Source organism: Cucumis melo, chromosome 10 (genome assembly GCF_025177605.1).
Source record: "Cucumis melo cultivar AY chromosome 10, USDA_Cmelo_AY_1.0, whole genome shotgun sequence".
In the NCBI taxonomy this organism is placed as follows: Eukaryota; Viridiplantae; Streptophyta; class Magnoliopsida; order Cucurbitales; family Cucurbitaceae; genus Cucumis; species Cucumis melo.
The window spans coordinates 1,474,752-1,743,315 of NC_066866.1; the positions used below are offsets into that span (position 1 = coordinate 1,474,752).

Genomic DNA, 268,564 nt, shown 5'->3' on the forward strand with positions numbered 1-268,564 from the left:
AAAATAAAAAAAAGAAATATGTGTTTTTATGGTATATTACAATCATTGGCGAGTGCTCCACGTTCGTAACTAAGGAGACACTATAGGAACAACAAACAAGTGGTCCGATTTAAATATATACATACAATATTTCAAAGAGAATAAAGTGCCATTTGTCTTCGCTTCTAACCATGAATTTTTGGTGCAACTCTTATTTTAATCTATATAATTACACTCGATCTTCAAACTAACTTTTAAATTAGTTATTCCGATCAAAGTTAACTTTTACTAAAGGTTGGGTTTATAAGATTATAGATCCAACCACGCGTTAAGCGATTACCATTGCCTTCGAACTATTGAACTAATTCGTATATATCCTAGTCCAAAATTTTCGAAATGATAATTCGTATTCGATTTTATCAGTAATGAATGGTTTTGGTTGAACCGTTCAAACGTCAATTTAAAATCAAGTTGGATTCAACTTTATGTAAATTTTCTTTCTTGGGTAAAATTTGATTCCTTTCCAATCCAATATCTACAAATGTTTGCAATGATGATGAGTCGACCACATGCCATTTATTTCTTCTTTTTTATTTCAATGGATTTTTGTAACTTTTTTTTTAAATTAATTTCTTTTATTTCTCATCAACAATATATCACATCCAAATTATTTTTTTTTTGTTTCCTCTTTTTAAATGTTTTCCAATGCCATTGATTTTCGTAGACAACCAAATCAAAAGATAATCAATTATAATCTTCTATCAAATTAGATTAATATGATTCCATTACTTATACAAAAACAACTCAAAGTCAAAAGGATCGAAACAAAAGTAATCCTGACCATGATCAAACAAACAATATATACACTTAAAAAGGCAACAAATCGAACTAAACTAGTTTGATGTTTTAATGTAAAGTTATATACATACATTCCTTCATTTTCTCGCAGAATTGATTATATTTTAAAAAGAAAATCATGACATTGAAATGACAAGACCACATTTATTCATTTTTTCTTAAAAAAGATAGTGAAAAGAAAAGAAAATTTGTAAACTACTTTTTATTTGAAGTCATTTTCGGTGCGTGACAACTTTTTCCTACCCGTACATAAAAAAGTGAACTTTATAAAGAGTATAACGTGATAACTTTAATAGAATATAGTAAGAATTGCACATAGTAAGAATTGCACTCAAGTGTCTTTTTCATAAACGTTTGTCACTATTATAAAGTTGAATTATTTTAAGGTTAGTCGTGGTTATCTTAAAAAAAATTATTATGTGACTAATATATTTTTCTAAAAAAATGGATTTTATCATTTTTATTTCTTATTTTTATAGAAAAAGGGATCATTGGCTGTTTTTCTTTCTTTTGCAAAAATTCAAGTGGATTTATCTTTTCATGCTTACTTGTTTTCAATGTGTTTCCATATTATAATTAATACTTTTATAATATTTACTATCTCTATAACTTCTTTATGTTTGACTATTTGTATTTTTATGTTGATACCATTACTTCATCCATGCTTGACTACTTTTTTTTTTTTTAGATACTTACTTTTTACCAAATCAAAAAGTGGATCAGCTCAACTTTTACTTTCAATCTATTTTTGCAAGTTTCTTTTTTAAAAAAAAACAATACTTTTTAGGTTGGAATGTTCAAGACAAACGTTTTTACTTTTCAATATACTCGTTATTTACGTTTTTAATCCTAGTTAGAGTGAGAAGTACAGTATATAAATTCTATGATATTATAATCTAATAATATCATATTGTATTATGAAACATTCTCTTTAATAATATTTATTTTCTTTCACTCATGGATATAGGACATAGTTAACACACTGTTGGTGAACCACGTATATCTACGTGTCTGTAGATGTTTACTTTCTTTGTATTGCTTAATTGTTGATTTCGTAACATTCCCTTTTACCAAAACTTTGATCGGATATTCTTGTTTAAATGTTGAAGCTTTATTTACATCTCTACAACTATTGTACTAAAAAATATTTTCTTTAACAATATGTGAATCGAGATTCTTTTGATATTGACCAATACAAATACCACGAGACTATTTGACTCATCGACCACTTAATTTCTCAAGTTGATGACCTGGTGTCCACAAATAAGTGTGACAGACTTATCGAATAATTTCACCTTTTCATTTTTTGTTTATGCATTTCATACTTACCAATAAACTAAATATTTTCTTCCATTTCTATCAGCACAATTATTAATAAACTTAATTTTACTTCTTTCAATATATTTATTCATAATTATGGAAAAATAAATTAATCTTACAGTTCAATGCTCCAACACCACTTTACCTAAGTTCAAAGCCCAACATGTTAACTTCATACATTTTAGTCCAACTTAGTGAGTATTTTCTATTGGTTATAAATATTATAGTTGAGTATTTTTTTTAATGTTAAGTGACATTATTCTTTTCTTAAAATATCTAACATTCCATCTTCATTTCTACACCTAATTATGTGAATTCAATTAAGAAGAATCGAGCCTATTAACTTTAAAGTTGATAATACTAATGCATCCTAAACTTTTAGTTGGGTGTTATATATGTATAGATTGTTGTGTAGATGCATGTAGTAGCTCTGAGTGAGTGCAAACTACTTTCTCATTGCTCCATACATGTGGGAAAATAAAAATGGGACTTTTTGGTTTCGGCTTTACTTTATATTTCAAGAGAGAGATATGGAATGAACTAGAAGCAGGTTAGTCAGACTACAATGGTGATGAAAACGTGTCCTGGTTGAGCCACCCTTTACATATAACACACACCTGTATTTTATTATATTCTAGCCGCTGCATCGGTTTCTGTAAATTTCTTCTTCTTTGATCTTTTCTTTATTTTGTTTTGTATTATTTCAAGTCTAGCCATACCCACAACTCGTTAGCCATGGCCGACTCCCCATTGCTGGAATGTATCGAGAGTCGCGGTGAAACAACATGGGTATCTTTCTTTCGGGAAGTGAAAGTTGTTGGGTTCTTAGCAGCTCCATTGGCTGCTATCAATCTCTCTCAGTTCTTGATTCAGACTGGTTCTTTGATGATCGTGGGTCATCTCGATGAACTCTCTCTCTCCAGCACCGCCATAGCCGTCTCTTTAGCTGCTGTTACTGGATTCAGTGTGATTGTAAGTCCCTTACCTTTTCTTGTTTGGATTCATTTGCAAGTTTCATGTTGAATGTGCGTTAACTCAGTTATCTATCATGAATGGTAAGTTGAAATAATGACTTGATTTCTCCCTTTGATCATAGAGAGGTTTTAGTTGGGTCTCTCTCCCTCTTCTGGTTCTTCTTAGGTTATAACATTGATACTAAAAGTCAAGATGGGTGTTTTCTATTCGGGAATAGTAAGGTTTTATGCATATCTTTTGGCGCCATCTTTGTTTTATTGTATCCGAGGAACCAGTAGATTGAAAGAATTTCAAACCCCTGCTTGACCATCTCCTTTTCTTTGAAGTCATTTGATCAATCTTTACAATGCCCATCTTTTTTATATCTTTACAATAGGATGGCACTCACTTTGAGTTTTTGCACAATTGAGTTTACTTTTCTACTTAAACTCAATGGAAATATTGTGTACATATACATACATTAAAGTATTATATAATATTTTATTACCATAAAGTTGTGAGCTTAAACTTTTGGGTTGATAGGTGATTTCAGTAGTGTCAGACAGCAGGAGATCTTGAGTTCGTCGTTTGCTACACCATTAATATAATTTTCTCCTCTTGGGCCCTCAACAAAATTTCAAGCCTCCACTTGTAGGGGAGAGTGAGAATATTGTTATAATATTAAATTAAATTTATCATAACTTACAAGTTCTAGCTTTTCATGCCTATTGGCCAATCACCGAAAACGTTCAAAAGAAAAAGATCATTGAAGACATTTTTTAATGTTACGATTTGTGCGTGTGGACTTCTCAAACCTTAACAAGTTGATGCCAAAATGATGCAAATTACACATGATAATGAATGCTATCAGTCCCAATTTTCCAACTACTTCCCCACGGACCTGAAATTTTAACATTAAAAATCTATGCTGCATTTCCATGAATTCTGTAATGTGTGCAATCATTTGTTCTGTCATTCTTGTGAAGTTGTTACATCATTTGTTTTGTCATATGAATTTTGTTCTCTAGATGCTTGATTGTTCTTTTAACTAAACTTGCAGATAGGTATGGGTAGTGCCCTTGAAACTCTATGTGGGCAGGCTTATGGTGCTGGACAATATCGAAAATTTGGAAATCATATTTACACTGCTATGGTATGTCTCCTAGTAGTTTGCCTGCCAATAACTCTGTTATGGATCAACATGGGGAAGCTACTTGTTTTGATTGGCCAAGATCCTTTGATATCACATGAAGCTGGGAGGTTCATGATTTGGCTTATTCCTGGGCTCATTGCTTATGCATTTCTTCAGCCACTTATGAGATATTTTCAGATGCAAGTTTTAGTAATTCCCATGCTTGTAATTAGTTGGATCACCTTTTGTCTGCACATACCCCTCTGTTGGGTTTTGGTGTATAAAACCGGATTCCATAACCTTGGTGGAGCTTTAGCCATGAGTATTTCATATTGGGTGAATGCAATTTTTCTTGGGTTATATATGAAATTTTCTCCCAAGTGTGGAAAAACTCACGGTGCAATTTCTATGGAGGTGTTCAAAGGAATCAGAATCTTCCTTCGCTTTGCTATCCCTTCTGCAGTAATGACTTGGTAATCTACCTTCCTTCACTTTTCTCTGGGTTCTCACCTAATAAGGACTTTTTGGTTTATTTTTAATTCTGGTGATTGCAGCCTTAGTTGGTGGTCGTTTGAGCTGATTATCTTACTTTCTGGATTTCTTCCAAATCCAGAGCTTGAATCCTCAGTTCTATCTGTTTGGTAATCTTCTGTTGCCCTCCTTAAGTGAAGAAAAAAAAGATGATACTTGACTTTCTGGTACTTTCTTTGAAAAAGAAAAAACGTATCAAGTTACATTTGGCTTTTATGAACAGCTTCAATACCTTGACAACGGCATTTACATTAGCCTATGGAATCGGCAGTGCAGGAAGGTATGTCTTAAGGCCTTTGCAAATTTTCTTATTCTCATGAATAAATCAGTTGGATTTGAATCACATTCTGAAAGGATTTCTTTTGTTCTTGTCATTGGTGCTGCAGTACCAGAGTTTCAAATGAACTAGGAGCTGGGAAGCCGGAAGCCGCTCGCAAAGCTGCTGGGGCAGCAATATTTCTTGCTGTTGTGGAGATCATCATAGCGAGTGTGGTCCTCTTTGCTGTTCGTCATGTTTTCGGTTATGCTTTCAGCAGCGAAAAGGAAGTTGTGGATTATGTTTCTGTCATGGCTCCCCTAGTTTGTATATCAATTATTATGGATGCCATTCAAGGGGTCATTTCAGGTAGTTAAACTCGGTGCGTTTCTCAACAAGCAATGGCTTATTTGTGCAATTTGATGCTGCATAGTTGAACTTCTTGTTTTTTTTTTGGGATTAGGTATTGCAAGAGGATGTGGTTTGCAGCATATAGGGGCTTATATAAACTTAGGGGCTTTCTATCTCTGTGGAAATCCAGCTGCTATAGCTCTTGGTTTCTGGGCAAATCTGAGAGGCAAGGGCCTATGGATTGGCATCCAAATTGGAGCTTTCGTGCAGATGCTTCTACTTGTGGTCGTCGTGAGCCATATAAATTGGAAAAACGAGGTCTGAATCTTCTATTCAGGATTCTCTTGATTTGATGCCATTTGATATTCTTCTTAGTCAACGAAACTAGGAAGTAAAGAAAAACACGTACAGTATAACAACGCCACCACTTTTTTCCCTAGACAATGGTATTGAGGCAGGTCAAGAAAAAACGACTTCAATAGTTTCGGAAAACATTCAAATGCGAGAAAACATTTAAACAAACATACATTTGTTAGTATATTGGTATATTTTGTACTAACAACTAGATGGTGGTTTTTCTGTCATATTCTCTGTATATGTTATACAAATTCACAATCAAAGAGTAACTCATCCTTTTGATTTTTTCCATGTACATAGAGTTCGTCTCTTGATTTTTCAATACGTATATATGAAGTTTTAAACAATAGCTCAAGCATATTTAACTTCCATGATCTTAAAGACAGATTTCCTTAAAAAAAGACGACAAAAGGCAGATTCTTTTCATGGGTTTGGCAAGTTCTTCTAGTCTGATGTGGTGGGAATTTGTTCCTGTCTTGTTTACACTTGCAGGCAGATGAAGCAAGGGAGAGGATCTTTGAAAGAAGATGCTTGGTAAATAAATATGAGGAGCAAAGTGTTTGACCGAGGACTGTTTCTTCTGTACAGTTGTGACCGACAATTAAAGTTGAAGTATCTGAAGAGAAAGTATATAAGGCAAAAAACCCACAGCCATTGGGTACTTCTAGAGTTTGTCTTTCCTTTTTTCGTTTATCCTATCCCTTTTTTCCCTCTCTAAGATGGAGAGAAGATTTGAAGCATCTTAAAATGTGTAAAAGTAAGGGCCTCACTTTATTTTGTTCAGTTATCTACTTTTTATGCGATCACTTGTCTTGGGATATCAGGCCAAGTAAAGTAAGAATGTATAAACCTCACCATTTGTGGTTGGAGGACCCTTAGTTTGTCTTTGATGCTTTTCAAGCAGGCAAAGGCAGAGTATAAATCATCATTTGTGGCCGGTGGGACCTTGTTGGCTTCTTTATGCTTTTCAAGGTTATACTTATGATTTTCAATGTTATTCGTTGAAGGTTGTTAGAGTATTCAGTATAGTAAAGTAGATATAGGTATGAATTGTATATATATATCTCGAAATGAAGGAAATATGTCAAAGAATTTAAACTGTGAAGGCAACATAGAAAATTATTATGTAGTATAGGAAGCTTCTTCCCACCAGCCTTTTTAAGTAAGAAAGAAGCTTCAAAGAAATCCAATGATATCATCAATACTTGAGTATTACAAAGATTGGATTCTCATTTCTTGTTAGAAAATAGAAAAAACTATCAATATATCACCATTTTTTTAAAATTGGAGATCATCTCATTCTCCATCTTAGGAGTTTTTCCATTTTTAAGAAAATATCAAAATTTTTTAACAAATATTCATCAAAACTTGTCCTAAAAAGAAAAAAAATTATTAGCTCAAATATTGATTAGATTCGGATAAATGAGATATTAGTACTTTGACCTAATCGAAGATTTGTTCAAAATAAATTCTTAAAACCAGAACGGCGTCGTTTCGTATGTCCGCAAATAAGTATGTATCGGTCTTGTTCCAGCCATCGTCAAAACCGAAACCCAGAAAACCCCAGCTTTCCGTCTTCGACTGTCTCAAATTCTCAGAGCGACACTGTCGCCAGCAGTAATGGGGAAAGCGGATAAGGAGCGGCTTATTCGAACTCTCAATTCGCATCTGAACACTATCCATGAAACTTTTCAGGTTCGATTTTTATATAAAGATTCTAGTTATTAAATCGCATTTGAATTGATGGATACTCAGGCTTCCAATGTAATTCCACTTTTCATCTTTTCGCTTCTAGATGCTGGATCAAAATCCAACCTCTTCCCTCGAAAAGGTGAGCTGGGATGATGTTCTAAAAATGGGCGACCAAGTCTACAAGCAAGCCACTGTTGGTATGCTTCCGCTTCGTTTTTCATTATTGTTAGTATTGTCATTGTTGTTTTGTAAGTTTTGAATTGTAATTTTGCTTGAACAGGTGTTTCTGTTTTGGTTTTTTTATTCGAAATCGTGTTTGGTTTTCGAGTCTTGAGTTTCTTCCAAATGATGAAGAAGTGGAAGCTATCCACAAGTTTGTAGTTGATAGATAATGGCAGGAATTTGATTGGTTATTTCTTTTGTTTGCCCTGTAGCTGGAATGGTATGGACTGGACAAAGACTAGAAGTTAAGGCAATTGAGGAAAATATGGCTTCTTATTTCAATATGCTGCAGGGTTTCCTTCTGGTTTCCCATGGGAGTAAAGTGGGTGCTGGTCCTACTTTGTCTTCTGTCATCCATGCATCTGTGAAGCAAGTAATTGATTCCAGTTTTAGGTTATGGAAGGAATCGGTCTCTTTATATGGTAAGTGATTCTTTTCCTTCTTGGTTTTTTTGTCGTTAATTTCCAGCCAAGTTTTCTGCATGATGTAAAATTGTAAATGGTCAATGTGATGCTCTACGGTCATAAACCCTAGTGGCTCTAGATCATTATTAGGTTATCCCTGATCAATTTAAAGAAGGAAAAGATCTTGTGAAGTTTCTCTTAAAAGATTTTAAGAAATTAGTTTATTACTTGCTGTTTTTCTTTTCTGGCTCAGGTTCTCTTTGAGATATGGATCTTGTGTTGTACATCGATAGTTTGTTTGATTCATCAGTTTCTAGTATCTACCTGTGTCTAACTTTTGTTAAAATGGCTCTTGATGTTCTTTCGATTGTACCAAGTAAAAGTATTCTCCAGTAATTTTGACTTCCTATATTTTGTATACTTTTACAATTACTTGAATGCATTTGGGAGTGGAGTTGTTGGTTCAAGAAATCCAACGCCGAATTAAAGACCTAAAGTTGTCTCAGTTTGTGGAATCATAGTATAATAAAGGACATAAAAGAAATGAGTTTAATACATGGTTGCCACCTATCTGAAAAATAAATCTTATGAGGTTAGTTCCATAGTCGAAGTGGATACAAGTTGGCTTAAACATACATGGATATCAAAAAAGGAAAAATATACTTTTTGCAATGGAGACAAAAGAAGAAAAAAAAGCTGTCTTTGGTAGATGAAGAATTAGTTGAACAACCATGATAGAAGTTGGGGTATCTTTTGAGTTCATGATCCATTACAATATCTTGGAGGGGTAGAAAGACTAAGGGGTGTTTGGGGCAAAGGATTAGACGGTAGGTTATTATAGTCCTAAGTTATTGTAGTTGGGTTATAATAGTTTATGTTTAAGGTAGAAATTATTTTAGTTTAGGTTACAAGAGTCTATGTTTGGAGTGAGAATTATTTTAGTTTGGATTACAATAGTCTGTGTTTGAGCCTTTTGAGGTGTAAACTATTTTAGTTTGGATTACAATAGTCTGTGTTTGAGCCTTTGAGGTGTAAACTATTTTAGTTTGATAAGGAAAATAGTAGATGTAGGAAAAAAATAAGAAAAATGGTGTAAAATAATAAAAATTGAAACAAATAGTAAGTACGGTAGTAAAGGAAGATTTTGAAATAGTGTTGACTATAGCTAATTATAGCTAATTGGGGAGTACAAATTAGTATTTACCATAGAAAATAGTACTCCCGCTCTATGAAATTTCCATCATTAAGCTCTCCTATAGTCATTTGGATATGCAATGGCTGTACTTTTGGTGATCTATTGAATAGGTTTCTCTTTTTCTAATTTCAGTTCTATCAATGAAAATCTCAGTATCCTATTAGGGAAAGAAAAAGTATCGTTGATAGGGTTAAGTTTATTGGTACATTGTGATTTCATGTTTGCATGAAGAATAATCTATGTTTTTCTTTGCCATTGCAATCCTATGAGTGGACGCAATTTTGTTCTTTTTTGATAAAACTATTGTTAACGTTCTATTTGACGGATGAACTGTTTCAGGACCACAAAATAATCAGGATCCAAACCAAGTCGTTCCGCAGTTGGTTGGTGCAGTTTGGGACGCATGTTCTGCTCTTAAGAAAGCTCCTTCCACAAATATAACTGCAATAGGCCGAGCGATAACCCAGGTAGCCGTATCAGTGAAGGATGTCCTTCGAGAAATGAAGGAGCTTAAACAAGGTTCCTCCGACCTGGACAAAGCTCCTGAAGAGTTATCTAATGCAGTCGAAGGCGATTTGCAAGATGAGGGTAATACAAGCGATGATGCTGATATAGGTAACGATTTGTCAGCTGAAGAGATGAGAGTCGCCCAATCTGCAATTAGTGTTGTATCTTCAATACTTCTAGTTATAAAGGAACTCATTCGCTCTATCACAAGTTTGCTTAAACTAGAAAATGCAAACAAGGAAAGTAACTTGGCGTCCCTGGAGAATCTATTAAAGCAATGCCAAGGAATTGGACTGCAGGTTGACGAGCTTGGAGCTTGTCTTTACCCCCCACAAGAGGGCCCTGCCATTAAAGTAGCTTCTGAGAAAATCTTTAGCTTTCTTGACAATGTGCAGGCAGAGTTGGAAAGTCTTAATGGTAATTCTGAAGGCTTTCTTCAGGTGTGCGACAATCTTCGAGATTCCTTGAAGCAGCTCGAGACTGAACTAGGTGGCTTCTCATCTCCTGATCTAGAGACTAGAATGCAGAATGTAACTTTAAGCAACTAAAAGATACTCTATGCAATCTGATGTATCTCTTGCCTCATAACTCACTGTTGATGTACGTGGGTAGACGAGTTTACAACCAAGTTTTGTTACTATAGCTTTAGTTCTTGTCATGAAAGAAACCAGACTATCTATTATTGCTTCATAAAAAAAAATTCATCCATGGAACAAATATTCCTTTCTATAAATTGGTGTCACAATTACACTACATCAAGGAGTTTTGTGAATGTACAGAATCCTCGAAGGGCTGAAAGATTAGGGTTGAATTTGGATCTATCTCCCTGAGAGCTTGACCACCCAAGCACCTCCCAAGTAAAGGCCCAGCAGGGGAGCTGCCAGAAGTACCTGAGTTAGGGGATCTGTTGATGGTGTGAGTACAGCAGCTGCCACCACTGCACCAACAACAACATATCTCCAAATTGATAGCATTTGGTCTCCTGAGACGAGTCCAAGTTGTCCAAGTAGAACCTGTATTACTGGAACCTGGAAAAGAAAATGAAATTTATATTGTCAAAATGCTTAGCTCCATTGGGTGATGATTTAAGATTGTTCCTAAAAAGTAAGCTTCTAGTGCATGGCCAACATTCTAAAAGATGTGATTGTTAATTCATTATAAAAACACAACTTTTACCTGGAAAGACAAGCCTGTACTGAACATAAGAACAAGTACAAATTCGAAGTATTGATCAATGGACCACAAGGATTCGACAGCTCCTTCAGCATAACTAACAAAGAAATTTAGGGCTGCTGGCGTCAACACTATGTAGGAGAAGGCAATTCCTGCATAGAAAAGTATAGAAGAGCCTAGGACGATAGGTGCCAGAAATTGTCGTTCTGTTCTTGTCAATCCTGGAAGAACAAATGCAATAATCTCATAGAGGATGATAGGACTTCCAAGGAGAAGGCCACAGTATCCTGATACCTGGAACGCATAAGGAGAATTTTATTGTTATTGACACCCACCAATATGAAAAATATACAGCTGCAGTATTGAGTGTAAAATGCAGTTTTGAATTGAACAAAAATCAGAAACAAACATTTCCCGACGGCATAGTTCAAAGTTGTGGTATCACCCATCGACTTAGAGAGGGACGTAAGTCTTATAGAATCTAGTGATTTGGTATTACTCAACACACACACACACCAGGAAGATTGATTGAATAAGCAAAGAGTTTTAATTCAAATAACATATTACAGTGAGCTTTTCTTTGTTCTCATCATTTAGACAAATTTTTCTTGTGTTTAATGGTTAGAGGTTGATGAATAAGAGATGGTGTTGCAAAGATTTCAACTTAGCAACTCTTACTGCAACTTCATGTTAAATCACCGTTGACCCAATTTAAAGTCGAGTTGGTTAAAGTCAAACATGTTCTTCTCATTTTTCAAGATTTGTTGTATCATTGGCCATTTTCGTGTCAGTAGCTATCCAAATGGCTGGTAACCATTCACAGGTCCACAAAAAGTTATTATAATGGAATTAGATTTCATCATACGAAGTTCTGACCTTTAATGTTGTAAAGAAAAACTCCCCAGGACCAAGCTGCAGGAACCTTACACCTTGTTCCTTAACTGGAGCTTCAAGAAGTAAGATGAGATCTTTCGAAAATGCAAAGCATCCAATAATTGCAGCTCCAACAGCCAAAACTGAAACAAATATCCTCTGACGTAGTTCTTCAAGATGATCAAACACGCTCATTTCTTTATCATCTGGAAGTAGATCTTTACTGGGATAGAGAAAGTTATAAATATCACTTTTATCCGGAGCGCCGTTCGTTGAATTCTTGGCAATATCTAATATTTTTTCCATGAAAAGGATGGAGTATTAATAACATTCATACCAATTATAGCATAAAATTCTGCAGCCACATAATTTAATAGGTAGAAATCAAGATATGCAATAAACATTTAGATACAAGTGAAGTAAGCGTGTAGGATTCCAACAAGTTTCATCCAGAACTTCGGATGTAACAACTTGAGCAAGATATTTCCTCCCCTGGGTCCAAATAAATCAACTTATGAACTTCTCCCTTCGAACCAGAACCCACATAAGCTCATCTAAAAATCCAACCGGAACAAACATCTCCATTGAACGTAAGTAATTTCTACATCAAATTCTAGACAAAATTAAGGACCAATACTATTTCATCAGATCACTACTTCCAAAAATTCACGATTTTCAAACGAGTCATCAGTTTTGGCAATACTAGTACCTGGCACATCCTCAACGACGGTGGAGCCATTTCCACCACCCAACTCCGTCTGCTTCTCTCTTACATCGTCATCGACAGCAGAACACACGAATCTGTTGAAATTTCTACGGCTCAGAAAACCGGTGAGTCGCAACTTTGTCCTTCTCAACGTTGGGCTAATTCGAACTGAAGTAAGCTGAGACTGAGAGGTTCTAGCAGAGAAACGGCAATGACTGAGCTGCAAATGCGATGATAGAGAACCGCTAATGCTTCCCATCTCTTCTTCAACCTTCTGAATCCAAAATCGATGGCGGCTTTTCGCGTTATGCCGAAAAATCAGGACTTTGTAAAATCTGAGTCATCTATTTTATTGGACCTTAGTCGAAGATGATGATATTTTGGCGTAGTTAAGTGCTTCAAGAGCCGAAGCGTAACTTAGCATAAGATTCTGTATTACATCTAAAATGAGCCGTCGTCTCTAACCGGCTTTCATTTTAGGCCCATTTTCTCTACCGGCCCACAACCGTAGGCCCATTTTTCCTAGCCGACCCTGTAGTTTAATTCGAATAGTATTATGAATAATAGCTAAGGCTACACTAACATTTTAAAAAAATTATAAATTTAGCAAAGTAATATTTGAAATGATAGATATTTACATTGGTAAACTTACAAATTTTTGTTTATTTACGATTTTTTAAAAACGATGTTGTATATTTTATTATTTAAAAATGTATATTTTTAGTCTCGAAATTCATAAGAATAGATTTATTTGATATTCAAATTTGTACCACGTATCTTTTTATTTTATTCAATCTTTTAAGATTATTACGTGATATTTAAAATTTTTAAAAATGGTTTTAGAAAACATGGTTTTTAGAAATTATGGAATGATATATAATTAATAAAAATAAGCTTTTATTTATTTGTGTGTAATGTGTTTAGGACTAAAGTTATTTTGAAGCGATTAATTATTTTATTGACTTAGGGAGCAATTTTTAAGTGAGGGGGTGTAATGAGACCTGAAGTGAGGGGAGGGGAAGAAAGGGCGAAGGTGGATGGATGGTTGCGGCGCCTGAGTTGAGCCACGCCGTCAAGATTCAATTTGTGTATGCTATTTCTTCTTAACCTCAAATCCCTTTCTTCTCCTTCACCTAGATTCCTACTTCTTCTTCTGTAGAGCCGCCATTTTCATGTATCCATGTATGGTGTAGCTTCTCTACTCAATGACCCTCTGCTTTTGCGTTAGAGCTTCAAAAGCTATTGCTACCACCACTGCTATTTACCCTTTTTGTTTCAAGGTACGCCATCTCTTTCCCTTCTCTTCATTCCTCCATTCCTGCACTTTAAACAACGCTATTGCAACGCTCTCGGAAACCCATTATAGAGATCTTATCTTTGATACCATTAAAGAAAAGCCTTGGGCTTTTTGCAACAATAACTGGGTCTCTGATCAATTTGGTGCTGTGATCACCGACCCTCATTTGTTAATTCGAGTCCTTCATTCCATTCGAATTAGACCTAGAGTTGCCTTGCGTTTCTTCCGATGGGTAATGGCTCAACCCGATTTTAAGGGGTCGGAATTTGTGTTTTGTGCTATTCTTGATATTCTTGTTCAGAATAATTTGATGAGGTCTGCGTATTGGGTGATGGAGAGGGTGGTTAGCATTGAAATGCACGGAGTTGTCGATCTTTTAATAGCTGGGCATATTTGTTTAAAAGCTTCAATTAAGCTTCTTGATATTCTGTTGTGGATATACACGAAGAAATCAATGGTTGAAGAATGCTTGTTGGTTTTTGATAAAATGATTCGGAATGGTTTACTGCCTGATGTTAAGAACTGTAATAGGATTCTCAGGGTTCTAAGAGATGATAATCTTCTGAGTAAAGCTAAAAATGTGTATGGGATGATGGAACAGTTTGGGATAAAGCCAACTGTTGTCACTTATAATACTATGCTGGATTCCTATTGCAAGGAGGGGAGAGTAGATCAAGCTTTAGAGCTTTTATCAGAGATGCAAGAGAGAGGGTGTTACCCAAATGATGTAACATATAATGTGTTGGTCAATGGGTTGTCGAAGAAAGGGGAGCTTGAACAAGCAAAGGGACTCATTGAGGAGATGTTGAACTCTGGGCTCAATGTTTCAGCATACACATATAATCCGTTGATCAATGGTTTTTGCAAGAAAGGATTGTTTGTTGAAGCTTTTGGTCTTGTGGAAGAAATGATGAATAGAAGAGCTTTCCCTACTTTATCAACTTATAATACTCTGATGCACGGCCTTTGCAAGTGGGGGCAAGTGACTGATGCTAGACTGCGGTTTTCTGATATGTTGAATAGCAAGTGTACGCCTGACATAGTTTCATTCAATATCTTACTGCATGGTTACTGTAGGACTGGGTGTATAAGTGAGGCTTTTCTATTGTTTGATGAATTGAAATGCAGAGATCTTGTTCCGACTGTGGTAACATATAATACACTTATATATGGTCTTTGCATGTGGGGTTACTTGGATGTTGCTTTGCGGTTGAAAAAGGAAATGACTGATCAAGGGTTATTCCCTGATATCTTTACCTATACTATACTGGTTAATGGTTGTTTCAAGTTGGGGCATTCATCAATGGCCAGAGACTTCTTTAATGAGATGTTGTGCCAAGGGTTGAAGCCTGATCGTTTTGCTTACATTACTCGAATAGTAGGAGAAATGAAGATTGGAGATACATCTGTAGCGTTTAGCATGCGAGAAGAAATGTTGGCAGCGGGTTTTCCTCCAGATGTCGTCACATACAATGTTTTTGTGCATGCACTTTGCCAACAGGGAAATTTTGAAGAGGCATGTGATCTATTAGAGAACATGGTGCGTGATGGTCTTGTTCCGGATCATGTCACGTACACTAGTATCATTAATGGTTTCGTGAAAAATGGGCACTTGAGGAAGGCTAGAGAGGTTTTCAATGAAATGCTCAGCAAGGGTGTAGCCCCTTCTGTAGTAACGTATACAGTTCTCATTCATGCACATGCAGCTAAGCAAATGCTGGATCTAGCGTTTATGTACTTCTCGAAAATGCTGGAGAAGAGTGTTCCAGCAAACGTGATTACGTACAATGCAATAATTAATGGTCTTTGTATGGCAAGGAGAATGGACGAGGCTTATAAATATTTTGATGAGATGGAAGAAAAAGGAATTCTTCCAAATAAATTCAGTTATACCATATTAATAAATGAGAGCTGCAATATGGATTATTGGGAGGAAGCTCTAAGATTGTACAGGGAAATGCTAGATAGAAATATTCAGCCTGATTCTTTTACACATAGCGTGCTTCTGAAGAATCTACATAGGGATTATAAAGTTCATGCAGTACAGTGTGTAGAGAGTCTGATTCAAAATGTCGAAGATAATGTTAATGCCAGGTGATGATAAAGGAAATGATGGATTCCAGGAATCTCAAGTTAGAGACTAATGTATTTAGTTTATAATTATCCTATCGAGCGATGGTTAACCTCTCAGAATTTCATTGAAGCAATTACCCTCAAACAATTCATTAAGTAAGAATTTTCTCCTTCAGTTCTTGTATCTTCACAACAGTTGATGTATTTTTGGTAAATTTTCATTAGTTATTGATATTGTCTGCTTTACAGGATAGAAATGCTAATTGGTGGTTTGGAAGCTTTATGGATTGAGGATGCGTTTCATAATTCCTTTGTTGATCCCTTATGGATCCAAGAGACAGCTGAAATCAGTTTCTATTGGACAAAGACGTTGGATCGTCCCACAAGATATTTTATATAGCATCAGGTATACATTTGATTCCAAACTGTAAATTTTTTGGGAGCTTTATGCTAATTCTTTTCAAGTAATTTGGAGGGGAGGGGAGGGGAGGGGAGGCCGTCAACTTGTATCTTCTTGTGTAAGTAATAATTGATATCTTATGATTAATTTAGCTGTGTGAGAAAATAAAAGGGTACTTAATTTCTAGGATGATGGCTGGACAATCAATTTTGATAGGAAAGAAGTTTTTTTTAAAAGAAGAAAAGTAAAAAATAAGACAATTATTGGAATCTAAGTTGGAAGAGGAAGGGGTGAGCTGAAGAAAAACCATCGTAACAAGTTTCCTCTGGCTTGGAGGCTTCTTTTAATGAAGGAAACCTTTTGGGTTGAACTACTTCAAGCATTTGTTTTAGGGTTTCCAAATCTTTTGAATGTTCGCCAATGCCTTTCATCTTCAACCTCTTCTCTATAATGTTAATTCTTTTTGAAACTTAGGGACCAGAAGAGTATTTTCTTTTTCATATAAAATATGTTTCTTCGCCCCATATATATTTATGTGAAACCACAACTTTGATTTAGACAAATAAATTAAAAGAATAAACAAGGGCATAAGTAAAAGCTTTGACAAAAAGGAGGGTTCCAACAGACCAACACTACCTATAGAAATGAACTCCAGTCCAAAGGAACAAGACTAGGATCATAGTTTTAAAGAAAATGTGAACTTCTGGTAAAATTCCAAAACACCAAAATATATTGAAAATTACGTCTTTTGTAGTTTCTTAAAATAGATTGCATAAGGAAGAGATTATGGCAAATGGGTAAACGATGAGCCTATATATTAAAACCAAGGAAAATAAGTAGTTACCAAATTCCTAAGTTTCAAAAGTTTGCTGGATATTTTAATTTTATTTTTAGGTATGATGTTTATGCTGGTACGATATCTCTTCCTCCTATAAAAGCAACCTTGGGTTTTGCCGTATGTGGTAGCATAAAGTTAGAATTTTTTTCATAGCCATAATTACTCTTTCACCTCACACTGAAACTAAATTTGTAGTGGAAATTGCTTTTGATGCCAGTTAAGGCAACTAAGATGCAATGTAAGAAACATATGTCAACGACGTTAGCCACATCCCTTTTCTTTGCCCAAGTAAAAGTTTCAAGATTGTAAAATTATTTTAAAAATTTCATGAGTTTAATTATATTCTCTTCAAATTCGAACAGAACCACTCTTTCTAGAAAGATATGTACTATTGAATGTTAGCATGATTTGCCAACAATGTATTGAATAGGGCATGAAATCTTTCTTGGAAGATGCAGTGTTATTAGCAGTCGATTTTTTTTCCTTCGTCGTAGCTCATGGCTGCTAGTTTTGTAAATGCTTTATAATTCTTCAGTGGCCATTTACTAGGAGGGTGAAACAACTAGAAAGGTTAGCAATGTGGGATGAGATTTGTATCTTGATAATCTGTTGACAGGAAATGTAATGTATATTTCTTATCTATTTGATTTTGTGTTATCCTACATTGTTCATCCTTTCAATCTAGTTGTTCCTCACAGTTCAGAAAAAAGATTTTGTTATGCTTTGTTATCATGTCAAGAAACAAAACACATTCATATGCCATTCTTTTCATTCTTGTGGGCAAATTGATTGTTGATAGGATGTACACTGTACAGTCTCTACTGAGAGAAATGAAGTTCTTGGACATGTTTCAATGGAAACAAGCTACCAAGTCTGATGCCTTCATCAATCACTTACTGGATTAGCCGATCAAATTATACACATTCTTGTAGTCATGTCGTTAAGACATTGAAGGTTCTCTCCATTGTATTAATGATGCAGCAGGTTTTGTTTTGTTTTTTTCTTTAAATACTGTTTTAACTTTTATGGAGCAAAAATGAAACAACTCAAGGGCATACAAAAAAATCAAGCCTACTAACCAAGAGAACCCCACTAAAGAAAAGGGTTCAATTATACAAAAGAGTGACAAAAGGTCTTTGAAATTGAGGCACAAAGACAATGAATCTAACAAAAGGATCAAACATCACAAGGATCACTCCAGTTTTCGACCGTATTATTCATGTTTTACAGCTTGAATTCTAGGATCAGTCTTCAACATTACGAGGATCACTCTCCAGTCTTCAACATCACGAGGATCACTCTCCAGTCTTCAACAGTATTCACATAGAGATTCGAGTTGTAACTTCACTCACATAAAACTATATGCAATGTATGAACTCTATTATATTCTGCCTAAGGCCTGGGTGGTGTTCTCTCTGAAGTATGGGCATTTCTGTCGAAAACTTCTGATACCTTAGTTTTAGTCTTACAGCTTTATCTCAGTTATTTAAGATTCAAGTCAAATCGAGTCTTTTGAAGTATGATATTTATATACAGAGCATTGAAAAATGCATTCAGCCCTTTACAGAAGATAGTACATACGGATAAAATGAGTATTCACAAATGTTTAGATCATAGTTGTTTAGATACTAAAACATTTAGAAGGTTTATTATAACAAAATGTGAAATCTTAGTGCTCATTTGGATCAATTTTCGAAGTGTTTAAGGAATATTGTATATGATGTTCATGTTAAAAATCTAAAATTTATTATTTAATTTGCAAAAAATATAATTATATCAAAAATACATTAAAATTTAAAAATAATTTTTGGGTTATTATGTATAGGTTTCAAAATGGCTTTCAATAACCATTTCAAAATCACTTTCAAATATGCATTAAATTAAATGTCTGAAAAAAAAGTACACAAGCAACAATTCAACAAGCAACAATTTAACCCTCAATCTTTGGTTTGAAACAATTTATTCTCTATATATTTTAAAATCTAAAACGTTTGATTTGCATTAAGAAAGTTGGATGACATTGCAATGCCAAATGAATTAAATTCTATAAATTGCACAATATAAAAATGATGTAGGCCACCATTTGGGTGGATAATCAAACGTTTAAGGCACGAAAGACATTCTTCCCTCTCCAAAGAAAAACCTCACGTCGACTCTACCGCTAACCTAATAGGAAAATCTGATGCTATCTACAAAATGCATTAAAAATTTTACATTATGATCAATGAGATTCCCATGAAATAAAAAGAATTCCTTTTTCTTTTCCTATGAAGAAATCAATAAAAATTATTTCCACTTTTTCCTTGCAACTAATTGGTGAAGTTGCCAGCTCCAAATAAGCAGGAATAATACAAGGGAAACTCCAACAGATATCCAGAATTGCACCAACCAAGATGGCATTGGTTTAGGATATAAACCTAAAAAAGACAACTGTATTAGTATTTCATCAATGAGCATAGCTCAACTGATATCATGTATTTATGTTAACATTGAGATTAGAGGTTCGAACCTCTAACCTCATCGTCAACAAAAGAAAAGAGAAAGATCAAGAACCAAACCATGTCCAAACTTGACGCAAATTAGAAGTTCGACCACACAAATGGCCAGAGAGAGCCAACAGAATGCCCCAATTTTTTTAACGGGTTTCCTGGAATAGAGAAATGTAACAAGGATTTTCCATCAGATTTTTATGTGTTGTGTTTTCCTTAACTAATGTAATAAAAGATTCATGAATCCAAAACAGAGAAACACATAAAAGGGAAGGAGAAAGAACCTGTCTTGAAGGTAAACGTTGTACTCACGCATCGTTGGTATGGCGATTAACCACCATAGAACCAACCTGTATACTATTACAGGGTTTCTAGGAGGAACCCAGAGACAGTACTTCAAAAAGAATGTATTAAGCTCCACCGTCAAGAAGACAATGCAAAGAGCAAGAACTTGAATGAAACGCCATGGACCAAGTAACGGATGCCACTCATCTTTATCCCACTGGGCTGGAGTGAACTGTCCCAAGGTCCGTTTCACCTGGATATAAGACGACTACACACCGTTAGATCGTTTTATAGTCGTACGACTGAAAGAGGTGTAGCCGATGCATTTAAGAAAAAGATTATAATTCATAAATGGAAAAAAATCAAACATAGCGCTTCCCCTAAGTACAGTTGAATATATTAGGAAATAAGTGGAAAATGTGCCTTTCCAAAAATGGGAAATTTCACATTTCAGAAGAGCCAAACAAGTTTGCCAGATTAAATTCAGTCAACTCATGGTTGATGTTCCCATTTCTGGAGTTTTACATAAGATAAATAACTCTCTCCATTTCACCTAGATCCAGAAAGGAACAGAATACACGATCAGTTTTATTTCTTGATGGGAAATCAATGCAAGACTTACTTTTCCAATAATATTAGGCTGACGACTTAGACCAACCCACTTGTATGTTTTCCCATCGAAATATCGAACAGTGCGCATTCCTGCCCATATTCCTGCAGAAACAAGTAATAGAAATGAGGGCCTTTGATTAAACACAAACTAAGTGCGGTAATATAGTTCCATGCTCTAATATAAAGACAGTTGCATGTCCTAGAATTTCAGTAATTAAAAGCCACATTCATAGTCTCAAATCACCAATTAACCCAAAAGTGGTAAATTTAACCTAATTTTTAATATTTTCCCTCATTTGTGGGCTTGAAATATGAAGAAAGATCCAACAAGTGAAAATCAATATTAGCTGGAGAAGAAATTAACATTACAAGGGTTTGACATAAAACCTCCCTGTACCATCTGCTCTGATACCATCGTAAATCACCAATTAACCCAAAAACTTGAGCTAGTGTATAAGGGTAAATTTAATGTCACATTTAACACATAGCTATATCATCCATGTGAAGCATGACACTTTTCTCTAACATTAAGATGGCATATCACAATTGATACACGAAGCAACTTTTTTAGAAGTGTAGGAACTCACCAAACCAATTGCAGATTAAAATGTCAAGAATAATACTGTCCCACCAGCATTCGTTGAAATTTGGTAGCATGTGGCGGAAGGTAAGCTAGACAATAAGAGAAATTTTAAAGTTAAATGGCCGACTTGAGTGAGAAATGGCATTAGTCAATGACAAACAAAAAAACATGAAAGGTCATGAAATGAAAAAAACAAGCTTAATACATTATTTGGCCTTGTAGTACATATCATTTTTTTTCTTCGTATTTGTTCCTATTTTATTTTAGAAGTTACAATAACCTCATGACATCACAATTTTAAGTCAAGTCCTCCCTAAATAACCAAGTAATAGAATAGCAATATAGTTTTTAGAAGGCTGCTACTCTATAAGTTAATATTCTTTCAACAAAATACAAAATACCCCTGTTCTTACGTAACCTAATTGAAAAATTAAACCAACCCTACCCAAATAAGAAAAGAATTCACTAGATTAGATTTTATCATTTGATTAAACCTACCCACTAAAAGTTCGTATGAACTTCCCGTTCTCTCCAGTTATGGAACTCTTCTTCCACAACATTTGTAGTGATCTTTCACCATCTGTACAACCAGCTCTTTTCTCTGTTTATATAACCCTCTCGTCCATCACTATGCTTTGGAAATGATCAAATTCCCATTTAACTGTGCAATCTCTATTTTCTTTCCCTCTAGTAATGGGACTTCTTTCCAATAACTAGTTTCAAATATATATTCGTTCTCAATAATTAGTTTCAAAATCTAACTGCTTGATTGAAAAATTTTATACTTCTCTAGAAAAAGTTGAAACCTTTGCAACATTGGTGGCAAAATGGCGACTACTTTAGGAACTAGATGATGGGAACATTGCCAAGATAAAAAAAACAATATTGACTATATATCTAACCTCCATTAACTCGAACCCAATTGATAGTACCCAAAGAAGGGGCTGATTACGGATCAATATAGCCTTGCCCCACCATCCAATTATGTGAGCAGGAACAAATTCATCAAATAATGTTGCCTGAGTAAACGAACATAATCAGAAACATGAAGTCCCTTGGCATTATACTAATAAATAAAGCTCATGGAAGCACATGAGACAATGCTATTGAAATTGGAAAAGAAGAAATCATACATAGACATTCTTAAACCTGCTTGTGGGATTTTCAGGAACAAATATACGGCAATCAGTACCATATGATCTTTCAGGAAGCTCTAAATCAAGTATCAGAACAAAAAAAATAATTAGAACAGGCAGTTGAAAAGAAGACACCATAAGGCAAATGTTCATGATCTAAAAGCATAATCTTATTACCAAGGCCTAGATCAGGATGAAGAAATTTCATGAATGCTCGAGCATCGTCACGTTTCTGAAAATAAATTTCTGAATGAGCAAATACAGTAAGCAGAAGAAAACGACAATATTGAACCTTCACTATATTTTGAACGCTATGTGGCATGAGATCAGGGAAGACCAAAATATGAACAATCAAAGGTAATTGATCACGATGAAGAAATTTCAACAGAGAAAACAAAGGTCAATCATCAGATGTAAAAATCCAAGAACTTCAAATATATGTTTACTTAATTGATTGCGAACTGAGAACTCTACCTGGAAAAGTAAAAATGTGAGTGCTACAAGATAAACGACAGCCAAGCCATGTACTAGGCGCCACACAGCTGGATGCGGCCTAATAAGAATCCTGCAAGATTAGTAAAATATTAACACTCATACCATCAAAACTCAATCCTCCAAAACTGAATTCAAATTATTATTACTTTTTTCTTTTTACAATAACATACAGTTCAAGTTAGGAAAACAAAACAAATAAGGAATAATGTCCTCAAAATACACACATTTTCCCCTAAAAACACGAACACATTATTTGGTTGGATATGAAACAAGAACTCGTCAAAAAAAGGGCCAGAGGGAAGAGATTTCCCCGTCAAGGAGCTTTTAGAAAACGACTCCAATCTAAATTACAGTAGTTACAATAACTTAGATGCGAGAAATCTCCGATTGATTAGAAGATGAGGTAGCAAAAGAAAGTAACTTCATTCATCAAAAAGTTAAAAACATCTTATAATGATGGGTCATCATGTGCTAAATCACTAGTCATTTTATTGATCAAGTCTACTAGAAACGGATACTCTATGATAAAAGTTAAACAACCGAAAAACTATAAGGAAACTCTGAAATTGAAATAATAACTCACGTAGAAGGAGCTTGAAGCAAGCAGTATGCAAGGAATACAGCGATCATTGCCCACACACCCCTATGAGAAGCAGCATGAACTACAGTTTATCAAGAGGAAATGACAATTACTTGTTTTTGAAGGAGAAATATTTATCATTCTGAAGCAGACCTTTTAACTGATGAAACAAGATCGCTTGAAGCAGCGCATTCAGGATCTAGAGCTCCACTGGCCCAGCTGACAAACACATCCAAACAACAAAATAAATTCATTGCCGCGATTAGTTCATGCAAAAGCTTTCATTCAAAAGACAAACAAAAGGACTTCATTCAAATTTTGAAAAAAATAACTGAAGGGTATAATATCATCCAAGACTGAATATTACCATGCACTAGGAAATAGAGTCTCTAATGCCCTCCCTTTATTCTTCCTATCCAAAGTGTTAGAATCCAACCCAAAACTATAAATGTCGAAGGCCATGGTGCTGAAAGTGATGAAGAGGATAGGTGGTAGAAAAATAAGACCAAAAAGAAGAGGAAAAAATTCAGTGAAAGTTATTATTCTGTTCTGAACAAGATGAAAAGGTAAAAAGATGGGCAATTGATTTCCATGTTACTAAGAAGAATTAGAAGCAGCTCAGTTATAGAAAAACACGAACTTCCAAATCTTAGAACGTAAAAGCATACTTCACTACTATAGTATTCCAGAAAATAAGCATGGTAGTACTTATCAAATAAGTTATTGAGTTGCGATTACAGATATATGATCAGAGAACGAAACACTCACATGAGAAAGCAGGCACCAAGAAGTAACAAAGAAACCGTGCGTGGCTTATAGGCCCATGCAGTCCACGGATCAAGATCTTCTGCATTTGATAAAAGAGAATCACCATTCTCTTGAATAAGGTGATTCTTTTTATTCACTCTCCTTGGACCAATAAGTTCCATAGATTGTACTGAAAAGGTCAAATTTGCCTACTGCAAAACATGATGGCAACCCATTGGTATTTATAAAAGACACTTCAACAATTCCTGAGCTATACACCAACTTTTAGGGGGGCAAAAAATAAAAAATATTACACAGAAGTGACACATGGGCAACATACTCAGAGAATGAAAAAACATATACATATCCAGAGAATGAGAATCAATAGAGCAAACATCATTCAATTACAACCAGCAGATTATCACAAATTATAAAGACGTAAAAATGCTTGAACAAATAGGTTTTTGAGGGATTTCTTTTGGAATCTTTAGTCAGAAGGAAAACAAAGAATCTCTGATAATAAAGATTATTCGTCAGAGGCTTTTTTTTTTACCATGTTAATGGAAAAACTCCATGATGATCCTCTCGTTGTAAATTTCATATGTTTTCTTTTTCTACATAGATTTAAAAAATAAAAAATGGAGATAGAGAGAGATGAAGAAGAAGGAGAAGAAGAAGCGAGGAATGGAGTGTTGGCAATAAGATAAAGGTTCTTGAAGTGGATTTCAATCAAGGAGGCATTAATCTAACCATGGGCGAGCGAATATTCCTGAAATGATATGAAGGAATGGAGCGAAACAGCTTTTTAACATAAACTCCTCCAGAAGATGCAGTAGCAACAGAAGAGAAGGGAAAGAAAGAATGATTCTGTTGAATGACATGGGGAAGAAAGACCAAGACCTACCAACAATATATATAAAGAAGCCACACCAAAATAATAGGAATCAAACCAAAGGCACATCAACGAGGTGACTAACAATCTTTCTGAGAACCAATCAATCATTCATCGCATACTAAACCACACGTACTGAAGAATTGGCATGCATAATGGGAAAAATGCAATCATTAAATCCCCTATTGAAAAACATCCAAAGTCCAATCCTTAAACAAGCTACCAAGAAAACAGTTTATCCACCACTAATGCAATGAAGTTATAAATAGTTCCATTGGGAAATTCCATCACAGCAGGCAGCCAAGTCAGACCAACATACTTCGGTCAAAAAGTGTGGAACACAAAAAGGGCCGTTAGGTAAAGTGAACAAGAAAACATTTCATTGAAGCATGTGAGATCTATCCCCTTTGCCAAACATAAGGAATCAACCCTACAAGGTGCCTTATTATTGACATTGACGTCCCTCGTCATTCTATTTCTAATAAAAACATCCTCTGACATGTAAAGTTTAAGGTCAAAAAGACTCTCTAATCACTCCAATCATTTAAGACGGAAAGTAATACTCGTTGAAAGAAAGCTCCTAGCTATCCACACAGCCATCCTGTCCAGAGAAGAATAAATTTCCCACATCAATTCCACTAGCGTCAAGAGCAGTTTACTAACAACATTGTGATTTGACAGAAAGCTTTTAAATTTGATGTCTTATTTGAAGAGGCTGTTTAACATTCTGACATCAGCTAGCAGTTTCTTCATCACCATACAACAGAAAGCAATTTAAATCTACATCACTCAACTAACATCAATATGCCATTTGAATCAAGGTATGATCAAGAACTTAAAACTTCCACAACCCAGTGACACAAAAATCATGATGTAGAATAGTGAAAATATGAAAATGTATGGTGTCAACAGGGCAACCTCTTTGTCTTTCTCTCTCATCGTTCCAATGAAAAAAATCCAAAATACTCTAGCCGAGAACCCACTTTAGCATCCATCTGTAATTTTATAAATGAATAAAACTTTTGCCTTCACTTTAGCTATAAGTATAAGCGCATTACTAAAGTAGACCCAACTTTAGGGGGGATAAAAGAGAGAGAAAAGCCAACACTATTGAAAAAGCAAGTTCGTATGATGATAAAAATATAGTAATTTAAAACAATGATTAAACACGGATGAAAAAAGTTATCATCATAAACCCATATGATTTAAAAGAACCACTTTAAACCTTTCTAACTGGCTATTCACCATTAGGACGGCGTCCACGACAAATATAGTAAGAGCATTCCATTTTGAGCAAATGCAGATAATAAAGCTCAAACCACCAGAAACTAACATAATCAAACTTTCACTCACAACTACTTAAAGAAAGGAAACACGAATAAAAAGAACTAAAAACAACAAACCCACAAATCAACTCCCCTAAAAGCTTCAAAAGATAAAGAAGAAGAGAGAAGGAAAGCAGAAAAAGACATACGTACGTAGTCAGAAGCACAGCGCACATACAGAATCGGAAAGCGAAGGAAGATGAAGACGACGCATAGGGCGAGAGAAATGGAAAGAAGACATCAACCCAAAAACATAAACAGTGAGAGAAACAGGGGAACGGTGGCGAAAAAAGATTAGAGTGAGAAAAGAAATTAGGAAATAGATTAATACTCTATGTTTCGGTAATGGGTAGTATAGTTCAAGGTGAAGAAGGCAGAAAAACGGCGGTGAAGACGTGTGATTGAGAATCCCAGCCGTTAATCAGAGAAGAAGATAGATTGAAAGATTGAATGAATGATTGATAGAAGGCAGTAGAGAGTAAGAAAGCAGTAATGAGAGTCAGAGAAATTGAATCTGAAAATACATAAAAACAGAGAGGAAGAGTGAAATTGACAGAGAATGGGAGTGTGATTGGACTGAGAGAAAATGAGAGATTGAAAAAGGATGAAGGCGAAGAGACGATGAAGACGAGGAGAAAAGTTCAAATTTACAAAACCGAATCAAACAGAGGCCATGAGAGAGAGATCGTGTGGGCGATGGTCAAAGATAGATTTGAGGGCTTTTGTTTTTTCTGTTCTTTTTTTATTATTATCATTATTTTTTTTCCTTTTGTTAACAATTTAAATACCATTTTTTTTATCTTTGTATTTTAGTATTTTTTTTTCTTTAGTTCATATTTTTAAATATGTAAATTTAGATTTACATTTTCCTCCAACCAATCTTAAATTTATCTCTACAAAAAAACAAAAAAAAAATCTTAAATTTATCTATTACATAACAATTATAATATTTAAAAATTTGTAAAAAGAATATGTAAATAATAGCAAAGATTGTATACATTTTACAACAAAATCTGACGGTATTTAATTTAGTTGTTAATTTAGATTAGTTAAGGGTTAAAAAATTATAATTAAATTATACCCAAATTATTTTATAAATTTTTAAAAATTTTATTCAAAATTAGATATTTGAAATTACATGAAAATGAATTATTAATAAATACGAGAGAGAAAAGAAGGGAAATATGGAAATAAAAGAAAGGTAGTTATTTAATTCTTTGTACCATTCCTTTCCCTTTTTCCTTCTTATTGTATATTAATTGAATTGTAGTCAATCTTTGGTTTGGTTTATTGATTATATTCAATGAAAAATGTTGGAGTGACATTTGATAATATGATAAAAAAAAAAAAAAAAGAATCTATTTTGTTTCTTTAAAAGCATATTGAGATGGCAAAAAAAAAAAACAGCTTATGATAAAATTCGTTGTATTCTTCTTTAAATTGCTTTATTCTTTGATATTTAAGATTGTGTAAAATTATTCCAAAAAAGAAAACCAAAAAAGATATATTTGGTTGGAAATATTCGATTGCCACCGCTGTATTTGGTTGTGTGTATATATATAATTAGATGAAACCTTTTTTTTTTTCTTCATTTATATGATTCTCTAATCGTAAAATATTTCAAAAAGCCATTGAGATAATTTTTAATATTTTTCGTGAAATGCAATGTCTAAATACATGTTTGAAAATGGTTTTAAAAAATGTCTAGTGTACATTTCAATCACTCAAAATTATTTTAGAATCAAATTTATAGTTATACTATCAAAATTAGTTTAAAGATTCACGAATATGGTGATTTAAAAAAGATAAATATTTTTAAGAATTTACAAACACATGAAAAATTTACAAACATGTTTTAAGAAATCACAAAACTTGTTAACTCACGACTTCCTTCGGTAAAATAATCATTTTGTTAATTAACGAATTTAAACTTTTGAGAAAAACTAGGTTAGATCGAAGGACATGTTTTAGATCTTTATTTTGATCATTATTTTCTTAAAAAAATAAGTCTAATAAATAAACCTTCCTTCGAAATATTTTAACTCGTACTTATAATCCAACTCTAAACTTTCAAACTTGTACCCAATATGACTCGTAATTTAAAAAAAAAATCTTAAATAATTCAATCTATTAGACATTGTAAATATCGATCCCCTAGTCACAAAAAAAAAAAAAAAAAAAAAAAAAAAACTAAAAATCGAACGATCAATTCTATACTTTTTAAAAGTTTGTGATCTTAATCTTTACAAAATTGTGAATTTGAAGCCTTATTAGACATTTTATTAAGTTGAATGCAAAGCAATAATTTAATCAAATAATTAGATGTGTTGGACGGTGATAATGAGATGATTAATTAGTGGGTTTGAAAGAAAAATAAAAAGAATATATAATATGAACATTAAAAAGAAAAAAAATAGTGTAAAAAATAGGGGGTGGAGGATGGGACCCAAATGGCATTTAATTAAAAACACTTGTTTTGATGAGGAATATGCAATAATGTGTGTAAACAAGCATACGTGCAATATATTATGTAGGCCTCACTACCTTATTACTCATTAACGAACACATATATATGGTCACATTACTAACATTTACTATTTGATCAAGTATCTTTCTGACCATATGTTGTTTTATGTTTGATTGACCAAATAAATTTGCCCATATATTTGCTTAATGGGTTGTTTATGGATTGTATCAATATGCATTTGAGTGACATATTTTCTCAGAAGTTGTGTTCGACGATTCTGGTTGTACATATTTTTCTTTTCGTGTTTATTTTAGGCTGTAGATTTTTTTTTCCTTTTATAGTGCTATGCGGATTATATGTGGGTATGTTTCCATATAATGTTGTTGTGCTATTTAATCTCAAGAAGCCTCCTTTGTTGGGATTATCACAAGTATTAGTTTATGAGTTTGATAACAAAGGTTAGACATGTTATCATCTAATTATGAGAGTTCTATTTGAGAATGATGGTGAATCTCATGCATTGTTTTTACTGAGGTTATATGGAATTCCAAAAAACTCTATATGTCCTTTGGGGGAGCCTAAGGTCAAGTTGTTTGAGAAGGATTTCTCAACCTATATTCAGTGGGCAACATTTCAAAATTTCACTATCAATTATAATTAATCTACTGTAAAAGCTTTGAAAGTTCAAAAAAAAAAAAAAAAAGAACACCAATTACAAAATAATTATTAAATATTTGACAAAATGGAGATGGGAAATTTAAATCTAAAACAACAGAAAAAAGGTAATTGTCCACTCCCTTCTTTTTACTAAGAATTCAAAACTTCATAATTAAAAAACTTAGAGATAAATTAAACATAAAATATTCTACACTTTCAAATTATAATGCGACAACTATTAGAAAGGAGTATGACGTTCAAACCATAATTTATATATATATTTGCAATAATATTAGTCATACAAGGTCGGTATTACAAAATTAAATAAATATTATTTAGTGTATTTTGGTTGGTGATTATGTGGATATTATTAATTAAGTAGGTATTGCATAGCTGGTAGAGATCAGATCTACAAAATGGTAATAAAGAAGGGGTTGGACCATTTTCATTGATTGTGTTAGCCAATATAGTGATTATAAATGCCTCAATACATCAAGCAGTTGCTGTCAAAATGTTTTTAAGTTTATTTGGGATAAGATTATGAATAAACAGAATCTCTTCTGTCTTCTGTATCCTGTTCTGTTCTGTTCTTTTGACAGCATTGACAAAGATTTCTTCTTTCTCTCCTTCATTAAATGTATTGCTTAATAAAACACAAAACCAACACACCAATCCTTTTATTTATTTATTTACTTTAAAATTTTGGCCCTCTTTAAAAAATTGTCAATAGATCCATAACCTTTTAACAATCAATATAATGTTTAAACATTTATGACAGTTTTCATTTTTCTATACATATTTTTCAAAGATCACATGTCCTCTGTGTTTTTAAATTTTGAATCTTTCTTTTTTTGGCTGTTCTTTGACTTCTTTTGAAACTCCATCTTTGTTGTACATGACAAGTGGATAATAGTAGATATCACCTCATGTTTCTACTAACTCAGAAATAAGGTTTTAGAGCAGGCAAGATGGAATTGTGTGATGAAAATTGAAAGATAACCATTTATGCCACGTTTGATAACCATTTAACCTCTAAATTTATTGCTTTATTATCAATATATGGAAAAACTAAGACAAATTTTAATAAATAAGATAACGAAATTCAACTATTGTGAGAAATTGAGAGAATATACTTCAAAATTTCAAAACCCCAAATAAAAAAAAAAAGGTTTAACACAAAACCAAAGCCTTAGATTTTTGTTCTTAAAACTGTTTTAAGATCGCTACTTCTCCTCTTAATTTCTTTGTTTTGTTATCAACTTCAATAAATCAAGACAAGTTTAAAAGGGTACAGATTATATTAAAGAAATCATGAAAAAAACACACATAATTTCAAAATCAAAAGCCTTCTCAAACACGAAACTAAATTTCAGTTTTCCATATGTAAAAACATAATTTTCAATTGATAGTGCGGATGAATGTAAAGTAAAGAATGCTAATATCATCTGTAAGATCTGTTTTCCTGTTTTATAAAATCTGAGTTATAATAAGAGAGAGAGAGAGAGAGGGAGAGAGAGAGAGAGAGAGAGAGAGAGATGGGATTCCAAAAAAGAAAAGAAGAAAAGAGCCGACAAGGCAACAAGAGCACGATATGAAAGGACATGGGATGAAGGGGTAAGAGAGTCACAAAAGTGGTGAAATTAAGAATTGAAGGGGAGAGAGAGAGGGAGGGAGGGAGTATTGATTGATGGTAAAATATTTTTTCTGAGAAACTAAGAGACAAATAATTAAATTTCCAATAACTCTCTGGCCTCACTTTCTGCCATCCAATGCGCAGCACTGTCCAATCCTATCAAAACATTTTGTGTTTTTAAGGTATCAAAAGAAAAAAGAAAAAAGAAAGAAAAAATGACATTCACAGACAGCCTGTCTTCTACTCCCACTGTCTGATTCCCCCTATTTTCCATCCGACACTTTTCCATTTTCCTACAGCACTATCGCTGTTTCATTTCCATCCCCCTGGAATCAACAACCATAAAAACGAAACAAATTTTGTACCTTCTCATTCAAATTAAATGCTTTACCGTTGGAAGAACCTGGAGGAACACAATTATTTCTCTAGGGATTTGAGAAATTCTCCTTCTCTATTACTACTTGGTCTTTGTGATCTCAATATGTCTTGGCACGGAAAAATTTTCCATTCTTTGGAGGGTTCATTTGCTATTCTCATAGAAAGGACCCAACATCTTAAAAAGGAAGAGATCAATTAGGGGAGAGATAGAGAGTGTGTAAGGAGGAGGACCCAGCGTCTTTAAAAGAAGAGTCAAGAAAGGTGCAGACTGTGTTGTACTGTTGCATCTTTCACCTCTCTCCTGACATGCCTGTTTTTTTAGGACTAGACATTGTTTACTCTCTCACCCAGGCTACCAATTTCTATGTCAAAGATTTCACTTGAGAATTTTACAGGCCTACTATTCTTTTTGCCTCCCCCCCAAAAAAAATGATATTTTACAAAAAAAATGTGACTGGGTTCTAATTTAATTTATATACAAGATAATCACATGTAATTTCTTGACCCAAACCTTGCAGTGTATCATTGCTTCCACCATATCCTTTGTAATCGTGACTTTTTCTTGTCCCCCTCATTTATTGAACTCCAGTGCCTTCAAACTCGGCCATATGGTCCAAGTTCCAGCCTAGGAATTGAATGTTCTTGTATTTTCATGAACCCCGAGTTCTGCTCCTCCAGACCTGTTATGATAAAGTAATTGCAAGATATCAAAGTTTGCTATCTATGATTTATTTTTATTTTTATTTTTTTGCTTTTCTTTTTTTAGGTATCTTCTGTTCTCGAGGTCCAAAGAAATCATGAGATTTGGGGCGAAGAGCAATACCTGAGCTTTCATTGATTGTGCTCTTCTTTCACTGCTTTCTCAAATTATGCTTCCGTTAAAAGGTAGGAAGTGGTGGGTCAGTTATGATCCTTCTTGCTCCTTTTTAACATCATAGACATTTGGTTGACATAGTCGTGCCCCATCTGATTTCCACCCATCAACCACTCAAGAGCCTCGGCTGCTGCATCCTTTTCAGCATTCTTTTTGTTGGTACAAGGTTGTCCCATAATTTGCAGTCCATTAAATTCCACAGTTGCTCGAAATTGATTGTTCTTCAATTGCTTAGTCTTATAGATGGGTGCAGCATATCCAGCCCTCGTGAGTAAAGTCTGGAGCTGACTCTTGGAATTGTCCCCACCAGGTCCACTTTCAATTCTTGAAACAGCAGTTGGTGGTGGTGCTGCTGCTGGAGCTGATGTCTTGGACGGCTGCTGAAGGATCTGGCGGCCAAAAACAAATCGACCTTCACAATGGTCTTCTGAAATAAGCAAGCGTACAGCAGATAGGAGCTCATGGTGGGAGTGCAAGTCCATCTTTGGATTTAGTAGCTGTACATTGTGACCAAATCAATTAATACAAGTACTTGGGGTCGTCTAGTAACACTTCATGTTCTAAAGTTTTGTTTCCATACTGTCTATATTTTAAAAACATCGGTAGAAATTAGCCATTCTCAGTAGTTTTAAATTTGGTTAGGATTTTATTATAAAATTTAAAATTTGAAAATAAATAAAGATATTGTTACACGAAATACTTCATGGTAAGAAATATAAAACATAATGATTGTATCATAAGGAGACTTAATTAATAGACGTAGTTTAAGTTTATAAAAAGTAAGAAAGCACATATTATTAACTAAAACTAGAGAAAACAAAAACAACAGATCCTATCAATACACAAAATATGATTTTCACTTACCTTTATTCGTATAAGTTCTTCAAGTTCCACTCTCAATTTCTGATATGTCTCTGCTAAATCAGGTTTCATAAAAAATTCCAAAAAACCGCCCAGCACTTTCAAGTGTCCCTCCTACAAGAATAAGAGTTTACTACTACGTATACTTTTGGAATTTGAAATGATGATGTATGAATTTATTTTGCCCTTTTGAAATAAGAAATAAAGAAGAAAAACAAATGGAGCCGAAGACAACAATTGTAAAAACCTTCATGGGCGTAAGTGTCAATCCCGTAGAAGACTTACATGATCACCTTTTGAGATGCTTCCACCAAAGAGAAGCAGCATCGAGTCAGAGATAGCTGTTGAATCTCTAAGGAAAATGGAGTTCACTTTAATCTTCTCATTGAAAACTATCCATGGATATGGAATCCTCGACTCTCGAGCATTCACCGAGTTCTATACAGAAAAAAATAAATAAGGAATTAAAAGAATGATAAAAAGTAATTGAAAAACCTTTGGTAAATCTCTTGTCAAAAGGGGAAAAAAGTCAATGTGCATGCATTTGAAGGACGTGCTTACCGAATAGAGAAGCACCTGGCCATCCTCCATAGTTTTGAGAGAAAATGACTTCTCATTTTGCTGCATGTGATTACTGTTAGAGAAAACTAAAAGAGCACAGAAATAATGAAGGTACATATTTGGGGCGTGCACAAAAAAAAAGAAAGAAAGAAAGAAAGATCTATTTGAGAGAGAGAATAAATTAACACGATAGACAAGAAGCAAAGGGCATGTCTTATGAAGAACAGACAATCGCACAAAGAAACAGAGGCATATACAGACATAACGACATGCTATTCTCAAAAAAGATGGGACAATATTGCAGGGACATTGATTAAGAAATATCTGCAGAAATTTCAGTCCTTCAAGCATTGTGAACTTTAGGTTTTCACAAGGGGTAAGTTTTGAATGTTCTAAATTTTTACTTTTATAATCTTTTTTTCTAAAAATAAATGATTCAAATACAAATTTTGGGGGAGGTAGATGATTCAATTCTATTCGTTCTTAATAATATAAAAACCTAAAAAAGTAATTATATTCCACAATGGTGTAGAATATTTTCCCAAACTCGAGACTTTATGTGTGCGTGTGTTTTTAGATTTTTCTTACGCAGAAATTGGTCTTCAGTCTTTATTGAACATTTTAAAGGCTTGGATTAAAGACAAATATATATTTTAATTTTTGTTTTCATTCTCTACACAAAAGATGTTCCACATATTAGGATTCTGTCCTTTGCATCCTGCTCCATCTCCACTTGTCCAGTCCATAGTTCTTTAGAAAATAATAATAATAATAATGGAATGCACCGGAGTGTGCCCTGCGATAATGTCCTTGTTGAATCTATGACTGACACTGCAGTCTGCACAAGGTAGCGTTACAAAGTCCACAATGTTCTATAGCATATCATTTGGCCAATCAAATGATGACTTGTCACAGGGCAACTTTTTTGTTTTTAGAATTTTATGAAACCGGGAAACTTCACCTCAACAATGGAAAGCATAAACTATAAATGGATTAATTTGTTTGGAACCAGGGGTTAAGGGAAAAAAACAAAGGTTGATTAAAATCAAATAAACACAAAGACATACCACAACGGAGCAAACTCCAGGATAGAGGCCATTGCAAATAACTGCACGTATGAGTTGTTCATCAAGACTCCAGGCATTGTAGGTGTCTGAGTACCCATCAACCAAGCCAGTATCTCTAAGCAAAGAAAAAAACTCCTTCCTTAAAGAATCAATAGCCTTCATTGATTGTATAGAAAGGAAGTTCTTCCAACAAAAGTCATATCCACCATAGTTCCTCTCGGCTTCTTTCCATCCCCCATAAGCCCGGATAATAGCAAGGTGATCGCTATGATCTTGTGAAAATTGGGATTTTGCAGCCTCTGCGGCCTTTAAATAAACAAAACAGAAAAATTTAATGAGAGAACTATTTCCATTTCGATTTTAAACTATCTCCATACGTCTAAAAGAAAACAAGATTAGAGAAAAGTTTCAAATGGCATCTCTCAGACTCTGACTGTCCATTGACTTCAGGGTGTAAGAAGGTACAAGCATGGGACTAGAAAATCAGAGCCTACTGTGAACAAAGTTTTTTCAATAGTTTAGATGTTAGTTACAGAGGGAGTTGAGGCGGGATTATTGAAACCAGAGTGAACATGGGGTTTCAGTTAACGATAGCTTCAAAGCCCTCCATATTCCATAAACCAGAAGTTTTCAAGGAGTTTGGCAGTGATGTTTATATGGTTTAGGTCAAAATAACCTCCATCAAAAAGGGTGCCTGAAATCCTTAAGTTTGACTCAAAGGGAAGCTAAGGTCGCATGTCAATCTTTACAGGATCAAGCAAAGAATGCTTGATAACTTTCGTTGCTATTTCAGGAGTGAAGCCGAAGGAAACATTTTGTGGCGCCATTGAAAATTGGTCTTATATAGAAGTTTCAATCGAAATCATTAAGAAGGAAATAAGAACTCTATGATAAACATGTGATGCAAGCGAACTTACATCCTTCTTCTCAAGTGGCGTGAGAAAAGGGTCTCTCACACTGAGACCAGCAACAACAGTCAAAATAGGATCCAAGCAATTGAAGATAGCGCCTACTATCAACATCTTTCCCAGTTTTGGTTCCATTGGGAGCATAGTTAAATAACGACCTGTCAGGAGCATTGAATGTGGTCATCTATTCCAAATTTCAAACTGAGTATCATAAGCCATCAGAAGAAAAAGTAGAAGTTAGACCTACTCCATACCTAAAACAGTAAGATTTTCACTCTCATCAAATGCTCCAATGATCTTCAAATATTCAATAGCATTCTGAACCTGCAAACAGTGGTTGACTCAAATTATTGCAGCAAACATGAAAGAATAGGAGTGCAGGTCAGTGTATATCATGCAAAGGAACTTATAGAAAAAGAAATTTGAAAGGTCTAAATGCGTGTCAACTTCTCTATATACTGTATCCAGATTGAAATATGAAAAAAGACCAACCGCAAGTAGCTCTGGTGACTGCAAAGCCCTAGATAGAAACTCCGATATACTTCCAAGCTTTAAGCTTTTTATTTGCAAGCAGAGGGACTGTAAAGGTGTTCTCAAAATTTCTGGTAGCTGATACTCAGAAAAAGAACCAAACACACACCTAGGGTATAGATGGTAGCATTCTCCTGGTTGAACACGGCCAGCCCTTCCTCTTCTCTACAAGGCAAGAAAATAAAACAATCAAAATTGATGGACTATAAAAGATCTGAAATATTGAAAGTATCGATAAACCTGTGCAAGCACACACAGTTCACATTGTTGTCCATGGTTAAATTTTTAGAAAAAGAAATCGAATGTATTTCAAACAAGGAAATAAGAAAACAAAGAAAACCCCACTCCAAAAACTCTCGCATATTCGGTTGCAGATTGTACATATATATCACAAATGAAGTATTGGGGAAACATGAAGCTCTTGACCTGATATACAAAAATCATAACCCTGCTATTAATGAGTGCTTCCAATTATTAGTGTGTTAGGCCACAACAAGACTAATTATTTCCAGCCCCAAGGAGTTGAAATACATTTCATATCTCATTATTCCACGTTACAACATTTGTTCTTATATCACCCTTTTATTCCATTATACTCAGGTACTCATTATGTCATCCATGTTGAAGCATATAGGTACAATCAGGTCATTGTAAACCATGAAGGCATATATCCACAAGTCATTGTAGCCAGGGGATTCTATCTGATTGCTAGCTTTCCAATTAAGCCATGACAGTTCATATTTCATCCTCAACTAACCTAATGAGCTCACAGAAACTCCAACAAAAAAACATGAAAGTTTTCAATATCAAATAGAGAAAACCAGAAGAAATGCTCATAAATTTTACTACGTTTGACTGTTGATAGGTAACCTCCACATCATTTTACAGAAACTATCAAGGGATTAACAAAGGTCAAATAGGACTTATGTGGATTGAATAGCATATTAAACATCATACATGCTTCCCTGCTTTTTCCCCAGTTAAAAGGTTTACAAAAAGAATCATCTTGATATTTTGTTAGATTTGATTTTGTTTAAGAAAAATCATCTTGATATTTTGTTTAAGAAAAATTAAAAGCAGGAAGCAGGAAAATAATGCCTTCTATAACTCAGATCCTACGATGGAAGATAATAATAATATCTACCAATATGTAAACGGCCTTCCTATGGTTTTAAATTTAACGTTCTACTGCAGCCTGGTAAAGCAAATTTCAAACAATGCTCAGGCATCTGAAAGACTAGATGAACTTGTCTGAAGAAAAAAAAAAAAAATAAGTAAAAACACTCCAACAAAGAAAAATTAAAAAATGCATGAGTAAAATGTATGGTGTATCTCAATTATGCATAGACAAGCGTTCAAACCAAAAATAAAATGGAAATCGCATCTCATATGGCTCCACATATATGCTTAACATCCAAGGGAGATAACCCATATCGTTAGCAAGAGAATATAACCTTACTTGTTGAGCAGAAACCTTGGATATCCAAGAGGGAAGCAAACAAGGAGTGTTATTTAAAGCATCGTATGATGTTTCTTTCGCCTTTCCACAGTCCAGAACATACACGACATCATTTATCGTTATACTTGTCTCGGCAATATTTGTTGCGAGCACTACCTTCCTCACTCCTTTGTCAGGTTCAGTAAATATTAACCTCTGCAGATATTTGCAATTAGCACGGAAACATTGGTGGATATACAAATGTGCCAGATAAAATTTTAGAAAAAACAAAAAAGACCAGAATGGAGTAAATAGGATTGCATTCATGCCTCACAGTCACTCTAAAAAGTATAATCATATTCCTCTATCTCAATAAAGATGTATCGACTTCTCATGCAGATAGAATGGAGAATACCCATGCTAACTAATATCGAGAGAAAGAGAGAGAGAGAGAGATGTGGCAATCAAATCATTCTGTTTCCACTATCCAATATTACCTGCTCTGAACTGGCCATTGAGCCATGGCATGCCAACAACATGACACGAGTTGGATCTCCTAATAAAGGATGAGACTGAAGTTTCTCCTTGAGAGAACTGATGTCATCCCACCCAGTCATAAACACAAGAATAGCTCCAGGTGTTTCGCTCTCACATATTTTAACTAGAAGATATTCTATGAGATTAAAACCAAGACAGTCTGGATTCCAACACGATAAAGACTCCTGAGTTTGAAGACTGTACTCCTTAAAATCAGCTGCTGTAAGGGCATCCTAATTACAAAAGTTCCAAGCAGGAAAAGCGTTAGCAGATTAGGATTTTAAAGCACTAGTGCATCGAAGAACTTCCCATACCTGAACGGTAGAGGCAATCTGGGTTTTCCTCTTTCTTGGTGCTTGTTTGCTCATTTTCCACGTCTTCTCCTGTCCATAATCATCTATTTGATTGTATGGAGTTAATCTGTAACCCGTCATTTCTAGAATATCTTCCAGAAAATGAGTTCGGACAGGGTGTGTGAATCCCTGATACAGACCAAAGCAAAGGATTCAACGTTGCACTCAACTAAATTTCCAGTGCTTGATTTATGCTAAACTTATATCAACAGGGAAAGGATTCAAAACAAAGGTCTTGAAATTATTTCATCGTCAACAAAATTTGCAACATTGAGAAGTATTGCCTTTTTAGGGCCATTCAGATTTAACTTTTAAGAAATAAATTCAACTCTTTAGTCTTTAGTCTATTCTCAAGAAATATATTCCGCTCTTTGATCTATTGCCCCCTAAGTCTGCTATTTCCGAATTGGCCATTTCTCAAAATATTTTCACAAAATGCCTTAACATTACAAAGTCACAGTTCTAAAACTGATCTCCAACACATCAACAAAAATAATAATAACTAAAATAATGCACCAAAAGGTCCTGAATTTGATTCTGTGCAAACAATGATTTCCGTTAAATGAAACCAAATCTCTCCACAACTATGCTCAATCAATGAAGCCACAAAAATGCTTTCAAGCAAGAAACAATCGATGATACAAGTCTAATTATAAGTTACTGATGCCAAGACTGAGCATTCAACATTCGAATTCAGTCATAGGGGAATAAAACTGAATGGCAAACAACATAATACCACAACAACATTGAATTCTAAAAAATCATAACAAACTTTTTATTACCGGAATGTGAATTATTTGAGCCCCACCAAAGTAGGATGAGAAAAGTTCTGCATCTAAAGTTGCACTCATTAGAATCAACCTCAATTCTGGTCGACGAGGAAGGAGATCTTTCAGGACAATTAGTAGAAAATCTAGAATGAAAAAAAAAATGGAATTAGACGTTATAATTTTCATAAACCAAAAATCACCAACTTGAACTACTCATCAGTCATCACCTTCATTCATTCCACGCTCGTGAATTTCATCAACAATAACATGAGTTATGCCTTTCAAATTTCTATCAACCAGCAATCTTCTCAACAAGATACCCGTAGTGCAAAAGAGAAGATGAGTATCCCTCCCTTTCATACCCTCCAGCCGCACTTTATAACCAACCTTGAAGAAATACATAAAGAGATAGAAACTCTATCATAATCCATAACGTTAGATGTCAACGGTTATGATTTGAGATTTTGAGCTGCTTACAGATTCACCCAATTTCTCCCCCCTTTCAGAAGCAACTCTCTCAGAGACAGACATAGCCGATATTCGTCTTGGCTGTGTACATATGATGCTGCAAACAGCCCCACGGAGTGATTCTATTTCTGATTCCAAAATGAACTGGGGAACTTGCGTAGTCTTGCCACAACCAGTTTCACCTGAAATAATAATAACCTGCGGAACCCAATATCCAGCCATTATATGCAAATATATAATAGGGAAATTATTAACTTATTTTGTAGTACACACTGATTAGATGTCACAAAATCTTGAAAAATAGAACTCATGGAGTAATAGATAAAAATACTAGAAAGTTCTCCCATAAAGGTGCATCTGACAAACAAAGCCAACATAATGTGGAAGAGATGACAAACCAATTTTTTTTTTCTAAACCATAATGCGGAAAGAGCTTCTTTCATGAACATAAATATTTTAAAGATGGTATAAGAGAACTGAAGTTTTTGAGTTATTCTAAAGAACACACGGGTCCAAAAGTTTTCGTATTATAAATAAAAAATATTTGACAAAAAATTCAAAGTGAAGAGATTATAGTCCAAAAGAATTCAAGAATCCATTTCTCAGTTCGGAATGTTCTTCTAACCCTCTCTGTCCGGAGCTACCAAAAACTGAAAAATGGAGTTGATCCAAAGAACACTTCTAGGACAGATTTGTCATACAGGGTAGTGAAAATGCAACTTGGCTACTAAATTGATGATTAAGAGGATTCCATTTATTGACAACTTATAATGAAATGATCTGTTAACATGCCAGTGAAAGCAAAGAAGACACGATATATTAATATATAAAACCATGAACAACCTGATTCTGTGAGATTGTGGCCAATAATGCATCCTTCTCCTTGTAAGCAGGAAGATTTCTCCGGAATTCCAGCATTTCTCTTCCTTCAAGAGATGACTGATTTTACAAAATATGTATGAATAAAAATGTTAATTAAAATAACACCAGATAAAATCTACATTTTGAGACATGAGAAAAATGAGTTAAAACCTGAAAGGTGTTAACCATGTTCCACAGAACAGTCTACAAATAGCTTTGAAAGTCAAGATAATAATACTGAAAAACATTTTACATAATAATACTGAAAAACATTTTTTTTATCAATATATACAAATGTGTACATAAAAACGTTTTTCTGCCAAAAAGATATAAATGTTTCTGCATAAAACTTTCGAAAATCCCACCCATTCATCCCAAATCGCTTAAAAATGAGAAGTCTGCTAATTTTAACTTGATCTCATACATAAAATTTAGATGCCAGAGTATCAAGTAGTTATTCAAAGTGTGCAAACCTATAATCCAACTGAAATTTCTTCAACAAGTTAAGTTATAAGAATTGTCCAGTAGCAAATCAAATGATTCCCGAATCGCTCAAGTAATTCCTAATTTAATAAATGCTGTTACATGCATCAAATGGACCTCAAAGTCACTTGCTTTCTCAACTATAGAATAAGCTTGGCGTAAACTCTAAAGTAGTGGGACTATATCAACACAAGCATCTTAAGAACAAAAAAAATATATATTGCATGAGTAATCAGCAAAGTTTATAAATGTGTTGCATTGTACTATTCATAAACCATAGTCAAACCTATAATGTGGTTCGGAAGTTATTCAACAAAGTGAAATGCTTTGAGGGATAAAGCAAACTGGTTGTTTTAGGGAAAATTGAACCTGCCAAGCTTGCTGTTGATCACGCAGATGTGAACTTCTCCTCCAAAGAATTTTTTCCATCACGGCCTTACTAGATCCTTGTGGCTCAGGTTGCTCAAAAAGCCCTTCATCTGTAGCAATGCTTCCGCTGCTGCTTGTTCTAGAGACAGAGATATCTTGAAAACCTTTACACCTAGACTTTTGAGAGAGAAATTCTCTCAGATGTTCATCAACTCTTCTAAGCAACCCAGGAGGCAAAAAGACCTGTTCACATTCAGAAAGGCTTATGCCTAAAAGCAGACTGGGAAAAGTAAATATAAACCCAAAAATTGTAAACTTCAAAATGAAGCAGAAATACGACTGTTCATTTTTGTGATATTGATGCATTAAATGATAAATTAACAATAATCTGCCAATAATGCAAAGAAAAATATATCTTCAAGTTCCAAAGGAAGAAACTATGACAATTAGCACAAGCAGGTGGTTTTTAAAACATGAGAAACAAAAACAAGGTGCAAAACCAAACATCAGTTATGATACCTCTCTCTGTGGACGCCGATCATCCAAATCAAATCTGTAGTTCGGCAATGGGACCTTACTAAAAACAGCAACTTTGGCATATAGATGGCTACCAAGAATAACAACCAAAACATTTAGAATAACAACCATCTATTTTACTGGTAAGCAAATTGCAGGTTCAAGGAATCAAAAGTTACCTATAAAGTCCCATTCTACTTGCCAAAGCAGCTATTTCCTCAAAGTCATGTCTATCTTTTTTCTCCCTTGAAACCAACTCTTGCTTCTCCTTGTCACGTAAAAGTAAAGCTAACTTCCTTTTCCACAAATCAATGTTTACAGAAGGTGTAATACCCTGTACATAATTTGATACTTATCATACCATTCTGCTGAGAATTTAAAGAAAAAGTATAAAACATATCAAATCAAAGAACATACTCACATACTACAAAAACACAGGATGATTAAATAAGAAACAATCATCTACTATTAGAAGGGCCAAAAACAGGTAGTATCACTCAATAATTATAAAAAGATCAACTTTGCCTCTAAAATTCAGTCCCAAAAAAACGAGTAGAAACACTAAATCATCTACTTTTCAAGGCGCAAATCTCTTGATGGTATAAAAAAGTCCATACAAAATTCTCCTTAATTAAGAACGGTGACTAAACAAGTAGTCCATACTGTCACATGCGGCCCGAAATCCACATACCTATACCAATAAACCATTCACCTGAAAAAAGTCACAGCCAACATGAAATAACCGATAAATAACGATACAACTTTGTCAATTGTTCAGTCACATTTCATCACACTGAACATTTCTCCAAATAGAATCCAATCCAGTTAAAAGAAATCCCTAAATTCAAGTAACTGGAAAAACTACTTGACTGCACCCGACACTAATTCCCGCTGGAGAAGCTAAGCTGAAAGTCAAACGCACGCCATACATTTGAAAGGAATGAGAATACGGCGCTAATCAAGTAAAAGCAGCAAAAGAAAAAAGAAAAAACCGCACCGATTGATGCGAACACTCAAAATTAAAACTCCAACTGTTGGTAGGAGCTGCATCGTCGTAGGCCGAATCACACTGCAAACGCGAGTTCCCCGTGGGGAGCAGTTCTTGAGATCGAGCTTGCAGGCAAGGCGAAGCAGTGGTTCCTGAATCGAGCAGCGAGAGTGGAGCCGTCTTGAGCTTGCAGTCAACAGCGGGAACGGGAGATGAATTATTAGAAGGAGTAACAACGGAGCGGAGACGGATGTGAGGAGGGACGTAAACAGCGGCATTGGAGGAAGGAGAGCGGTCCTTCATTGAGAAATGTGGGAGGGTTTTAGGGTTTTGGGAAGTGGAGAAGGGGGATGAAATTGCAGAGAGAGAGAGAGGAGGAGGAGGAGGAGGAGGAGGAAGAGGAAGAGGAAGAGGAAGAGGAAGATGAAGAGGAAGAAGAAGAATTGGAAATGGCATGCAAGGGGGAATTCAGAGGGGGAAGAAGGAGGGTACCATTGAAGAGGAGGTTTTGGAGGTTTAGGAGTTTGTTGAGGTAGAAAGGGGAAATGGTGGCTGAGGAAGGAGAAGACAGTGGAGAGAAATTGAACAGCGCAGTCGAGAGCCTACTGCTCTCGAGTCATCAATCCGACGCGGCTTTTTTGGGATGACCCATGAGTTTCCATGTCATATTCGTTTTTGCTGCGTCCAGCCGTGCACTCCACGTGGATCTTTGAAATAAAAAATAAAAAAAATTCTCCTCAAATGAAAATACAACAATGTTAAAAGGGTTGTTCGAAGAATCCAACAACCACGGTTGCTACGGTAAATATAAATCAAAAGTACTCAATTAACTATATAGCTAACAGTATCTTAAATTCTCTCGTTGGCTTTCCCTATTTACTATTTGTTATGCTATTTATTAATTATTTTTAAAATAAAATAGTTTGATCTCAAACTCACACTTTTAATAACCATAAACTAAAATTGTGCATTTTGGGGAGGGGAAGAACGCGAGAGGAAAAAAATTATAATAATCCTGAAATTAAGATAATGATAATATGTGTTTGGGAGAAAAAAATATGAAATATAATGTTATGATGGTATATATTTGGATAAGGGATTAATAATAATATGTGTTTAGAAAAAGATTTAAAATTGTAGTAATTTAAAAAACAATAATATAATTTGAATTGGATTATTTGGGCAGAGTCGTAAAAAGGGAAAAAAAAAAAAAATAGGGTTGTAAGAAAAAAAAATCCTAACCCACTTTATCATAACTTTTGGGCCAAACATTGTTTTGTCCATTTTCCTAACCCTTTTACCTTTAAAACCTCATCCCAAATATATCAAAAAAGTATACACCTTGAATATAAGTTATTATGACTAAATTATAATAATTTACGATTATAATAACTAACTTCTTGTTCCATTTTTTGAAAGATGATTTTTTCCTAAAAAATTATTTCAAGCGATAGAATTATTGAAAATATTTTAAATATACTGAAATTTCAAATTTTATAAAAATAAATACTGAAAAATTATTGATAGACTCGTATTAATTTTAACTGTTTATGATTTCGAAATAGTATTGTAATTGTAAATATTTTAGTGCATTTTACTGTATTTATAAAAAAATTGTTCCTTTTATACAACCAACTATTCTATTTATCTCAATTAATGATTTTATAAAACGAAATACATCATATTTAATAAAGATGAAATGAAAAAGGGTCTATAAATGTAATAGACACAACAATTAATGTTTAAAAGTGTTACGAAACACAAAATTAAAAAGAATCAGTGATATGGTAGACATTAATGCGACCCAAATGTCAATGACTAAGCCAGCTTTTTATTATCTAATCCTAATTCTTATGAATAGCCTAAAAAATTAAATTATTTACATAATATATTAAAAAAATTTAAAAATTAAAATTAATTGAATTTTGCTCTAATTTGTAAATAGTTTTAATTTTTAAAATAATTTAATAATTTTAGGAATAATAATAGAATATATAACAATGTTTTTAAAAAAATTTAAATATAGCAAAATATATTAGTAATAGACTTGTATCGTTTATAGACTTTTATGGTATATTAGTTATAGGCTTTGACAAATTTTACTATATTTATAAATTTTTTAAAATATTGCTATATTTGCAATTATCCAATAATTTATAATATATCCCATTTTTATATATTTTTTGGTTGATTTTGGGCTATTCTAGCCCAATCAGACAATAACATATGGGCCGTAAATTCGTCCAATATTGACACCCATTTTTTTAGGAAACATGCTTTGGGCTTCTGTCGAATAGTCTCAATTACACATTTCCTTACCTTTTTTTTTTCTTTCTTGTTTTCGTTATTTCCTTTCACAATAATATATTGACATTCTTGGTCAATAGTTTGTGCATTGCACATGTACTTCACTTGCATTATATCATCGACATCCCTCCCTCGAAGTCGAAGATTGAATTCTTCATGTACACGATTACTACGCGTAGAACTTCTAAATACTTAATTATTTTGAAATGTTTAAAAATTCGACTCGACCTCTCCTATGTTTCAATGTCAATTGAATGGAAAATTGTTATTGGCTTTTTTTGCAATTATTGAAAAAGTAGTCTTAATATCAATATCACTTTTAGCGGATTTTTTGACATTTACGGTCCCTCTTTGTCGTTGCGAATATTGTCTTTTTGCGTACTAGTTGGATAACGCCAACTAAGAAAACATGCTACAGACTTTTATTGAAAATGAATTTGATCTACAATAGTTTAACATGTCAGACAATTATAATAAATCGCATAAAGTGACAAATGAATATAATTAATTAGTAGAGAAAAACATTGATTGAGATATAAAAAAATTGACGGTTTGATTTGCGACTGTTAAACCAAACTATCACATACATGAAAAGCAAATTTGGTTTACCATCTCTAATACTATAGTCCATGCTAAAGCATGATTTACATAACATTAAACGAGGAAATTAATGTTAAACATATATGCTTTATAGTCTAGTTTATTATACTAGATCCACCCCTCTATCTATGTTCAACCAAGAGTGTCCACAAATAAACTTTATGTATAAAATTAAACACACCTACTATATCTACCAATTACAAATCATCACATCTATATAATCTCTAATTTCTAAATTTTAGTTAAATAAACAACATCTTGAACTTTAATCTATTGGAAAATAGTCTCTTGGAAATTGGAATAATCACTTTTTCTTTCTAAATTTAGTAATATATAAAATTAGACGTACCAAATATTAAAAAAAAAATGTGTCAAATTACACATACAACTACACCAAATAATTATTTATTTTTCTAAAATATGTCCAACTCATCTAATATATAATATTGTAATATTAATCTCGAAGTACTAAAAGACTGCATTATTTCACCCACCTATGATAAAGAAAACAAGAATTAACTAGTTATTTTTCTTAAAATAAACTTCTAAAAACATGAATTAAATATGAAATTTCAAAAAAATATAAATATGTATCGATTAAAATTTATGTACGAATCATGCTCACCAAAAGTTTATAACATAAGAGAAACTCTCTTCATCACTTAAATTGTACGTTGTCATCAACTAAAAAATTAAACACCATGATTTTCCGTTCCAATAGTAATAGGAACAAAGAAGATACATGTACACAGATAAGTAATTAATTAGAAATGATTTTGATTTTTGAGTGTAAGGTATGCATTTCCAGCAGCAGCAATAATAATACAAATTATTACAACACTAAAAGAAAGAAAGAAAAAAAAAGAAGAAAAAGCTACCTCGTATGCATCTCTTACATCTCCATTTCAAACCCACACATACACAAACCAACCATGCAAAAAAAAAAAAATAATTAAAATTACATATATAAGAAACTAAATTAACCAAAGTAAGTATACGAATTGAAATATTAAAACTAAGATCTAAAAAAAAGAAAGAAAAGAAAAGGTAAAGTAAATAATTAATTAATTAAAAGTTAAATATATAAGTCGGACCGCTACACCTCAATTCCCCGCAATGCAACGACGTCGTCACGCTCCCACTTCGAGCGTTGCACGTACACAGCCAGCTAATAATGATAATTCAGTACTTCTTTTTCCTTTTTCTTTTAGGATAATCTCCGGCGCAGAGGGTGGCGGGAGACAGCATGGTGGCAGCGGAGGAGGAGGGACGAAAGGAAGGGGGGGTTGATGGCGGAGGAAAATGGGGAGGAAACGAAGGGGTATTTAAAGGGGAAGTGTTGGGGAAAGGGGCGGATTTGTAAGGGCATGTTTGTGGGAGAATGGGAATTGTTTTTTTTTTTTTTTCCACTAGCTCCTAAATCGAGGAGTGTTTGTTTGTTGAATTTTGATGATATGTATACATATTTCTTTTTTTGTTGGGGTATTATTTTATTGTTCGAGATATATTGTTTATATATATATATGATTTATGTAGGAGAAGAAAATGGTGGTGGGTTTCAATGTCGACACAGCATGTGAGCTTTTTTTCTTGGGAGGATGTTAATGGTGGTGGGGTTTTGTGTTCAGAAATGCATATACAAAAAGAAAAGGAAAAGAAAATTTTTAAATATTGAAAAGAAATTGGGAAATCGTTTCTAATTAATAATAAACTAAAAAATATAATTTTGTTATATTTTAGTTAAAATTATTTTAAATAATTTTAAAAATATTTAAAAATATAATCAAATATAATACAATCTTAATTATTGCGATATATCGTAAATATTTTGGTTTATTTTGTTTATTAAAAACAACCTTGTATATCTTAAAAGAATCAATTTTATCGATCAATATTTTTTTCTTTGCACTTTGATTGATTCAATACCACTGTAAAAAATAAATTGACATTTTTATTATACCATACCACAATTTATAAAACATAAAAACTTAATTTCATCGAAATAGTACTAACATGTTGATTAAAATTTTAAAATGTTTCTCATAATATATACCCAATAATATTTTTTTAAAATTACAAAGTTTAGTATTTTAAAAAGATGCCTCTAAAAATAACAAAATATTGAAACTATTTACGTCCACTCAACTTTCTCTAATCTATCTTTTATTTTTTAAATAGTTTTTATTTTTTTCTATTTTTAACAATTGTGGTATTCTTTTTAACTTAATTAAATTAAACTATTTTTTATTTTAAATTTGGAAGGGACAGATGGAGGGAGAAAAAAAAGTATTATATAGGCCACTAGTCATATAGAACTGTTTCCAACTTTGTAAAGGTGGTGTGTTTTTAGTGGTTCAAAAATATTAATTAGTAGGACTACATACCTTTTTCCTTTTGAAATGTACTCATGGGATACTATATGATAAAATTAAATGTAACAATTAATGTAACAGACCTACAAAAATTCACGGTCGTTATCCAATGGTCAATGTTGTAGATATATAAAGTATTGTTCGAATTTATTTTACAACATAAAGAAAAAGTTACATATTTTAAAATAAATTTGAAATTTGAAAACTTACTTTTTTTTTTTTTTTTAAACTGTGATATGACTTATGATATGAAAATAACTTTTTTTGTTCAACAATTACGTAGGTATGATTCAACTGTTCATTTCTTTTGTTGGTAATTTATACATTGGCAAACGTATAATTTATGTAAAAATAAAAATAACGTAATTTATTCTTTGATTTTTTATAATTATGTCTATCAATAAAGTGAACTATTCATGAAAATAATCAAAACGTATGACTATTAGGTGAGGATTTTACCATCAACTAAAATGTAACATAGAAAAAGGAAAGAATCAAGCTCGACAAGGTAAGTATTCAAATTCAACACATTATTATTCCTTATTACATATTTATATGTAGATAACAATTAATTAGTTATTTCATTATATATAACCATCACTTAAAACATTGTTAATTAATATTTTTTGAGAATATTATGAAAAAAAAATATTAAAAGGAGTTTTTTCAAAAATAGAAAAAAAGATATTTACGTTTCATACAAAAACATTAAAAGACAATTCATTACACTTGATTATATATATATTTTGTCATTTTTTTATTATTTTTGACAAATTTTAATTTCTTTTACATATATAGGGGTAATGAAAATTGTTTTATAAATATAGCAAAATTTTATAGTCTATCAATAATAGATGTTGACAGATATTGTTAAACTACAATCACATGTAAGTGAAAGACAATAAAATTTTGTTATTTTTATAAATTTTTTGTTCATCTTACATATATTACGTGCAGTTATATGAAAATGAGTAAACAAGTTTACGTGTATATCAAATTTACACATGATTAGTGATCACATTTTGTTTATTGTTTATGTTTGATAGATTATATCACGAATATAATAAATATGCTGATACGTCACACTCATACAAAAGAGTATACATTAGTCAATGAGCTTATAATATGGGTTGTAGAAAAATACATGGAGTCTCGTGGTTGGAAAGGGAATGCAATAGTATTTTTATTTTTATTTTTTTCCTTTACGAAGAAAAAGGGTGGGGAGTGGGGTCCCACAAATTAAAAAAACACACATAACACATAGAACTTTGTGTGTGGAAATTTCAAATGGAAAGAAGAAAGACGAGAGGAAGACTGTTGGAAAAAGTGGAATGGGGAAGCAGATTTTTATCATTATTCACTAACTTTTTTTAATTTATATATCTCTCCCAATATTAATAAATTCCACACACACACACACACACATATATATATAACTTCATGATTGAGCACTCGAAAGCCTCTCCCATATATTTTTAACCTTTTCCCCCACAAAATTTAGTGATTTGATGTGACACTACTTATGGAAATATTACATTATATATATATGTATGTTTTTGTGTGTGCATATATGCATGGCCTTTGAGCTAAATCGTAATTACTTTTCTTTTTGGTTTCTCTAAAATTTTTACTCTATCCAACTCATGGGTTTTTGTTTGGACAAATTAAACTAATCAACTTTTTCATCCAGATAGAATTTGGTGACATAATGACAATTTTCTGTTTCAAATTTTTAATCTAAAATGAGCTTAATTGGAGTATAAACCATTGCTTCTCTAATTTCCTATTCTTTTTAACCTTAACTACCTCATTGTTATAATTTAAACAAGTTTTTTTAAGTATGGGTTGAGCCCGAAATCTTTTGTTTCTTAATAGGTAAATTTATGTACAAATTGAGTCAAGCTTTGGATGGTTATTAGCAAATATGCTAGTGATCTCATATAATTTCAACTTTGGACCTAAAGAAATTTAAAGTAAATGAAGAAACTAATAGCTATTCGTCGGTACAAAGAACCACATGCTCCTTCTAAGCGTGCGATGCATGTCGTATCTTCCAACATCATAAGTTAAGATGTACTAAGGTTATGTCATCCATTAATCGTAAATAAAACAACTCGTTATCTTCGGTTTCAAAATCAAAATCCTCACATCACAGTAGTCATCTTAGAAAGAAATGAATGATGAGGAAATAAAAATAAAATGGGTAGAGAAGAAAAGCAAAACACATAAAGGAAAAGGGAAAAATAAAATAAAAAAGAGAAAGTGTTATAATCACTTTATTATAGATTTGTCAACCACGTCCATTAAAAGCATTAAGATAAAGCCGAAAATTCGCATGTTTAAAAGTCAGCGTTTTTTATGCACTTCCTCTTTCTTCATTTCCATCTCCCAATATGATCATTCATCTCATATCGTCCTCTAAAGGTTTGTGTGTTTTTGTTTTTTTCTTTCATCTCTATTCTTTTTTCAACCTTATATTTGATGAACAACCTCAACATGTGTTGAATAACAATACATGTACCTAAAAAGTGATGCAAGATTTTACGTTTATTAACATGTGTTGAACAATAAGATGTATCTAGAAAGTGATCGAAATTTTTACATTGTCTAAATTAATAAATAAAATATTACGGATATATAGACAAGGATAAATGTTTTTTTTTTGAAGTGTAGACGCAATTTTTTTTCTTTAAAGTTGTATGGTGAGATCGATATTCAATATAATTGTAAGGTTGGTATTGATCAATGATTAGATATATTAATGGATATGTCGATATCGTAAAAGACAACATGTTTTCTATTTAGTAGGAATACCAATAAGCATAGTCATAATTTAATTTTAGAGTAAAAACAACATAATTATTTTTATAGTTTTTGCGACTTTTAAAAATATCTATTCATATTGATATATGGTATCGACTTTAACGTCCAAACTTTAATCCTTGGTCTTTGATTTGCATTTTTTTGCTATGTATTATTGATTTATATTTCAATGAACTAAAACTTAGAAATAAAAAAAAAAAAACAAAAAAACACATAATTATAGTTTAAACCTCAAAGGACTTGCCGTCGATCTCCACCGTTCATATACAAATTGGGTGCATCGGTGGCGTTGCAACCACCAAACGTCACGAAGACGTCATTCAAACGTCAAAAAACAATTACATGATAATTAGTGAATTATACACATAAGCACACGATATTAATTTATTTGAATAGAAATAAAAAAAGGAAGCGAAGAAGAAGAAGAAGAGGCGCGTGTGGGAAACGCGGGAAAAGGGAGGAAGGGCAAAAGAGGAAAGAAAGGAGGACAATGATTGGATACTCGAGAACAGGATGAAAGGAAGAATGTGGAAAGTGGGGTGCGAAATTCCAAAAAAGTATGGATGGATGGATGGATGTGCCTGTCCGTGGAAGGGAAGTGGCGCGTGAGACTCGATGCCGTATCTTGTGGCGTTTTCACGCCGCACGGCGATCCATTTTGAATCCGATCCAACGGACCAGATTGTTTCTACAAACTTCATCCCCAAATATCGGTGGCGTACGGTGCACGCGTGCGATCCCATATATTTTCTTTCCCTTTTTTCTAGTCAATCAATATAAAAGCTAAAATAAATAAGTACAAATTTTGAATTTGTTTTCTTTTTTTTTTTTCTTTTTCATTCTTCTTAAAATTATTATAAATTTTTAAAAATATTATTTCTATCTCTCTCTTTTTCCTTTTTAAATAGAGAAAAATATTTAGTTTAAAACTTATAGCAAATATTAAATGTATGTCTATTACTAATAGGTACCGACAAAAGTCTATATTTATCATCGATAGATGTTGATAAAAATTTAATAGTATCAATCAATAATTTTTTCTATTCATGTAAATACTAAATAGTTTGACATTTTTCTATATGAGAAAATTCTTCTTCATTTTCTTTTTTCTGATATTTCAATCTTAGAAGAAAAGTTGAGACTTGGTTTAAGTCATCATCATTTTAATCCATTCAATCTTAGAAGAAAAGTTGAGACTTGATTTAAGTCATCATCATTTTAATCCATTCCTTAATACGATCGATCTGTGAATTCAAATTTTATTTGGCAGCCAACCATAGCATAACTCAAGTTATATTAACTGTGTAACGTTGATCAAAATGTTAGAGATTGAAATCATTAGTTTTACATAAAGTACGAAAGGTAGCAGTTGTTCTGTCTTAGTATTAATATAATTACTTTTATTTTCAAAAGCTGGAATAGCTCAGTTGGTTAGAGCGTGTGGCTGTTAACCACAAGGTCGGAGGTTCAAGCCCTCCTTCTAGCGTATTTTTATTTTATACAAATTAATTACTTTCAATAATTTTTAAAGTTATTGGAGTGATTCCCATATAATCACCAAATAAGGATCACTTAATAGTGATTTAAAGTGATTTTTTATTTTCCTAAAATTTATTTTTATCTTATACCAAATAGGATTATTTTAGATATGATTTTAACGTCAAAACCATTCCCAAACACAACTTTAATCTTTAAAGATATACCCAAAAGACCGTTTTCAAAACTAGTTTTTGGTGGTCAGAATTTAATAAAAAATTCAAGTGTGTTTCTTTGAAGGGTGAATTGAAAATCATGGTTAAATTTTCTGAACATATTTTTACTTAGATGACTGCATGTCATAGTGAATTTTCATTATCCTTGAAAATCAAGGATGAGACTACAACAAAATCATTTGAAATTAATCCATAGGTTAAAATAAAGCTGAAAAACATTTGAACCCAAACTTTTTCCTTATTCTTCTTTTTCTTCATCTTGCCTTTATATTGAGAAAGATTGTTTCCCAGTATTTGTCACAAGGAATCCAATGTTTTTTTAAAATAAATACCATTTTCCATTTTCCATTGTGATAAAGTAGCTCAACAAAAAGAAGGCAATCCGCATCATGATTGTCAATTGGATTCAATTATATCAAAGTTTGTACTAAGCTTTCTTCTCATAAGCTTTGGTAAAGTGTAGCCATAAGTGCTGCTAACTTCAAAGCCTGTGCATCGAAAGAACTGATTGAAAAGAATTAAAGTGAAGAGATACCTTATTCTGTTGAAAAGGATGTACAAAAGGATGCACAAAATCGAAGTTCAATAGCTTCGACTGAAAGCAACGGTACTAGAGTCATATCGTTCGCCCTTTTCGTATCTTCCCTTTACTCGTTTCTTCACGAGAGATCTGGCCTTTCGTCGGATTTGTTTCTCTTGTCTGAAGATAGAAAAGATGGTTGTGAGATGTTGACAACTGATCTTATATACGAGGCAGAGTCGATTTTGCATAAAAATAGGAGTTGTCTGAGGAAGTTTAGTTTGCAATATGTATGCACTTTTTCTTAAAGAACTTACAATTGAAACTGCTGTTTTTCTTTGTAAATTTTTGTTGCAGCATCGACATTGTTGAGGGGCAAGGAGTGTTTACAGTCACGATGGTAAGGCGAGCTACATGAAGGTTCGCCTCTTGCCCGATCAGGGAAGTCTGTTCCTGCACTGTCAAGACTCATCCTTGAATCAGCAAATGACAAAGTTGAAAGGGAGGGTTGGATTGGACGAGCAGATTCCATGTTTGTACTCATGGGATGGTTACAAACTTCATCAGAGGGTTCACTATCTTTGTCCATGAGAGCATATGAGAAGATGCAAGATGATGAGGTCGCGGAGCTTGCCTGCCATACACAGATTAATATTGATTGGCAATACAAACAAATGCCCGATCTTCATAAACTGAATCTATTTTCATACCAAAGAAAACTGAAACTTGATTGTTCATTTTCAAGGACCTAAGAAAAAGAAAACTAAAAAACACTCCAAACCTCCATCCCTTTTCCATCGTGATTATTTGATTTACTAAGTGACACATCCTTCTCCATAGAGGAGTGTGAGTACGACTCGTCTTTATTATCGAACAACCTGCCGGTAGGATCTTGATCGCTGTTGAATATCTCGTCGAAGTTCTGGAATGTTAAATCAACTTCAGGTATGTTGAAATCATCGCGAGAAACAAGCTCGTCACAAACTCCGAGGTCTTGCATATTTTGAGACCATATCTGTCAAGTTTTATAAAGAAAAGTTGAGAACTCCATAAGTCATAAACCGTGTTGTTCAACAGATTGATGATGTTCAGAGAAAAGCATCCTACTTAAATTCCCAGATTCTGTTTCATTTGAAAACAAAGTGTCCTCTGACAGATTAGTAGATCAAATCTTCAACTCATGAACTGAAACTCTATGTTGTCGACCACATTTTCCAATTCCCAAATTAATTTTTCTTCAACATTTTAGCCTCGGGCTTTTTTTTTTTTATTATTTTCAACTTCAAGATAATTTCGTTTTGATAATGAAAGCCAACTTAGCCATTAGTTTGTCTATAATAGCTCATTTCCATATGATCAAGCAATGCCTAAAGCCAAAAACAGATATATATATATCATAAGACAATAAGAATTAATAACCAATGATTGATAGAAAAACCTGACTTTCAGCTGGACTTTTACAATTCCAAAGGGATTCTCCATGGAAGGGAAGCAAAATAGGGGATGGCAATGGAAAATTCTCAAGCTGAGTAAACGAAGTCATCTTCAGCTCCTGAAGTAAGTTGTCCCTTTGTTGAATATCAGTACTGCGATTTTCGGAATGGTTCACGTGTTCATTAAGAGACTGTTCAAACTTTTCCGAGGCACATGTCTTTAAAGAAGTCGCACCATCTTTTCCCTCACCAAGAATCAAAGGTGAATGGATATTCTTCTTTACAAGCTGGAGACGACTCAACTCGAGAATTTGTTGTAAAATGAATGAAGTGCCCTTTTCTTGACCTTTGTAGAGCACCTGCAGTAGATAGCAGAAACTAAGCCCCTCCTTCATGAGTAAAAGAGAGAAGAATATCCATAGAAGAAACAAGGGTCTGCAGTTCATGAATTGAGGAGCACAATCACGATGGATCTAAGCTAATAAATCATAAATTTTCTGTACGATTTTAAAAACTACGAACCGATTACAAACTGAAAGGATATATCTAGTCCAGATTATATTCAACAACTTTGAAAAATATTGTTTTCAGTGGATTGCGCCTTAACTTCTTAGCAGTACTTTATATCTTTCTGAGTAATCAGAAAACCAAAGGGAAAAAAATTGTCAACCAATTTGGAAGCAAGATGTGTTATTCTATTTGTAGGTACAAAATAAAGCGAGCCACTGTTCTAGAAGCCTAGTGCTTTTGAAACATGTTGGATAAAGTAATGAGGAACAAAAAGTGAGATAAATGCTAAGGGGCAATTGCCATTTAAAGCGAAAACCATAAAATTTACACGAAACTTTCCCTAAAATAAGTTTCATGAGTTAATGATCCAACCTTGTTTCCAGCTGCAGCTATATGTGAACGACTTCGTCCCGATGCGTCAAAAGTTTTAACAACACTGGAAGTATCAGAGCCAGAAGTGGACACAAACTTAGCTTTGTCAACTTCATTTACATGAAACCCCCAAAGTGCTGCAAAATCCTTGGCTGAAGGACATCCCACGTATCCTCTGATAGTTCTTTTCTGGTGTTGGGAAGAGGAAACATGAAGGGTTCGATCGCAACCACGACATAGAAACATCTGATGATCTAAACATTGAAGATAGGTAGGGAAACTTCGGCAAACTTCGCACAAGAGCGTTCGAAGATGTCGACTTGAAAGTGCATTGGCTGAATGAACTTTGGCATCACAGGAAAGGCAAAGGTGAGCTGCATCAGGGGTACAGTAAATAATTGGCCTTAATGCAGCACAGAATTCACAAGTTCTCTCCATTGGCTCATATTCAAAATCTCTGTCAGTTCAAAGTGAGTCTAAATCGAAACTCCACCGGTTTTCTTCTGAGCTGATTCGCCTTAATGGGGGACAAGCTGCTGGATTCCATTGAAAATTATTCTGCCATTACTTTCCAAGATCCAGAACTCAATTTACATTGCAATTTAAAACCAATTTAACCCAATTTATTGCTTATGAACTCTTAAACTAGTCAGTCCTTCCACAAGCAAAACTTCAAATCAAAACATAAGCACCACCTAACATCAAATAAAAAGAGTATGCAACAAACTTTATTTACCAACAAATCATTAAAAAAAATCGGAAACTAAACAAAACCCAAGTGAAGATGCAACTCAAACAAGCAGTCTAGAAGACAATTCACAAGTTTATCAATTAAACCTAGAATTCAAACACAAAAAACTAAGCTAACAACATTGAAATAACAGAAACCAGCATCGACCCAATTGAAGAATCAAATCAATTAACAAAAAAGGTAAGAAATTGAGGAAGATGAACAAGAAAAAAGGGTGGGTTTTGACCACTGTTTTCCAGCCACGAAGGGAAAGAATCTTACACGGGAAAATGCAGCTGAGACTCTGACTTAGATAAAGAGCAGAAGGGAAGTTTGTGAATCTGAACTGAAGCCTGGTTCTTTCCTTTATTATCATCATCATCAAAAGATTGGTCCACAATCAGAGTCATGGGACTTTTTGGGAGTGACGTGGGCAAGGGATTCGTGAAGCTTTTCGAAGATGGAGGTGGACACGTGGCCGAGAATGGGGACCCATCACCATTGATGATCGAACAAGTTTATCCAAGTGCATGTGAACTATGAAGATCCTACGACCAGAAGACAGACCTTAGATTCGATTGTGTAGTGTGATCGACAATCTTATCTACTCTGAGTGACCAAAGCCATTTTGTCATTGGATAAAAAGGGCTTCCCAATTACGGCTCCATACGGACAATGAACCATCGTTGTAGGGAACAACTCGAAGGTCCCGCATTCAAGAAACTGTAGGGACCGACATTTTCATATTCCATGAGAAATCATCTTCTCTATCTCCGTTATAATTAATTGACCATTTTTCATTTAACTATTGTTCTCAACTATTAAAAAATTCATAAACTAAGATTTAGAGCATTGATGTCAACAAAAGTTTTAATTTACGAACATATCATTTTTTAAAAGAAGATTTATTTATATTATTTTAGAAAGTAATGAAAATATTAATCCAGTCAAGTTAATATTAAATCTAAAAATGCAAAGCAGTCATCCAACACCTACACCTAAGAGTATTAAATTATCGAAGTCTGTCATTCAACATTATTTAAGGAATGAAGTCCTCTTAGTTGTATTCAAAAAACCAAATCAATAAATTAGGTCAGACCATGTTGTCTTAATTTGTTTCCTTATTCAATGTTCCTTCTACTTATCTTTATAGGCATAATTGCAGTATTAAGTAAATGTTCTTTGCCAAAGGTTGATGTCTTCAATAAATGCTTTTTTAAAATGAGCATTAAAATGAGTAAAATCTATTGTTTTTATTTTTTTCATTTATCTCAATGTGCTTACCAAACAAATTTACCGCACAAAAGAAACCTTTTCACAGCCTTCTATAAACGATTTGATCATCTTACGGTACAAATTACAAAGTATTGAATTTGGCATTTTCCAAGTCTCTCATCCCCAAAACTGGTTAAGTATTTCACAAAATATACACTCAAAAACCTTACTCAACTCGACTTGATGTTAACTTCGATCATATCATCATCTTCCATGCCAAGGCCACCTGGGGTATCATTTGGGCCGATTTTATCCCCGTCAAAAACGAAGACCAAACTCTCAGGATCGATTTTAAGTTTGTCTGCGTATATTTTGAAAAGTCGCTCAAAATTGTCATCCTATACAAACAATAAAATTCCAAAACCATATTAGAGTATGTATGGAACACTTTTAAAAGTGTCACACTCACGTCAAAAAGTTACATACGGAACACTATCATAGCAGGGTTATATAAAGACAGATAATATGGAGATAAGAAAAAGTAATACCTACCAACAAGCCGGGGTATAAGATGAGGGAGTTACTCCTAAAGTAACTCAATCAAATAACATCTGAAGTATCATTACCATGAGAGACCTATAATACTTGCACTATAGCTTGGGCGTCGATGTTTCATAGAAAAAGACCCATTATTCTAAGACAACCGACATTCATAATTGCAGAAACTATCCAGAACACTAATGTAACAGAAGTAAAATCTAAATCCACCTTCAAACCTAGTGATCACCGCATAAAAATAGAGAAGTTAAGGCAATCATAACGTGGAAGGGAAGAACAAGAAAATCAAATTAAAGGGTATATGTGGCAAATCACTCTTGACAACTAGAAAGTACCCAAGAAACCAAACACTTTTCAAGATAATAAAGAGACTACTTCGGAAATTGAAGGAATTATAGTTCTCCACAACCCCCAGCCATTAATCAATGTTTTCAAGATTTGCTACCAATATCATAGTCTATACTTATTTCCTTTTCTCACTATTCAACTTCATCATATTCATTCGTTTCCCTATATCTAAAAATGCTTACCAAGAGTTCAGGGGAACTAAAAGGCATCTTGCATGCATATCAAAAACAGTGATCGCAAACATATAATATATATTGACAGAACAGGATGGTTGCAATTAAAGAATGCCAATTGTGGAATTGTGAATAACACGCAGACATGGAGGAGAACATACCACAAACAGGCGATACTGTTTGAGCTCTTCCTTGTCACTGTCACGTACAGAAATGACAATTTTTGCTCTTTCTTTAGAAACAACTGGAGTTTGGACATCCAAATCAGGTTCCAGAGAGTCCTTGGACGTGTTCCCAACATCCACTTTTGCAGATTCCTCCACTTCTCGCAGCAAGTTTTTAGCTGATAAAGCAACAGAGGCCAACTCTTGCTTCTTTAACCTACAGATTACAATATGATATGCAAAGGAAAAATGGCAAGAGACAAAGGCAATGGCAGCTTATGCACATAACAAATCAGAGTTCCATTTTATATTAATTGATTAATCAAGCAATAGATGCATACCACTAAGTTGGAATACCTTAACTCCTTCAATGTGGAATCTTCCCCACGCCTATTATTTCCATCAACCAACACTTTCGGTGGAGGAGGAAGCCAATCTTCCTCATTATCTTCAATTTCCACTTGTTTCTCCTTTGGGTTACCATTCACCGAACTCGTAGCCTAAATATTGATTAAAAGGAAATGGTCACAAAAAAACAAGATTTACCGACTGTTTCAACGAGCACTAATCTTAGGTAAAAAGAAACTCCACTGTTTCACTACATGAAGGGAATAATATACCGCTAGATTCGCAATCTTTGCTCGCTTTGTAAAAGGCGCCGGAGATTTGTCTGCGTCTGAATCCTCGTCTAATGTTGTTGATCCAAATAAAAGAAAAAAAAAAGCACAAGAACCATCAGTTTGAAAGATTGCAAGCACAAGGAATCCCAATTTCGAAATTTCTTGCTAAAAAATAATTATAATCACATCAAACACACTGAAATAGAAAGTTCTAACTTTATTTAAATTCAAATATCACTAAGGACTTTTACCATCAAGACAGACAACGGAGGGAGGCTGCACGCGGCTGTAATCGAACAAGGGTTCAAATTCTTCAGCGGAATCCGCCTGAAAATGAAAACTCAAAGCTAATTGACATGTGAGAGAGGAAGGAAAAGCAGGAGTAGAAATGAACAGAAAAGAGTCCCGTGCCCGCGGAATTAAAGATAGAAACAGACTCACCATTGTCAAAGACCTCGAAACCTAAATTCGTGAGGCTCTTCTTGGATCAAGATTCGTCGTATCCGGCCGGGAAATTCAAACTCACTGTCCGTTCACCATCGAAGCGTTACCTAGCGAGACGCCACTTGAAATTCTCTTCCTTTTAACAACGGGGCGGTTTGCTTTGTAAAATCCAAATCGGTTTAGCGGGTACGGGTCAAACCCTAAATTGCCTGCCCCGTTAGCCAAGAATTTTAAAATTTTGAATTTTGTGTTTATTTAATTATAAAAAACCTATTTGACAATTAATTATAAAAATAAATAGGTTTTTATTTTAAAGTTTTTGTTTTTTATTTCTCAAAATTAAATATTTTTCTTTTTTCCTTTCATTTTAAGTAAAAGAGCTGCTATTTGAAACAAATTTCAAAAACAAAAAAAAAAATTTATTTATTCTTTTTAGTTTTTATATTTTGACTTAGTTTTTAAAAAATAAGTAATACCGAGATATCAAAACAATAAATTTACAGGTGAAAACACTAAAAATAAAATAATTACTAATATCCCATTTGACAACCATTAAAAGAAAAACTTTTGTTCGTTTTCAAATTTTTCTTCATCATTTAAAAACAAAATTTTTGTCTTAAAAAAATTAGTTAACAAATATATCCATTTTTAAAAAACTAAAAATAAAAAACCAAAAACATCAAATAAATGGGTTATTCAAACGAACTCAAAAACGAGACTAAAACTTTAAAAGGAAATAAAATACATAAGATATTGGAATGCTAAGTTTCCTTTATAACGATAGTTACAATAAGAAGTTGACCACACAAAGATATAAGAGGAACTTCAAACGACACAACGCTTGAACGCTTCGCTTCAAAAGTTTGTATTTAAAAATTTCTTTAGAATTAATACAACGTATTTGAAATTTTAATCCTCCGAATTCCCACGATGGTAAAAACTTGACAAAAATTTAAAAGTTCATATTGCAATGAAATGAATACGATAATTACAAATTTTAAAATTTGAATTCCAATTAAATTAATTATTGGGGGGAAGGTCAAAGTTTGTTTCATGGGTTAAATGAATATAATTTGTTTACAAAATTAGCCCTTTCCATTTTAAGATAATAATTAATTTCAATCTAAATTAATTGATCTCCCATATATACACACACATACTAACCTATCAAACACAATATATATATATATATATATATATATATATATATATATATATACACTAAAAAGCATTTTAAAAAAAGTACTAAACCCTAATTGTTTTTAATTATTTGTATTTGTGAAAAAAAAAAAAAAAAAAAAAGAAAATGGAGATGGGGAGAAGAGGAATTATTCCAAGTTTTGCACAAGGGATTCATGTTCTTGTTGTGGATCATGACAAACACTCTCTTCAATCAATTGTATCAATGCTTCAAAGTTGCTCATTCAAAGGTATATATATTATTTGCTTTAATTACTACTTTAATTCACCAACCAACACCCCATTTTTAAAACTTTTTTGTTTCTTCAATGTCTTCATGTTTTTTAGTTTGGTTCCTCTTTTTTACCCCTTAATTTTCATTATTAGTTTTGGACTCTTAAATATTTTTCAATTCTCAAAAGAAAACGAAGAATAAGAAAAAAGCTATCTTTTAGTAGTATCTCGTTTTTTATACATAACAAAATGAACCAATTTTAGATCCTATAAACTATAAACACAAATACTTTGTTTATATTTGATAGAATATGAAATTTTAAACAAATTTGTCATTTACAAACTGTTTTCTTGGGTCTTACTTTCTTATTTACCATATTAAAAACAGTTTTGAATTCTTCGGTAATAAACTTTCCTTTTCTCTCAATAAAAAGGTTTTGAGATTATATATATATATAGTTTGCACAAATCTTTTGGTAAATTTTGGAAAAGTTTAAGAAAATGAGAAAAATGATACAAAGAGATAAGATGGATGATAGGGTTCATATAAAACCATGCATGCATGCATGCAAAAAAGAGGAAAAGATATCAAATTGGAAATATGAATACATATAAGTTATTATTATTATCCACAAAAAAAATAAAAATTATGCATGTAATTATTTATCAATTGTAATTATTTGAAAAAAAAAGAAGAAGAAAGAAATTAAAGCATTACCTTAATCCTTTGTTCTTCACAGTTACGACCACTGAAGAAGCTGATGCAGCCATAAAAATGGTTATAGAAAAGAGAGATGAGGCGTTCAACCTTGTAATGGCAAACGCCACTGAATCAAACATGAATGCTCTCTCAATTCTTCATCAAACCGGCATCCCAATCATCCGTAAGATTACATAACTCCTTTGTTTTTTCTTCCTCAATTTTTCTTTTTCTTCAATAATCGTTCTGAAGCTTAGCAGTGATGTCGCTGGAGATGGATATGAAGACAGCCGGCAGAGCCATAGCCGAATGGGGATGTTACTTCCTCGAGAAACCAATTTCAATGGAGGACATCGAGCTCGTTTGGCAAATCGTATACAGGAAAGTCAGAAATCCTAGGGCAAAAAGTTTGGGAGAAAACACGAAACTGGGGAAGAGATCTGAAATTGACGGAATGTTAGGGCGAATCGTGAACGTTACAAGAGAAGTGGAGTGGAAACCGCTTGAAGAAGAAGAGAAGGGGGGAAATGGGGGAAAATGTAGAGATCAGGGAGAAGAGAAATTGAATCCATTGGTGAAAGTGGAAGAGAAGACGAACAGAAATGAGCGAACGAACAAGAAATCGCGGATTGTTTGGAATTCGAAATTGCATCGAAAATTTACAGAAGCATTGAGCAAACTTGGAAACAGAAGTAAAACTTGATTGTTGCGTTCATCGTGATCGGTTTTTTTTGTTTGAGATTTATGGATTAAATTGGCTAACAATGATTTTGTTTGATGATCAGAATCGAGCCCTAAAATTATACTGAAGATGATGGATGAACCAAGTTTAACGCTTCGCCAAGTTGCAAGTCACCTACAGGTTCTTTCTCATATTCTTTCATTATATCCTCACTCCAAACTTAGGGCTTAGGGTTTTGTAATATATGGGAATGGAAGTTTACTACTCTTATTATTAGTATTAATGGCCCATTCATTTTTTATGATGATTTCACTTTCCTTTCATATGTACTAAATAATAAAAATAAATTATTTTAAAATATACTAAAATATTTATAAAATATAACAAAATATCACAATTAGTTTAATTTATTTAGATGATAAAACACAATAGATATACTATGACTGATATCTTTATATCTCTATCACCGATAGATACAAACAGTAGTAAGTTGTGATATTTTGTTATATCCGTAAATATTTTTAAAAGTTTTATTATTTAAAATAATTTTTTTTAACAAAATAATAATAATTAAGTCTATAGATAATAATCTTTCTACTACCAAACATTTAAAAACTGAAAATTTTTTTAAAAAGTAATTTTAAAAAATTATTATTATTATTATTTTAAATTTTGGTTAAGAATTCAATTCTTTCTATCTTTCAATTTTGTTATAGTTGTTTAGAAATTTGTAGCATAAAATATTATTTATGGTTGTTAAAATATTAGTATCTTTTAACAAACCCATTTTATATTATAAGTGATAGGAGGAATGTCAAAAACGACAAATTTAACAAAATATTTACTAACATATAGCAAAATTTTAAATTATATCAATGATAGACACAAATATATTTCTATCAGTCATATGATAATAGAAGTTTATCAGTATCTAACGTTGATAAATCTAATATTTTGTTATATGCAGAAAATATTTTAGTCTATTTTACTATATTCACATGAGTAATATTTACCCATTTAGCTTAGCCTAACCCTATGCAGCAAAGATATTTCATTTTGTTGTTATTTTATTCCAAATAGATCAATTTCCCTTTTTGTTTGGCCTAAGAAGGTTTTTTCTTCTTCTCGTTTTTGTTTATTTTTATAAATAAATTCTAAAATCAATTGAGTCTTAGAGATGCAACCAAAGAAAATCATGTTGCAATGCTAGCGACAAATTAGTTGTATTCGTCTATATAATTCTACTTGTCACTAAAAATGCAAGAAATATAGTTCTTGTGTAGTACAAGCTTTCGTTGAAAATGTTGAGAAAAGAAAATAAATCTATTGAAAAGCATGTTGGTTTTAAATCCTTCCCTTTATCCCTATGAGTGTGTGTGTGTGTTATTTCATGAACACTTTCCTTTATATGGCATATATATATATGTATGTAATAATTGAATGTAACTAATTGATTTTTACAAACTTTTGACATTAACTTAATTTGCTTCTGATTTTCAGAAATTCAAGTCTCAAGTAAAGCATTTAAATAAGATAACAGCAAATGATTCATCATCATCCACTTCATTTGTCAAAAACCAACTTCAACAATTACCTCCAAAGCGCAATACAAACATATTAACCCAGCAAATTAGTTACATTACAGATCACAACCTCAGACATTCACAAGTCCCAGCTGCCAGCTGCTTGAATAATCCTCCTACTCAACTCCCTAATTCTCAAGATGTTTTTAGTCCTCATCTCATAATGATGAACCAAAACAACTCCTCAAATTCATACAGAACGACACAGTACCGGACGACTAACAACGATCTCCAACTCAAAACTTATGGAGGATTATTTGAAGAAATGAACCTCAATCTCGTTGAAGGCAACCATGTCTTCACCGACGAGCTTTACACGAATGAAAGTACTTTAGAAGGTTTTATTCAGACATCTCATTATTCTTCTTCCAACTTCCAGCATTTTCCTGCAGATGAAGATTATTATTGCTCCTTTTTCCAAGATGATCATGGTCAGTTGGAGTTTGCTCAAAACTTGGCTGGCAGCTGTTTGGATGTTGACAATAATATCATCACGTCAATGTCGGGAGCGCATTCGGCCGTAATTGCAGGTCGTTCTATGAATCAGAATGTTGCCTTAAAGGAACTTGATGATCTGCTGAACAATACAGAAGAAGATCCAATGGTATATTGCTGTTATGACGGTGAGATGAACTCCTTTGACATTGATCAATACTCCGAATGGTTAAATGCATGACTACAAGAACTTGGAATGATGGAATTAAAATACATACAGATGCTAAGTTTTGAACAAAAGACTCATCATTTGCAACATTATTCATTATTGTTTGTTTGGAATTGGAAGTTTGTTACCAATGTTCAAATTCTAAGCTTCTTAGTTCAAGAAAGTTGCGAGACTTTTGTGCTTTCATGCAACCATCATGGTATATGTGGGTTTGTAGATTCATTATAAATGTATAGGACACCAGCTCATCATGTTTCAGTTTTAAGAAATTCTATGCAATGAACATTTTCGGCCCTTCACTTATCGTGTACTTGATAAACCACGATAGATCAAGATAGACTTTAATGTTTTGTAATATTTTGTAAAGATTTTGGTTATTTTGCTATATTTAAAAATACTCGTATATATATACATCTCTCGTAAATATACCAAAGAAATTAATTTAATGTTGATTTTATACCATGTGCGGAGACAATATGGAACCTCCTACTGAGTTTATATAAATGTTTTTTTTTAAACATTTCTTCATGAAGTGAACATTTCAGCCTTTTTGTTAGATAGGAAAAGTTGTCTATTTTGATTGTGTTATTCAATCTTATAACAGAAAATAAAAAAAAAATCCAACTAATATAGTCCAAATAAAAGTACAATATTGGAAAAAGATGATGTATAAAGTTGGGATATGTATTACATTCCAAAGTAAGTATTTCAGCAATGAACTACACATTCGATTTCTTCTTTTTACAGTGCCTATTTAAAGCGATCATATTCTATAATTCTTGAACAATTGTAACAACCATAAGCCCTAGATGCAAAACAGTTATTGGAAAAAGAAAGAAAGAAAGAAAACAATAAACTAAAAAAAGTCTAACTCTCTTGTTTATTTGAAAGAAGAGAGAACTATTTCCATAGACTACAGCTTCATATTGGTATGTTGGTCACTGGCCCTTTGAACCAATGTCTAGCACTCACAACCCAGGTAGAAATGGTAATGATCAACAAGCAGCCAACTGCGATGGGAGTGTAATTAAGAGTTGTGTCTGTAACGGGGTATTCGACAGGCAATGAAAAGAAGACCGAGATTGTAGCCACCCAGAGAACAGCCACCCAACCAATGACGATTCCATAGCGGCCCAAGTTGAAAGGTCCTGGCACAAAGGAGTTCTTTGCCAAAGTCACTCTAAAAAATATGGGCAAGGCATATGCAATGTATAGACCAATTGTTGCTATGGAAACCATAGCATTAAAGGCCACTGTGCTTCCAAGAGACTGCAAAAAGTTACAAGAAAAGAAGTAAATACATCCTTCTCCAATATATAAAAAATGTTGGTTTCTTTGTGGCAATAAGACTTCAAAGTTCAAACAACTTACAATGAAGGAAAATGATTTTTAGGGTCTGCCAAATGCCAACCAAGTGGTACATCCATCGAGTTAAAACTAAAATTTACGGGAAATTGCTAGGCGTGATTGCAATTGAAGGTATTGTAATATAAGATTATGATGCCAATGAAATGGATTTAGAGATTAAATGTAGATGGTACTTTAATGCAAATGTTCATACCGTTAATGCCATACAAAACGATATGAGAGCAGAGAGCCAAACTGCATTTATGGGGACCTCATTTCCATTCACTTTATGCCACGTTGGCGAAAATGGCATCGCTCCATCTCTGGAGAATGCGTAAGCCATCCTATGAAGAAAAATTATACCAAAAGTGAAGCTGTGAGCCAAAATACATGCATTTTAATCTGTAAAACAAGAACAGAAAGTCAGCTTGCCTGGAGTTGCTGGTGACAGAGCTCATTCCACAGAAAAAGATTGCAACAGCTACCACAATCAAGCAAATAATTCCTCCAACTCCATTGCCATATCTGCTCTTGAATGCTTGGTAAAATATTTCAGCAATGGCATAACCTCCAGCATCATTGTTTTCATCTAAAAGGCTTGGGATGCTGGTAATGGCAAAAGTGATGCCGAGTATATAACACCAACCAACAACAATTGATATCCCAATGGAGCTAATAATTCCCTTTGGTCCATTCTTATCAGCTTCTATTGTTTCTTCTGTCTGTAATGTTATAGGAAGAAGCAAACTTCTTTGCAAGTTATCTAACCATTATATATAGGCACAAGACAAATTACTAAAACAAAGGTAGAGGAGAACTTGCCATATGAGCAGAAGCATCATACCCAGTTAGGGTATATTGACTCATTAGAAGTCCCAAAATAAAAATGTAAAGTCTATTGTTAATTCCTTCCCCATTATCAGTATTGAAATGAGTGAAAACAAACTTGGGACTGGCCCTTTCCGTTGCCACCAAGGGGACGAGGAACGTAAGAAGAAAAACACCTAAGAACGTGACATCCTGTTAGGAATGTAAGCTTGAAAAAAGTTCAAAGAAAGAGAAAATGAACTTCCATTACCAAAAAAGTTCCATGCTGCAGCAAACTGTCCAAAGAAAGACAACCATGAAATGGACAGGCTATTCAAGATAGCATGTACCAACAAAATTGCACCATGGAAAACAATCACTACATATTTAGATGCCTCATATCCTCCATTGTTTTTACCCCCTGTGCTAAGCAGAACTATCACTTGAATTAGCTGAGCAAGTGAATAATCAACACTTGTTGTGACTGCCCACTGCATCATATCACTTCCATGAGTTAGGGGATATAAAAAGAAAAGCTCAACCTGATTATAAGAATTTAAACTTTGGATGTAAGATGTTTAGAACCACCTGTCCAACAATGTTAAACCTGTGCAAAGATCAAAGTTATTTGCAAGAAATCAGAAAATGTTGGTAGAATAGATTCACAATACATAGAAACTAATGTAACTGCAGTTTTCGATGATAACAAGCAAATCATATCCCTGTGTCAATAAAACAATTAAAGGACAGGCAAGGAGCATGGGAAAGAAATGAAGTACTTCAAACAATTCCACCATGAACAGCGAACAGATTTTCATTTGGCTTAATTGAAAGCCTTCAATTATAAGGGATGAGGAAACAGTTTTGCTAAAAACTAGACAACAGATATTTCTCAAATCTTAATCTATCTGTCAATTCAATATCAAGATTACTTAACGGTGAACATTCATTCTTCTACATGCTAAAATCTCATTTTAATTTGAGCATCCAATCAGAGTAAGATGGAAATTATGACCCAAGAAAGAAAAAAAAAACATTGACAAGAAAAAAAATGATTACCAGCCAGTCATCCAAGAGGCAAAGGGAGCCCAATTAGGACCCGCAAGCTTAGCACTCCAATAGTAGAGACCACCAGAAGTTGGATACGAAGAACAAATCTCAGCCATGGACAATCCAACAAACATGGTGAAAACACCAGCAATAAACCATCCATAAACCAACGAAACAGGGCCACCAAAATTCAACCCATTATTGTAAAGAGTGGTTATACCAGTGAGAACCGAGATAATCGAAAACGAAAACGCGAAATTAGAAACAACCCTGCAATTCAATCAAAAAAAAAAAAAAAAAAAGGAAAAGAAAAAACTCAACCCCATCAAACACAAGGATCAAAGATACTCAGATTCACAACACGAGAAACAAATAGTTGAGAAATGAAATTTACGAGAGGTCGCGCTTGAGTTCTTGTTTGTATCCGAGCTCATTAAGACGAGCATGGCCAGTATCAAGCAAACCGTCGGCCTTAGTAGCCACCATAATCGAAAGAAACAGGAAAGAAAAAATGCGACGAAAGCTTGGATTAATACAGCGAAAAACAACAACTCTCCGGTCTTCTCCTTCCCTGCGCCTTTGAAATTGGCATAAAATCACTTGTTGTTTTACTACCAAAAACAACGATGAACAGACTGTTTTGGTTTGTTGAAGAATCGGATTCGAATTTGTAGGAGGTAGAGTTTGAAGGGTCAAAAAAGACGCTGAATCCGAATCTCCATTTATATTACAACACGAGTGGAAATTTTTTTGGATCCACACACAAAATCGGTTGCATGCTCTGTCTTTTCTTCCCCTTTTTGAGTGTAGAGAGCCAACTCATTTGCTCTTCCTCCAATCATTTCTTTTTTTCTTTTCTCTCAATCTCTTTTGGAAGAAAAAGGGGAATCTCCTTTTCCTTTTAAAATATAATATTAAAAGACATCATTGCATGGTGTTTGGGATTTTGGATTTGTTTATTCGTACTATGTTCAAATCAATCGTCAACCCAAAATTTTTGACTTTTATAGTTGTCTTTAATAGGTTTCGAGAAAATTACTTTTTTAACCTTGAATGCGTTCGTGTTTGGTTTTAATTTTAAAAATATATCTTTTTAGTCCTTAAAAATTTTTAAGTGGTTCTTTAATTTCGAGAATGGAAATTTTTACAAATAGGTTCGAAGGATTTTACAAGTATTTCTCTTGTTTGATGTTTTAAAAAATAATTATATGATTTAAATGTAAGAAAGAATAGTTTTAAAAAGAATATGATTTTTGGAATGTTTATGTACCGATGTATCTATTTATAATAAGTTGGTTTTAGTGTGTGAATTTTTATAGTTTTATTAACTTTTTAATAGAAAGGAATTGTGTTTTTACACTTAGAATTTGTTGAAGAAGATGAATGAATAAAAGTGAGATGCTAACAACTCATACGTCAAAAATAGTTATAAACTTATGAGATGTCTTGCCACTAATATTATTTAAAAGGAGAAAAAAAATCAATAAATTTTAATTTTTGATACCAAACTTTTAATTTGTGTTTGGTAAATATTGTTATATTCAATGCTGTAAATATATATATATATATATATATATATATATATTCTTTTTTTCAACCGCCAATTTTGGTTTTCAAGTTTGAGAAATATGTGCTGTAATAAATATATCTTTTTAGTTATCGAAATTTGTATGGATAGATTTAAATGGTATTCGGAAATTTTTTCATTACTTTTGAATTAGAAAAAAGAAAAGTTTAGAGAAGAAGAAATGATTTGGAGAAATTAATTTCTATTTTGTCAAACAAAGCGACACTTTTTTCTTTAAATTTTTGGTCTATTATATTTATGAGTTTTGACAAATGCGAAAATTTTGAAAATTCATTAATCGAATAAATACAAAATTTACAATTAAATGTTTGAGTTAACTAATGTTGTATTATACCAAATTTGTTCAAAATTAACATAAATAGTTTTTTTTAAAAATTAACAATTTTATTAAAATCCACCAAGACTAAGAGTTAACTTTTAAAATGTTCGAAAAAAAGGAAAGAAAATCTCATAATTTATAGATTACGTGTAATAAGAAAAAAGACAAACCCTAAATTCAAGACAAACCCTAAATTCAAGAAGACAAGATACTAGAATGTTCCCAAGCGTATGGCTCAAACTCCGCCATGTACATTTTGCGTTGCTCCCAAAGAAATTTGAAAGAATAGTGCTTGTAAGTTAAAAGGAAGACGTGCACACTTTGTCTAAAGTACAACATTTATCTGATCATTAATTGAAACTTGATTCCTTCGATTCTTCCTCTTTTATCGTACGATTAAATTATATTTAATCTCGATTGTTTGATAGAACCTCGATCTACATGGTAGTTTATTTGAGATTGACTAAAGAACTATAATGTAATCAAATTACTAAAAAAAATTGTTGAAACGAAATAAATTTAGTATTAGAAATCAAACCTAAAACGTTCAATCAAAAATGAACCTTTTTTAAATTGCATTACATTGTAAGTTTACCATGTTGCGGTTCACCAAAGGAACTCTTTATGAAAAGTCCAACAAAAACTACATTCCAACTAAATTCTAATTTGCTCGAACTCAAAAGGTGTGAAGGGAAATTTTTTTCTTGTCAACGTCAAACCATAAATGAATACATGAACAGATACGTACATGGCACGAAATGAATTCAATTCTGTGCAAAATCCTAATCAATATGCAAAGTTGGGATCAAAATAATAACCTCACAATACGAAACCATAAATCTCAAATAAACAGTCATCACAAATATGGGGAGATGAAGAAAAAGAATCAAAGAATATAAATATGGAAAGTGATCGTCTTCATTTCAAGCCCAACTAGAAAGAGTATTTTGTTTTAGAAGACTTACACATCCTCCCTACCTATGTACCCAATCTGATCGTACTCTATTCCTCACAACAAATCAAAGCTCTGAGTTCGATTCTTGTTCCACTTTCTATCTGTTCAACATGGGGCTTGAATCTTGTGTATTGAATCTCATTTCATGCTGAGGTTGAATGTAGACACTTTCGATTTCGGATTGCTGCACGTTAATGTTATTGGCATTTGGAGACGACGCTTGAACTTCGTTACGAGACTCTGCTAACATCTGAAAGTATGCATGAGGTCCCCAACCTACAAAACAAGGTGTAAAATTACAAGAGAGTTAGTTTGAGAACGAATTGAATGCTCAAAAATTAGGACTACTTGTGTAGCAATTTCATTTGGCTGAACGGAAAATGATGTAATCCTAACGAATGGAGTGGAAGGAGCTAAGGATCCATCACAACAAGCTGCAGATTATGAGTTCGAGGAAGATATGGGTCGGATGATTACATCATCATAAATTCAAGCATTGCGTAATCACAATGCACGGCAACAATCTAATAGTCGGGTGTGAAATCATCTATTAAATCATTAAACCCATAATTGACTATAATAAAACTAAAATGGGTTGTTCGGAGAAGCAACCTTTTATGTTCACATGAACGTGGACTGAAAAACAGATTACATTGGAAAAACAAAACTAGCGGTAAATAATGAAGAAAGAAAGTAGACAAATCCTATCTTTTCTATATGCACACATCTATACAAGCCATTCGTCATTTTATTCATTTATGATTCATCTTAACAACTACAGAATACAGCCACTTCTACCGGTCAACAACATTAAAAATCAATAATCTATGTTTGATTAAAAATTAGGACTTGGGCAAATAAATTATGTGATAATTAGTGAGATCCAGATCCAATAACTCGATGCTATTACTCTATTAGTCAGGAAAGAAAAATAAAAATCGAGATTAGCATTCCAGTTAAACTTTACAATTTTATATTACTTCCCCATGTTGAAAGAGCAAGACTTAGTCCAAACAATAAGATTATCATCCAACCAATCAATGTTTCTGTTAACAATTTTATAAAGTTAGAACAGAGAATAAAAAATAACTACTTGGGAGTTGGGACCATGCCAGATGGATCTCAAAGCACGTCAACAAAACAAAAGTAAAACTAACATGGAAGAAATGTTAAAAAGATGATTACTGAGCTAAAGAAATAATAAATTTATCATGGACATATTATTGCTTCATTTAATGTAAAAGTAGAACAACTTGCATAGCATTAATGATTATGTGGGTCATACCGTCAATGTGATATGGTGCTGGAAAGAATTGAAGATAACAGAATGAAGCAATTGTCAGTCCTGGAAAAAAAGGTTCAAATAAGAAAAAAAGCAAAAGGAGCATAAATGAAACTTAGAGCAAATAAATAAGGTTTTAGATGAACTAACCGAGAAGGCCCCCAGCAAAAACATCTTGCCAGTGATGCCAATAGTCATCAACTCGAGAGACACCGACAAGAGCTGCAATAAGCAGGGGTAGGAAGACAATACAGAGTTTTGCAACATGACCCCTTTGGTCAAATGCCCTTATTTTCCCGGACAAATACCACGCAAGAAATCCAAGACCAGCAAAAGACCCTGCATATCGACGGCTTTCTACGTTAATAAGCATTAAAAAACACAAGTGAGAAAATAAACCGACGAGGGGGGAAAAAAGACTAACGTAATGCATATGTCACAAGCAAGCATTTGTATGCACTAATCCACAACATGAATTACTGACCAAGGCTGGGATCAATAAGAAAATGAAATAGCAAGAAATTAAAAAAGCCTATTAACTACAAGTCCCTGATTAATATATGTTGTCCTAAAAAATGTAGTCTCACTAAAACACACATTGACATTTTACGGTGAAAAATAAAAGCCTCGACAGTTCTTGCTTGGATACTCCAATCTTAATCAATGGCTTAACTTTGAACCAAGAGAAAATACAACAGACATAAATGGTTGCTATGAGTTCCCTTGGCAACATACTGAATATCAATGCCTTTTTGAATGATAATTCTAATCAAGGCAAGCATATTGCATTTACACAGAGATTGGATCTACTATTCTACTCTGTGTACCATGGCCAATTGTAGCAGTAAATAAAAAATTATTAAAGGGGGGTAAAAGTAGACAGTCACAGACAGTTATATAACATAATTCATGAGTAAATGTCTATCTTACAAGACGTATGCCCGCTCGGGAAACTTTTATATCCTTCTTTAATAACACTCTTATCTCCTGTACACAAAACACCAGTTGTGTTTCGATCAAACACCTGCACATATCAAACACGAGTCTTATAATTAGTGACAAAATAAAAAGGAATAAGATGCTTTCATATGCACAAATATGAAAAGCAAGTGAGATAATAAAAATGAAACAAACCCCTTTCCCATCAGGGAAACAGCGCCAATAGAAGTCTGGACGTGGCCTACCAACACCATCTTTAATAGCGTCAGTCATTACTCCAGTTATTAAAACAGCAAACAGAAGTCCTGAACAAGCACGAGCAACCGTTGAATATTATGCTTGGTAAGGTTATCCAGAACTAAAAGGTTTTCCAATGATTATATAATGAGAGAGGAAGAAGAGCTACCCAATATGGCATGGTGGAGATCGTAGACATCCTTTCTAATGAAATAGTAGATAATAAACACAGTAAATGGTATCAATATTGCAATTATCTGCCACAGGAAAAAGGAAAAAACAAAGTCTTATTTTCTTTTTACTTTTCACAAGTAATGTCAGGAAAATAAACGACTATAGAATTCGCTATAATACTAGCAAATGCCAGTTTCAGACATACTGGAACTGCCCAAAGGGGAACGGTATTATCTTGCAGTGGGTACTTCAGGTCTGTCATCATCTCCTGTCCAACAAAGCGATGAAATGGTTCTATTACGTTTAACACGACCTCTATCACCACAAGAAGCACAAGGATCAACCAATCATGCATATGGACTCTTGCTAAACGAGCTCCATGGGATCTCACAGTATGCGTACCCAACTGAATTTCTGGCATTTTGTCCGTAAGCTGATAAGATGACGAAACAAAAATTATAAAAACATAGTGAAGTAATTTAAGCACTAACAACAAACAAAAAAATAATCACGAGGTAAAGTGAATTAGAACTTCATTAAAAGTGTGGTCACAATCAGAGTCATAACCATGTCATTTATCGTGAAAGTCATACAACACAAGGAATTTTCCAAAAGAAAAGCCGCAAATGATGCAAAAATGGCAAAAAAACAAGCTACACGAAAGAAGGAAATTCTACATTAGAACCCTAGTAACCTATTCATGCTGAACAAGACGACTACAAAATGTGAATGCGTCTTTTGAATAAAGTAACGGACAGCAAATCTTCTAATGGAAATTCATTTATTAATTTAAACGTAAATACACACGCACGAAATCCTAGAACCGTTCAAACTCAACACCAAGCCTCCCTAACTCATCTCTCAACTTTAGAGTTGTTATAAGGCCCAAAACGTACCAAACCGCTTGATTCCAGTCCGGGATGGAGTAAAAGTAAAACAACTTCAAACTGCCGCAGAAACTAACAAGATGCAAGGAACAAGAAACGCAATATTTCATAGTGGAGTAACAAGAAGAAAAAGAGAAAGAACAGAAAAAGAAGTAGAACTGAAGTGTAATTGAGCGAGTTCGCATTTCATTTCATTTCATTTCATTTCGCATTGTATCGAAAGAAGTGAAAGAGCGAGTCCACAGTGTAATTAGAGAAAGGCAACAGATAAGAGAAAACAACAAAAACGGCATAGACAGAGAAAGAAGAATGGTTGAGAAGAGAGAAATTACCAGTGGATTCCAGTTTGAAGGAAGAAGAAGAAGAAGAAGAAGAAGAAGAAGAAGAAGAAGAAGAAGGATGGAGAAGGAAAGGTAAAGGCAAGGAGAGAAGGTGAAAGAAACCAAATCCCTTTTAGAATTTGAATAGAAAACCGCGTCGCGCTAAAGATTAAGTGGGAACTACGAAGGTTGCTAAACCAAAACCAAAAACAAAATTTAACTGATACAAATGGAGGAGATATTAAATAATAATAATTCTTTATTTATTTATTTAACTTAAAAAAACAAAATTTAACTAATACAAAAATAATAACTCGTTGCCTATAATATATTACTATTTATATCCATGCTATATATGTCTATATCACGACTAAAAATCATGTTTTATGGATGTTTGTTCTTTATTTTTATAAGGGTAATTATAATGTGTAGCAATTTTTAGAATAATTATTAAGTATGTAGCAATATTTTAAAAAAATTGCAAATATAGCAAAATTTGTTAGTGATAGGCTTCTATCGGTGATAGACTCTTATGGTTTATCAGTGATAGACCAACATTTGCTACATGGTCTATCAGTGATAGTCTCCTATCATTGATAGATTTTGCTATATTTGCAATTTTTTTAAAATGTTGCTATATACTTAATTATTTTGAATATAATTGCTACATTTGCAACTATCCCTTTTTATAAAGTGTAAATAGTTTATTTTAAAAAAAAAAAAGAAAATCCTATAACATTTTTTAAAATACTCTAAAAAAGAATGTAGTAAAGACTTCAAGAAAAACACACGTTGAAAATGTCCCAAGGGATAAGGTTGCCTGTTGTGATTGCAAAGGTGTAAATAGGAATTTTTTTTTTTAACTGATTAAATTACAAATTTAGTTCAAGATTTCTATTTATTTAGTTATTTATCTTTGAAATTTAGTTGTATTAAATATGAAATTCAAATTTATATATGACATGGATAATTAAATTTTAAAAAATTTGAATTTATAAGAACTTACTAAACATAAAATAAATACTTAAAATCACTAAATAAACATGTGAACCTCAAAATTTGTGTACTAAATATATGTAAGTTATTAATTTTTCACATGAAGTCATAAATAACAAATAATTATTTAAGATGTACTTTTAACCCTTTTTTTTTTTCCTTCTTCTTCTCGTTGCAATGATTAAAAGGGAAAATGATTTTTTTAAAACGAGGTACGGTCAAAGTGTTCATAGTATTCTTTGCTTCTTGTTGTGTTTAGTATGATCATATTCCATTCCCCAATTTGCTTTGAAGAAAAGGCATTGGGAACGTTCTGTCTTCTTCTGCTTTTTTATATGTTATATTATACTTTTAATTTATCCAAATTAAAATCTCATTTTCAAAAAAGGCAGCTTCATTCCTTTTTATTTTATGTTTTCTTGTGAAGAAAATCACAAATTATCTATTCATTATCATGTAGCAGTGCAGAAAATGAGAATAATTAATTAATTAGTTAAACAGATTTTCTTTCGTTTGCATAATTATGATAATTTGTTTGATCTATACGTACGTGTGTATATATAGCAAAGCAATCACATGGAGCGAATTACTTATAAACTCTCCTCTTAATTATGAGTTCTTTTAATCTTACAAAATAATAATAAATGTTCCAAAAAAATTTAAATGAATTAAATTAAGTAAAAAAGAGCCAATAGATGAATTCTTTATCTAGAGATTGAAAGTTGGATGAGTTCTTCGTAATAAGTCTATATAAAATAAAAAACCAAAAGATACAATACTCAATCACTTCTACTGCCATAATATATATATTCACAGCAACAAAATAAATAAATAAATGAAAAGAGAAAGTTGTTTAAACAAGAAAAAGCAAAGAAAAAGGCCATAGGAAAGAATTAAGCAGAACTACTGTCTTGCCCCCATTTCCATCTGGTCATAGGTTTGGTTATGGAAAGGTGTTGGCTCAAAATGTGTATTGTTGTTGTTATTGCCATTTACTGTTGGTTCTGCCATTGGCAGATCAACAATGGTCACAGCTTGTGTTGCATTGCCACTGCTGCTTCTGCTTCTATGGAACTCTTCTTGTGCTATGAAGTAAGCATATGGACCCCATCCTATATAACAACCAATACAATCATTAATTCACACATCAAACTATGAAATAACAAGAGAAAATATAAACACTAACAACATGGTTGGTTAGACGTTTTTTTCCTCGTCAAAATTCACTTGTGACAACACAGGTAACAGTGTGTTTGGTGTTGGTGTGATCTAACAAAGAGGTTTAACAGGAAGTGAGAGTTGTGTGCTGTGTTTTTACAGATGTGTATTAGGCAGTCGTTGTTTCTAAATGACCTGTTCAAAATTTTCACTTCTCACGACTACAAAACAGAAAACACTTGATTGAGTATATTTAAAAATTAGGTATGGAATTTGGATAAAATCTCAAACAAGCTCTAAAGTCTAAGCCACCTAAAAGAAGCCAACATGACTATAATTTGACATATATTCTTTTTAGAGGTTTAAATCCTCAAACCCCACTATTTTAAACCGAACGAAAAGTTAAAAGTATGTTTATCGACTTTTCGAGTATAAGAAAAAGTGTTTTCAAGCATTTAATTGTTACCGTTGTCATTATAAGGAGGAGGGAAGAATTGAAGGTAGCAGAAGGCCGAAACCACCAATCCTGTCATAAAGAAGTACAAAAGCAATCATTAAAATTCACAAAAACACATCAGAAGTTCTCATCCTAATGAAATCAAAATGTTTGTAACAAACCTATAATGGCTCCAGCGAAAACATCTTGCCAATGGTGCCAATAATCATTGACTCTAGAAACTCCGACAAGTGCAGCAACAAGCAAAGGAAGAAACACAGGGCATAATTTTGCAACATGTCCTTTCCCATCAAATGCTTGCATTTTTCCAGATAGGTAAAAGGCAAGAAATCCTAACCCTGCAAATGACCCTAGAGAAGAGAAAACACACAGACACACACAAATTTATGTCTAAATCAAACATTATCACTAGAATCACCTACAGCAACAAGACATTATACAAAGCATTTTGCAACTTACATGAAGTATGCCCACTTGGAAAACTCTTGTGTCCTTCCCTTATTTCGCTCTCTTTCCCGTTACATATCACGTTTCCCGTTCGATCATATGCCTAAATCGATAAGAAAACCCAACATGTTTCCTTAAGGCTACTTAGCTCTAAGAATATATATGTATTGTTGTTTGAAGCTCAAGGAAGCAGATAAAAATTTTAGAGAAAATGGTTGTTGTTTAGTACCTCTATTCCGTTGCGAAAACAACGCCAAAAGAAATTCGGCCGAGGGCGACCTACGCCGTTTTTAATAGCATCAGTGATGATAGCAGTAATCAACACAGAAAATAAAAGACCTGTTCATCGCAAGAGTAAACAACAACAGATTGTCAGTAAAACAAAGTTGAAATCGGTTGGGCGTCTTTCGAATTACTTTTGAAGTGCTTTTAAAAAGGCACTTAGATATATAACTTGTCTTTGTTGCCTACAAAAAGTTACCTAAAATGGCATGGTGCAAATCATAAACGTCCCTCCGCCGTATGTAGACGATCAAGAATATCAAAATTGGCAATATAACAGCATACAACTGACAAACAAAACAAATAAATTATAATTTACAAATTCTGTTTAAAACATTGACAAAACAAAAAAAAAAATCTATCTTTTTGGATTGTTACTGAATAAATTGAGGAAAGAACTTACAGGGACAGACCAAACAGGAACTGTATTATCTTTAAAGGGAAACTTAAGATCCGTCATCATATCTTTTCCCACATAGCGATAAAATGGATGAATTGACACTAAAACCACTTCAATCACAACGAGAAGTAGAAGAATCAACCAGTCGTGTAAATGATTCTTAGCAACTTTGGCTCCATGGGATTTTATTGTATGTGCAGAAGGATCTAATTCCTGGCCAAAAAAGTAAAAAAAATTAACAACAGATTTCAATAAGTTAGAACAAAACAAAGTAACCCTTTTGAAGAAGTTATTAGAGAAAACAAACCCGAAATCTCCTTGAGGAACTGCGGAAAGTAAAGAAAGACAGAAAATTCTTCAACCAAGCCATTATGAACAGAACAGAGAGATGAACCACTTCACTAATAATTATGGTTTAATTAGTGACGGAATATATAAAATATTGGAGATTTTGACAAGACTTTTCTTTATTTTTCTTTATTTTTCTCGGAAATGTGGAATCTCCAATGGGAATGAGAAGAAGTTGTCAAAATCAAATTGGAAGAAGGAAATGGAGAAAAAGTAGGAAGCTTCTTAATTGCATTTAAAGAAATGGATTTGTCGTTGGTGAAGTAGAAATGGAGGAGAGGTGGGGATGGGGAAGACGACGGTTGACGACGGAGAGGACGGCGTTGAAGAGAGAATATAACGGGGATTAATAACCGTTTGAAGTGTTCAAGTCGTTGACTTGTATGAGTTTCTCAAATTAAATGGGAGTTTTGACCGTTCCTGTACGCGTAAGTGGTAGCCATTTCCCATGTCTTTCAAGAGCAAAGACCTTCGTGGCTGGTTCGGAAGAAGAAACCAAGGTTTACAATTTCCATGAAAGTGTCCAACTAGTACTAAATTATGTTCTCAATATGATGCCCACCAAAACATGTGTTACTTTTTAACTTCTACAATGGATCCAATATTATATATACCAATAACGTGTTAACGAGATTTTCGGTTCAAATCTCCACCTTCGACTTGTATTAAAAATGGTTTATCGATTTTGTTAGGACAAAGCATAAACGGTTAAGCAAAAAAAACCATTGAGGAGCTTTACGTGCAACACCGTGAAATAATGGTATTTTGACTATGACAGATATGGTTATAGAAGGCAACTCCAACAACTTTTTATTTGATATTGAAACGTGAAAATATCAAAATGTGGCATAAAAAAGTATTTTAAAAAACAAATTACTATTTATGGTATAAACATTAAACCATCCATCACAATCCAACTAATTCATTTGAGTGACTGAATAAAATTTATTACGTCAACACGTTTTCAATCATAAACTTAGTAATTTAAACGAACAAATATAATATTTGAAGTTTCGTATTTTTCTTTTCCAAGCATACGTTAATAATAAATCATTTTTGTTTTCAATAACTAAATATAACAATCACGATCACATAATCAATAAATTTCAATTCATATACAATTTATATAATTATCGATACAAATGTAATAGTTCAATCCAACGTTCTAAATATATATAAAAAAAAACTAATTATTACATTAAATTTCATATAGTTTATAAACTTTGGAAATATCATATTCCAACTTTCTAGTATTTAAAAAAACTTGCAAAATCAAACATATAATAAAGTTGAAACTTAGATATAATAAATCAATTAATTTATAAAAAGTTTGAATTTAAAAATGACTAAAATTGTAATTTAAGTTTGATTGAATGGGCTTGGGCCTGTTGCTATTCACACGATTGGGTCAGCTAAGAATGGAAACGGACCAATGGGAGTAAAGTATTTAGAATTTGTTTGGGTTAAGGGTGGGAAAAGACACATAACCAAACACTCTTCTTCCTAACTCAACCATCTCATCCAAATTTTGCTCTATCCGATTCGAAATCCGAACCGTTGCAAGTATAGTAATTAGAATCGAAACATTAATATATATCATAATATTTAAAAAATTATAAATATAACAAAATTTTATTACGATTATGATTTGTCGTATCAAACAATTTTATTGAAACTTAAGAATTAAAATATAATAAACTTAAAAGAGTTTTGAATATCTCACGACGATATAATATAAAATTTTTTGTTATATTTTAATTAATTTTGGTTGTATTTAAGGTTGAAATTCAAATTGGTGTTAATATATTTAAAAGGAAAAAAAAAAAGAATGAGAAAGAGTGTGATAGTTAGCCTATTAATTGCCATCATCCAATAAATATCTACATAGGAATTGAAATCAATATTGACTATGATTTGAAAAGTGATGTGAGAAAGGCAACTTGCAAAGATATTTTTCAAGTGGTGAATCTTCCACATCATCAAATTCTCATATTTGTGGTGGGTCCAATTAATTATCTCAATACAATTAAGGTTTAGTGATCAATAATTTTTCCTTTTCAACTAATTCAATACTTCATCTATTAATAACATTACCGTTTGGCCAATAAATCTTTTGTTATAGTCCTTTGTTTGACTTTTGTTCCCTTTCACCTTCACTTCAAAGTTTAAAATTTAATTAAAAAGTGAATCTCCCAAAAAAAAAAAAATATATACTGAGTTTAAATTAATAACATCTAAATTTGATACCAGGTAAAATAATCGGTATTTTAAATTATTTTAGAGCTCTTTTATAATACCATATTGTAAAATTGTAGCATTAAAAAACAGAGTAGGTAGGTTCGTCTCGGTCGATGTAAACCTTTAAGGTCAAGTGTCTCAATTGCCTCTCCCAAATAAGTATATAGCAAGATTTTTAAAAAATTACGAATATAATAAAATGTATCAAAGTCTATCACTAATAGACCATTGTAGCATATTTATATTACTAATAGATTTTACTATATTTATATAAGCTTATTACTTATTATAAATACACTTAGGTGAAATATCTTAATCTTCATTATATTTTATTTGAAATCTTACAAAACCAGTCTTTCACATGTCTTATCAAATTTCCACTAAAGTACATAGGAACTATATGTCTTGTCATCAACATTAGTGTTTTAATTTTAAATTAGATTTTTATAAAAAAAAAATCTCTATATATTATTATTGATTTAAATCACCACTTATATACACTCCTCTCAAAGTCTTAATTGATATTATTACTTGATAATGTTCCCATTACTTTTAATTAATTACGAAAAATGAAAAACAATTAGTAATAATATAGGGTTGGAAATATCTAAAAATGTTATATTATAGATATCGATGTTTTGTAAATATTTTAGTTCATTATATTATATTTAAAAAATGTTGTTTTTTAATGTCAGTAATAATATTTAAAATTTCTATATACCAAACTATCCTAATTGCTATTTATAACAAATATAAATTAAGATTCATATTGTCCCATTCAAAAATTATATATATTATATATAAAAACATCATAAATAGGCCCACTAATCCTACTAATATCAACAATCACCCATTATAATTAATTATAATTAGGTGTAACAAGTAATGTCTTAATTATTTTATATAATTTTGACATGAAAAAAGATATCATAATTTAATTAAACTATCTTCTCAAACCTTCAAACAAAACAAGAATTATGAATATACCAAACCAAAGTCATAAGATAAGGTTGTCTAATATATATATATATATATATACAAAATAGATGCCATTATTTAAGTTAGGTCATCCTCTTTATTATTCCAACCTATATAACCTACTCATAAGGCCAAGAACAACATAAATTATATTTATAAATCTTCCTCATTGGCATTTACTTTTTAGTCCTTTCATTGATACCCTTTCATAAATTTTTGTTGTTTTCTTAACAATTTTTTTTTAATAATTAATCTAATAAGGGGTAGTATGATATTTTAAAATTTTGTTTAGATTAAAAAAGAATTATAGAAATAAAATTACAAAACATTTACCTTTGCCTATATCATTTTCTCCATTTTCAAAAGCCAAAATGGGTCAATGGGCCAAAAATTACTTCTAGAAAAATTGGATCCATCTCAAAACCCAAAGTAAATAAATTTGACATTAATCATCAAAGCAACAGAGAGGTGAATCATGTGTAAAATAAAAAATAGTATCATTAAAATATCATTATAATCTTTGTAATTTTAACAAAAACTTAATTTTAGAAACATAATCACTAATTTGAATTCTATTTGCATACAGAAATATAAACAAAATTTAGCATTCAGAAACACATAGAACTAAATTTAAGAAGTTAACAAATAAATTAACAACGAAATGATTGATAGCTTTTACGGTAATCATTGATTAGGATCAAATGTTTATTTGAAGGCATACTTAACAAAGATAAATACATACCCATTCAAACAACGACGACAATTTTTTGAGATTAATGCAAACGAAAATGCGTTTAATGAATTGTCCTCTTAATTACTAGTTAAACGTGAGAAGACGAAGAAACGAGAAATAAGAAAAAAAGAGAAAAGAGAAGAAGTGGGTGTGTTGTGTGGGGGAGGTAGCCGTAAAGCATTGAAAAATTAAAAATTCCCTTAAGCACTTTGACAAACTGTTGCTTAAAGTGCTTCCAAATAAAATGTTGTTCTCAAAATTTTCCTTCAATCTCTCTTTCTTTTTTCATTATATTGTCTCTCTATCCCCTTTCTTCTTCAAATCTCTTTTTGCTCATTTTCCAATATCAAGAATCTCTCTTTGCTTTGCTTTGATGTTTGGGTTACTTTTTGTGCCTCATTGCTATACGTGCCATAGGAAATGCATATTATTAATTATTTTTCATTCATGGGTTTGATGTAAATCCATTTAGTGATTCTTTCTTCTCATGAGGAACTTCAACTGTGAAATGATGGTAATAAATGCAAGTTTGAATTCATCATTATACCATGTTTTGATGTTTGTAGATGAGAGTTGAGTATGTTAAGCATGTTTGTTAATCGATTACGCTCGATTTGATAACCATTTATTTTTAAAATTATATTTGTTTTTTTTTCTTCATGATTTTCTTATTTTTTTGTGTAAACAACGTCTTGATTTTTGGTCAATTTTTTAGAAAATAAATAAGTTTTTTGAAAATTACTTTCTACTAATTTGATTAGGATAAACTTTCTTAAACTTAAATACAATTTATTATTATTATTAAACTTTTAACAGCTAAATTCTAGTTTTCTCCTACCTCTATTAAGATTTAATTTATTTAACTTTTTTGAAATATAGAAGTAAGTTTCTTTTAATACATTAATTGTAAAAATGAAGATTGAGTCTATTCTCTTTAGAGTAAAAAATTATGTCAATGACCGTTGAATTAAGGTTACTTTAGCACAAGTGAAAGAAGATTGTGATGTTCAATTTTAGGAGAAAATAGAGAAAGAGGGAAGACAAAAAAGGAGTGTGGTGTCAGCATCATGTCATCAAAGGATAGAGGGTTGGTGCAAAGAGTGAATAATAATGAAAACTCCATCTTCATCATCTTATCTCATAAAACAGAAAAAGGACAAACACACCAGCAAATTACTCTTTCATACTCAACATGCTTCCCTATGTACCTACAAACTCAAACTCTTTTCATCCAATTTCGTATTGATATCGTTTGATCTCTAGTTCGGGTTAGGTTTGTGTAGTTCTAGAGTGGTTGTATCAAACTCGTTTTAGTATCTCATTTGACATGTTAACGAGAAAAAAAAAACATATATATATATATATATATATATATATATATATATATATATATATATATATATATATTTTAAAGCATATGCGAAAGGAATGTGATTTTATTAAAAACATTTTGAAGTGTTAAAAGAAAATGAAAAGATATGGAACTTAAAAGTTTAATAATAATATTGTATTTGTTTGAGCTAATTAACAAAACCACTAAACAATCAATAATGAGAGAAAACAAAAATGGATTTAATTAGATGTAATCGTACACCTCAAACCAACTAAGGATAATGTTTATAATTTAGAAACTTGAAATCCAATAATTTGACGAAGTCAATATTTAATTATTTATCTTTTTCGTGTATATTTGTTTCATTTTCTCTTCTTCAAATATTTAATAGATCTCTTAGAAATCTTTAAAAATTATTGTTATTTTTACACACATCGATATTTTTCTAATATTTTAGTATCTTTAGTAACTCATTTGCTTTTCGTTTTTTAATATTAATTTTGTTAAACTAAGTGTATTTGATAATTAATTCAATTCAAACTTGTTTTAAAAATTATGAAGGAAAATTGAAAAAAAAAAAACTTAATATATGGTTTTTGTTTCTATTTTCGATAAACCAAGATTTAAAACTTAAAAAAATAAAACTAAATAATAGAAATGATTATCAAATGAGACATTGTCTCCGAGATTTCATCTTGAACCATTAGTCGACTAACGATAGAATGACACGAAAATTAAATTATAAGTTAACTAATTTAGCAAAAAATTATCGATATAAAAAGTAGAATTTTATTCCTCATATACTTGAATTAGAACATTTTAAAAAATAACAAAAACATTGAAACTATTTACAAAATCCATCAAACTCTCTCTACCTCATTTAAGATTTTTGCTATATTTAGTAAATAGCTTCATTTTTTTTCCTATCTATAACAATTTCCCAAATTAAAAAATACTCTTTTTATTTTAATGAGATATTAATGATGAGGAAAAAAGGATAAAAAATTTATTCACGAGCTCAACTCAACTGCCATCTATACGTGCTCTTCAAATTTCTCCACCCGTGCTTTTATTACAATACCTTTCCAAAAAAAAAAAAAAAAACAATAACGTCAAAAGCTTTGGCATTTGAGGCTTCCACCCTCTCTCTTTAATCTAATTAATTGTCCCTATTTCTCTTATTATTATTATTATCATTCTTTTCCTAAAATATTTTCTCATCAAATTTAAATTTAGATCCCACATTTAATGGAATAATAATAATAATAATAATGTTTTGAAACGAAAATGATTTGTAGTGGGGTCCATTAAGAAGACTTTTTTCCAAAATTGGTGCAATTTAATTGGTCCTCTAATTTCCAAAACAACAGACTAAACTTTTTCTTTCTTCTTTTTACATTATTTAAAAATTGTTCGATTATTTTACTAAACAATAATTAATGTCTAATTCTACATTAATGAAATAAGCTTATAACTAAATTTGATGCTTATATTATTTTAATTTCAAGAATATGCAATAAATAATTTTATGATGATGCCTTTTGTATATTTTTCAATACCTAATTTTAACATTAATATCATTTGGATTTGAGTCGAAGTTGTTGGACTCGAACAATTAATTTTGTCATTTTATTCGATAAGTCTAACTTGAACCAATTTGATCAATCAAATTTCGTTTTCTTTTTCTCATTTGAAAATTCAATTGAGAGACAATTGGATCAATTTAAACTTGTATTCTCCAACTTTATCGAAAAGTTTGATAAGCTCTTTGAATAGTCCAACATTAATTTTGTTGCGCTAAATATATATATATATATATTAACCAATTGTTAATAGATTTTTGTGAGGAATTATTGCATAAAAGCTTTGGCTAATCTTTTATTAAATAAAGAAAGAAGTTTGTAATGGTAATTCAAACTAATTAATCACATGAAAAAAATTTATAATTGAAATGTAGAATGGACTACCAACATGAGTTTTTAAATATCTACTTGATTTAGGTGCTAAAAATACCATAAATTTACTTGTATTGTAAAAAATAATCACATAAAAGAGTAGTTTTAGATTAAATAAAGAAATAATCGATAGCTTAAAAAGTCAAACCTTAAAAAAAAGCTTGAAAAGTCAAATTCAAATGGAAAGTTGGTTTTGAACGGAATAAACTTTTTTTTTTTAAATTAAAACTAAAATAAACGACGCATTAAAAGTGATTAGCTATATTAAATCAATCTTTGTATATGTTTAAATTAAAATTATATAATATTTCAAAAGTGGATTTTAATTAAGATTACCTTGTCTAACGTCTTTAAATAACTGTATTTATTTTATATGAATGTTTTTGTATACATTATAGAATATTTGATGAATGAGTTTGTTTAATATTTTTGGTAGGAGTGTTCTATAATATTAAAAAATGTTTAAATATTTAAACATCTTACAATAATGCAAAATTAACATAGAATGCTTTTAAAACAAACAATAGCTTAATTTAGTACTATTTCCATTCAACTATTTTGTACGTTAGTATCTTATTTACTCGAAATTAATTTTTTAAAATAAAAATAATGGAAGCATCAATCAATCATTCTATATTTATATATATAAAAGTAGTTAATATGGAGTTGATATTTGAAAAATTGATTATTAAGTTGAATGATATTGTATAAAGTGGTTGTGTAAATATAAATAATAGTATGTATTAATGGTAAAAATGAGAGAATAATTGAGAGAATTTAACCGGGGATTGATCGAGTGTTGGAGTTAGCTGCCAGATTTGAAATTCGGGGGTCTTACGTGGCGCCAGAAGAGGTCAATCACACCAAAAAGTGTGTATACTATAGAAGCACCTGATTTCGAATCCTTTTCGGAATCTCTATTTTTACCCTTTTTTAAATTTTATTTCTATTTTAAAAGAGGCTTAATTAGGTAATTTTACAATTGGGTTTGGCAGTTGGCAAAACCTTGTCGCTTTACACCACAGCATCTTCGAATCTCACGCGATTATTCTCTTCACGCGTAGTACCAGTTGCCCCCAATCAGAAGGCGCGTGATTTCCGCCTACCTTTCTGCGTCTGGGTTCTGTCGTCTTTCTTTTCTTCTTTAATTTGATATATATAATATATATATATATATATACTGTAAGAAGAAGTTTGGCTAATTGCGCCACCGGATTGCGGCCGAGACCGCTTACCCCCTCATCTTTACGTCTTCCAATTCAAAGTTTTGGTTTCTCCCTAATCTAAATAAATAAATCAAAACCTATTTATGGAATAAATAATTGTGCGCTTTGCAAAAATAGTAAAGAAAATAAATTACGATAATAAGATTCATACCATTAAATTTTTTAAATTATAAAAATAGTAAATTTAAAATAAAATAACTCTCCTATAGCTTTTTGATAGTCATTTAATAGCTCTATGATATATCTAATTATTTGTTGTATTTACAATATAGGAAAAAAAATGTTACGAGTGATTTTCTTCTAAATTTTGTTGTCATCTGATGTAATTTTCCAAAATAATTTTATTTATTAGTTGGATTAACGAATTAACATATTTGTTTAGCTGTACATGGTTGAGATGAATACTTCATTCTAATTTATATGCTTTATTACGTTAGACAAACTATTTTATTTTGAGTTTCAATAAATATTGTTCACTCGATTCTTTAAAATAACACATTTAAGTACTTATTTAATTGTTGAACATACAATCTAAATTTCGTAAATTAATAATAGTTACAGCTAGTTGGATCGTCAGTATTCAATTTTCCACATCATATATTGTATGAAAAGAAGAAGAAGAAGAAATTAATGTCCAATAAGAATAAATTACTTTATTTATAAATCTTGTTTACTTAATATTATTTGAAAATAAATTTTTGTTATTTTTTTCATACAATATTATAGAATGGAAGTTTGAATGCCCATGATCAAACTACCTTTAGCTATTACTAATTTATCTAGAATCATATTTCATAAAACAAAATTTAAATTATATACCCAACAATTGAATAAGTACTTAAACACGTTATTTATAAAAATCAAGTGAAGATAATTTAATGAAACTTAAAATAAAATGGTTTGTCCAAAGTAATAATGTCAGATCAGGAAATAAAAATTATTATCTTTTATTTATATAATCGTTAAAAAAGTCAATCTAAAAGAGTTTTTAATATTTTTGTTCTCTTTGTTCATCTTTTCTAAATCTTAACACGATGCGTTGCACTAAAAAATAAATTATTTTATCTAAAAAACTCTTTAAAACATTTCTTACAATATTTTTCTAAAAAAATATTATCATGTTTTCTTTGCTCCCAATAACAATTTTCTTAAAAAAAACGGTTTTTTTTTCTTTTAATTTACTTATTTATCTTTTTTCTGCTCAATTGGTTTGAAATCACTTTTTTAAAATTTGTTTAAAGTCAATTTTTTTTAATCATAATACCAATCTTAGAAGGAACGTTACTTATATATTTTTTCTTACAACAGTTCTATAAAATTTCAAGTCTCAATCGTACAACAACAATATATATATATATATATATATATATAAAAAAGAACCATACCAATACGAAATAATATCCAAATTATAGAGTGAAATATTCACTACACTAAATTAAGATTAATAAAAAAGAAAAACGGAAAAGTTAAAATTAAATCAAAACAATTAAAAAAATAAAAGAGCCAAGTCATCAAAATACAATTTAGCATCTCCACGTAGGATTACAACAACAATATATTTAAAAAGGCGAAGGGTATAATAGCTGACATGACAAAAAGAAAAAAAATAAAAGCAAAAATTCATAAAAAAGAAAAGAAAGGAAAAGAAAAGAAAAGAAAAGAAAAAAAAATGATGATCCAGCAAACAGCTACAGCCCACACACCTTCCCATGCAGCCCAACTGGAGCCAATCAGTGTGCTTAGCTGTCAAGTTCGAACCCGGTCCGGTTTAATTTTATTTCCTTTTTTTTTTTTTTTTGTTACCCTTCTGCGCTCTTTTTACCACCGTAAAACAGAAAACTACGTTTGCCCAAAGATTTTATTTCCTTAATTGGTGCCTCCATTTACATGGAAATCTCAATTTCATGCCCAAAATAATAATGGAAAAATTAGAATTTTATTTTACTCCCACGTCCCTAACAAAGTAACTATAAGTAACTATAACACCCAACCCCCCCTTGATTATTGCTTTAATTTACCTTATTTTCCCTAATCAGTTAATTATTTTAACTGTACCAAAAATCGGGTTTTGAGGAAAGTGCGTTAATGATATTTATTTTATTTTATTTTTATTTTAATTACTGTCCTCCGTGTTCTTTAAGAAAGACCAAAACTTTGGGTTTTCTTTTCTCTCTCTCTTTCTCTCTCCCCTTAGCTTTCTGCTTCCAAATTCCAATTCCGCCCTTCCCCCGCCGCACGTCATGACGGAACCACCGCCTCCGCCCCCAACTCAAACGATTCCGCCGGCGGTGTCACCTCATCTTAACTATCCGGAGTCGTTGGACTCATCTCCGAGGTCTCGCAACACCGACACGTGGGATGAGCCTCTTGCACCCGGCCCACTCGCCAGCCGTCTCCGTCTTATGTGCAGCTATGGCGGCCATATAGTCCCTCGCCCTCACGATAAGACTCTTTGCTATGTATGTGGTGAGACTCGGATCGTGGTTGTCGACCGTCATACGTCTTTATCTGACCTTACTGCGCGTTTGTCGAAGACGCTTCTTAATGGTAGGCCGTTTACCTTGAAATATCAGCTTCCGAATGAGGACTTGGATTCTCTCATTTCTGTTACCACCGACGAGGATTTGGAGAATATGATCGATGAGTATGATCGGACGGCGAGTAATTCGTCTAACCCTTCCGCAAAACCCTCGCGACTTAGGTTGTTTCTGTTCCCGATTAAGCCGGATGTTTCTCAGTCGATCGGGCCAATTCTTGAGAGCTCAACTAGTTCTGATGACTGGTTTCTGAATGCTTTGAATGGTGCCGGTTTGCTCAATAGAGGTTTTTCCGACTCTGCGTCGGTAAATTGCTTGCTAGGGCTTGATGATGATGTCGGTGTTAATAACCTGGATTCGGGTCCGAGGGAGGCGGATGGTTCTCAGCCTGGGTCGTTTGGGAATGGTAAGGGTGGAAAACAGGATGTTCATTCCGTTCCTGATTCGCCGATGATCGAGACGACGTCGTCATTTGGTTCTACCTCTTCTTCGCCTTCTCTGGCGAATTTGCCGCCGATTCGGGTTCACGTGGAGGATAGTGGCAATAACGGTGCGGTTGGTGCTGGTGTAGTTCGAGTTCAAGATCAAAAGTTGGGAATTGAGGAGCAATTTTCACAGATGAGTGTTGGTCAAAAGCAGCAAGATGAAGCTTTCACGGCACTCTCTTCACCGCCTCCTTTGCCTACAACTATCGTGGTTTCTGCGGCGGGCTCTGCAATTCCTGTGAGCTCAGCTGCCGGATTAGTTGTAGGAGAATATACAAACCGGGTAATCTCCGATGACGAGAGATCCGACCATGGGGCGCCGGTCGGACACCGGAAACCACTACCACCTCAGCCACAGTCTCTGCCTCCCCAATTGCAGCAGAAGTCAAGTGGACTTGTTGATATACCTTCCCCGGATTCGGTGTCAAGGTACCAATTGCTTGATTTTCTTTATCATTCTATGGTATTACCAATTCTGCTTAATTTCTTTCATCAATTAGAAGTTTGTGACGATTGTTAGTCTGAGTTGGTGCATGTTCTTTCTGTTTTATTTTGTTTCTTCAGTGATAGTAGTTTGAACAATCCGATGTCTCGCTCAAAACCTGTGATGTATCAAGAACAAGTTCATCAAATCCCCTCTTCAGCTGTTAGGCTTCCTGGCAGTCCAGCAGATCCAAAAGTCAATTTTCCGGATCAGAACGCTCGAGTTCATATTCAACAACAGGTCCAAGAATCAGGATATGTGTTACACTCTCAGTACGATCAGCATCAACACCAGCAACTTCAGCAACAGCAACCACAGCAACAACCACAGCAACACCCACCTCAACCACAGCAATTCATACATGCTGGCGCACATTACATCCACCAGCACCCATCTGGTGCAGTTCAAATTCCTGCATTTTTCCCTGTATATTCTCCTCAGCACCATCATCATCCCCATCAAATTGAACAGCAGTATCCAGTCTACTACCTGCCTGCTAGACAGGGCCAAGCTTATGGCAATTTGCCAGTACAGCAATCTACCATCAGCGAGTCTGCCACTGCTATTCCTCCTGGCCGGCCTCAAACCCCTCCCAACCCAACTTTGGTTACAACTGCAGCTTATAACCACATGAGGAATCCCCCTATTGCAAAAACTGAAATGGCTGCTAATGCATTCAAACAGACAACTACAACTCCTCAGTCGTTGGTTCAGGTTCCCACAACTCAGCATCAGCAGCAATACGTTGGCTACAACCAGGGTTATTCTCATATTCAGCATCCATCCCAATCAGTTCCACCTACATCCGCTACTGCAAATTATGCCTACGAATTTTCGGATCCTGCTCATTCTCAGATATACTATACTCAGCCTCTTCCACCTTCTCAGTACCAAGCCATGCCAGCAGCTGCTGTAATGCTGCCTGAAAATTCTGCTCAGCTTCCCACTGACAATATCAAGCAGCAGATGAGAACTTCGCAACCATTATAGTCAGTTCAGAAAGATGAAACAATTTTGGAATAAAGTATTTGGTTTTGCTTACAATTTTCTATTTTATTGTCTGTCTTGTTATTGGTATCTATTGGTTTGTGCATGTATCTGAGATAGAGATAATAAGTATTGTTGTTGTCTTCTGGTTCGTGTGCCATATTATTTGTTTATTGCCATAGAAAATGAAAAAGTGGTCTGGAGATTATAGTTATACTGTAAAAGTTATGAACTCAAACAAGGTGTGCTTGTGCAGTCAATGTGTTATAGAATTAGCAAGAGTTTTTGCATCAATCTTTTTCTTTACCTTATGTCTCTATTTTCTTTTGCCGATATCATATATGTTTTGGTTTTATTTGTTATTTCTGTACTAGTATTTCCTTATGTTACTCGGCTCTCCCTGCCAGTCATTTGCTCTTAGCATCCAGCCATTGGAATCATATCCATACCAAAAAACTATATCAGTTATCTTCAACAAAAGATGATCCTTTCCTGCTAGATTAGTCCCTTCATCTTGGCGTTTCTATTTGAATACTTTTGTTACTCTGATCGTGTTCACAGATTCAATGTTGCTGATCAATGTGATCATTTTGTGTGTCCTTTACTGAGCATGGAACGACAAATAAGAATAATCACAGATTTCCTTTTTCAGCATGAGGGAAGGTTCAAGCTCATCAAGGAAGGAATGCTCATGTTCAGTGGTTTGCATGAATACATCGGAAGGCTATTATGGCTCATGTTCGACAGGCTGATGTATAACTCTTCAAAAGGGTGTTTGCCACCGGGTTGTTTCTCTTGATATCTTCCATTCTTTTGTGATAAAGCTGTGTGAGGCTGGAAGCTCTTCAACTTCCTTCTCAAAGCTGTTCTTTCATTCTTCATACCCTGTGCAAGGTACCTGTCGGCATTCGCAAGCTGTAAAGTATGGAGTCCAATCAACGCACATATTCTAATTTCTAACATCTCATCCCTATTGCCATTTATTCTTTATGTTCTTTTTTTTCCATTAAAATGACATCAGAATCCAATCAAAATTGATTTTATAGCAAGATCTCATTTGAAGATTATGATTGGACCGAAGTCTTGCTTTTTTGGTGAGATTATAAGCTAATTCATTCAGGTGGGGAATTTGACAATGTATCAAACATCTTTGAAACTTTTTCACACCTTGAAGTCTTAAATTTGCATGTGCCATCTGTAACTGAAATGCTATAAATTTCATGTGATTATATCTGATATTTTCAGTGGCTGGATTCCTTTTCGGATTGTCTTATAATATACAAATGTCAGGTATAGTTTTTTGTGAAACTTTTCTTACAAAATACAATATATATGTACGAGGTTTGTTTTTGTTTTTGAAGATTGGGACAAGTTTCAGGATCTATGACTCGGATAATCAAGTTTGCCACGTGGGTCTTAGCTAATCATGCTTGTCCTTTGCTCCCTTAACACTCTGCTTCGCAGTGTCATCTTTAATTCTATACAGAATTTTGGTTAAACCAAACAAGAAATCTTGTTTCTAAGGCTGTTATTGTTGAATTTCTGATTACAAGTTGATACGTATAATATAGAATAGAACTCAAAGCCACCAAAGAACAATGATATAAATTTGACTTTGGGATTTCTTAAAGGGTCCCTCTGTAGTCTTTATCTATAAATGCAATGAAGGATCCACGCAAGAAAGCATTATTCAGAGGGCAATTGATGTTGTGCGCAGACAAGACTTTGCCTCAATATTAGACTCTATAAAAGCAACGATAGCTATTTTGATTGGTTAATACATCAATTATTTTAAGGACTTAGTTTCTTCTTTTCGATTGGGCAAGCCAACCTTGTTAGACAATGTTCTTAACAAATTAATCCTTTGGCGACTTGTAAAGCTCTTACATTTCTCATTCTGACTATTCATTTATATGAAAGGTATATTTGAACAAATCAACCCATGCTTAGATCATTTTTGACTTCCATTTATTATAGTTTTGACATATTTCGAAGCAAAGCTTTACTACTATCGATTTTACATGGATGAATAGAAAAGGATACGAATTACTTTTCTAAAATAACTTGCTGAACTCAAAAAAGAAAAAATGAATTCTTGTATTATGTTTTGAGAATCAATCCAATGTGAAGTGATCAATTCTTTTTATAAGACAAGATGGATGCTGCTGCATCAATGTTGGAGCAATAAAGATGATTATAACTTTCCAATTTTAATATCCTCAATTTTGTATCAATTTAGGTTCGATATCGGTGCTAATCTTTTTTATGAATGATTGTAAAACATAAAAACATCATTATTTATTGTAATACGAATATTATATTGACAACATCGATCATAATTTAGTTTGCGAGTAAAACCAACTTAATTCTTAATTTAAAATAAATTTTATTAATCTCACGACTTTAAAAACATTCTTCAATAGTAATATTTTATGATATATTCAAAAAATTCAAATCTTAACATCGATATTTTAATCTTAGCCATAAACGACGAGGGTAACATGTTTTAGAGTGACATTGATATTTTAATTTTGAAATTGCTAGAACCACTTTTATCATTTCATCAATTAAAATCAATATCTGTATGAAGATCGCCTTTTAAATTTATAAAATTCAAAATTAAATTAATTTTGGAGTAATTAAAGCTCATTTTATACGTGAGAAAAGTCTATCTTAAAATCACTTCCATATATGGTGTTATAATCCATTATTTCCTCCAAAAATGTTAGAAATGGGAATGGAAATAAATATATAGATCAGCAGCCCAAACACGAGAGGGTAACAAATTAATCCTTTGGAGTGCTATACTTTCTACCGGGGCAAAATTGAAACTGACCATAATGTACAAAAACAAAGCAATATTCAAATATATAATACAAAGACATATCTCTTTTCATACAGAAACATTTACCTCAAACACTCTAACACAGTGATCAGTGCCACAGGATGCGAACTGCAGCTTCCTGCACTCTTCGCCACTCTTCTCCGGTTCCTTCCATGCCAAACGGTTGACCGAGGAAACATGGCACACAAATGGATCCAGACGTATGGCGACCGAAGCAACTACATTTGAGTAAATGTTATCTGTTCTTTTAATAGACAAATTCCACAACTCAAGAAGGCCATTTTCCATTCCAATTGCAAGGAATCCATTGCTCTTGGAGTCGAGACCGACCCACGATAAAGCGGTGACACTAGATTTGAACTGTGATAGAGTTGTTAGCTGCTTAACTGAAGATTCAGGTGTCACAGCCCATATCTTCACAGTTTTATCCCTAGAGCCAGTGGCAAACTCATGACCATGTGGGTTCCAAGAGCATGACCATATGATTCTTCTATGTGCCTCCTGCCTAGATATAAGCTCATGGTGGATCTCATCAGAGCCTGAACGGATTCAGCAAATATTTTCTATTAAAAACTATGAATATCTTTGCTTAAAAAATAAAAAAACTATGGTCTCTCTTTTTCGTTCTTTTGTGCAATGTAGTAACTAATTATAGAAAAAAAATGATGATAAGTGTAGCCAATTAACTCGCTCCTATAAAAAAAAGTGTAGTAACTAATTTGCATGATGTGGCCTACATTTCCAAGCGTTTAAGAATGCTCAGGGATAAGGATGGCAAAAGTCATGAATTTCTATAAATAAGATGAAAAAATTAGAAGAAAAGAGATTCCAGTACACAAGTCCAACGATCACAATACATAAAATTTTAGGTGTGTGCAATTTTATCTCAGCGGAAACGAAGAAATGTTGTTTGCTTCAAGACTGTCTGGTTGGAGATTAGGATTCGCAGTGTTAACAAAAAAAGTAAAAAACCTTCACAAATTGTAAGCAGGCCGAGGTACCTGTTCCATGGATTTTGAAAACAGAGAACTGGCGATCCCTTGAGACTGCCAATAGCATACTGTCATCATTGGAAAACTCCATTTGCGTTATCGTTAAGCTGTGAGATTGCAAACGACCGACTGCCTTCCATGAACCAACTTCCCAAAGCCATATTTCTGCTACTGATGCCGTTTGTGCCTGTAGTCGTTTATAGTTTAAAATATGAAGTATGAACTTGCATATAAATGCTGAAGTATGTCCTCCGCATGTAAATATTTGCTCATAAATCTTCTCTTCAAAATCATAATCATAATTAAGAATCCAAATTACTACTTTTTTTAGACTAATTCACAGATGTTTTGCAAGAGTTGTAACACACTTTAAACAAAACAATATATGTATCTTGAGAACATTACTGGATTATAAATTGTAAGAACACTATATGTGTTTTCTAATAATTAGGTAATATATCATTCGTCTCTCGGATAAAAAGAAAAATAAATAGGCCAAGCAACAATGACATGACACTAGATACAAATTTTACAAAAAAATACTGTTTTTTGACCGGATAAGAAACAAAAGACATCATCATTTGGGCGACTTGCATTTAAATAGAAATGAAAAATAGATGAACTGATTAAGTGATATACCTTGCAGGATGAAGCAACTAGCTTCCCCTTGTTATCACAACATAGAGAAAATAGCTCATTCCCATGACCATAAAGTTTGTGCGACTCTGGCCAAAGTGTATGCCATGCCAATTGATCTTCAATGGGAGGTTCAGTAAGAATGACAGGAACTGCATCGGGAATGGTTTCGAGGGTGTCAATACCTTCATTTCCACTCCTGTCTGGTGTCTTATCAGCAGCTGCGCAAAAAGATGAGTGGTCGGAACTCATAACATTCAAATATACACACTCGTAATCTTTGTTTATTTTTAAATTAAGTACCAACAAGCTGATGCTTAGAGTAAAGGAACTTGTCTATGAATATCCTATAATCAGTTTCCTATAGTTACTTTTTATGATAAATGATAATATAACAGAAAGAAGATAGCAAAGACTCGGTAATTATTAACCAAGTTATTATTACTTCAAGTTGAATTAGAAATTTCACCATCAAGCGATGGATTTACATTCCAAATGACCTCAGTGAAAAAATGGAACATCGAAGGTTAAAAAAAAAAATAGCTTAAGTTTCATACTGTGGACTGCAAATGGCACTAGACTAAAAATTCTATGCTTTAAACTTGAAATTCATAATTATTCAGAATGAACACGCTCTAGAATGAGGGAATATTGAAGAAAGACTCACAGTGAACATAAATAGGTTTCTGTGAAAGGCCAAGAGCCGACATATTAGCACCCAAAATCTGAACATCCACAAGGTGATCTTCAGTGGCCACAACGTTCTGCAGGGTGGCATGACTCAATGTCTTCAAAAAAGATAATGGAGCTTCAAAGACTCTAGAAACTTTCTCCTCAGCTCCGCTCACAAACCGATGGTTCCCCTTCCCTTGTATTATGGTGACACAATTAATATCATGACCATGAACTTGAGGTCGAGCAATTTCATGCCAAGAACCTCCTTCAAGAGAATTGACACTTTTCCAGGGAGAAAAAATCCGAGTTGTCTGCAAACATTGATATCAGTAGACATCAGCATTAATGGAAACTACAGTCTACAGAGATCCTCGCCTCCCCTATTCAGTCAATACTAGGCTAATAAAAAAAGTAACTTGGCACACATAATCTAACAACTAAATACTCCCCTGACCCAAGATTTTTCCCATGCTCTAACCAACAATTTATCATGGGTCCCATACATCTGTGTCCACAGGAAGCTAAGTTCTTCCCCCTCTCACTCTGATGCGGGCATACCTTTTGCATAGCCTATCCATTAAGTTGGAAGACAGAACTCCTACTTCGAAATTCTCCTAGCTAATTTTCATAGTATCATCTCAACTAGGTAGTCAGACACAATGGAAGCACACACAAAACTACAACTCTCAACCATGAATAAAAAGGAGTGTATTTACCATATTTGAACCTTTTATTTTCAGTGCCAGAAAATCTCACAATTATTTCTTAGCTAGAGAGATGAAAAATATTAACGTTTACAAAAATACACTCAGATGGCACAATGAATTAAGATAAGGCAGTTTGTAAAATTAGTTGCACCTCACCTGGTCATGGCTGACTGAAATTAGATAATCACCAGATCTGGCCCATGAAATGTCCATGACAGCAGCAAAATGTCCTGAGGGAACTTTTTGAGGTTTCCAGTTATCTGAACTGGTACCAACATTTCTCCAGAGATGAAAAGACCCACCATAACCATGTGCTAAAATTGAATCTCCATTAGGGCTCCAATGCCCACCATAAAACCCTAGAGCACAATGACTTAATTCTCCAACAGTAACCACATTCATCCAGATCCCAGAAGTCTTTTCAGGCTTCCAAATCATCATTGTCTTGTCCATAGATGCAGACAGGATGCTTTCAGATTGATACGGAACCCCTTCTGTTTCTGAAGCTGAAGGCGGCTGCCATTGGACTGAATATACCCAATCCTCATGACCGATCAAAAGTGACTCTAATGATACCTGGTAAGTCAATGGTCCGGCAGTAAATATAGGACCTTGTATATAAGATGTTAAACTTATTTCTTCTTTTTTGCATCCTCCGTTTATGTCGGCTGAGGAACCATGAAGAGCCATCTTCCATATGCGTATGCCTCTGTCCTGAGATGAACTCACAAGCATAATGTTGTTTGCTTCTCCATTTTTCCCCATAGGCAAAGAGAAGTCCAGACTTCTAATCCAATCTGTATGCCCTTTGAGCTCACAAGCCTTAATAAACTGCATGCACTGAAGCAAAAAAACAAAAGCTTCTCAAAATGGCTTATAGCTCATGACACGAAAGTAGAACAAAAATTCATAATATACTAATTAGATACCTCTCCAGTTCTCTTCCCACAATATAGATGAATCTTATTATCCAAGCCTCCCATAGCCAGGACCATACGACCGACATTCCCAGGCAACTCTGCTAATGAAAGTGCCACCATAGATTTTGATCCAACCACGAGCGTGTCCAGCAACAACAATGTACAATCACCTGAAAGAGTAAGATACAGACCATCTATTTTAGAAAGGTCTGAATGTTTCAAATCAAGGTGGAAGTTTATATACTAACAATATATAACCATTACATAAATGTGTAAAAATTAAGAGGGAATTCCGACTAGCATAAGCAGGGACCATTGTTCATGTTTGAGGGATTTAACTAAAGTAAGCATTATTACCAACAATAAGAAAATAAATATAATTACTAAAATTCCGAAAGTAATGCACTTTTATACTCAATTATGAAATATTGGAGAGGGGAAAAGAATGAATTAAACAATGTTATTGGCCAGTTTGATTTATTGCAAAAATAACTCTATTAGCTACAGAACAGACATCATTTAATACAACTTATTTTCTTACCTTCATTCGTAGACGGAAAAGCAACCTCCCAAACACAAACTGAACCATCTGAAGAAGCAGACGCAAAAATTACCACCGTTTCAGAAATTACATGTGCAGCAATACATGTGATGCCTTTCTTGTGTGATTTTGGTAGTTGCAAAACATTTCTCCACTACACAAACACAAGTTTCATTAGAACGTTAAAACACGAATGCATTAACCTGATCATAAATATCAATCACATAAAATAGTTCCACCCGTACATTTTTCACTTCCATATACTTCCTCCAATAAATTCAAGTGATTAGAAATCACGCGGGAAGTTGGGATACCAACTCAACAAAACATCCTTCAAACTTTAATTAATCCAGTGAAACTTTTGAAGAAGATATTACCTTCTGGTCCAGAAGAGACAACTCCCATAAATGAATGGCACCATCAGAGTCACCAGAAAGTAGATAATGAGACTTGAATTGCTTGGCTAAGAACAAGAAGGTACGACCATTACAATTCATAAATGAAGGGGAAAATAATTTCCACACTCAGCTACAAGGTGTATATAAACCATTGGAATATAATTTCTACGATACACAAAGGAAGAAAAACCAAACGTACACATTGACCCAACATGATGAAGATGGGAAAAACTTCAGCTCACCTCTAAATGAAAACTTGTTACTTGGAAGCCAATGAGTGCAGTTTACAGAGGCGTTGTGACCGGGAAGAGTAGTCAAAATTTGTGCAGACTGTGAATTTCGAAAATGAAGGAGAACAAAAAGGAAGCAAAGTTCAGCATTTTTCCGGTTGTGGAAATCAGAAAGAAGAAGTGGATCGTAATATGATACACACCTTAGGAGAGAAGATTGCAACGGCGTTTTGAGCGCCAAAAGCCACTAAATCACAGGCTCCCCAAGAAACGTTGTTCACTATTCTGTTACAGCCTGCTCCTATAAACACTCCCTTGACTTCAACCTCGCCGCCTCCGCCACTGGAAGTCATATTTTCCGATAGAAAGCACCGGTCAGGAAGGAGAAGAGGAGATGACGGCTGAATAGCAGGGCGTTTGAAAGCTTTCCTTGTTCAGGGGTCTCAGGCAACAACGACAGCGGCGCGACGAAGCTCGGCCGAACTGTTAGATGAACGGGTTTGCTTTACGAGCCTAATGCCAAGCCCATTTAAGCCCAATGGACCAATTGGGCTTTTCTTTGCTCTACGCCCATATAATCAAGTTAATAATATTATTTGAGTAAATGTTGTTGATTGTAAATAACTCAAGAGTACAAAATAGTATTTATCCTTGCAAGAAGTGATTATTATGATCTTGAATGATTTTTGTCGGTTTGTCCTCTTAGAATTTGATTCACTCCACTCACATGTTAAACTAAGAAACAAAGATAGTGAAGAATAAGTAATGAATATGTGATATGTGTTGATCAAATTAAACCTAAGCCCAAGAGAAGAATGGTCAATTCAAGCATTAGGATTGGACAGGACAGTAAAAAACAATAGAGAGAGAGAGAGAGAGAGAATGGTGCAATCGATAGAGTAAGTAGTCAAAGGGGAAGAGACAAAGAGGAATGGGAATATGGGCTCCCCCTACATACTGCTGTCCCCTCAAACACAAAAATGTGTCACATTCTTAATAACTATCAAAAATCTTTCAAAATTATCTCCGTACTACAATTTTAGAGTGCATCTTAATGACCGACACAAAGACAATTGTCAATTCTTACATATTCATTATAAGAAACTGTGAAATTACTAGCCATGTCAATGGCTATATACTGTCAACAATTTCTTGAATATTTGATGCAGAAATCAAAGACATTTGACTCCTCAACATCCCATCAGTCAGAATCCTTAGCTACGAAGAAGCAAGAAAATGTATACTTTAGATTTATGGTAGAATGTCATCCAATTCCAGATCCGACCAACACGCATCCAATTGAATCAACAGCCATTCCCCAACAAAGACCTCTTCTGATTCTTTCAGAGATCTAAACTTATTGGGTTTCCAAAAGCTTTTCTCTTAAAAAGACATGTTTTTGACAAGCCATCAACAAGTTTGAGACATGTTCATGGCTATTCACAAAAAATAATTGTAACGTGCACTGTGAGGGTGTGACAACTGACAACAACAACAACAAAATTATCTTTCTAGAGATAACATAAGAGAGACCAACAAGATTATCTTTCTAGAAATGTTCATCATCATTTCTCAATTCAATTTACAGGGGAAGGGCCTTTCTGATTTTCTCAGAGTATATCTGAAGTTTTAGATATCCTTTTTTCTTGCAATTAATATCATGTGGTTTCTTTGTCAGACTAGTGTTTTAATATAAATGTGGTAGAGAGCTATGCAAGTTACAAACAAATTACTGCTCTTTCCTTTACACTACTTTATATTATAACTTTTTGACAAGTGGGTCTTGAAGGACTTGGAAGTCTTGCATAAAAGGTAAACACCACATGTTGTACCCATAATCTTCCTCTATTTGAACAAAGATAACATAGTACTTTTTCTTCGAAATTGCCCACATAGTTAGGTTCAAATCATGACTGTGAAACCAAATCGATAAGCATAACGAAACCTCCATCTACTATCTCTACAATAGTATGGTTGTCCACTTTAGCTATATACCTTTGTAGTTTCGCTCTTGGTTCCACTCAAAAGACATCACACCAATGAAGGTAATTGTCTTTGTTTATATACCAATGATCACTTCTTTTTCTAACCAACGTAAGACTTCATTTGCACTTTTAAATGGGATCGATCTGATTCAACTCTAAGTCGGTAAAGTGGACTAAATTGATGAAGACACCACAAGAGACTCAACTGCTCGGCTAGAATTCCATATTCCATTTGAAGCACCATGTGAGAGCATATTCTCTTACCCACGTTGTAAAAAAAACACACATGTAAAAATTTTCAACTTTTAAGTTAGAAGTAGCTAGACAAGATTCATTCTATAGTACATCAAATAACTTCCATACACAAACACATAAATGAGGAAATGATTGAGTGAGTGATAGTGAGAGGTAGGGATGGAGGAAACATATTATAGAAAGGAATAAACAGTTGAATTAGAGCAAAGGTTAGGTATAGATAGCAGGAAAGAATCCAAAACAGCTAGCTTTTTTGTTAGCATCAAAGTGGCCATAACATAGTCTAAACCAAACAGTACAAATTTAGGTTTTTTTTTTCCTTTTTTCTTGCAATAAAGTTTGCATGGGATGTGGCTAGAAATACCACAAAATCAAACACAAACAAACACAAACACAAGAAGATAAACAACATTGAATGAGTAGTAATGGGAAGAACCCTTTGTTGTCCCCCTCCCCCCTTACCTTAAGGTCCCTACTTTTTTTCTTCTTTTTAATTTTCCCAGCATATAAATAATAAATCTTTTCTGAACCCCATTTGAGATTTGTGAATGAAAAATGGAGAGTCATGATAATAACGAGTTGATTATGAACAACTCAGTCTATTGTGAAGGGAAAGGGGAAAATGGGATTATAGATTTGGGGTTGAGCTTAAGAACTTTGGAGCAGCCAGAAATGGGAATTATGAACTGGGGAGGCCAAGATCAAGATTACTATTGTTGTACTGATCAGGAAGAAGATCACACTAATCAGGTTGTGCAGAGCAAAGAACAACACCAGAAATGGGCTTATGTTAAAGTCAATATGGATGGTGTCATTGTTGGAAGGAAAGTTTGTATCTTTCAAAATGCTTCCTATTCCACTCTTGCCCTTCAACTTGAGGATATGTTTGGTATGTTCATTTTTTTTCCATATCTTACTTTACTTTCTTTTCAAACATTTGTGAGATTAACTGGTGTCATATGATCCACTAAACTATTTTCTAGATATTCGTTGATAGATAAGTTGAAATACATGTCAACTTTATTATTGTATGAAACACTATTAATTTAATATTGTAATTTTAACCTTGTATTTTTAGTTTTTATTTAGGAATGTTTTAAATTATTCTTTCAATCCATCCTAGAAACAGTCACCACATGGTCACATTATATTGTTTTTATATAACTAAGTTCAATAAAAATGTAACTTCAAGAAATTAATTTGGAACATAACTTAAAACAATGGCTCTATTTTAATAGTTCAACCAATATAATTAGTTAGATTTGAGGTACTTTCGAGATGTGTGTATTAAATATTGATTAGTATTTAACTATGTACACTTTTGACTGTTAAAAGATGAACAAACATATTAATTTGTATGCGCTACAACAAATCGAGAGGAAACAACTTTACGTATTTTATTCATTTAAAAGAAAAAGAAACAATTTTACGTGTCAAGGAGTGGACAAGACATGAATTTGGTTGGGAGGGAGCTTACTCGCTTAAGATTTTATTTATTCAAAATATTTTATTTAGGATTTTAACAAAGAAAAATAACCAAAAAGGACAAGTGGATCTCAAATACAACATAAGGTTTGGATATTTAATGTCACATTATTAAAATATCTTCTTGTATTAGAATTATATTATTTCTCATAAAGGATAGAACGTTTTAAAAGTATGGTAAATGAATTTTATAAAATTTAATTTGTCGTAATTTATAGGTCAAAATTTACACATTTTTGAAAGACCAATTTTTATGTTTACATTTTTCTTTATTGTGGTGCAACGTGTTGATTTTCTTTTTTAATTAGTTATCTTATATCATCTTGGTATGATTTAGGTAAAATACTGATATGTTTGTGCATGTGTTTGTTGATTGAACTAGGTCGACAATGTGAATCGGGACTGAGGTTGTTTGAAAATGATTCTGAATTCTCTCTATTCTACAAAGATGGAGATGAAAATTGGAGGAGCGTTGGTGATGTCCCATGGAAGTAAGTTCTATACTTCATCAGTACCAAATATAAATATGAACATATCGTAGTGAATTTAACAAAATTGATTTATTAATTAACAAGTGGGTGACCAAAAATTACTTAAAGAAAAATGACATTAGACATGTCGGTAATATATATAACGATTTTAACTTATGATTTGCATAAGCAATCTTAACAATATTTGACTACTTAATTAGGAAGCTAAATATATTTAATTAAAGCTAATTTGGTCATTTGGTTATTTTTGGACAGGCAATTCGTAGAAGGTGTGAAGAGGCTACGAATTGCAAGGAAAGATGAAGCCTTTGTTGTCATTCATCAAAATCAACTTCACATTTCATAAACGATGAATCCCTCAAAATCCAACTTCTAAATGGGAATTTTATTTTGTATTAAGTTGGAGGGCATCTCACAGTTTCTCTAATCTAAAGACCTTTATAACAATATCGGTTCTTATTTTATTTTCAATTTACATCTCGATATTTTTAGAGATGGAGAACCGAACTTTCTACTTCAAGAAAAGGAACGAATGCCAATTATCAAGCTAAGCTTACTTTACTTTTGCATCTTTCTATATGTTGTATTCATAGCTTTTATCTATTTATGATACATATGACAAAATCAGGCTCAAATGTTGTTAGAAATAAAAACAAATGTGTTTCTATCTATGATTATAGCTTCAAATCTTACAAATTCGAGCATAGTTAATGGATAAGGCACTCACTATATCTTGAGAACTTCATTGTAAATATATATATATATAAAAGACGAAAGGTTGAATGAAATGAAAAATTGGTGTCTTTCCAAGAGGTTTAAGTCAAAAGGGGGTGGGGGCTGTCCCTACAATCACGCCCTTTACCTTAACAAAGTCAGCCATTTCCCACTCCAAAGTCCAAATTTACAAATTTGGACTTTCACATTCACCTCTACTATCCCTCAAATCTTGTTTTGCTTTCCCAAATTAGTGCAAAACAATGTCCTTAATAACTCAATTGCAAAATTTCACTTTCAAAATGGTGAATTTGAAGCTGAACAACTAAAATACACAGCCGTTTCTGCCATCAAATATAGAACCTACCAAACCATGGATCTTGGACATTGATCATCATAAAAATATAAATGAGGCAAACTAATTCTATTGCAAGAATGCAATTTGTTATGAGTTTTTGTTGTTTAGTTTGGAGTGACAGCCAACTTGCTCAATGCATCACAAACATGCCTCATTGCAGGTCTTCTTTCTGGACTATTTTGAACACAAGCTAATGCTATCTTCAAAACCGCTATGATCTCCTCGTCAGCATCGTCGTCCGGAGCCAACGACGGGTCTATCACGTCTGAAAGCGGCTTCTTTTCTTCAATGCAGAGTTGAATCCATTGAACAAGATCCATTTCTGAGGCTCCCACTTGAACTATGGGCAACCTTCCGGTGATCATTTCGAGTAATATCACACCGTATGAGTAAACGTCCCATTTCTGTGATGGCTTTATGACTTTTAACGCTTCAGGGGCTTGGTAGTAAGTACTCATACTAGAACTGAACGTACTGGCTTCAGAGGTGGCAGACTTTAGTTGTTTCTCTTGTGATTTTTCCTCTGCTATATGGCTCGATTGCACGGTTGGTGATCCTCCAGCAATGTTAACAAGGCGGGCTAGCCCGAAATTAGAAATTTTTGGTGTCATGTCGTGTCCAAGAAGTATACTGTTTGTTTTCAAATTACCATGAACGTACTTTTTGGGGCTATACTCGTGCAAGTAAACTAACCCTTTTGCAATGCCTTTCATGATTCCAAACCGAGCAGACCATGGTAGAGGTGTAAACGAAGTTGTTCCGGGCTTCCCTGACGATGTTTAAAGGTTTTTTACATATGAATAAACAATCATAAACCAGGTAAAGAGAGAAAATTTTAGCGGCTAGAAAGTTAAGAGAACTTACCATGAACGGCAGATGCAAGGTTCCCATTTGGGATGTAATCGTAAATAAGCAGTTTCTCATCAACAGACCAATAATATGCTCTAAGGCTGACAACATTTGGATGCCTCAACCTCCCAATTGCTTCAACTTCAGTTTGAAATTCTTTTAATCTTTGAGAACCACCTTCACCCAATCTTCTCACAGCTAAAGTGAGTCCATCTTCAAGCACGACTTTATACACGATCCCGATACCACTTTTTCCCAAAACAAATGCTGATGCCTTGAGAAGTTCGTCCAGATCAAATGTCACTTGTGAATCCAGTGGTACCAAATCAAACTGCTCAATATGCTCCGAAACGTTCTCGGATTCACCCTTTTGAAAGCAGAGACAATCCTTTCTTCCTTTCTCACCCTTCTCAAATCCATAATTAGATTGGTCTGCCTTCTTCCCATTTCTATGAGTGCAAAACCTCGAATAGCAATACGAAAACAGCAAACCGATGAGGCAAATACCTACAATGTCGCCTATGATTATTGCAACTAAAGTGCTCTTACTCAACCCCCCTTTGTCAAACTTATTACCATTACCCTCAGAACTCCCAGGGGGATAATTGTCTGGGAAAAAAGGGAACGAGGACGGCGAACTCGCGCCCGGAGTTTCGGAAGAACATGGGTTCTTCAACGGCGGTCCACAAAGGCCAGGATTCCCAATAAAAGCAGTTGGCCCTCTGTTCATAAGAGCACCATTTTGGGGTATTGAACCACTCAAATTATTATAAGTAAGATCAATATAAACCTTTTCAGGAAGGTTTCCCAGGCTGGGTGGGATAGAGCCAGAAAACAAATTATGTGAGAAATCAACAGTGCCTTGTAAGCTAGACAAATTACCAATATCCATTGGAATTGAACCATTAAACTTATTATAAGAAAGATCCAACGTTTCCAGGAAATTCAAAGAGGAACCGAACCCAATAGGCAGAGAATTAGTAAAATTATTCTGACTAAGATCAAGAATTCTCAACCTTGTACATTGCATTAAGGAAACAGGCAATGACCCATTAAGGAAATTCTGAGACAAATCCAAGATTTGAAGGTTTTTTAGCTTACCAATCTCATTTGGAACAGACCCAGTGAAGGAATTTCCATAAAGCACCAAACTTTGAATTCCATTAGCTTGAAAAAGCTCCACTGGCAACGTTCCATGGAGTTTATTACTCCTCAGATTCACATGACGAAGCTCAGACAGAAACCCTAGAGAAGAAGAAAGAACCCCATTAAGTTTCTTCCTAGGAATACTAAGAGAAACAACTCTTAGATCTTTGCATGTAACTCCATTCCAACTACATGGGGTTTCATCTGAAGAATTCCAGTTGCTAAGACATCCCTCCGGGTCTTCAGTAATGGATTGTTTGAATGATAAAAGCGCATTGCCTTCATTGTTCAAAGAAGCCATAGAAAGGCATAGGTTGCAGAGGAGAAAAAACAGGGAAATTGAAGGAATTTTTGCCATGAAAACTTGAAATTGAGCTTCTTTGCAAAAGAGAAAAATGGGTAATAACAAAACTGAGAGATAAAAGAGAAGGTAAGAGAGCTGGGGATGGATAAGCAACAGTGATGGAGTAGAGAAAGCTCAAAAGTAAAGCTTTTTCCAAACCAAAAGTCTAAATTATTTAGAGAGAGAGAGAGAGAGATAATAAAAGAAGAGCATTTCAGTGGCTACTAGTAGGAAAAAGGCATTCCTATTCCACAAAGCAGAAAAGTACTTTAACTTCTAGCGACTGATTAAACTATCTTTTAGCAACCATTAAAATATTCTATGGTAAAAAGAGAAAAGTAGAGCGAGTGATGATGTGCCCAAAAATTATTTCACTACTTTCAATAATGCATTTGGTTACTTCATATTGATTGATGGATCTATAAGATAAAATATATATATATAAAAAAAAAAGTTATACTTTAGACTTAATAATTAGATCAAACAAATGTCTAGCAGTAGAAGATAGAGATTGAAACTATGGCACCAAACAATTATTAAAAAGGTACCACAGTTAACTTCATGTTATTATAAATACTCTTCAAGTATCTGGAAAAGATCGATAATGTTAAAGAAGTGAAGATGTGTAGATTAAGGAAAGGTTGAAATGGTGAGAAAAATGGTATTTGTTAAGAGATGGGAAAAGCTCTCATCTCATCATTTTTCCACCATAAGCTGTCGGGAAGCTACATGCAGTTTCATGGGACATTTGCTTTCCTGACAAGTGTTTGTCAGGAGACTGTCTTTTTTTTAAAAAAATAATAAATGGAAAAAAAAAACACAATTTTTTTTTGTATTTTATTTAATTTTTCCATTAAAAACAAAGAGATTTTGCCAAATGTTTATTTTTCTCTCTACTATCCCATCCAGCACTTTATTCAATGGTCAATCATGTTGGTGTGAAATCCTCCATTTATGTTTATAGATTTTTATATGCAAAATTTAGTTTATAATTTTGTAACAATTTAAAACTTTAAATTTTTTATCTAAGTATCGGTTTCACATACGTAAATTGATATACTTATAGAAAAGTTCAAGATTTCTTTTCTATGTTTATGTTATAGTTGGACATTTGTGATTTTTTTTTAGAAAATAATGAAATTCGTTAATAAGATTTAGAAAGAAAATGAATCCAATTTAAAAATTTTAGAGTGAAATATTATTTTAATAATCAGGTGGGTCCATAGCTCAGTGGTAGAGCATTTGACTGCAGATCAAGAGGTCACCAGTTCGAACCTGGTTGGGCCCTTTTTTTCAATTTTATTTTAATCTTATGATTCCCACTTTGAGTTCCGTATATGGCCCACCGATGTGGTAATGATCGGACGGTGATGCTTCATCCTTCACCCCAGGGACATAGCAATTACTAAATATAAGTAATCATTGCTTAACTTAACCGTTAAAGTGCCACATCATAATTATGATTCTCTTTTGTACTAGGACCCACTTTCCCAAAAATCAACGGCTGGGATCTCGTAGTTGACCTGGTCTACTCCTCTGATCAATAGTGCCACGTGGGGACCCAAGAAAAAGAGATTTAAGAGAAATTGGTGTGTGAACGGAGAGAAGTAGCCGTTTTTGAGTGGTGGAGTCCCACGTGTTTGTCAAAAGGGCAAAGGGGTTGAAATCCAAATTAAAATTTCATATGTTTAAGCCTCTGCCCTACTCTACCTTCCAATTTAAGGATATATGTATGTATGTATGTATTGGGGGGCCTATGATATTGAATTCATGAATTAAATGGGTCGGTTTCAACTTTGCGTTTCATATAGTTGGTGGGGATGATGTCTTTAATTGCACATATTATGGTGCATACACATCATTTAATTACCTCCATTTCTAGTATCTCTCTTTTAAACCATATGTTTTTGTACCCATGTTAAATTTTATATTTGATGATGTTACTATTCATCCATACAATATTTGAATATATAAGGGTAAAATGTACCTAATTGATGTTTAAAGGTTTAATTTTAAAAAATTAGAAATAAAAAAAATATTTATTCTCCTACCTTCAACTTTCAACAACCAACAAACAAATGGAATAAGTAAAAATAAACATCAAAATTGATAGTATAAACTTAAATTAAGTTGATAAATTACGTTAGGAACACTTAACTAATTTGTTCTTATATGGCTTATCTATTAAACAATCAAATACATTCCCATTTCTTTAATAACAAAAAATGATTGAAATGGGTAGGAAATATATTACACAAATGTGACGATTGGGAATTTGTTTTGAAGGGCATGGAAATATTTAATGGGCAAGTATCCAAATGGACTATTATCTTCTAGATCTCCCATTATGTAAAATATACAATTTGGATGTATCCAATGTGTGTAGCACTATCACTTATATGCACTAAAAGTGCTTATTAAACACCAACCCTTTTTTCGAAAACAAATAAATAATTTTCCGACAGTTTTTGACTTTTGGGATTAGCCAAAGGCCAAGTCGACGTCTTTCGACATCTAAATCCAATTGCTGTTGTGTTGTCTCTGTCTTTCTACTTAACGGCCTAACCGTTCAAATAACTAACCCTTTTTCCCCTTAACTATTTTCTTCCTAAACTCCAACTAACTAATCGATTACTTAGTAATAAAATTGTGTGAAAAATAATCTAAACTTTTAGTTTTTATTTGATCCATTAAATTTTAAAATGTTACACTCCAAATCTTGAGTTTTAATTTTCATTTGATTCTTAGGTATTAGAATTTTATAATTTTTTGCTTAGAAGATTGAATTGGGTTCTCATTTTGGTCCCTAAATTTTAATATTTTGCTCATTTTGGTTTTTAAGATTAACTTTGATTAATTTACTAATTTGAAAGAATTAATACGTGAAATTTTAAAATAATTTTAATATTTATGAACTTTTCATAAAAACTAATTTAGACATTAACTTTTAAGGAGTGGAGTGGGAATGAAGTGAAAAATCAAATTTTCTATGACAGAACCTAATGCAATGAAATTCAAAGTTGAAATTCAAATAGCAAACGTATAATATTTTGTAACCCAAAATTAAGAATGGTATAACATTTAGAAACCAAATAAAGATTTGAAAAAGAAAACCAAAAAGAAAAAAAAATGGAAATATTAATAATGTCGGCAGAGGAATAAAAAGTGGGGAATGTAAGAAGAACCAACGCTATATTTGGATAAACACAACACCACATGTTTAATGAACACTTTCATTCAAATATTTCGAATTTTTACATTGTTCTTATCGAATATGTCAATTTGTTTGACATATCTTAAACCAGGAAAACTGAAAATCCCTATAAAGGAGAAGAATTAAAAAGAAAAAAAAAGGAAATTACATCAATCTGGTGGTGAAAATCTCCCGTTTGCATTCGTTTTTTCCGTTAGCCGATCTCTCGTTGGAAGAGATTAAGCGCCGCAGCCGCCTCCACAGCCGGCAGCACAAGCAGCACCACCGTAAGTATCGGCATGGGACGTGTCCTTATCTTTAGCGCCGCTGCCGCCGGTGCAGGAGAATATAACAGTTGTGATAATCGAAATCGAAACCACCACCGCCCAAAATATAAAAACTGGCGAAGCGATCGTCAATCCTCCGCCGTGGAAATCTGCCAATACCCTCACCATCTAAAAACCGCACCTTTAATTAATTTTGTGTAGGTTAATGAGATTGGATTAGAAGTGTAGAAGAAGAACCCGTATTAAATGAAGAAGGAGCGAAGTCAAGAGGTCTAAATATCTAATCCAAACCACTCACCAATAATATGATACCACGTGGACTAAATATAAAAGGAATCTCGTAGGGAAAAACAATTGAATAAAGAACCAACATTTGTTGACTTTTTGACTTTTAGGTCATGGCTCGTAATTACAAAAAATATATTCACAATAAATATTGTGGCGGAAAAGTAATTAATTTCCCCATGGAATATCTCTTCCAATTTTAATTTTATATCAATTTTTAATATATATATATATATATATATATATGAAATATATATTTTAAGTTTTTTTTTTTTTAATAAAAGGATTAGTAAAAGATGAAGGGAGAATATTGAGGACACCATTTTTCCATTACGGAAGATGCGGCCGAGAAATCAAAGTCAGCTTCCACATTATTGGGTGTTTGTTAATTCATTTTTTCTTCTACCTACTTAATTAATATGGTAAATAATTAATTATGTGTTTATGATCAAATTTACCATATCTACTCTAATTGAATTAAATTATCAAAGGAAGGATGCTAGGTCAAGTTGTGATGCAAAAGGTCAAATAAATATTTGTTGAAATTTATTCAAAGTTAGGCAAGATTGGTCAAAATGTATTTGACCATATTTGAAATTTAAATCATTTAAGAACTAAAGTGGAAAATAAAAATATAAACAAAAGAAGGAATTATGCAAATATTTCTAAACACAAAGTATAAAGACGAAGTGGGTGAATTGAAAAGAAAAGGCAATTGGGTGAATTGGTGGTAGATGGGGTAATTGTGTAACCTAATTATAGAACAATAATCCTATATATCTATTAAAAAGATGTGGATATGTTTGAAATATATTCCCATTTTTTTTCCCTTCCACTTCTTTCTACCTTTATATAAATGTGATTCTGTTTCAATTCAATTATTCTCTTCCAAAATTCAAACATTTCCCCTCCTAAATTATTATGATACCCAAAAAGTAAAAATTCACTTTTAATTTAACATATCAATTTGAATTTATTAAGATGAGCTTTGACATACGAGTGAACTAAAAGACATAAAATTGCTCATTCGGATTTCCTAAGTTATACAGAAAAAGGATATGTATACATTTTTACTATAAAAATTTAATTTAAATCGATTTAAACCCTTTTGTTAAAATTTCTTTTAAGGCATAATGATTTTCACTTTTCCACAAGTTCTTTAAAGACACAAATTAACATATAACATTAGAGACAATAATTAATTAATGTTGGAACCAAATAAGATTTTTTTTTTTTTTTTTGAAAAAAGTTAATATGAATGGTTATTCATCTTCTCAACTTCCTCATCTTTCTCTAGTTTTTCTCAACTTATTTGAAGCGAAAATAATTTCTAATTTCAGATAATAGAAGAGAAGAATAATTTTATTATATTATTTTGTGAGTTGATTTTAATTTGTATAGAGTGAAAACAATCATAAATGAGACGAATTTTTTTCCCCAAAACAAGAAAAATACAATACAAGAGAGACTATTGAATCATTAAAGTGTCTCAATAGAAAAGAAAAGAAAAACAACACTTAGGAATGAAAGGATTGCAAAAAGAAAATCTATACATACAATATGAATTATATATAATTATTATTAAGGTTAAGATTAAAAATTATTTAAGATTGTTTGATATGGTGCCACCTTGGAATTTTGGTGAGAAAATTGGAATCAATGAAGTGGAAGCAGCAGTCCATCTTAGATTTGATGCAAGAGGCAACCTTGTTGAATTCCTCTTCGTACTTGTCGTATACAACAGGAACTACTTGTAAGCTCACAAATACTAATCATCCATATCATTTCATTTTGTTCAAACATATTAAGAGAATGAAAAATAAAACACGTTAGCTTTAGTGGAGAGGTCGTGTTTTAAAACTGTCATTAACATTTTAGCAGAAGATCTTAGTAAGATAGGAAATTAAGAGAATATACCAATGTAAACGAGATCGAATAAGCTCACTAACTCTCCAATAACCGATAATAACCAAAGGCTACCCATTACCTACAAAAAGAAAAGGAAAAATTCAATATATTGCAATTATATTTCTCAAGTGATGCAAATGTAACTCTTAGACTCATACGTACAATACAGTTGTGTAAGTGTGAGATCAATTTTAATGTAATTACAAGTTTAGGGTTTGGTTTTTAGGGTTAAAAAGTTTGCATGATATAATTACACATGTCGGGATGAGAAATAATAAATAGATTATTAAGGGTACCATTGCAAAGAGCTTAAAGTCATTGCCATTGGAAATTTGAAAGAAGCTGTGGAGGAACCAATTGAATGTTTGAAAGAGATGAGTGAGAGAGGAGTCTGAGATTTCTAAATCTTGGGCAGTGGGTGGACTCCTACACCATTAGAAATGATAAATATGAAAAACAATATGTACTTACCAATATAATTAAGTGCTTTTAAATTAATTTCTATTAAACTATTAGTGTTAGTGTGGTACCATGGGACTGGAAGAAATGCTAATTTCTTCCATAAGAAGAGAAGAAGCATGAGGATGATGAGAAGATGGCAAATAAGAGTAATCAAATGGTAATCTAAAACCTCCACCATCAACCAAACCCCGCTCATTCCGGCCACCATCGCCGCCGATTCTTTCTTGTTCTTCCAGAGCATCAGCTCCGCCACTGCAAATTCAAATCCAAATTCAAATTCCAAAACACCCCATTTTTATTCATCTCTTCCTTTTAGTTTCTTAAGTAGTAGTAACGAATGACTGAGTTTTGTGTCCATCAACTTTATCAAGATTACATATATATGGATCAGTACGAACCTTTGCCATTGCCTAAAATGGAATATAGAAAGCTGCGACGGCCATGGGGATTCGACATTCTTTTGGCAGGATTAGTTTTTGATTAGTTTAAGGTTTGATTTGAAAAGTGAATGAAATTTGAAGATTTGAAAAATGAGATGTAAAATTGTGAACTTATTTAAACACTCATTTGAAGAGTGGATTGAAATTAGTTGTGTGTGCATGGCATGCTCTCTTTTAATTAATTTCTGTGTTAAGTTTTTTGTTAATATTATCACATTCGCATTTTCTAATTTATTTCTTTTCCATTCTCAACATTCAATTGCCAATCTCTTCCCCAAATAATAATAATTAATAATCATAATAATCAATAATGTTTCAACCTTCATAACCCAAAAAAACCTCATTTAAAAAAATTATGATAATTACACATTGCTAATTTATTGTTGACTTTTTTATAAAAAAATATTAAAAATATGTAAAGAAATTTACAACAATAAAAGTAAGAGACTAAAGTGGAATGAAAACCACAGTAGAAGAATCAAAATGGTGATTTTACCAAAATGATATCACAAATCCATCTTATCTGAATCTATGTATGTTGTAATTTTTACCAAAGTGTGCTTAAATGTTCCACAAAAATAATTGTCCAATACAACTTTTATATGGGATGTTATCGTTTGGTTAAAAAATAAATATTGTTTTAAATGATAAAACTTTTAGAAATATTGACAAATATGCAGTAAAATATTATTATTTATTTGTAATAGACTAACAATACATGACACAAATAGTAGTTTACTTTGGTCTATGATAGATAAAGGATTAATTTTGGCTATATTTTATAAATATTTTGAAACATTACTTTCGTTATATTTGAAAATGATCCCTAAAACTTGATGAATTTTGTTTAAAAAATAAAGACGGAAAAGTTATGAGATTATAAAACATGGGTATCAGTGAAGGGAGGCAGATCACGTCCATTATCATTGAACTTAAGTAACGTTTATCAATCCGTTATAAAAATTGATATAATTGTAATGAGATTTCGTTGATAGATCAGTCGTAATGTGTCACAATCACAAATATAATTAGATTGTTTTTTATCACGTTTACTTATAAATTTATTACATTTATTGTTACCATATTACTATTATAATTTGGCCCTAACAATAACAATAACGGTAAAGTTGACTGCACAATAAAGATACGTAAAAATAGTGTGTATCGTATCATATAATAATCAAACGTACTTGAATCAATGGCCACCTCCTAATTAGGTTACCGTATTCATGGATTAGGTTTGTTGATGACAAAATGCATTGTATTATTATTACATGACACTTGTAAACAACAAATAGAAGTAGACAAATAAATGAAACCCACTGATATGTTTAGATTACCAAATTCATGGATTAAATGTAACAAAAAGCAAAGCAAGCATGTCCTGTTAAGTCCTAAGTTCACTTTGAGAAACCCTAGAAAAAATCTCCAATAGCAAAATTCAAAGTTGGAACTTCAAAACGACGCGTCCTAAAAGGAGAAAAAAAATTCCTTAAAATACGAGACAAGACACACAAACACACACTCCAATAAAGAAACAAAAGCTACCAAAGCTTTAATTTGATGATTGATACGAGTGCTTTTCAAACACTTTCCCCTCTCTTCTTCCTTACAAACAAACACTTTCCCTTTATAATAACAACCATTAATTCTCATCACAAAATCACTAAACCAATACCAAAAACCAAACTGATCTATTGAGCATTTTGCTGCTTCATGTCAAGATGAACACCCGCCGCCGCCCCCATGCCCACACCTTCATTCTGGTGCTTCTCCCATCCCCCCGTATCAGCTTTCGAATGCATCCAATAGAACAAAATCGAACCCACCATCGATAGCACTGTCATCGCGGCGGCACCGGCAAACACCCCTTTCCGGAGAGTCGCACACGACAGTTTTTCCACACCAAACGTTGCCCTGTACTTTGTGTGGTAAGCATTCCTAGCCGATCCGGCCAATAGTCCGATCTCTGCTCCGATGAAGCTAATCCTATAAAAACAAAGTAATATGAATTTGTTTGATGGGGTTGAAGGGTTTTCTGTCGTTTTCAAAACCCGTATGTTTTAAATTAACAAATTTCAAACTTAAAGGATCTACATACCAGGAAAAGACAAAGAAGAAAATGGCGACAGTGGTGGTTTTTCCACTAATTAAACCTTTCCCACAACAGAAACATCTAGTAACGCCGTTAACCACCGCTTGGCTTATGAGAAGCAAACCGAATGCCGACAGTCCGTACACGGTAGATGCGTCGGTGCCGTACACACAATAAGTCTTTTCATCGTACTCATCTGGCACAACATTAGCCTTCACAAAAAAAAAAAAAAAAAAAAATAGAGAACAAAGAAATATAAAAGCCTTTTCATTTACGGAGATTAATGAAAAAAGGTCAGTGAATCCGTGAGCTGAGAAACTTACGGTGCTGCGGCGGCGCTCGGCGCCGACGGCAAGGACAAAGGCTATGAGATGAAGAGAAGCGATGGTGGCCAAAACAATAGCTGAGACTGCCATTTTTTAAGGAAGAAGAAGAAGAAGAAGAAAAAGAATTGGGGGGGCGGCTTCAAATTTTGAAATTTAATATGATTTCTTGATGAAATTCGGTGATTTTGGTATTGAAGAATGTGGCGGAGCTGAGACTTTTGCTTTTCTCGGGATGGCTGCGGCAGTGGCCACTCTGACTACTGAATTGTGATTCTCTGCTTTTTTCTTTACTGTGTCCATTACTATTTTTACCAATAAGCTTTGATTTGAAATTGGATTTGCATACGCGGCGAGATTTGATTGGGTATATTTTCTTTGTTATGGTGATTAGTTTATCACATGAGTTTTGTTTTTTGCTTTGTTTTTGTGTTATAGTAAGAAGTGGGACCGGTAATTGGACTTTTCGGGTTGTGTCACCGGCTATAGCAGGTTGTTGTCCGTGCTTGGTTTATGAATTAAAAAAAAAAAAGTTTGGATATGGATTGTAATAATAACTTATAAGAAATGATTTGAGGGCAAGTAACGAAAATTTTATTTATACTCCTAATGAATCATGATAAATTGGAAGTGTTAAAAGCAAGGAATTGAGTCATGACTTATGTAATTATTAATATATTAAGTTAGAAAATTTACAATGTGAAGATTGTAAAATGAAGTTTCTTGACAAATATGTGAAATACATTAACATGGAAAATTGAGGTTGTATTAGCCAAAATGAATCTAACCTTAATGGTAATAATTATCATCTTAAAAATGTAAAAGGGTTGAAGTTTGTATGTAACACTCCAAATTTAATTACAATAAAGTCGGTGCAATTGAGTTGAAAATTTCGAGTCGAAGCTTAAAACCAATGTCCCATGTTATTTAAACAAGGTGAAGTTTCGATAAAAATCAAACTTTTAGTTTAGTTCAGTCCAATTAAATAAAATAACATATCATTTAGTAACTTTTCGGTTGAGGTTAGTCCCTAACACGTGGCCAACCCTCAACCAAGAGAGAGTAACATGGACAGTCAAATTTAGGTCAAATCTCTCTTCATTTCAAGACCTATGTTCTATTAAGCCAAGTTGCTACTTAGATTACCAATTAAATAACATATTTCCTAAACAATTTAATTCCTTCATTTATGTTTTAGTCTTCAAGAATTTTCAAATTCGTCTTCTATGGTCAATTCATCAATAAATCTGTCAAAAATTGTTAAAATTTAACCGACGTACTCACGATAGGATCTTACTTGGAGAGTTGGTAAAAGGAAAAGGGAAATCAAAATTGAAAGCACTTTGGAGGAATGATAAAAGATCAACTCGAATTTTTCACCAAGTCTCACCAGATATCACACCATGTAAGCTTATAATAATCCAATCGTAACATTCATATATGAAAAGGGTACTGAGAGAAGTTGAAATATAAGTAATATAATCGAAACTTTTGACTCAACAAGGACTAAATAGTAATATAACACGATCGATACCTTTAGCATCATAATTCATAGACGTAGTAAACAGTAAATAAGAAAACTTGCCTACATTGGTAGAATGAAAAATTTTGTAACGAGCCTTCTAACCTTGGCCGCCGTATAAAGCTTAGTAGAAAAATATGAAGCCATCGAGCATTGATCAGGGTCATGATACCTGACATTGACAAAAACGAGCAGTAGAAAAGCAAAGGAAAAGACTCATATATCTTCAAATACATCTGAATATAGAAGAAAACCAAACCAAGTACGGATAGAAGCCCAAGTCGAGGGCGTATTGTACGCTTTCCATGAACATTTGTAATTGTTATAACCAGTTCATGGTCAAGGATACTCCTGCGGTACAGTTCAATGCCTGACGCACCGAGATCCTGAATAAAACCTATTAAAATCCACTTGAACAACATTACAACCTAACAAAATCAGGACCGTCAGTCAGAGAGATCAAAGAAGGCCTCATTTCTCATATGATGGCACTTCTGGGGACAGATAAGGAAAAAAGTGAAGGCAAACAAGAAAACCTGCTTATTAATACATGTCGAACCAATATCTACCTTGCTAAACCAGCGTGCCTTATAGCAATGTTTTCTAACATTTTTAGCGTTCACTTTTTATCAGGCTTTGTTACTACATCAGACACGTGCACCCCCGGCGTCTAAAGCCTCGAAATTTTGTGACCTATCCCATTCCTTAAACTTCCTCCAGTCCTCCACCTTAATGAAAGCTAACGAGTGAACCACCCCACCTTCACTGAGCATACAGCAAATTCATCACGTTTTGGGATTCTTTTGCAGGGCCACTTCATGCAAACTTTTGTTTTCTAGTTGGTAAGAGTATTGCATCAGTATGGTGTTGCATCTCGGCGGCTGAAGAACAGGAAATCTGGGTGATTGACGTGGAGATCTCTTAACCAATTATCAGCTGCTCGCGAGAGGGCATTTGCCAATTGATGCTCAACTCCACCATTTCGCATCCACAATGACGACCCGTTAAACTTGTATGAAGCAAGTCCAAAAATTCTTAAAGGAACCTTTGCAGCACCATTTGTCTTACAAGGATATGCCACAAATGGTATTGGTGGGCTTTGAGAGTCTGAAAAATATAAAGAATATGACTTAAATATATCATGGTACCATGAATTTCACACAATACTATATTAAAGAAATAAAATAATAAAAGAAGCTCTCGAGGACACAATAGAATAAGAAAATGAACTTGAATCGAAAGACAAAAGCATGCACAAACAATGGACTTGCATATGTCAAACAGGCAAGAAATTCAATTACCTCTCATTGGTGTGTGTAGAGAATGGTATGTGAGAAAACAAGCATCAAGATCCTTTAATGTTTGCCCAGTTGGTATCCTGTAAATTGGGTACCTAAAACGTTTGGGTTGGAAGCCAATTAGTCCATGGATATTACAGAGCTTTCATATAAATTGTGAAAATGCTAATACCAAGCCACAGATATCCAACTGTACGGTAGGAGGTCACAGCTTCTCATTGTTTTCAACTGTGGGAAGCGAGAAGCAAGGTCTGATATCTGTGTGTCAAAAATAACAGAGAAAAATGTGAAGCTGAAAGCGTAAATAATATGGTCTCAAAACACAGAAAAACCACTTGCCTTGTCAGCCAAAGGTTCACGTAAATACGGTAGGTCTCTTTCAAGATACTCAAATAGAAGGCGGCCTTGAGAATTGAAAGATTCAGCCTCGTCACTGGAGCAGTCTTCATGAAGTCCCAAGTGCTGCTCCCTCAAAGACAATCTATCCATTCTAAGAGGATCTGTGATAGACGGATCATTATGGTGGGGTGGTTCTCTATTGTGTTTTATTCTTTTAATTGTTTCAGAATCACTACTACCATCACTACTTGAATCTCTATAGTCACTGTCGCTCTCCTCACCCCGTCGCCTTTCAAACAACCAAAGCATATACATTAGTAACACAAAAAGAGAATGTATGAAAACAAACCAACAATCAAATTCATAAAACAATGGAACAATATAATTCCCCAAAAAAGCACATAAATTTTCTTAATGATGTCGAGCAACAATCATAACATAATGAACCAAAAAGGTGAGATGACCCCAGCAAAAAGATATTGAAATGAGTGTCCCTTGACCCCTATTTTCCTCTCACACCATATTAGTAAACACAAGATAACGTTCAGATTTTCAATCTCTAAAACGCTCTTGATCCTACCATTAATCAAGAGGACATATTAACTAAGCAATCAAAATTTGTTAACTTAAAAAGAAGTTATGAAAAGGAGAAGGAAGGAACATTAGTCTAGATAGAGGACCATCTGGGTAAAGCAAAAATAACTCCTCGGTAGAAGAGAAGCATTCTGTGAGAACCATAAGCAGGATGGTCCGTAGGATAAAGGAGCAAAATATAGGGACAAAAAAGAAGTAGAACATCAAATCACTTGAGATGAAAATAAAAATGCCCTTCATAAAGTTACGAAAAAACAGAATCAAACCAAAAAAAAAAAAAACAAACTGAAGTTATGAAGCTCCGTGCCAAAGATGCACCAATGAATGGGTGAAACAGAATGACATATCATGCTTATATATATATTAAAAGAGGTAGAGACAATATCAATTCCAGCATATTGATATTGAATACCTTGTCTTTGTAGACGATTCCATGGCATACAATTGTATGCCAGACAAGTACGGGACATAATACTGAACCACACCATCAGTGTTATTCAATAAAAGAGGCACTCCTGCTCCATAAGCACTCCACTCTTTGAAAGCCTCCCACAAATCCCCAAGCAAAAAGTAAGGCTTTGTCTCCAAATCACACGTCCTCCAACCTCTCAACGCACTCTACAACAAAACAACGCAGAAGCTTTCTCAAGATCAATCAAGAAGTGAAAATCCAACTAAAAAAAAAAGTTAAAAGAAATCCACTCAAAAAAAAAAAAAAAAAAAAAAAAACCTTAGAGAGAAACTGAGCAGGCACAAAAGGAGTAACCGACTGCAAGAACCGCTCCAGATTACTCAAAAGTGAAACAGGAACTGGTTTAGTAGCTTCATCAGAAGCTAAACGGTCGACGGGGCGTGTGGAAACAACTTCCTTATCCGCATAGGATGGAGTAGTAGCAGAAGCATCTTGTTGAGATGTAAATAGCCTATCATTTTGACGACTGAGAAGCCCCTTCCTGGCTCTAGATGAATCGTAAAACCGGTCCTCTCCCTTGGCGCGACCAAACCGTACACCCGCTCCTAACATATCGACAGTCTACCAACACTACTCAACTCCGGAAGTTGCAGTAAGAAACCGTAATAATAAAAAAAAGTCAACGAAGAGGAAGTTGAAGTTGAAGAAAATGAGAAATGATGAGATTACCGGAAATCCAAACTGCAAAAGCAACAAATTCGTCGGATCCGCTTCGGAAAAGAGACCGCGGATGAAGAAATCGGACAATTAAAGCGATCGGAGAAACAAAGTAGCGATGAATAAAGAAGAGAATCGAAAGGAAGAAGAGAGTGAAATGGGGAATGGGGAATGGGGAATGGGGAATGGGGAATGGGGACGAGGCGGGTTTTGAGAAAGGTGAGAAAACGAAAGAGAATGGCAAACAGATCAAAACGGTTCGACGAAAAAACGACTACAATTAACAAAAACATTTTCTTTTATTATTATTTTATTTTTTTGGTCAAGAAAATTAATGTCTCCTCTCTTTATTTAGTTCCAAAATTCAATTAAATTTGTAATTAGTAATTTCCATTAATCAATTACAATTTTAAAAGATAAAAGGGAAAAGAGTAGAAGTGACAAATTGGGAGGAGGGGGAAGATAATAATAGATAAGTTATAGTGGTAAAATTTTAATATTTGGAAGTAGAGGGGGTGAACTCCCGCCACAAGAAAATTCCCAAAATTCCAAAATTTCGGGTTTTTGGGGGGTAAGTTGGTAATTTTAAGTTTGTTTAGGGGTTAAAAGTGTGAAATTGAAAACAATAGAGGGAGAAAAGAGAAAATAAAAGAATCTTGAGGGGTTAGGTGAGGAGGGAGGAGGGATTGATTGATTACGGGGCATCTCGGAATCGCAACTTGAATGTGGTCTGTGGACCCCCTTCGGTTGACTCATCTCTGCCACGTCTACGGTTCAAACACAACCAATCAATTATATATAATTAAAATTTTTTATTTTTTTTAAGCTTTCAATTTATTATTTATTAAAAGAAAATTCAAAATTACGTATAGTCATAATTCAAAAATTAAATTTGTAATTGAGTACTAAGATTAGTTGCATTAGGCAATGATGGTTACATTACTAAGTATTGGTGTGAAAATTATGAATGTGAGCTTTTATTAATGTTGGTGATAGATATCATATATTAAAGTTTTGATTTTCATTCATTATATCATTCGTATAATTATTGCCGGTTTTAAACCTCTATGAAACTAATATCTACCGTATTAAACTACGAATTTATTACATGAACTTCAAGGTTTGTATTCAACTTTTTAATTCCAAAGTTAATTGATTTAAAATTTGTAGACCTATTAAAAACAAATGAAAATTTATGAACAAGTAGACATAAGCTTAGATAGATTTAAACCAACAATAAAAAGGAAAAACATGTTCCATCTTTTCGTCTACCAAATAATTAAAATCTGAGTCGATGTCACTATTAAAAAGAGTTTGCAGAATAGAAAAGCAGTTTTTAAAATACATTTACATATAATTTTAGTAAAAATACATGTCTAGCTATAAGACTACTGGAACAAATGCTTTGTTTGAAGAAGTAAAACGAAAACCATTTTTTGAATCTCGACAAGGATAAATAAATGTCACCCGAAATTTAAAATGAAACAAATAATGAATCCATCGTAATCTAATTTACTAATAGAAAAGTTGTTTCCAAAATAAGTAAACCGAGTTGAGTTCTCGTACTTATTTAGTTAAACTATGCACATCAAACACGTGCTATGTTTCATAATTCAACTCAACGTTAACTTTATAACTCTAAGATCGATATTACGAACTTTATATTTGGTAAACTTTGCATGGATAGAGTCGAGTAATTCAATGGACAGAAACACAAAAGGGAATCAAGCCATTTCCATTTACCACTAGTGACAAAAAAAAAAAAGCAAAAAGACAAAGAACATGAAACCTTACCTAAAAATAAATAAAAGGTAGCAAGTGTACATTTAATTTTAGGAAAAAAGAAATGGAAATGAGTTACATCTAGAGGCTGCAAATTACAGAACACACTCCATATTTGAACAGTCAGACAATTATTATGGACAACAACTAGGAAAAATTATTCTCCTTCACATGTATGTTTCTAATTATCATTAAATTAAGTCTTAAATTTTGTTAATTGAAAATTTTAGCAGCCACAATCCAACTGAAAAATGTAGCAGTTGGAATACTATTTTAATAATAATAACAACAATTGTAACATTATTATTATTTTGAGAAGAAGAAAGAAAACATGATAATATGATAAGATTTGACCGTTGAAAAATGCAGCAGCCAAAAGTTTGCAAGTTCCTCAAAGAATAATGGTTTTGGTCAAATTTCAGTTCAATTTGGAATCAAACATATTTTTAAATATATAAAATACATAATCCATATCAGCAAATGCCTGGTGAAATACCATTAAGAAAAGCCATACTTATCTATTGTTCATTTTTTGTTCTATTGAGTTAGGCAAGAAAGAGATATGGTTACCAAACTTATGCCTAAGATGAACAGTACCTTAGCAGTACAAATATATAGGATAACTTATAAACATACTACTAACACTTGTCCTTTTTCAGAGTGGAAATTCTTTTAAACTTTCGATAGAAATTGGGACATAGAAAGGTGTGGCAATGATCAAGAATGGAGACTAATTACAAACACCATCCACTACCACACTAGTTTAGTTTTTCAGTCTCAATCTTCATCCAAAATTCTAACTGACTTCTACTCTAAGGGTAGCTTTAAAATACATTTACAAAATATTAAGGGCATTATTGCAACTTTTAACAGAGTAGGTTTGAAACATAGGGTGAAGTCCATGGATTATTTTTCTTCAATGTATCAAAAAATAAACATACCTGTTACCCTCTTTTCCAACACAAGCTCATTCCAGGAACATTTCAAAATAGACAGCCAGGATTCTGCTATTTCAACAGTAAGCAAACATTATCCTGAGCATTACGATATATATATGACAAAATAAGGGCATATACAAAAAGAGAAGTACTAATCCTACCCAGTTCTAAACGCTTCTCTTGGAGCTTGAGCAATTTACATGTAATGAGTGTTCATTTTGTAATGCTAGACACTAAAGAAAAATTTAGTTTCTTACATTACCAACCATCTCAAGGACACCCAGTAACAGTAATTTTTGGATTTCTACCACGAAACATGATAAGTTTCACCATATTAATCGATATCGATTTGACTTTCTAGCAATGTTCTTGCTATACCACCATAGAGGTGCAGTGAACCAGATGGGGCCCCAATTGTCACGGTTACCATGGAAACAAAATTTTCCATTGCTGTCTCTGATTATGTGAAAGGTTCCCCAATCTTTTCCTGAGGAGTTGTTGAGTCCAAAACGTGAAGATAGTACTTTCAAATGATTAGAATCCCATTCATTCCACCAAGGAGCAATATCATCGTTGGAGAAATAGATACGGTTACTGATCGCAATCCCGAGGTCAGTTGAAGAAAGAGATCTAGAACAACATTTACCTAAAAAAAGAATTTGATCATCTAGACACTCGACCTTTTCCCATGACATCTGAGAAAGATCAAGTGAATATATCTCAAAATTGATTGTTTCAAGTACAGCATCCGGTTTCTCACTGAAATACCTACAGACCAGCAAAACATCCCCTGAGGACTCCACGAGATACTTCAACACATGTTGACTGTTTATTTCCAGGCTTCGAACTTTGTGGAACTGTACTTTGATCTCAGAAATAGATATAACACATTCATCTTCCCTAAAATATGAGATGATACTTGTTGCTTTCATTTGTAAAATGTTACTGTCATTACAGAGAAGAAAAAGACTTCCATTACAGAAGACAGCATCTTCAAAAGGTGTACCTTCGAGTTTATACTTGTGCCATTTTACTGACCCTTGAACCCAAAAGGCAATTTCACGATTCTGACTATGAATGGCTGCACAAATTGTGTTTTCCTCAGCAGGAGAACCTGAAAGAACCATCTTGTGATAGAAGTTCCAAAGCCTTGGCAGGTTAATCTTCCTTACAGAGAAAGGGTTCAACAAACTAACTTCAAGAGAATAACAACCAAGATCCTTCACCATTATTAGCCAATCCTGTAAAGATCCCCAAATATAAGCTCCATATGCCTCATGAAGCTCTATTTCCCAAATTCGATTCTCCAGAATGCTTGCACAAGTTCTCATCTCTCTATCTTTTTTACCTGACATCATAAGCCATGGAAATCCACCCCTCTTCCAATTTGGAAGTTCGGAAAGGATATTGCTCCATAGCTTACAGACATTATCGACTGATATGCAATCCACAAGAGACAACTGCTCAAAGATCATGACAAGAATATCCCGTGGGAGCCCTGCCCAATCCGCAACAGAATTTCCCCTTCTATCCTCTAACTTCCGTTTTTTCCTCTGCCTCTGGTTCCTCCTTTTACTCTTCGACATTTTCCTACATTAAATCTCCAAGTGTATATCTATAAGAATATGAACGGTTTTATAAGACTTTCAAGAAAATAATAGGAACATGACTAATGAATGCTACATCTTGGAACAAAGTTGTGGAGAAAGCTCAAACAATTAGTTAGACATCAAAACAGCATTGAAGAATGGAAAATGCAGCTTCGAGAGTTGAAGATGCTTACTCCTCACTAAAATTCAATATACGGGTTCAGTCCAAATGAGCAAAAGAAATGAAAAGGCTGTAAATGCAAGACGTTGTTTATTGGCCATCAAAAACACTACGTGTCCCTTAATTTCAACAAGATGAAAATGGCATACGGTACAAACAATTAGTCAAAAAGAAACTCCCATGTTTTGTGAATGAATTCATAAACGTCAGCCACCACAGAGTTAAATACGATTATCAGAAGAGCAGGGTACTCGTTTCTTTAGATTATGGGACAAAAGTTTCATAATTTCTCCAAAATCATGTAAAGCAACGGTCTCGTCCTGGTATATATGAAACAGACCCAGAGGATTCACAGTTTGAAAATAGTGGATTGAGAAGAACGAGTGAAAATAGATAGGCACATATTGCGCGAGGTCACTAAAACCAAATCCCCAATACTTCATTCTCCCCACTAAAACTATACAGTATCCCATACAAGAAATAAAACTCAATTGATCAGGTGGAAGAAGGACACGTGAAAACGGAGCAATGAATCGTTTTGCAAGACCCATGAGTTGAAATCGTAAGATGCAGAAAGACCCAAGTAGACTGAGACGGAGGGAAGAGAACTCACAAACCTAAGGATTTGGGGGCGAACGAAGTGGGAAGTTAGCAGCTTCCTAGCGAGAAGAAATATGAGGGGTGGGCCTTGAATGAGAATACAGTCTGAGACATCGACGATCTGTGAGGTGAAGAATTTTGCATGAGCAGAACTTGGAGGCGGAATAGCCGCAACTCCACCCCCACTGAACTCGATTCTTGTCTCTCCACAGTGTCCCTTTTAGAATTTTTTTTTTTTTTTTTGAATTAATTGCCCAAAAGTCGAAATGCAAATTATTTGTTTGTTTGTTTTTTTTTTTTTTAATGTCAAAATGTCTATTGCTGATGTTATTATCATCGAGTATTGCTTTTTGTTTCCCCTCTTCTTCACCCTTTCTTCTTCCTCTGCCTCTTCTTCTACGGCATACATCCTCCTCATCTTTTCGGCAAGATGAGTCCATACGAGCAACTTCGACCCGACCAATTCCGAGGAAGAGAGAGGGTGTGAGAAGAGAGAGCAAGACGTGCGAGAGCAAAAGAATGACTTTTGTGGGTGATCAACATTCATTTAAGCATATGGTTGCAAATGTTGCTTTACCCTATAAAAATTGTGATTAAAAATGGTGAATTATAGTGTGATGAAGCTATAATAAAAGGAACTATAAGACAACTTTCATTATTTTCCACATTTTTTTCTTTTTGAAGTATCCATCCCATATGGGATATTTCAAACCTTGTGTTTATTCAATCAATCCCTCCGATCTTTCATTTTCTTTCTGTGGAAAAATTGCAATCCATAGACCGAGTCAAGTCCATGGCATGTCAAGTGGGCGTCACTTAGAGGCCTCAACTCAATTATGAAACCTTCGTTTCTATATCTGTTTCCCGTCCAGTTTATTTGAAATCATAAACAATTCGGAGAAGTAGATATAGGAATCGAGGTTGGGTTTTTGTTTTTGTTTTTCTCTTCTTCTGTTAACATGAATAATATCAATTTCTGTTTCGCTCTGTTTTTTGCTCTCTCTCATATAGTGGGAGTTTCGTTGGCTTGGAATGATAGCAGATACGTTCATCCAATTTGCACGCCCTTCGAATGTGGAAATCTGGGCCTCATAGGATTCCCTATGAACAATATGTCGCTGACTGATTGCGGATTTTACACAGTTAAAAACTGCTCGGGACAGCCTAAAATCCAGCTGAGTCGTGAAAAAGAATTATGGTTTGATGTTGTTGCCATATCTCAGGCCAATGTCATCCATATCGATGACCAAGAACTTCAGAAGCGAATAACTGCTCGCGATTGCACTATTCTGGATGATCTAGCTCTTCCAATGTCTTCTTTATCTTCTTTATCCACAGATAATAATCTTACTATGTATCATTGCACAGATAAGCCTATAGACGCTTTACCCCTTTTCATTAGTTCATTTAGTTGCCCTGGTTATTACACATACATCGACACTAGTGCTTCACCCAACTGTCCCACTTCCAAGTCTAAATTTGTTGTTCCAGTTCGTCCCATTGGTCCCAATAACTCAGCTGTTGAGTTTACTTCTAATTTCCAACTTCAAGTAACCATATCCCTTCCTTGCCAGCAATGTCTTCAGAGAGGAGGCCGATGCTCGGATACCCAAGGATACATCGTCTGTGAAGGTAAAAACACAAAAAGTAGAAAAGGTATTGACTTTTGTGCAAAGTCCAGTTATAGGACGGTACACTTTGAAATCCAGATTAGGTTTTGTGGTTTGGTTTCTCTACGTGAAACTAACATATCCTTTTTTTCATTGCTATTGCAGTTGAACCTAACATATCTCCTAAGATTTGGGCGTTTGCACTAGGTGGGTAACTTTCTTTTGAAAAGTTTTAATTTTTTCTAAATTTGCTTCAAGTTCATTGACACTGCTGCAACTGATCTCCCACCCTCCCTCATATACTAACTTTATATATATATATACACTTAACTCTCTCTTCTCATTTTGCTTTCACTATATTTTTTATATACCATCTCACCAAATTTCAGCATGGTGTATCTTATTGCCTTATTACCAATCATATGAATTTAAAACTTTTTTTTCAATTTCAATTCCTTTAGGGATGTTAATCTCCATCATCGTCATCTTCGTCATCTTCATCATCTTCATCATCTTCATCATCTTCATCATCTTCATCATCTGCAACAAAACAAGGCATGTCAAACAAAAATAAAATTAATGAAATCATTGGAAGATATTCAATCCACACTCCCAAGCGATACACTTACTCAAAGCTAAAGAAAATCACAGACTCCTTCAAGAACAAGCTTGGCCAAGGAGGATTCAGCTCTGTCTACAAAGGGAAATTACCCAATGGCTGTGAAGTGGCAGTGAAACTACTGAATGAATGCACAGAAAACGGTGAAGACTTCATGAATGAAGTCGTTAGCATCACAAGAACTTCGCATGTAAACATAGTCAACCTTTTAGGTTTCTGCTACGAACAGGGGAAAAGAGCATTGGTTTATGAGTATATGCCTAAAGGGTCATTAGATAAGTACATTTTTCACAGAGGGCAACAAAAAGAAAATGAAGAAGTTTTGGATTGGAAAATGTTGCATAGCATAGTTATGGGGGTAGCACGAGGATTAGAGTACTTGCATCAAGGCTGCAACACGAGGATTTTGCATTTTGACATCAAACCACACAACATTCTTTTGGACGATGACTTCTGTCCCAAAATCTCGGATTTCGGGCTTGCTAAGCAATGCAAGGCTAGAGAGAGTCACGTGTCGATGACGGGTGCAAAGGGGACTGCGGGATTTATGGCGCCAGAAGTAATGTATAGAAACTTTGGCAAAATTTCGCACAAGTCTGATGTTTATAGCTTTGGAATGTTGGTTCTTGAGATGGTGGGTGAAAGAAAGAGACCACATGAATTAGGAGTTGGGGAGATCAGTAAAGAAGAGTACTTTCCGGATTGGATATATAAGGACTTGGGAAGAAGTGGAATAGATGGAGCGCATTGGTGGGGAAGAACAGAGGAAGAACAAGAAATGGCAAGAAAAATGATCATTGTCGGATTGTGTTGTATACAGACGTTGCCGGAGGATAGGCCATCAATAACCGATGTGGTTGCGATGTTGGAAGGGAGTGTTGATGACTTACAAATTCCGGCCAAGCCAACCTTGTTTGGACCTCCTGCAATCTTTCTTCATCCTTCTTCTTCTTCTTCCTCTCCTTCATCCTTGTAATTATGTATAATGGCTTTTGCTGCCTCTTCTTGCCTGTACTTATATTAAGGAAAGTTATTTACAAAATAGAGAAAAAGTCCATAGTTTTATATAGCAACCAAACCCAATATATTAGTTGATATTGTAAAATTAGATTTTGTTGAATTTAATCATGTATCGTCCAACCATATTGATCCTAGATTTACTCAAGTCTTACTCAAGTTATCGTGCAACCTGCAGTGACTACACTCAAGTTTTTTCCTTCCACTCCCTTCTCTCTGTTCCCTCCCCTTCATTTTCTGGCATTAAAACAAAGAATCTCCACGAAATATGCTTTACTCAGAATGTGACATTAGGTGAGTGAATTTCTACTTTGTTTTTAGAAAGTCTTTTGTTTTGAGAGCATAAAGTAGGTCAATAATTGAGCAGAAAGGGGCCAAAGCCCTTTGGAATTGTGGATGTTGATGGCCCCAAAAGTAGTGGAAGCGTGAGGTGTAAGCGTATGATTATTATATGGTGGAAATATCTCAATGTCTGTTCTTTCTTTCTAAAACTCATGCTTTAATATTTGTGGGTGTGGCTGAGTAAAAATGAAAAGACAATAACATGGTTGTACTCGATTGTGTATTGACCAAATATGTTTGAAATCAATTCTGATCTCTCTGTTTGACTCTGTTCCTCTAATTCATCAGAAGCTGATATTTGATTATGGTAGTTTCGATATGTTTTTCACGTTTATGAAAGTAGAGGGAATATAGAAGATGGAAGATGGGGGATGGACAATCAAAGAGGAAGAGAGACTAGTGAGGGGAGAAAAAAAAAGGGAACGCAATGTTTTGACTCTTAAATCTCTATCTCGATTGTCCGTTTCTAGGTGGAGCTCCCTCATTTAAGGATTTAGTCCAAGTTTAATACACTTTGATATCTACGTTAATATACAAAATGTTCAGTTCAATTAAGCACGTAGACCATTGTTTACCCCTAAATGGTAGATCGAGAATGTTTACAGAGTTTATCATTATCATTTGCTTAAGAAGTGCGCAATATTAACATCGACGACATAGGTGTAGCCTTCGAAGTTGTAGAACTTTGGCTAATAAGTTTAACAAAATTTCTATCGTTTGGTGAATAAAAAAAATCTTGCTTGGTCAACTCAACGTCTTAATTTCCTCTTTTAGATGCACAAACTTATAAGACGTGTCTAAGTTGCACACAATCACATATTTATCATCTCACTTAGACACAAAGAAAACATTTTAAAAAGTAATAATAAAAAGTATCATAGATATAGCCACCTAAATTTTACCCTAAAAATAACTGTAATTGAATTACTATCGTCACCTTTTCTCTTGAATTACTTTGAAACTAATCTTCAAGATCTAATACTATTTTTTTAATGCAATTCAAAGCAAGAAACCTCATAATATTAACATAATGACATGTTAATTAAGCATACAATCACATTAAGGTCGGTTGACAAGAAACGCAAAGACTTCTTGAATAAAAGCACTTGTTAAATGAGCACATGAAAGTCAAAGAGTCAAACAATATACACGAAAGAATGAAAATGTGTAGGATGTGGATTTGATGAAACTATATAATAATTCAACGGTCTATGATTTGAGGCACTCATACTCTGATATTCAATTCACTTAGACACAACGTTACCCAAAAGTTCTTCAACTCCGTCCACGATTCACACCCCAAAACACACAGAAATCCCCCAAACTTCAATCAAATCCCCACTTTAATCCATAAATACTCTCTCTGTTTTCCCTCAAACTTGTTTCTTCTCTTATCTTCTAAACCCAGATGGTGTTGTCAAATCTCCCCATCTTCATTTTCATTCTCGTCCTCCTAACCCCCTCCGTGGCTGTCGACTTCCACTTCGAGGCCTGCCGCCAGCCGATGACCTGTGGCGACAATCAAACAATTCAATACCCATTTTACATCCACAATCGCCAACGGTCGTTTTGTGGGTACCCGGGATTTCAGCTGAAATGTCATCAAAACGGCCACCCGATCCTTCATCTCGCCGGTAGGGATTTTTCCGTCCGCAGTATTTCATACGAAGAACACTCCCTCCGCCTCTCCGACCACGCTGTTTCATCAGCGGCTGAGTGTAGTGCTCTGATTCGAAGCCTCTCTGTTTTGACAAACGAACGGTTCCACCTCGGGGACGGACAGGACGGCATTTGCGGCGGAGAGGAAAGCCGGGATGAGGCGGAGAGAAATGGGTTGGTAGTGGAATGGACGGCCGGAGAGTGTAGATTTTGTAACAAGAGTGGTGGGTACTGTGGATTTGATGACTCGACTCATTTTTTCAAGTGTTATTGTCCTGATCGGCCTCATGCTTTTCATTGTACTCCGCCTCCGCCGGGTTAGTTCCGTCTTCCATCCATTTCTCTACTTCTTTTATCCACAACTAAAAATGATTCGTTCAAATATATTAAACTTTCGTTGTTGCTTTATTGCATAGATTTTAATGGTCTTTTCTAATTTATGCAAATGTTAATATCTACAAAAGAAGATTTGGGTGGGTGGATTTGGTTTACATTGGGATTAGGGTAAAGGGTTTTGACCTTTTTGAAGTTAGGTTTAAATAAACTAATCATAAAGTTTCTATTAAGGGCAAGTGGATATGTGGGAACCCCGGGGTATATGTGGAAAGTAGGTCAAGTTGTCTTGCCTATTTATGGAATTTAATACAAACACGTCGGCACTCATTCATTAGTACACTTGTCTTTCTTCCTCCCAACTTTATTGGAGATCCATCAAGTAAACAAAGATAGAAACTTTGGTTAAATTTGAAACTTGTAAATATACCAATTTAAACACTTTATTATGTTTTATTAATTCAATTGTTGGGTGTAAATTGAATCAGTGTTAAACCCCATTCTCTTTCGATTTAAAACAACATAAAGTTGGGTCTCTACAAATGTTTCCCTTTAGATGAGAAAAACAACGAGGACGCCTCAATAACAATAAACTATAAAGGGCAGTACCTGAGATGATTAGACCTTTGAATATGTTTGTCAAATCCACTCTTCTTCTTCTTCTATCTTGTTCACCGGCGATGAGACAGAGAGAACGGCATCTTTCTCAGCTCTCTGATGTCCTTCCGTTGGTTGCTTCTGAGTTAATAACTTCTTCCCATTCACACATCACACTCTGGTCATCTTACGTTTCTTTATTTCGTAATGTTCGAAAATTTTAGTCATAGACGCGTACTATTATTCATCCTCTCTTTTTCTACAACTAATATCTGACTTTGTCGTGCCGTCGGTTGATTTCGGGCGAAGACTTCTGACCACGGAGAACGATAGATGGATATTGAAGTTTGCTAGAGTTTGGGTTGCGTTATGCCACAGATGACGAAACTTTCATTTAATTATCGCCTCAATTTTGACTGTTCAAATAGAGATTATCAAGAGTCAAAGAGTCAAGTCGTTGTAATGGCTGGTCAATTGAGCGTATATTGGATTTCTCCAATTCATCGAACCGTATTTTCCCATAGACTGCGTTGTAAATTTCTGGAGGATGCCCCCACCTTGATTTTTATTCTCTTTCCGTCCAGTTTCTTGAAGATTTCCCTACCTGGCTGGAAACCCTAGAAATCATAAACAATTCTGAGAGGTAGATTTGGGATTCGAGGTGGGTTTATTTTCCCTGGTAATACGAATACTGAATTCTATATGGCGTCATTCTGTTTCGTTTTGTCCTTTGTTCTCTCTCATCTAGTGGCACTTTCGTTGGCTTGGAATGATAGCAGATACGTTCATCCAATTTGCACGCCCTTCGAATGTGGAAATCTGGGCCTCATAGGATTCCCTTTTAACAATATGTCGCTGACTGATTGCGGATTTTACACAGTTAAAGACTGCTCGGGACAGCCTAAAATCCAGCTGAGTCGTGAAAAAGAATTGTGGTTTAATGTTGTTGCCATATCTCAGGCCAATGTCATCCATATCGATGACCAAGAACTTCAGAAGCGAATAACTGCTCGCGATTGCACTATTCTGGATGATCTAGCTCTTCCCATGTCTTCTTTATCTTCTTTGTCCACAGACAACAATCTTACTATGTATAACTGCACAGATAAACCTAAAGACGCTTTACCCCTTTTCATCAGTTCATTTAATTGCCCTGGTTATTACACATACATCAACACTAGTGCTTCACCCAACTGTCCCACTTCCAAGTCTAAATTTGTTGTTCCAGTTCGCCCCGTTGGTCCCAGTAACTCACTTGTTGAGTTTACTTCTAATTTCCAACTTCAAGTAACCGTATTCCATCCTTGTCACCAATGTTTTCATAGAGGAGGCCGATGCTCGGATACCCAAGGATACTTCGTTTGTGAAGGCGAAAACACAATTAGAAGTCCAGTAGACGGTACTTTAAATTTTTTAGATAGGTTTTGCGGTTTCTCTGCGTGTTACAATTTCCTACTTTGTACTTCATTTCCCTTTCTCTGTTTCCTCCTATGTTTACTAAAAATGGGTATTGGTTTTTCAGATGTCTTTTTGAAGTGTGTTCTTGTGTATGATATGTATTCTTGAGAACAAACGCTGGATTATTCTACAAAGAATGGCTATCAGTTCGAAACTAACACCATTCTTTTTCATTGCTATTGCAGATAAACGTAAGATTTTGGGGATTGCACTAGGTGGGTAACTTTCTTTCAGAAGTTTTAATTTGTTACTAAATTTGCTTGAAGTCGATAGACACTGCGTGTGATCTCCCCACCACCCTCATGCACTAATTTTATTTATGCTTGTTATTTTCTAATTGTTTGTCGAAGTTATCAAAACTCTTGACTCATGTTCCCCCTCCCTTTTGTCTCCAGGTGCTGGATTCTCGGGTGTAATTCTGCTTTTGTTATTATTTGCTCTTTGGTACCGCAGAAGAAGGCGGCCTGCTCCGAATATCCTAACAAGGAATATATCTTGTGAACCCTACTCAAAATTTGACGTAGATGACGGTGGTGGTGTGTGCTTTGAAGTTCCTGTTTTCTCATATGCCGAACTCGAGACGGCCACTAACAAATTTGATCGTGATAAAGAACTTGGCGATGGTGGTTTTGGAACCGTGTACCACGGTAAAATAAAACACCCTTTTTTCTGCACTTGTTTTTGTCGACTTTTGTTTGAAGTAGCGTATTAAAAAAATCCGTTAGAAACTTATGGTCGACAACCTTGATTTTTCACTCAACTAGGCAAACTCCATGATGGCCGGGAAGTTGCTGTGAAACGCCTTTATCAACATAACTATAGACGAGTAGAGCAGTTCATGAATGAGGTTAAAATTCTCACCCGCTTTCGCCATAAGAATCTTGTCTCCCTTTATGGATGTACTTCAAAACGCAGTCGTGAACTTCTCCTCGTTTATGAATTTGTTCCAAATGGCACTGTTGCTGATCATCTCCATGGAGAACGGGCAAGTTCTAGTTTGCTCACGTGGCCTATTCGGATGAACATTGCCATCGAAACAGCAAGTGCTTTAGTTTATCTCCATGCTTCGGATATCATTCATCGTGATGTGAAGACTACTAATATTCTCTTAGACAATAATTTTTCTGTCAAAGTTGCTGATTTTGGGCTCTCTAGATTGTTCCCAAACGATGTTAGTCATGTCTCAACTGCTCCTCAAGGGACCCCTGGTTATGTGGATCCGGAGTATTACCAGTGTTATCAGCTTACAACCAAGAGTGATGTTTATAGTTTTGGCGTCGTATTAATCGAACTTATATCGTCAATGCCAGCTGTTGATATAACAAGGCATCGACATGAGATTAACTTGTCTAACTTAGCTGTGAACAAAATTCTAAGACAGGAAATTGACGAGCTAGTTGATCCATGCCTTGGGTATCAATCGGATGAAAACGTCAGACGGATGATAATGGGAGTGGCCTGGCTAGCTTTTCTATGTCTGCAGCAAGACAAGGAAAGAAGACCTACAATGGAAGAAGCCTTAGAAACTTTGAAGAGGATTGAGAATGGGGAAGAAAGTGAGAATTTGCTAGATAATAGTGCATTGCTGAAGAGCTATGATCCAACTCCTTCTCCAGAGTATGATGAGATTCAATTGTTGAAGAACAAAACGCAGCAGTTGTTGTCCCCTACTTCTGTTGCTGATAAATGGATAAGCTCAACTTCATTTGTTAGTGCTTCAACTTCAATATCATCTAAGTCCTAATTTTTTTTTTTTTCTTTTCTTTTCAGTTTAATGTTAGAAGTTCATATTATTAGTGTAGGAAACAAATAAATCACTTCCCTCCTTATATGCATATATTTAACACAAAATTATTATGTATCTGTGAGTGGCTTTTTTGTAACTACATACATTCAGGGTAGGGAATGTAAATAAGAATGATTGAAAACCATTCGGCTGTAGAAATCAATGTTCATACACTTTTTCTTTAGTTAGATATTGGGCTTTGCATTTCTTTTATGGGTCTGGTAGCCCAATGTTATGAAGGGACCATTCTTGTACATTACTTGATTGTCTTAAATTTCCTGTTTGTTGTATTCTTATAGATTGGTCCTGAATTTTGGAATTTAATTTACTTAATCCACTTGATAAATACATTATGGAAAATAATATCCATGCTTGCTATCTTTTCAAAACATTTATAGTTAGGAAGAAAAACTCCTCTTATTTTGGCATCTCTGTATGAAAACATTGTATTTTATTTTTTTCTTTGGGAGTCCACTCTCAAGTCAATTAGACATTGATGAGATTTTGCTTTCACTTTTAATTAATTTTGAAAATTAGGATGGAGACTTTCTACCTTCTCTATATATAGTTTTTGTTTCTTTCTTTCTTCACCCCTTTCTTACTATTGATTTTCTTTTTTCTAATAGGTTAGAAAATGATGCATGATGGAGAATTGATATTGGGTATAGTATTATCGACTTTGTCACATCTCACCATATGTTAATACCTTTAAAACTTGGGAATCTAGAAAGATCTATGTTTGGTGAAATGTTGTTGATTAATTGATGTAATTTATAACTACTGATGTCCACATTCATTCTGTGCTATATGTACATTTTCTTCACACACACACACAAAAAAAAAACATTATATTATATATCTTAGTTGAGTGTAATTTTGACTTTGGATTTTTTAGAATTTGATTAGTGGTTGGTTTGTTTTTAAGATAATACTTTAATTCTTTTCTGTCTCGTGTTAATTATATACATATTGAAAGAATCAAATAATTAATTAAAACAATTTCTTTTCTATTTATTTATTAAAAACAAAACATTATATTAAAAGTTGATATATTAATTCCCCATCCCCTAAGTTGGAAGTTGGAAAATAGAGGATGTGAAGAGTCATGTGGACCAAGGGATAATGAATAGAGAAGAAACAAAAAATGAAAGGCCAAAAATCGAAATGGGTTAGAGATAGAAAGAGAAAGGTCTCATTTTTATGTGTAATGTAATCCACAAAAACATACGAACATACAATACATATATACTTTGATTTGGTCATTGCTGCTTTCATTTCTGAACATAGTCTCTTTACCTTTCAAGTCCTTTTCTATATCAACTCCCAAAAACTCTCATCCACACACACACACACATATATATATATATCTATATACTTCTTGAACATATTAAACTATCAAAACTTGTTTTGGGTTGTTTCCGTATCCATCCGTAGTTATTGTTATATTTGTTAATGGTCACGTCATGCCAAGCACTTCGACTAAATAAAAGTATAGCTTTGAACTAATGATCACAATTGTACCAAATTTTACTATATACGTTCTTTTGAATTGTTTGGACTAACTTTCATAACAAATTATAAAAAACCGTTTACATAATTAACACGATTTTTTCTTCTCCTTAAATTAATTATCTCTAGACGTTGTCTCCTTTTAGACTTTCCAATTTATAGTATTCGGAACAATGAGGAACTTCATTGGTGTTTTTTTTTTAATCCAAACAAACATAGCGAAAACACATAACATCATAGAAATTTACCGACGATTTATCTTTAATTTTAATTTGAGATACATATCAAGTTATAATGAATTTCAAATCGAATAAGGGGTGATTTTGGTGATTAATTTAGATGTGTGATTTATTTGGCATTGGATACCATTGAATAAAGAAACCCTGAATAAGAGGGTAGAATTTGCATGTAATTGAGGCAATTATAAGGCTATATGTATTAGACCATCACATGCTAATCTAATTAATTAATGAAATATTTTAAACCATTTTTATAAGAAATTAATTGCTCTGATTTTACTTAATTCCAATGTAAATTAACTAATCTATCCATGTGCTAATCACACCCTTCACTTCTCGTAAACTGTGACTCTTTTCATTAATTATTATTTCTTTACCTTTTTACCTATTCAACCAATCCCACTTTTGACATTGTTGGCTACATAGTTAATTGAGTATAACCAAAACATGTTTTACTTTAATTACACTCCATTAGATACAACATACAATATTTATATTATCTTTTATATTAACAAAATTGATAGGGTTATTTTGTTTTCATTTAAATAAACTTAAAAATATTTCCCTTTACTAATTATTGAATTATATTAATTTTATACAAAATAAGACATGGCAATGAAATCAAATAAATTTTAAAAAAATATACGATAAAGAAGACAATAGAGTCAATTATTTTAGATTTATTTCATTGAATATGTCATTGTCGGTGTATTTTAATTTTGGTGTTGTGTTTTTCTCTAAGAAAGAATTATTGAATTATTACAAAGTCGTTATAATTCTTCGTTTTTATTCGATTAAAAAATAATTATAGAAAGACAAAAACTTACTATATATAATTTTGGTATTAATATATGATTATGAACTTAATTATTGTTTGATTGTTTTTAGAGAGTATTTTTATTTTTTAGGGGAGAGTTAGAATTGTTAGGGATTAATAGAATATTAAATTAAGTAGGAGAGGAAGTGGCCATGTGGTTAGCTAAGTGTTTGATATTTCCACGTCATTGCCAAGTCATCATATAAGAAGAAAAAAAAAACATTCTCACTTTTTCTCTCACACGTGTCGGCTTTTTGATGGTACCATGCAAATTAATTGCCTTTTTCTCTAAACCTTTTTAAATATACATTTAAGTGATTTTCATTATAAACTAATTTTGAGAAATTAGATTTAAGTATTCTCATTGAAGGCTATGTGAGAACAATAACAATAGTTTTGAATTTTGTTTAAAGGGTTTGTAATGTGTAACCTAAAATATGTCTAAATTTATACTCTTTAGCACTCTTTAAACAATGACCCATCCACTCGATCGTTAGATTGACAGTAGTGCAAGTTTTTCAAATTTTGCATAGCGTAAATTTGATTATATCGTATTCACACCAAATTTCTCTATAAAAACCACTGTATCGATTTTACGTCATAGTGTATTTTACAATTAATTAGTTAAGAGAAAGTACATTACTTTATTTTAATATATATATGGAGAACGGTTAAAAATAGTAAATTTGACAAAATATTTACAACAAATAACAGAATTTCAGATTCAATCAATAATAAACATTAATAGACACTGATATGTTTCTATAACTGACATTGATATACAGTTATAAAAGTCTATCAGTTTCTATCATCAATAGAATCCAAAAATTTGCTATAGATGATAAATATTTTAATTTATTTTGTTATTTTAAGAAAATACCCGTTTATATATATATATATATATATATATATATATATATATATATATATATATATATATATATCTTTAAACGAAAACTTATTTAAAATGAACGTTGAATTAACAGTTTTGGAATGAAAAAATGAGGTGAATTGATAGGGTTTTTGGATAAATTTTTTGTTTGTATTTTTTTTTTCTTTCAATCTCTCTCTAAATTAAATGACTTGTGGAAAACAAATAAATAAGAACAATCAAATTTAAAACACAAAAAAAGAAAAAAAAGAAAAAAGAAGAAAAAAAAAGAAGATGAAATTACATAATAATTACTAAATTAAAAAGGGGTCATCATTCTATCAACTATTTGTATACCCTCATCATCCCACGTGCAAAAGCTAAAAAGGTCAGCCATACATCAATAAAGAAAAAAGTTCCCCTTTTTCTTCTTTCAAATATTATTTTTTTCTCAATCCATTCTATAATTTTAGTAATTATTATGTAATTTTCATTTTCCTTTTAGTTTCTTGTAGAAAAGTATGATACAAATTTTAGAGAACTACCACCAATATGTATTTTTTTCTTAATAGGGAAGAAAACAATGGATTATATTTGATACAAAAAAGTAAACTTGAGTATGTATAAATCAATTGTATAAGTTAGATGTATTTAGCAGACCAAGAGACTAAAAAGTTATAATAATGTTATGTAGAACTTAATAAAAGAAAGAAAAAAAAAAAAGAAGAAAAGATTAAATTTTTTAAGAATATTTGATGAGTGCTCAAATAATGTTGAAACCAAATGATTGAGCAAAAAAATATTCATCAATGTGTTATGATTCGAATATTAAAATTAAAAAGAAACGTCATGGACTCCATTAGCATTAATCTTTCATTCAAACTTTGTCTTCGTTTCTGGTAAACCAACACTGTTAGAACACAAAACCAAATTTGGAATCATTAAAAACATTTTAATGGGTCTTTCAATTTCACTGTCTTCAACAGAGTTATGGATGATGATAGGAGAAATTGGGAAGGGAAACTGACTTTTTGATGAGAGAGAGCTAATCAGAAATGTTTCTATTGCTTTTACAGCAAAGCCACTTTCTCCATCACTTTCCCAGTTTAGATATAAATTATTATACTTATGAAGTTGCAATGAAAAAGAAAAAACAAAAACCATTTTGAGTATCTGCAAAAAATTTCATATTCCATACCCAACAAAGGGTATTGAAATTTAAGAGAGTCGGTTTGGGGTTTGGCGGAGGAAAATGTTGAGAAGCTGACATGGGTTCTGCCTAAAATCTCTTAATTCTTTTATTTTAATGGAAGTATCTTTGTGGGGATCTCTTCATTTTCTTAAAAACTTCCAGGTTTTAGATTTATAAATCTTTTTACAGTTCATCCCTTCTCATCTTTACGCGTTTCCCTTTTCTTTACGTCTTGATTTCTTTCTCTTAATCAGATCTGTTCTTTGACTTTTTGCGACAAGCCGCAAGACATTCTGGAGTGTAATTCACATTCTTCTTCTTTCTTTGTCTGTTGGATCTTTCTTCTCTGATAATTTACAAACCCCATTATACTGATTTCTAGTGAGGTTTAGGAATTTGTAAAGCTGGGGTTTTATCTGGGTATTTCGAGTTGAGGGAGAATTTTGGTCTCAAGGATTCTTGTGGGGTTGTCGGTTAGATCAAAATCTTGGGCCATAAGGCCTGAGGGGGGGAGTTCTTTTTTGGGTGTCAATGGCTTCCAGAGAAGGAAGACGTCATCATAATCATCGTCATCACAATCTGGTGCCTCTTGCTGCTTTAATTAGTAAAGAGGTGAGGAATGAGAGATTGGAGAAACCGACTGTAAGATATGGGAATGCAGCGCAGTCTAGAAAAGGGGAAGACTACTTTCTCATGAAAACTGATTGTCAGCGAGTTCCTGGGAACCCTTCATCCACTTTCTCTGTATTTGCTGTAAGTTCTCTCTCTCTGTTTCTTATTCGTGATGAAAAGCCTTGGCTATTTGTTTTCACAAAAGCCATTTTCTAGTAATTGGTTCATTTGCGCTCGAGGAAATTCTTGATTGAACATGAGATTTTGTGATTGAGGATTCTGCAAATGGGTTCTTGAGATCTCTACTTGATCTTAAGAGAAACTCTTTCAAATCACCCCTTCTGATGAACGTTCGTGTATTTGGCTTTCTTGAGCATTGGAATTAGGATTTTCTCTTGCTTTTCCTGTTTATGTGTAGTTTTTCATGTTGATCATCACTTGCTTGCTTCTACTGCCTTCAGATATTTGATGGACACAATGGAAATGCTGCAGCAATTTTCACGAGGGAACATTTGTTGAGTCATGTCTTGGGTGCTCTTCCCCGTGGTCTGGGGCAGGAGGAGTGGCTTCAAGCTCTACCACGAGCTTTGGTTGCTGGATTTGTGAAGACCGACAAGGAGTTTCAGAGCAGAGGTATGGGAGTTGTTCACTGCCCTCAATGATTGATTGGTCAATGACAATACTTTCTACAGTCTTATCTAATTATTCTTTGATGCTTATACTAAATGTTTTACAGGTGAAACTTCTGGAACTACAGCGACATTTGTGATCATCGATGGATGGACGGTAACAGTAGCGTCAGTTGGCGATTCTCGATGTATTTTAGATACTCAAGGTGGTGCCGTCTCTGCTTTAACGGTTGATCATCGACTTGAAGAGAATGTTGAAGAGTATGCTTCCTTATCGAATCCATCGCTATCCTCATTCAGTTGCATCTTCCTAACTGGCTGATTGATTTTTGGGGTCAATGCAGGAGAGAACGTGTGACTGCAAGCGGTGGGGAAATTGGAAGATTAAGTATTGTTGGCGGTGCTGAGGTGAAGCAATTTTAGTTGTTGGCCAAGTAAAAGCATTCAATAAATTCAAAGAACTTTGTTTAATTTCAATTGTATATTTGTTTGATTGTTACAGATCGGCCCACTCCGTTGTTGGCCAGGAGGCTTATGCCTTTCTCGATCCATTGGAGACATGGATGTTGGAGAATTTATAGTTCCAATTCCATTTGTGAAACAAGTAAAGGTATATACGTTATTCTGATTTGTAAGTTACTTCATTTTGTATCTGGTAATCCTATTTTCGACGTGTCTAATATACCTCTTCGTTTTAAAGTTACCAAATGCAGGTGGGAGGCTTATAATTGCTTCTGACGGCATCTGGGATGCCTTATCATCAGATATGGCTGCAAAGTCCTGCCGTGGACTACCGGCAGAGCTTGCTGCTAGGCAAGTTGTGAAGGTAATTTAAGCAACTTTCATATCAACATTTTGGTGATTGGGAATTTCACTTTCCAGCATATTTTCTTCTTAATTCAATGGTTTGAAGTTTCATTTTCACGATGATCTCTTCAGGAAGCCTTGAGAACAAGAGGCTTGAAAGATGATACAACCTGCATAGTTGTAGACATCATTCCTCCTGATAATTCAGCACAGTCTTCCCCTCTTCCAAAGAAACAAAGCGTACTGAAATCTCTATTATTCAGGAAAAAATCTCCCAGTTCTAATAAGTTATCGAAGAGGCTTTCGGCTATAGGTTTCGTGGAAGAACTATTCGAAGATGGCTCCGCTATGCTGGCTGAAAGGTATGTATTTCCTTTCTGGGTCTTTTTTTATCATACGATGTTTGTTCTTGTTAAAAGAGATATAATTAGTGATGAACTAGGACAACGAAGATCAATCTGTAGCATCATTTAGTCGATCATTTAAAGTAGACCATTGACGCTTGAGTTCCTAGAGGATAGTCAATTGCAAATTTGATTAGAAACTGGCGCTACGCTGCGGGTATAGGTTTGGATGTAGTAATTGTTGTCACACTGCAATCCCGAGTTTGCTCACTGGAGAAACAATATAAATGACTCTCCAAATAAAAGTCTTCTATCACTTGTCGATTGTCCGCCTACTGCAATGTACTTAAACTACTGAATTGGTTGTCCATGGTTGTACTCGATTTGTTTTGCCATAACATTTTTGATGATTCTCTTAGAAAGATGAAGTGGTATACAACTATATTCATATGTTGCAGGCTTGGAACTGTAGAGTTGAGTGGATCTGGACATGGGACACCAAACATGTTCACTTGTGTTGTATGTCAAGTAGATCTTGCTCCCAGTGAGGGCATCTCTGTTCATGCTGGTTCCATCTTCTCCACCAGCTCAAAGCCATGGCAAGGGCCTTTCCTTTGTGCCGATTGTCGAAACAAGAAGGATGCCATGGAAGGAAAACGTCCCAGCAGGGTAAGAGTGGCCTAGATCACTTCCATTTATTATTAACTCCTTGATTCTTTCTCTTCTTTGAATCTCTACTTCGACGGGGCGAGCAAGCAGCTGCTTGTTACAGATGATGATAGTACAATAACATACTTTGCAAAAGTGGTGTAAGATTGAAAGTTAGGAATTGAAAGAAGGATGTGTTAAGGAGTAGTGATTACTACACAGTAAGAGAAGAGTTGAAGTTAGTAGGAGGGGCAAAAGTAAATAGCTAATTATTTAAGTTAAGCTAATGTTTAAAGTGAAATGAGACTTGACTAATCCACAAATTGAAATTTGTGCCTGTATATTAGAAAGATCTCTCTCTCTTTTTCTACTTTCATCATTATTATTTTGTTTTTGAATCTAAGTTTATAAATCTTGCCTTCTGCTTTCAATCAGAGGATGTAGTGAGATGAGACACACTGTTCCATTCTATTCTGGTATTGAATGATGTAAGTTTATTTATTTATTTAAATAGTTATTTTCATTTCAAAGTAAATTAGGGAGTTGGGCCCTCATATGGGCCGTTGTATGGGCTAACTTCTAAGAAATGGTTTGGATTTGATCCACGAAACCAATGTGATTAATTTTTATTAATCTTAATTTTCTTCCGACCAAAGATTACAATTAGTCCTTTTTGTTCATTTTAGTTAATGATTAAGTATTTGTTCATAACAACTTAGCATCCAAAAAGCTTCATAAAGTTAAGCAGGTAAAGTTGGTTATGCGTTACTTTGACTTTGACTTTTGTGATTTGTTGTGTGATGTAATAGATGGTTTGGGACTTGAAGCAGTTTAAGAGCTGCTGTCGATGGCTTAATTAAGTAATATTTTAATATATTAGCATTAGTTTAACAAATGATTAAAAGTAGGGAATGAAGAAAAAGGAGATTTGTGTCAAAATTTAGTGTCAAATATTCTATCATTGCAAAACAACTGTTCAGTAATTGGCCAAAAGGATTGATTTTCAACTAAATGTTTACAAGACATGTCCACTAATGGGAGTGATCTTCAAGCCAAATTGATCTCGTTGCAAAAGTAATTCTATCTCATGTGAGTTGTCTCTCATGTTCGTAATTTCCAATTTTTTTTGGAGGTGTGACTCGTAGATCACCCTCCATGAGTGGATTAAACTCTTTTTATCGGCACTAATAAAGTATTGATTTATCAAAATTAGTTAAAATAAAATACAATCTTACCGTTTTATACCCGATGGAAATAAGAATCTAGGTGAGTAATTTATACATTTTTTTTTAAAAAAAAGAGAATCATTAAAGTCCAAGTCAAGGGTGTCGCCTAAACAACAAGTCATCGTTAATTACACACCTACAATTCAACATTTTTCGAATTTGAAGATTTTTAAAAAAAAAGGAAAAAAAAGTTCAAAATGTCAACGACACAATGAGTTATGAGACTTTTCCTAACCCGAGAGCAAAACGAAAACGATAAAGATTGGAACCACCTTTAGCAAACACATGAATTAAATTTCATCAATTGCCTTCTTAACAACTAAAAAGATACTCGAGGAGTAATTATTAATCAGATTGACCACTCCCAAGCATCTACAAAAGGAGAGATAGATCAACAATGGATCATAGGGTTGAGTTCTAATGTATTTAGTGATGAGACATTAAAGTATAAAATATGAACAGCACGAGGGGAGGGTGAAAATATTAATGAAATATTAAAAATTTTAATTTAATTAAATTGATTATTGTGGACCAGATTAGGAAAAGGCCTCGATTGTTGTTAACTATAATAATAATAATTAACAATAATAATGATACAAAGTAAAGGACAGTAATTAGCAGTAATATGTATTATAGTTTGATATTTAAAATTTGTGGAAAATAGAAAAGGACAATAATGACAAATCATTATATTAATATATAAACTTGTACAGAGCAAAAAAGCAAAAAAGCTTAAAAAAAGCAAAAGCTGAAAAAAATAAAGGTATACATTATTTTGTGCAGCTTCCAAAGAATAACTTTGTCTATATCAAATCAACCATTCCTTTTGACCTTCTTCACCCGTTTCCCATTTCTTCTTTTTACACTAATATTTCGCTTTAGCAAATAACATTTTTCTTTGCAACTTACTAATTAGATTGTATCTAACAAATTTCTTATTGGGTTTTAGATGGTTTTGTATTATACACAACACGTTTTATTTTTAAAAGGTAACAAGTCTAATTATCATTGTTCATTGATTCAATTACCGTTTTATAATTGAACTTTGATTATGTGATTTTGAATTTCGCGAAGCATAGTCACTTGAAATAAAGTAAAGAAAACAATATAAGTATTTGGTATATGTACAAAATCACAAATGTGAAAGACACGTCCCCAATTTCTCCAAGTACTTTGTGGAGAATATTAATGAAAGCAGTTGGAATAATTGAATGCAGCCTTTAAACACAAAGATTTAATAATTTGAGAAAAATAGAGGAAATAAAGAAGAATAAAATTAAAAGGTATAGAGAGAGAGAGAGAGAGAGAGGTGGAAATTAGCGGAATGGCATTTGGTAAAGGAAAAGGATTGTATTAAATAGACTCCATATAATAAACACGCGCCTCATAGACACGTGCAATGTACGTGTCATCAGGTGTTTCGTATGACTGTGGAGCGTGGTTCACACGCTCCTCATAAATGGCATTGTCAGTCTTGGTTTTTAATTAACTTCCCGACCACAAATAAAAGTCGTCATTAATTGTTTCCACGTGTCACCGTTCTCCGTCCTTTTCCTATCCGAGCTGTAATATTTCCACCAATCAATTTCGTCCTCTCTTGTTAGTTGTTATTTTAATATTCACTGTAATATATTATTACGTAAAATACTATATTTTCACTTTTGTATGAATCTAAATTATAGTTTAGTAGAATAATATGTTGATATGTATTTTAATTTTGATGATATTTGGCTACGGAATATTATTAATTTTGAGTGAATTGGTTCGTTGAATGTGGTATTTACGTGTTATTTTATTTTTCATTAGTCAATAGTTTTTTTTAAGATGTTGATAAGTCATTCAAATTTTTAAAAAATGTATACTAAATCACTATTTTTTTCAGAGATGTGTATAATACGTGTCATGTAGAATAACAAAACAAAGAGACACCTATTGCATACTATGAAAAAATACGATGACTCATGTGTGGATGTAATGTGGAAGCCTGATTGAGTCTAAGACCAATCATCTAATGACTTATTAGGCCAAGTCCATGGGTGACTATGCGAACCATGTCATGGAGACATGGAGAGATGATTGACTCATGAGTTGGCCATGCTAACTATCAATAGGTCAACTATTTGGAAGTTGATATAGCATAAAATAAGAAGTTGAGGAATGGTTAGTTAACACTTGAGATTTTTACCATCTCCCTCTATCTAATGGAGATGGACTAAGAAGCTCCATGTATGTAAAGAAAAATGACAAGCTTTAGAAGTTTGCAAAGCCTAACAATTCATGCATTCAAAGCATGTAGCAAACATCGTATCCATGTTCGTATTATCGTCTAAAAGAAATTTTATCATTCATGTGGTTTTTGCTTGATTTTAGTATTAACATTTTATATATTTTGAAAACTAAAAAGAACTTTAGGAGAATTTCCAAAATTTCGATCTTTACATCTAATAAATTATAAATTTTAGAAACATTCTTTTTGCTTTTCCATCAAATAGGGAATAATATTCAATATATATATTTAAAAAGTTTCGAGAATTTATTAAAAAAATATAAAATACAAATTTAGGCACAGAAATTTTTAAAACTAAAAATGATTGGCAAAATTATAAAAAAATTGTGCACCAATATCTCCAACTGTAATTTTTTGGGGAGGGGTGTTAGTGTGGCTTCGTAAAAATTTTATTTACCCAGTTAATAAAAGTACACGTTACAAGCTTTTTCAGTTCCTCACACTCCAAGGGTCCGGTCCGGCCCGGCTCACTCACCGGTAAAACAATACAAAAATTTACTGCATTCTTGCCCATTTACTTTCCATTAATTACTCTTCCGTTACTCTTCTTCTTCTTCTTCTTCTTCTTATTCCCTCCTTATTTTCTTCAACACTTCTAAAACCCTTTCTTTTCCCGACTCTCATTTTCCCTCTCTCTCTCTGAGTATTCTTGCAGAGCAACAATGGCGGCTTCCACTTGGCTGTCGCATTTTGCTCTTTCTGTATCTATCCTCTACTTTACATGTGTTTATGCCTCTTCGAACCTAGATTTAGACGCTTTAATGGCGTTCAAAGCAGCTTCTGATGAAGGGAATAAGCTAACCACATGGAACTCTACTTCTAACCCATGTGCTTGGGATGGTGTTTCGTGCCTCAGAGACAGGGTCTCGAGGTTGGTTCTTGAGAATCTTGATCTTACAGGCTCTATTGGACCTCTTACTGCTTTGACTCAGTTACGAGTTCTGAGTCTCAAGCGGAACCGTCTCTCTGGTCCCATTCCCGATCTCTCCAACTTCAAAGCTCTCAAACTTGTATTTCTTTCGTACAATGCATTTTCCGGTAACCTCCCGGGTTCTCTTCTGTCCCTCGTCCGGCTTTACCGTCTCGATCTCTCTCACAATAACCTGACCGGAGAGATACCGGCTTCTGTTAACCGTCTGACTCATCTTCTCACTCTCCGGCTGGAAGATAACGGGTTTTCTGGTCCCATTTTGGAACTGAACCTTCCGAATCTTCAGGACTTCAATATTTCGAAGAATCGTCTCTCCGGCGAAATCCCCAAATCGTTGTCGGCATTTCCTGAGTCTTCTTTCGGACAGAACATGGGTTTGTGTGGATCTCCTCTTCAGAGTTGCAAGAGCATTGTCAGTAACCCGACGGAACCCGGATCCGAAGGGGCAATTGCTTCACCCATTACACCGCCGCGGAACCTCACGGTTTCATCTTCTCCGACTTCCCTTCCCGACGTTACAGCCGAAACAAAGCCGGAAAATACCCACCACCATGGCGCGGGAAAGATAGGTTCTCTAGCTCTAATCGCTATAATTCTTGGCGACGTTGTGGTGTTAGCGTTGGTCTCGCTTCTTCTATACTGCTATTTCTGGAAAAACTCTGCTGATAAAGCCAGAGAAGGGAAGGGCTCGTCGAAGCTTCTTGAGAGCGAGAAGATTGTTTACTCTTCTAGTCCATATCCAGCTCAGACAGGAACTGAGAGAGGCCGAATGGTGTTCTTCGAGGGAGTCAAGAAGTTCGAGCTCGAAGATTTGCTTCGAGCCTCTGCGGAAATGCTTGGAAAAGGTGGGTTCGGAACTTCGTACAAGGCGATTTTGGACGACGGCAATGTGGTGGCGGTGAAACGGCTGAAAGATGCGCAGGTTGGAGGGAAACGAGAGTTCGAGCAGCACATGGAAGTACTGGGAAGGTTAAGACATGCAAATATCGTAAGCTTGAGAGCTTACTATTTTGCTAGAGAGGAGAAGTTATTGGTATATGATTACATGCCCAATGGCAGCTTGTTCTGGCTTCTTCATGGTACTCTAATTTTTTATCAAAACCATCATTATTTTGTCTTTTATTCTTCTGGGTTTTTTTTTCTCCATTTTTCCATTTAGTTTTTATTTAACCATGTTGTTCGTAGTCTAAGAACAGAGTTTTTCCTCCATTGTTGAATATCTGAAGTTGGTCAAACGGACATGGATTTTATTTTTTAGGGTTAATAATTTTGAGCGGTGTCAATTCCCAGACAAGGGAGCAACATTTATGGCCGTATCGAAAGAGTTGGATTAGTAGCAGCTTATCTGCAAATTTGGAGTGGGGATTTTTAGATTTCTACTGTTCACTAATGGCGGAACAGAGTGCCATGCCCTACCAAATAAATAATTCTGTCTTTACTTTATCTGCTCCTCCCTTTATTTAAATTGTTTGATTTCGTTTGTTTTCCATGAAAATGACCCAAAAGTAGAAGATGGAGATAGCCCCATGGACTGTTTGTAGTGGCCCGCCCATTTGTCCGTTGAATGGTAATGGTTTTTTTGACTGTTTGATAGGAAACAGAGGCCCTGGACGAACGCCGTTGGATTGGACAACGAGGTTGAGGATCGCCGCTGGAGCAGCTAGAGGATTGGCTTTTATTCACAATTCCTGCAAGTCCCTCAAGCTCGCACATGGCAATGTTAAATCCACCAACGTTCTTTTGGACCAATCCGGAAATGCTCGAGTCTCTGATTTCGGATTGTCCCTTTTCACTCCCCCTTCCACTCCCAGAACCAACGGCTACCGTGCTCCGGAATGCGGTGATGACCGAAAGCTGACACAGAAATCCGACGTGTACTCATTTGGGGTTCTTCTCCTTGAGTTGCTGACAGGAAAGTGCCCCTCTGTCGTGGAGAACGGCGGGCCAGGAGGCGGTGGATACGGCAGCGTGTTGGATTTGCCACGGTGGGTTCAGTCAGTGGTGCGAGAGGAATGGACAGCGGAGGTTTTTGATTTGGAGCTGATGAGATACAAAGACATCGAAGAGGAAATGGTGGGGCTTCTGCAGATTGCCTTGGCTTGCACATCGGCTTCGCCAGATCAACGGCCAAAGATGAGCCACGTGGTGAAGATGATCGACGAGCTCCGTGGGGTAGAGGTGTCGCCGTTCCATGACGGGTCTGACTCAGTGACGGAATCGCCGTCGGTGTCGGAGGGAACATGCGGCGGAGGAGGCAGTCAGTAAAAACCTTGAGAATTGTTCCTAAATTATTTATTAGGGTTAACAAAGAGTGTGTACTGTACATTTTTATGGCCTTTTTGTTTCAATTTTTAGGTGTTTCAGAATTAGAAATGTGTTTTGTTATATTTTAGGATCCATTAAAATGTTTGAAAATCAGATTTTCTCATATCATAAGTTTAGATGTTGGTGTAGATTATAGTTAGGAAATAATGGTTTAGTTTAGGTTACTTAAAAGTTTTTATTGATATATTTCTTCGGACAAGAAACTATTTTTATATTATCGTACATAATTATTTTAACTTAATTCAAGATTAGCTTAGAATCAATGTACCAATAAATAACTTATGTTATACTTCAATAATTTCTTATTTTAAAAAATATCAGATTGTGTTATCTTAATTCATAACCACTAATTAATTTATAGTAATCTGCCATACAATATTCGTCATGTTTCTAGGCAAATTAGATGCACGTCTAAGTGGAGAAAATGTGTAGTTTACTCATTGTTAATCCTCAATTTTAGATTATAAATGTAAAATAAATAAATGGGACAGCAAAGAAAATGGCATGTGTTGTTTTTTTTTTTTTTTTTTTTGCCTTCTTCTAATACTAAATTTCTTTATTTATTGAATTCATTAAATATATATGAAATCTTTGAGCTATGTGAAATAATAATTTAATAAAAGCTTCTAAAAACATAGCCTTTCAACTTTATATATAATTTGCTCAAACTTAACTATTTAATCAATAACAATTTAAGAGTGTTTATATGTATATAATTTATTTTTCACCCCACGCTCCCTTCTCCATTCTCCGCTTAAACGGGAAATCTCCACCCCGTTCGGCGCCATCACTTTGAACATCGTCCCAAGATGGGAAAATGAATATTATTGTTAAAGTGGGGAATTATAATGGTTACCAACATCACGAATCTCGAAAAGGCCGCACACAAGCATGAAACGTGCTGACTGCATGCTGAGGCCTTTCATCTTCTTTGCTTTTTCTGCGTGCCCAACGCAACGCCATGGTTGCTCGCACCGTTGCCCATTGGTTTCCACCACCGCCGTCGCCGCCGCCGCACGCACCACTTACCAAACACAATCCACTGCGATAAACCTTTTCTTTTTTTTTTTTTCTTTAATCGGCCTTTAGTTTTCCTAATCATAAACGGGTCGATTCATTACCGGCGGAAGTTTGGTTAGGCGGCTAAGGACTTTTTCTGTTTCGTGGATGCTTACGTGGACGTATCGGCAACCCAAGTTCGTGCTTCACACGTGTATATGTGTTACACGTCCTTCCCCAAATAAGATTTTTTTTGGTAAGTGGTTGACACGTAAGCCGCCACCACCACTACGAGCCTCCGCTTTTCTTCCTCACCAAAACAAAACAAACCACTGCAATATTCCATGGCACAATTGAATTTTATAGCTTTTTGGAGCTGCACAAACGCCATATAATTAATGTTAACCACGCTTACGCCCATTCATAATACCAACGGTGGTGGTGCCTTCTCCCGTGAACTTCCTCAATGGAATCATCTTCCACAATCCTCCCCTTGGAATCTCCTATACTCATCTTTCTCTTCTTCCACAAGGCTATACGTGCTGAGCTTGATCACTTTCATACCGACGCTGTCCAGTTCGCCACTAACCACCAAACTACTGGGGATATTTCTCCCTTGTTGCACCGCTACCACTTCCTTCGAGCTGTTTATAAGCACCACTGTAAAGCTGAGGACGAGGTTATCTATTTTTTTTTTCTTTTCCTTTCTGTTTTCCTCCTTTTTAGTAAATCAATGCATGTTTCACTGCCTGCCAGCCCTGATGAGAAAAGGGCTTCTCAGTTTTTAGGTGAAACCAATTCTGATCACGATGATCAGCCAACTTCATAAATTTATAGAGTTTTTGGTGTAACAGGTGAAAAATGAGGGATTAAAACTATGCATAATTTTGCGGTTTCCAAGTATAAGAGCTAGAATTTCGATTTATATGCAATCTTTCGGTATGAAATACTTTGGGGGGTGGGACGTGGGGAAACCTCAAATGCATTTGAAATTGTAGGTCATCTTCCCGGCTCTAGATCTGCGAGTGAAAAATGTGGCAACTACTTATTTCCTTGAACATGAAGGTGAAAGTGTTCTGTTTTGCCAATTGTTCGAGCTTCTGAATTCAAATGGGTTGGAGGAAGGAAGCTATAAGAGGGAGCTGTCATCTCGTGTTAAAGCTCTTCAGATATCAATATGCCAGCATATGTTCAAGGAAGAGGAACAGGTAATTCTTTTGACCTGACTATGATAGCTCAAACTCATCTTAATTCTAGGTATTTTGATTATTGGATGATATGTTAGTCTTTATCTATTTGCTGGAAGGTTAAAAGAACAAGAATTTTGGAAGGAGGGGCTAAAACGTCTTCGGCCATTCTCCCTTCCAAATGTTTCTGAATAATCAAGTGTTTAATATTTAGGTTAGTGAGAATCTTCCTGCCTAATGATACGATTATATGGTGAAAGCCAAATAGAAGAGGTAAGTAGTACTACGATCCAATATAAATAATTTTAGTATATAAGAAGGTAAAAATCTCGATAGCAGGGAATGGTTAACGTCATATTTAGTATCTGTGTACAGACGACTATTAAATCGGTATTCAATCGAGTACCCCAGCTGAAAAGATGAGCTTCTTTGCAAATTTGCAGGTGTTCCCGTTACTTACTAAGAAGTTTTCTTTTGAAGAACAGGCAGCATTAGTATGGAAATTTCTTTGTAGTATACCTATTAATATGCTGGAAGTCTTTCTTCCGTGGATTTCTTCCTCTATATCTCCAGATGAGCATCAGATTATGTGCAAATGTCTAAGTAAAATTATCCCTGAGCAAAAGCTTCTTCAGAAGGTCAGAGCCTTGTTTAGTTTAATATCATTTCAGAGAAATTTTTCGAGGAAATGAGAGCTAATTTTAATTTATTTGAAGTGAAGATAATATTTTCATGGATGGAGGGTGCAAAAACAGCTGATGCTGATCAAAGTTTGTATGACGACAATTTAGAGTTTCAATGTCTAGGCTCTCAGGTCCATGATCTTATATGCATGCCAGAGAAGGGGAGTGACACTTCTGAATCATCTAGAATTGGTAAAAGGAAATACGTGGAGCAAAGTAATTTTACTTATTCTACTGTTTCAGATGCTTGCCCCATCAATGAAATATTATATTGGCATAATGCTATAAGAAAAGAACTAAATTGCATCGCTGAGGCAGCTAGGAACCTACCTTTGTCTTCTGATTTTTCTGAGTTATCTGCACTTAAGGAGAGGCTGCAGTTTATCACAGAAGTCTGCATCTTCCACTGGTACTAAATTCGAGCTCTGTGTTTTCTACTTTATTAAATCTTACCTTGTATAACGATGTACTTATTATGAAAAGTCATCTTCATGGAATTATCTTTACAGTAAACAATTTCTTTAGTTAACTTCCCTCCATTTTTACAGACCGCTTGTTACATGAGTTTTGCACTCTTGAAGATTGACTGATTATTTAAATGCAGATAAAGTCAAATGTTACTGCTAATGAAGTGATCATCATCTTTCTTTCTGGTGCAGCATTGCTGAGGATAAAGTTATATTCCCTGCTGTAGATGCTGAACTATCTTTTGCTGATCAGCATGCAGAAGAAGAGATTCAATTTGATAAGCTTAGGCATTTGATTGAATGTATCCAAGCTGATAAAGTTAAGTGTGCTTCTGCTGAAATTCATAAAAAGTTAAGTTCTCATGCCGATCAAATTATCAAGACCATCCAGAAGCACTTCCATGATGAGGAAATGCATGTGAGTGGCAGTTTCTTATAACTAGATCGCTGCCTTCCTTTTATTGCTGGTATATTTATCTAATGTTCGATTTTTGTGTTTTTATTCTGTCGATGTTTCCTTTTGGGAGCGACATTAGTTAGGGGATTTGTCTCCGTTTGATAGATCTCATTTTAACTTTATTTATGTTGAAAGAAAGGTTCGTTTGAAAATTTTTAGTTTTTCTAGTAAGTTCAAGCTCAAGCTCATTTTTATGAGCTCTTGGCTTGGGTCTTTACAAGCTAAGAAGGTTCCTAAGAGGGTCCAAGTTCTTACTTATGTGCTCCTAAGAAAACACCATCTAGATCATGGCAAGGATTTATTTTTTACGTCAGATGTGTTGCCAATGAGGACTTGATAACTGAATGCTAACCATATTATTATCCTATCACTTTATCGATTGCATATGGATAAAGCTTTGGAAGACTTTCAAGAAAGCTAGGTTATGCCTCATGATAACAATCATTTTGTTATCGAAGACTGGAGTTCTCAAGAAAATAGACAAGGGAAATAAACATACACGCTTCTTGAACAAAGACATGATGTGCTGACAATTTGATTGATAGGTTACATAGCTTGCTAGAATCTTTGTTGGTCATTTTAACTGAGAGTTCCAGAATTTTCCCTTTCTTTTCCCATCATTATGCTGGCCTAGGCGTATGAGCATGCTCATATTGCTTTTATCTGTTTTGAGACTTTCGTCCTCATCATTCTACGTACTTATTTATCTTAATGTTGTAAAAGATTCGCCGACTGTTTCTTTTTCATTTTTTCTTTTTTTGGTATTTGCCAGCATTTATTGCTTGAAAACGTTGATGAAGGACAAAGCCTTTAACAAAATAAAATTTGACATCCAGGTTCTTCCACTTGCTTGTAAGCATTTTGGACACCAAAGGCAGCGAGAACTTCTGTATCACAGCTTATGCATAATGCCCCTGAAATGGATAGAACGAGTCTTACCTTGGTTGGTAGAAACTCTTACTGAAAAAGAAGCAAGATCTTTTCTTCAGAATATGCAAATGGCAGGTTCAGTTTTAACTTATATGTGATATATTTACTGTCTTTAGGTTAAATTCGTGTAATCAATCTATCCACTAATATATGAGCGTCTTAATTACTAGCATTTTATTTTGCAGCTCCAGTGTCGGATCATGCACTTGTTACACTATTTTATGGTTGGGCATGCAAAGGCCGACCCAGGAGCATTTGTTTATCTGTAAGTGCTATTGACCGTTGTCCTGAACTGATATTGACTGGGGATGAAGAATCATGCTCCTCCTTTTGTTCTGCCAGTGAAAAACTTCCATGCAATCTGGCAACTGAGTGTGCCAGGTCATCCAAGGGTGGGAAGGCAGTATGCCATGGCAACTCAAATGGCCGTCTTCCCTTGAAAAACCCAAGCAAAAAACTTCAAATCACTCGTGTAAAACAATCTGCTTGTGTCCCTCGGTTAGGAGTGGATCATGACAATAATTTAGGAATGAGATCTATGGCAGCAACAAAATCACTGCATTCTTTGTGTTTTGGTCTCTATGCTCCTCCTCTCAACTCCAGTCTTTTTAGTCTGGAAACGAATCCAATCTCTCTTGGCAGTGGTTATAACCCACAGCCTATTGATAACATATTTACATTTCATAAAGCAATAAGGAAAGACTTGGAGTATTTGGATAATGAATCTGTGAATCTCGGTGATTGCAATGATACTTTCTTTAGGCAATTTTGCGGTAGGTTTTATCTATTATGGGGCCTATATAAAGCTCATAGTAATGCAGAGGATGATATAGTATTTCCTGCATTAGAATCAAAAGAAGCTCTTCATAATGTGAGTCACTCTTATACATTAGACCACAAACAGGAGGAAGAGCTCTTTGAAGGTATTTCTAGTGCACTTTCTAAGCTGGCAGACCTTCGCAGAGACTTGAAAGGTAATAAAAAGTGTAATAACTCAAGTTGCATGAAGTTTCATACCTCTGATAGTTGTGATACTGTGAGAATGAATATTGAGCTGGCAACAAAGCTCCAGGGCATGTGCAGATCTATTCGAGTTACACTTGACCAACATATTTTCCGTGAGGAATCAGAATTGTTGCCGTTGTTCCATACATATTTTTCTCTGGATGAACAGGATAAAATTGTTGGTAGAATAATTGGTACTACAGGTGCTGAGGTCCTTCAATCAATGTTGCCTTGGGTAACTTCTGCACTTACTCAGGAGGAGCAAAATAAGATGATGGATACATTGAAGCAGGCTACCAGAAATACAATGTTTAGTGACTGGCTAAATGAATGGTGGGAAGAACCTGCTACATCTCCACATCACGAGGAATCTGTCATTCATTTATCTGGAGGTTTGTGTTGAGCAGATGTCAGTCTCTCTCTCTACCTCTATATTAGTCAAATGCTAATTTTAAAATAAATTATGTTTGGCTTACTGGAAATTCAATTATTGCCTTATAAATAGACAATAAAAACTAGAACTATATTTACTTTTTCGATTTCACTTTTCAGGTTCTGATTCTCATGGCGTCTGTGACCAAAAAAATGAATCGATTTTCAAGCCAGGGTGGAAAGAGATTTTTAGGATGAATGAAAATGAACTCGAATCAGAAATAAGAAAGGTTGTCCAGGATTCAACCATTGACCCCAGGAGAAAAGATTATCTTATCCAGAACTTGATGACCAGGTTGTTATTCTTTAGTAACTTTATCTGAACATGTAGAGTAATATGTGATTCACTATTCTGATAGCTTAACGGGGGTGTGTTAGTCGTTGGATAGCTTCACAGCAAATGCTACCCCAAGCCACTACAGGTGAAAACACAAATGCAAGAGATCTGATTGCAAATGCCCCATCATTTCGCGATTCCAAGGAACAGACTTTTGGCTGTGAGCATTATAAAAGAAATTGCAAACTGCTTGCAACTTGTTGTGGCAAGTTGTTTACTTGTAGTTTCTGTCATGATAAAGTCAGTGATCATTCAATGGATAGGTAATTATTTCTGCATATTATCTGCTTGGTTGTTTGTGTATTCCAAGATTCAGTTAAAATCTTTTATTTGTTTCCAGGAAGGCTTCAACTGAAATGATGTGTATGCAATGCCTCAAAGTTCAGCCTATTGGATCTGTTTGCACAACACCATCCTGCGGTGGTCTCTCTATGGGGAAATACTACTGTGGCATTTGCAAAGTTTTTGACGATGAAAGGTACACATCTAACCATCCACATTCTCACTGCCATGGTTCTCATTGAGTGACGAGATAATCATTCTTGTGCATTATGGGGTTTAAAGGGAAAATTAAGGAATTCTTGATAACTTATTATATTGAATTATGGGTTCTGGATTTTGTAGAAGATACTTTGCAATTTGCTTATATTGCAATATCAATACCATGGGTATAAATTTTTATTCAAAACTCTGTTTAGCATGTCTTTTTCAAGCATCTCCTACCATTAAGATAGTCGGGAAACAGACAAAGATTTAATGTCAGACATAAGATTATTAATTCTTTATTTCTTTGTGCCTGAATAAGTGCTACATTTTCTTGTTATTCTTTTCTCCTGTTCCTTGCTTGTAGGCTTTTAAAAACTGCAAGGCATATAATTAGCTCCAATAATTTTGGCTGGTCTTCTGTAACATTATTTAGGATATATTTGGAATATCAATTGGATATTAGTAAGGGCATAAGGGTAGTTAGGTCGAGGCTATCAGGTTATTGAGATTGCAGATCTCTCTCTCTCTCTCTCTCTCTCTCTCTCTCTCTCTCACACACACACACACACACACACCACACACACACACACACACACACACACACACACACACACACACACACACACACAGTATATGAGATTGAAAAATCAAGATGTTTTACTTGTTGAAGTTTGTTTTTTGATATTTCCTTATTTGTTATTTCAGGGAAGTTTATCATTGTCCTTTTTGCAATCTATGTCGTCTTGGGAAGGGACTTGGTACTGATTTTTTCCATTGTATGACATGCAACTGTTGTTTGGCAATGAAGTTGGTTGATCACAAATGCCAAGAGAGGGGCCTAGAGACAAATTGCCCTATCTGCTGTGATTTTTTGTTCACGTCTAGTGAAAGTGTTCGAGCTCTCCCTTGTGGCCATTTCATGCATTCGGCTTGTTTCCAGGTCCTTTTTTCGGCATCTTTTTAGCAAAATGTTAACTTGAACAAACTATTTCAGTAGATAGTTTTATATTTTTTCTTTCTTGCATCATGCAGGCTTACACTTGTAGCCACTTCATATGTCCAATATGTAGCAAGTCCTTGGGAGATATGACGGTATGAAAATTTCTATCTCCAACAACCGCATGATACGTTCATCATTTTCTAAAGTGATCCTAATAAGCCGAGTCTGTCTAAAAATTAAATCTACGTGTAAAGTTTAAAGTGTTTGCATGCCTAAATGTTTCCACATTAGTCAAGCTGGTTTGAAATTGATTATCTCTCTACATGATCTTTAGCTTATATGAAATCAGTGAGCATTGATAAGAGTCACAAGCATCTCTGAAAGCACTTATCATGCATGTTATACTATACAGGTATACTTTGGCATGCTTGACGCGTTACTAGCATTGGAAGTACTTCCTGAGGAATACAGGGAACGCTGTCAGGTAAACATCACTTTTCTTGCTTACCCTTTCTAAAGTGATTATTTCACATGTTTACCCGTTAAAGCTGCCATCCTCTCTAAAATTCTAATTACTGACCGACTATTTCTCAGGATATATTGTGCAACGATTGCTCCATGAAGGGGAAAGCGCGGTTCCATTGGCTCCACCATAAATGTGGAAGTTGTGGATCTTACAATACCAAGGTGATTAAGGTTAGCTCAAGTTCCTGCTCAACAATGACTTAATAAGCTTCAGTGCCTCTTGCTGTTTACTTGCTTCTTTAACCGCACCCTCAAAATTGGCATGGCAATGATACAAGGACGATATTTTCTATGTTTTTCATTATAGAAAAATTCAAGTACCAAGATGGAAAGAGATGAGTGTAAATTCAAATGACCAATGTGTTAAGGGAATTCAAGATGTTGCTGATTGTTGATAGTCTAACAAAGTCAGTTACTATTGAAATCCCATTTTTTGTTCTATCTTTGTTCCATTGATGATTAGGTAAAAACATTAGTTGCTTCCTTGGGAATAGCTAAGACTGTCTCTAATGATGAATATTTTGTCATCCATTCTACACAATAATTTGGTTTTATGGCTGCTTTTGTACCAAGTTTGGCTTTTTTATTTTTATTATTATAATTATTATTTCTTTACAAAGTTTTGCAGAAAGAGAAACCTTCAGTAGCTTTCCCTTTTGTGAAATAGAAAAACTTACGAGAAGTTCCCTTTTTGAAAAAGTAAAGCTTCTTACTTTGCTTTACATTTAAAGATATTTTTATAGTTTCACTTCTCAATTCATTGAACTTTGGATGAAGTTGCATACAAAATTAATGCTATTTAAATAATATTAATCACTAAATATGTAAACAATTAGTATTTATTGATATATACCATATTATACTATGGTATTTATTGCAATTTACTAAAAGAAATTTTGTATTGATTGAAGTCTACCAATTAATTTCATGAAGAAAAAAAAAAAAAAAATCAATGCAGCTCTTGTGATATTTTGATTGCAATGTCCCCACAAATCACTACCATTTAAAGTATTTCAAAAATTTGCAATGTTATGTTACTTCAATAGGCTAAGGAAATAAATGTTACAATTATGTCTATGAAAATAAAATAAAATGAACAAAGTAGTTAAAATATGTTTGTTTTACTTTGGATCTTTAGACTAGTTGTTGGTATGCATTTAATATTAGTATTAAAAAGTTTTTATATGTATTTTCTTCCTCATTTAACCAAACCAAGATAAATTATTTAACATGGTTGATTCAATAATTATATATAAAAAGAAGTACGCATGATTCGATATGTATTTCGTTGTTCTTACGAATGATAAAAGAAAGGAAGAAAACTTTTATTTTTAATTTTTGAAAAAATAATTATTGATTCCTTTATAAAAGCATTAAAAAACGAGTGATAAATGTTTTTATGGATGGTTTATTTGCAAGTCTTCTTTTTCTTAGAATAGAAAGTGAATGCAGTTTAGTTTTTGAAAACGAAAATTAATGTTTTAAAAAAAGCAAAGCAAAAAATTAAAACCACTTTGTAGATTTTAAAACTTACGGTGTTTCTTTTAACAAAGGTGAAAGAGGATAAAAAAACTAGAAAAGATATCAATTGAATCGTGGACGAAACGAGAGGGAAGGGTATGTTGATTTCATATCTAATAATTCTATATAGAAAGAAAGTTTAGAATGACAGCCATATTGTGATGTTGTAGGAACAATAATATTTGGTTGAGTTGGGAGGTTGGTGAATTAAACTCGATATGATGATGATGATGATGGATAATAATACAATATAATGCTCGGAAATTCAAACGGAAAGGATGGAAAAAGCAAATTGGGAGGGAAATAAAAAGAATATAAAGGAAGAAAGATACGACAATCGAAAGCGAAGGAAAAGGCTAACTCTGAAGACTGACAAACGGTGGACCGTTTCAAAAAAGAAAAACTAAAAACTAAAAATTTACAAAATTTGTGAGCTGAAATTTGAAAATTTTTCCCTGTTTTCATTTCTTTTGGAAGAAGGGTCGACGATAAAGTTGAAGCCAATCCATCGACGAAGCAGAGAGAATACAGAGTTGAAGAACGAGGGCCCAAGATTCGAAGACCTCTTCATTTTCACAATTCTTGTTTTGTTTCAACTCCCATTTTTCTTTTCAGTTTTTAATCACCCCATTTTTTTCGGTTAATACGATCTTTCTTCTCTGTTTATCTTTCCTTTTGTTGATTTTATCCCGAGGAAGAGAGATCCAGTCAGCTTCTCGAATCGTGCGATTTTTTTCTTGAGTTTTGGGTATGTATGTGGATTTCGTATGATTTTGGAGGTGGGTTTTCTTTTGATTCATTCGTAGTATTTGTTAGTTGGGAATTGAGAGTGAGGAAGTGAGATGGGGACGAGTTCAAAGACGGAAGGACCTTCAACTCCGGCTCTTCGACGAGACCCATATGAGGTATTGTCTGTGTCCAGAGATTCTACAGATCAGGAAATTAAGACTGCTTATAGGAAACTCGCGCTCAAGTAAGTTTTGTAAATAAATTCACGTTTTTTGGAAACATTTTCGGTTCTTTTAAAAATGTGGAATATGGGATATGAAGCTTCTATTCAGGATTGATTGCGCTGATCACTCCTTGTACAAAGCTAACCCAGGTCAAATGGCCAGGCTTCGATGGGAATTCGTATTCAGGATTATCAGAATTTCCGCCTTTTGTCATTGTAGTCGACTGATTTGCGTAGAATTATGTTTTGGGTCATTTACCGTTTCTGGTTCTCAATTTATTTTTTGCATCTAAGTGGTGAATCCAATGTTTGAAGGCCATTTTAGTCTGTTCTGGTTTAGTTAGTTGCTAGAGCTTGTGAGTTACGATGTTAGCGTGGGGCTGAAGAGGCCATAGAGGAATTTTCTGATGATTAACATCTTTGATCTATTCATATTTTACTAAACTAATAAACATCATCAAATGTTGCTTATTGATGATTTGTTGTTGATGTTCTGATTTTCAATTCACATGATGGGCAGGTATCATCCTGATAAAAATGTAGGGAATCCTGAGGCTTCAGAACTGTTCAAAGAGGTTGCTTATTCTTACAACATTTTGTCTGATCCTGAGAAGAGAAGGCAGTATGACAGTGCTGGCTTTGAGGTTGTTTTCTTCTTATTATTATTATCTTCCTATTCTATTCTTCTTAACGTGGACATTGATTTTCTATTTGTAACGGACAATTGTACATCCGAAGGTAGATTATGTTTTCTTCGTTGTGAAATCAACTTCTTTTGTATAAGTTTGCTTGCCTGTGCAACTACAGTCTGCAAAGAGACATGCACAACTACAAGTAGAGTATGATATGTGTAAAGTCACCCTATGGCATTTTAAATAAGCCAGCAGAGTAGAACTGTAAATGGAATGAAAACATTAATGGATTATCGTGCATAGTTGTTATTATTCACTATGATCTCAATTTACTACCACAAGTCTTTACTTTTCTCAATTATGGATAGATAAATGTAGAAGAAAATCTAAGGCCCCGTTGGTAACTATTTTATTTTTTAAAATTGCATATATACACTACTTCCACCTCTAAATTTTTTCCTTTGTCATCTAGCTTTTGACAACTTTATTTTTCTAAAAAAAAATTGGCTAACAATTCAACATTTTACTTAAGATAGATGCTAATCATCGTAAGAAATGGAAAGGAAATAGACTTAACTTTCAAAAACAAAAAACGAAAAAACGAAATGGTTACCAAATGGGGGGCTAAATGATTTTGGAATTATGTGATACTGAGTTAATTATGTTGATGTTTGTTTATTTATTTTACTTTTGTGCTGTTGATGCGTCAAAGCTTTAGTGGATGCAAATGAAACTCATCATCTTATAAAAAGGTTACATCCTAATGTACTTCTAAAGTAATCTTTCCAGGCTCTTGATGTGGATGGTATGGACATGGAAATTGACTTATCCAATTTGGGCACTGTTAATACCATGTTTGCAGCTTTATTTAGGTAAAATATATTGTTTTTTTGTATTTGTGGTTCCTCTAGTCTGCAATCTCTCTAATCTCTAAGTTCGTCTGTTTATAGCAAGTTGGGTGTCCCCATTAAGACTACAATATCAGCCAATGTTCTCGAAGAAGCTCTAAATGGAACTGTGACCATCAGACCTCTTCCTATTGGAACATCAGTCAGTGGAAAGGTGCTTATATAGTTCTTATAAAGACAAAGCCTGCCCTTTCTTTTAAACCCCTTTACTTATGCAATGCTCCACTGCAGGTAGATAAACAATGTGCTCACTTCTTTGGTGTAACAATCAACGATCAACAGGCTGCTGCAGGCATTGTTGTCAGAGTTACTTCCACTGCTCAAAGCAAACTTAAGGTCTATTAATATATCTATAGATCATTGTTGTATGCTTTTTTGGCTTGCTGCTATTTTCATCGAATTCTAACCCATGTTCTCTATTTTTGTGAATTCATTGTGGAGAATTGCTCTTTTTGGTGTAGTTCTAACAAGTGCTATCTTTAATTTTCAGCTGCTTTACTTTGAGCAAGATGCCAATGGTGGTTATGGTTTAGCCTTACAGGTATTGTGCATTAATATCTCTGATGCTCCCGTGTCTCAGTTGCATACGAATTTTTCTGAAAGATTAACGTCAAATGATGGGTAGTAATAAATTGAGGAATTAGTTAATACTAAATTGGATATCACGGGAAGTGGTTTGTTTATTATATTATGCTGTTCTTAGTTGCTTATCACATTTCAGCTTTCGTATATTCCCTACATACTCTATGAGTTACTGGGCTTCCTAAAAGTACCAAGAATATTTGGTAGGGTGAAATTGGTTTGGATTGGTTGGAGTGAAGGTGAGCATTGATGCTCCCACCTATTTGACTTTTGCTTAGTAAAGTTTATCTTTCCCCTGCTCTTTATAAATTAAAATGCCGTTTTAATTTCTTGGGGTGGCCGATAATTTTTTCTTGCTTCCTAGTTATAAGACGTTTCTACTTTTTGGACTAGTGCGGTAAGGTATTGTTTGTATAAATAGTATTGACTTTATCATTAAACCCCCGTTGGACATGCATCAGCTTTTAATTTTCAGCTATAATCACAATCCATTTATATACTTGTAGGATTGACTTGTCTCATTGCAAAAAATGTTGTGTATCTTCGTGAACAGGAGGATAGTGAGAAAAATGGCAAGGTTTCATCTGTCGGGATGTATTTTCTACATTTTCAAGTATACAGGATGGATTCAACTGTGAATGCAGTATGTTGATGCTAAATATCATTAGATTATCTATGCACTATAAATTGTTCTTTTCAAATTTATTTTATGGGGTTAAGAAGTTTGCTTTCTTGTGATGGTTGATTAATGTGCATGGTAGTACAGTTAGCAATGGCAAAGGACCCTGAGGCTGCTTTTTTCAAGAGATTGGAAGGCCTTCAGCCTTGTGAGGTTTCAGAACTAAAATCTGGAACACATATATTCGCTGTCTATGGTATAAGTTGTTGATGAATTGATATTTTCTTTGAACTTACTATCTAAATTAGTATTTTGACAATAATTTGTGGTCACCCTGTGTGATTGTTTAGGTGATAACTTCTTCAAGTCTGCAACCTACACAATTGAGGCAATTTGTGCAAAATCATACGAAGATACAACAGAGAAGCTCAAAGAAATTGAAGCTCAAATTTTAAGAAAGAGAAATGAGTTGCGTCAATTTGAAACTGAATATAGGAAGGTATTAACATTGTCTAGACATATGGAAATTATATTTTTCTGGTATGCTTGTCTGAAAGTAAACTTTCTACTTTGTAGGCACTGGCACGCTTTCAAGAAGTTACAAACCGATACACTCAGGAAAAACAATTTGTACGCACTCTTTTCACAATTTGATACTTGTCTTAGATGCCTTCTTGTTTTGAATAGGTGATGTAACTTTATTTCTTATTTACATATCGCTATGTTTATTGTAACTTCTCTGTTGCAGGTTGATGAACTTCTAAAAAAGAGAGATAGCATTCACTCTTCTTTCACGGTTTCCAGGCCAGCAAACCATATCGATATTGGCAGTGGGTTAAGTAACGGAAGAACTGATGATTCAAAAGTTTACACTACAGGAGAAGATGGAGGCTCAGATGGAAAGGACAAACCTACCAAGAAGAAATGGTTTAATCTTAATCTGAAAGGATCAGACAAAAAGCTCGGTTGAGATTACATGGGGTATTGCAAATATTGCTCCTCTTTGGGAAGTTTTGGTCTGCAAGCATTAAGCAACTGGGTGCCCGTGCCCATCAAGCTGCTTCGCTTCTTGTGAGTTGTCTGATAATTATGTTGTTTACTATATCTACAATATGGGTTTTCGAAGCAGATCTATAGTAGAAAAATTGTGTATTCATGGCATTCTGTTTATGAGTGTATTGAGTGACTTGCTCAGTTCTCAAAAATTTTCTAGCAGAGGTATATTTATTAGTTTCTTTAGTGGTCATAAATTCGTTTATTTGGGTTGTGGAGAAAACATGAGTGCATAATATACCATTTCACTGTTTTTGCAGATTTGTATAATTGTCATTTGGATATTACAATTTTCCATTTATTTGAATCCCATTATGGTATCCACTAGTTGTTGCTGCACTTTTCTTTGATTTTTTGTGTTGCTGCTGCTGCTGAGTTGATTAATTAGAGTGATTTGGAGCATCTTTTCAAGTACTTAAAAACACATTTTTTAAGCACTTTGAATTTCATTTCAAACAGGCCTAAAGTAGGAAATTTGGGTGTCATATCTTAGCAATTATAATACCAAAACAGGGCACTTTTGGTGGGCCTTATATTTTTAGGACTTGGTAGGGTACCCTAAACAGAATTCTCAGACAATGATGTAAGTTGAAGATGTGTTGATGAACAGGGACACACGTGGAACAATAGTAAGGGGAAAAAAGTTGTTCCAATAATTGGAGCTGGAAACTTGTCTCAATCTTAGCAGAATCTAAGAAGAGGTTTTATAGTTGTTGTGTTGTTGATTTGTTATCATTTCTCAAGTACTTGGATTTTTCTTTGGGACAAAACTTTCCTAGGAAATAAGGTATTATGAAGATCAGTTTGTTTATAAAATTAGATATACTTGAGGATATGTACTCACTGTTTAAAGGTCAACTGTCTCTCTCATGGAGGTAATCTTATTTCATTTTTTGAAGAAAGCACCCATCTTTCTCAATTTTATTATTGTTTTTATGAAGCTTTGACTATTACACACAGTTCTTGGAATGGTTGAGTTTCATTGGATGGAAGTTATTGGCTGAGTGCACATTTTTATCAAATATAATATATAGACACATTCAATGGCAATGTAACACTTGTATTATTTAAGGGGTTCTTGCTTTCTATATGGTATATTTCTATTGATGTGTTTTCTATTATATTTATATATTAATATCTTTTTAAAGGATTTTGGATTCTATTCAACCATATCTCTTAATGTGCTTCACAAATCATTTTAGAATAATAATGTTTGACTTCACTTCTCCTCAATATATAAATTGTTCATATGTGATGGAAATTTATATTTTTAGTACAATAAGGAGCAGTGATGTTGAAACTACTAATGTGTCGGTTCTTTTGAATTGCTTTTAGAGAAAATTATCAAATTAAATCTTTAGAGATTGATCCACATACAACAATTATTGGAATCTCATATAAGGGAATATGTGATATTGTGATATAAGAGATAGATTTTGTTTTTTTTTTTTAAAAAAAAAGGAGGCAGCACGTTACTTAGTTATGTGGTTGTGTTTGGCTTTTCAACGTGTCTTGCTATGAATAAAAGGGCATTCGATCGTTCTTGTCTTATTGATTGACTTAATCCCATTTCTCCATATATTACATTTCATGCATCTCTCCTGGTTATGATTTTAAAATTTCCCAAAAGCTTGTTTTATTCAATACGATCAAATGTATGTATCTTATTTAATTATAAATATCCTCCATACTACCTAGAATCTTATATGTAAAACACATCATTTAATTAATAATAATAATTAAAAAAAGTTTGTTTCTTCAACTTTTTTTTTTCTAGTAATCTGTGTGACAATGGCGCCATGTAAAGAAGTGTAGTTTTAAATTCTAATTAATTAGTGCACTTTAAATTAAGTAGTTTAGGTCTTAGAAAAATATTGTTAGTTGGTTTCAAATTAGATTAGTGTTAAGAATATAAAATTATAGAAAAGATTAAATAATGGTATTAGACATTACATATGGTTTAGAGGGTAAAGTCCACTCAAACTTTATAAAATAATTAGAAAAGAAAGAGTTGTCACTTGGCAGGCATGGGGGGGGGTTTAAATGAGTCACCCACATTGTTTGGATATTGGGTACTCTTTGCTTTTGAACATATCCACACACACACACACAAAAAAAATTGTCCTTTTTAGACCCTTCCAAAAGTAATAAACAAACTAAAGATGATTAGAAAGTTAATGGGGGGGGGGGGGTGTAATTTTGATTAGTATATATAAATATATACTTATAAAATAGGATTTGTTGGTTGTTTAATTTATATTGATTGATTGGATAAATTTCATTGATAAGCACAACATGGTGGGTCATACATGTGATTTGGGAAATCTTATATGATAATATTGGCATCTTAATCAACAACAAAGCAAAGAAAAAGAAAAGAAAAGTATGATGATTAAGCTTTTAAGAAAATTACAAGTGTTGTTTAGTGCATTAATTAGATGGGTGGAAACCCATTACATTCCAATTAATATATATATATATATAACAAGAGAGAGAAATATTTTCATAAATCCCATTTCTTAAAAGGACATTAGCACATGTTTATTTAAATCAATTTACAAGTTTGAGAATAATACATAATATATATATATATTTAAATTGAAAGAAAAAAAAGAAAAAAGAGAGACAAGCATGTATGATTTATTGGATAATGGCCTCACCACCCACTAAGGTTTGGGTGTTGTGTGTACTGAGAAAAAGAAGTGAGAGAGTGGGGACAAAACCCAAAAAAAAAAATGTTTGATACATATACATATAAGTATATATAGTCAGTCTTTTGTCTAAATAATGTGTTTGAGTTACTTACCAATATAATGCTTTAATTTTGTTTTAAGATATGTACCTAAAAACTTTGTCAATTGGATGCTTCCTCTCACATGGCCAAACCTGAATCAATGGAGAAATTTTAGTGCCCAACTTGGAGTCCTTTTTTTCTTTTTTCATACCCCTTATAACTTACCTTCATCTTTCACACTTTGCATTGTTTATAATATATATATATATGCATCTTTCTAACATCACATATTCCACCTCCAAATTAAACAATGGTCAACTGCTATGGATTCCACAAATAAAAAAAGATAAAGAAAAAAAAAAGTAAAAGTTGATATAGAGATTTATGAAGTTTACTAAACATTGTGTTGGTTATGTTTCGTGTTTCGTCATTCTAAACTTCGAATAACATATTCAAGATATTCTAACAAATTTTCACTTTGACTTAAATTTTCTCTCACATATGGTAGAAGTATCAAGTACATGCAACATAAATGCCGTCGAATAACTTATCTTTAAAAAATTTGCTCTTCCTTCGAGAGATTCCTAGAATGGATCGTTAGCAACTTAGAACATAATTTAGCAAATGTCCAACAATGTTTGAAACTTCATCATCTTAACCATCTGCTCACTTCTCGAGGTGTTATCATACAGTAACACTTATGTGCTTAGCAAGGCTCCATGTTTGGCCATTTGAAGCACTAGGAAGTAAAAGTTATATATATTTATAAATGCTACATATGTTCGTGTGAAACCACGTTGCAAAGGAGAAACTCTACTAATACTAAAATATTAAACAAAAAATTACAAATAAGTTTTTGTTTTTCTCACGATAAGCCTTCCCTTTCAAGAATACATAAAGTTTGATAGCTTATAAGTCATCTCAATTGATCCAAAAGCTTAGATCAATCGCGGATGAAGACAAATTTGACATACCATGATTGTTTTATAAAAAAGCTAAAGATGACAGAGAATCCGAAGGGGTATTGTTAGATTAAGAATACAGTAGAGGAAAAGAAAAAAGAAAACAAAGCATTGACATGGGAAGAAGTACCAAATGGGACATCCCATGGTATAAGATAATGTCAGAGGCAAAGTACATTTGCTTCTTTCTCCAGCTTCTCTATTTTTGAGCCAAAACAAAATGCTGTCTTAAAATATTGACAACTAGTTTTGAGTGTGGTCCAATCCCCTCTCCAAGCTTTCCAAATTTCACAAAACACAATCATTTCAAATTATACTCTTTTCATTACTCTCATGTACTCTTTCATACACCTTGGTTTGAAGTGGAAAAGAAAAGAAAATATCTATGGAGTTTGTGAGGTTATCATAATTTCCCATGTGGTTTGAAAAATATCCTACTGTATTACAAAAGTATACAAAAATATGTTAGGTGATACAGTGGTTTGACCCTTTCTTGTAGTACCTGCTAGAAGAAAATCTCCCACATATTGATAGAAAGAAACAGAAACATATGATAAGAAATCAAAACTAACATGAAACTAACCCTAATCGAAAAAAAAGAAAAACGCTCTCTCCAAATATTTGTATCGCTACAAAAGAAAACTAACTAGAGTTAGAATGGAGACCATTTCGATATAAGCTATTTTTACACAGCAGCATGAGCTTTTGATATGTAGGACAGCTGTAGTACAAATGTTATTGTTAAAACTTAACTGTATGACCTAAATCCCATGGAAGATTATATATATATATATATATAAGATAGTGAGGCATATTGGGACCCAGTTTGAGTGAAGGAGTGGGACAATGAAACCATCTTATCAACTACCTAATAGGAGAGATTTATATATATATATATATATAAAGAAATTGGTTTAAAGCAAGCACCTCCCATGATATCATGTGTATATAAAAGTGGTAAATAGGAGAGCTGATAGGTAAGCTAGGGATTATTAAACACCAAATTGAGTTCTCTCTCTCTCTCTCTCTCTATCTATCTATCTATTGTTTGATGGGAAAATTTGACACATAAATACATAGAATTGGAGACAAAAGTGGGTCATGTTTGAAGTTATGATCAAGACTTTGGAAGAGCTTTTGAACTAACAAATAAAATTCCAAATTCTCTCTCTCCTTCCAAACATCAATATATGGTAGTTAGTAAGATTTGGGGAGATCTGTCTCCTCTTAAAGTAAACAAAAGCAAATATAGCTTTAGAGATTAATAATAGGTTTTAACGTCAATCACGCAAACATCTTATATACAATAATTCATTCCAAAGAAAATAACCCTAAACCTGGTTTTTGTTACTTCTTCTATTTAAGTTTTCAAACTTAACCCTCCTTTTTATTTTATTTTATTCATTAAACTTTGTTTCTTTCTTCACTCTTTCATTGATCAAAAGATATCATACCCTAAAAAACCAAACACATTTTAATTAACCCACTAATCTCTCACTTTCTTTTCTTTTCTTTTCTTTAACCTTAATTTAATTATTATAAACCCTATGATTCCCACTCTCTATTTTTTGTAATTATATTCCACTTGGACTACACACAATCTTACTCCATTTTATTCACACCTATATCCTTATTCATATACCTATACATAAACCCAACTAATTAAAACAAAATCTTACATCTCTCTCTTCCAAACAAATTAAATATATATATTCTATTTGATCTATACGTATGCTTTAAATCTTCCTTGGATATTATTCATCATTACATTGTCCTTTTTTCATTTAATTTTCTATCTTTAAAATAATATCTATCTATCTATCTCTTTCTATCTACATATATATAATATATAATGATTGAATTTCTTTTCCTATAGATACGAAGTTTGTCTTTCAAACAAACCCATCAAACCCTTTGCTACCCCATGTTAAAGGAAGTATGTCCTTGCATATTGTCATGTTCAAAATAATCTTTCTAGTGGTTGTGAATTTATCTAATTTTGATGAGCAGACCAACTTGATGGGACCATTAGGTTTTTGTGCATCTTTCTATAAAAAAAAAATTTGAGTCTAAGTTGACTAGCTAAGATGTTGAGCCGAGGTTCAAAGCGACAACTCAAAACAATAATAAACTTTAAGCAAACTAATTAATGTGATAAGTCGAGTATCACAACATTACCTCTCTTGAAGCAAATGTCTCAATTTATGGGTTTGTTGATAGTGTCGCCAAACTCCAATTAAAATTATGTATAACTTTATCGTACTCTTGATCCAACACTATTTTGTTCTCGATACTGAACTTAAGCATCAAAATGTGTATTGGACAAAAAATCTACATCGATACAACTATATCATCGAAGAAAACATATAAGGTGTTATATGATATAAGTTGAAAAAACATTTACAATTCTTCTATCAATAAATCAAATTGTGAGATAATTTCATACTAGATGATCATGAAGTAATGTTCATCTGTTTAACCACGTAGATGTGCATTAATTGATGAGTTCTTATTAACATTAATTGATCATCAAATTATATGTATTCTCTAATCCATAGGTTATTCAATATGCATCGAGTTCCTCAACTGCCTTTTTCAGAGAAGGTTGGTGAAAGAACATTTATCTCATTATATAAACATTAATTTTATAATACAACATAGGATTTTTATTAAAAATAAAAATCAAATATAGTATTTATGGAAAATAAGATACAGTCAAAAATCATGATATAATAATAATTATATTAGTCTTACAAAACAAGTAATGTGAAAAGTTAGTGCAGTACAGAAATAATTAAAGAGAAATGATATATTAAAATTTTAGTAATGATACAATTAAAAATAATAATTAATAATACAAAGTACCAAAATGGAACATAAATATATATATACAAAGTACCAAAATGGAACATAAATATATATATATATACACACACACACATAAGAGGAAGCAATTAAACAACTGTTGGGTGTCTTTTTCAGTGATGGGTCATGGGTTAGGTTGACTAATCGGCTGCTTTAGTTAATTAGTCTCTATTAATGAATTAATTATAAAGTTTTGGACATGGAAACTGAGTATTGGATTATTAATTTTATTTTAAATAATCACTGCATAATAAAAAGTGGGGAAAAAAATAATCAAGGTGGCTCTCAGATGCCTACAGTGGGACAAATTATTTCATTTAATAAATCATTCAATTATACATTATATATATAGATAGATAGATAATTTTTAATTAATAGTATTATTGTTCACATGCATTCTTGGATCTTTTCCCTTATGCCCACACATATTTCTTATACATACATTACTAAAATAGGACGACATATTAAGATATGACATGACCATATGGCCCCAAAAAAGTTTTATCATTTTTTAATTTTACAAAATTTAAGGTTACTTTAATTAATCTCTTCACAGGAGATTTTGAATAATAATTAATCACTAATTATTTATGAGATGGGTTTTATAGATCTAGTCCTAATTTGAGATTATACTCTCATCTCAACTTGTTTAGACAATTAAAATTAGGGTCTCGATCTTCCAAGTTATGAAGCTAAAACTCCGGCTACAAATAATCTAATTAAGTTGTATTAACTTGATGGTTGGAGGATGTGTGTGGTTTAATTGACGCGATAACAATGCACTGTTTTTTCTTATTCTTCGTGGTATAGTACAAATTTATCTTTGGTCTTGTATGGTAATTTAACCTATTAAAAAAAGCAAACATAAAATTGAAGAGCGTGGTCCAAGAAACGTGCGTATAATTATATAGATATAGAAGAGGAAAAAAGAAAGTGAAAATGATGGGATTAAGCTGAGATAGGGGTTGTCAAAAGGGCAATATATTTAGGTATTGAAACCTTACATTACATGACAAATAGGGAAAAACCAAAAGAAAAAAAGAGAGTCGCCGATCTATGAGACAAAAACAAAACTCCCATTCTCTTTCTCTCTTTTTACTAATTTCATTCATTCATTCTTTCTTTCTTATTCATTTCTTTCACAATATTTTATATGTCAATTCTCTTTGCATCTTTTCCTTTTTAAAATTATTTTTTTAAAAAGAAAAAAGAAAATTGTACCAATCTAAGCTTTTCCTCTACCCCCTTAGCTTGTACTCATTAAATTCACAATTTCCCTAACATTTCTTGTCCTTTATAAATAAACCCACCATGCATTCTAACTTCTTACACATTCCCCCCCTCCATTTTCCACTATTTACTCTCTCTTTCTCTCTCTCTCTCTCTCTCTCTACATTAATTAATTTAATGGCTGATTTCCAAACTAAATCAAACGCTACTACCCCTTTCAAATTAAAACTCTTTGGTTTTGATGTTCGAGAAGATCAATTAGAAGATGATGATTCCGCCGCTAAAACCCCAACTGGCTCATCGGAATCCGGCGTATTTACCCCTTCCACCGACCGCAAATACGAGTGTCAATATTGCTGCCGTGAATTTGCCAACTCACAAGCCCTCGGCGGCCACCAAAACGCCCATAAAAAAGAAAGGCAGCAACTTAAACGAGCTCAATTACAAGCCACTCGTAACGCCGCCGTCGCCTACGTTAGAAACCCAATTATCTCCGCCTTTGCTCCTCCCCCTCACCTTCTTGCCACCACCGCCTCCGCTGCCGCTCCTCCCGGCGGCCAGTTCCTCCTCCCTAACCCAGCCACCGCCGGAACCTCCTCTTCCTGGGTTTACATGCCACGTACCCCGCCGCCGACGATCCACGTTTCCTCACATGGGTGTGTCTTTCCGACGGCCGGCGGCGGTGGTACGTCGGCGATGTTGTCGGCGTACGGCGGTGGAGTAGGGAATTCGATGGCATTCACGATGGGACCTCAAGTAGTGGAAGGGGTTTCGTTAAAGAGATTTAGCAAAGGGGAAAATGGACCGGGTTTTGATGACGGAATTGGGTTGGATTTGCATTTGAGATTGGCTCCGGCGGCACCATGAAAACGAGTTCCGACTCGGTTGATTTTAAATTTTATTCCTACGTTTTTTGTGTATGCAAAATTTTTCACAAACCCTTGTGGGAATCTTTGTACATTCTTCTTCTTCTTTCTTTCTTTTCTTCTTCTTTTATTTATTATTATCATAATTATATTAATCCGATCGATCTCCCTCGAAATTCAAAACACATTTCTTCATTCCTCCGATGTGAAATGTCGATTCTTAATTTCAAACTTACAACCACTCCACTCCATAATCATTTCTTTTTTCTTCTACCTTTTTTCAAATTATCGTTTTATGTGCAATAATTGAACAATTGACTATAAAACATTTATTATTTCAAAGATTTGATTAAAGTTATTTATAAGATATTTTATGTTTTGAATTAATTCCTTTTTTTCCCTCAAGGATAGATAAAATTATTTTCACCGACAAGATTAAATAAAATGTTCATAGTACGTTTATGTTTATATATATTGTCTTTTTCGATTAAATATTTAATTCAATTTATTGGTTACTTTAATGTACTAATTATTTTGTATATTAAACATGTTTATATATTCTATTTGTTTAATCATTTATATAATTTAGTTTCTCACGCAAAAGATTTTTCTTTTAAAAAGAAATTGACCGGTAAAACCCTAAAATTGGCATTATATTAATCAAGATGATGGAAACTATATTAAGAAAAAAAATCTCTAAGTATGATATAGTATATGAATTAAATTAAAGTTAAATATTGGCTTTAGAATTGATTTCAGTAAATTAGGGTCATAGTCAACAACAATACCAATACATAATCTCAAAAATTAGGAAGGTCTTTATATATACATTAGGATACGATACTAACTCTAATTAATTGTAAATGGACATGTAATTTAACTTTGCAATATTTTAGCTTTTCTTAGCTTAAAAGTCCAAGGCTCTATCTCTATGTATCAAATAAATATAATAATCAAGAAACCAAAAGGAAATTAGGACAGAATATGAAAAGAAATTTGAAAAAAATAAACATCTAACATGACCAATTTTCATATCCAACTCATAAATCTAGGAAAAATAAAGTTTTTTTTTCACCTACCTGCCTTGTCCCTACAATGGGGTAACTTTGTCAACATCGTAACATTTATGAGATTGAGAAGATTGCATGGTAATTTGTGAAACAAAATCAATACAAAAACTCTATAAACATAGTAAAACTTTATGGTGTGAACAATATTTATCATATCTATTAAGGTAGAGAAAGTAAAATTTTATTATGTTTGTAACTATTTACATTTAATCTTTTAAAAGGTAATTTCTAGAAGCATTTTATTTAATTAATTATGTTCAAGTAAAACTTGTTAATGTGTTCACCCCTACATTAAGTATACTATAAAAAATAACCAAGAATTTTAGGTTAAATTAAATTAGTAAAAAGCTATGCCCATGCTCAACTTCTTGCTGTATCATCATACATTTCCTTTAAATTTGAATATATTCATGTGAATATTGGAGAAGGGTTACTTATATATATATTTCCTTTTTCAAAATTGAGTGATTTGTAAGGTTAAATTTATGCAAATAATGTTTATAAAGAGTTTAGAAAACAAAAGTTAGTGAGAGAGACATATTCGCAAGGTCCAAGAAAAAGAAAAAGAAAGGCAAATCTTTCGGTGTCTCCGATAATTAAGCTCATTGTTCAATCATTAATCCACAAGTTGGCTGCCACCCAAAGAATTATAAGAGATTATATTGTGTGCATGCTGAATACAGAATTATTAGATCAACCATAACCCACAAAACACTTAGCTTCACAAAACAACCCAACCCATATTCTAAATATAATTTACCTAACTAATATTACATTGCATTCAATGTTAATTGGTAATTTTAGACCTAATTAAGAACAAACTCAAAAAAATAATCAAGTCAAATGTAATTACCAACACATCATACTTAGCTATCTCAATTCAACTTCTTTAAACCTTAGTCGTGAGGAAAAGTATATAGAACTTCTTACTCGTCTCTTTTTAGATAAACGTAACAATTTTATTGTCGATAAAGTAAGTACAATTTAGATGTAAGTTCTTAGCTTTATTGGATCCTAATTTGTTCCATCTATCAACACATGCGTTGGATCTAGATATTTGAATTTGTGTAAGTTATATAAAAAGGAAATTTTTGTTTTTGGCTTAAATTTCCTTATAGGTTATTTTGCTTCAACAAGAGTTTATGGTGGGTTTAGGTGTGAAAAAAAGGGAAAGAAAGAAAATGATTGAGAATTATGATGACATGTGAGTTTTGAAAGCTGTTCTGCACACTGCCTTGAGAGTGAGAATGATCCTTACCCTTCTAGAGCTTTTTTGACATTTTGAGTGCATTTTTGTCAACTCAAGGTGATTATTATTATTGGTGAGGCAGACAAAGGGTTTGGGAAAAATCACATAGCCTGTGGAATATATTAACAAAACATAGGGTTTAGAATTGCTAGAATTACTTTTCTTGTCACTCCAAAGTCAATACTGCCCAACCAGTTATATATAGCTTTACCTAATTGGTTAATTACACCATAATCCTAGATTATCGACCAAAAAGAAAAATCCTAGTTTTTAGGGTTTGCTTGTTCAAAAGTGGGTTTGATTAAATACGAAGCTTAAGGCAGAATTTGCAACAACTTCTAGACTAAAACAAAGCTAATTTACCCAATTACTACTCTTTTCTAATCTTCAAGTAAGTAATTTTCTTTTCTTCTTTCTATATTTGGCCATATAAATTGGTTTGAAATTAATTGTTCTTCAAAATGGTTATTTATCATTATATTGTAGACTTATTTCTTTTCCTTTTGAGTTGGCTTAAGCTTGGGATTAGAGAAAGAAGGTTGAACAAAAACCCATTTTTTATAGCTATAATCTTTGTCTTTATTATCATTTGAAAAAAGAAAAAAAAAAGTTTTGTGAAGAAAGAATCTTTTAATGACAAAAGAATCTGATCACAAGGCATTATTTATATTTAAGAGCTTTTTTTATTCTTTTATCTGATTATAATATAAAAACCAATGTAGCTCTTTTGTAACATGAATATAAAATGGTTAGTTGGATGGTAATGACTCGAGAATGTTGAGAGTTACTCTACGCAAGGTCCAAAGTCTATGGACGAACCCAAGTTCAAGACAAATTGGAAGGTGGCATGAGAAAGAGAAAAAGTTAGAATCTCAAATTTCGAGTTAAAGAAAAAAAAATTCTATAACTGTTAAATTATCGAGGTGAGCTCATTCTCACACTTTGCAACTTCGAGGTTGTAATTCCCTAACATTATCATTGGCGTTAAAAGTAATCATACATACAAGTGCTAAAGAAAGGGTATATATATATATATATATTATACATAGCCTCATTTGACAACCTAAAGGAGAAAGAAAGTAAATTCCAAAAACTAAAACCGATCTTACTCGACACATAAGAGTGTTTGAGAGCTCGACAACACATTAGCACGAGTAAAGACCGTCACGTGGGAAGGTTCAAAGGATGAGGCCAAATGAGAGAAGTGGGTCGACAGACAGACAAATCAGGAAAGTCTCACAACCATAATGGATGTGTGTATAAATGGTTTCTAAGAGAATAAAAAATAATTGTGGTGTAGAATATAAGAAGGGAGTTTGGAATATATTTTGATCATGTTCTCATTTGAAAATGGTCTCTATCTCTCCTGCCTAAAAATTGATTGACCTGAAATTGGAAAGGACCCCAAGAAATTAAACAGTAGAAGCTTCATATGATGGGGAGAATAAAGTTGAGAACACAACCTCACACATATTACTTGAAGCCAATCATACAATAATGTCATTGTACTTTTCTTTTTTTTCTTTTTTCTTCTCCATATTTAAGCTAAGAAAAGAGGCCCAAAATGGTGGACCCTAACTCACTTGGGGTTGGTCTTTAAGATGACCCAAAAGGTGGGGTTTAATTGTAGTATTATTCTGTTCAACTTTAGGGTCTTGGGGAACCCCATATCTACATTTCCTCAACAAAGTATTAATAAGTAATGATTGAAGTAATATATTTTGTTGAATTTAAAACTACCTACGTGTTCCTCGTCTGTCTGTCTATCTTGTGTTCAATTAAAAATCTATTTATGTAGAGATGAGAAGAGATCCACAAACTAAAATGAATAAATCTTAAGATGCACTCAAATATTTAATTTTAATCTTTTGTAAAATTCAAAACTTTTACCATCCATCTAAATCGGATTTGATAACTATTTGATTTCATGATATTACCATCGTAAACAATATCATACAATAGTAAAACTAAAGAATGCAAAAAGGAGAAGGGGGTGAAAGGAGAGATTTTGAAGGGTCAAAGAAAGCGAAGGATGTGTGTTTGGTGAAAGTTGACATTATTATGATTATATCAATAATTATTTTCCCAAATATATAAAGTCTATAAGAATGAATTATTGGGAGTTTGAAAATTTTTTTTAAAAACAATAATATTTAATATCAATTTTGAAATATTGTTTATATTATTATTATTAGAAGAAGAAGAAAAGTGAAGAAGGGGACTGTTTGGAGAGAATAATATGTCAATATACAAAAAAGGGGAATCAAGTAAAGGTATGAGACATAAAACAGATAAAAATGAAATGGTGACCCACAGAGGTTTCAACAATGACACTAAAATTCAGTGTTGTAAATAGAAAAAAAAAAAGCTCGTAAATAGTATAGATGTTTTGAGAGAGTACTTTTATAATTGGAGTCGGTCAAAAGATTTCTCACAAACGTTTTTTCTCTGGTTCAGAGTATTTTGAGATTTAGATTTAGAGTGGTTTTTTTTTTACAAATTTTCAAGCTCACACTCTAATCTAACGTATGATTGGATCATAAATGCATAAAATAGAGGTAAAGAAGAGACAAAAAGAGAAACCCTTGATTAGGTGTAAAGTAGGTTAAAAAATGTCATTTATGGGAGAAAAACACTTTGCACAAATACATTCATATTAAACACCATATGAGTTTTGGGCCAATGTTTCATCTTAGGCTACAACCTATGCAGTTTTTGTTTGGGCTTATCACTACCATTTCTCTTCTCCATTTTCTTCTTTGGTTTAGACTTAGATGGGCTCAGCCCATATGTTGGGCCTCAGGCCTCATGTGCCTATAATTAAGCCCATCACGGGTTATTCACCTCGACCCATCTATTGGCATCTGAAGCCAACCTAACCATTTGTCCAAATAATTAAAACGTTGAGGATTAATTCTCTACATTTGTAATTTCAAAGGAGATTTTCTATTCCATGGTAAGTCAAAAATATACATATGGAAGTATATTTATTCTTCAAAAAGTTTGTGGTTTAAAATTCAAATCCCCTTGTATTAAAAATAAAAAATGGATCGTAGCTGTATTTATTGCATTTGTTATTGCTGGACGAAAGAGCATACCAAAGTATGGAGAATACACTGAAGCAACAAAAACTCTTAAACTTTATTCCAAAATTTGTTTACATTTGATTCATTACCAATCAACATTTCAAAAACCTTCCAAAAAATAATATAATGAACGAACAAAACCAAACCACAAAAATTCAAATACCAATCTCCACCATTTCTAAAACTTGAGTGGAGCGAGTGACTAAATCAAAAAACTCAAAACATTTCAAATTTCAACCAAACCAATTAAAGAATTTAACTCAAAAAGGAAAGAAAAAAATTCCTAAGTTTCAAATGGATGCTAGCCTCTCCATTTTCATATCCGCGTAGAACTTCTGAATGAAAATCTCAGCTCTCCGATCAATCGAATCATCATCATTATCACTCCAATCCAACGATTCTGGAAAAGCTTCCTCCACGTCGTAATCTCCATCTTTTTCCTTTTTTTCACCTCCAGAAGCACCAATAATACATCTACATGGAAACAGCACCGAACAGACATCGTAGCGGCGGAGGCCACGACGGCTGCCTCTGTTATTGAACCGAAACAGAGGAGTGGTGGAAGGGGAGAATTGAAAATCTCGAACAAACGACCCATAGTTATAGTGCTGAAGAAGCTCAAAATTCTTCGTTCCAGATGATTTCTTGAGGAAAAGGAGCTTTGGGATGAGGGGTCTTTTCATTTTAGCGATAAAGATGGAGACTTTGAGGAAACTTGAAAGCTTTTGGAAAATGGGTGGCCTTTTAGACTGCATTTTGTGGTGAAGATGAAGATGAAGATGAATTCAAAGAAAGGGGTTTTTAAAGAGTGGTGGAAGAAAGAGGGAATGTGAGCCAAGCTGGAAAAAGGAGGGGCTATGGTGGGTTGGAATATGGAGTTATTTGGAAGGATTAAGGAAGATAGCCGTTGGGCAATGTGTTTAAACTTTTTCTTTCTTTTCTTTTTTGTGAAGATGCTGTAAAGTTTGGAAGTCTTTGGGGAGTTTGACCAAATTTCAAATTTCAAAGCCATGTTTGAGCAATGAGAAGAATGTCTATGGGAAAAAAAAAAAGTATAGTATATTTTTTCTTTTGGTTATGCTTGCTTCTTAAGTTATTAATTTGTTCCTAAAAAGGTTGAATTACTTTGGTTAACGTCAAACAATTGTTGGTAAGTTTTTGTGTTTAAAGTTTAATAGTATATTTAAATTAGGTATATCGATTAATTAATATAAATCTTTTAGTATAACATAACCACGTGACAATGGTATTGAAATTTCAATCTTAGGGTCATGCTAATACCACTAAGCTAACCTCTAACCTAGCCATAGTCAAATGAATCTAATATATTTTATATTACATTAGTGTAAGTTAATATTATTGATACACCATATTCACCACTCGTTCTACCAAAATTATCATTCAATAAGTATTTAGGATCTTCTATTATAATATTATTCATCAACTTAAATTGAATATTTATTAATCTATTTAGAATATTAATTTTAGACATTTTTAAATATAGCAACAAAAATTGTAACTATTTACAAAATATACCAAAATCTATTAAATTCTTTTACATCATCTAAGTTTTTTTCATGTCATTCATAAGAATTTCTCTATTAATTTTTATCTTACAATTTGTTTTAGAATATTAATTTTTTAGTATAGCACTTACCACTTACGATAATTTGATTTATTCTCTTCGCGTGACTATCATATGATGATAAACTATTGATACATTAACGTTATACTTGATAAGCGAGTGATATCTACAACTAATATATTGTAATAAATATATTTTTTAAAAAACTAATAAAATAATGATAAACTAATGTCATACATGAATAAAATTTGAATTTAACATTAATATACAAACTAAACACCAATATTATACTCCAAGGAATTAAGTTTGAAATAATTTTTTAAAGAACAACTAATATACTAATAATTAAATCATGGTATATTAGTTGCATAACTAACATAACATACTTTATATAAAGTATATTGTTGATATTGAAAATGTACTATGGTACTATATATTAGTTAATTAATGTATCACTTATAAAGTATTTCGTATTTACAAAAATTAATATTTAATGTTTGTAGGCTAATTGTTATTTCTTCCTATAAAATACACAAAAAGTTTTCTCTCTCTCTTTTTTTTTTTTTAATGAATGAATTTTGTTGAACCACAAGTCAAGATATGACAATTTTGACTTCCTTTCTTATCTATGTTTGACTTTGTTATTTAATTTTTGGAATAATGTACTTAATTAAGTAAATATTCAATCATTATTGTATTTACAATATAATTAATTAAAAAAAAATTAACCCATGTATTCTTAGAGTGTTATTATTTTTAATTTTACAATACAAAAGTTTGTACCTTTTTCTTTAACAAAAAAAAAACTAATCAATAAATTTTACTTTTTTATACATGTGAATTAATAGGGCAGAAGATCTTAAGTTATTTAAGCTAAGATAATCTTAATCATTCTATATGTTTTAAGTTTTTAATGTAAATAATGGTATTCATATTTGGTAAGTGGTTTTCAAAAATTGATTGAATTAACTATTAGAGTTTTTTTTTTTTCTTTCTTTTTTTCCTATAACCCTTTTATTTATCTAGTTTCTAATTTTCTAAATTTATACTCCTTTTTTTTTTCTAATTTTTTTAACTAAAAATATTGTTCGTAATCAAAATCTAATAATGAAAAAAAAATCAAAATTATTTACTTTTGTTTTTAACTCATGGGGAGAGTACACCATAACATATAAATTTAGAGTTTAAAATAGCATGCACGAGCTTAAGAAAAACCTCAATTTTTTATTTTGAATAAATTTCTTAATTACGGTAAAAACCATAATTAAAAATGTGAGAGAATAGTTTCAATTTTCTAATTAAACTAAATATACTTTAATTTTAATTTTTTAGCTTTTAAAATAAATATCATGGAATACTTTAAAAGACGAACGAGAGAATTGATGTTTGATAAATTTCTAACACTATCACGAAAAAGTATATTACAATATTACAATGTTTTCATTTCATTTCATATATATATATATATGGGTATTTTATTTTATATTGGCAATATATGAAATGTGGTGGGTCAAACAAGTTAGATTTGAGTTATGTTGATGTGGTGATTTAATTTAAAATATAGTATGATATGTAATTGGAGAAAGTAATTAAATATATTTATATACATTTATCCAATACTAAATATTGTTTGTGTGGTAATGATAGAAAAGTTGGTTTAGGAGGACAACTTAACCAATAATAATTATGGCTTTCAAATAACTCAATATTTATAATTTCAACATTAATAATGTTTAGCTCTCAACAATATGATTTATAAGAAATATGTAACGCCCCAAAAATTAAGATAATTTATTGGGCGTTATTTTGAATCCATTTAATGAGAATTATTTGTTTTAGGTGGAAATTGAAATTAATTAAATATTTCTTGGATGAATATTTAATTAATTAGAGGTTTTGGCACGTGGTGTTTGTTAAGTTTTTGTTTAAATGGTAGGTTAAGAGAATTAAGTAAAGTTGTGGATTTTTAGTGTTGTTGAAGTTGAATTTAATTAAATAATTATGGATGTTATTTAATTAAATTGTGGGGTGGAAAGTTTGTTGGAGATTGAATAATTATATGTATATGTGGAAATATATATATAATTATTATGTTAAAGGAAACGATAATTATATTTGTTGAAATATAATTATTTAAGGAAAAAATAGTTGTGTTTTGGAGAAAGGATATTTATTAAAGGAGAAAAAGTAAAATAATTATATTTTGGGAAAATATAATTATTTGTAAAAGGATAATTAATTACTTTGGAGAAAGATAAACAATAATTAATTATTTGTAAAAGGATAATTACTTTGGAGAAAGATAAACAATAATTAATTTTTTTTGTGGAAGATAATTAATTATTTTGGAGAAAGATAAATAATAATTAATTATTGTAGAAGATAATTAATTATTTTGGAAGAAAGGTAAATAATAATTAATTATTGTGGATGATAATTAATTATTCTGCAGAAAGATAAATCTTGATTATGGAGTGAAGTTGTTATGGTTGGTTTAAGACAATTCATGTTGTGGAAGTTATAAGTGATTTATTGGAAAAGATTTGATTGATTAAATTAATTGAGGACTTAAGTTAATTTGAGATTTTGGAGGGAAAAGTTAGTTTTTGTGGAATTGTAATTAATTGAGTATATATATATGGATATATATATTTAATTAATAATATGGAAAAGTGAAGTTAATTATATGATGGAATATAATTATATTTGTTTGGAAAAGAAGATAATCCATAAGGAGAGAGATGGTTGATTTGATTGGACAAAAAAGATATATATTTATTTGCAAGAGAGAATAATGGTTTAAATAAATATATATTTATTGTAGATTTTGGTGAGAGAAAAATAATAATAATAAAGAAGTATTATTATTATTACTAATAGTTATAAATGCCTAAGATTAAGGCATTGATTTAGGAAAGATAATGGGAATAAAGATATATGTATATTTTTTGGTATTATATATATATCCTAAAAGGAAAAGGAAAAGAAAATAATAATAATAAATATTATTGTTATTATATATATCCTAAAAGGAAAAGGAAAAGGAAATAATAATAATAATAATTATTATTATTATTTGGGTCTATAAATAGATTGGAATGCTTAAGTTGGAAAATAAAGGAAAAAGAAAAAGGTTCTTCATCTTCTTCTCTAAGATAACCCTCTGCTGTCGCCGCCTCAGTTGAAGTTAAGATTGGTCTATTTGGAAGCTTGAGGATTTAAAGTGATGAATTTTTCATCAAGGATAAGAGGATTTTTCAACCTCCATTTGAGTAACCTTGGTAAGCAAATAAAATAAAATTAATATTTTATTAATTTAATTTTGGATCTATTTGAGGTTTCTTTAAAGGTTCAATTGACTAAACTTTTTAAGATTTAAATCTTGGATTTTTCCCAATCAAGGTTGAATTGGTTTCAACCCTTTTTTTTAGAAAGTTAATTAATTTGGGAGAATTTTTGGATGTTAGCCAATTGCTAATTTCATTAATTAAGATACTAAGTTTTCCTTTTATGATTAGGATCAAGTTAATTGGAGAATTTTTACTGTCAACTAGGAACTACCTTTGTTTGGCTAAAATCTCCAGGTAAGAGATTCTCCTACTAGACCTTCGAACTGAATTCAAGAGACCGCATGTAATTATGATTATGCATTGATGGTAGCTAAAATGCATAATTTGATGATAATGATTATACCGAGATTATGATGATAGTTGATGTTGATGATGATGACTGAGATTATTATGTTGATGATTGATGATGGCTGATGTTATGTTAATGACCGGTAGTATGTTGTTGATGACTGTTGATGATTGTTAATGCATGATATATTAATCACATGATTAAGGACGTTAAGATTAATACTCATGCCATGTTATGATGTTATGTTATGCTACATGCTATGGATAGGGTGTTCTGTTAACTTTGTCTATTAGAGTCGTACCTGCATGGGTGTCCTTCGGGATCACCACCTATTTAGGACTGTGTGGTTCGACGGGACGCCAGTCTAGCATGGATATAGATATGATTCGAGTGATTCGACGGGGTCCTCGCATCCCGATTGTCTTAGTGTTACCCCCGGGTTCACTACAGACCAGCATGTCCTAGGTGCTCCCTCGGGACACCGAAGACCAGATTTTCGTTCCTACGGGAGCGCATGTTGCACGTGTTCGGGAACGTGCCAGAGATTGGGTACCATTTTTCAGGACTCTAATGGGAAGTTAACAGACACCTAGCGGGACTAGTATTAGGTCCCTTACTGAGTATATGTTTATACTCACTCTTTCTATGTTTAACATTTCAGGCGAAGGTAAAGGTAGACGAAAGCTGGCGAGCGATAGAGAAGAATCCGTGACATGCCATATGGGGACTCAGTTTTGCTTCCGCGTTTATGTTTCAATGTTTTAATATTCCATTTTTAATGAAAATTTATTCTTCCCTCGTTTCAAAAAAAGTGTCTCTTGTCATTGTTCCCTTTTGGTAACGACCTCAGCTTAGTATAAAGAGTTGGGTCGTTACAAAATATACTTACAATAGAAATTAACTTAAATCTAAGACTTACTTAAAAATACAATACAATTGGAGTTTAAAAGTTTAAAGGATAAATCTTACTTTTAAACTTTCGGTTTCATTAACTAAGAAATGACTTTCAATTTTATGTCTAATACTTTCTTGATGTACATAATTTTTTTATGGATAATTATCTATTAGATATAAAACTTAATTGGTATAATAAAATTTAATCTTTTTCTTGTATTTAGTTTTTTCTTGAATATTTTTTTAAAAAATATTGAATCACTCGTTGCTATTGTTCAATTCAAATGAGTTTTAAGATCGTTTGATACAAAGAAAAAAATATTTAAAAGTTTAGTTTTATTGTTTGTAAAGTACATAGGTTGAACCAGTACAATTTTTGAGATTAAAAACTAAATATGTTGATGGATCTAAAAGAAAAATATAAAAAATAAATTACCTAAGTAAAATTTGAACTTAGGTTGTAAGAGATTGACGACAGAATAACCACCAATCTATCTATAAGTATTAAAGTTAAATAGTTTTTTTTCGATACAATAAATTTTTTATTTTATGTTATCATTATTTTTTTATATAAAAAAAAAAAGTCAATAATAAAGGTTTAGGGTTTAGGGTTGAAAATTTGAGTAACCGACTAAACTATAGTCGGCCGTTAGGGCTAGCTTGAAAAAATTTCAAATCTAGAATTTTCAAAAAATATTTCTAAGATTTTAAACCAACATTTAGAACAATTGATTAACTGTGACCAGTTCGAGAGTTGTTTGATAAAAAATAGACTCAAACAATCGCTCCTATATTTAGATGTGTTGTCATGTTGAGTTAAGTAATGCATAGAAATTGAAAGGGATAAGCCATGTACTCATGGGTTGGTTAAAATAATATTATTTTGTTCATTTGATTTTAGTATTCATGTTTTTAAATGTCCAATTGTTAAGTTTCTATATTTTTAACAAATTAAATTTTTTTGTCACTACGACAATAATTTTTTCAATTAGAACAAGTCAAATAATAACAATAATTTCAGGAGAAAAAAACCTACCAAATGTGTAAACTTTTTAGACATGTTAATAGACAATAAAAATGCCTAGAAAAAGTTAATCTAAATCTTTATATACAATAAAGTTTGACGAGTTTAAAAATATAAAGATTAAATAAGTATTATAATATTTATCTTTGTTTTATTAAAAACGAGTTTCAATAATCATTCGATTAATTGGCTAATTTATGAGATCAACTCAAGTTTGAGACTTCTCGAGAAATTTCATTGTTTTTAGAAAATGAATTATTTAAACTTTTAGAAATTTCATGGCTTTATTTTTTACACTAGTAATTATTTTTAATTATCAATTTCATAAAAGTTTAATCCTAGAATTATTCTTTAACAATAACCATTAAAGCTCTAGATTAGTATTTTGTTTTTATTCAAAATGTTTTATTCCTTTTAGTAAATTTTAGTAATAAATAATTTAAAGTTAAACTCTAACTTTTTTTTTTTTTTAATGTTTTCAGCTTCTTTGTTAATCACTTTTTTTCTCTGTTAACTATTCAATTTGTGATTTTCATACGTACATTACTTCCATTTCAAACTTTTTTATTTTTCTCTCTTTTATCGATAAATTATAAAATTGAGTCAAAATTTGAAAACAAATAAGAATAGTTTTAAAATAATAAATAGACAAATAAATATACATATTTTATAATTTGGCTAAAAATTCTTTTTTACACTTAAAATTGTATATTGTGGTAAGAAATCAATATTATTTTTTAAAAATCAAAACAAGCAAAATAATTATCAAATGAGTTTTTTTTTTCTTGCATTTATTAAAAATATGTTTTTCTTCTTGATCTATAGTTGAGTTCTAAAAAATAAATAAATAAATAAATAAATAAATAAATATATATATATATATATATATATATATATATATTTGAGTTTTAAAAAATTAGCATGATTTTTATTAATATTAAAAAAAAAGATAATAAATGAATAAATACAACACAAAAACAAAAACAAAAGGGCTTAAATTGTTATCCACCAAAATTTGAATGATGAAATGTATAAGGAAGAATATTTTTATAAATGAATAAAGGAAAAAAAAAATAGTGTCAATTGATCCACACCATATATGTTTAGTATTTTAATTTTTAGAAAAATTGTAATAGGTCTTCTTAGGTTAATGGACTTTTTAGATTTTTCATTTATTCAAAATATTTAAATAAGCAGAGAAAGTTTAAACGGTTATTAGGTTTTTATTTTATTTTAAATATAGAAAATTAAAAAATATAAGGATGGAAGAAACTTAGGGTCAAAGCTGTAATTTAATTAAAATAAGATATAAATTCGACTTGCCCTTAAATTCAAAACGACGTCATATCATGTGGAACCCTTTTGGAATCTTCAATCCAATGCGCATGATAGCGTAATCGGCGCTTTTTAGTAGCATCCACAGAAACCAAAAAACGTGTCGCAAAATTAAAAATTAAAACTAATTTTTTTGAAAATTAAAAATGAAAAAGCAAAGCCCTTGAAATGAAAATTAAAAAGCCCACCTCTCAAACCCGTAGTCTCTTTTTGTATATAATCTGGCCTTCTCCGGCGATATTCCGTTCCCGCAACCTAAGTAATATGAACAATTTCACCAACCAATGGACCCTCGAAAATCTCTATAACTTTTCCATATTTTCCCTTCCCATATTGTTTTAGGCGAAGCGATCTGATCTCCGTCACCCTCCCTTCGATTTTCTGTCGGCGAGGTTATGGTTTGTGCCGATTCCCAACAAACACCACTAAACACCATGGCGATGGGACTCGAGAGATCGAAGCCGCTTCACAATTTCACCCTCCCCTTTTTGAAGTGGGGAAATCAGAGGTATCTCCGCTGTATGAAATTGGACTCCGATGCCCCTCACACCGACGACGACGACGACCTTCCTCCCCCGGTCGATCGCCGTCCTTCTTCCGCTCACCGGTTCAACTGCCGGAAGTTTCACACCGACAAGCCCACGTTATTTAAGGATTCCGCCAAGAGACCTAGGGCTTCTAAGTCCAAGATCCACGATAATTACGATGGCGATGAAGATATAGCGGCGGTGAGAGAGAAACTCATGATTGATCTAAAAACCGCTGCCGATAGAATGAAGGTCGCATTCTGGAGAGATGGAGTGGTCGACGATGACGATGGCGATGACGGCGATATGACCATCCCGGAGAAAAAAATTCCGGCGGCGCCGCCGGCGGCGTCGGTGCCGGCACCGGAACCGGAGAAGGAGTTAAGACCGTGGAGTTTAAGGGTGAGAAAGGTTGCATCGAAGGCTCCGATTGATACAATTACCGAAGGTAAAGGCGGCGGCGGCGGTGGTAAAGTGTTGAAGATCGAGAAGAGGTCGGAGAAAAAGCCGATTCGTAATTCGCCGTTGAGAAGCGGTGACGGTGGCGGTAGCGTGAAGTCTTCAGGGCGGCGGTTGGTAACGGAGAAGAAGGAAAGGGAGAAATTCTCGGTATCACTTTCCAAAAAGGAGATCGAAGAGGATTTTATGGCTATGATTGAACGCAGGCCGCCGCGACGGCCCAAAAAGAGGCCCAGAATTGTACAAAATCAAATGGATGTAGGGTTCTTCTTCTTCTTCCACCTCCTCCGTTTTTTTTTTTTTTTTTTTTTGCTCTTAACCTTTTAATCTTATCTGAAATTGGGTATTCAACTCTCTCTCCCTCCCCATTACAGACGCTTTTTCCAGGCTTATGGTTGACGGAGATCACCCCCGATCTCTACGAGGTGCCGGAAATCCAAGAAAACGGAAAGGTAAATTTCCCGGGCGTCGCCCTGTTTCTTTTCCTCTCGATTGAAAATGTACGGATAACAAATCTGTTTCGATCTAACGTCATTCAAATAACCCTTGTCTGATCGCAATCTTGTGTTATTGAAAACTTAAAATTTGTGGGTATTGATTATGCAGAGATAGTAAGGAGAAGTGAATGGAGAAGGAGGGTTAGAAGTTAGAGAACCGGCCGGCAACTTGCAACAACGCTGCTAAGCTTTAAAATCCATGGATGAAGACGTATGATGAAGCTCCATCTTCTGGAATCGAGAAATAATTGCACATTGATTAACCAGTAGAGAGATTTGTGTATTTGTGTGTTTTGATTCCATGGGTTTGAGAACGCTAATTCTTGTGTATTAATTATAATTACATTTCATTCTTCTTGTGTGTTGTTCCGGAATAAAGAATAATGTTTAATTTTTAGTGAAAAAAGAAAAAAGAGAAAATAGTTCCAAAATCAATCCTTAGGATTCATGATTTAATTGAGAGTGAAGAGCGGTGGCTTAATGCATAGATAGATATAGATATATATATATTAATATTTGGTTAATAGGTTAATGGAAGAATTGGTGCCAGTTGGTGTTGAATTCGTCCGCCGTGGCGTTATGGCCTTACTTCTTTCCTAGACAAGTTTACATGTGGACAAAATCTATTATTATTTTTTTATAATATATATTTGCCTTACAATTTTTGCATCCTCAATGGGAGAATGAGTTGATTTGATTTGTTTTTTTTATAATTTTTTCATATGTATATATTTTTCTTTTCTAAGAAGGGAAACAGACATAGCAATATTGATTAATAGCTTAAATTTTTACGTTTTCAGAGAAAAATATAATATACAAAAAAAAAAGAAAAAAAAAATTGTAGAGTGGGGGTACTTTGAATATTAAGAATGATGAAGGTCAAATTTGGGTGACCTCATGGACCAACAAATACGGTTTTCTTAAGTCTACTTGAAATAACATTTCTTTTTTTATGTTAACAAACAAGCTTAATGGTAATATATATATATATATATACACTTTTTTCTTAAGATTGAAATTTTCATATTATTACATTTTTTAGATTAAACGAATGAGAGCTCGTATGGGAGTGACAAGTAATTAGGACTTTGGTAGAGCTACTTGGTTAAGCTTAGCATGATGTCTAATGAATGTATTTTTCGCTTTTTTACGATTGATTGCTCAATTTTTCATGCTTACATATTGGTTGCGTTAGAATAAGAAACAATATTAGAAGTCTTCAAATCGTCCAATAACTAGACTATCCGATTTAAGACTTGAGTTGGGTTTGATTGAATTTTTCAAGTTTGTCAAATTAGGTTGGGTTTAAAGTTGAGTAAACCTCAACTAGTCTCATTGGATAACCTAATAAAACTCTCAAGAAATTAATTCCTAAGTAGGTGAATTGAACCTCTAACCTCCTAGCTATGTAGTAAGCCTATGTCTCTTAATATTAATTTTAAATCAATGAGAAAAATAAAAAAAACTAATAGAGTTGACAACACTGTTTGCTTATGTCTTTCAGAAAACAAACTTGAAATTTTAAGTTATTCAAAAATATCTTTTAACTCAATATAATCCTAATCGATACTCATTTTTAGTATAGTTAACTAAAATTTGTAGTTATAAGTATATTTTTTCTTTACTAAAAGACAAATTGTTTCCCATGAGATTATTTCTAATGTTTTTTTAGACAACTTTGAAATAAAGTTTAATAAAATATATCCTTTTTACTATGAAATTTAAAAAGGCAAATTATTTTCCACAAGACTATTTCGGATGTTTTTTAAACAATTTCCAACGTCATTTGAAAGTAGGGGTATTTTAAAAGATATAAAGAAGCGTCAAAATATTTATATTGTATTGAACAATTTCGAAAACTGAAAAAACCTACCTACTCACAAATAAAACTATAAAAAAATACCCGCATCAACTTATATTTGTTGTTTGGTAATGGTTAAATCTAAACGATACAAAAAATTTGTATGAAAGACGAGAGGACAAATCTATCATATTTAAAAAATGACTAATAGCATGACCATAAATATTTTTGTTATATTTATGAAAATTTCGTTAAAATATTTAACAAGATTTAGCTTTCTTATTTATTCGAAATAATCTTTATTTATATAATTGTTATATGCACCACGAGAAATGGTCAGAGGTGGGATTCGAACCCACGCCCTGTCACGAGGACTTACAACTTCATTCTGGCGCCTTGGTTAGCCCCACTCCGATTGCCATTTCTCAACAAATCCGCCGACGACAGCACAAGAATCCGCGCGATGTTGCAGGCTTCCATTACTCCGATTCAATCGCCGCCTCCGATTTTCCATGAAAAAACTAATGGATTCCCAACCCCTCCATCAGTTGTCTTCCCCAGCGCCCGGCGGTCGACATCTTTACGCCTACAATCACTCCCAGTAACCAGAAGCTCTATCTCTTCTTCTTCTTTTGATCTCAAAGCCGGCAAAGGGTACTTCACACATTTCAGAAATTTTCAATCTATTTGTCCAATTTAGTATTCTCTGTTAAGATCTTTGACATATGTTGTCCCCCACGGCTTCTGCTCCGTCGACATTAGCGGCCTTCGCGCATTATGTCTCCCCGCCCCCTCTCTCGGGGAAAACAATTGCTAATGATTTTGATAATCGTTTCATCTTTACTCTTGTTTGGAATTCGGGTGGAGTGTTTGGAATTTTTTTTTTTATGTAGCTGCATCGGTTTCTACAATTAGGGGATGAATTGTTGTTTCTGCTGAAATTATCCTGAATTGATGTCTTTCGTTTTGGTTTGGATAAAATTATTGAAAAATGTTAAAGATTGAACATATTACACCTTGACCATGACAGGATGGATACTTTCCTAGATATTGAACTCAAAGTTCGTGATTATGAGCTGGATCAATTTGGAGTTGTGAACAATGCTGTTTATGCAAGTTATTGCCAACATGGTAAAATCAAACATCCACTTCTTTAAAGCTTCTCAGTGACTATCTTTCTCAAAATTTCTTTGCTCATTATTCTTATTTCTTCTACTGATCCTTGAGTGAATTGGGGTGACTTTATTTTTCCTCTCCAGCGTTCTGTTTCTTTATGTTGTTTTTCTTCACTCCCTCTTTTTTCTGGGTATCTTTTCATTATTTCAGAGAGGAAATTGTATGTAAGTGTGGAGCCTTCCCGTTTCAAATGTTGGTGTTTGTTTTTGTCTAATGTGCCCAGAAATTATGTCTGAAGCTAATAAGCATTACATCTCATTGTAGTTTATAACCATTATGGTTATTTATTTTCTGGGGAAGTGGTGTTTAAGCAGTATAAATGGTTGATGCAAGAACCAGTTACTTCAATAATAATATTTAGTTTGTAGACAGAATGCTGTTTGAAAACACTATAAATTATTCTTTTCTGTTTTTGCTGAAGTTAACGTTAAGATATCTTGATAACTCCCTTTGTTCACTGAACTATATCCTTTTTTCATGATAGTTGATAAGCCTAAAATTTGAGGGGCATTAGTCTGGAAGATGTAAAATGTTGAATATTAACTGATGTTCATAGATGATTTTTGCGGTAGGCTCAAAACTTTGAAGTGTTTCGATTGAGTTGGGAAATAGATCATAGAAGTACTATTTCTCCACCAAGATTTCAATCATTGTTATGTTTTAGCATGATTACTTGAATCTTACTATTCTCAAAGCGTTATCGCTGAATTCAAAACATGTTATATTTGATTTTCAAGACATTAAATCGTGGACTTAATCAGGTCGTCATGAACTGCTGGAAAGTATAGGCCTCAGTCCTGATGCAGTTGCTCGTGATGGAGATGCATTAGCTTTATCAGAATTGTCTTTGAAGTTCCTCGCACCACTTAGAGTACGATGTCTTTTGTAGTTAACATTGGATGACTGATAACTTGATAGAACAATTTAAGCTATAAAAGTAATTTATTTACTCAATATCTTACTACTCTTATATTGTCTTATGAATGCAACTAGAGTGGTGACAAATTTGTTGTTAAAGTGAGGATCTCAGGCATATCAGTTGCTCGCTTCTACATTGATCATTTCATTTTCAAGCTTCCAAATATGGAGGTTGGTAATGGAACTTATAATTTGCCTTACAATATCAACTTATCTGGATGCTTGGTTACTTTGTAATACCATTTCCTGTCTTGTTTTCTTTCCGTAGCCAATCTTGGAGGCGAAGGGTACAGCAGTTTGGCTTAACAAAAATTATCGCCCAGTGCGTATTCCACAAGAGTTTCTATCCAAATTTGGTCAATTTGTTCAGGATCACGAGTGCAAGTGAGGTACTCAGCAAAAATCTGATTCATATACTGAAGTCCATAGTAATGAATTCTTGCCTTTTCTCATATACTCATACCACTAATACTCAATCTGTGGTTCATATACACACAACATCACTTTGATTTTCATAGCTTTTGCAGTATTAAAAAGTATATTGTTCAATGAACCAACTGAACAAGATCTATTCCATAAGTTGTAGATTTGTATACGGATAAAAGTTTCATACTGATATCCATCTTCTCTATTTGAGAAAAAAAAAAAAAAAAGAAGCTTTTCATATTGGCACTCGAGAATATTTTCAAATGTCTCTTGCATCATTATTGTTAAAATAATAATGTTTTCACCATTTTGTATTTGAGAAATCTATTTTATTCTATGACTTCTTTTCAATTATTAAAATATTCATTTGTTGATATACCTTAAATGGAAGAGTCCAATATTGATACCAAAGTTTACTATATGAGCCATATGTATGTTACCAAATTATTTATAGTCGATGAATCTATTTTATTTTCTAAACTTTTTTTTTTTCAAGTTGTTTGTTTTGTTATTCACTTTAATTAATATTTTTAAAAGTCAATCCATCTTGAGAGCTAAAAAAATTGTTTTTTTTTTTTTTGTTTTCTTTAAATAAAATTTGACTAACACATACTATAACTTTTTAGATTTAAAAATATTTGTTAGTCCTTGTACTTTTATAAAAGTAATAATTCAGTCCACGTGCTTTGGTTTATAATGATTTATTTTTTCTATTTATCTCTACACTTTAGTATTTGACCACTTAATCTCCATATTTTCAAATTTATAACGATATATTTTATAATTTTACGATGTATACTTGGTAAGTTATTAGTATATCCAATTTCTAATTAGTTTATTGATCTAGCTATGCAAGAAATCTTAATTAAATCTTAACACAACATTGTTACACACTGAAAAACTTTACATCATAAAGTTCAATAGCTAGATTGTAACAAATTTGAAAGTTTAAAAGCCAAATAGTTTCAGGACTAAATTGTTAGTTTTAAAAAGGTTGCAGAAAATTATTTAAAAACAACAAATATGAATAAGTTAATTAAAAATAATAAAGATACCTCATGGAGAATTTATTTTCAAGGAATATATAGTCTACAAATCATTGGTTCGATTTAGTTTTGATTGGTTTTCTAATAAAAAATCGATTCAAACCAATACTTCTTTTTGTTTTCTTCAAATACAAACCGTGATGTCCAACTTTATACTAAAAGCCAAATCATATTTGGTTTGGTTTGGTTTTTCGATTATTAGATTTTTTGTTACATCCGTAATTGATATATTAATAATAAGTTGGTGGCATGGCCAAAAGGGTTAGGTGCCCAACCCTAGTTTGAAGCAATGCAAATTCCACCAAAGAAATTAAATGTAATTTAATTCAAAGTTTTGATTGATGAAAAATATCACCAAAGATATTAATAATAACAATAATGACACATAATTAATGTCACTAATTTGTTATAAAGTCGTTTATGAGAAATTAAGAAGAAACAGAGTGTCCATACTATTAATACTATTAACATTCCCCAAATTCTCATGGATAGAAAAGATAATTAAGTGATCAATTAGAAGAAATGTTGCAGTTCCAAGCAGCTTCCATGAATCCAATGATTCAATTTTCACCTACTAAAACCAAATTCCCTTCTTCTTCTTCTTCTTCTTCACCATTTTTCTTCAGCAAAACAAAAACCTCTGTTTCTCAAACAGTTTCCATTAGGTACTCTGTTTTTTGTTCATCACCACCAATCAACAATTACGATATATAAACTAAAATATCTAACATTGTTGATTGACAGTCAAGGTTACAAGATGGATGGGTTCCAAGATTTTGAACTCAAAGTTCGTGATTACGAGCTGGATCAATTCGGTGTAGTCAACAATGCCGTTTATGCAGATTATTGCTACCATGGTCTAAACTCTGAACTCTAAACTCGAAAACAGAAACTTTATGTTTAATGAATTAAATTGGTAAGGTAAGTTTTGTAATTGATAATGAAACAGGTCGTCACGAATTGCTAGAAAGGATAGGAGTGAGTCGAGATGCAATTACTGAGAGAGGGGAATCGTTAGCACTATCAGATTTGTCGATGAAATTCCTTTCACCACTTAGAGTATGGATTAAGTTACTTAACCATAAGATAACCCATTAATTATTATAAAGTTTGGTTTAATCAAACTACAAAAGTTGATAGAATTGTGATTAAATATAGAGTGGAGACAGATTTGTTCTTAAAGTGAGGGTGGTGGGAGTCTCAAAGGTACGGATCTATGTTCATCACTTGATTTTCAAGCTTCCAAATATGGAGGTTAGTAGTAGTGAGTAATGAAATGAAATGAGATTAAACATAATTAGATGGTTAATTGGTTATTAATGACTGTTTGTGTGTGATTGGATTGGATTGCAAATAGGCAATCTTAGATGCAAAGGCTACGGCAGTATGGGTTAATAAAAGCAATCGTCCAGTGCGACTCCCAGAAGAGCTTTTGTCAAAATTTGCTGATTATGTTGGGGAACAACGACAACAACATCACTTCAAAACAGAACAACATTAGTACTATTGTCGTGTAATTTCATACCTGTGTGTTATGTAATGGTAATTAAAGATAGAGTTCAAGGTCAAATCTTTAATCCGATTGAGGCTCATTAGATTGAAATATCAATAAAATTTCATTACAACTTTTACCGAGTTGAATTTTAGTTCACAACGAGAGCAGACAATTCAAGGAAAAGAAATTATTTTTTTAAGAAAAAAAATGTATTATAAAATATTGGTTTGAAATATTTTTGCCGATCTATCAAAATAATCCAACATGTGATAATGTTATAGATTTAGTCAGAGTGATCGGTGGAGAAATTCAACGGAATTAATCCTGATTTTTAATCCTTGCTGGTGGCACAACCCTAGAAAAATCACCATCAATTTTTTCCATCAACACTCCAAGGCAAGGATTAATTGAAGCTGAGCTACAGCTTTCCATGGCGTAATTCACTTTATGGGCTTTTGCTATTTCCCCTTCACCAATCAAACCCAGCAATGGAGAAGAGAGTAATGGTGGCCATAGACGAGAGTGAGTATAGCTACTATGCCCTAATCTGGGTGCTTGAAAATCTTAAAGAATCCATAGCCAGTTCCCCACTTTTCCTCTTCACGGCTCTACCTCCGCCGTCCACCACTTACACCTCCGGCCTCGCTCGCTCATATTTCCCACTTCCATCCAGTTAAGTATTGCTCATTTTTTTCACTTTCACACAAACTTATTCAAGTAATTAATTAATCCCATTTCTTTTTTGTACAACTTCCTTTTTATACACAATAGATACGGAGTTTGTTCATACTATTCAAGAGAATGATAAGAAACTTAGATGCGGTCTTCTTGAGAAAGCAAAGGATATATGTGCTGGAAGGGGGGTATGATAGGATTCTTCTCATGTCAAACTCTCATAATATAAAATTTAGTTTAATTCAAGAACATCCCTCTTATTGTAGAAGTACTTTGTTTAATGTTTATTTCTTGATGACATAAATTATATTATATGCTGAACAAAATTAGTAACTGTTGTAGTTAATTCTCCAGGTGGCTGCTATATCCATCACAGAAGATGGGGACCCTGGAACGACCATATGCGATACGGTTGAAAAGCTGAATATAAGTTTGCTTGTTTTGGGTGATCGTGGCCTTGGGAGGATTAAGAGGTTAGTTCAGGAGAAGAGTCTTGGTTTTTCGAAATCTGTTTTTATGGAGCCTTTTGACTACTTTCTTAAACTTGTTTGGATGTAGTTTTGTTTAGAACAACTCTCATTAGGTGTCAAAATACCTGCATGGGTTAAATACTTATAAACCATGCTTAGTATCTATTAGATTTAAAATGATGATATTTAAGAATTTGAAAGCTTAAGTTTTCACTTTTGTTACTTGCAGAGTGTCTATCGATTTAGATGAATAGATGTACATTATTTATTTATGTCTTAGATGCTAATGAAATTAATGTATATCTCATACAGAGCTCTTATAGGGAGTGTGAGCAACTATTGCGTTCAAAATGCCAAGTGTCCTGTCCTTGTTGTGAAGAAACCATAGAAAGGTGACGTTTGCTGCTTTGCTCACTAAACTAAATTAGAGTTATGCCTTAGTTATTTAATCTTGATTTAATTATAATGAGGTTGTATCAATCTACTTGTGCGATTAAGTTGACTATGAAGCAACAGATTGTGTGTGCTCAGCTTGTTATCATGTAATCAGATTGCATATTCAGCTTACTAGTCTATGAAATATTAATTAGATTGGTGGTGGTCGGTGGATGAAGAGCACACAAGCATGAGACACAATCTTCCCATTTTGAACTATTCTATTTTGTTTGAATGACTTGGAAGCTACATCGGAGTCTTTTTCTAAATAATTGCTTCCTACTTTTGATTTCAAGACTAGTTGATTTTACCTAATTTTCTAAATACACGACTTGTCATCATTTACAAACTCAGGTTGAAAAGACCTTCCTTGGCGGTACTTCTTGAAAACAAGTCATATGCAAAATAAACTGATAAAGTGGGAAAGAAAAGCAAATTTTTTAAGGTTGTTCAAAGCATATTGCTTTCGAATTATTATTCTAGTAAAGGGAAAAGTATTTGCAATGTGGCTCCTTTTGTTTCTTTTTGTTTGAATTGAGAGAACTATAGTTGACAAGAAAGATGCTTAGCTAAAAGTGGCATGGTCTAGATAAAGTAATTCAAAAGAAAGAAATAAGTCAGTCAAGGAGAATGATATTCCTGGAAGAACTTTATTCACCTCATGGCGCTGATTGTTTTACAAGTTTACATAGACTTATTAAGGACAACTTTTCAGCACTAACTTGAAGAATAACTATTTCTTGCAGGCCTTTTCTTAATAGTATAAACTAGAGGAATGTCTATGAACCAAAGATGCGATTTAAAGCAGCTGCTAATCTGACTCCACCTTGTGCCAAACGTAGGTTCAGTACTGGCACACGCGAGGCGAAATATCGCTCTGCATTGCAGTTTTTTTTCAAGTTAAAAATTCTTCTGCTCAAAGAACAACTGAACCAAGTGTTGTAAGAAATGTACCTGCTAGTGTAGAACCTTCAGATACGCCTTTGTATGCCCAGTCACAGGCTGCCTGAATACTTTCTGATGCATATCTGAATATTTCAATGAAAACTGATGGTAAATTATTGGAAGTTCGTGTTCTAAAATTGGAAGGATTAACAGACTGTTTCTTGTGCCACATACATTTCTGTGCATGGTACTTCATCAGAACCACACTTTTCCCATTCTTCAACTTGATCTGCCCATTCATTCTGTTGATCAGAACACCAAAAAGGGGACAAAAATGCATTAGAATTGCTAAGTAATGATAAGAATCAAGCTTTGTTTCTCTAATTGATTTTGACATAGAATTATCAATTATGTAACCGTTATATTCGTTTGGATTGCATCAACTAGGCCATCCACACTGAAGTCATAGAACTTGCCCTCTGCTGTTTCGATTATGTTGCTATCCCACACCTGTTAGAATCACGAGAAATACAGTATTTTCACTGATTCAAAACTGGAAACTTCCAAGATACAGAGATAAAGTTGGGTAATTATACTTACATGGTGAAGATTTTGCTTCCTGGTGTACCAATGAATGTCGATTGTGTTTCCTCCCCTGTCTCCCGTGAAGCCCACGTGCAAAGGCTGCATTTTACGCAAGTCCATTTCAGTAAATAATTGCACACAGCATGTACATAAGCTTCATATCATACCTGATGGATGTCTCCCATGAAATGTGAAAGAAAAAGCAGTGCTTCAGTCAGGTTATCTGATGATGAGAAAGTCATAGCATATTAGCAATTTCATCGGTTTGTCATTGAAAGCAAAGTGTGTAAATTCTCGTTTTCTTGAAAAGTACATTCAGAGTTAGAAGGTTGAGTATTGTAGGTTAGAAGCTGGGAAGTATAGTTGTTAATGGCCCCAGCAACACACCGTCCTTTCTCTCCAGCTTCATCTTTGCAGTCTCCTACGAGATTCAAATGACAAGATCTTAAAACCATAAGAGAAGAAGGCTCGGAGAAATTAGAACAGACTACAGAGAAGAATGGAGATAAAAGAGGTAACTCAACTGTCATACTGGTAAGTGCAAAGGGAATCTGGAGTATCAATGAAATGAAGAGGAGAGGACCAATGATAACGAAACTTAACTCTGTCTGCCCAAATGCAAACGCTTGCTAAATCTCCCTGTGCGAACTCTGGCAACAGTTCCTGTACTGCATCTGCTGCTGCTTTGCTCAACCGTGACTGTTAGCAACAAAAAGCAAAGATCAAAATTTTCATGAAAAAAGGTAAAACTTGAGAAAAGGGTTTGTGGAAGAATGTGAAGAGAAGAACCTGAGCGATTTTGCAGACAGTAAAATGACCGTCAATTCCCCAACCAAAGCTAACAGGAAAGAAGAACACCAACGACAAAAAGGCCACCATCAGAAATCTACAATACTCCATTTTTAAAAAGTGTTCCTTCTGGTTGTTTTATGAGTTTGTATTTGGTTAAATATAAGGAGCAATGGAAGAAGTGTGTTATAGGAAGGGATGAACTTGCGGCCAGTTTTGGGAAGTTCCCCACTATGCTAATTGCTCAGTTAGGGGGAAGCTGGTTTCCAAAAGGGTTCGTTCATTTCCGCAAGAAATTAAGGTAAAATTTTTAAAAAAATTGAACCGTTACTTTGTTAGTGAAACCATTTCTGGATTCGGTTGATTTTTCTTTTGTGAATAAATGTTTGATTCAATCTGTTTGAATGAAAATCTTTCTCTGGTTCCGTAGACCATTGTCGAATCACTGTGTGTAGAGTATATAGTTGATGTAACACACTGATTACTGATATCCATCCCTTCATTGGGGTGTGATCAAATTATGGAAAGTATCGGTTTTTCTTCTTTTCTAAATAAAGAATAAAATTGAAGTGAATATTTGAAATCATAAGATCAAATCTGTTATCCTTTTAAATTATAACAAACATATAAAATACTTCCCAGAAATGAACTTTGTAGCAAAATTTTCACAACAGAATCTTAAAACGACGAACTTTCTAAAAGGTAGATACTTTCCGTTTCAACCTCTCTCTCTATCGATAAGTTCCTTGAATTAGCCTTGGCATGAGTTGAGGTAGAAGCCAAGGCCGAGGTCAAGCTTCGTGGCATTGACCCATTACCTTTTCCATTCTCATGCATCTATCTTTGGTCCAAAATAACCCGTAACAAAAATTACATAGATATCGAAAAATACTCTATTTATTTTGGTAATTAAAGTATAATAATTCTAGAATTTAATATTGGGAACACACAAAACTGGAATAAAGTATGAATAAAATGGTGGATAAATCTTTTCACTATACGCCAACTTTGTGATTTCTTTTAAACAAGAAACTTTGTTTTTTTTTAATCCTAAACTAAAGTTGGTATGACTCATACTGAATGATTGTCCATTTGTTTATTTCTTTAATAAAAAGTAAATAACATCTTTAATTTTTATGCCGTAGACTCATAAATATATTGAGTTATGGAAATCCGAATAAATATTTTTGTTCAAGAAATAATAAAACGAAAAATGAAGTATAAAGAAAGATTGATATTGATAAAAAGACAGGAAGGATAATTGACTTTATAATTTAAATGAAGCGATAAGACAGCGTTTGGTATAACAATAACGTGGCTTCTTTATCATCTTAATTAACAAAAATGCCAAATCTCTAATTTTATAAATAAATCTGATGTGACCTTTTCTTTTTCTTTTGTGGTTCCCAAACCCCAACCAACAATATGATTTCAATTAATATCAACATATAATAAGTACGATAAATTTATGGGACCCCAATTCCATCATCAAATTTACACTTTTTTTTTTTTTTTTTTAATGTTTTTCATATATAGAAATTGATTAGTTTTATAAAATAAATTGTTTATGCTTGTAGATTTTAGTTTTATTTTTATACCTAAACTTATACTTAATAGGTTTTTCTTTTTAAATTGATTATGAATTACAATGGGGAGGGCAGCAAATTTGAGGTTAGCTTTAAAGTTCAATTATTAATGATATTCCTTGGATCAATAAATTGGAAGTGCTGAAAGGCATCAACTGAACCCTCACCCTTCACCTACTCTTCCTTCCAAATTGCCTTTTTACTTTAATAAATAATTAATTAAACAAAAAAGACAATAAATTAAAAGTTTTGTTTTCTATTTTCGTATATATATATATATATACTTTAAAACTTATATGTATTTGAATCATAATACTTTTAAATTTTTTGTTTATCCTTCTGCTTTTAATTTTTAATCATGGGTTTTTTAAGAAAAATAAAAAAAAATACAAAATATTTAGGGATCTTTTCAAAAATATAAAGAAGCGACAAAGTATTAACGTGTAAAATACCAAAAATGTCCTGTAAACAATAACGTATATTTGGTGATGCTTTAGATTTCTTTTTTTAATTCTATCGTTTAATTTGTTAAATTAATTGGGTTTTTAGATTTGGTTCCAAATCTTTTTTTTTTTCAAAATTTCGATATTCTTTCTACGCAATCTTTTAGTTTTTTGTGGTTACCCCTAATTTGTTACCTAATCTAAACGTAAAAAAAAAAAAGCTTTAAAAAAAAAGAAGAAAGAGAAAGAAAGTTACACATGTTGTAAATATTTCACTATAGTTTGTTATATTTAGGAAGGTTTCCAAATATTTACACTTAATAGTTTGATTTTGAGATAAAGTGTAAATATTTTGTCAATTTTGTTATTTTTGACAACTCCCTTTGTAAAAGAAATTAAGATTAAAGCATAGAAAGCCTACATGAACCAAAATTGATAAAATATGGGAATAAAATTGAATCAAATTTAAAAGTTATAAAATAATATTTAACTGTGGAGAAACTAATTAAAATTTTAGAAAATGGTCAAAAAATCAAATGTAATAAATTAATTTTTGAAAAAGACCCTAAGAATTTGGTAAAAGAAGAAAGGAAGATTGAAAATTTCAAAATTAGAAATTGGGGAAGAGCGGTTGAAGCAAAACCATATTTATTTAACAGAGGGATTCAAATTCAAACCACAATCCATGTGTTTCATTTCATCCCACATTTGAAACACAAAAAGGTCAAATTTTAATGCACGAGTTAAATATGTTCATTTCAATTCAATCTAAACAAAATCTTGTGCACGAAGGTATGATAATAGACAAATTTTGAAGACTTATTCAAATCTTTTTCTATAATATATTTGATGTGCTGCCATTTACGAAAGATTAGGAAAATAAATATAATCATCATATATTATATTTTAAAATGTTTTTGTGGAAGGCATGTCTTCACCAAACAATATTTGATGCCTACTTTCACAATACTATTCTATATTCCATTTTAATTAATCAAATTAAAATTTTGTAAAAGAAGATAATAATTTTAGACCTCATAAAAATTAAAAAAAATAAATAAAATAAAGAAAAAATGTAAAAGCATTCTCAAATTGAAATGGTAAAAGCTTCACCAACCACTTACGAAACTATACTCAATGCTCCAAACTCTCACGTCAACCAACTTCTTTTATCATATGGTTCAAACTGTAACAAAACACATCCACAATTTTAATCTCTCTTTTTAAGGTAACAAATCCATCTTTTTCTCCCTTTTTTGCTTTCACACTAACTTTTCCTTTTCTTTTCTTTTAAATTTATGAACTATGTGTTAGTTTTAAGAAACCTTATGTCTCCCTTTTAATCTATTTAATGCCTTTTCCTATCACTTCAAACTCAATTTTAAATACACTCAAATTCATCGGTGTCTTATTTCCTTAATTGTGCTTTCTAAAATTAGATCATTTCTAGAAGTAGACGAAAAAAAATATATTGCCAAATAACTTTCATATTAAAATTGTTTTCTCAAATATTATTACTTTTACTTTTCTAAATATATATTTTAAATTCTTAGAACGATTTTTCTTTTTAAATTACAATATTTCAAAAACATAAAAATGAAATATAATATACAATACTCGTAAAAAAATCTAAACCAAGTATAGTTTGTTATTGTTTAGATACAATAGTTACGATTTTATTTATTTGAAAAACCTAACCGAATAAAGCCCTTAGAATTTTTCACAAATCCAACAGAAATATTAAATATGGTGTAAATTTGTTTTTAATTAATGGGTACAATTGACCCTCACATTCCATAAATTTTGAAATGAAACAAATAAAACAAGGACGAACAGAAACCTTTTATTCCATAAGTGATATATGTTATATAATTTGTTGAACATAGGCAGAAACAATGGTTATAAAAATTGCATGATATTGGCATTGATGTGAAAATAGAGTATAAATAAGTGAGGTTGGAAGGGAATTGAAAATTATTGATATAGTTAGGTACAATAATGTGGATTTATATGGTTATATATATTAAGTATTGTTAGAAGTTCTTATGGTGGTGATTCCAGCACCGGCCAGCAGTGACTATCAGTGTCATGTCAACGTTTGAATCATACGATTTTGGTCCCACCGGACTTTATGACAGCCAATGGATCACTAACCCGACCCCACGTGTCACAATCGCAGTGGCAATATTGTGAAATGAAAAACCACAATAATTTATGACCGGACATTTTCCCAAGATGACCGAATATTATGAATTCGATTCCGTTCGATCCTATTCCACGTCAGCTCTTTCTTACTTCCCCAGCAGCCTCTCCCTCCAAAATTTCTTGCTCTTTTTTCTGACGTGGATCTCTCTCATACTCTCTCATACCCAATCCTTGTCTTCCACGTCACTCTTTCCTTTGATTTTTATCTTTTCTTTCGCCCTTAAATTCTCCTCTCCCCCTTTCCTCTTTCCCTCTCCTCTCTCCTCTCTCGCCATCCCAATTCTTTCCACCAAACCCTAACACACAAAAGCTTCTTCTTCTCTCTCTCTCTCTCTCTCTCTCTTTCTCTTTCATTTTTTTTCATCCGAATATTCCCCATCTCAATTCCGATTCTTGATTTTTGTTTCCATCTCTTGATTTTTGTTTCTCTTCTTTAAATCTGTGGTTCTTTTTCTTGCTGTTCTACCTAAACCCACTGAGGTTGAGATAGATGGAAATTCCCGTCATTAACAGGTTTAGTGGGTTGGAATCCGGGATGAGTTCCTTGCCAAATCCCACTCTCTTACCCCAAATTTTGACATCCCCATCTGGATTTCAAACCATTTCTCGTTCTCTAGATCTCTGGAAATGGAGCGCTGTGATTATCGCCGTTGTTGCTACATTCAGCGGCGTAATCAACCGGATTAAGCTTTTGTTTGTAATATTCCGACGTCAGAAACGTATTCTGCAGGAAATTGTTTATGATTCTGACTCCGATAGCGAGTACTCTGTCGACGATTCTGCTACCTCTGTTTCATCGGTTTGGTCGGAGTTTGAAGATGACGATGCCGATGAGCCCGCCTCCTCGTCTCCCTTTAGTTGGGACTTGACTGACCGGGATTTTCACGTTAGAGGCTCCGATTACTACTTGAACGATGACAAAACAAAACGAACTCTGAGACTTCGGCATAGACGGAGCTTCCACAACCAAGACGGAGAAGACGAACAGTTCTCATGGGCCGATTTCACCGGAGGTAAAAGCGTCGTGAAGTTATGGGACAATCTCAGATTCGAATTCGATCACTATCACTCCGACACGAATGAAATCCGAGTCCACGATGTAATCAAAGAGCAAACAATCGGGTCCATTGTAGCCGGAAAATCGCAAATAGCACCATCGTTGACGTCGACGTTACTCTTATCAACAACAACGAACGTTTCCAGTAAGACATCGGTAAATATCTGGGACACGCGCGTGGGTTGTCAAATCCCAGCATTAATAGCCGAGTGGAAGCCGGTGGCCGGAAAGGTTTTGGGAGTAAAATTTTCCAATGACCAAAAGGTGTACATTAGAAACGAAGACGCTGGAAAGATAACGGTCGGTGACGTGAGAAACGTGAAGTCGCCTCTAGAGAATTTAACGGCGGCGGATATGGAGACTTGGTTCGACGCGGACGCGGTTATGGTTTCGGCGGAATAGTATGGAAAAAAAAAAAAAAATCCGAGCGAGCGGTGCGTTGGGAGTGACTCGGGCGGTGACTCGGGTTTGTTAGACAATAGCTGTTCATTAATGATTCTCCCTTAATCATTAATGGGTGAATCAGCCCCAGCTTTTTTTTTAAAAGAAAAAGAAAAAAAAAAAAGAGGACAAAGAAACTTATTGTAAATAATGTAATATTTTAATTTTATTATGGGGGCCAAAATAATTATTAAATTGATAATATATATGTTTCTTGTCCGACATCTACACCTGGTTATGGTTTTAATTTGTTGATAGGAATCGAAAGTTGTTGAATGAACCACATTATTTGTTTAATCTTGTTGATTAGCCATAATTATTCCCAAGAGAAAGTAAACTCGGATACACACGAATGAATAATGTTAGAGGAATAAATATTTGTAAAATCTGAGAGAGATTGATTGGGAATTGGGAATTGGGAATTGGGTTATTGAATTTGGATTGGTAATTAAGGAAGAAAAGTTTAGAAGAATCGACACTTAAATTTAGGTCAAGAATTTTGGTGCTTTTATAAGATAATAGACAACAAGAAAGGACTTGTTGCGTCTAATCATCGCCAAATTACTCCAACTTGCAAACTTTCTTTGATTACTGCCAAATCCATATCTCTATCTTTGAGAGAGAACAAAAAAATATGCCATTTAATTCCACAATCAACCACATAACTTTTACAAGAAGATAGGATCATAATTGTTAAACTTTTGGTCCTAGACCTATATTGTGTTAAACAACTAAGTTTTTATTTAATCTAACTATAAGAAAGTCAATTATTTTAATCGTAGAAGAAATGATAAATACCGAGTAAAAATGGTACATCATAATTAAGTAATAATTGAAAATGTACACTAAACACAGCAAATGGGCATTATAGAACAATCAACCAAACAGCATTAAATAGATATTTTGTTCACTTAATTCTACAGTTATTATAATCATAATTAAATACAATAATTATATTCGTAGTTATTTAGACCAATAAGCCAACTATTAATCATATCATTACGCCAATTGATGAAAGAAAATTAATACAAAAGTCATAAGATTTATTACCTTCGTTCATTACTTATCTATATATAGAAGAAATAAATAATAAAATAGTAAATGATTAAATAAAATAATTTGCCAAATAATAAAGGAGAGAATTTGGAGATACAATCAAATCAGGCCCAAAGGATCCCAATAGTATTATGGTCCATTCTTTAAAGGCCCATAATACGGTGGCAATGATTCGTTGGGCTTCCACTAAAGCAAGCCCAAATGCTTTGGAAAACTTCATAGCCACATTTTCGTTGTTGCACTTGTCAATATTGCCCCCACTTTAAAGTACTTTTCATTACTTATTTCAACACTACTGTACGTAACAAAATAATTACCTTTTAGGGTAATTATAATAGATAGCAATTTTTAGAATAATTATTAAGTATGTAGCAATATTTTAAAAAAATTGCAAATATAGCAAAATCTATCAGTGATACACTTCTATCGTTGATAGACTCTTATAGTTTATCAGTGATAGACCAACATTTGCTACATAGTCTATCGGTGATAGACTCCTATCATCGATAGATTTTGACAGATTTTGTTATATTTGCAATTTTTTTAAAATGTTGCTATATACTTAATTATTTTGAATATAATTGCTAAATTTGCAACTATCCCTAATTTTTAAGTATTCGTTCTAAACCAACACTATTAGAGGAAAATGTGATATCAATAAAAGTGGTGATGTCGTAAAACACATGCATGATGTAAGGGTATACTCGTTATGTCTGTGTCGAGAACACTGTCATTCAATCAATATTTTTGAATTTTCATTACTAATAATTTTTCTAATTTGGACTTACTTTTTATTTTCTTTTCCCAGTTCTGATTTCGTCAAAGAATAGGAGTTAAAGATTAAGAAATAATCAACATTCTTTGTCAAGCTAGATCATATCCTTTTCTTTGCTAAGATTGATTTTATAGTAATTTGAATGACTAAATTGCATAATAATAAAAAAAAAGAATAAAATGGTATAAAATAGTAAGAGTTCCTTTTTATAAGAATTTGTGTTTCTCTCTTGTAACGTAACCATATAAGAAAGAGATTTATTCCAGACTCTTTTTATTGTCAACGTAATAGTTCATAGTTGATGTTAATATATATATTATTCATATACTTTTAAATTTGTAATAATTGAATTCATAGTATTATGATTTTGTTAACAACAACAAATTGTAACGGAGGTTGAATATAGATGTTGGAAATATTTCATCTCACAATCTAAGTAATAGACACCTTTCATATTTGACTTTTAATAATAAAAGATTCACATGGTTAAACACAAAGTAAGATTGAAAAGGTTTAGATTAAAATAAAATATAAACCTAGAAGGTATAATACAAAAAAGAAAGGAAGAGAGAATTATAATAAAGGTGAGAATTCAATCCATTGGACCCATCAATTGCTTCTTTAATCTATAGTAATACAAGGTGTGCTCAAAAATCAACAACTCCTCACCTTTTAGGAATCACTTAAATATATTATCTCATTCAAATTTTATTAAATAACTAATAAATCAAAATAAAATTTTAGATTCTACTCATTGATAAAATATGAAATTTTACTATATTTTTTTAGATATTTTAAATAATTTTATCGTTTATAATTATTTTGTTAAAATTTTGATTTAAAAAAGTATGAATTAATAAAATAAATAAAAAATTTGTATATAAACTTATAAACAATGTAATTTATCAACTATATCTAAATCCTTATCTATGAAAAGTAAATTAAATTGATATATCCAATCCTTTTATTAGAAGAATGGAGAATAGCGATTAAGATAAAAACACAAAAATTAAGATAATATGATATTGTTTATATTAGACCTAAACATTTATAGAGTTTATTTGGTTTTGTTTTTTTTATGCCATCTAACAAATCCTATAAATCAATAGAGATACAAACTACCCTTTCCTTCTAATTAAAGGCCAAGTGATAAGTCATAAATTTATCATTGAAATGAAAGAAGAATGTTTGATCTCAATTTTTTCTTTTCTTCATACTTTATTAATTAAATAAACGAAGAATATATAGTTTATATATATATATATATATAACTTAGACAATAAATTTACGCAAGTTGACTTTTTAAACAAACATTATCAGTTAATCCGAATTAATTAATTATAATAGGATGGATAATCCATCTCCAACAGACACCCAATAATCAATTAACAAAATCAACTAACAAATATACAAAAATAAAAACTCAAACCCAGATCATCCATCAAATCTTCAATCACAAACAACTAAATTGAAAAAAAAAATCAATAATCAAAGAATGAATTGAATTCTTATGTAAGTAATTAACAAATTATACAATCTTTAATTCCAAATGATGTAAAAAGCAGAGAGAATTAGGAAGAAGAAGAAGAAGAATTAAAATTCAGGGAGGGCTTTAAGAAAGTCCATGAAAGAAGGGGATAAGGAGCTAAGGAAAGCAGGGGACGAAAACGGCGTCGTAACATCAGAAGAATATTTAAGAACCGAACAATTACTCTGTTTTTCATTAACATCCTCCTCCGACGTCACACCCGACGTAGAATCATTGTCGTTGGAATTTCTTTCCGGCTGCGGCGGTGGTGGGTTGAAGCCAGTGAGGCGTTGAACCAATGCCATGAAATCCTTAGGGTGGGTGTGGATGATTTTGGGGGAATGGGTGTAAATGATGAGTGGCTGCCGAAGCTGGGGCTTACGAACAAGACGAGAATCGTTGTGGATTAAGAGAGGAGAAGGGCGAAGGCCATTGATTTGGGAAGATTTAGGTGGGCTCATGGTGGATGAATTTAATTATTAATTAGGAAAAAACCAGAGAGATTTGGGATTGGATTTTGTGTGTAATTTTAATTGGAAGTAAAAAGTTAACCGAAAGAAGGGGGAGAAAAATGGATAATTTGTTAGAGAGAGAGATGGGGGGAATATGAATATATATATATAGAGAGAAAAATATTTTGTAATGCAATTGGAGTTTGGAGAAAGTGAAGGAAATGGAAGGGCAGGGATTTCTGACCGTTGACCTTTATCATCTATGAATTATTGTTAATTAATAAATACAATTTGGGATTAGTTTCAATAGATGAAATCAAATTTGAGAGATTGAAATGTTGTGTAATTCTCTAATTTATTCAAACTTGTAATAATCTATACTAATCGGTAGGTTTCACTTTTAGAATTATATAATGATTAATTCATTTTTCTATAGTTTGATTGTGGGAATAATTTTCTTCATTGGCCTTATAAGTTTTGACATTCTCTGTTTAACATAATGCATATATCGTTGATCTTCTCAAAATTAAAGCTTAAAAATAATATTCTCCTTGGCCTTTTTTTAAAGTTGTGGGCAACCAAGAATATGCTATAATTAAGTAAGCATTTTTTTTTTCAAAATTAGGTATGTGTAGGACACAATTAATTAATGTATATCCATTTAAGTAAGTTTAAATATTCCCTCTCTTATTTAAGAGAAAATAAGTCTAAATTTTTAGGGTTTATGTTTACTATTCTTTAGGAACATTTAAATTGTTTAATCTATCTTAATCAGCTTTGCTTATATCTCATTGTCACACACATATATTTATATAATTGATATAGATAACAAAAATATAATGATATAAAACCTTTATTAATATAAATCCAGTAACCAAATAAAGACAACAACATAAAGGACATAAGAGTAGAGACATGAACGTGGGGTTGTGATTTTGAAACATCGGAGAAACAATTGAAGGGACTTTCCGTTGACCAACGACGGCGGAGCCGGCGGAAAGTCAATAATGATCATATTATCTGTTTATAATTTAATCATTCAAGTTGGGGTTTGCAATTTAATTAGATTCATCCCAGCGTACTTAATGACGATGATCAAAATTAAATTAAGAATACTAAACACTGTACTTTATTGACTATATATATATATATATATATATATATATATATATATATATATATATATATATATATAATCTTCAACTTCTGATGCCTCTTTTCTCCCAGTTTTACTTTCTAAAAATACATATATACTAAGATAAGAATATATGGGAATTTTTCATAGTATACTGAATCTGATCATATAAATTATTCAACAATTTCGTTAAATAATAATAAAAAAAAAGAATGATATTTGAAGTGTATAAAATATATATAAGTAATTAACCCAAAAACGTGTGTGTATTTTTAATCAAAGAAGCAGTCCTTTTTGAAGAAAAATAAAATGTAGGGAATTTGGTCACTACGTTCAAAGATCCTTTTCTGTTGTCTTTTTTAACAAACTGTCATCTTTTCTTTTTCTTTTTCTTTGTTTTGGTAGGACACCATATTGTTTTTCCCCATGATTAATTACAGTATATTTATTATTATTGGTTGTTGTTGCCATGCAAATAAGTTCTTTATTTTATTTTAATTACTTCTTCGTTCTCACCAATAATTATTCAACTATAAGCCAACTTGACGATGTCGTTTAAAAAATATGCATGATGGTTATATTTTTAATGTATATGCATGAACTCAAACTCAAAGTTGTATTAAACTAAATCCCTAACAAGTAAGCGTACCGATTTATATTTCTAATAAAGGATAATTATCTAAAACTATTTAAAAGTGCAAAAGCTATCGATAGACAATAAGATTGTTATGAAATGAATTTTAGGTTAAAATACACCATTTTTGTCGTACTTTTACTTTAGAGCTTTTTCTTGTACAATTTTAATCTCGATGTATTTTTAATTATTTATTTGATTTATGTACTTTAAGTAAATCTTAAATTTTGTTATTATTTATTGGATTTTGGTAAAAATTGATGAATTTAAGGTTGATTAAAAATATAATGTCTAAAATTTAGATTAAAATTGGAGAATTGAAAACATAGAAATTAAAATTAAATAGTTTAAAAGTGGTTATCAAAATGAAACTTTTAAACTTAAATTTAAAAGTATTGATTAGATTGGTGTCATTGTTTTTTCTATATTATAAATTATTATAAAACCTTCTAAACTTTGGTGAAATTGTCTGAAATTAATATACTAATTGATTGAATCACAATCTTTTTTCTTTTTGATAAATGAAGTAAAAAGACATTATTATTTCTTAATTGAAATGAGTGATGACAATATGTTATCAAGAACTATATAAAATAACTTCACATATGTTTTTTATATACTTTTCATGTATCAATTTTTCACATGTCTACCAAAATAAAATACAATGTCTAACCACAAGTAATTAATCGATCATCAAATCTACCTAAATAGTCATGGCATGGGCATGCAAGTACACATCTTGAAATTGTGAAGTGGTGGTATACAAGTTTACTATAAATTTGAGCCCTTGTTAGACGACCGATTAACCAAAACTACATTTTTTAATATATGGCGGCTAAAAATTGAGAGGCAGCTGGATAAGTATGATGCATATATTATTGGATAATAAAATGGTTTAATAAGTTCAAATTGGTATGTTATGAATTAGAAGGAAAGTTCATATTATTATAGAATGGAGGAGTTGCATGTAAATATATTAATTAAATAATTGATGTACAGAAACAATGAACGATATTAAATAAATTATAAAGCTTAGCTTTCGTCAAAAACCCATTTGGTTGACTTTCAATGGAACAACAACAACAGTTTGAAAATTAAATGTCAAAGTCTTTGTTCCAATATTGTTATTCATTTTAATATCTATCTTTTAATCTTTACTTTTCATAATCCGACAATGGCAAACGAACCATATCTAAATTTCCACACCTTCTTGTCGTCACTACCAACACAATTTAAATCACTCAATCCTTAATTTTCTTCTCAAAAAAATTACTTTAGTATGCACAATTTAATTCAATGAGAAGTAATTATTCAATAATAACATGGAATTAGAACAAATTTAGGCATATATATATATATGAAATACAAATAAAGAGAAAATTAAAATATCTCTTTTATTCCGTTGCATTTTCACTTGGTTCCTAATTTTATAAAAATATTATACTTTAACTTCTTAATTTCCTATTTCGTTGTATTTCAAATTTAAGAACTAATTAAACACAAATGTGAAAAAACAATACCATTGCAGGTCCATAGGAAATTATGCTATACTCTACCAATTTAAGAATCAAAGTAGTATTTTCCTTAACATGTATATATATATATTTAAGAACGATGAAAGTCTACGAAATTGAATTGTGACACTAATTTGTTTGAATAATATATACTAAGGAGTATATTTAATTTGAAACTCTAAAAGTACTTCTTATGTAAATTATATATATATAACAAAAGTCAAGTTCAATCAAACTTCCAAAAAACTATTGAACAATGATGCATTTATCACTTGAAAACCATCCTCGGTGTGTCTTTTTTCTTCTTGCACTTTCACACTTGAACTTAGAACATTAATTAATTAAAAAAGTTTGACAAATTAAGAATGTCAACTCCCCGGTAATTAGAAATGAATTAATAGTTTAATTAATACAGTATTCAACTTTGGCTAATGTGAACGGTTGAAAGCTAAAAGATCTACCTTATATTAAATCAAATAACTTATGTTTATTACCATTTTTTTTTTTTAATTTTCGCTATTTTTTCACGCCATCCCATTTTTTTATTACATAAGTTTCGTATATCGACCACCTTTGTTTTTCATATATATATGTGTGTGTGTGTGTGTGTGTGTTAATATCACGTTAATTATCTTTTTTAACTTTACTATTCTAATGGAATCTTATGAAATTAGAGGAAGAAAAAAGGAATATAGATAGATTGATAGATATGTTATATGGATTGGGCCTACGACAAAGGCGTACCTCGTTAATCAGAATTGGGTTCGTTTACAAAGTGCATATGGGCCGATTAGTTAGTGTCTCCATTACTCGGCCCACTTCGTTTTTCTAAAAATCGCTTCTTTTTTTTTTCTTTCAAGAATAATATTGTTATGATATTACAAACCAAACCCTCTTCCTTGCGAATATTAAAATACAAATATACAAGCGTCGAACTTTCACACCTTCATCTAATAAATTACAAGAAGAAAAAAAGAATGTTGAATATATATATTTCTAAACAATGAAGTTCTTCTAGTAAAAACAGTTCAATAGAAAAGTGATCAATTAATAATAAAGAAAATAATGATAGGGTAATTAAGTAGGGTTAAGGAAGGTATAGAGTAGAGAAGGAGAGTGAAGTGATGAAAACGAAACGGCAGCACAGCAGCACAGAACCGGTTGCCGGCCACCAAACGGGCAGTGAAACAGAAAATAGAAATTAAAAAAAAAAAAGAAAGAAAGAAGAAAGAAGAAGAAGAAGAAGACGAAGAAGAAGAAGAGGGTTTTGGTTAAATAAATGAATAAAAATTTTATAGGATCATGCGCATGCAGAAGAAGGAAAGCCGCACGCCTACTGACTTGTCTCTCTGAACTCTGAATCCCCATTTCAGTTGCCAAATTTATTCATTAAATATAGTTTAATATATATATATATAATTAATTATATAAGTACTTTATGGGTTCAGGTTTTAATGGCTCCAAAAGACATTGTCCAACACCATTGCTGCCCCTTCCCGGCAATTTCCCTTCTTTTTTACATACATGCGTATGCTATATGCAATCGATGTTTTTTTTTTTTTTTTTTTTTTTTCTCTTACCATTTTCTTATTTTATTAAACTTTCTTTCCTTACCTATGTAGATCAGTAAAATATTTTAATGTTTGTTTTTCTTTTCTTTTCTTTTTAATATACTGTCTGTCAGCTGCTTGTTTGTTTGGTCTCCTTTAGATCAGTTTCTGCACCCTTCCAATCCTATGAAGTGTACATCGAATACCTTTACATGCTGCACTAAACCCATATTATAACACACATTTTTTTATCCATATAAAAGAATTTGTCGTATCATAAACTATCACTATAGAATTTCATTCATATATAATGTAGTTGTTTTTAAATGCTACGAACTTTTTTTAAAAAAAATGAGAATATATATAGGCTTCAAACTAAGCCAATCTCATCTCACATGAACTACATAAAATAATTCCAAACTTTTGAACCTTATCTTTCAAGTCACACTTAGTATTAATCATGGAGCCACACATTTCAAACACAAATTTAGATGAGTACATAATTATATTGATCTATTACAAAAATATTCAAAAATAACCCCACTTAAGGCTTCCTAAACCCTAGGTGACACAAAGTTTGGTTTTTAAAATAAAAACTATGGGCTAATTATAAACATATTCACTCTTTTGTTTAATTCTATTGGGAATTGAAAAAACATGCGCATGTTTTCTAACAAAACACATTCATTAACACAAATTTTTTTTTCTCATTAAAAAAACATATAATTGTAAAACATTGAAAGCTAGATATTGGGGTTAGTTCAAGAACTTAAGATCAAATTGAATGGAAGTGGACAAACAAATTAGTTCAAACAATAATATATATGATCATATGGGTCCCAAAAATTCAATAATTGTTTATTATTTTCATGTTATGTTGTACGACGAAACATATTTTGTGTTGATCAAAGAACTAAAATTTTGAAATGGATATATGAAATAATTTGTAGATGAAATGTCCATATCAAAAACATGTGTAAATATAAGAATTTATATAGAGAGAGATATTATTAGAAAAGGGAAAATGATTGGAATTTAGAATCCATATTTTATAAAGATTATTATCACCGATTAGATTGCTGTTGGAATGGACATTTAGCTTCCTAAAACGAAGAAAGGAGGAGGAAAGATGGAGTTACAGGCAACATGACAATGATATATAACTATTTTCAAAACCTTAGCCTAATTTTTGTATTCTATTTTAATTTGGTCCCATTCATATATGACACTTACCCAATTATGTAGAAAATATTTCATTTTCTTCTTCTTATTATTATTAGGTGTCCTCAATCGATGCATCTTATAATAATTTCATTTTCAATTATGTCTATATCTTCAACTAATGTGTTATTTGACTATCTCCCTTGAAATTTCGTACCATGATTTCTTTAGGTCAAACAATGGACTCCAATTTTTTTAAATAACACACACTAATTAAGAAAAGAAAATTAATTAAACATAGCGTGATTTTGCATAGATGGAATTGAGGTCCTGTTTAAATATGATTACTATGATAATCCCATCAAGTAATTTAAATTACAATTTTGAAAAGTAATAATGGATTTTTGGGAAGACCAAAATAGTCACGATCAGAATTAATGGTTTCAAATTCATTATAGCTTGTCTTATCCATGTGCTTACAATGGCATGATAATGTTAATTGAATGGTGTTACTCAGATGCAAAATTAGACTTCTTTTTTCCCTCTCTTTTTCCTTTTATGTTCTCCATGTTTTGCTCTCTTTTTTCCCATGAAATAAAATTAAAAAAAAAAAAACCTTTTCTACTGTATATTCAAAAGAGAGTTATACGAAACGGATAAGAGTTTATAGTTCAACCGAAATCAAAGTGTACAATAAAAGATAAAAAGAAATACGAAATTATTAACAACCTAGTGTTTACTTTATATTTAATCTCCTACATTTGAATGTTTCTTAGTATCAAGTATTAGTGATATATAATTGAATTTAATTTTCATCTATTAACTTAAACTTTTAAGTTGAATGGATGATTTAAAAAGAAAAAAGAATTTAAACGTTGAATTTATAATAAAAAAAGCTATATCAAGTAGTGATTAATTAAATCTTAAATAAAAAATATTTAATATCTTACACTACCTTAAGTATTTTTTTCAAATAATACTAAATTATCGAATCATAATTATATATCAACTTCCTTTTGCATCTTTCTTAAGATATTTTAAACTTTTCTTTGTTCGTATAAAGATTTAAAATATAAAATGAATAATAACCAAGTTGATTCATAGCTTTGTCTAAATATATAAAAAAATCGAGTATATTATATTAAATTGATTACAATAACCTGATAAAATACAGACAAAGTGAACATGACCACATTATTTATTTCATTAATTTCCTCGCCATATAAAAGAAATTTAAGAGTGAGAGATCAGAAGATAAAAAATGTTAAATGCACAAAAAAAAAAAATTAAAAAACAAATCGTATATTGAATATGGAGTATGTATTTAAAAATTATTTTGGGAAATCTTCACTCGCTAAGTACAAACCAATTCTCAGCCGGAAAAGTCCTGTCGTCTTCGGACGTCGATCGATCTTCAACTCAAACTTTCGTTCGTTTCGCCGGGTGTGTGTTTCTTCGAAAAATTAAATGCGAGGAAGCACAAATTATAATAATAACAATAATAATATTATAACTTACAAATTTATCGAACAAAACCTACGACTACTCCTTCAAGAATCGGTTGACAATCCTAAAACTTGGTTCCAAAATCTCCTTTTCCCAAATCTCCTTCCGGTTCCTGCCGATTCCCGGTTCCACCACCGCCCTAAACGCCTCTGTCGCATTTAACACGTTTATATCCCAACCCGCCTCTTTCAGTTTCAATATCTTCCCTATCTGTCTCTCCGCCAGCACGTGCGTATTCCTTTTTATGGCTTCAACCGCTTCTTCAAACGCTTCTCTATCAATCCCACTTTTTTTACTGGGCGGGTTTTTTTTGAAGTACTTATCAAACTCTGGTACTCCTATTGCTTTTCTAATCCCAGTATACGGCATGGTTTCCGCTGTATGGGGATCGTAAAACTCAGCTAATTCCTCGAACATTCCGAGTTGAAGCATTTCATCAACTCGAATGGAAAGATATTCGGACAAAATGGGGAACGCAACGTCTAACCAAAGGAAACAACAACGGTAACGTAAATCGGATGAAATAAGGGGTTTGGGGATGCAATTAGTGAAAACGTCGTGGTTTGGATTGAAACGGTTGACGAGCATTGCGTGAATGAAGGAGTTAGACCCACCTACTAGAATAGGTAGTTTGTTTCTAGAGGCTATATTTGAAACGACATTGTCGGCACGGGGTCTGAAATGAAAGGGAGTGAAATCTTCATGAATGGAGTCGACGTCTCCGAGTAAATGGTGTGGGACGTCATGTCGTTCATGAAGGGGAATCTTGTTAGTTGTAATGTCCAGACCTTTATAAACCTGCATTTTGTCGCAGTTTATAATTTCAGCTTGATAATGAGAGGCTAGTTGAACGGATAAGCCAGATTTGCCGCAACCCGTGGCACCCATTATCACGAGAATCTTTTCTTTTCCGGCGGCGGCGGCGGCGGCAATGGCTTTTACCTGGTGCCGTTTTCTCCGGCGAGAAAAGGGAATGTTTAAAATGAAGATTTTAGTTGAAGAATAAGAAGAAGACGAAGAAGAAGAAGAAGAAGAAGAAGAAGAAGAAGAAGAAGACGAATGAAGAGGAGGGAGTGTCATGAGATTAAAGGAAGATGCCGAATCAATTCGCATTTCTCTAATTTCTCTATCTCTTTCTCTCTCTCTCTTCTCAGTGTTTTTCAACTTTGGTGGGCAACACTTATTTATTTGAATGCTTTTCTTCCTGAGACCTTTTTTTTTTTTAACTTTTTTTTTAAAGTTTTTTAATAATTGATTGAAAATATTTGATAACAAATAATCCCCTCCTTCTAAATTAATATTTCTGGTGAATTTTTCATTGGGTTTGGTTTAAATTAATCTCTCTTTTTTTCCCTTTGACTAAAAACGAATTAAACATCTAGAAATTTATTTTCCATATATTGGAATTTTGAAAGCATTACTACTATCTAAATATAATTTTACTTTTCCTATTTTTAAATTTATAGTCCACTTAAATATAATATAATTGGTTGAGATATATATCTACAATCTTATACATTACATAAGTTTTCAAATATATGGTTCAAACTATCACATTTGGTAACTAACAAGGAAAAAGAACATTATTCATAATGACATTATGTGTTTTGAGAAGTGAATATAAAATTTCTTCCTTTTTTTTTTTTCCTTTAAAGAAAGAGAAAAAAAATGATGAAAGCAAAGAATCAAATAGTATTTTATATGGCGTAAAGTGATTATGCCAACGGGAGCTTAAAAATTGTTTAAAACTTGTAAGTTGTAATTGATCCGTCAAACTAAAAAGCAATAATATTTTAATTCACTTTTACTTATTGCAACACACCTTCTTGTTGTTGTTGTTATTATTATTATTTTGTGACACTATTTATTAATTTCAATAGTCAATTTTTTTAAAAAAGAACCATTATAATAAATATCACAATATTACGTATTAATGGGACCTACACGAGTCAAGATTTTTTTCGTCCTTATAAAAATTACATACGTTTCATAAAAGATGTAAAAAGTGTATCAATAATAAAACGTGAACAATCGAAAGCTATTGATACTAAATATATATAAAATACAATTTTCATAAATAATACATTTCCTCGTTTAATGAATTGCAAAATTATGTATTGAATTCAAGTAAATAATAATTAAGATGTAGCATTTTCTTTCTACTTTTTAAATTTGTAAATAATGGGTTTCATTCTTCACCATAATTATTGAGTGAAGTATTATGGACTTAAACCAAATGGATATTTTTTGTTCGATACTTAGGAATTTTTTTTTTTCTAAAGTCCTATGAATTTAATAGTTGAATCGATTTAAAATTTTAATAATGATTTACAATTTTTTTAAAACTTGAATTCCACTCAAAAATTAACTTTAAAAACGTTTATATAAAGTATTTTTTTAAACTTAATAGTAGAAAAATAAATTATCATAATGAAAAAACATTTCATTTTATGCTTGCGTTTCTCTCTAGTTCTAAATTAAGTAAAGCTTGCGTTTCTCTCTAGTTCTAAATTAAGTAAAAGCATCTTGCACATCCCTTCAAAAACAATATTTCTCCTAAAGAACTTTTTTGCATAAAGTTACGTATTAACGATTTTGAAATAAAATTTTTAGATTATTAGAGTTTATATCGATATAGTACAATTATTGAATTTAAAATTTAAATCAATAAAAGTCTCTAAATTGATTTAGAGGTATAAATTAATTTTTGAGATAATAAATACGTAACAACTCGATCCATTACCTTCCATCTGTTGGAAAGGTTACTGTTAATTATTTTTTGAAAAAAATGACGTAATAATCTCCTCATAGCTTGTCTTACATGAAGAAAAACAATTAGACGAGGAAGTTAAAAGGTATGACAAAGTTGCGTATTATTTTTGTCATAGTGTACCCAAAGTACACTTTTGTGGTGTATACTCGAAAATGGTGCTTTATTAAAAAGCTAAATGCAAGTTGAGGAGTATATATATAGTTATAGTAGAAGAGTTACGATTTATTTAAATGTTACATATAATTAATAAAAATAATAATAAAAGTGTTATTGAGTTTTGAAATAATTAATAAATGAAAGAATTATTAATTGTTTATGTTTGGAAAGAAAACATAGAAAAGTGGGTGTGTGGAGAGAGGGAAGGCAAGAATAATGGAAGAAGGAAGGGTATGTTTGGAATGTTGTCTCCACGTGATCCCCACTTCTGGCGGCAGGCGTTATGGGAATGGTCCCATTCCGGTCCCTGCCCCCCTCCCCCCTCCCCCCTCCTATACTCACCCAGTGACACCCCCTTTCATTTGGTGCAGTACAAACCAAGCAAAACCAAATAACCCTCACCATCACCATCACCAAAACCCTAAACCCTATATCCTCTATCCTCACCCTCCTCTAATATTCTTTATTTCCAACATAAATTTTAATAACTTCAAACGTCTTCTCTCTACCTTATAAAAATTAAAGGTCCAACGTACCTCTATTTTCTTATTAAATATTCATAATTATCTTCTTATTTTTTAGATGTAGGTCTTTGATTATATTTCCATCTATCACTACATTTACTTAAAAATACATCCAACAATTAAAGTCGTGTTTGAATTACCTCAAAAAAAAAAAAAAAAGAGTTTTTCAAAAAGTTGTTTTTATTAATGTTAAATTACTATGTATAACTCTCTTAGTGTCGGTCACCATAATTGGTCGAAGGTGGTTAGACCACAATCCATGACAACATAATAGAAGTCAAGTTGATTTTTTTAGAAACGTTTTGGTAAATATTTAATCTTAAACCCAAACACAATTCAAAACTCAATTTGCTTACCCAAAAAAGATATTTAAGTAAGTATTTTGCTATAATGACTAAATTTTCAAATTAAAAAGTTAAACACGTTCTAAAATTCCTTTTATATATGTTTATTTAGATTAACGTAATTGACGAATATTAATTAAATTCTAATAAAATTTTTGATATGTGATGATATTGGTTTATTCACATATCATCTATCGATTGAATAGATGAAAAAGTATATTTGAACAAATGTTGTCCCACGGGGTTGACGTCGTCGTAGATATGTAGGGTAAAGAAAAAGGGAGTTATAATTAGAGTTTGGAACATATTTGAGACCCACATCTTATTTTATGTCTAAAATTCAACCAACCTCCCCAACTAGTCCACTTATGTAATGCTCCTTTTTAGCTTCTATTTAGGGGACCAATCAGGAAGGATACCACCTTGTATATTTTTCCTTATAACAACAAATACATTAACCACAAATTCCACACTTCTCCTTGTCCCCCTCCACCACCTCTTTTTTCATATCATATTTCACTTATAATTATATATATTCTTTCTAATCTCTTTTGTTTGGTTATTAATTTTCTTCTAGACAGTGTATATAGATTTTAATCAATATAGGAAAAATGGACATGCCTTAAATCATACATATTCAAATTTACAAATGAATTAGATGTCGTACGTCATTCTTAGGCAAGAAATTTAAATTTTTTTTTTTACTAAATGAGCGTAATTTCATGATTTCCTTTCTCTGTATTATGATTTAGTATAGTATCAAATAATGGAGAGTCTAATGATTGAATATTTTGAAGAAATATTTCATTTTTGTGAATCTGCGAACTTCATCAAATCTTCATAAGATTTTTAGATTTTTTTGTATTATTCATTTAGATTATGACTCTCGATGATGATCTCTAGGTTTATAGTTGGCATATCACTATCTCAAATACTGTAACAATTTATTAATATAGAAGTTGAGTTTAATTTGTTTTTCTACAACTTTTTCACAAAGCATTTTCACACTACTTAAAAATATAATTGGATTAAAAAGACCATGAAACTAAAAATAAGCAAATCCAATTCGCCAATTCAACAATGCATTAAACTTAGGAACATCTCTCTTTCGAAATTCATACGATAAGCCAAGGAAAAAAGAACATAAACTTACATGCATAATGTGAATTGTCTATTTTGTTCTTTAATATAATTAATTATTTGACAGAAGAAAAAAGAAAGGTTTGAAATTTGAAATTTGAAATTCAATCTTTGAATTCCATTTAAAGTCATGGTTGTGTAGAAAAATGTATGAACACTTTCCATTTGATTTCCTGTCTTTATTTGTAGTCAAAGACAACAAAATCACACCTTTTAGAAACTCAAAGGTGAGATCTCATTATTTTTATAAAATCAGTTGAATTGAAGGCATTTTAATTAGCAGCTTCTTTTTTCTACAACTTTTTATTTAAACTTTAAAATAATTCAAGTTTTTTCATTTCAACCATTATTATTAATATATAATCAAGTCAACCAATTCAAACATCCAAATATTTTGTTGCCCTTTAAAATTTATTCTATATATATCCGCGTAACAACAGCATATGAACTTAATTAAAATCCCTTTTTAAAAAAAAATTATTAAAAGGGTTGTTTGAATCAATTAATCAAAATCGAGTTTTGAAGTTCTTTGAATTTCAAAACCTGAGATTTCAAATTTGTGAAAGTTGAAAAGTAAAAGTAAATTCAAAAGGGGTTTGGTCTAATCTTATAAAGAAGAAAATAGACAAAAAAAAAAAAAAAAAAAAAAAAAAGCTATGTTTAAATTGGAAAATGTGTAATTCTTTGTTTGAAGATGGAAAATATATATGTCCTAAATTATCAATCTTCTTAATCAGTTTTGAACTTCCAATAGTCCAAAACATCCCATTAAGTTTGTGTTTTTTATACATATATTTGAATTAATTATTCAATTTTGACGGTAAGAAAGTAATGATTATATAATAGATATATTATGATCATATTCACATTTCTCGTAAAGTCTTCTCTTTTTCTTTTTGTCAAAAATTAAAACGTTTACTGTCTTATGTTTTCTTCTTCAAATATTGACACTATCATAAAATTATATAAAAAGAGAGAATTATAAAAAAATAGAAAAAAACGTAATGGAAAAGGCCATCAACTTTTGAAGTATTATTCAATAAAAGGATTGAAATTTTGCAAAGAAAATTATATTGTTTCAAACCTCAAACTTTGCTCCGACATTTTAAAACAAAAACTAAATTTACGGTGGAAATTGTAGAGAACCGACAGTCAGCCCTAAAAGTAGTTTTCTAAAAACCACTCTGCCTTTAGCTAATAATAATAATATATATTCATAAAAGTGTTTTTTCCTCCGTTACTAACCGACCGACGGTAACTCGCAATAGTCTGGGGAGTTGAAAAAGATGTCGGAAAGATGAAAATAGTGATGAAAAAAGGAAAAAGGAATTTTTCTCTCTATTTTTTCATTTTTGAATATATTATAACAATATAGTATATCTCCCCAAACAATGGAACTGCCTTTAATAAGACATTCTCTTTTTTAAGAAGAAGAAGAAGAAGAAGAAAAGTCAAAAAGTTAATGATTGTTGTTGTTGTTGTTATGATAAAACTGCAACAAAAAGTCAGCTTCTAAAATTCAACCTTCCTTCCTCTACTTTTACGATCAACCTTTTCTTTTTCACCATCTTTTCCGATCAAATAAAGGAAAACCCAGAACACTACTTGTTAATTTTACAATCTAAAATTCAATGGTCATGTTTAGTCATAACATATGATAATTAATCATTTCTTCTTTATGACCATTTCTAGCATGTTGAATGGGAATAGAGAGAGATATGACGTTTAATTTTGACGGCACCGCAATTTATTGAAGAAAAAAGGAAACAAAAAGGAATCGCATTTGATATCATTTTTATTTTTTTGCACCGACCATGTAATCCTACTTATTACAGAATTTGAGAATTTGAGAACTTTCTTTTTGGTTTTGTTTATTTTGGTTTTTGACTAACACAGTGGGCTTGATTGCTTTAATATATATTGAGTAAAAGTGATTATTAAAGCAAAAAAGAATTGTTGGAATATTGGGGACCGTTGTGGAGAAAAAAGGAATTGAAATTGAAAGGTGTTAGATATAAGTCGTTTTTAAGAGTTGAGGGTCAAATTTCAAGATTGAAGAATTGAAAAAATTGGTGTTGGATTTGGTGAAAATAGATATCCACGAATCTGACTAATACGAGTCGGTAGGTACACGTAGTACTTTTTCTCCTTGCCGACGAAACGACTCCGGTGCAGGCCCATTACCCAACCTCCTTCGCCTTTTCATTCGGGTCGAGTGGGTATATAGCATTTGACCCAAAATATATTAAGGATGTAGCAAAAATTATAAAAAATTGCAAATATGGCAATTTTAATGAAAAAGACGAAATTACCCCTACATATATTTTCTTCCACTTTCTTCGTGTTTCAAGCAGATTCTTCGTGGGAAAGTGCAGACGATTCTTCGCGACTGTAGTCCGTTTCATCCTCTTCCTATTTTCTTCCACTTTCTTCCTCCCATTTGGTTTTTCGGTGCCGGTACTTTCCTCCTCTTTCTATTTTCTTCCACTTTCTTCCTACTTCCATTTGGTTTTCCGGTGCCGGTGCCGTTCTGGCCTACTACTTTCTTCTATTTTATTTTCCTTCCGCCACGCTGCAGGTACTATTTTCTTCTATTTTGTTTTTATTCCACCGCACTACATTCTACGCTGTGTTTTTCAGTTTGTGTCTATCAATGATGTGTTTCTATCACTGATTTAGGGTTTAACTTGTTTATGTTGAAATGTTTAACATGCAGATCTGTTTTAGGTTTGTGTGTTAGTGTATAGGGTTAGGGTCTATCGGTGATATATTTGTATCACTGATAGTCTTGAGGGATATTTAGTTTGTTTGCATTGGGATGTTAGTAGATAACCATTTAACGGGCATTGTTGTTGCCTAGGGTCTATCGTTGATATGTTTCAATCCCTGATAGTCTTCGAAGATGTTTAGCCTGTTTGACTTGGGAAATTAGTAAAAGCTCTAGTCTAATTTAGATTTTGTGTGTTATGTTGCTTAGGGTCTGTCAGTGATAAGTTTCTATCACTGATTAATGAATTTGGAGGATGTTTAACTGGTTTATGATGGAATGTATAACATGCTGATCTGTTTTAGGTTTGTGTGTTAGTGTATAGGGTTAGGGTCTATCAGTGATAATTTAGTTTAATGTATATTTTTAGTTTAGTGTATAGGTTTGTGTGTTAGTGTATATTTTTATGTGATGTTGTTTATGTTCTATCAGTGATATGTTTCTATCAGCTTGAAGGATGTTTTACTTTGTTTATGTTGGATTGTTATTATATGTTTGTATCACTGATATGTTTGGGGGATGTTTAGTTCATTGGGTTGATGTGTTTGTTGTAATTTTAATAGATGGACAAGAAAAAAGATATTATGGAAAGCGAACCAAATGAAAAATGTGCAAAAAGAGTCTCAACACATGAACCTTCATCAAGCAAAAAGAAGATAAAAAAAGAGAAGGTATTCCATTATATATATATATATTGTTTTGTTTCTAAGTTAGTATGTTGCATATTTGTAACAATTATTTTGCTCTAAACAGGGAAAACAATTAATTATTCCCAAAGAAATGTGGAAGTCAACCTTAAGAATCACTGTGTACTGTAATCTACAAACTTCTGACCATATTATCGAAAGTTTATCACCTAGTTGTCTAGACTTGTTTAAAGAAGGACCATTTGGGCACTTGTTAAATTTAAAAATGACAAAAATACCTTTACAACTATTAGCACACTTGATTAGAAGACAATGTGTCTCAACGGACAACAATGTTCTTCTTTTCAACATCGAAGGTAACATTGTGGAGTTTGGACTGCGAGATTTTTGTTTGATTACAGGATTAAATTGTGGTGAATATCCTATAGAAGATGTTTTAGATGCAACGGAAGAAAATGAGTCTATGGTTAAACAATTGTTTTTTAGAAATAACACTTCCATTAGTAGACAAGAATTGAAGACTGCTTTTAACTATCACTGTAAATCCTGCACTGATGAAGAAGAGCTAGTAAAATTAGCCAACCTTTACTTCTTGTACAATGTTTTAATTCCTAAACAAAATCACAATATGTTGGATTTAAAACATGTAAAGATGTTGGATGATAAAGAGAAGTTTAGGAATTATCCTTGGGGAAGGTTGTGCTTCAGTCTTACAAAGCAATTCATTCAAAATGCGGTGAAATCCAAAAGAAAGTCTAAGAACTTAGAAACAGAATCTAAAGCGTGTGCCTTTCTACAAGGCTTCCCTATGGTTCTAGCTTACTGGGCATACGAAATACTTCCTCAACTTGCTAGTGGGTATGTGACAAGAATAGGGAAAGGGTGTCCAAGAATATTAAATTGGGAATCCAGTGAACAACTCGATTGGCAAGATCTTGAAGATAACATCTTTCTGGAAAAAAATGTAAGTTTCATTTGTTTTCGTTTCTAGTATTTTCTAAATTTGTTGTTACTAAGTGATAGATCCATATCAGTGATAGATCCTTATCAATGATAGATCCTTATCAGTGATAGATCCATATCAGTGATAGATCCTTATCAGTTATAGATCCATATCAGTGATAGTTTCTTTCTTGTTTAACACTGATTATATATTTTGTTTTTTAGCTATCTGTGGTCCCCATTGTTGCATCAGAAGAAGAAATGAAATCTGAGTACTTCAGATATTTTTTGGAATTAGAAAATGATAAATTGGATGAAGAAGCATGTGCTATGAAGGAAAGCAATATGGCAGAAAGAATATCTTCTTTACATGAAGATATTCAAGATTTAAAAAAACAGCACAAAGAAGATTTAGAGTGCTTGAAGAAGGGACAAGAAGAGATTGTTCGTTTGTTACTTTCACTGACAGAAGTGGTAAATCAAAGACTTTCGCACAAATGTGAAAGTGAAAAACAATCTCAAGAGCCCTTGGAAAAGAATCCTCCTCCACCAATAAGTTTAGAAATGATTGATGCTGATGTTGATAAAGAGAAAGAGGTAAAATTACTAATAGTTCTTTTACTTTTATTTTTTCCAAGACTATTATGTTTGTGTGTGAAAAGTCTATCAATGGTAGAATTGTATCAATGATAGACTATTCTTTCTATGATTTAAGTCTATTAGTGATAGACTATTCTGAAATTTCAATTCTGATTCAAAAGTCTATCAATGATAGGATGTTGACAATTTCTATAATTCTTTTCATTGCAATACTAATATTAATATCTGCAAAAGATTGAAGATAATGAGGAAACCGAGGAAGATGATAATCATCGTGAAAATAAGTCAAAAATGGTGCATGACACATCAAACAAAGTGAAGGTATTATAATAATCACATTTTGTTGTTTTATGATAGACTTAATGTATATATGTAGATAAACTCTAATTCAATATTATATATTTTCAGGTTGTTCAAGAAAAGGCAAAAGTGAAAATTATGGAAATAGCGACGAATATTGAAAAAGCTAGGCCGAAGAGACAACCTAAACCATCAAAGAAAGTGTTGGAGAATGTGAAAGAACAAAAGAATGTAAGAGGCAAGAAGAATGATTCTCCAAAACCAACAAGATATTCTCCTAGAATAAGGGATCTAGCACCTAGTTTTGATTTGCAAATCTCTCAATTATAAGTAGATGGATATTGTAGTGCAGTAGTTTTGTTGATATTTGTGGTAGACTTCACATTGCAAATCTCTTAATATTTAGTAGATAGATATTGTAGTGCAATAGTTGTTTTGTGGATGTTTGTGACAGAGTTCACATTGGACCTTCATATGCTGTTAGTTGATTTTACCATATTAATCAAGAAAAAGTTTTTTGTCTGTCTTTGTTTGCATTGAGATTAGTATTTATTGAACCATTCCTTTCATCAACTAAATCCCTTCTAGTTCCTTCAGTTGTACATTGGTTCCTATCATTGGTGATGACTACACAATAAAGTCTATCCTTGATAGAAACTATCTATGATAGACTTTATAGTGGATTACTTCATATTATTACTTTACAAAATCTATTGTTGATAGAAACTATGTGTGATAGACTTTACAATAAAGTCACTTTTACTTTTATAGTCTTGAGAAAAAGGTAGATTATTATTGAACGGTTTGAATCAAACAAATAGAAAGTATTTACTACACACACAAAATAAATGCTCTATATGCTAAAGCTAAAAGTTTATTATAGAAAACATAATATCACGTCACTGTAAAAATGGTGGAAATTTGCAATTTCTACGATTGTGACCAGCACGATGACAATGGCTGCATCTTGAGTGAATTTTCTTCTCGCCAATTGATAATATTCTTTGTTTTCGCGGTCGTCCTGCTCGACGCTTGAAAGTTGGAGGTAGTATGTTATTCTCAATCCCAATAGATTTCCAATTGGCATGGTTCCCAACCGGACGAACTGATCCAGTATAAGTTGAAATCAAAGTACTTGACAAAAAATACTTGGAAACAAAAGAGTAAGTATTCATATTACGCCCACGAAGAACAGCAAGAGCGTGGGCACATGGAATTTCATCAAGATCCCAAACGCGACAGGTACATGATTTGCAATCTAACCGTACAATAAATTGTTTTCTTCCATCAATCACTTGAAATTCAACATCATTAATAGCATTAACCTGAAGAAAAAAAAACTTAGTCAACATATATGGTTTATCCCTGATAGAATCTATCGCTGATATAAACAATCACTGATAAGAATCTATCAGCGATAGAGACTATCATTGATAGGTCTTGTTACATTACCCTTTAACTAAATAAATAAACATTGAAACACAAAAACTTACTGTGAAGCTTCTTGAGTTTTGATGTTGAATTCGTAATTCTCCCTCAGCCCAACTAGTTAAAACAGTTCTCATACAACATGCAACTTTTCTTCGATCATAAAACCAATTTTGAAGTATTTGTCTGATAGAATCGAGTAATGCTGCAACGGGCAAATCTCTAGATTCTTTTAGAACTGCATTTAAGCTTTCTGAAATGTTTGTAGTCATCATTTGATATCTTTTCCTTGTACAATATGCTCGAGCCCACTTTTCAAAACTAACCTTACTAAGATAGTCTCGTATACTAGGATACATAGACTCCATCCATCTCATGTTAGTCTCAAAATCAACAACTGTATATGCTTTTCCACATCTAAAGAAGAGCTTATCAATTATAGGGTCCTTATATATCAACTTCAAACTTTTTAGAAGGTGTTGCAAACAAACGCAATATTCAGCATTTGGAAAAACATTATGAACACTTTTTGGGATACTTAAATGTCGATCAGATATTACAACTAAATCTTCCCGATCCCCTAAACTATTCTTTATATTCTCAAAAAACCATCTCCATGATGCATCATTTTCAGAATCTACAATACTAAAGGCCAATGGGAAAATTTGATTATTACCATCAATTGTTGAGGCTGTCAAAAGAGTTCCACCATATTTAGATTTCAAAAATGTACCGTCAACTGATATATTGGGCCTACAATATTTCCATCCTTCAATGCATGCTCCAATAGCCATAAAACAGTACTTAAAATGTCCCTCTGTATCAGTTTCATAAGCAGTGAATGAACCTGAAATAAAAAATATTATTAAAATGTCCCTCTGTATCAGTTTTACTATAGGTCTGTCACTGATATGGTTTATCACTGATAGACCCTATAGTAAACCACCATAAAACCAGTCGTCTGATGATATGCTCATTTACTATAAGGCCTATCACTGATAGAACTTGTCAGTGATAGACCATATCATTAAAAGCTTGATTGATGATATATAAATTGTAAGAATAAAAACATACCTGGGTTAATTTCTTTTAGTTTCATGAAAAAGTTTGGAATCAAGGCATAAGATTCTTTTGCTTCACCATTCAAAGAATTCATAACAAGTTCCTTTGCCCTCCACGCTTTATAGTAGCTAACATTTACACCAAGTTTAGTACGCATGTGAATCATAATATCATTTGGAGTTGAACGATCAAAAGAACTAAAGTCTTTTCCAATACAATCACTAATCAGTGATGCAGATGCTTGTTTATGAGTAGTTTGAATAACATTTATGGAGCAATTGTGATTAGCAATATACTTCCTTAGCCGCCATAATTCCCCACCCTTGTAACGAGATGCACGAACATACCATGGACAATTATCTTGGGAGCACTTAAACTCAATAGATTTAGAATTTGATCTCACAGTCTTGAACTCAAAGTTGTTCTTTATAGCAATGTAGTAAAATGACTTTGATAGTAATTCCTTGCTAGCAAACATATCCTTTTCTTTCAAATCAAATGTAGAAGACAAGCTACTAACATGAATATCCGTAAGAATTTGAAAATCGTCATCAATGGAAGAAGAAGGCAGCAAAGAACACAAATTATCCATCCCACTGTCAACAACACTAGACCATTCTAAATCCATATCAGGGACATGAGCAATAGCATGGGCAACTAATGGATGTCTTGTAATTTGCCCTTTAACTAAACTTAGAAACCAAGTAACATCTTTATCCTCTTGAATTTGAACCACAGTTTGAATATTAGTGATACCATAATCCAATAAAATTGACAGTTGTATTGAAGAAGGAGATGCATCAAATAGAACTTCTCTTAATATCAAACTCACAAAATTTTCAAAAGACATCATCTCATCAACCAATACACCTGTAGTCTTGTAATTCAAGTAACTATTTGTATCATCCCACTGTCCACTGTGAAACACTACTATGGGAAGTTTAATCATAATTCCAAATTACTGCAGAATGTGCAAAAAATAGTGTATTAGTGCTAGAAGACAAAGTGTCTATCAGTGATAGACTTGTATCATAGCGTATTAGTGATAGACTTCTATCAGTGATACACTAGGATACAAGTCTATCACTATCATTAATAAATGAAAATGATAGACATGTAATTCTGCAAGAAGATGAATTTATATCCAAGATTACAAACAGAAAAACTAAAATACTAAAAAGAAAGAATCTAAAGATTTAACGAAACTAAAATGAAAGACTACATACCAGATGATTTAACGAAACTAAAATGAAAGACTACATACCAGATGATTTAACGAAACTAAAATGAAAGACTACATACCAGATGGTTGGAGGCGGAAGAAGTTGTGGTTGGAGACTGAAGATGACGACTGGTTGGAGACCGAAGATGACGACTGGTTGGAGGCGGAAGAAGGCGTCGTTGGAGGCGAACGAAGGCGTCGTTGGAGGCGGAACAAGGCGTCGTGCGGAAGAAGGCGTCGTGCGGAAGAAGGCGTTCTTGAGAATGGTAAGGCGGAAGAAGTGAGAAAATCGTGGAGAATATATTGGAGAGGGAGAAAATCACGCAGACGAATGGAGGAGGAGAAATTCGCGCCAGGATTGTTTTTAAAACAAGGGTAAAATTGGAATATATTTTAAAAAAATCATCAATTTGCTATATTTGCAAATTGTTTCATAAATTGCCATATCCTTAATATTTTATACCAAATCTGTTATACATTACAAAAACTCCTTTTCATTCATAATTAATCAGGCCCAATAGCCCCAATTGGTCTAATGTATCCGACACTTGGGCTTCCCGTTTGGTTAGTTTTTTTTTAATTAGAATGGATAGTAATTTTTAGAATAATTATTATGTATGTAACAATATTTTTAAAAAAATTATAAATAATGGCAAAATCTATTAGTGATAGACTTCTATTGTTGATAGATTCCTATGATTTATCAGTGATAAACCAACATTTGCTACATGGTCTATCAGTGATAGATTCCTATCATGGATAGATTTTGACAAATTTTGCTATATTTGCAATTTTTTTAAATGTTGCTATATACTTAATTATTGGGTAATTATAATATGTAACAATTTTTAGAATAATTATTAAGTATGTAGCAATATTTTAGAAAAATTGTAAATATAGCAAAGTCTATTAGTAATAGACTTCTACCGATAAATTATTTATGGTTTATCAATGATAGACCAACATTTGCTATATGGTCTATCAGTGATAGATTTTGACAGATTTTGCTATATTTATAATTTTTTTAAAATGTTGCTATATATTTAATTATTTCGAATATAATTGCTACATTTGTAATTAGAGATAGTTGTAAATATAGCAAAATCTGTCAAAATCTATTAGTGATAGAAGTCTATAACTGATAGACCATGTAGTAAATGTTGGTCTATCACTGATTCTATCAGCGATAGAAGTCTATCACCGATAGATTTTGCTGTATTTGTAATTTTTTTTTAAATATTACTACATACTTAATAATTATTCTAGAAATTGCTACCTGTATTTCGAATAGGGATAGTTGCAAATGTAGCAATTATATTCAAAATAATTAAGTATATAGCAACATTTTAAAAAAATTGCAAATATAGCAAAATTTGTCAAAATTTATCAATGATAGGAGTCTATTACCGATAGACTATGTAGTAAATGTTGGTCTATCACTGATAAACCATAGGAGTCTATCAACGATAGAAGTCTATCACCGATAGAAGTCTATCACCGATAGAAGTCTATCACCGATAGAAGTCTATCACCGATTGATTTTGCTATATTTGCAATTTTTTTAAAATGTTGCTACATAGTTAATAATTATTCTAACAATTGCTATCTATATAATCGCATATATCATGGAAAAAGGCCCAAAATTTCCGTCTGACCCAATTGTGATGGCAATAACAAAGGCCCATTAGGCCCGAATCGTCATATTGCTAAGAAAAGAGAAAGCAGAGAACGTCAACTGTAATCATTCAGTTCCAGCTTATCCATGGCTGCCCTCTTTTCCTTATCTTCAACTTCCTTGACCAGAACGGCCACTGCTCTTCCTTATCCAACCACTTCCTTCAAGGTATGTCACATCACCTTCTCCATTTCTTTCTTAATTTCAAATTCAACTCCTCATCTCACTTCAATTACCTGCTGTGTTGATTCTTTTCCAGGGAAATGTTAGTATTCTCAACTCAAAACACCTCAGCATTTCTTCACCCAAACTCAAATTTAAGGCTGTAGATGGTAAACACTTGGTTGTTCGCAACCAGGCTGCTGCTTCTTCCCTGTATGCCTCCCCCGCCGACAATGTGCGGTTCCGTCTTGACAACCTCGGACCACAGCCGGGTTCGAGGAAGAGGGGCAAGAGAAAGGGGAGAGGTATATCGGCGGGACAGGGTGGTAGCTGTGGGTTTGGAATGAGAGGACAAAAATCAAGGTCTGGACCTGGTGTAAGAAAAGGATTCGAAGGTGGTCAAATGCCTCTTTATCGGAGAATCCCCAAACTTAGAGGAATTGCAGGAGGTAATTTCTATCACATTCTTCTGCTTAGTTGCCTTTTGTATATGAATTTTAGAACTCTACGTATCTTAGCTTGCTAGTTCGGTGCAATCGCTATTGCTAATTCTGCTATAGATCATAGTTGCTTCATTGAGGGAGAGTTCAAATTATCCTTTTCACTCTTATCCTGAAAACTTCCATTCCATTTATTTTTACCTATTTAGTGCTATAGATTATGGTTGCTTCATCGAGGGTGAGTTCCAATCATCTTTTTCACTCTTATCCTGAAAACTTCGTTCCATTTATTTTTACCTATTTAGTGCTGTAGAATATGGTTGCTTCATTGAGGGAGACTCGGAGCGTTCCAATTTTCTTTTCATCCTTATCCCGAAAACTTCCGTTCCATTTATTTTTACCTATCTAGTACTTGGGAGGTTGTCGGAGCAATTGCTAACAGTTGTTTGGAATTATTGCACTTGAAATTTATGTAATTCCTTATTCCTCGATAGGAGGGCATTTGGCCTTGTTAGTTTTCTGTAGGCTAGGGCAAGGGAGAAAAGTAGCCACTCTATAGTTGCGCATCCTTCTCCCAGTTTCTTGAAACGTAATCGATAATTTGTACTATGGTGTTTGGGCTAGAGTGATTAGGAAGCTGTCATGGTTCATGATGACGATCTTCAAGTATCCCACAGCGTGGAAGATTGAATATTCTTCAAACTGGATATAGGAGGCTGTTAATTTACTTTTTGCTTTCTGGGAAATGGTAATGATGTATAAATGAGAAGGGGATTACGACAATGAGAGGAATAGATGATCTCTCAACCTAGTCAAAAGAATTCAGAAAAGCTCTCATATTGGGTTGAGTCTAATAAAGTGAAATTTCTCAAGCTCCCATACAGAGTACAAAATCTATGAACCCAACGAAAATCTCTCTATAACGTAATATCTTGTATAGTTACCCTTGTTTTTGTTTACTAGCTATGCCTTTGGTTAGAATGGTTAGTGTATGAGAGGTATTTCAATCTCATGTAAAGAGATTGGATTTTAACGATTTCCTTCTTGTTTAGCTTTGTGGGAGGGGGTTTCCTCAACCCCCGCCCTTAGTTTTTTCTATTAGCTATCTTGATGAATATATTCCAATGTTTTTTATTAAAAGAAAGGTTTTTTCCTCTTCCCGTTTCTCTTGTCATTCTTTACTCTACGTTTTTATACAAAAAAACATTCCAAGATGATATATCGTGTATTGTATTTGTTTTTCTTGTGGTCACCTTTGTTTGAACTGAAGATATTCGAGCTGAACAATTGCTTTTGTTTTCAAGGTATGCATGCTGGGTTACCTAAATACGTGCCAGTGAATCTGAAAGACATTGAAGAGGCAGGATTTCAGGAAGGAGAAGAGGTCTCTTTGGAAACTTTAAAAGAGAAGGGTTTGATCAACCCATCAGGAAGAGAAAGGAAACTCCCATTAAAGGTACTAATGTCTCAAGTATCTACATTGTTAAGATCACACAAGTTGATATCAAAATTGATATTGTGATGCACTTTTCTACTCCAAGTGAAATCAAAACTGGGTGATTAAAACAGATGTTTCTTAAATGATCAAAGTTCTGGTGACTGATTCATAATTGTTTAAACTTTGTCTTTCCTTCAGATTTTAGCGGATGGAGAGCTAAGTGTAAAGCTAAATATCAAAGCTCGGGCCTTTTCATCAGCAGCAAAAGAGAAACTTGAAGCTGCTGGCTGCTCCTTAACTGTATTACCTGGCCGAAAGAAGTGGGTTAAGCCATCAGTGGCTAAGAACCTCGCACGTGCGGAGGAATACTTTGCAAAGAAAAAGGCTGCGGCAGCTGCTGCAGAACAGTCATCTGCTTGAATAATTGTAAAGTTGCAGGTGGTGACAAATTCCAGGTTAAATCTCTTCCTTAGTAAGTTTGGGCCTTAGCTAGTTTGTGGGCTTTAAGTCCAATTCCATGCTGTCTGATTGTATTATTGATCGATTTCTAGAGCAAAAATTTTCTCTGAAATATTCGTGCTCTTTTACTTTAAACTGCAAGAAAAGAGAGAAAGCAATTTTCTTTCTTTTTTTTTTCTTTAAAAAAAAGAGTCAATTCAGAAATGGCCGATTTCCAGAACATAGTTTAATTGGATTAGGCTTATACTCACGAGGTTTGACCAAGAGGTAAGAGGTTTTTGGATCTCATCAAATCGCATCAATCCCAAATCTAATTCAATTAACAAAAAGAAGGAAAAAAAACTCATAAATAGTGGTTTGAATATGAGTTGACTAGCGTGGAGAAGAGGAAATCAGGTATGGATGATTCAGTTAATTTAGTCGTTTCCATCATTCTCAATCATGTCATCCACTAAGGTACGAGTCTAGTCTTGGACCCATTCAAACATTTCTGCTTATCTAAACTAACCAAATTCGGATCAGTCTGGATCTGATAAGCTGAACTGTTGAACTTTAAAATTGATTTGTATTGTTTAAAAAAATTGCAAAATAGAATTAGACTAGGGAGCACAAATATATTTAAATCAGAGCTATCCTCTTTAGCATATGGGTAGGAATTTCAATAGAGCTATGGGGTTGATCCTACTTGGATACTAGGAATCTGGTACAGGATAGCAATAGTCAAATTAAAACGTGTGAATTTTGAAATTTGTGTTCAGTTCCTCACGATTGATTGGTTCAATAAGTAATGTGCACTGTTGTTTTGGATGCAAGGCATGTGCTTTACTAATCACATATTGCTGGATGACTCATTTCCTCTCATGTCAATAATGCCTGTTTGCGTCAAGAGAACTTGAAAGCGACCACAAAACAAAAGCTGCATCACTCATGGTGGTTCCCTTTCTCCATTATTCTAATAACTTTGGATTTTCTTTCCATCTCTTTTACTCTCTTTCTCTCTCTAAAGCTTTGTTTTGATGTAAAATCCAATTACCCACGAGCCAACAATGATAGCCTTTCCAAACAAACTAGGTCAATTCTGTCTTCCAAAACCCACAGAAATCCTTCATCAGCTTGCCCGTTACATACACTCTCACAATATGCTGACTACGCCGCACATTACCTTATATGGGAATGGAATTTTAGAGCCTTTTCTATATACCTTTGTTGGGAACTTGTTGTTAATTAGTGTTGAGTATCTTATATTGCTGTTGAGCAAAACGGAGTTGAAGTTTTACACGTTTTCTTTGACCAAATTGAGTGGACTTCCACGTGGAAGTCCACATTCTTGGTTTTTTTTTTTTTTTTTTTATTCATTTCTTTCTAGTACCATCCTTTAGAGTTTAGACCATACTGATTACAATATTTAAGGTGTTTTTTTTAGTTCAGCGAATGGTCGATTGAACTAGACTTCAAAATAGTAATGAGTGTGTATCCACTCAACCATATTCTGATTTTTCTAATGGATTAAATTATAAGTTTAGTTTCAGTATTTCAGTGTGTCTTGTTATTTGGGCCTCTAAATAGAAGTATTGATGATTTAAAACGTTATTAGATTATTGTAACTTTTCAAAATTTAAGAATAAAGTAAGTGTCATTATTTGTGTATATTATTCTAGGCTCGACTTATTCTCTACATATTTTTTCTAGTTCAACTAGTTCAAAAGAATTTGAACCTCTAATTTTGGAGATGGGATGCAACTTAAAGAGTTAACCAAGGTTGGCTTAGTAGTTAGTAGTGTTTGTCTCTTTTAACATTTTCTTCTAACAATCCTTCTTTAAATATTTTCTATTATTAGCTTCTCTCCCATGGCTTCCCTATCTCCCATTTTAAATATACTAATATCTTTAGCTTATCTATTTATATGCTCACTTTTTTCTCCCATTAATGCCTCCTTAATTACACTTGCCTAATTTCAGTACACAACTGCTTCTAATTGGTTGTAATTTCAATATTTTCTATTCCAATATTTTAATAATTCTATAAATGCTTGCTAAGTATTACTAAAAAAGTTGAATTACAGCTTGTCTTAAAACTCGTGCTCTTCAATGAAACTTACCATTTGTATCTAATACGTTTTATATACTTTTAAAATGTCAAGTTAAGACTTAATTTTCAACTTCTAATTTTATTTTTGTGTCGATCAAGTTTCTTGCATGTTAAATAATAGACCTGTTGTGTGCAAAAATGTATTTTGTGTTTGACAAGAGATGATGATACATACAATTTAAATTTATTGAAGGCAAAATCAAGAGTTTAATTTCTTAATAGCCATATTTCAAAAGTTTAAAGTGCTATTATTATATACAAAAACAACAATTTTCTTTTGTAATTCTAAGGAAATGGCATTTCAAAAATAATTTCATTGTGTCATTTATGACCAATTAAAAGTTACCTTTTTATAATTTACAAAAGGAAAAATTACATTATTAGTATTGAGTTTTGAGTTTTTAAAAAATATGCGTACGAGTTTATAAAAGTTTCTATTTTTAGTCATGACATCTTAAATAAATAAACAATAATTTTAAAAGGTCGACTCTTCTCTTTCTTTCCATTTCCCATCTCTCGCCTCCTTTCATCATCATTCCCTCTTCCCTTCTTCGTTGTCTTAGATCCATATGTTAATTGGGATAATAACAAAACAATACGATACTAAGAAACAACCTTCTTTTGTTCTTTTTCAAATATGTTAGTTTGAATTTACATTTTTTTTTTTTTTTGTATTAGTGATTACGGGTCTAAAGTTCTAAAAAGATGAAGAAAAAGATAAACTAATTTTTGATAAAAAAAAAAAAAGAGTTCACGAAAAATTGTATTGCTTTCCTCTCTAAATATCAAATGTTTGATCCATAAAATGTACTTAAAAACTTTTTTTAATAAAAACACAAAAGGCTTAAAGAGCGGATGACGTTACCCTCCGTGGCGGCCGAAGATTAACATAAACAAGATTTTTCTTTGTTTCTTTTTCTTAACAAAAAAGGAATATATACATAACACACACACATATATATATATATAATTAGGATCGAGTTGGTCATATTAAAATTTGACCTTTTTATATTGTGTTTTGTTGTTGGGAGTGTGAACATTTGACTCCATGCAGAAAGATTTTTGCGTAACAATCTTTCCTTGCTTTGATGTGATCAATTTATTCATGTCAACTAAATAAATAAATACTAATTTTATTTTAGATATCTAAAATACTACCTAATCATATGAAATTATTTATAATTCTTCTTCCTTAAAAGTCTAAACCGATTTATAAAATACGGTCACATTCAATAACCATTTGTAATCAATCCAAACGTAATACTACTAAACATTCAAGGGAACTATGGCTTCCTTAGGTTGGGTTAGTGTGAGTGGTAAAAAAAAATGATCTACCATTTGATTTATCAATAATAGGTTTATTATCTCATTATTCACATTTGATTCATATTTTTTACTTTGTTATTTATGATATTTAGTTTTAATTTAGTTTAGATGTGTTTGAGAGTGATTTTGAAACGATTCAAATTATGTTTGTTTTATTCATAATTCTTTAATATTTTTTATACGTGTCAATCTTTTGACAATGTACATTTTCTTTGACAAATGTTCATAGTCCTTAGACCGATGAGGAATAATAATACTACTTAGTAGGGTTAAGCATGATAGATCGAAAAATCAAGTTGACCGACCAAACCGAAGTCGATCGGTTTCGAAAAGTTTCAAATCAATAATTTTCAAAATATATTTTTAAGTGTTAAACTGATCAACCTTACTCATCGATTTCGAGGTCAATTTGATACTTTACTAAATTGACTAAGGTCGGTTTGGGGTCGATTTTGTTAAAAAGCAACTCCGACTGATTGATGATCATTCCTATGGTACTTAGGTGATTAGACACACTTCTAATTTATTTCTAGTTTTTCTTTTTTCCTTTTTTCCTTTTTTTCTCAATGTGTTTGTATCCAATGGATTTATTATAATTGATTATAATAAAACATAATATAACAAAATCCAAAAATATTTACGGTCCATGTAAAAATAAACTCATGAAGCAGTTTTTTTTATAAATTTCAGATTTGTCATTTGTCAGTGGAATATTGTGGAATCATTCCTCACTACACTTCTTTTTTTTTTATTCTTTGCAATTTATTATTCTCCACTTCATATTATTAATTCTCTTTTTTTATATGCTCACTTCTTCTTGTCTGCGATTACTTAGATCTAAACGATCGTGTACCAATATCTAAACAAACAATTATCTATCATAGACAGACAAACATATATCACTATCACTAATAGATCGTTTAAACTTAGTACAAAATCGTTTTTCACGCAAGTGTGACTAAGCGCATGTTATTTTTGTTATTTTAGATTGTGAGCATTTTCTTTTTTTCAAAATTATTCTATATTACGTAAATATTTGGTGATTTGTTATATTTTTGAAAAAACCTAAAAAGAATATAGTTTGTTTTTATGGGCATGTAATATATAACTATATATTATAATGACACCGTATTTTAATTTTAATAATTTTCACAGGACAAAAACAAAAAGGATGAAAAGCATTTTTTTTAATGTTTTTTTGGGAAGAAGAAAGGAAAAGCGTAATTAAATGATGGATCTCCCCATAATCTTCAATAAATATAAAAGAAACAGTTAATAGGTTGCAACATAGAAAAGCGTGTAAACACGTGACCACTTCCTTCTTAACAATAATGCTCATCTGCCGACTAACCACATGAAATCTTACACGTGTCACAATCCTATACCTCTTTTGGTAATTCAGTACAACCCTCCTTTTATTATTATTATTATTATTATTATTATTATTATTATTATTATTTCTTCCTTAACTAATTATTATTATTATTATTATTATTTTCAATTTCTTCTTTAACCAAAAATTAATATTATTAAACATACTTAGTGTCCTACAAATATAATTTCATTTTTCTTATCTCTCAAATTGTATATTTTTTTTTTTATCATATGCGAATATAGTTTTTATCACATTATGTTTAAGGTTTTGCTTAAATATATAAAATTATTTTTTTACCAAGTTGAAAAAAAAATTCCTTCGAAAAAATCACATTTTAGAGACTAAAAACATACTTACCATTTAAAAGCAACTACGGAGAGAATCATTCTTTCCCATTTGTCCTAACTGATTGATATAATCTATATAGTTTTACATTAAAAATAATAATAACAAAATCATTATTTGTCTCTATTATTTAGTCACATCTAAAATGTACCAAAATCTTTTATAAAAAATAAAAACTTATAGATATTCATATGTAGATAAAAGAAAGCAGAATTAAAAATATGTATATATTTTAATACTGGCGTTTAGATTTTTAAATTTTAATCAATTTTGTTTTCTCTAATATATTAATTTATCTACCAAATTGGTTCTTCTCTCCCGTATTTAATAGATCTTTATCATACATGTCTAGATTTTTTTTTTCTCTCTCTCTTTTCAAATCAGGTTTAAGAATTTTTTTAGTCAAATTTATTTTTAAAAGATAATTTTATCCTACTGTTTTTTTTTTCATAGTTCTCCAAAGACATATATGTATGTATCATACATATATTTTTAAAAATGGATAGATCTACCATACTGAAAAATTAAAGTTGATTAACATTAAAAAAACATAATTAAAAAGTGATAATGGTGCGTTAAAGGCGCTCAAAGCGGTGAAATATCTGTCGCCTCCGGTGGGCTGGCGGTAACATCACCGGCACCGCCAATGCTACAATTACAAAATGCTTAATAAATACGTAATTTAAAAATTATTAAAAAAATTATATATTAAAAAATTGAAATATAAATAATAAACTCAAATACCGAAGCGAAGACTCGGCTTTGAGTTGGGAACCGTTGCTCGCCTTTTTTTTTTTCTTTTTCCTCCTTCATTTCTTTATTTCTTTTTTCCCTTCTTCTTCTTCTTCGTCTTCATCCACCTTATCCCTCTGCCATTTCTGTTCTTTATTTCTTGTTCTGCTATTCTGATTGCTTTGTCTCCCCCTTTGTAAACTCACCTTTTCTTTCCTTTTCACTCTTTTCTCTTTCTATCTATCTCTCTATAACACTTCCCCATCCACATCTCTACCTTTTCTTCTTTCATTTCTGTATATAATACATACCTCTTTACCTTTTTCAAGTCTTCATACTCAACTGCTGCCACTTCGTTTTGAGGTATTCTTCTTCTTCCCTCCTTTTTTTCATCTGAATTTCTCTGTTTCTCTCTCTTTTTTTTTTTTTTTTTGGATCTGCCTATCTTATTTCTGTTAAATCTTACAAGTTCTTTGTGTCTTAGATGGTTTAATTGTACTCTGAACTCTTTGGTGGATGAACCGAAATAGGGGTTACTTGGAGAGAACCCATGTTTTCAGTTTATGTTTCTTTGGATTTTTTGGTGGGAACTGATTGATTCATTAATGGGTTTACCGGTCTTAGGGTTTTTTTTTTTTTTTTTTTTTTTTTTTTTTTTTTGTTTTTGCTTTCAATTTTCTTATTTTCCCCTGTTTCCTCTGCTTGATCTATGTTTCTCTCTTTTTGCTTTTGGTTAAAACGGGCGAGTCTTTGGATAACATCTGTTGGTGTTGTGTTAATATTTAATAATGTTAAGAGAGTGAAACAAAGGGATCATTTCATGCCAACTAATGATCTAATTCTTTTGTCCGTTCTTTTTGAACTTTTAATTATATAATTTATATATATTTAATTGTTTGCGAAATTGCCGAACAGATTCCGATCTGCTTAGGGGACAAAATCAAACTTTGAATTTTCTTCTCCTTTCTTTCCGCTTTCTTACGATTGTTTTGGTGCCATTTGTCGCGAGCATGATTTTATATTTTTTATTTAATATGTTTTTGGTTTTTCCTCTTCTTTCTCAGCTTTTATTATTTGTCCCTTGAAATAACCCAACACCAAATATGAATCACTGCGCCATTCTGTCAAACGCCTTCTCGGGCCACGAGGAGATGAGAACCTCTGTTCCTTGTCCCATTTCTGACTTCAGAGATCAACTTGTTTGCCCTAAACCACGTCGTCTCACCGTCAACGCCCACTCCGATACTTCCCTTCGATGGAATCTAAGGTTCTTCATCGCTTCCTTTCTCTCTCTCTCTCTTTTTTTATTTTTAATACAATCTCTTTTGTTATCAAGTGCTAATTCCTCTTGAACTAATTTTCAGTCACCAAGTTGAGCCAATCGACATGGCCGCCGGACCGGATCTCCTTGACTTCCTCCTGACGAAGGTACGCCTTCCTCTGTTTTCCTTTGATTTTCTTCAACATCATTCTAATTTGTTGATGATTGATTGATGATCATATGGTTGTCAATGAAACAGGGCGGTTGCAGCGTGGACCAATCGTTTACGCAGTTGGCTTCGTCGCCCCCGTTTTTATGTGGGTCGCCGCCGAGCAGAGTAGCCAACCCTTTGATTCAGGATGCTCGATTTAGAGAAGAAAAATTCATCCCCTTTACTCCGATTGCTTCGCCGTCCGGTCAGTTGTCGCCGTCTACATCCTCCAGGAAAGGAGGCCGCGTAAGGGCGAGTTTTGGGAACAAACCAACGGTGAGGATTGAGGGTTTTGATTGCCTTGATAGGGATAGGCAAAATTGCAGCATCCCTGCTTTCGCCTAAAATACAAAGACAAAAGTCATCTTCGTATTACAGTTTCAAGAAAAGCAAGATTCCCAATACAAATAGAAGAAAAAAAAGATTCAAAAGAGATGAGTCTCTCAAGAGAAGAAAGGTTACAATTACAATTTGCCTTCTTTTTTGTGAATATGTTTGAAGTGTTCTTTGTAAATGTAAATAAAAAACTTGCCCATGTATACTAAAGCTGTGTATTTTAAGGCTTTTCCCTTTTCTTTTCTCTTTGAGTTGAGAAGAATGCGACGAGTGTATGTCAACCTCTTGTATTATATTTTTGTAATTAGAAGTCTTAAGGTTGAGGAAATTTTCATTAGAAAGTTCAAAGTGAGAAAGATCCAATCTGTACATATTGCAGAACTTGAACTCGAGTCTGTTGAAGTCATCGAGATGTGAATATTGTACAACTAATTGTGAATTTTGTTCATCTTTCTGGGTTTGAATTTGCTTTTGATCTAACAGCACTTGTTGTAATTCCTTGAATATAATATACACGCTTCAAACAACTTGATCAGCAAATATCGACTCTAGCGGCTCTGTACCTTCGATTCACTATTACTTTTGCATATTTGCTTGGGCATAACGCTATGGATAGAAGAATTAGATTTTGCTTTTTTTCAGGGCATCTTCACGGTATCGCCGACCTCTCAGCTTTTATTAAAGCAACTTTGCTGGTGGAATAAACATCTCTCTCTTTCTTTGATGTTCAAAGCAACTTTGTTGCAGAGCTTGTCTCTTTATTGGAGTATTGATTTCTGAATTCTGACACAATTTTATTGATGTGAAGAAGATACTTTTCTTTGTGACATTTAATAAACTCATTTAAGCTTTTACTTAGTTCATAGAAATTATTAAACAATAACTGATAACATTCAGCATCAAATGTCCCTTTCCGTTCACCAAGTTCGATGGAATCCACAAAACAGAGATGGCGCTTGTTTCTAGGACTGCCAAAAGGAAATGATTCAGAAAAGTCTTACCTCACAAATTTTATAGAGGGACCCAATTCAAATATCTATCTCTAACTTCTTACACAAATATGCATTATTTACATCACAAAAAGCGTAGCTTCTGGATGATGGATTCTGATAACATGAGCAGGTCGGTTCAGATCATTGAGTTATGTTATCTATTACAATGGTTTCATGTACCTGTTTTGATGTTTAAATTTACCATGTGAAAAAGAATAATAAAAAAAAAAAAATAGCTTTACAAAAACTCTCATGCATTAACCATTTCTTTTAAAAGAACACAATTTATTAACCTAGTGAAAATGGTAATCATTAACTAAAAAGAGTTAATGTTGTCATTTGTTGTACTGAAAAGTAGTATCATACAAATACAAAACTTTGCATATTATACAGATTGTCATTCCAAAAATTTCGGCTATAACAATTTCAAGAGAATCTTATTCTCCGAAATTCGAACAGTTTTGGTTCACTTTCTTCATCTTATTCACCAGGAATCTTCAATAGAACTAGTCTGGGCTTGGTTGCAAATTGAAGCCCAGTTTGTGGGTTGGATGAATGGTGGGCCTGAGGCTAAGCTCATGGGCCAAATAGGGGGGGTTAGGGTTACAACGGGGAAGGGGACCGGTTGGTTAGGTTAATGAAAGGTGTCCGAAATGGATAATTACGACGGCTATCCTTATTTGTGGTCTAAAATCTCCAATCTATCGATTACTACGGAAGAGGTTCCCGCGTTCCATCATCTCATTTTCGTCCACTTGAATCCCGAAATCATCATAATATATATATATATATATAAAAATCAAATTACAAATATACCCTTTCTATTATTACTTCTTTGCCTTTTCCCATCTCAAAAATAGGATTTCTTTAAATAGGAAGGGAAGATTCTAAATTCATTTGTAGTTTTTTGTCTTTTGTCTTTTCTTTTGTTTTGTTTTTCCCCCCGCTCTTTAACTACGTTTAAACAATCAACCTACGGAATTTCACATCCAAACCAACACCTTTGGCCTTATCCATCTCAGCCATAACTTATGAAAATTTTCAACACTCCAAATTACATTCAAATAGAATACAATATATTCAAGAATTTAAGTTATTAAATTTTTTGTTGTTCTAATAGTTTTCAATTCAATCAATATCTTTCTGATTTCTTGTAATTCTAATTATATCTAGCTCTCTAAATATTAAGTTGAATAAAAGTGTTCGAGTTTAAAATATAAAATATATTCTAAACAAATTTGATTAAAAAATTAAATAAAAATAAGTTTCTTCAAAAAAAAAAAAAAAACATATTTTGTAAGTGTATACTAAAAATGCATCATCTTTAATTTTCTTGAAATGGGCAGTGGTGTGTCATTTTTTTCTTATTCTTCCATGATAAGATACTTTTGATCACTTCTATCATTCACCATTTGAATTCATAATGTCCCATCATATTTTTGATTGGTCGATTTTGAAAATGTAAGGTTCTCCTTTATTTCCAATGAATGGAGGTTTGTGCTTCCTTGAAGACAAAGGACTTTGACAAGTACATATTGACATTATTTTTCATCTAGTAGGTTCACATTATTAAAAAAAAAAAAAAATGTTCCATAGAATTAGGATGATAATTATGCTCCATCCTCTGTGCCCCTTCATCGATACATTAATTTACTTTCAACCCTATCATCAAAAGATATTACTATCACCATGATTGAATCATGGTTATGCTTTCATATTAATTCATTGTAGATATGTTAAAGTCCCACGTTAGATAAATAAATCGACGTCAATGTATATATGAATGAGGACAACTATCTTTATCGATACAAAGTTTTTAGTTTAAAAACAAAAAGAAAAATCACAATAGTTTATGTTTAAAGTGGAGAAGTAAGTTTATATCCTTAAACTGATGAGATATTTGAAAGGTTGTCATTTTTAACATCAATAACATCAAATGAAAAGGTAAGAGAGAGTGGGATTAGATATGATATTATTAGATAAAAAGTTTACAGCCAAAGATATACAAAGAGTTCCCACTTTGTCACGACGAGAGAAGTAATTTTCATGATGGTTATGGGTCAATTTTGAGCTGGGCCATTGCCAGATATTTCTTTAAGTAAAGCCTGTTAAGAAGAATACACGTGGCGGTTTCTCCATCCACGATGGAAAAAGTAGTCGTTGGGGGTCATTACTCGAGAAAACGGCCCATTTGGCCCAAATGGTTTTTGTTTTCTTTCTTTGAAGAATTATTCGAAATTTAAAAAGGGAAAAATGAAGCCAACGGTTGAGTGGCTGAAATTGATTAAACCTTATCGTTACCACGAATCAATATCCACCACACAAACACAAACGCAAACCCCAATTGAACATTCATAGCGAAATAGATTGAATTTTCACAAGGAAAGATGCAAATAGGAGCGATTGATTGATAGGATAATTCAAGAACAAATCAAAGCATCATTTATTCCAATTCGAATTGGAAAGTCGGGGAAATAAACATAGTGGGATTCAACAGACAAACCAAAACGTAAAATGGAAAAATAAGAAAAAAAGAGTAAAGAAAAAAAATTAAAGGAGGGAAATTTGGTTGAAACCACCCAAGTGATGAAGCTTTAAAAAAGGCAAATGGTTGAAATTCGCCTCAAGAAAGCCGCAGCATAATGGAATTTAAGGAGATGTGTAGAATCTTGGGGGCTTGTAGGCGATGAAACTGATGCACTGCACTTGACGGACGTTGTCAAAGCCAATAACCCTGATGTATGCGTCGGGGTATTCCTTCTTGGCCTCCTCGATCTCATTAACCACCTGAGATGAATCGGTGCAGCCAAACATGGGCAGCTTCCACATGGTCCAGTAGCGTCCATCGTAGTATCCTGGTGACCTGTGGTTCTCACGGTAAACGAATCCACTCTGCCAAAATTAAGAAGAAAAAAAAAAAAAAAAACACTAAGTAATCTCGCAAACACTAATTAATTTAAGTATTCAATCCCATTAAATTAAAAAACCATACGTGAATGTCGAATTCAATGCAGGGAATCCATCCCTTCCTGAGAAGGTAGTCAACTTCCTTTCCCAATTGCTCGTTACTCATATCAGGAAGGTAAGAAAGAGTCTCGAACTTCTTCAATCCAAGTGGTGGCCACACCTAAATTTCAAGAAAAGAAAAAAAAAAAAAAAGAACTAATTATTCATCAACTCAAACAAATATATAATTAATTAATAAAGAAATTGAATTTGATACCTTCATGCACTGAACTCTTCCACCATTGCTAGCCAAAGTGGTGATGTCGTTGTTCTTGCGAGTGACGGGGAAAGCAGCGGCGGATTTGAGGCCAGTGAATGGTGCCACCATGCTAGCTTGAGCAGGGGAAGCACTGTTGACAGAGGCAACAGCGGCGGATGAGAGAATGGATGAAGCCATTTGATGCCTCTTTTTTTTTTTTCCCGAGGGTTAGAAGGATTTACTAATAGCTAGTAGAGTAGTTTGAAGAAGCTCTTGCTGTTGAGTCTGAGAGGCATTGCACTGTGAAATGGTAGTGTATTTATAAGCTCTTTACTATCCTCATTTTATCCATTCACAACCCAATTTAGTGGTTGTAAATTTAGTTGGTAAAAAACTTGAATTTAAGATCACATAGTTGGGATCTCAAACCTTATCACTTCCTCTCACCATTTCCCTTTGACACGTGGCAACAACCCATTACCCTTATCTCTATCAACGGAATGGGGCTGACATTTTTTTTCTCCCCTCTATTCCTTTTGTCCTCACATTACGCTCCCAATTTACTTAATTAATCCTAATCCTATGATCAATTGATGTTGCTTTACTTCGGATGTGTTCTAGCATTACCATTACTGTTCTTCTTCTTCTTTTTTCTTTCTTCTTTCTTCGTCTTTTTTTATCTTTTATTTTTTTGTGCAATTCTATTTTCCTTTGCGTGAGAATAATTATCGGAGTGAGTTTAAATTAAACTAAACTAAATATAGATTAATCTATGATATGAGTCACGTCAATAAGTTACGTGGACCACCGACATTATTGTAGAGAGCTGTTGCAAGATGGGTAAGATCTACATTACCATTGGGCTTTGGATTGTGAGGCCCATACTCAACCTTATACAAAAACAAACAAGGCCCATTTTCCAAATTGTCCATGCTATGTGATATGTGTTTCTATCTAGATGAATGGTTCAAATTTGTTACCACTTTTGTCTTCATTCCAAACCAATATCTAATTTCAAATTTAAAACCATCAATATCTAAAGTAATAATAATAATTCTCACCCTATTATGATATTCTTTTGTTTTTTAAAATAAAATTTTCAAACAAAAACATTCTCTCCCATTTTCGTAACCATTGTATCCTTTATTCCTAATTAACGTGGGACATTGTTCAACTAACTCCGCTATAACAAAGTAACATAACTACATAATCGATGCATATCGACTAGACTAAGCTCACATGTCAGTGATATTAACATTTTGTATATCTTCTTTCTCTTTACTTTTCTAGTTTTTGAAGGATAGATGTAATCGATGAGATATATGATTAAATTTATTTACTATCTATTTTGTACTTTTACTTCATTCTTTCAATCGGATGCTTAATAATTTTAGTCTATTGGTTATGTATTAATTGTTTCTATTTTTTAATTTTACAAATAGATTCGTAGACTTAAAAGACCTCTGATTTGCTAAACTAGATAAAGATGTTGGTTTTTTAATTTGCATGGAAATTAATCGTACTCGTAAAACCATAATCCAATGGGTGAAGTTAGTTTTCCCACGATTGATTTCTATTGTTTTTCTCACTTGTTTTGATTGGATCTAATTGACGTGCACTATATTTTAAAATAAAAATTAATTTTAATGTTGAATATAATTTCACTTAAAAAAGTAAATCCAATAAAAAAAAAAAAAGAAAAGTACTAGAACCATAAACAAGATTATGATAGGCTAAAAGGAGAGTTACACCACTGAGTTTACATTCAAGGTCAAGGAGCCTAAATAGCGCTAACCAACACCTAAGTAGCGCTAACTAACCCTTCAACTCATTCTTAGAGCTCGATCAAGGAGTCCCATCATCATACAAGGCATTTTCTGCACACCCACTACTAACTTAAAATTGTAGTTTGTATTATTAGATTACGAGATAACTGAATTCCCAAATAGAACATGAGAAAACTTAGGTCAACGTTCTTTAAAAATGCATCATTATAACTCCATTTAAGACAACATAATCCTACCCTTAAACTCTTTAGCTTTCATATTTTTTCACTCTCTAACTTAAGAAGGTGTATAAGAAAAAAGGCATACATGTATGACAAGTTCTATCGTGCATGTTTTGTCTTTTGTAACAAGTCACATTCTTCTCTCTTTTTAAATAAATTCACTATTAATATCACTTGAAAGCCAATTGCGTTTCAATTATCTGAGATTCGAAATCAAGACAATTCATATATTTGTTACTTAAGTGAGCTAAAGATACACCATAGAGACTACCAAGTGAAATTTAATGATATAGTCTAATGATATACAATATATAGTCGTATAAGATGGTGAGAAGATAAGTTTGTGAGATTGCTGATTTCAAATCACATATTTTATGAATTTTATTTGTAGTATAACAAATATTTATAAGTTTGAATACAGGAATCAACTATCTCAATTCTTCCAAACCATAGGGTAAATTAAAATTAGAGGACTTATCTCTTAATGCAATCCAAATGCGTAATTCCTTACTTGCATTTCAACTTTTTCTTTGATCTAGAAGAAAAGCAGAAAGCAAATCCAAAGTTATTATTGAAAAAATGTGGGCCAAAATGGTGATATTCGGGTCCATTTTCGTGGCTGCTCACACCCAGGCTTCCTTCCTGGCCCAGATGAAACTACGAACGCAGTTGAAGGATCCAATCCTTATTGGACTTTCTAAGCTCTCGCAATTTCGGAAACGGAGTACAATTTCTCTCTATCGTTTTGTTTTTTTTTTTTTTCCGTTTCTTCGTTGTAATTTCAAAATTTAGTTGATAGGCCATTACTGTCCACCGATGGAGAACTGCTCTCAGCTCTCATCATTTCCTTCACTCAACTTTTGAACTAAAACGACGTCAAAGGATTGCAAAACCCTGTAAGTAGCACATTCTCTATTTCATTTGTTCTCAATTCTTCTGTTTTTGAATAGCATTCTTTTGTAACATATATGATGAAGAGTACAATCGGTTTGAAGTTTACATTCGTGCAATGTTTCAATCTAGATAATGTTTCGTGAGCGCATTAGTTTCTTAAGCTTCGACTTCATAGATTAATTTTTTAGTAAGGTATGTTGAGAAAATATGCTTATTCTACCAAATGCTTGATGTTTTGTCAGCGTGAGTATACGGAACATATTTTAGACATAGGGAAACCATTATTAGTTTAGCATTATTGGACTTCTTTTAACTGATGTTTGGATTTTCTAACCTGACTTTGTAACGAGAAAATTATTAAGCAGATTAGAATGATAGAAAAAAAATCTTCATTCTATTAACTAGCTTCTCAGTAATTTATTTATGACTATATAAATGAAACAATAGGGACAACTTTTGAATATTGGTCGCTAAATTTAATTATACTCTCTAAGTGTTTAGGTGGAATGTATGTTTAACAAAGTAGGTCTACAATTAATCAATTAAGGGTGCGTTTAGGTTGACTTTTTTTTTTTTTATTTTACATATTTTTAAATAGTTCGCCACTTTTACTGTTTAGGCAGTTTTAGGATTTTGGGGCCGTTCTTGGATCACTCCAAGTTAGTTGGTGTTCAAATGGAAGAGAGAAATAAGAGAATTTTGATGGAGGCTTGAAAGTTAGGTCATGTTTGACATTTACCTACTAGATGTCCGCTTGGAAAGTTCATTAGGTTTGTGCCAAATTCCAAGCTTTTTGTAGGTACCTTATCTAGGAAGGGTTCTTACCCTTTTATAGCCTTCTAGGGTTCTTTGATAATTTCCTCTTAATTCTTAATATTTTTCTTATAAAAAATTCCCTTCCCAAAATGGCCAAATCAATTAATTGTTTCTTATAAAAGTAAGTGGGACACCAAGATAAGCTTTTTAAACACTCAAAACCTATATTAACTTTTACTACTGTCGTGTCTGCCTTTGTAAACTGAAGCTCATAGATCAGAGAGAAAGGATTAGGAGAAAGCTCGCGCGAAAGAATACAGACCTTTTGGCATCGTTTTCCAAAAGCTTAGAACCTACTATTATGTAACCCATCTGAATCAATATTAATTTTATCGTTAAAGATTCTGTTGCTCAAGTTGTATTTGTTTGTCATGGCTGTTATAGCCGTTTCTTTTATCCATTTATAAGCGCTTTAAATTACTCTGATGCATGAGGAAAAACTCACTATCTCTTTCACTTTTGTGAAGGTTTCTCACTTACTAATTCTTTCTCTCTAATCTAGATGAAATGATTTTTTAAAAAATTTAATTTGTCCCAATACGAAGCAGAAAAAAGCAGAGTAACAAAGTTATAACTTGCGCTAAGTTTGGAAAACCTACTCATTATAAGTGACTCTGAAAGGAAATTGGTAAAGAATTAGATCTCTCATTACTTAAAAATGCAGCAGTTTTTGGAATACCATTATTAGTTAGGCGCTTGATTTGGCACCAATGAATTCCTATTTTGTGACTGGGAAGAGCACTTACTTAGTGGTTAGTCCATCTTGATTTCTTGAGTTTAGGTTCGGCTTTAATCGTACACTACATACTAATAAATATTTTCTTTGCATAATGGGTATGCTTTGGGGCTAGAACTCCATGACCCAGGAATCCATTGGGTGGATCTTTGTAGATCTAGGTTCTGGTATTGATAAGAAGGTAAAAGTTATAATCTTTCTTCATTACAAATAAATAACCATGCTTCAGTTGGAGCTAAAGTTCCTTAATAAGATAATCAACCCTTAATGAACTTACATTTTGCCCAAGCAAAAGTTTTTCAATTGGCATTTTGTTGTTTGATTTCTTGTGTTGTACTAGGAAGGCCCCCCACTGTGTTTCATATGTGACTCTGCCTTTGCTAGAGAGGTGGATGGCCTGGACAGTATCACGTGATTAGAAGAGTGATATTAAAGGATAAATGTTCCCTCTTTTTGTCCTCCATTCCTGTGTGTATATGTACAAGTTAGTCCTTTCATCTTCCTCAAACTACTATAATCAGCTCTAGCCATGGTTTAGAAATAACGCTCAAACTTGTAGAAAATTGATGATTTTATATCAAGTAGTAATAAAGGCATATTCCCTGTTGATATTTTTGGGGAGTGAAGATAAATTCTTCCATGTGGCAACCTCCAAGTAAAATAAAGCTCCGTTCGGTTTAGCGGGCCGAAGTGCTAATTTTATCAATTACGTGCAAAGAAATGTATCTACAAAATCATTCCGATTCAAACTTCCAATATTTCCTTTTTGAGTTTCACCATCAATTAGTAATTTCTGCCTTTAAAATGGGTATAACATCAGTTTCACTTATTCGTATCTGATACAGGGCACCCAGGTATAGACATGAAAAGGTGAACAGAACCTATTTTACGTAAGATTCTGAATCTCTGATGTTGCTATTCGTAATGTAATTGATTCTTCCTTAATTCTCCTCGCTAGTGAATCACTACTTATGGAATGCTACAATGTGCATATCTTTTGGCAGATCCTTCTCTCCTTGAAAAAAAAAAAATCATGTCTGGTCCAGTACTTCATTTTACTTTATCCTGGTGACGATTGCCAAGCTAACAATTCTGGAAAATTAAAACCTCCTCGAGAATTTAGAATCTTTTGGGTGCACAGTCATTGAATACAAACTTCAACCAATTCGTGAAAGTTCAATTTTCGTATAGAAATCTTCTTTCAGGATGACTTATCTGGTTGTAGAAGCTTGAGTAATTGTAGGTATATATACAATTAATTACGCATATCTAATTTACCCAGTACCATGGAGGGATTTACGCACAGAACATCTCAAGTAAAACACGCCTAAAGGTGTTTTTACTGATGGGGGCTTAGTTCATGGTTTGAAATTGCAGTTTTGCAGCCATGCTTCTGAAAATTTACTATTACACGTACTTCACCAAAGGTTACAGTAGCAAATTTATCTTCTAACGCAAGTTGTACAAATCCAGGGGTCAGAATGTGGCAACCTATGCTTAAAATCCACCCCATCACCTTCACTTACTGGGTACATTAATGATTTGTATCTCTGTTGTTGCTTTAATTGAATTTGTAGGCACTGTTTCTCTAAGTATATATTATGGAGTATGATCAGGTAAATTGATGGTGTTCCCAAGAGCTTTTGAAGTGGTAATTAAGCCAGATTTAGAAGACTATGTATATAATATCAATGAAATCTATCATTTACATTACAAATATAATATAACTAACAGTAGACTGTCATATATTAGCTTTGTTGGTAGGGATTGGAGGGAATAGGTTGACTAAAGTTTAAGCAAAGAACATTTCAGGCAGTTTGTCACTTTTTGGAGTCAGAGGCAGCTGTAGTTTTTTTGGTTCAATATAAAAGAAAACTAAGCTTGTAGTGTTGTGTATATGTAATTTGATGTGAATAGGTAAAGAAGAAAAGAATGTAATTGGAATTTTAGAAGCTGTCAAGTCTGAAGAAGTTGAAATCCAATATTGACCAAGTCATTTGCTTTTTTGTTTTCACCCCCCCCCCCCCCCCCTTTTATTTAACATTTGCCTTTTCTCTTGCAGAATAAGAAGAAGGAGAAGAAGAAGAGTAAAGAGGCCCCAAAGGGCCAAAAGGAAAAAGGCAAAGGTAATAAAAAGACACCCAAAGAGGATTAAAGGTCATAGGACAGAAGAAGAGTACAAAGTCCAAATAAGAAGCAAAAGTTGCTCAACTTTAATGCCTGCATGGGGCTCAAAATTCAAGATAGCCTTATTTTATTTTCTGAAATTGATAAATGGGTCCCTTTTTTTTTTTTTCTTTTCCCTTTCGGATGCTCTGTTCTTTGTGTGGGACATATCCCCTTCATCACTCTTTATTCATTCTCACGAGTCATTGCCTACCCTCCCCTTCTCTGCCATCCACACTACAAATGTTTTCATTTTCAATCCACCCTCTGCCCATTTCTTTTCTCAGTTACGAGTCCATGTCTTTACGTTACCCAATAAAACAACTATTTAATTAATTACCTGTCGTTTTTCTTTATATATATAAAGTAGATGCTAATTAAACACAAACGCATGCGTAATTAATTATCTTTATCACCTGCTAATCTACACACACCTTAATCCACATAAAAATGAATCATACTAGTAGGTTGTGCAAGGGGTTTTCTTTTTCTTCTTTTTATTCAGAACCTTCACCTTATAATAATTACTACTTTAAAAGTTTTCTCATTCCAAAACATGTTTTTTGAAAATTTTAGAATGGTGTGGGTGATACTTTTATGTGGCCCCCTCTATGGAAAAAAGAGGGGGAAAATGTTGAACAACTCTTTTCTACAAAAGTATTTAATTTAAGTTAACCCAATTATAATCTTAGATTGATAGGATCAATGAGTACGGAAAGCTTCAGTATTATTACAATAATATTATATTTAGGGCCATAAATTAAAATGTTTGGTAGAAATGAGACCAATTGGGAGCTCCCAAAGAACTCACATGACTGTTGTATCTCATCAGAAATTATATAGATGCCTTTGCCAATCCACTCATCAAGGAAGAAAGAGTTTGCGTTGTAATTGTCTCCTAATTACTCGAGACATCCAATAACAAAACCTTACGTGGCTTTATTGGAATCTTAGTCTTTTTTTTTTTTTTTCTTTCTAAAAGAATATATATATATATATATATATAGCACCGACATAGTTAGAATTTTGAAATATGGGGAGCAAAACCATGCTAAATTACTATGTGTTTTTTTTGTTGTTGTTGGTGTTGGTGTTAAGTTATAAGAGTGAGGAAATTGAAGTAGTAATAAATAGAGAAAACAGGAGTCAAACCTAACTTGCCATTATCATATTATATGAAAGTGGACCATTTGAGTCTGCTATTCCCTCATCACGTGGGCCATTGTCGACTCTCTTTCTCTCTTCTCTCTGAGTCCCATTATAGCCGTCTTTTCCTTTGCTCTTATATCTCTAACCTAAGCCTCAAATCCATTTCAACGCACTAACAATTTCTTTCCTCTCTATTTTTTCCAAACTCAATTTACTATGACATTCATACATGCCGACCACCCACATACACCACGGATTTGAGTGTTCTTGAAATATTTCAAGTTTCAAATTCTTTTTTTATTTTTTTTATTTTTATTGTGGGTTTTTCTTCCGGCCGCCGGCAAGCCACCATGTTCAACAGAAGAATCGCCACTTCCTCCTCCTCTTCCTCCACCTCTGCTTTTGCTATACTAATTTTGATCCTCTGGGTGTCACAGATTTGGGTTTGTTGTCACTGTCAAGCTAGAGCATCACGGATTTTTCCTCCTCCTCCTCCTCCGCCGCCGTCCCCACCGCATACGACGGATAAATCACTCCCTGGTGAAGAAAAAGACAACGCCAAAAATGAACTTCTCCAAAAATACTTCAACAGCAGAGCCTTCGATCGTCACCATCACCGCCATGATGAAGGATTTGAAGACAGCAAACGGAAAATCCCCAGTTGTCCAGATCCTCTTCATAATTAGTAGGATTAATTATTCAATTTTACACTCTTTCCCGTCCAAAATACCCCCGTTTTTCTCTTCAATTTTTTCTTCTTTTCTCTTTGTTAAACACGCGTTTGTCTATGATTCAATAGAGAAAACCGGGGTTATTTTGGTACTTCACTTCACTTTGTTATATATGAAATCATAAATTCCTTCTCTTTAATTCATTCCAGTACAGAAAACAATGTGTAGTATGTGTTTTTCCAGGTTTTATCTTTTAAATTTTGTACTGCAAAATGCCAGAAGGTCGGTTCTGTTCTGTGTCTGTACAAACAATAGGAGGGTTCAATTTCAAAACAAAAGAAATGCCAATCCATTGTCCGTAGCTGAAGGTAAAAAAGTGGGGAAGAAGAAGAAATAAAAATTAAAAAAAGGAGGTATTAAATAATGTTATGTGATGTGTAGTATGTCATTTCAATGTCGAATCTGAATGATCTGGCATTGGCAGATATATCGGTTTATTATTATTCTTCCTCCATTTCCGTTGGGTACCCGAAGGCTGAAGCTTCGGAGCTTTCTCCTAATTGGGCCTACTGGCCCTTAAAACACCAAATTAATAGGCCCAACCCACATATACGAGCTTCCGATTTCCTATTCTTCTATTTCACTTCATCATTCTTCTTTCCATTGTCAAGATAAAACAAAATTTTGAATTGAAAAATCATTTGACTGATTTTTATAGTTTATTTTTAATAATGATAATAATATGTTCATGAAAAAAAAAAAAAAAAAAGGAAGGGGTTTGAAGGAGACAAAGGTAAGGTTAAAATGAGAGTTATAAATAGTAGAGGGGGGGAAAGAAGTAAGAAGTAGATTGGAGGTTGGATTTTAGTGTTTGTTTGGTTTAGGAAAATGGAGATATGGAGATCTTTGTGGTTGTTGGTTTGTGGTATAATTTAATTGTCTTACAATGAAAATAATAATAATAACATAGGGAGGCCCAGCAATTAAAAGAAAAAACACATAGGTAGGAATGAGTACAAACCATTAGTACTATAAAAATGGTCTGCTTTGCAAATGTTTCTATTTTATTTATTTACTTATTCTTTTTTAAGAAAAAAAATGTTTGCTAATGTTTCTAATCTGACATATTTCACTTTTTTTTTTTTTTTGCTTTAATTGTTTAGTTTTGAAGCCAAATGGTAACTATTTCAAAGTGCCTCATCCAATGGAGAATTTGCACTTACTACACCAAACTGAACATAGAAACGTACAAGAATGGCCATGGAAATTGAAAAAGGGGATGGAGACGGGAAACAACCTTGTCCATTGTTGTCCGACTCCGTGAACATCTCTGGTTTATTGGTTAGGAAAGGAGAGATCAAATTAAACGTTTGAAGAAGAAGAAGAAGAAGAAGAAGAAGAAGAAGAAGAAGAAGAAGAAGAAGAAGAAGAAGAAGAAGAAGAAGAAAGAAAGGGGAAGGGGAAAAAAGGAAGCAAAAAACAAAACAGAGAAACCGAGATATGAGAATACGGCGCGTATTGCGCGGCGAAGAAGTTGAGAAAAAGCTGCAATTTATTTATACACTTAGCCAAGCAGCAGCCCCCCTGCTTTCTTTGTCGCCTTCTAATTTGGATTTTGGAATCAATCTTCTCTCTTTTTCCACATTTTTATTTTCTTTTCCTTCTTTTATCACATTTCTCATTTATAGAATCCCTTCTGTTTTAACATAATAAAATTATTCTTTGTTTTCTGAGAAACTATGACTAAACTAATTCTCTTCTAATTTTATCAACTTGTCATTTGTTAAAATTGTGCCAAGTTGAAGTTTTAAATTTTTACTTACTAGCGATCTTCAAATATGAAAAAGAACCATTTGTGGATAAGAATAAATTTAATATAATACCTCACTATTCTTCACAATAGAAATGCATGCAATAGATGGGTTAAAAGAAATTTTTGTGAATATTGGTAAATGATTAATTCTGTACGTTGACGTGTATTTATGAGATATGATTGGTAGGTATATAAATTGAATATTGGTAGGAGTGTTGGATATTAAATATAGTGTTTCAATGTACATTTCAAAATATGAAGGTGTGAATTCATGAATTACTTGTATTCAAAATACAAAAGCATATTTTATATTTTGAAACAAAATAATACAAATAGGAATGGCATATTTCTTAATTTAACCAAAAAGATTTGAACGACGGGGTTTGGTTTGGGTAGCCGGCCCATTAACAAAGTATTGGAGTGGCCCATAGGCCCACTGATGGATTAGCGGACCATCGGATCCAACCCGTTGATGGACCAGCGAACCAACCAACGGCCCAAAATTGATGAAATAGCCCTTTGAAACAAAATTAATTTGCATGTCCACTTTTTTGGGAATCAGCATCTCCCTCTAGGGGGTGTGGAGGAAAAAAGCGTCATTGTGCTAAACGGATTTTCGAGTAGTGTCATGATCATGACTAGGATGGAATACATGAAAAAAATAAAATAATACTTGCATGCATTCAAACAATATATACATATTTTAGTCTACAGACAAACGATATGATTTTTTTTTTTTTATTTATTTAGAAATAGATATGCGTATATGGATACTAGCTAGACCAATAACTAAGATGAGGACAACTCTAAAAGTATTGTAACGTTAAAACGTGATATCATCTTTACTTTCCAAAAGAAAGACCTAAAATAATTTAACTTTTGAGATTGCTTATGCATATATCACGCTAGTGTCGGTGGAAACCTATATACGTTTTCTTTGTTATTTTGCCAACTACTCGATTTCTAATAATGAAACCAAAACCCATTTCCTTATTCACATACTCCACATAAAAATCAACTCTACTTTATAAAGTGATAAATCCTTTTCTAGAATTAGCATTGTTCACATAATTCTGTGGTAATTAAACCAAAATCCAACCTAAATTGTACACATATATTTCAAGAGACCATATGCATTTAGGGCATGAAACTATAATTTTGCTTCAATTAGCAAATCCAACAAAAGAAGAATTGATTGTAATAAAGCCTTCTCCTACCAACACGTCACAATATCAAGTTTAATCAAACAACAAAATCCTCACATTAATCAAAGAATCAAAGTCATTTGCCCAAAAAATGGAAACCACTTAATACTTAATTAACTTCTCCCATTCATTTCCACAAAAACCATTTGCACTTTAGCGGTTTCTAAATTCCAAGGGCTCTGCATTTTTCATTTTATGGAATATTTATTTGTTTTTAATTAGATAGACCAACATAATTTGTACACGATTCTAAAACGCGCGCGATCCGTTACAACCTCCTACACGCGCTACATCATCTCGTACATAGGCTTATACATACACTTGTATAAGCATGCAATTTTTTGGGGTCGTCTCTTGTATAATATGACTTTACTTTACCTAATTTATTACTTATTTTCGTATGCTTTTTTTTTTCTTTCGATCATAATTACATATCATCATGCAAAATTATGAAAAAAATTATTTGTTAATTAAACTTTGAGAAATGATAATTATGAATTCGATCTATTGGTAAATTTTGATTATCAACTTTTCAAAACTCGAACCCTAGAACTCGAAGTTGATGATAAATGTTCTACTAATATATATATATATATATATATATATATATATATATATATATATATATATATATAAATGGAAAAAAAAAACAAAGAAAAACTGTAAGTCGAAGTAATGTAAAAGGATCAATTCCTATATATTATTATTAAGATAGAAAAAGAAAAAAAAAAAAGAAAGCAAAAAAGGTGATGGTAAATGTAAAATTGTATTTGGGAAGAGGAAAAAAGGTGTGGTTTTGTGGGGGCAAAATGCAATAAAGAGTAGTGCTCTTCTAGAACATAACATGACACAACAACCCATCATCACTCATCACATTCCCATTAAGCACTTTTTTTAATTTTGTTTTTTGAATATACACTACAAAACACAGCCACTGCATGCCCTCCACATTTCTACTTGCTTTGCTGTTTCTCTTTTAATTATTCATCAATTTCTCCCATTATAAACTCATTCATACATACATTACATTACATTACATTGCATTGCATTGCATTGCATTGCATACATCAAATATAAATATATATATATATACTCTTAATTTTTAATAAGACAAAAATCCACTTTGAGGAGTTCCTTCAAAAATCACTTATTGAAGTAGAATTGATGATGTGAAGAAATTCCTTGAATGCCCTCGATTTCTTTAGATTCATAAATAGATACCCCTCTTCTGCTTTGTTCTTCCATTAATTAGCTTTATTATTATTTTTCTTTTCTATAAACAATCCGAAATTAAAATTTAAAAGAGAAAAAAAAAACAATAATAATTAGGAATGAAAATGAGTTGCAATGGGTGTCGGATTCTTCGTAAAGGATGCAGCGATGATTGTATAATTAGACCTTGTCTTCAATGGATTCCCTCCTCCGATTCTCAAGCCAACGCCACCATTTTTCTCGCCAAATTTTACGGCCGCGCCGGCCTCTTCAACCTCATCACCGCCGCCGCCCATCACCTCCGCCCTGGTATATATAATTTCTTCTCTCTTTCCTTTTTCTTCTTCTTCTTTTTTTTTTTTAATTTTCTTTTCACTAAAAAAGTTAAAATATGTCAAATGTTGAAGAGGATGGTGTTCTTTTGAAAAGCAGGTTGGAAGTTAACAAACTATTTCAATGTAATTAAATTTAACTACATCAACTTCTTAAGATTCTCACTCCCTTGTTTTTGAGCTTGAAATTTTACAGAAGATACAATCAAGGGGTATTGCTTTGATATCATTTGATTCACGGAAAAATTAAAGCTGATAAGTTATTGTGAATTCTTAATATGAATAATTGTGTAAAACTATTTCATTCTCTAATTACCATCGTACGATTTTAAATCATAACGCATTAATTTTTGTTAAGTTTATGAATCAAAACACATTATTTGAGGACACTGTGTTGTCATGTTGGTGATATATAACAGTTAAGTTGTCTTCTTGTTGCGTTTTTTTAGCCATTTTCAAGTCATTGTTGTACGAGGCGTGCGGTCGGATGGTGAATCCTGTGTACGGTTCTGTTGGATTGCTGTGCTCCGGCGACTGGGAACGCTGTCAGGCAGCCGTCGACGCCGTCTTGAACGGATCCATGAACGTGGAACCAGATACGCCGCCGTCAAACAACGGTAACTTTTCCCTCAAATGCTGCGACATTCGCCACGTTTGTAACGAACCCAATTTGGCTGCTTCCGGCGATCTTCTCAAGGTCAAGGGTCGGAGCCGGTTCAAGAAGCCCGATCATCGAACCAAATCGAAACCCGGTCCGGATCATGAATTAGGAATTGGGTCTAGTTCTGATGAATCGGGCCGGGATTTGAGAAGTGGAAGCTGGTTTGAGAAGGCCGACGTTGAGCTGGAATTGACTCTTAAATCGGCTCAGTAAAGGAAGAAAAAGAGAAAATTAAAAATTATATATATATATATATATATATTATATATATATTATATAAGAGTTAAAAAATATATATATATATATATATAATTTGGAAAAAGAATTGGATTGTGGAGAATGGACATGTGGCTATGTGATGAAGTTGAGGGCTATGTATGTGTATTCCATGCACAAGGCAGTTATACTTATTTACTGTGCTTTGCAAATTTTCCATCTTTTTCTTTCTGTTTGTATAGAATATATTGTAAAAAAAAAACATTATAATAAAACTTATATGGTTTTAGTGTATGAATGAACTAATGAACCTTGGTCCTTTTTACTCATCGTTACACTTCACAAATATGTATGCATTTCATTTTTAAAAGCAATAGCGTAGATAATGTATGGACAGATAACAAAGATGTCCATGGTTTGTGTTTACAAGATTTTCATTCCATGACCAACCCACTCCAATTTGCATAAAAAATATATTCATAATAATGTATATAAATTAGTAAACTCAAGGTTGTATTTCTTTTTCTTTATTTTTTAATAGTTAGGGAAAATAAAATATAAATAAGTTGTATTGAATGAAATAAAACAACAAAAAGAAAAGACATATGCATAACTGTTCAAAATTCTCATGGGCCCTTATTGGGGTTGAAATCATTTTGGGCCGAGTGTTCTGAGTTTGATGGGTTGGGTCCAGAATCAGAAATTTAATTAGGAGAGAGTTACTATTATAACCCTTAGTTTCAAATTAATTAAATATATAACAATATTTTAATAAAATTACAAATGTAGCAAAATGTGTCAAAATCTATTACTGATAAACCATATTGTAAATATCGATATATCACTTAATCACAAGAGTCTACCATAATAGAAGTCTATCATTGAAAAATTGGATACCGATTCTCTAGATGAAGAACCAACTAATTCTAGAATAAGATGACGTTGATTTTTAGTTTTTATTTACTTTCCTTATTACAACAGAAAATCAAACATTCAATTTTACCGTACCAAGATATTTATATGCGAGGACGTGCTTTGTTAGAAGAGTATTAATTCAATTAATAAGAGTTAAATTCAAATTAACATTATCTAAAGCGTCACATCCATCTAAAAAAATTTGAACTAAAAAATAATACAATACTAATTTAGATTCAATGAGTAGATTTTTCCTCCCAACATTATTCAATAAGTAAAATGAAACCAATCATATCAAGTACCTTATCCACCTAAGTTAAATGAAAAATAAATATATAAAGAAAGGTCCAACGTTTCAGTAAATTTGAAATAAAAGTGGAATTTTTGTTTCTTTGAAAACGAAACATCAAAATTGATATTGGGACATAATTTCCAAAGAGGTATAAGTCTTTAGGAGTTTATTACATGGGTCCACATACACTTTTATCATATGTATTGGAAAACCATACATTCTCATCCAAGTTAGGTGTCCAATGTCAAACACTTTGTTAACTTTTCTAATTCTAATTTCGAAGGTATAAAGGATCGATTAGTTTACTATTAATAGGAAATCATAATCTAACAAGTTTTTTCCCTTTTGTTCCATTAGTATAAAAATTTGGGAGAAAATTCAATTTCTACAATTGAAATTTTGAAGGAACAACTACAACTCAACTGTCATGTTTTAGAGGCGGTTTTGGTTTTGCAATCTGTTAAAAGAAAGAAAACCAATTAACTCATAAATGTCTAATTATTTGATGGGTTCTTCACACCAACTTAATCTTATTAGCTACCAAAATAAGCACTTAACTGACATTAAGTGTGTATGTGTGTGGTATCAAGCCTATCTGTCCACCAACGTTATTAAAAAGAGATGTGGGTTGAGCTTTCATTCTGAGATAACATAAAACTATAAAGCTTTCAATTAATGGCAACCGATGTAGGTTTCACATACAAAATTTCATTAGACGTTTCTAGGAATCAGAAGTGGGAGAAAGAGACTTCAACTCCAAATTATCCGATGAATACGGAACTTTGGATAAAAGGCATTTATTGTATAAAATTAGTGGTACAAAATCAAAATTGGCGATTAAATTACAAACAAGCACAGATTGAAAATATATATACTATATGTTAATAATTAATTCATTGATTAAATAAAGGCAAAGGTGGTGGCGCAAAGCATGACGATCTCTTCACAAACCTCCCTTTCATTCTCGGTCTCTTCTCTGCATTCAATTTCCTAACTTCATATCTTATTTTCTTTGCGAATAATCTCGTCCTTCTCTTCTCTCTGTACCTTGACACTCGTGCTTCTCTCTCTCCTTCAACTCCGGTCACCGCGTGTCGTCCAATTCCGCTGCCAAACTCCCCATAAGGCTGATAGTAACAATCACTCTCATACGTACCCTTCATAAAAACATACTTCACTTTCAGAGACAGCATTTATTATAGAAATAACATTCTTAAAACAATAACATAAGCTAATAAATATCATAGAGGGAAGAGAGCAGACCATGTAGTCTGGCCAGTAATAATCGAGGTCGAGATTCGGTCGATCGCCGGATGTCCATGGAGTTCCTCTACTCCCCCAAGCTATAATCACTGCTTCACTATCCAAACTCAATGATATTTTCTTTTTGTTTTTAACAACCTTTGTCTCTTCCATCTCAAGTTCACCGTTCTTCACCACTGCCATGACTTCCATCATCACCTTGTCTTCGTCCTCACCGCACGTTGTCGGATTGCTGCCAAAGTCCATAAAGTTCAGCTCAAATGGCTCCCTCATTGTATCGGCTTCTGAGCCGAGCATCGGAGTTAATTCCTCAATCTCATCGGGTTCAATCTTAATAATTTCGTGGCTGTTTAAAGAATAATCATCTTTAGTCAATGAGTGGTCTTTGGAAGCTGCTAGCCCCAGTTCTTCCATATCAAAGCACTCATTATCAAGCGAGTTTCCCAATAAACTCTCAACATCAGCTGCAAATTCAGCAGGATCCATATCATACGAGAGATAACCATTTGAGCTTTCTTTTTCTCCAACAAAACTTGCCAAATTGCCATCCTTTGAATCGGCTCCCAATACAGGAACTCTATGAAGGAGAAGCTGTTCTTGTTCTTCAGATTCTTCTTTAGCACTAACCTCCGGTACCTGTGGAAATGGTTTCCTGGCCGGAGCAGTCTTTCCTATTCGAGGCGACCGTGGCTTTTTGGTGAAGCCCTGGTGCCATGAGGCAGCAGAGGAGTTGTCTGAAGAGGGTCTGAACGAGGCAGTTTGGAGACGAACTCGCTCATGTCTACGAGCCAAGGAGTTGGCGGAGTGAACTGAAGCATCACAAGCTTGGCACAAAAAAGCATCATCGGCAGCGCAGTACCACCGAGCCCGCTTGCTGATACAGCTATCACAGGCTCTGGCAGTCTTGCCTCCCTCTGCTGTTTTCTCCACACTTTTCCTTGTCGTCATTGGATTCAAATAACCAGAAACGTCAGGAGTCAATAGACTAGAAACTCAGATCAGAATGTGAGTTTGTATTAAAAACTCAACTCTCGGCCTTCAAATTGAACACTGTACATAGAGACCGAGTCTGATATTTTCTACTAGTTGGTGTTATTTTATAAAAAGTTCACGAGAAAATATTTTAACAGGACACCATCGAGGGGCCAAGGGTATGCCCCACAGACTGCGCTTTTACAGTTAAATTCACAAATCACAACAGAGAAGAGTGTCGACTGGGAAAGAATTGCACTTTTGGGCACTTTTTTACTAAAAAAGGGACTTGCAGTGTGTGGGTCAGACAGAAGGGCCTTATCCACTTCTTCATTGGTTGAAGGATCAAAGTTCATCCAAAGGCTTGTTCTCTGATTGGCTGCCTAAATTTGTGGGGCACCCTAATTAAGAGGGGATGAGGAAAACTCCGAAACCAACCCATCACACATCTTTCTCCCTGTGAAAGGGACACTTTTATTTTTGGTTCAACTAAAAGTTGAGATCTTGTTTAGGGCCCCCCATCTCCAAATTGCATTATCCATTACCTTCTGTCTAATCCCATACTTTTCGGCTTCTTCTTCTCAGTCTACATTGAGGATAAACTTTCTCCACTTTTTATCTTTTCCCAGAAAAGAAGAAGATTTTCTCAGCCCAGTTCCAGCTGATCAAATCAGTCGACATTTTATATATATATATATATGCACACTTGCAAGTATTATATAAGCAACTAAGATTGGGAATATTGGGAAAAAATCTGATATATATAGATTTCCTAATCCAGTAAGGGATTTGAACTCTGACGGTTCTTATTTTTCTGCCCATAAACTTCCAAGTTCTGCCCCAGTATCCAAAGTTTGCCTTGTCCTGAATGACCCACTCTAAGATTTTTATCATTCCTTGAAATAAAATATAAAATATGCTCTGAAAATGTAATAATTTTCTTTTCCTCAATTTATTTGAATATCATAAATAGGAAAAAAACAAGCCTATTTTCTTTAATTAGACTGGAGTTTGATACAATGAAAATCTATATCAAGTACATCTGGAGTGAAAACCGTAATACATCAATCTAGTAGTTAAAAAAAATTAAAAAAGGTTAAAAGTTATTCCAAAGAAAGTATTTTGAAGTTACTGACCAACTTGCCCCTCGCTTTAGTATAATCTTTCCCTTTAATCAACAATCCCATCCAGCTACGGACGGTAAACTTTATTGGTTGTCACTAATGGGAGCTTTCTTTCAAAACCTTTGATACAGCTCGGATGGTAGACGGTGTTGTACGACAACAGCCTCCAATGAATGTTGCTCCCAATTTGCGCCATCTTGAAGTAAATGATTCGAATTTGTCATCACCAAAACAATTTGATGGCTACCAAAACCAGAACACTAAATTAGAAATGGAAATATCATAATGTAGGCCCACAAACCATGAAATATCAGAGTGGGGGAGGGAGGAATAAGTTGACTCACCAGCCATTTCTTGAATCTTCCATCCCATACCTCGCCACTATTGGGATAGACAACTATGTGCTTGTTTGTTAACTGTAGTGAACAATTTCGTTTCAAAACCATTGAATGAAAGAAACTATTTTAAATCTCAACTATAAGAGATTTAGTTCCTACCTCTTTGAACTTTGTAATCAGAGCTTCAATAAAATGAGGAGGTGTACAGTTTATGCCAACCGCATTTACTTTGTCACTTTTATTTATTGCATAGAGGCACTTCTCGAAGCTCTCTCCAGATGGTGCATTCTCACCATCTACGGAGCTAAAGCAGATCCAGGATGGAATTTGGACGTTTTCTTCTTCGAGCAACTCCACACAGGCCTACATGGGGTGGGGGGGGGGGGGGGGGGGGGAGGGGGATGGAATTTGGAAGCATGATCATAAAGAGGACAGAAAAACAAGCAAAAAGCAAAAACAATTGAAACAAGTGTCCTGGCATGCTCATGACAATAATCGGAAACATTCAACATTTTTCTTCCATTTCGTAACTAAAACTAACTAAATCAGGATTTAACTAAAGATATATATTATTATTATTATTGTTATTATTTCGAAAAGAAATCATAATTTTAACATAAAAGAATTTTGATCATGAATTATGCAGTTCATAAACTAAGACTTAATGATCCACACGCCAGATGGTCATCAAATTACCTGATCCCTTGAAATGAACTACTCATAAATTCAAAACAGATTATAAAAAATATGGTAAGCTGTTTGCTGAAATACTTTATGATTCAGACCAAAGCATAACAACATAATTTACAATGGTATCATCACTGCAAGGGTAAGAGTGGGTCGATAATTAAACCACAATTGAGAATGATATGAGATGGGCATAAAACAAACCTGGGCTTCCAGCTTATTGGGAATAGTCTCAAATGCAAGCAAATCTGGGCTAGCATCAACAAGAATCCGCAATCTGCGTCGATGAAAATCCTTCAGCTTATCTACATTTACATCTGGCCCATAATGCCCACTGAGGAGGGGAGGTAGAAATAGGTTTCGATCAGATTGTCAATACCAAATATTTACAAACTCCTTGTGACTAATTATTTCGAATTCACCTGTACTCTGAGCCATCAGCAAGATAGGCACCATAGCTTCCAATGGATGCTGCAACCAAAGCCCTATTGTAATTATGCCCTGGGATACACTTCACAGAATCCCAGAAACTATCACGAGCTTCAATGGCCAATTTAACACTCTTTTCTAAGAGCAACTCCCCTTCTTCCACGGAGAGCCCCTTTGATATAAACCCAGGAATTGTGGCCTGTAATAGAATAACATGTTCAACAAGAGAGAATAATTAACTGGCTTGAATACTGATTTATTGGTATTCTGTTTATAATTTCTAAAAGAAGCAATTATTTCTATAAAAATTTTATGAGAAATAAAGCCAGAAAACATTTCAATTCCTGAAGATTGTTGGAGTTCTTAAGAAACTATAACTCACAAACTGATGTCATATTTTACACTCCAATTCTATCTGAGGTCAATAAAATGAAGAGAATTCTGATATGGAACAATAAAGTTATGAAAACTAAAAGGAGATATCAATTCAATTATGAGTTATACAAAATTGAATCTAATTTTAAATGGAAAAATGAAGATCTTTTACATTAGCATGACAAACAAAATGTCATTTTAAATGTCATTCAATCAATCGGTTGAACAGATCACTTAATTCTGCAACGTTTAATATTGGAAAACTTACAGGATATTTAATATCTTACATAGGTAATGATACATTTAGAATAGGGATCTTGATTTACTACATGCACTTTTGACAATGGAGCTAAACCGATGTGGTTAGATATTATTAAGCACACAAACATTAGCCTTCCAGATATTAAATACTGTCTGCTTCCTGTACATCAGGTCCACTACCTATAACAATTTGAATGTCCAGAAATGCTACTTCATGGAAAGAACTTCAATCCAATTAATTTAACTCGATTGAAATTTCTCCAATTTGATCCTGTTCATTGAACAGCGGATCAAATTTAGTACATCATTTCACGACTGGACAGAAACGCTCATTTTGAACTTTTTGATTTCAATTCAAGAGGAGTGATCAGTTTGATCCTCACCCATTCTGTTCATCGTCATTAAAATATCCAATTTGAACCATCAAGTTTTAAACAAACAACAGTAGAACATTTAAAAGAAAGACACCCCAAAGCCATCACAGAGTGAAAAGTACAAAAACAAAGAAAGCTTAATCCATTGGCATTGCAAACCTGGTAAGATGAAGTAACCAAAATATCTGCTCCAGCCTCCAAGTACTCCAAATGGACCTGATAGCAAATACGATCCAAGGACCGACGAGAATGAGAACGTGATGCACCGAAACAACAACAACAACAACAACAACAACAGATACTGTAAGAGATAACCTTCTTGATTAGGTCAGGATCATTAATGAGGCAAACAGCACTCCAAAGTGGATCGTTAAAGACAGCGCCGTGTTTCTCAAGCTGTGTGGCTAAACCTCCATCAATTACCGCACAACCTCCAGCGTTGTGTAAAAGATCATCCAACAATGTGGTGGCCTTCTCAATCCCCATCTCCTCGTTCCGTCCGTCTCGCTGCTTTGAAAATCGATAAGCAAATCACCGGCAGTGATGTAGGAAGAGGGAAATGGAGGACAAAGTCAATAAATATAAATGTGAACAATGTCGCTCTGTCGTTTGAACATGGACGCCTTTTTTACTCAGATTCGCAAGTAAATGTGCGCGCCAATACCACCGTTTTTTGTAGCCCTCGGGGTTGGTGGAGAATCGAAAACTCAAATCCATTTCCATTTTTCTTTTTTACTTTTGGGCTCAAGCCCATTCACTTTCCTTTAATTCTCATTCTACTCTTTCATTATTCAATCTAAGTTTTTCGTAAAATTGAAACATTCTTATTTAAAAACCTTATCTTACCAACTCCAAAATTAATTCAACATCCAAAACCATCTATATTAATTTAAAAATAATTGACAGAGAATTGTTCTTTTTAAATTATACCAACTAAGTTATATAGGATGTAAAAT

At 33.0% G+C, this 268,564-nt stretch overlaps 42 protein-coding genes, 3 long non-coding RNA genes and 2 other non-coding genes across 80 annotated transcripts; 26 read left to right on the forward strand and 21 right to left on the reverse strand.

Annotated features, from left to right (window-relative positions):
- Nucleotides 1–2,405: 2,405 nt before the first annotated feature.
- On the forward strand, nucleotides 2,406–6,674 carry LOC103489320 (protein DETOXIFICATION 10-like). 2 transcript variants are annotated; one of them, XM_017044779.2, is made up of 8 exons: nucleotides 2,406–2,707; nucleotides 2,866–3,129; nucleotides 4,172–4,716; nucleotides 4,798–4,884; nucleotides 4,998–5,054; nucleotides 5,161–5,399; nucleotides 5,494–5,699; nucleotides 6,231–6,674. In XM_017044779.2, the coding sequence occupies exons 2-8, from the start codon at nucleotides 2,893–2,895 to the stop codon at nucleotides 6,300–6,302; spliced, it is 1,443 nt and encodes a 480-aa protein (XP_016900268.2). In that variant the 5' UTR covers nucleotides 2,406–2,707; nucleotides 2,866–2,892; the 3' UTR covers nucleotides 6,303–6,674. The 2 variants fall into 2 exon arrangements, with proteins under 2 accessions (XP_016900268.2, XP_008446655.2); XM_008448433.3 differs by having other exon boundaries at nucleotides 2,591–2,707; nucleotides 2,871–3,129.
- Nucleotides 6,675–7,240: 566 nt separating this feature from the next.
- LOC103489322 (uncharacterized) lies at nucleotides 7,241–10,491 on the forward strand. The gene is made up of 4 exons (XM_017044780.2): nucleotides 7,241–7,433; nucleotides 7,534–7,627; nucleotides 7,865–8,074; nucleotides 9,591–10,491. Exons 1-4 carry the CDS (start codon nucleotides 7,359–7,361, stop codon nucleotides 10,304–10,306), a joined length of 1,095 nt encoding a protein of 364 aa, XP_016900269.2. The 5' UTR covers nucleotides 7,241–7,358; the 3' UTR covers nucleotides 10,307–10,491.
- LOC103489323 (sec-independent protein translocase protein TATC, chloroplastic) lies at nucleotides 10,417–12,924 on the reverse strand. The gene is made up of 4 exons (XM_008448438.2): nucleotides 12,514–12,924; nucleotides 11,808–12,094; nucleotides 10,935–11,225; nucleotides 10,417–10,786 (listed from the first exon to the last, which is right to left on the reverse strand). The coding sequence occupies exons 1-4, from the start codon at nucleotides 12,767–12,769 to the stop codon at nucleotides 10,577–10,579; spliced, it is 1,044 nt and encodes a 347-aa protein (XP_008446660.2). The 5' UTR covers nucleotides 12,770–12,924; the 3' UTR covers nucleotides 10,417–10,576.
- Nucleotides 12,925–13,480: 556 nt separating this feature from the next.
- LOC103489324 (pentatricopeptide repeat-containing protein At1g22960, mitochondrial) lies at nucleotides 13,481–18,621 on the forward strand. The gene is made up of 3 exons (XM_008448439.3): nucleotides 13,481–16,036; nucleotides 16,130–16,286; nucleotides 17,918–18,621. Exon 1 carries the CDS (start codon nucleotides 13,716–13,718, stop codon nucleotides 15,903–15,905), a length of 2,190 nt encoding a protein of 729 aa, XP_008446661.2. The 5' UTR covers nucleotides 13,481–13,715; the 3' UTR covers nucleotides 15,906–16,036; nucleotides 16,130–16,286; nucleotides 17,918–18,621.
- Nucleotides 18,622–19,144: 523 nt separating this feature from the next.
- LOC103489325 (CDP-diacylglycerol--serine O-phosphatidyltransferase 1-like) lies at nucleotides 19,145–26,965 on the reverse strand. 11 transcript variants are annotated; one of them, XM_051091057.1, is made up of 15 exons: nucleotides 26,416–26,965; nucleotides 25,501–25,538; nucleotides 24,067–24,257; nucleotides 23,666–23,764; nucleotides 23,452–23,517; nucleotides 23,302–23,361; nucleotides 22,698–22,788; nucleotides 22,401–22,455; nucleotides 22,221–22,300; nucleotides 21,990–22,106; nucleotides 21,092–21,176; nucleotides 20,515–20,606; nucleotides 19,892–20,160; nucleotides 19,677–19,765; nucleotides 19,145–19,535 (listed from the first exon to the last, which is right to left on the reverse strand). In XM_051091057.1, exons 3-15 carry the CDS (start codon nucleotides 24,225–24,227, stop codon nucleotides 19,405–19,407), a joined length of 1,395 nt encoding a protein of 464 aa, XP_050947014.1. In that variant the 5' UTR covers nucleotides 24,228–24,257; nucleotides 25,501–25,538; nucleotides 26,416–26,965; the 3' UTR covers nucleotides 19,145–19,404. The 11 variants fall into 11 exon arrangements, with proteins under 11 accessions (XP_050947014.1, XP_050947016.1, XP_050947015.1 ...); XM_051091059.1 differs by lacking the exon at nucleotides 25,501–25,538 and adding an exon at nucleotides 25,856–25,932; XM_051091058.1 differs by having other exon boundaries at nucleotides 26,412–26,965.
- A 4,398-nt stretch (nucleotides 26,966–31,363) lies between these two features.
- Nucleotides 31,364–43,625, reverse strand: LOC103489319 (DExH-box ATP-dependent RNA helicase DExH5, mitochondrial). 2 transcript variants are annotated; one of them, XM_008448430.3, is made up of 20 exons: nucleotides 42,992–43,624; nucleotides 42,174–42,328; nucleotides 41,998–42,085; nucleotides 41,479–41,721; nucleotides 40,609–40,704; nucleotides 39,775–39,963; nucleotides 39,525–39,684; nucleotides 39,310–39,440; nucleotides 38,489–38,656; nucleotides 38,135–38,407; nucleotides 37,659–37,853; nucleotides 36,161–36,364; nucleotides 35,923–35,992; nucleotides 35,678–35,826; nucleotides 34,761–35,066; nucleotides 33,694–33,753; nucleotides 33,418–33,570; nucleotides 33,136–33,246; nucleotides 32,221–32,768; nucleotides 31,364–32,077 (listed from the first exon to the last, which is right to left on the reverse strand). In XM_008448430.3, exons 1-19 carry the CDS (start codon nucleotides 43,436–43,438, stop codon nucleotides 32,298–32,300), a joined length of 3,669 nt encoding a protein of 1,222 aa, XP_008446652.2. In that variant the 5' UTR covers nucleotides 43,439–43,624; the 3' UTR covers nucleotides 31,364–32,077; nucleotides 32,221–32,297. The 2 variants fall into 2 exon arrangements, with proteins under 2 accessions (XP_008446652.2, XP_008446653.2); XM_008448431.3 differs by lacking the exon at nucleotides 31,364–32,077 and having other exon boundaries at nucleotides 32,619–32,768; nucleotides 33,426–33,570; nucleotides 42,992–43,625.
- An 8,871-nt stretch (nucleotides 43,626–52,496) lies between these two features.
- Nucleotides 52,497–52,570, forward strand: TRNAN-GUU (transfer RNA asparagine (anticodon GUU)). Its single transcript has one exon. It is a non-coding gene; the product is annotated as a tRNA-Asn (tRNA).
- Nucleotides 52,571–53,169: 599 nt separating this feature from the next.
- Nucleotides 53,170–57,042, reverse strand: LOC103489318 (putative zinc finger protein At1g68190). Of its 7 annotated transcripts, none has more exons than XM_051091063.1 (6): nucleotides 56,646–57,029; nucleotides 55,632–56,326; nucleotides 54,755–55,108; nucleotides 54,098–54,331; nucleotides 53,634–53,950; nucleotides 53,170–53,496 (listed from the first exon to the last, which is right to left on the reverse strand). In XM_051091063.1, exons 2-6 carry the CDS (start codon nucleotides 56,067–56,069, stop codon nucleotides 53,379–53,381), a joined length of 1,461 nt encoding a protein of 486 aa, XP_050947020.1. In that variant the 5' UTR covers nucleotides 56,070–56,326; nucleotides 56,646–57,029; the 3' UTR covers nucleotides 53,170–53,378. The 7 variants fall into 7 exon arrangements, with proteins under 7 accessions (XP_050947020.1, XP_008446650.2, XP_008446651.2 ...); XM_008448428.3 differs by having other exon boundaries at nucleotides 55,632–56,164; nucleotides 56,644–57,029; XM_008448429.3 differs by having other exon boundaries at nucleotides 55,632–56,167; nucleotides 56,644–57,029.
- Nucleotides 57,043–57,653: 611 nt separating this feature from the next.
- On the reverse strand, nucleotides 57,654–60,041 carry LOC103489317 (uncharacterized). Of its 2 annotated transcripts, none has more exons than XM_008448425.3 (6): nucleotides 59,881–60,041; nucleotides 59,691–59,766; nucleotides 59,440–59,507; nucleotides 59,177–59,319; nucleotides 58,817–59,036; nucleotides 57,654–57,974 (listed from the first exon to the last, which is right to left on the reverse strand). In XM_008448425.3, exons 1-6 carry the CDS (start codon nucleotides 59,881–59,883, stop codon nucleotides 57,807–57,809), a joined length of 678 nt encoding a protein of 225 aa, XP_008446647.1. In that variant the 5' UTR covers nucleotides 59,884–60,041; the 3' UTR covers nucleotides 57,654–57,806. The 2 variants fall into 2 exon arrangements, with proteins under 2 accessions (XP_008446647.1, XP_008446648.2); XM_008448426.3 differs by having other exon boundaries at nucleotides 58,817–58,998; nucleotides 59,161–59,319.
- Nucleotides 60,042–62,258: 2,217 nt separating this feature from the next.
- On the forward strand, nucleotides 62,259–64,937 carry LOC103489562 (two-component response regulator ORR24-like). The gene is made up of 3 exons (XM_008448792.3): nucleotides 62,259–62,688; nucleotides 62,782–62,858; nucleotides 64,179–64,937. Exons 1-3 carry the CDS (start codon nucleotides 62,259–62,261, stop codon nucleotides 64,935–64,937), a joined length of 1,266 nt encoding a protein of 421 aa, XP_008447014.2.
- Nucleotides 64,938–65,577: 640 nt separating this feature from the next.
- Nucleotides 65,578–69,037, reverse strand: LOC103489313 (amino-acid permease BAT1 homolog). Its single transcript, XM_008448420.3, has 8 exons — nucleotides 68,524–69,037; nucleotides 68,139–68,399; nucleotides 67,668–67,686; nucleotides 67,351–67,570; nucleotides 67,095–67,276; nucleotides 66,705–66,994; nucleotides 66,487–66,616; nucleotides 65,578–66,194 (listed from the first exon to the last, which is right to left on the reverse strand). Exons 1-8 carry the CDS (start codon nucleotides 68,613–68,615, stop codon nucleotides 65,847–65,849), a joined length of 1,542 nt encoding a protein of 513 aa, XP_008446642.1. The 5' UTR covers nucleotides 68,616–69,037; the 3' UTR covers nucleotides 65,578–65,846.
- A 1,807-nt stretch (nucleotides 69,038–70,844) lies between these two features.
- LOC103489314 (lipid phosphate phosphatase 2-like) lies at nucleotides 70,845–74,988 on the reverse strand. 2 transcript variants are annotated; one of them, XM_051091067.1, is made up of 9 exons: nucleotides 74,843–74,963; nucleotides 74,520–74,582; nucleotides 73,829–74,056; nucleotides 73,619–73,706; nucleotides 73,408–73,517; nucleotides 73,204–73,297; nucleotides 72,424–72,612; nucleotides 72,277–72,336; nucleotides 70,845–71,267 (listed from the first exon to the last, which is right to left on the reverse strand). In XM_051091067.1, the coding sequence occupies exons 3-9, from the start codon at nucleotides 74,042–74,044 to the stop codon at nucleotides 71,089–71,091; spliced, it is 936 nt and encodes a 311-aa protein (XP_050947024.1). In that variant the 5' UTR covers nucleotides 74,045–74,056; nucleotides 74,520–74,582; nucleotides 74,843–74,963; the 3' UTR covers nucleotides 70,845–71,088. The 2 variants fall into 2 exon arrangements, with proteins under 2 accessions (XP_050947024.1, XP_008446644.1); XM_008448422.3 differs by lacking the exon at nucleotides 74,520–74,582 and having other exon boundaries at nucleotides 74,843–74,988.
- A 1,569-nt stretch (nucleotides 74,989–76,557) lies between these two features.
- Nucleotides 76,558–79,479, reverse strand: LOC103489315 (lipid phosphate phosphatase 2-like). Its single transcript, XM_008448424.3, has 8 exons — nucleotides 78,878–79,479; nucleotides 78,574–78,783; nucleotides 78,370–78,457; nucleotides 78,118–78,227; nucleotides 77,901–77,991; nucleotides 77,603–77,791; nucleotides 77,451–77,510; nucleotides 76,558–76,938 (listed from the first exon to the last, which is right to left on the reverse strand). The coding sequence occupies exons 1-8, from the start codon at nucleotides 78,938–78,940 to the stop codon at nucleotides 76,730–76,732; spliced, it is 1,020 nt and encodes a 339-aa protein (XP_008446646.1). The 5' UTR covers nucleotides 78,941–79,479; the 3' UTR covers nucleotides 76,558–76,729.
- Nucleotides 79,480–89,411: 9,932 nt separating this feature from the next.
- LOC103489312 (RNA polymerase II degradation factor 1) lies at nucleotides 89,412–92,168 on the forward strand. Its single transcript, XM_008448419.3, has 2 exons — nucleotides 89,412–90,832; nucleotides 90,968–92,168. The coding sequence occupies exons 1-2, from the start codon at nucleotides 89,622–89,624 to the stop codon at nucleotides 91,875–91,877; spliced, it is 2,121 nt and encodes a 706-aa protein (XP_008446641.1). The 5' UTR covers nucleotides 89,412–89,621; the 3' UTR covers nucleotides 91,878–92,168.
- Nucleotides 92,169–94,653: 2,485 nt separating this feature from the next.
- On the reverse strand, nucleotides 94,654–100,345 carry LOC103489311 (elongator complex protein 2). The gene is made up of 10 exons (XM_008448418.3): nucleotides 100,022–100,345; nucleotides 99,831–99,918; nucleotides 99,568–99,653; nucleotides 99,191–99,344; nucleotides 98,659–98,819; nucleotides 97,886–98,569; nucleotides 97,015–97,333; nucleotides 96,351–96,568; nucleotides 95,721–95,898; nucleotides 94,654–95,258 (listed from the first exon to the last, which is right to left on the reverse strand). Exons 1-10 carry the CDS (start codon nucleotides 100,169–100,171, stop codon nucleotides 94,768–94,770), a joined length of 2,529 nt encoding a protein of 842 aa, XP_008446640.2. The 5' UTR covers nucleotides 100,172–100,345; the 3' UTR covers nucleotides 94,654–94,767.
- Nucleotides 100,346–102,141: 1,796 nt separating this feature from the next.
- LOC103489310 (auxin-responsive protein IAA32) lies at nucleotides 102,142–104,607 on the forward strand. Its single transcript, XM_008448417.3, has 3 exons — nucleotides 102,142–102,947; nucleotides 103,926–104,034; nucleotides 104,290–104,607. The coding sequence occupies exons 1-3, from the start codon at nucleotides 102,614–102,616 to the stop codon at nucleotides 104,378–104,380; spliced, it is 534 nt and encodes a 177-aa protein (XP_008446639.2). The 5' UTR covers nucleotides 102,142–102,613; the 3' UTR covers nucleotides 104,381–104,607.
- Nucleotides 104,608–104,812: 205 nt separating this feature from the next.
- LOC103489309 (receptor protein kinase-like protein ZAR1) lies at nucleotides 104,813–107,676 on the reverse strand. 2 transcript variants are annotated; one of them, XM_051091068.1, is made up of 3 exons: nucleotides 107,294–107,635; nucleotides 105,971–107,200; nucleotides 104,813–105,875 (listed from the first exon to the last, which is right to left on the reverse strand). In XM_051091068.1, the coding sequence occupies exons 1-3, from the start codon at nucleotides 107,457–107,459 to the stop codon at nucleotides 105,211–105,213; spliced, it is 2,061 nt and encodes a 686-aa protein (XP_050947025.1). In that variant the 5' UTR covers nucleotides 107,460–107,635; the 3' UTR covers nucleotides 104,813–105,210. The 2 variants fall into 2 exon arrangements, with proteins under 2 accessions (XP_050947025.1, XP_008446637.2); XM_008448415.3 differs by having other exon boundaries at nucleotides 105,971–107,676.
- A 984-nt stretch (nucleotides 107,677–108,660) lies between these two features.
- On the forward strand, nucleotides 108,661–108,732 carry TRNAC-GCA (transfer RNA cysteine (anticodon GCA)). The gene has a single exon. It is a non-coding gene; the product is annotated as a tRNA-Cys (tRNA).
- A 6,758-nt stretch (nucleotides 108,733–115,490) lies between these two features.
- LOC103489308 (uncharacterized) lies at nucleotides 115,491–117,011 on the reverse strand. The gene is made up of 3 exons (XM_008448414.3): nucleotides 116,438–117,011; nucleotides 116,121–116,326; nucleotides 115,491–116,008 (listed from the first exon to the last, which is right to left on the reverse strand). Exons 1-3 carry the CDS (start codon nucleotides 116,528–116,530, stop codon nucleotides 115,714–115,716), a joined length of 594 nt encoding a protein of 197 aa, XP_008446636.1. The 5' UTR covers nucleotides 116,531–117,011; the 3' UTR covers nucleotides 115,491–115,713.
- Nucleotides 117,012–118,180: 1,169 nt separating this feature from the next.
- Nucleotides 118,181–121,481, reverse strand: LOC103489306 (uncharacterized). Of its 2 annotated transcripts, none has more exons than XM_008448413.3 (7): nucleotides 121,332–121,481; nucleotides 120,921–121,223; nucleotides 120,603–120,808; nucleotides 119,597–119,885; nucleotides 119,430–119,515; nucleotides 119,261–119,352; nucleotides 118,181–119,066 (listed from the first exon to the last, which is right to left on the reverse strand). In XM_008448413.3, exons 2-7 carry the CDS (start codon nucleotides 121,212–121,214, stop codon nucleotides 118,816–118,818), a joined length of 1,218 nt encoding a protein of 405 aa, XP_008446635.2. In that variant the 5' UTR covers nucleotides 121,215–121,223; nucleotides 121,332–121,481; the 3' UTR covers nucleotides 118,181–118,815. The 2 variants fall into 2 exon arrangements, with proteins under 2 accessions (XP_008446635.2, XP_008446634.2); XM_008448412.3 differs by having other exon boundaries at nucleotides 120,921–121,232.
- A 2,630-nt stretch (nucleotides 121,482–124,111) lies between these two features.
- Nucleotides 124,112–126,575, reverse strand: LOC103489302 (uncharacterized). Of its 4 annotated transcripts, none has more exons than XM_008448403.3 (2): nucleotides 126,427–126,575; nucleotides 124,112–125,654 (listed from the first exon to the last, which is right to left on the reverse strand). In XM_008448403.3, the coding sequence occupies exon 2, from the start codon at nucleotides 125,623–125,625 to the stop codon at nucleotides 124,366–124,368; it is 1,260 nt and encodes a 419-aa protein (XP_008446625.1). In that variant the 5' UTR covers nucleotides 125,626–125,654; nucleotides 126,427–126,575; the 3' UTR covers nucleotides 124,112–124,365. The 4 variants fall into 4 exon arrangements, with proteins under 4 accessions (XP_008446625.1, XP_008446623.1, XP_016900267.1 ...); XM_008448401.3 differs by having other exon boundaries at nucleotides 124,112–125,629; nucleotides 126,427–126,569; XM_017044778.2 differs by having other exon boundaries at nucleotides 126,423–126,566.
- Nucleotides 126,576–127,368: 793 nt separating this feature from the next.
- On the forward strand, nucleotides 127,369–129,792 carry LOC103489303 (LEAF RUST 10 DISEASE-RESISTANCE LOCUS RECEPTOR-LIKE PROTEIN KINASE-like 1.1). Of its 2 annotated transcripts, none has more exons than XM_008448405.3 (3): nucleotides 127,369–128,065; nucleotides 128,185–128,226; nucleotides 128,481–129,792. In XM_008448405.3, exons 1-3 carry the CDS (start codon nucleotides 127,369–127,371, stop codon nucleotides 128,591–128,593), a joined length of 852 nt encoding a protein of 283 aa, XP_008446627.2. In that variant the 3' UTR covers nucleotides 128,594–129,792. The 2 variants fall into 2 exon arrangements, with proteins under 2 accessions (XP_008446627.2, XP_008446628.2); XM_008448406.3 differs by having other exon boundaries at nucleotides 127,369–128,041.
- LOC127151350 (PR5-like receptor kinase) lies at nucleotides 128,793–129,614 on the forward strand. Its single transcript, XM_051090875.1, has one exon. The coding sequence runs from the start codon at nucleotides 128,793–128,795 to the stop codon at nucleotides 129,612–129,614; it is 822 nt and encodes a 273-aa protein (XP_050946832.1).
- Nucleotides 129,793–131,072: 1,280 nt separating the features above from the next.
- Nucleotides 131,073–132,896, reverse strand: LOC127151421 (uncharacterized). The gene is made up of 2 exons (XR_007824357.1): nucleotides 132,599–132,896; nucleotides 131,073–132,018 (listed from the first exon to the last, which is right to left on the reverse strand). It is a non-coding gene; the product is annotated as an uncharacterized LOC127151421 (long non-coding RNA).
- LOC103489305 (LEAF RUST 10 DISEASE-RESISTANCE LOCUS RECEPTOR-LIKE PROTEIN KINASE-like 1.1) lies at nucleotides 131,163–136,018 on the forward strand. 3 transcript variants are annotated; one of them, XM_051091069.1, is made up of 5 exons: nucleotides 133,024–133,247; nucleotides 133,366–133,985; nucleotides 134,230–134,259; nucleotides 134,440–134,691; nucleotides 134,809–136,018. In XM_051091069.1, exons 2-5 carry the CDS (start codon nucleotides 133,436–133,438, stop codon nucleotides 135,786–135,788), a joined length of 1,812 nt encoding a protein of 603 aa, XP_050947026.1. In that variant the 5' UTR covers nucleotides 133,024–133,247; nucleotides 133,366–133,435; the 3' UTR covers nucleotides 135,789–136,018. The 3 variants fall into 3 exon arrangements, with proteins under 3 accessions (XP_008446630.1, XP_008446629.2, XP_050947026.1); XM_008448408.3 differs by lacking the exons at nucleotides 133,024–133,247; nucleotides 133,366–133,985 and adding an exon at nucleotides 131,163–131,973; XM_008448407.2 differs by having other exon boundaries at nucleotides 132,901–133,985.
- Nucleotides 136,019–140,112: 4,094 nt separating this feature from the next.
- Nucleotides 140,113–144,009, forward strand: LOC103489301 (probable protein phosphatase 2C 15). 2 transcript variants are annotated; one of them, XM_051091071.1, is made up of 9 exons: nucleotides 140,136–140,620; nucleotides 140,713–141,211; nucleotides 141,532–141,703; nucleotides 141,807–141,960; nucleotides 142,044–142,107; nucleotides 142,202–142,309; nucleotides 142,400–142,525; nucleotides 142,639–142,868; nucleotides 143,309–144,009. In XM_051091071.1, the coding sequence occupies exons 2-9, from the start codon at nucleotides 140,990–140,992 to the stop codon at nucleotides 143,532–143,534; spliced, it is 1,302 nt and encodes a 433-aa protein (XP_050947028.1). In that variant the 5' UTR covers nucleotides 140,136–140,620; nucleotides 140,713–140,989; the 3' UTR covers nucleotides 143,535–144,009. The 2 variants fall into 2 exon arrangements, with proteins under 2 accessions (XP_008446622.2, XP_050947028.1); XM_008448400.3 differs by having other exon boundaries at nucleotides 140,113–141,211.
- A 3,554-nt stretch (nucleotides 144,010–147,563) lies between these two features.
- Nucleotides 147,564–150,503, forward strand: LOC103489299 (probable leucine-rich repeat receptor-like protein kinase At1g68400). Its single transcript, XM_008448399.3, has 2 exons — nucleotides 147,564–149,021; nucleotides 149,537–150,503. The coding sequence occupies exons 1-2, from the start codon at nucleotides 147,674–147,676 to the stop codon at nucleotides 150,205–150,207; spliced, it is 2,019 nt and encodes a 672-aa protein (XP_008446621.2). The 5' UTR covers nucleotides 147,564–147,673; the 3' UTR covers nucleotides 150,208–150,503.
- An 898-nt stretch (nucleotides 150,504–151,401) lies between these two features.
- Nucleotides 151,402–159,287, forward strand: LOC103489298 (zinc finger protein BRUTUS-like). Of its 2 annotated transcripts, XM_051091072.1 has the most exons (16): nucleotides 151,797–151,945; nucleotides 152,121–152,474; nucleotides 152,668–152,726; nucleotides 152,897–153,091; nucleotides 153,175–153,545; nucleotides 153,796–154,021; nucleotides 154,897–155,065; nucleotides 155,176–156,387; nucleotides 156,548–156,722; nucleotides 156,806–157,027; nucleotides 157,105–157,242; nucleotides 157,956–158,190; nucleotides 158,283–158,342; nucleotides 158,603–158,674; nucleotides 158,785–158,886; nucleotides 159,023–159,287. In XM_051091072.1, the coding sequence occupies exons 3-16, from the start codon at nucleotides 152,691–152,693 to the stop codon at nucleotides 159,068–159,070; spliced, it is 3,261 nt and encodes a 1,086-aa protein (XP_050947029.1). In that variant the 5' UTR covers nucleotides 151,797–151,945; nucleotides 152,121–152,474; nucleotides 152,668–152,690; the 3' UTR covers nucleotides 159,071–159,287. The 2 variants fall into 2 exon arrangements, with proteins under 2 accessions (XP_008446618.2, XP_050947029.1); XM_008448396.3 differs by lacking the exon at nucleotides 152,668–152,726 and having other exon boundaries at nucleotides 151,402–151,945; nucleotides 152,265–152,474.
- Nucleotides 159,288–160,394: 1,107 nt separating this feature from the next.
- Nucleotides 160,395–165,302, forward strand: LOC103489297 (chaperone protein dnaJ 15). Of its 2 annotated transcripts, XM_008448394.3 has the most exons (12): nucleotides 160,415–160,984; nucleotides 161,053–161,209; nucleotides 161,709–161,832; nucleotides 162,610–162,692; nucleotides 162,771–162,882; nucleotides 162,960–163,064; nucleotides 163,219–163,269; nucleotides 163,864–163,953; nucleotides 164,077–164,185; nucleotides 164,280–164,428; nucleotides 164,506–164,559; nucleotides 164,678–165,302. In XM_008448394.3, exons 2-12 carry the CDS (start codon nucleotides 161,079–161,081, stop codon nucleotides 164,897–164,899), a joined length of 1,230 nt encoding a protein of 409 aa, XP_008446616.1. In that variant the 5' UTR covers nucleotides 160,415–160,984; nucleotides 161,053–161,078; the 3' UTR covers nucleotides 164,900–165,302. The 2 variants fall into 2 exon arrangements, with proteins under 2 accessions (XP_008446615.1, XP_008446616.1); XM_008448393.3 differs by having other exon boundaries at nucleotides 160,395–161,209.
- A 7,585-nt stretch (nucleotides 165,303–172,887) lies between these two features.
- Nucleotides 172,888–173,830, forward strand: LOC103489296 (zinc finger protein GIS3). Its single transcript, XM_008448392.3, has one exon. It carries the CDS (start codon nucleotides 172,951–172,953, stop codon nucleotides 173,638–173,640), a length of 690 nt encoding a protein of 229 aa, XP_008446614.2. The 5' UTR covers nucleotides 172,888–172,950; the 3' UTR covers nucleotides 173,641–173,830.
- A 5,332-nt stretch (nucleotides 173,831–179,162) lies between these two features.
- On the reverse strand, nucleotides 179,163–179,912 carry LOC127151424 (uncharacterized). The gene has a single exon (XM_051091073.1). The coding sequence runs from the start codon at nucleotides 179,797–179,799 to the stop codon at nucleotides 179,335–179,337; it is 465 nt and encodes a 154-aa protein (XP_050947030.1). The 5' UTR covers nucleotides 179,800–179,912; the 3' UTR covers nucleotides 179,163–179,334.
- Nucleotides 179,913–187,669: 7,757 nt separating this feature from the next.
- LOC103489295 (uncharacterized) lies at nucleotides 187,670–189,358 on the forward strand. Its single transcript, XM_008448390.3, has 3 exons — nucleotides 187,670–188,765; nucleotides 188,882–188,959; nucleotides 189,114–189,358. The coding sequence occupies exons 1-3, from the start codon at nucleotides 187,917–187,919 to the stop codon at nucleotides 189,117–189,119; spliced, it is 933 nt and encodes a 310-aa protein (XP_008446612.1). The 5' UTR covers nucleotides 187,670–187,916; the 3' UTR covers nucleotides 189,120–189,358.
- Nucleotides 189,359–191,138: 1,780 nt separating this feature from the next.
- On the forward strand, nucleotides 191,139–196,012 carry LOC103489290 (acyl-acyl carrier protein thioesterase TE3, chloroplastic-like). Its single transcript, XM_008448385.3, has 6 exons — nucleotides 191,139–191,459; nucleotides 191,836–191,936; nucleotides 192,743–192,852; nucleotides 192,975–193,070; nucleotides 193,168–193,288; nucleotides 195,116–196,012. The coding sequence occupies exons 1-5, from the start codon at nucleotides 191,269–191,271 to the stop codon at nucleotides 193,285–193,287; spliced, it is 618 nt and encodes a 205-aa protein (XP_008446607.1). The 5' UTR covers nucleotides 191,139–191,268; the 3' UTR covers nucleotide 193,288; nucleotides 195,116–196,012.
- Nucleotides 194,796–196,012, forward strand: LOC103489291 (acyl-acyl carrier protein thioesterase TE3, chloroplastic-like). The gene is made up of 5 exons (XM_008448386.3): nucleotides 194,796–195,036; nucleotides 195,116–195,228; nucleotides 195,321–195,430; nucleotides 195,530–195,625; nucleotides 195,729–196,012. Exons 1-5 carry the CDS (start codon nucleotides 194,894–194,896, stop codon nucleotides 195,870–195,872), a joined length of 606 nt encoding a protein of 201 aa, XP_008446608.1. The 5' UTR covers nucleotides 194,796–194,893; the 3' UTR covers nucleotides 195,873–196,012.
- A 110-nt stretch (nucleotides 196,013–196,122) lies between these two features.
- LOC103489292 (uncharacterized) lies at nucleotides 196,123–198,513 on the forward strand. Of its 2 annotated transcripts, none has more exons than XM_051091074.1 (5): nucleotides 196,123–196,538; nucleotides 196,638–196,729; nucleotides 196,884–197,014; nucleotides 197,324–197,403; nucleotides 198,193–198,513. In XM_051091074.1, the coding sequence occupies exons 1-4, from the start codon at nucleotides 196,355–196,357 to the stop codon at nucleotides 197,397–197,399; spliced, it is 483 nt and encodes a 160-aa protein (XP_050947031.1). In that variant the 5' UTR covers nucleotides 196,123–196,354; the 3' UTR covers nucleotides 197,400–197,403; nucleotides 198,193–198,513. The 2 variants fall into 2 exon arrangements, with proteins under 2 accessions (XP_050947031.1, XP_008446610.1); XM_008448388.3 differs by having other exon boundaries at nucleotides 196,124–196,538; nucleotides 196,896–197,014.
- Nucleotides 198,074–199,842, reverse strand: LOC103489294 (endonuclease 2). The gene is made up of 9 exons (XM_008448389.3): nucleotides 199,706–199,842; nucleotides 199,441–199,615; nucleotides 199,230–199,337; nucleotides 199,084–199,139; nucleotides 198,932–199,015; nucleotides 198,749–198,841; nucleotides 198,566–198,633; nucleotides 198,401–198,474; nucleotides 198,074–198,323 (listed from the first exon to the last, which is right to left on the reverse strand). Exons 1-9 carry the CDS (start codon nucleotides 199,814–199,816, stop codon nucleotides 198,226–198,228), a joined length of 867 nt encoding a protein of 288 aa, XP_008446611.1. The 5' UTR covers nucleotides 199,817–199,842; the 3' UTR covers nucleotides 198,074–198,225.
- Nucleotides 199,843–204,016: 4,174 nt separating this feature from the next.
- On the forward strand, nucleotides 204,017–205,659 carry LOC103489289 (uncharacterized). The gene has a single exon (XM_008448384.2). The coding sequence runs from the start codon at nucleotides 204,430–204,432 to the stop codon at nucleotides 205,396–205,398; it is 969 nt and encodes a 322-aa protein (XP_008446606.1). The 5' UTR covers nucleotides 204,017–204,429; the 3' UTR covers nucleotides 205,399–205,659.
- Nucleotides 205,660–216,461: 10,802 nt separating this feature from the next.
- LOC107990777 (adenylate isopentenyltransferase-like) lies at nucleotides 216,462–217,951 on the reverse strand. The gene has a single exon (XM_017044717.2). The coding sequence runs from the start codon at nucleotides 217,859–217,861 to the stop codon at nucleotides 216,785–216,787; it is 1,077 nt and encodes a 358-aa protein (XP_016900206.2). The 5' UTR covers nucleotides 217,862–217,951; the 3' UTR covers nucleotides 216,462–216,784.
- Nucleotides 217,952–227,730: 9,779 nt separating this feature from the next.
- On the reverse strand, nucleotides 227,731–231,021 carry LOC127151426 (uncharacterized). Of its 2 annotated transcripts, XM_051091075.1 has the most exons (4): nucleotides 230,734–231,021; nucleotides 229,444–230,392; nucleotides 228,435–229,216; nucleotides 227,731–228,266 (listed from the first exon to the last, which is right to left on the reverse strand). In XM_051091075.1, the coding sequence occupies exons 2-4, from the start codon at nucleotides 230,378–230,380 to the stop codon at nucleotides 227,841–227,843; spliced, it is 2,145 nt and encodes a 714-aa protein (XP_050947032.1). In that variant the 5' UTR covers nucleotides 230,381–230,392; nucleotides 230,734–231,021; the 3' UTR covers nucleotides 227,731–227,840. The 2 variants fall into 2 exon arrangements, with proteins under 2 accessions (XP_050947032.1, XP_050947033.1); XM_051091076.1 differs by lacking the exon at nucleotides 230,734–231,021 and having other exon boundaries at nucleotides 229,444–230,542.
- A 1,309-nt stretch (nucleotides 231,022–232,330) lies between these two features.
- Nucleotides 232,331–236,122, forward strand: LOC103489288 (50S ribosomal protein L15, chloroplastic). Its single transcript, XM_008448383.2, has 5 exons — nucleotides 232,331–232,496; nucleotides 232,588–232,939; nucleotides 234,235–234,386; nucleotides 234,567–234,823; nucleotides 235,641–236,122. The coding sequence occupies exons 1-4, from the start codon at nucleotides 232,416–232,418 to the stop codon at nucleotides 234,786–234,788; spliced, it is 807 nt and encodes a 268-aa protein (XP_008446605.1). The 5' UTR covers nucleotides 232,331–232,415; the 3' UTR covers nucleotides 234,789–234,823; nucleotides 235,641–236,122.
- A 4,598-nt stretch (nucleotides 236,123–240,720) lies between these two features.
- On the forward strand, nucleotides 240,721–242,950 carry LOC103489287 (uncharacterized). The gene is made up of 4 exons (XM_008448381.3): nucleotides 240,721–241,057; nucleotides 241,759–241,961; nucleotides 242,059–242,122; nucleotides 242,215–242,950. Exons 2-4 carry the CDS (start codon nucleotides 241,798–241,800, stop codon nucleotides 242,509–242,511), a joined length of 525 nt encoding a protein of 174 aa, XP_008446603.1. The 5' UTR covers nucleotides 240,721–241,057; nucleotides 241,759–241,797; the 3' UTR covers nucleotides 242,512–242,950.
- A 2,963-nt stretch (nucleotides 242,951–245,913) lies between these two features.
- LOC103489286 (ribulose bisphosphate carboxylase small subunit, chloroplastic) lies at nucleotides 245,914–247,192 on the reverse strand. Its single transcript, XM_008448380.3, has 3 exons — nucleotides 246,718–247,192; nucleotides 246,487–246,621; nucleotides 245,914–246,386 (listed from the first exon to the last, which is right to left on the reverse strand). The coding sequence occupies exons 1-3, from the start codon at nucleotides 246,895–246,897 to the stop codon at nucleotides 246,144–246,146; spliced, it is 558 nt and encodes a 185-aa protein (XP_008446602.1). The 5' UTR covers nucleotides 246,898–247,192; the 3' UTR covers nucleotides 245,914–246,143.
- Nucleotides 247,193–249,488: 2,296 nt separating this feature from the next.
- LOC127151428 (uncharacterized) lies at nucleotides 249,489–253,655 on the forward strand. The gene is made up of 4 exons (XR_007824361.1): nucleotides 249,489–249,603; nucleotides 251,999–252,043; nucleotides 252,627–252,682; nucleotides 253,216–253,655. It is a non-coding gene; the product is annotated as an uncharacterized LOC127151428 (long non-coding RNA).
- Nucleotides 253,656–254,465: 810 nt separating this feature from the next.
- Nucleotides 254,466–256,866, forward strand: LOC127151429 (uncharacterized). Its single transcript, XR_007824362.1, has 2 exons — nucleotides 254,466–255,153; nucleotides 256,303–256,866. It is a non-coding gene; the product is annotated as an uncharacterized LOC127151429 (long non-coding RNA).
- Nucleotides 256,867–259,494: 2,628 nt separating this feature from the next.
- On the forward strand, nucleotides 259,495–260,575 carry LOC127151351 (LOB domain-containing protein 40-like). The gene is made up of 2 exons (XM_051090876.1): nucleotides 259,495–259,678; nucleotides 260,151–260,575. Exons 1-2 carry the CDS (start codon nucleotides 259,495–259,497, stop codon nucleotides 260,573–260,575), a joined length of 609 nt encoding a protein of 202 aa, XP_050946833.1.
- Nucleotides 260,576–262,534: 1,959 nt separating this feature from the next.
- LOC103489285 (zinc finger protein CONSTANS-LIKE 6-like) lies at nucleotides 262,535–264,825 on the reverse strand. Its single transcript, XM_008448378.3, has 2 exons — nucleotides 263,049–264,825; nucleotides 262,535–262,942 (listed from the first exon to the last, which is right to left on the reverse strand). The coding sequence occupies exons 1-2, from the start codon at nucleotides 263,994–263,996 to the stop codon at nucleotides 262,679–262,681; spliced, it is 1,212 nt and encodes a 403-aa protein (XP_008446600.2). The 5' UTR covers nucleotides 263,997–264,825; the 3' UTR covers nucleotides 262,535–262,678.
- A 120-nt stretch (nucleotides 264,826–264,945) lies between these two features.
- Nucleotides 264,946–268,258, reverse strand: LOC103489284 (homocysteine S-methyltransferase 1). The gene is made up of 7 exons (XM_008448377.3): nucleotides 267,924–268,258; nucleotides 267,768–267,824; nucleotides 266,592–266,797; nucleotides 266,374–266,503; nucleotides 265,642–265,845; nucleotides 265,489–265,560; nucleotides 264,946–265,387 (listed from the first exon to the last, which is right to left on the reverse strand). The coding sequence occupies exons 1-7, from the start codon at nucleotides 268,092–268,094 to the stop codon at nucleotides 265,241–265,243; spliced, it is 987 nt and encodes a 328-aa protein (XP_008446599.2). The 5' UTR covers nucleotides 268,095–268,258; the 3' UTR covers nucleotides 264,946–265,240.
- Nucleotides 268,259–268,564: the final 306 nt, after the last annotated feature.

Coding starts and splice junctions, on each gene's coding strand:
- LOC103489320 (XM_017044779.2), top strand. CDS start 2,893: ATGGCCGACTCCCCATTGCTGGAATGTATCGAGAGTCGCGGTGAAACA. Junction 4,717..4,797: donor CCTTCTGCAGTAATGACTTG/GTAATCTACCTT, acceptor TGGTGATTGCAG/CCTTAGTTGGTGGTCGTTTG. Junction 5,700..6,230: donor ATATAAATTGGAAAAACGAG/GTCTGAATCTTC, acceptor TTACACTTGCAG/GCAGATGAAGCAAGGGAGAG.
- LOC103489322 (XM_017044780.2), top strand. CDS start 7,359: ATGGGGAAAGCGGATAAGGAGCGGCTTATTCGAACTCTCAATTCGCAT. Junction 7,628..7,864: donor CTACAAGCAAGCCACTGTTG/GTATGCTTCCGC, acceptor TTTGCCCTGTAG/CTGGAATGGTATGGACTGGA. Junction 8,075..9,590: donor GGAATCGGTCTCTTTATATG/GTAAGTGATTCT, acceptor GAACTGTTTCAG/GACCACAAAATAATCAGGAT.
- LOC103489323 (XM_008448438.2), bottom strand. CDS start 12,769: ATGGGAAGCATTAGCGGTTCTCTATCATCGCATTTGCAGCTCAGTCAT. Junction 12,095..12,513: donor CGTCGTTGAGGATGTGCCAG/GTACTAGTATTG, acceptor AAAAAATATTAG/ATATTGCCAAGAATTCAACG. Junction 11,226..11,807: donor TTTTCTTTACAACATTAAAG/GTCAGAACTTCG, acceptor TATGCGTTCCAG/GTATCAGGATACTGTGGCCT.
- LOC103489324 (XM_008448439.3), top strand. CDS start 13,716: ATGACCCTCTGCTTTTGCGTTAGAGCTTCAAAAGCTATTGCTACCACC.
- LOC103489325 (XM_051091057.1), bottom strand. CDS start 24,227: ATGGAACTTATTGGTCCAAGGAGAGTGAATAAAAAGAATCACCTTATT. Junction 23,518..23,665: donor ACTCTATTTCCTAGTGCATG/GTAATATTCAGT, acceptor TGTGTTTGTCAG/CTGGGCCAGTGGAGCTCTAG. Junction 19,766..19,891: donor AACGTTTACCTTCAAGACAG/GTTCTTTCTCCT, acceptor TCTCTATTCCAG/GAAACCCGTTAAAAAAATTG.
- LOC103489319 (XM_008448430.3), bottom strand. CDS start 43,438: ATGCCATTTCCAATTCTTCTTCTTCCTCTTCATCTTCCTCTTCCTCTT. Junction 39,441..39,524: donor CGAGCGTGGAATGAATGAAG/GTGATGACTGAT, acceptor TTTTCATTCTAG/ATTTTCTACTAATTGTCCTG. Junction 33,754..34,760: donor CTGGAGTTTGCTCCGTTGTG/GTATGTCTTTGT, acceptor AATCACATGCAG/CAAAATGAGAAGTCATTTTC.
- LOC103489318 (XM_051091063.1), bottom strand. CDS start 56,069: ATGGAGAGAACTTGTGAATTCTGTGCTGCATTAAGGCCAATTATTTAC. Junction 54,332..54,754: donor AAAGTCCAGCTGAAAGTCAG/GTTTTTCTATCA, acceptor AAAACTTGACAG/ATATGGTCTCAAAATATGCA. Junction 53,497..53,633: donor GAAAAACAGCAGTTTCAATT/GTAAGTTCTTTA, acceptor TTCTATCTTCAG/ACAAGAGAAACAAATCCGAC.
- LOC103489317 (XM_008448425.3), bottom strand. Junction 59,508..59,690: donor CTCCGTTGTCTGTCTTGATG/GTAAAAGTCCTT, acceptor CAACAACATTAG/ACGAGGATTCAGACGCAGAC. Junction 59,037..59,176: donor TCCACATTGAAGGAGTTAAG/GTATTCCAACTT, acceptor TGTAATCTGTAG/GTTAAAGAAGCAAGAGTTGG.
- LOC103489562 (XM_008448792.3), top strand. CDS start 62,259: ATGTCGCTGGAGATGGATATGAAGACAGCCGGCAGAGCCATAGCCGAA. Junction 62,689..62,781: donor GAGCAAACTTGGAAACAGAA/GTAAAACTTGAT, acceptor TTTGATGATCAG/AATCGAGCCCTAAAATTATA. Junction 62,859..64,178: donor AAGTTGCAAGTCACCTACAG/GTTCTTTCTCAT, acceptor TCTGATTTTCAG/AAATTCAAGTCTCAAGTAAA.
- LOC103489313 (XM_008448420.3), bottom strand. CDS start 68,615: ATGGTGGCTACTAAGGCCGACGGTTTGCTTGATACTGGCCATGCTCGT. Junction 68,400..68,523: donor GAACTCAAGCGCGACCTCTC/GTAAATTTCATT, acceptor ATTGAATTGCAG/GGTTGTTTCTAATTTCGCGT. Junction 66,617..66,704: donor TCTGTCACCAGCAACTCCAG/GCAAGCTGACTT, acceptor TTTTCTTCATAG/GATGGCTTACGCATTCTCCA.
- LOC103489314 (XM_008448422.3), bottom strand. CDS start 74,044: ATGCCAGAAATTCAGTTGGGTACGCATACTGTGAGATCCCATGGAGCT. Junction 72,613..73,203: donor CCCGAGCGGGCATACGTCTT/GTAAGATAGACA, acceptor GTCGATATGCAG/GGTCTTTTGCTGGTCTTGGA. Junction 71,268..72,276: donor AGCACCATATCACATTGACG/GTATGACCCACA, acceptor CTTGTTTTGTAG/GTTGGGGACCTCATGCATAC.
- LOC103489315 (XM_008448424.3), bottom strand. CDS start 78,940: ATGGCTTGGTTGAAGAATTTTCTGTCTTTCTTTACTTTCCGCAGTTCC. Junction 78,458..78,573: donor TTCCTGTTTGGTCTGTCCCT/GTAAGTTCTTTC, acceptor TTTGTTTGTCAG/TTGTATGCTGTTATATTGCC. Junction 77,792..77,900: donor TCCAAGTGGGCATACTTCAT/GTAAGTTGCAAA, acceptor TCTCTTCTCTAG/GGTCATTTGCAGGGTTAGGA.
- LOC103489312 (XM_008448419.3), top strand. CDS start 89,622: ATGACGGAACCACCGCCTCCGCCCCCAACTCAAACGATTCCGCCGGCG. Junction 90,833..90,967: donor TCCCCGGATTCGGTGTCAAG/GTACCAATTGCT, acceptor TTGTTTCTTCAG/TGATAGTAGTTTGAACAATC.
- LOC103489311 (XM_008448418.3), bottom strand. CDS start 100,171: ATGACTTCCAGTGGCGGAGGCGGCGAGGTTGAAGTCAAGGGAGTGTTT. Junction 98,570..98,658: donor GTGGGAAGAGAACTGGAGAG/GTATCTAATTAG, acceptor TTTTTGCTTCAG/TGCATGCAGTTTATTAAGGC. Junction 97,334..97,885: donor TTTCAGTCAGCCATGACCAG/GTGAGGTGCAAC, acceptor CAATGTTTGCAG/ACAACTCGGATTTTTTCTCC.
- LOC103489310 (XM_008448417.3), top strand. CDS start 102,614: ATGGAGAGTCATGATAATAACGAGTTGATTATGAACAACTCAGTCTAT. Junction 102,948..103,925: donor TCAACTTGAGGATATGTTTG/GTATGTTCATTT, acceptor TGATTGAACTAG/GTCGACAATGTGAATCGGGA. Junction 104,035..104,289: donor GTTGGTGATGTCCCATGGAA/GTAAGTTCTATA, acceptor ATTTTTGGACAG/GCAATTCGTAGAAGGTGTGA.
- LOC103489309 (XM_008448415.3), bottom strand. CDS start 107,459: ATGGCAAAAATTCCTTCAATTTCCCTGTTTTTTCTCCTCTGCAACCTA. Junction 105,876..105,970: donor CCTTGCATCTGCCGTTCATG/GTAAGTTCTCTT, acceptor AAACATCGTCAG/GGAAGCCCGGAACAACTTCG.
- LOC103489308 (XM_008448414.3), bottom strand. CDS start 116,530: ATGGCAGTCTCAGCTATTGTTTTGGCCACCATCGCTTCTCTTCATCTC. Junction 116,327..116,437: donor CCGAGCGCCGCCGCAGCACC/GTAAGTTTCTCA, acceptor TTTTTTGTGAAG/GCTAATGTTGTGCCAGATGA. Junction 116,009..116,120: donor TTCTTCTTTGTCTTTTCCTG/GTATGTAGATCC, acceptor TTGTTTTTATAG/GATTAGCTTCATCGGAGCAG.
- LOC103489306 (XM_008448413.3), bottom strand. CDS start 121,214: ATGTTAGGAGCGGGTGTACGGTTTGGTCGCGCCAAGGGAGAGGACCGG. Junction 119,886..120,602: donor GAATCGTCTACAAAGACAAG/GTATTCAATATC, acceptor GTTGTTTGAAAG/GCGACGGGGTGAGGAGAGCG. Junction 119,353..119,429: donor AGTTGGATATCTGTGGCTTG/GTATTAGCATTT, acceptor CAAACGTTTTAG/GTACCCAATTTACAGGATAC.
- LOC103489302 (XM_008448403.3), bottom strand. CDS start 125,625: ATGTCGAAGAGTAAAAGGAGGAACCAGAGGCAGAGGAAAAAACGGAAG.
- LOC103489303 (XM_008448405.3), top strand. CDS start 127,369: ATGAATAATATCAATTTCTGTTTCGCTCTGTTTTTTGCTCTCTCTCAT. Junction 128,066..128,184: donor AAACACAAAAAGTAGAAAAG/GTATTGACTTTT, acceptor TTGCTATTGCAG/TTGAACCTAACATATCTCCT. Junction 128,227..128,480: donor GATTTGGGCGTTTGCACTAG/GTGGGTAACTTT, acceptor CAATTCCTTTAG/GGATGTTAATCTCCATCATC.
- LOC127151350 (XM_051090875.1), top strand. CDS start 128,793: ATGAATGAAGTCGTTAGCATCACAAGAACTTCGCATGTAAACATAGTC.
- LOC103489305 (XM_008448407.2), top strand. CDS start 133,289: ATGGCGTCATTCTGTTTCGTTTTGTCCTTTGTTCTCTCTCATCTAGTG. Junction 133,986..134,229: donor AATTAGAAGTCCAGTAGACG/GTACTTTAAATT, acceptor TTGCTATTGCAG/ATAAACGTAAGATTTTGGGG. Junction 134,260..134,439: donor GATTTTGGGGATTGCACTAG/GTGGGTAACTTT, acceptor TTTTGTCTCCAG/GTGCTGGATTCTCGGGTGTA.
- LOC103489301 (XM_008448400.3), top strand. CDS start 140,990: ATGGCTTCCAGAGAAGGAAGACGTCATCATAATCATCGTCATCACAAT. Junction 141,212..141,531: donor CCACTTTCTCTGTATTTGCT/GTAAGTTCTCTC, acceptor TACTGCCTTCAG/ATATTTGATGGACACAATGG. Junction 142,310..142,399: donor CATTTGTGAAACAAGTAAAG/GTATATACGTTA, acceptor TTCGTTTTAAAG/TTACCAAATGCAGGTGGGAG.
- LOC103489299 (XM_008448399.3), top strand. CDS start 147,674: ATGGCGGCTTCCACTTGGCTGTCGCATTTTGCTCTTTCTGTATCTATC. Junction 149,022..149,536: donor CTTGTTCTGGCTTCTTCATG/GTACTCTAATTT, acceptor ACTGTTTGATAG/GAAACAGAGGCCCTGGACGA.
- LOC103489298 (XM_008448396.3), top strand. CDS start 151,733: ATGGAATCATCTTCCACAATCCTCCCCTTGGAATCTCCTATACTCATC. Junction 157,243..157,955: donor AAAGTTTTTGACGATGAAAG/GTACACATCTAA, acceptor TTGTTATTTCAG/GGAAGTTTATCATTGTCCTT. Junction 158,343..158,602: donor AGTCCTTGGGAGATATGACG/GTATGAAAATTT, acceptor TATACTATACAG/GTATACTTTGGCATGCTTGA.
- LOC103489297 (XM_008448393.3), top strand. CDS start 161,079: ATGGGGACGAGTTCAAAGACGGAAGGACCTTCAACTCCGGCTCTTCGA. Junction 161,833..162,609: donor ATGACAGTGCTGGCTTTGAG/GTTGTTTTCTTC, acceptor TAATCTTTCCAG/GCTCTTGATGTGGATGGTAT. Junction 163,270..163,863: donor GTTATGGTTTAGCCTTACAG/GTATTGTGCATT, acceptor CTTCGTGAACAG/GAGGATAGTGAGAAAAATGG.
- LOC103489296 (XM_008448392.3), top strand. CDS start 172,951: ATGGCTGATTTCCAAACTAAATCAAACGCTACTACCCCTTTCAAATTA.
- LOC127151424 (XM_051091073.1), bottom strand. CDS start 179,799: ATGCAGTCTAAAAGGCCACCCATTTTCCAAAAGCTTTCAAGTTTCCTC.
- LOC103489295 (XM_008448390.3), top strand. CDS start 187,917: ATGGTTTGTGCCGATTCCCAACAAACACCACTAAACACCATGGCGATG. Junction 188,766..188,881: donor TTGTACAAAATCAAATGGAT/GTAGGGTTCTTC, acceptor TCCCCATTACAG/ACGCTTTTTCCAGGCTTATG.
- LOC103489290 (XM_008448385.3), top strand. CDS start 191,269: ATGTTGCAGGCTTCCATTACTCCGATTCAATCGCCGCCTCCGATTTTC. Junction 191,937..192,742: donor TGCAAGTTATTGCCAACATG/GTAAAATCAAAC, acceptor GGACTTAATCAG/GTCGTCATGAACTGCTGGAA. Junction 193,071..193,167: donor TCAAGCTTCCAAATATGGAG/GTTGGTAATGGA, acceptor TTCTTTCCGTAG/CCAATCTTGGAGGCGAAGGG.
- LOC103489291 (XM_008448386.3), top strand. CDS start 194,894: ATGTTGCAGTTCCAAGCAGCTTCCATGAATCCAATGATTCAATTTTCA. Junction 195,431..195,529: donor AATTCCTTTCACCACTTAGA/GTATGGATTAAG, acceptor GATTAAATATAG/AGTGGAGACAGATTTGTTCT. Junction 195,626..195,728: donor TCAAGCTTCCAAATATGGAG/GTTAGTAGTAGT, acceptor GATTGCAAATAG/GCAATCTTAGATGCAAAGGC.
- LOC103489292 (XM_051091074.1), top strand. CDS start 196,355: ATGGAGAAGAGAGTAATGGTGGCCATAGACGAGAGTGAGTATAGCTAC. Junction 196,539..196,637: donor ATATTTCCCACTTCCATCCA/GTTAAGTATTGC, acceptor TATACACAATAG/ATACGGAGTTTGTTCATACT. Junction 196,730..196,883: donor ATATATGTGCTGGAAGGGGG/GTATGATAGGAT, acceptor TAACTGTTGTAG/TTAATTCTCCAGGTGGCTGC.
- LOC103489294 (XM_008448389.3), bottom strand. CDS start 199,816: ATGGAGTATTGTAGATTTCTGATGGTGGCCTTTTTGTCGTTGGTGTTC. Junction 199,616..199,705: donor CTGTCTGCAAAATCGCTCAG/GTTCTTCTCTTC, acceptor TGTTGCTAACAG/TCACGGTTGAGCAAAGCAGC. Junction 199,338..199,440: donor TTGCACTTACCAGTATGACA/GTTGAGTTACCT, acceptor TGAATCTCGTAG/GAGACTGCAAAGATGAAGCT.
- LOC103489289 (XM_008448384.2), top strand. CDS start 204,430: ATGGAAATTCCCGTCATTAACAGGTTTAGTGGGTTGGAATCCGGGATG.
- LOC107990777 (XM_017044717.2), bottom strand. CDS start 217,861: ATGCGAATTGATTCGGCATCTTCCTTTAATCTCATGACACTCCCTCCT.
- LOC127151426 (XM_051091075.1), bottom strand. CDS start 230,380: ATGATTAAACTTCCCATAGTAGTGTTTCACAGTGGACAGTGGGATGAT. Junction 229,217..229,443: donor ACTAAAAGAAATTAACCCAG/GTATGTTTTTAT, acceptor TTTTTATTTCAG/GTTCATTCACTGCTTATGAA. Junction 228,267..228,434: donor AAAACTCAAGAAGCTTCACA/GTAAGTTTTTGT, acceptor TTTTTTCTTCAG/GTTAATGCTATTAATGATGT.
- LOC103489288 (XM_008448383.2), top strand. CDS start 232,416: ATGGCTGCCCTCTTTTCCTTATCTTCAACTTCCTTGACCAGAACGGCC. Junction 232,940..234,234: donor ACTTAGAGGAATTGCAGGAG/GTAATTTCTATC, acceptor TTTGTTTTCAAG/GTATGCATGCTGGGTTACCT. Junction 234,387..234,566: donor AAAGGAAACTCCCATTAAAG/GTACTAATGTCT, acceptor TCTTTCCTTCAG/ATTTTAGCGGATGGAGAGCT.
- LOC103489287 (XM_008448381.3), top strand. CDS start 241,798: ATGAATCACTGCGCCATTCTGTCAAACGCCTTCTCGGGCCACGAGGAG. Junction 241,962..242,058: donor TCCCTTCGATGGAATCTAAG/GTTCTTCATCGC, acceptor ACTAATTTTCAG/TCACCAAGTTGAGCCAATCG. Junction 242,123..242,214: donor TTGACTTCCTCCTGACGAAG/GTACGCCTTCCT, acceptor TCAATGAAACAG/GGCGGTTGCAGCGTGGACCA.
- LOC103489286 (XM_008448380.3), bottom strand. CDS start 246,897: ATGGCTTCATCCATTCTCTCATCCGCCGCTGTTGCCTCTGTCAACAGT. Junction 246,622..246,717: donor GAAGAGTTCAGTGCATGAAG/GTATCAAATTCA, acceptor CTTGAAATTTAG/GTGTGGCCACCACTTGGATT. Junction 246,387..246,486: donor GCATTGAATTCGACATTCAC/GTATGGTTTTTT, acceptor TAATTTTGGCAG/AGTGGATTCGTTTACCGTGA.
- LOC127151351 (XM_051090876.1), top strand. CDS start 259,495: ATGAGTTGCAATGGGTGTCGGATTCTTCGTAAAGGATGCAGCGATGAT. Junction 259,679..260,150: donor CGCCCATCACCTCCGCCCTG/GTATATATAATT, acceptor GCGTTTTTTTAG/CCATTTTCAAGTCATTGTTG.
- LOC103489285 (XM_008448378.3), bottom strand. CDS start 263,996: ATGACGACAAGGAAAAGTGTGGAGAAAACAGCAGAGGGAGGCAAGACT. Junction 262,943..263,048: donor ATTACTGGCCAGACTACATG/GTCTGCTCTCTT, acceptor GTTTTTATGAAG/GGTACGTATGAGAGTGATTG.
- LOC103489284 (XM_008448377.3), bottom strand. CDS start 268,094: ATGGGGATTGAGAAGGCCACCACATTGTTGGATGATCTTTTACACAAC. Junction 266,798..267,767: donor TGGTTACTTCATCTTACCAG/GTTTGCAATGCC, acceptor ATTCTATTACAG/GCCACAATTCCTGGGTTTAT. Junction 265,561..265,641: donor TGATTACAAAGTTCAAAGAG/GTAGGAACTAAA, acceptor TGTTCACTACAG/TTAACAAACAAGCACATAGT.